This window comes from Procambarus clarkii, chromosome 26, assembly GCF_040958095.1.
Source record: "Procambarus clarkii isolate CNS0578487 chromosome 26, FALCON_Pclarkii_2.0, whole genome shotgun sequence".
Lineage (NCBI taxonomy): Eukaryota > Metazoa > Arthropoda > Malacostraca > Decapoda > Cambaridae > Procambarus > Procambarus clarkii.
This window is the reverse complement of record NC_091175.1, coordinates 5,585,580-5,840,759: the sequence shown is the minus strand read 5'-3', so window position 1 is coordinate 5,840,759 and position 255,180 is coordinate 5,585,580. Positions and strand designations below refer to the sequence as shown.

Below are 255,180 nucleotides of genomic sequence, written 5' to 3'. Positions count from 1 at the left end.
GGAAAATAAATTTTCCCCAAAATCCTCTCTAGAACTAAGTATTCTTGGTTAATTCTTGTGCATTAACAGGGTTGATTAAACTTTTGTGGCCCCAATGCCATACAGGCTTATGGGGCTCATTTGGGGAACAATTGTAAAATATATATACACATTTAAAGTATTAGTTGAAAAAATGTAGCAGCAAATAAATATTTTCACACGTACACACACACTGTTGAAATGTATTGTGATAGCATCAAATTCTTAACTATTTTCACACTATTGTATTGAAATATATCGTGATGTGTACACTTAATTTTTTTTTTTTTTTTTTTTACTTTTTTTTTTTTGAGCTGTACCACTGTTGCTTCCTAAGGCAAGGTTCTATGGGGAGGACTTTGCAAAATGGAGGACAGGTCACCATTCTGTACAGGCTGGACATATATTTTCAGAATATCCTATCACATCATACTGGTGCAAGGAAGACACTAGAAAATAATCCAGCCTGAAATGATCTTGAGAAAGCTAGTTCAGTCACACTCAAAACCCTTCTAATTGCTTCATAGCACCCAAAGAGTTCAGTTGATGATTGATAATTTGCCTGCATGGCCACTACCCATGACTGCCGCTAGTTGGCAGCACATATTTACCTGAATTTATCTAAATTTGGGTAAATTTTGCTAAATACATATACATCGGTAAGATATACTGCTTGGTCCACCTCGCATTCCTCTCAAAATATTTAAGTACTGTACCTTATTTTCTATCTTTAGAACCTTTTATTTTATTTTCCCATGGCCTATTACTGGATAGTTTTTATGTGAATGTTGTGTATATGCGGTTATTGTGTTTGTGTCTGGACACTAACTGACTTGAGTTTCCAGAGTTTTCTTTATTCTGGTTCTGTTTGTACCTGAGCACTGAATATTTGCCTCTTGAGTTTTCAACTTCTCTTGTAATTCTTTGTTTCTTTATTCTGGGATTTAGGATTTTGTGCTTGGCGTGCATAATTCAGGTACATTCAGTTGCCACATCAGATTTTTGTGATATTTTCTGTGGCAGCCTCTAGGGCACACCCAGAAACTGGCATTTCATTACATTCAATGTTATTTATATATATATATATATTATATATATATATATATATATATATATATATATATATATATATATATATATATATATATATATATTATTTATTTATTTATTTAGTTTAGCTCGTATAGGTCATGTTATTTGCAATTTTTTGTCAGAGACTGTCCTTGACTCTCTTAGACAATTTTATATTATGGTATTTTGATAGCTCATGCTTGTGGAATTCCTTCGGCAGGTGTTAGTTTGTTTCAGTCTTAGCTATGTGCTGTACTATGTCAGGTATGGGCTGCAGCTGCTAGAGTATGAGTTTTGACAGTCTTCCATTGAAGCTGCTGTTAACCAGAGACCTTGTGTGTTAAGAGGTCTCAGCATATGGGGTTTCTATGCGAGATTCCCTCTTTTTTTCAAAGAAGATAAAGTCTAGATGACTTATGAGTGCTGGCTTTGGCTAGAAGGGTCTTGCTCATTTCCCTTTTCAGGGCTCTTTGGCTGCAGCTCTGGTGACTGGAAAGTATCCTACCACCACCACTGCAGGTGATTGCTGGGTGTGTGGTGGTCAAGGATGATGGGGGAGTCTGAGAAGTCAGTTTTTGGGCTATAAAAGGAAGTTTGTCTAAGAGGTCCATGCCCCTGCCAGAGTCATCTGATCCTTATGTTTCCCAGTTATCTTTTCCTCCCCAGAGAGAGCTGAAGGCTCCTATAGGGCAACATCCTCCTTTCAGCACAAGCTTAGGAATGGATTTCACTCCTTACCAGGACAAGGTGGCAAGTGCCTCTTCTCTGTTGGAGGAGAATCGACAAGAGGAATTTAGTGATAAGGCTGCCTGGTTCACATATGATGATTCTCATGTTTTGGTTCCCAAATTTGATGGCTTTTATCTCCAGGTTGGGGAACTTTATACCCCATCCATCCTCTCAGTTTGATTTTGAAGCTTCTTCTTTCCCACTTTGTATTTGGTTCAACACTGCCTACTGAAGGTAATTCCCTAAGTGTAATTAAAAGATGAGAGCTATGCTTGTGGTGTCCTATCTTCCCTATAATCTTTGTCATGTGATGTTCTGAAGCTTGCAATAGTTTTAGCATACTGTACACTACTTTTTAAAATTGTCCATTCTTATATCACTGAAAAGGAGTATGTACTCAAGCTTTTTTGACACCTTTGTCTCTGGAAAGGCTGAACAGTGGCTCCCTGTAGCTAGCTGCACTGTGATAGCTCCACACTTGTAGGCACATCATTCCTTATGAATCCTTATGAGACCAGGGGTCAAAACCTGACCCATATCACAAAGGTTCAGGGAATATGGGAGTCATGATCATCCTCACTGAAGAATCAAGCTCCCAGAAAGTAAGTGAAACAAAACAAATGACTGCAAGGTTCACAGAAAGTAAACAAACAATGCAGCAAATGAACCACCCAGTAGTTAGGTCATACACACCCTAGTAACAACTGACACTACCAGGTGGCAGCACAATGGGAGCTACTTTCTCTCCTGTCAACAAATTTCAGTCCTTTACCTGATGTCAGACTTGTCTAATAACTCCACAAGTCCCCAGTTCTTCGTGTCCCATATTTTCTAGGTAAGTCTTGGCAGTCCTTTAGGTTCTGTCCTGTGGGGACCCATTGGCTTACATATCTCAATCTTTAATATTTGTTTCAAGTGCATGTGTTTAAAATCCTCACTTATTGTGTGGACTTTGAAAATTTTTCATCTCAAGCTGCACATGTTAAGGGGTGCCTTTTCCTAGGCACACTGGTGTTTCCCTTACCCTGACAGGGTTACTTTCCTGGTGGGGGTTGAGTGTTCGTCCTGTGAAGGGTGTCTAGCCCTGAGTAGTGCAAAGGAGTTTGACTCTTCTGTGAGACTTGAGGTTCAGGGCATTCTGGGGTTTATTGATTACAGGGGTGCATTGAAGTTTGCATACTTGTACATATGGCATGCTGCTCACCTTACCAGTCATGTTTTTTCTTTATGCTGCTTTTATTGTCAGTTCATCCGATGAGCATCCCTAGTGCCTGGGTGCCTTGATTGATCTTCAAACCCGAGTTAGCCCCCTCATGCCTTTGGTGTGGTTTACTGTGGATGAGTGTACCGAGTTCACACTTACTACTTGTGAGTTCGAGTGATGTCCATCAGCTTTGCTGTGTGTCAATGGTCATTTATTTTGTCTCCACCATGCTGTCTGTTGGGTGGGTGATAGGGTGTGAGTGGCTTTTACCTTGAGGCCGGTGATATTTGTGTTTACCAAGTCTCTATTTTAGCTGAGTCTCCCAGGGAAGAGGCCTGTCAGAAAGCTGTTACTTAAAAGATTACATTTTTCCCAATTGTTTGTTTACAGCTTAGTGCTTATATGGCTGCCAATAGTTCACTGTTATGGTGTTTAGTGATTTGGAGTTGGGGTGAATTCCACCTGCTATAAGTTGACCCATGCCTTCTCCTTCCCCTAGTTCCAAATGTCATGGTTCCTCAAGCTCCTTGTAATCTGCTCTCCACCACCATCCCTTTTGCTCCAGGTTCTGAATTGTCTGAGAGTTTTGGGTTGGTGTAGCCGAGATGTATTGAAGCGAGTGACTTCTGACTCCATAGTACTGTAGCTTAATGAAGAAATTATTATAGTTAACAGTTACACAGAGAAATCACACTGACGTGATACATATTGATGAGAAAATCAACCGGAGCTCTTGGGTGACTTCAACCCATGACCAATGGACTATTAGCTGCAGTTTCCACTACTGCACCGCACTGACCTTATGCGTTTCTGTTCTCGTATTGGTATCCGTGGTGATATTTAGCGCCTTCTGATTATTTCGCGCATTTGATGGTGCTACATAGCCTCCCCGGTTTGGTGCCTTCTTTTGATACTTGCTTACCACACTGACCTGATAAACGTTACATAACCTGGGATTGTACTGAATCGACAGGAAGTCTAGAGGCCTCTCCTGAAGCCATCCAAGTTTTACTTATAACAACACCAGGCACCCAGGTGTGGATAAAGTATGTCAGCACCATATGCCCCAACACCAACATCAGTTACACAGAGAAAGTATGGAAAATAGATACTGTACAGGCTTATCCCTCTTCAGATTATCTACAGAAGTCTGCCATGCAGACATTAAAGCCAAGAGTTTCTACATCTTGGTACCTCTTTAAAACTACCTGCCTGTGCCACTTGTGTTTCTTTGGGTGGATTTTTCCTAGTTTTTTTAATATTTTTTCAGGTGGGGGGGGGGGGTGTCTAGGTACCTAGATGTTCTGGCCTCCTAAAACATCGATCACTTCATTTCCCTGCAGCTGTATCTAGCAGCATTTTGTAACATGGGCATATTTACCACCTTGTCTGTTAGTAGTTTTAGTTGCCTAAAGTACTCTTGCTTAAGGAAGCAACCAGTGGTTCAGTTTAGAAATAAGGCTTTAATTGTACATGAAAGGCTTCATTGTGTGAGACACTTGGTTGCTCCCATTCTCTCCCATCAGTCCTTGCTTCCACTGTGCTTAGTAGGTGGATTTTGTTAGATGGAATGTGAGGCAGGCAGAATCAGGGTACCCAGTTGACATGTAGGTGTTGCCTGCCACCAGAGCAGCCGTGAGATGGGGTCAAATAGCAACATGCAAGAACAATTTTAGTTGCCTTTGACTACAAGTACTGTAGTATAAGAAGGAATTTGGTGTAGATGGATAAGCCTTCTTGAGGTCATTTTGGATCAGAGTGAGTATTCTCCAGTCTCCTGATTGCACCAGTACAACCCAAAGATATTTGAAAAGATTTGTGTTGTACCATTGTAGAATGTTGCCCTGCCCTGACTGTTCATAGTCCAGGGGAACAGCAAGACCTTGCCTAAGGAAGCAACCAAATGTCTCATTCAGAATGTAGTTTTTCACCTACGCTCGAGTCTTATTTTTACGTTGTTATGGTTCTCTTCCAAGTGTAGAGCTGTTACCATGGCATGATTGTAAATCTGGACTGTGCATTATGTGCACCACTTTTGACTTCTATAGTGTTATTACTTACCACTAGCCAATACAGATTTGCAGCAAGGCTTGATATAACTTAATTAAATAACTTCAATTTTAGGTACAGCATATATTAGAAGCCTTATATGTATAGAAGTTATAGCAATCACAGTTTTAATGAGCTTTCAGTAACTGGTATTGAAAATGTGTGTTCAAATTTAAAATTTGTTAAATCTTCAGTTTTATTATATACAATACAAATAAATTTTATTACAAGAGTATTATAGCATCGCACGAAAGTTATGAGGAAACAAAATGCAGTATGCTATTGTTATTTTACTTATTAAAATAGTTTAGCTAAATATTGTTCAGTGAAAATCCATTTATTTTGTAATATGTAGAAAAGTTCAGTATTCTTATTGCCAAAAGATATATTAACCAAAATGTATAAAATGCTCAACTGGGATATTATTGGAGTACAGTATTGTGTATCTTACAGAACGGCTCTCATCAGTGGCTTCACAAAATTACCTGCCTAGATAGTTCCAAGCCTAAAGCATCCTACCAAACCCTTATGAGTTGCGAGTGCCTACTGAGGATCAGAACTATAATATAGCCAAATACACCATGCAGTGCCAAAACCCCAAGAAAGAAGACAGTACAGTAATGCAAAGCAGTGGACTAGACATGCATGCAAAAAGATTAGAAAGGCTAACTAACCATTCTCTGAGCTAGCTCATGCTAGCTCAGTGCTAGTTCAGTAACCACTCTCTGAGCTAGCACTGAGTTAGCTCAGTAACCACTCACTGAGCTAGCAAGAAAATTGAGTACCAAAAAAAGGAACCAGGGAAACAGGCCCAACAAATGAAGTGCCAAGTCAAACACATTAAAAAAAAAAAAATGCTGGGAAGAAAGCATTACTCTCACCAAACATGGTGCAGGAAGATGATGCCCTCCCCTCTCCCCCCCCCCAAAACCAGTGAGGTAAAACCCCACCTCGAAGAGGCCTGGAAAACCACAAACCAGAACAATGCCAGAAAAGACAGTGCAGGTCTAAGGAACAGGCACTGGGCATGAACAGAACCCTTGCAGTTGGAGAAGGGCAAGAAAGCCAGCAACCTGATAATGAAAAGTGAGAGCCACTCTTTAAAAAAAAAGGATGACTAGGACTGAAAGAATGGGGGCACCAGAGAAGGGAAGAAGGTAAAATATCAGGCCAGACTGAAAGGCCCAGGAAGAAAGATAGCTGGCTAAAAGCTTATCTCAAGTTATCTTGAGCTTGAGATAACACCCAAAGCTGGGAAAAAAACACCAATGCACTCAACACTGCAGCAAAGAATACAGCTGCAGATGAAGTAGAAGACATGTCAGAAAGAAGGCATGAACAACACAGAGCAAAGCACCAGCTGCAAGAAATCACAGTAAAGGGTTCATACAGAGGTAGCCACAGGACATGCAGAGACACTGATGGACACTGGTAGGGTGGGCTGCTTTAGGCTTGGAGCTGTTCATGAGTAGCTTTGGGGAGTCACTGAAGGGACCCATCAGAAAGAGACGGTTCATTACATTCCATGCTGGATGTTTTTGTCTTGTTCACTTTGGAAACTCCCTTCTGAAAGTGTTAAATTCCTTTGAAGTCATATTTTTATTAGCTGTAATGACATTCATTTGGTTTGGCTATCACAAAAATGAAATCTCTCTCTAACCTTTGAAAAGGCATAGGAAACTGTCAAGTGCTGAATGTAATGAAATGCCCTTCTTTAGTTGACCGCTCACTAGAATCACTAAAACCGAGTTCTTTCAATCTGGAATGATGATCTCAGTTCCCCTTACTTTTCTGTTGAGCACCCATTCCACTGCCACTCATATGTTTGTGAATAAATGGTGTTCCGTCTATTCTATCTTTTTTCCACTCTTGTTGATTTTTAGCTTCTTTTAGATTTTGTACCTGCACCATTACTCTTAGGTAATTTTAACTGTGAACACTCCCTCTTGGGCAGTTCTCTTACAAATAACCATGGTCACCTTTAAGAACCTTTATCCTTTCTTCATCCCTGTCTCTGTTAAATTCTGGAGAGCCGACCTGGATCGGCAGGGCCTTGATGACCATAACAGCGATTTTTTCCCCATTGTCTTGTCCCTCAATTCTTTTGTTACCACTCTCTTTTTTTCCAGGCAGCATTTTGACATAGATTACTGGTAACTTTTCCCTCTATTACTTGCACTTCAAATCGTCCTTCCCCTTGCTCCCTTCTTAGCACAGAACCTATAAAAAACACTGGCAGAATCATTCCTTTTGTTTTAAAACCAGTGATATTGCCCAAAGGGTCATTCATTTGGCTAAGTGGGAGATTTTTTCTTATGTCCTCACTATCAATGTTAACCCTCTTCCCCACATCTAGAAGATAATTTCACAAGATTGCTAAACCTTCACCTTCATGGTTCCATTATTCTAAACTAGTATCAGTTGCAAATAAGCTCTGTTAACACTTCCTGGCAAATAGTACCAGTTCATACCTCCTTCCAGATGTCCTTATTCATAATACTATGCTGAATCTTGCCCTCTGGACTTTCACACAGTGAAACATCCCACTTGCAATGTTTTCTTTACTCCATTCTGAACCTCGGTCCTGCTATCTCAATTTGCTACTCTACGGTGGTGGTGTGCAAAGACTGTACTCTCGGTTACAGAACTTTTGCTGCGCTTTGACTTTATTTTATTTGATTGGCTGTTACTCTGCATTCTGTTTGACAGAAAATTGAAAATCCAACTCCTTACTTTACATATTATTTACTTTGATTTAATTTTATGGGTTATCACTCCATGATCACACTTATCAGATGCCTCAGATTTTTGCTCAAGTTAACTAACTTGCTGGTGCTGTTGTTAAGGAGGCTGTTTGTGCTTGTCCTATCTCCTGTAAAGGGATTCTTTATTTGGATATACACCCAGGCATTCATATTGCAGTCTACAACTATTGGCATGATAGTATCACAAAGAACAAACTGTACACTTTAATGTGACCTATCCCCATGGCTTTCCTCCTACCACCATAAGAAGCAATGGGGAAACTGATCAAACGAGATTGTGTATTGGCCCCCACACACTTAACGCATGGACACCTAATGGAACAGCGCCCTGCTCCTGGTTATCCCACTTACAGTGCTTACATGTCGCTGACTAAGAGGAAGAGAGAACTAGCTCTTTATGCCCCACTGTCTAACCAGCTTATACTTAGTGCACTAATTACCTCTGTTTACATTCAAGTCTCCATCATATTTTTTCTCAAGTTGTGGATGGAATTGACTTTGATAACTTCTTTAATGTACTGTATTCCACTTTCTAATTACCCATACAGGATACAAGAATTTCACTACATCTGACTCAATTGTGTGTCCAGTTTCCATCAATGTCCTCATGTCGAACTTTCTTTTAATTTTAATAGGCCTCCTTTGTCCATATTCCTTTCAGGATCTTGTATAAGGTGATCATATCCCAGTTTTTTTCCCTAAGGTTTTAAGGGCAAGTGCCATCAAAAACACCTTCCACCACTGACACCACCTGCCTCCCCTAACAACACTTTCCACCATTGACACTGCCTGCCCCCTGACAATCCCCAATGAGAATAACTTCCACCACCTGCCTCCTAACACTAAACCCCAACTACTGACACCACTTGCCCCCAGATTCCAACCCTCACCAATGACACAACCTGCCTCCCCTGACACCATTTTATCATCCTTCAACCATTTCTCACTGGAAACAATGGGTAAGCAAAATATAATACTGTACTGTACAACTCTTTACACTTTGGTGAATCATAGTTGATGACAGTGGCTGTCATCAACTATGACAGCTCGGTGATCGCTTGGATGAACAATCCTCAATCGAACATTTGCATGTTCCACTGAACATTTAGTACCGAATTCAATTTGTTCGGATCATCCGGGAATTTGATGGAGCGGCATCTTCGTTAGAAGATGCACTGTACCTCGTTAATGTTCCTGGCCCTTCTTGGGCGTGTGTAGTCCTGGGTCGCTGGTTGCAGCCAGTTGTCTCGACTTCGAGTTGAGGAGCAAGTGGGGGCCGCCTCCCGGGCAAATCCCTCTTTTTCCTTAATCTTTGGTTAGGCAACTCCGGGAAATCGAAGGGGCTCTCCAGAAAACCAACATTGAATGTAATGAAATGCCATTTTCTGGATGAGACCGGGAGGCGCCCCTGCATCCCTCCCCCCTCCGGTCGGCGTTTTTTTTTTTGCCTTTTTGATATTAGGCCTCTGAACTGGGATTGGCTAGCCAGTGCGGGAGGCCTGGGACGGTTGCGCAGACAGTGGCGCGGCAGCTGTGGTAACGTCATGCTTGTTTGCGAATGGGGAGTTCTGTTTGCTAGTTTGGCTTTCGGTTTGCAATTTTTAACCAGCTGTAGTTTGTTTTGGAATTCCTACCTTTCTGAGTGCCTGACCTGGTAGATGCCAGACATAGACTGCTTCCAATTACATGGGGGGGTGTCTATAAGGTCATTGCTGCTCGTGCCTCATCTGAGGGGGCATGGTTCTGGCGCTGGTCACCAGTAGGCCTAGAACTCCATTAATTGACTGTTGCCACGGTCTAATATATGCACATCAGCCTGGTATAGTTCCGGGGAGCCTCTGGGTCTCACCCAGAAAATGCATTTCATTACATTCAACTTTTTTTTTTTTCGTTTTAAACAAAGATTTTGCTGTCCAACAGTGCTGGTGCTTCTATTAGGGAACAGTGCAAGCAGAGCATATATTATAATAAGAAAGGCACTTTCTCATACCATAGGAAGTATAGTGTGGGATGGAATGGAGGTTAACAAGTGAAGTTAGTTGAAAGACAAAAAGGAAGCAAGGGATAGGAAGATATAACATGCAAAGTTGGTAGAGTTTTTCCAGTCAACCTCAGCAATATACCATCATTAAAATTAGAGGGAAGAAAAAGATTGAGCAAGAAAATGGGAAAATGATTGCAGTTATGGAAGTTTTCAAAAGTTTAATAGATTCAGGGGGTACAGTAGATTATTTAAGATGTCGAGAGAGAAATATAGGAAGAAGTGAAGGTGTGAGAGTCAACACGAGTCACCTTTCTAGTATTCAACTCAGAAAAGGACAAAGAAGCAATAAGGGGTTGTATTGGATGACCACAGGTATTAGTAAGAGAATTGCCCCAGAGAGCATGTTTACATGTATATGTAGTAGAAGATCTACTACATGTACATTAGTAGAAGATCTAAAAGTAACTTAAAATCAACAAGAAAGATTGGAGAATTGAAATGGAGATAGAACAGACAAGTACAGAACTACCAGGTACAGTATATCAAATTTATACACAAATGTGACCTGCAGAGGAACAGATGTTTAACAAAATAGAAAGGGAACATTATTTCATGATAAAAGAGCAGTGGAGCTAGGCCAATTATCGAAATGGTGAAGTGACATTTAAAAGGTATAACCATGGTAGTGGCCAAGACGAAGGCCATGCATCGAGTTCTAAAGACCGACACAACAAAACTTAGAAATTTAAACCTGAAGTTAAGTCAAATTTGCACAAACACTGCCTATATTCTATTGAATAATGGACACATTTAATTAATACAAAGAAAAGGTATTAAGTAAAAAAAGTACATAGGAAAAACTGGAGGCAACTAACGTTGAGATCTGTGAACTCAGGGTTAGGAAGTATGGCTAAATCATGAAATAAAGAATGGCTCAGACGAGGAGAGGAAAGGAGCTTTGTCATGCAAATAGATTTAATCGAGAAATAAGGTAGAAGCAGAATGGGTTCAGGTAAGTGTGGCTGCATCTTAATGAGGAGATTGTCAGACTGAAACAAGGGTAGGTGTAATGTGTCAAGACTGGCCTTTTCTTTAGGGAAGGAAGAGTAGAGATGCAACTTATGATTTTACCTTCCCTCCCCCCCTCCCCCCCATCCTATGCCCTGCAGAGTGGAGAGGGGCAATGGCAGCAATATGGTTTGTGATATGAACACAGCTTCAGCTGGCGACATATTCCAAAAATCAGCTGTGACTGAGGGCAGAGAGAGTCAGGGAGGACAAAAAGTGCAGTGGAAATATGGCCTGAATTGGCAATGGAAATACAGATATGTCAGTAGGGAGGTAGGAATGTAAATGTGTGAATGTTGGCCAAGAGGGACACTCCTGTCAAAAAGATTGTGGAGGGGCAGAAGAATGAGGCACCTCAGACAAGGTCTCTGGTGAGGACATGGAAATGATTCTAGAGCAGGGACTGGAAGGAGAGTGGGTAGAAGGCTCCTGATAAGGAGGGCAAGCATATGTGATGTCCTCGAAGAGGCCCAGGTGCCTTAGTTGATGCCTTGCCTCAGAAAAAGACATGTTGTCTTTGTGCTTGAAGTGCAGAATAGACTGCTTCAAAATAGATTTTAAAGTGATTAACAGGACTGAAAATGCAGGAAAATCATTAAATCACATTTAAAGCAGCAATTCATTTGGGTTATGCAATTAGACTTAACATGACCATTCTTGCCACAGAGTGGACAAAAGAACATTGCACTTCTGCAGGTCAAACTTTCCAAACATTACCCTATGGTCAAACTTCGAATATGTACTAGCAAGAGGAGGGAAGGATATGTCTGGACGTAACATTTGACCTCTAGGAAAAACCAAAGTAGGGAGGGGTGCAACTCAAAATATTAGCAATACAGAAGGGCACTAATATGCTTACCACAAAGGAAGCAAGTTAACCTATCTTCCTTGAAAATGGAATGCCCATGGCATTCTTAATATCACCATGGGTATCTGTAACCCTTTAACAGCGCAATACATATATATATATGATTTGACATAAAACAATTTTACACAAGTTTTTAAAACTTGCAGAAACACTTTCCATTTTTGTTTGCATAATTAACTAAGCAAATGCTCCAACTTTGTAAAAATGTTCACAGCATAACTTGAAAAACAAGAGAATCAAACTTAACTTTAAAAGTGAATATTGAAAACTTAGATTTTCAATTCAGAATAAAAAATATGAACTATCACCAATTGTTCATTTAATGTTGTTATTCTCTCAGAATAGCATATGATCTTCAGTTTCATCAAACTAGAATATAAGTTTTCAGTATAGTTTACTGTAAAACGTCAGACTTTGGCACCAGTCGTGTGTATGGAGTTATGGAGTATGGACAACAAAGTACACAGTTTACTCATATCTTCTGTTGAAATATTAATTAATTTTTTGTCCAACTGTTGTGAAATGCAAAAAAAAAATGGTGAAAAAAAAATGCTGACAAATACTGTATTAGAACACACTCTTTAGCACACAGTAGTAAACAGGTGGAACAAGTGAGCTGGTGGTGGAAGCCAAAACCATCAGTAGTTTCAGAGCATCTTAAGCAGAATACTGTAATGGGAAAACGGGATGCCACAAGTGTAGCATTCATCCTGTAACCACACTTATATAATTACACTTAGGTAAATACATACAAAATGTATTCTTGCTCTTTGTAGAAAACATGAACAGTGAAAATAATTGTAATTTTTCTTACAAAATTAGCAATAAGACCAGATTAGAACTAAAGCAATTTGGTGTGAAAAGAAATATAGCATAATTATAAAGATATATGTATCTTGGAAAAAAATACCTCAGTACAATATGGAAGCACAAGATAATTTAATTTGAAAAAATGTACATAAACATGAGTGCTTTTGAAAATAAATTATGCATCTCTTATCTCTTCAATAAGGCTCAAAAACCCATTATTGCGAGTGCGAATGAACTGCCTGTCCCTGTTGCTGTGGTGTGGCTGGCTGCTGCTGCTGAGATAATACTGCCGACTCTATTGCTCTTTGGACGTACAATGTTGGATCTTCTCCATCAGGAATGACAATACTAAGTGGCTGTCCATCCTTCAGAGAAATTTCAAGGGTGCTGCTGTTTCCAAGAGAGCTGACATTTGAAGTATTTTCGGACTGTAGATAAAAGATGACACTTGTAATTATGCAATATTTAAATTTCAGCCGATTTAAAATTAAAAGTTAAAATACGTGCTCCATATGAATGTCAAGAGATATCTGACAAGAACACACTGGTGCAAATACAGAATGAGCATAGAGAGTTGACCCTCTATCAAAAGGTTTGAGTTAACAATGATACCACAGAATAGGATGAAAAATATAAAGCAAACGTTACAAATTTCAACTTGGTAGTCAAATAGTTTTAAGTCTACTTAGTAAGCATTGTTATAAATAAATGATGCAATTATTTACTATCCCTCCCCCCTTCTCACAGTTTCCCATACGCCAAACAAGAGTCCTCAGTAAAGGTAAAGTGCAGTTAAATGTTCACTTATTTAATTTATGGTTTATATTTACACCCGATTGTTTTGTGTATGAAAAATATGAGTAGTATTCTATATAAAATGTATTTTTAAGTTAATATTTTTAGGGGTGTGAATGGATTAATTCGAGTAGATGTTTTTTTATTCACTCGTTGCATTTTTTTTTTATTCCAGAAATGCACCTCCTTTTAATGTCTTAACATGTAAAAGAGTGTGTGATGATTTTTAATTATCAGGTCAAATAGCTACATTGTACCATATGCGCCAAATGGAACCACTGGATTATATAAAATATTGCAGTATTTGGGGTCTGGTTAGCAAGATCCTGAAATGCCATTCAGAGAACTTTTTCCCACACTCAAAGGCCCAATTAAATAATGTACTCGAGTATTATATCTCGAAATATTTTACTGAAATTCAAATTATTTATTCAAAAGAATGTGTACGAAGAACATAAGAGCAATGTACAATTGTGGGGACAGTGGTTACACATACTAATGAACCCACTATGATGCACAGCGTTTTGAGCAAAACCAAAGTATGAAACCAAAAATGAACTAGCATTTTTTAGGCTTCTCGATGATAATTAATGATAATTAGTATTAATAATAAAGAAAAATATCAAACAACTTACACCAGCAAGGAAGTGTCCTTGAACTTCTGCAATTGTTTCTCCAGATGAATTAATAACCGGGATAACAGACTGTCCTTCGTCATTAGTAAAAATCTGCAAATACGATACATCTGTTAGAAATTTTTGCAGAGAATATATCCATACAGTAGGTGAGTGTAATACTGTACATAGGATTTTTTTTCAACCAAGTTTATACATAAATCATATTGTACTACTGATGAAAACATTACAGAAAATGTAGAGAAACAAAGATGTTTTGCCTGTAAGGACTTTTGTAAAACCTAACAAAATATACACATGACAAGTATTTATAAAAGTTAACAACTACAGCGGGGTGACAAAGTGGGTCGAGATCACTGAACCAAGAGATAAAGATTATGTGTTACAGTTGTAACTTTTTATACAAAAAGTTATACTACATACGGCCACGGGCTTTACAAGGTAACGAATTAGTTTGTCCCAAGAGGCTGAAACTTATTGGATAACCTGTCATGTTCGTATATGTCCCTGTGGTGCAGTGGTAAAGCACTTGCTCGGCACTTTGCAAGCGATTTGACCTGGGTTCATATCCTGGCCGGGGAGGATCGACTATAACCCATCCTCCTGTTCATATAGTAATTTTTGTAAGTATGTGTACAATAGTACAAACATTGATGTACAGTACTAAGGAATTAGAAGGAAACTTCATACTGCTGCAGAGACAAAGCCCGCAGGTGGGACACTAATAAGGAAGCCACCTGATCACCATAGAGATGATGATAAACTCGAGTCAAAAATACCATACGCGAAGACTCGAGAAAATCGAACCATATACGTGACGTACCGGTCCGATCTGCTGGAAGAGGCGGAGCCGCGGGAAAGCCTCTGGCTTCGGACATCAAGCAAACAGTGCCTGAAACCACGGCTGGGCTGGCCACAAAGAGGACAACTCTTCCCTGGTAAGTCTCCAAGCGAGTCAGGACCTGGAACAACAGTTGAGCTGCTGGGAAAGAAGTATAGGACACCCCACCTCAACCAGTTCTGCCGAAAGGCATCGAAGTCAACAGCCTCGCAGTCGGGAAAGGGCGTCACAAACAGAGGAAGGTGCTGGACCACGCCAACGCGAAGAGGTTCATCTCGGGGTGTCCGAACGTCTGGCAAAGCCAACAGAAGGAGTCGGCGTCAACCGTCCATTTCATGGAGAGGGGAACGAAACGAGACAGGCTGTCTGCCAAGACGTTGGACACTCCCCGCACGTGAACTGCCAGGAGAGCCAAACCCTGAGAACTCAGCAGACGGGTCACCTGAAGCGACCAGTACCAAAGAGCCAAGGATCACATCGAATCCCCTCGGTCCAGACAATGAACCACCGAGGAGCAGTCCGAATGGAGTCGGATCGTTGACCCACAGGCGATTCGAAGCCTCCGAAGAGCAAACCACACCGCTGCAAACTCCTGTACTTCTGTGGGCTCAATGGAAGGACGGACGCCCCCGTCCCTGTCCGGCCTGGTGAGCACTGGTCACAAAGCCCCAGCCGAGAGACAACGCGTCTGTGAACACATCGAGCGAGGGCTCAGGTAGGCATCAAGGTAGTGAACCCCGAAAATCCCAAAGAGGAAGCCGGCGACGCAGCAACTGACGCAAAGCTCCCGGGGTCCGAACCCAGCGATCGCGAGAGAGGTGGAAGGGACGTCCCCGAAGGAACCAGAACAGCTGACGAAGCCAAACCCAACCCGGCAGACAGACCAGCATCGCGAAGTTCAGGCTCCTGCACAGACTCTCAAGCAACCGCCGGGTGACCCAGGAGCCCCCCAGAAACAGGTGCATGTGGGACCGCAGCTGCAGGAGAGACTCCAGAGGAAAAGACAAGGAAGCGGTCCGAGAGTACCATACAAGGCCCAGCCAGGTCCGAACCTGGGAGGGAACCAGATGGGACTTCCTCCAGTTCACCAAGAACCCGAACCCGGCGAGCTGAAAAAGAACCAGATCCCTGGCCAGCAGACAAGCGGACTGGCTGGGTGCCCAAACCAGCCAGTTGTACGAGGAAGGCCAACACCTGAATACCTAACAGACGCAGACGGGTCACCACGACCCACGTAAGGTGCATGAAAACGCGAGGTGCCAGATTCAACCCAAACGGGAGACAACGAAGGCGGTAAGCACGAAGCCCCACAACAAAACCGAGCCAGTCTCTGAACCCCGGATGAATCGGGACATTCCAATAAGCAGAGACAGGCTGTCCGCCCGGACGCAGGACACACTCTGGACATGAACCGCACAGCTAGCCCGAGCCCAGGTGTTGCTAACCAGTTAAACACCCAAAACTAACAAGGGGTAGAGGACAACACTGAACACCCCTGTGACGTGTACAATCACGGGGGCTTAGCAGAGGATCACCAAACACTACTAGTGGAACTATAGCCACCTAGAGTACCTAAGCCACCTAGCTTAGGTACCCTAGGGTGGTACTTACAGGGCACTCTGGGAAGATGACCCTAAGCACATACAGCCTAAGTACCTGTGAATATTACTCCCAGCTTGCACACCATCGTACGAGCAGTACTGAACAGAAGACAACACAACAAAAGTCCAGAGCTGGAACCACAACGACCAAGCCATATCCCATCAGTCGAAGAACTGAGGTGTGGATCGCCAGCGTGGGGGTCTGGGGCTCCCCCTCTCTCCCTCCCGGGAAGGGGGGAGCTGCGCAGACATGCGGCTCGTGTAACGTCATGCTTGTTTGCTCGTTTTCATTTGGGGGAGTTCTGTCCACTTGTTTGGTTATTTTAGTTGGTTTCACCAGAATAGGGGTTTGTTTTGAGGCGCTTGCCTCTCTGGGTGCTTGTCCCAGTCGATGGCAAATACAGAATGCTCCAAAATCACATGTGCATTTCTATTGGCCATTGCTCCTCGTGTTTCTTTGAGAGGGCCAGGTTCTGGCTCGTGGTCCCCGGTAGGCCTAGAACTCCACCCACATCGACTGATGCCAAAGTTAGGGATATCCATATCAGCCTGGATAGCTCCGGGAAGCCGTAGAGGCTCCCCCAGAAAATACTGGAGCTAAGTGATGTAACACAGCTGAGGACGCCAGACATCGTTGCACTCGAGGAGATGAAACTCAATGATGATATTATAAATAAGGTCGTAATTCCAAGGGGCTACTCAATTTGGAGATGGGACAGAAAAATTAGGAAAGGTGGAGGCATTGCCATGCTAGTGAAAGAGCACCTATAGTAAGAGTGCTGAAGCTACAGAAAAGTATTCAATAACAAGGTTGTTTTATAATGTATGCATACCCGAATTGGTCTATCTGTTTCTTGGCTAGTTCCTTCCTGAAGCATGACAGTAGTTTCTGTGGAAGACTGGTTGTATGAAGTTAGTGAAAAACTTCGGAGTGTCTGGCTTTCTGGATTTAGTTGAATCATTTGAGTTGTACCATCTGTAATATTCTCCAGGTGTGAATTTTCAGAAATGTCAGTATCCTGCAAGAAAAAAAAAAAAAGAATAAGCAAAAATAAAACATTGAATACAATGAAATGCTTCTTTTGGAGTTGGTTCCATGCTTGCTCCCTACCCAGGGGTCTGGGTCTGTCCAAGATGCTGCTTACACACAGGGTTCTGGCCAATCTTTGCCCCACTGCAGTTATAAAGTAATTTTATGAATCCCTGTTGTCACGAGTGAGGACACAGTGAAGGGTCTATCTAAATTCACCACCAACAGACCAGCTCACTGTTCAACAAAAGAGCAAAACAGTTATGTTCACATGATTTAAAATGGAATAACATAACAAGACTTGAAAATCATTAACTGATCCTGACTGGAAACCATGAGAAACAAACATTTACCACAGCTTGTAGAGCTGTAAGTGTTGCATCATTCTCATCCTTGTCAGAAAGAATATAAATGATCCGGTGATCTCCTTCAGTGCCTTCAATGGTCGCTGGATCCGACAGAAGCCAGGTTTCATCCTCACGATGACATTTGCGATGTTTATGCAAGTTGGATGCATCACTGAAGGCTTTTCCGCACACATGACAAGTGTATGGTTTCTCCCCTGTAAATAGTTAGTTGTCACATGTCAAAATATTTAGTAATGTGCATGTAGTACAGGAATTATAACCTATCTTAAATAAAAAATTTGTAACAAGTGATGGAATTCTTCACACTTGGTGGTTTTTACATGCAAATTCCCCTTTACAATTAAAATTCAATTGGAAAATTAATAATTTTGATTTTAAAATTGTTAAACATATATTGAAGTGAATAATGAATGTGAACTGTCACAAGATGAAGATCTTTCAAGTCTAACAAACTGGCTTCCCTTCAGACCTATTTACTACCTCTTCTTTATCTTGTTAAAATTCATACAAGATTTCTCCCATGCCAGTGTGTGGGGCCACACTGCTCACTGCTCCTGGCCTTAACACTTATACCACCTTCAACAATCCTCAGTAATTTGAAGTCTACCATTTTACTGCCATCAAGAATTATGATTATGACTTGTTTTAACTTTAATTTCCATTAATTTTGTATGATTTCATGACAGAATAGTCACTATACAAGTAGATATTTTTTTTGAGTATTTGAACAGCCAACTATGTAGGCCTACAGTTTCTAATCAACTTGGAAAACCAGCCAGCTAAGAATAATCACAAGCAAATTCAAAAGGAAACATGTTATGACTTTTCAGTAGAAGGCAATTTTTTTTTTATACATTTTAAAGATAAGATCTTTCCTTGACATAGTTAAAGTGAGAGTAATAAAGCAAAGCACAAGAAGCAGCAGTCAACCGGACTAGAGTTAAAAATGGCAGGGTGACTGGTCCAGAAGGCCAAACACTTCTGCAGGAAATTAACATTATAATCTTGTGTGTATGGTGATGAGTGACAGTTGGCTGGTGTAGAAGGTGCACATGTCTGGTTAACTCTTATGAGAATGTGCATTCAAAAAACCTAACCTAACCTAAAAATAACTGAAACAGTGTATGTGGAGAAACACCTGGATAGGGGTAGAGGGAAGGGGTACATGTGATAAGCCAGACAAACCTGGTATTTTGGCCAAGTTCAGTTCAGACTAGTTAAAAAGAAAAGGTCAGCTACTGTATGGTTTTAATAACTTTACTCAATGTAGGAAGCTGTCTCAGGGAGCATACGAAGCAGTCTTAACTGGGAAAGAGGGTGATGAGCAGAGTGAAGATAATTTCAGTCAAGAGTACACCAGAGATATTCAGTTCTCTTCCTTTTTCTATTTTGCACCTATACCCCTGAACTTTCTTGGGTGGTATGGGTTTGAATTGAGGGTTGCCAACTTCACTCATACTGTTATTGTAATCTAGTGGCAGCAAGGGCATCTTTGAGTCATAAATTATAGTTGGTAGAATTATAATTGGTGCTCTCTCTGTGGACTTGAATTAGACTTACCACTGTCTATTTTTTAATTTCCTTAAAAAAAATAATGTGCAAGATACTTGTCATGGTGGGGGACAAAGCCTATGAAAGCCTGGCAGATGATAAAGAGTCCTGAGTACACACTATGAGCTCTGGTTTCAAATGTGATTACCTACCTTGTGGTTGCCTTGTGTTGGTTTCGGGGCTTAGCGTCCCTGCGGCCTGGTCGTTGACCAGGGCTCCTCATTGCTGGATTGGTCAACCAAACTGTTGGACGTGGCTGCTTGCAGCCTGACATATGAATCACAGCCTGGTTGATCAGGTATCCTTTGGAGGTGCTTATCGAATTTTCTCTTGAATATTGTGAGGGGTCAGCCAGTTATGCCCCTTATGTGCAGTGGAAGCGTGTTGAACAATCTCGAGTCTCTGATGTTGATAGTTCTCTCTCTCTCAGAGTACCTGTTGCACTTCTGCTTTTCAACGGGGGTATCCTGCACATCCTGCCATGCCTTCTGGTCTCATGTGATGTTATTTTTGTGTGCAGGTTTAGGACCAGCCCCTCTACTATTTTACATGTGTAAATTATTATGTAACTCTCCCGCCTGCACTCAAGAGAATACAGATTTAGGCATTTTAGTTGGCCCCAATAGTTTAGATGTTTTACCGAGTGGATTCTAGCAGTAAAGGATCTCTGCACGCTCTCCAGGTCAGCAATTTCTCCAGCTTTGAAAGGGGCTGTCATTGTGCAGCAGTATTCCACTTTAGAGAGCACTAGCATCTTGAAGAGTATCATTGGTACAGCATCTCTAGTTTGAAAAGTTCTTGTTATCCAACCTGTCATTTTTCTTGCAGTTGTGACGGCTACTTTATTGTGTTCTTTAAAGGTAAGGTCTTCCAACATGAGTACACCCAAATCCTTTACATTGTTTTTCGGTCTATGTTATGATTTGACTGCATTTTGTATGTGGTTTCTGCTTTTATATTTCATTTTTTCCATAGTGCAAGAGCTGGAACTTATCTTCATTAAATCCGGGGTAAATATCATTAAACAGTAAACAAAAATACTGTTAAATTATCATTAAATCTTCATTAAATGCCATGTTATTTTCTGTAACCCATTGAAAGACCTGATTTACATCTAATTGGAGATTCGCTGTGCTCTATGTTGTCTACTCTCATAAAAATCCTAGTGTCATTGTAAATGTGTAAAATGTGTAAAACCCACTTACACATTGGGTTCTATTAGTCAGGAAATTGTTGATTAAGCTGCCTATTTTTCTGGTAATTCCTTTTGCATGCATTCTGTGTGCAATAACATCATGGTCGCTTTTGCAAAATGTGTGTAAATTACATCAGCGTTTTGCTTATCTACATGTGTTACATGTGTATATAAATTAATAAATAACCCAACTCACTCATGGAATAAAAGTGGCAATGTTTCAGTCTATCCTGGATCTTATTAAGTTGAAACCGAGCAAAACTGGGAGAGAGCCGATATAAAGCAAGAGGGAAGGTGAAGTAAAAGATTTGGGTTACGTGGGAAAAGGTAAGGTAATTGTTAGGAAAAAGCACTAAGTCATTACACCTATATAGCACTTGGAAACAAAGATTTAGAATAGGGCAGAGGGAAGGAATGGTGCCTAACCACTTAGATGGTCGGGGATTGAACGCTGCCCTGCAAGAAGCAGGGGACTCTTGCAGGGCACCGTCTTCAGACCATCACTCTACCATCCAATCCAAGTGGCTGGACTTTAGTCGGAAAAGTAAAGCATGCTTTGTTTTATATTATGTTTGTATACCAATGTTGTTCATATGATTCCAATAACACGCTGATGTCTCCCAGTAGTCACAGGAGGCCACAAAATATTTTAGAATCACAGACTTCAGCTCCTGGGGCCAGATTCACTAAGCAGTTACGTAAGCACTTATGAACCTGTACACCTTTTCTCAATCTTTGGCGGCTTTGTTTCCAATTATTATACAGTTAATGAGCTCAGTGTAACGGGGGGTGGGGGGAAATAGCTCTAACTTGTCCATTATTCCACCCCCCAGTTAACTAACGAGGCCGGGGGAAACAGCTCTCTCTAGTCCGTTATTCCGTCCTCAGTTAGCTAACTATTCTAGAGCACCTCCAGAGTTCCTAAGGCAGCCTCTCTCGTTCAACACCTTGTAACCTAGGTATTTGACTACCTAGGTGCTAAGACTACAAGGCGCCGTAACTGGATCAGCTACCCGAAACTCTAGAGAGAACTCTAGAATACAGAATCATTGCCACAAACGTATAAGAGAAAACGAAAGGAAAGAAATGAATAGTGAAGTAATTAGTGAGGGTTTGGGGTGAGAGGCAGAGAGGTGGGAGGAGCGAGGAGGGTCATTAGTTGAAAGTGAGAGTTCAGAGAGGGGTGGAGGGAGAGTAGATAGGTAGATGTAGAAGAGTAGATAGAAGTAGACGTAGAAGAGTAGATAGTAGAAGACGAAATGCTGCCACCATCCATTCATGATCATTACATACAAGACAAGGAATGGAACTTGCCTGTATCAAAATATTCTCAAAAGATGTTATCATGAGTTCATTATTAGTATGTTCCCTCTGTACCATGTATCAACTCCAAACATGTACTCGTTAATATCATGAAACCAGTAACCACAGAGGCTTTCTCACCTCAACTCAAAATCTCTAGGGAACAAAGTTAAACACAATTTAAATAATAAATTCATAATTATATTTCCCATGAAGTATCATAATTTAGCAATTCAATTAAAATGTTAAAGAGAGTCATCATCCAAGAATTCGAGAACCCTACAACTTGACTGCCCCTGATCATCACACAACATATGTAAACACGACCAAGTCACCTTAATGTTCACTCACCGAGGACTGAGTCTAAGTTGAATAGAGAGAGGGGGGGGGGGGGGTTTGTAGTTGACGGAGACTCCCGCCCTGCCGGCCGACAGCCTCCCTGCTCTGCTCGTCTGCTGTTCTCTTGATTAATGCTTCATGCTGGATAGCTCTCCGAGTTTATATTGGGGAACCTAGTAGCTAACTCCGCCCACAAGTAGATAGCCTCCGGCACTACCAAGCCACTCCTTAAACGTCGGCATGTTTGAAGGCTACCGGACTACAATTATAAGCTTAGCGGAAGCAAGGTGAAATTCTCATGATCTGACCTCAGGTCACTTGGGGTCGTTAACGGTTAGAGGTGTGAGATCTCAGGCAGACAACTGGCGCCTCTCCGATCCTTGTCTGTGACTCATGTACTCTATATATATTTTAAATAAACTAACTCAAACACTTTTACAGTGTTACATCAGAAGCACCAGGAGACTGCTTATAACAATAACAACAGTTGATTAGGAAGTTTTCATGATTGTAAACTGTGTAATAAATGTAACCTAAGCCGTCAAAGATTGAGGAAAGATGTACACGTTCGTAAGTACTTGCGTACCGGCTTCGTGAATCTGGCCCCTGGTCCCCATCATAGATTATCAAAACACTTACCTAAGCCAACAAAGATCTTCACTGCATACATTTATTTTGGCATTCTTGTTACTTTTACACACAGATTCCTTGCTTTTAAATATATTTTTATATGAAATTATATAAAATAAATTATATATATATAAATTATTATATATCCCATCACAATGTAATGCTGATGATTGTCAAGTAATGTTGACCACTGCCCGGACCAAAATTAGGGAAGATACCGGTTTCTTTTTTTCCATTATTTTAAATACAGATCAACCACTTCTTATGATAAAATAAGATTTTTTTCACACACAGTAGTGATAATTCTGATGTTAGTTGTAATGTTAAAGGTTAAAAATCATAAATTATATTGATTTATCTAAATTACAGCATTAAATTCACCTGTATGCATTCGCAGATGTTTTCTCAGAGTGTATTGTTCAGTGAAACCTTTTGTGCAAACTTCACAGACAAATGGTTTCTCTCCGCTGTGTTTTCTTTCGTGTGTTCGCCAGGCTTCTCGATTCAAGAATGGTTTGTTGCAATAAGAACATGTGAAAGGCCTCTCTCCAGTGTGACGTCTCATATGAAGTTTGAACTGTTAAAGATAAATACCGTATTGGGGAATGTGTGTTTACGTGAACAATTTACTTGTAATTTTACAGTAACGTTTATTTTGTCAAATAAAGCACTAAGCAGAAGGGACCATCATAAAAAGTGGCATACAATTTTGAGTAGAGAAAATGAACTAAAAAATAACAAGAAAAATGGTAAATACTCAAGATGCAAAATGTGATTCTGAGACATCATGCTGTTATAAAAAAAATTAGTACCCTGCAGGAAGTACAGCATTTAGCTACATTATAAAAAAAAAATTACTTGGTCACTTCCCTAAGCAATGTCCCACTCTTACACGGACAACACTTAGTCAGGCCAGCTCAGTTCAACCTTCTCTCCTTGATGCATGGGGAATATTTTCAAGCCATTCCTGTTGAGTTGTTAATGGAAGAAGGGGGAGACTACAAATTTAATCCAGGCTGGCATAATCTCCACAAGTTTTATTCACATTCAAAAGACCACTTCAAACAATACTTAACTTTAAACTGAATGCCAAGCATTACTCTGCTGCCTGGTCATTGCTCCATCCCACCCACCAATTACTTTCCTAGCTGAGTTACATTTTGTTACCAAGTTTTACTCTTGAAACAAAAACAAACAAAAACAGTAAAAAGTAGCATAAACCCTACCAAATATATTTGACAAGTATTATCCTATGCTAACAACATTTTCTGAAGATATGTATTTATTAAATTAGTTCTTACATGAGGGAAGTATAGACCAACTATATAAACTAATACAATACATATGTACCTGTGAAGATGTTGTGAATTTCTTCCCACAAGCTTCACAACAGTATGGCTTTTCTCCTGTGTGAATTCTAATATGTTCCTGAAGATTGCCATTTTGGGTAAATCTCTTCCCACAATATTCACATTTGAATGGTTTTTCACCTAAAACATAAGAAGACATGTTAACTATTAATCATCATTTGAAAGTCAAAGATTTTCCTCTCTCCACACAAAAATCTATACAGCATAAATAATTAATAAAACTGTTTAAATGAAAGCTGTACATATTTAAAGGTTCTTCTGAATTGTTAAACTTTTATTAAACCACAGGTACCAAAAGCTCTGCAATTTACTTAAGATTCTAAAACTTGCAAAAGCTCAAAGATGCCATAGAATATTATCACCAGGACAGTTACAGACTACTAAGTATATGGAAACCCAACATTCTTTTGGAACACAATCAAAACAAACCCAAATTACCCATAAAACACCTCAAACTTGCCTTTGCTTCTGAGTAAATTGACAAAAATAATAAACCTCTTAACCAGTTATCCATAAAGAAACCACGGGTAACAGCAGAACATGTGAAAAAGAGCTCATTAGGGATGATACCTGCCACTATCCTAACAAGGACAATCCCAAATAGATACCCAGAAAGCACTGGAAAGCACACCCAGGAACCACAAATAGATGCAACAATAGGCTTTCTGCAGTTACCTTTGTTCTTGTGTTCTTATGTAAATGACGGTCCTGAAAAAGCCAAGAAAGAAAGGACAAGACAACCCTATCAGAAACAGAAGACAACCTACAAAGAGAAAATAACAGAAAGAATGCCAGGAAACTTCATACTGTTGCCGAGACGAAGCTCTCAAGTGGGACACCATCAATGAAGCCACCTGATCACCATACAAATGGTGATCAACCAGTGTAAAAAAAGACCCAACGCGAAGAGCGGAGGAGCCCGAACCAGCCGTCTATCGGACCGGTCCGACCTGCTGGAAGAGGCGAAGCTAGGGAAAACGTCCCAGGTTCACACACCAAGCAAGCAGTGCCTGAAACCAAGGCTAGGCTGGTCACCATGGGACCACGAGGACTACTCTACCGTGGTAGGACTCCAACCGAGCCAGAACCCGAAGCAACAGCTGGACCGGAGGAAAGAGCTACATGCAACCTAACCTCGACCAGTCCTGCTGAAAGGCGTCCACCGATCAGCCTCATAGTTGGGTAAGGGCACCACATATATCTGGAAAGGCAGAGACCACGCCGACGCAAAGAGATCCACCTCCGGGTGCCCGTACGTCTGGCAGAGTCAACTGAAGGAGCTGACATCGACCGTCCATTCTGTAGACAGGGGAATGAACTGGGATAGACCATCTGCCAGAACGTTGGACACACCCTGGATATGAACCGTCAGGAGAGCCAAACCCCGAGAACTCAGCAGACGAGTCACCCAAAGTGACCAGCCCCAGAGAACTAAGAACCGCATCAAACCCCCTCGGTTCAGGCAATGAACCACCGGGGAGCAGTCCGAATGGAGCCGGATCGTCGATCTGCGAGCGACACGACCCCTCTGAAGTGACAGCCACACCACCGCAAACTTGTGCGCCATGCTGTGAGCCCAATGGAAGAATGGACCCCACCAACTCTGGTCGGCCAGGTGAGCACTGGTCACAAAGCCCCAGCCAAGAGACGACGCATTCATGAACTCATCGAGCAAGAGCTTGGGTAGGTGATATGGCACTGAACCCCAAAAGAACCCGAAGAGGAGGCCGACGATGCAGCAATCGACGCAAGGCCCACATAGCCAGAACCCAGCAATCGTGAGATCGGCAGAAAGGATGGCCTCAAAGGAACCAGAACAGCTTCCCCTTCCATATGGTCCTATGTGTCCCCGCGGCCCGGTCCTCAACCAGGCCTCCACCCCCCCAAGAAGCAGCCCGTGACAGCTGACTAACACCCAGGTACCTATTTTACTGCTAAGTAACAGGGGCATAGGGTGAAAGAAACTCTGCCCATTGTTTCTCGCCGGCACCTGGGATCGAACCCAGGACCACAGGATCACAAATCCAGTGTGCTGTCAGCTCGGCCGACCGGCGACCATGATAGAATTTCAACATTCTTCCAATCTTACTACACAACAAGGTCATTTTAAGAGTTGACTAGGCAACAACCTCTTAAGAGGGCCCTACACAAGACCTATGCATAAGTCTATAAAAGTAAGTTATCAACAAAATAATAAAGCTCGTGCATTCTCACAAGACCATAGTCATGTTCTTTAATTGTATACAACTTAAATAAAGATTTAATACCATACACTAGCAAAGTTTAATGTAAAATTACATCTTAACTTAAGCAAAACATTATATTACTCTTACCGGTGTGTGACCTCACATGTAAGGTTAAAGAAGTCAGATGGTTGAACTGCTTGCCACAGATTTCACAAGTGAACTTTTTAAGGCCTGTGTGAGTGTTCATGTGGTTATACAGGTTTCCTCGGGTTTTGAAGGCTGTGTGGCACACCTCACAAGGGAAGGGTCTGGAAATGATGCAGATATAAAAGGAAATGATTAGTCTTTGATCATTGTTTAGATCAGATCTAAACACTGATCAAAATCAGATCATATTAGAGCAGTGTTCACCATTAGTGGAATGGAGAACACTGTCGTTTGTAAATATAAGAAGAACTGGGGTGAAAGAAAATAAGAAGTTAGGAACAAGTAAGCCTGTAAATGAAGAAATTGGGATACTCTCTAAACTCACCAATTCAGATTATATTGGGCAGACACCAATCTAAATCATACGGAGATCAGAGTTCCCGAATTTTTTTTCACGCAGCTTTCTACACTTCAGAACCATTTTTCGTTTTTTACCTTTAAACCACTGTCTTATTCACCAGGGTAAAAAATGAAACATTCAGTTTCAAAAGTAAAAATAAAAATGCCATAAATACACAACTGTAAAGGGCCAAGAAAACCAAGTACAATAAATGCACATATCAAGATGAGAAATCATGATCTTGAGCTCTTCATAGAGTTCTATAAACCATAAAGATGTACTGTGTGTAACTAGAAATAGGTAATAGCGCCCCTGCATACATATATAAAATCCTGTCTAGAATACCGTACATTTCTTATCTTACCTGTCTTCGGAATGGACACTATAGTGTCTCTGAAGAAGTTGTTTGTGCTTAAATGCAGCATTACAGATGTGACACACAAACATGCGTCCATTATTGTGGGTTGAATCACGATGATATATGAGGGAGCTTGGATGAGTAAATACTTTGCCACATGTTGGGCAAGGATACTCCCGCTCTTCTTTGGGAGGCTGGAAAATAATTTAATTATCTGAAATTTACATTCAAATAATATTTATTAAGGATTAAAAGTAATGAAATGCCCTTTTCTGCTGGGCTACCAGTAGCTGTCCATAGGCCTCTTAAGTCCTATGCTGACTTACCAGAAGCAAGGACCAGAATCTGGCTCTCTCTACAACATGAGGGAAGCTTTGGAAAAAACCATCATAAAACCAGCATTGAATATAATGAAATGACATTTTCTAGGCGAATCCTGGAAGCTCCCCGGAGCTACACCGGGCTGATATGTTTGTATTAGACTGTGGCATCAGTCAATTCGAATAGCGTTCTAACTTACCAAGGACCACGAGCTAGAACCTGGCCCCCTCAGAGAGGCATGAAGAGCAATGGCCTACATAGCATTCTTTGTCTGCCATCTACCGGGTTAGGCAACCAGAAAAATAGGCGTCTCAAAACAAACTAAACCTGGTGAAACATTGCTACTGAAAACCAAACTGCTAAGCAAAACTCCCCAATCTGAAAACAAGCATGACTTCACACCTAACGCTGCACCGCCTGTCTGCGCAGCTCCCCATTCCCGGGAAGGGAAAGGGGAAGCCCCAGACCCCTCGCGCTGACTATCCAATCCCAGTTCTGAGGCTGATGTGTTGAGTGGCAGTCGTTCAGCTCTGGCTCCTGTCTCTGAGCAGTGCGGTGTCTTGTGGTGGTGTTCTGCTGTGTGGTGGTAATTTCAGAAGAACTGGAGTTGCACGTGCCTAGGGCCATCTCTCCTTGGTGGCCTGTAAGTACTGCCCTTGCTGCTTGGGGTTACCTTCCATAAGTCGTTCGGGAACTACCTCCATAGGCATCTTTTGCTGCACGGTGACTGCCCGCCCCTGGGGTCAGCTGGGGTTTACTTAGCTGCTGTTTGGCCCTGGGTAGGAGGTAGTATCGTTGCTGGTAGGGGCACAAGGTACTGTGCAGCTTGTCTACTATTATCATAGCTGCCGGTTCTGTTCCTCCTAGAGACGCACTTTTGTTTTTTCTTTTCTTTTTCTTTTTGCCTGGAGGGGGCACTGCAAAAAACCACCGCAAAAGCACACCAGCCGCTTTGCGTACAGTATATCAGAGAGCTGCACAGTACCTTGCACCCCAGCCAGCGACGATACTACCTCCTACCTAAGGTCAAACAGGAATAAGAACAACCTCAGTTGACCCCCCAAGGGCGGGCAATCATCGAGCAGCAAAAGAATCACGCAGAGGTAGTCTCCCAAACGGTTCATGGAAGATAATCCTAAATCGCAAGCGCAGTACTTACAGGGCACCTAGAGAAGGTGGCCCTAGGCGCATGCAGCCCCAGTACTGTTGTGTTACTTCTGGCTCTCACACCACCATACAGTAGAACAACACTATGGACAGCACTGCTCAAGAGGATGGAGCCAGAGTCAATTGACCACCACCAAACACAACAGCTTCTGAACTGGGGTTGGGTAGCCGGCATGGGAGGTCTGGGACCCCCCCTTCTTCCTCCCAGGGAGGGGGAAGTTGCACAGACAGCAGCACGGTGGCTGTGGTGACATCATACTTGTTTTTGATGGGTGGAGTTCTGCTTGCTAGTTCGGCTTTTGGTTTACAATTTTTAACCAGCTGTAATTGTTTTGGAATTCCTACCTTTCTGGGTGCCTGACCTGGTGAATGGCAGACCGACTGCTTCAAATTACACTGGGAATGTGTCTATAGGTCATTGCTCCTCGTGCCTCTCTGAGGGGGGGGGCCAGGTTCCGGCGCTGGTCACCAGTAGGCCTAGAACTCCATCGATTGACTGTTGCCACGGTCTAATACACACACATCAGCCCAGTATAGCTCCGGGGAGCTGAAGGGGCTCTCCACAGAAAATAAATGATTATTTGCAATATGCTGGTATAGAAGTTATTAACAAAGGCAATCTCTGACTGGGATGTATCAATTATAAGAATCCCAAAAGTCAACCATTGCTTACTTTTAACAACTCTGATAATGATGCTAAACATATTTTAAAAAACTTTCCTCATATATGGAAGAGCTGAAAATAAAAAGTCAGACATGAATGGTGTGGAGAAATGTAAGATTAGTGTAAAACAGCAACTGAATAGTATGGAAAATATTAATGTAATTATGAAAAAGTAATAGACAATGAGATGGCTGTATTACGATGATAATTGCCTTCCTATATAAAATGTAAGAGAAATAATAAGTAATAAATTAAGACAGAAAATTCTTCTGTAAGATTCCATGGTTAAATTTAAGGTGACGGTTGCAATTATGTTAATTTATAAATTAAAAAATGATGATATGAAATATATTTGGGATACAGGTGTGTTTAAAGGGTCACATGATACAAACCTCGTGTAGTGCATAGTGGTTGCGGAGACTGTGTTGATATGCAAACCTTTTCCCACATGTTGCACAAGCAAAAGGTTTAGCACCCTCATGCATACTGGATACATGGTTCTGAAACACAGGTGAACATTATCTACATTAAATATTTCAATAAAAATCGAACACTGTATGTACTGAAATGCTCATTTCTGGGCTACTTCACAAGCTCCCTGGTACATAGGCTTGTACCACAGTGACACTTATAAAGCTACTAGGATTGTGGACTTATGCAGGCTTATTGATCACCAGTATCAGAATCTGGTGTGAGGGGAGAAGACAGTGATAAAAGATCAATCCAACTCCGAGGATAACTGCCCAGAAAGTATGGGCAAAGCAAATCCAACTACTAATCTTAATTAAAAGAGAGAAAAGGAAAAATAGCAAGTGGCAGTTGGCTAAAGGTAAACAATCACTTGCTTGGTTCAAGATAGCTGTCCACCTAACTAATAAGCCTTCGGAACTGGACTCCAATACCCTGACCTGACAGGAAAGGAGGAATCAGGGTAAGAACAGGGAGATACTGAAACGTTCGTCAAAAAAGGGCGTTGCCTCACCATAAATTCAATGTTTTATTTCTAGTAAGGCTCCCTTGGTAACCCACTGAGTTAACTTCCAACTGCATCTTGGTAGAGGACATCTTTCCAGAAAGGAGTGACTTACAAGAGATGACACCAGAACACATGAGCTTGGGGACAAGAGATGTATCAACCGGTGCCCATGTCTACCAAACAACTTTCTAAGAACTGAACCCCCGAGACGTGCACACTCACGGGGACCTAGCAGGGAATATCACCAAAAGAAGGAAGAGAACTCAGTACAAAAGGGGGAAAGAATCAAAGGCAGACCCCCCCACCAATTAAACAAACAAAAAGAAAAAGAAAACCCCGCAAGAGTACAGCGTACCCAGGCGGAACAGAGCCAGCCACTATGATTGGTAAAAACAAGCTGTGCAGTAACCTGCACCCCTACCAGTGCAAACTGCCCTTTACCCTAAGGTGAACAAGGGAGACAGAACCCCCTATCACACAAAAGGTGGCAGAAAACTAAGCAGTAAATGGCAGGGCTCCCCCCAGAAAAAATTCCAAAAGTTCTCTTTTGTTAACAGAATAGTGGATAGTTGGAATAATTTTAATGAAAGTATGCTGGATACCAAAACCATTCAAAGCTTCATAACATCATAACAAAGATTAAATTAGGTAATTACACACATATTTAGCATGGGTGGAACATAAACAAGGGGACACAGGTGGAACATGAACAAGGGAACACAGGTGGAAAGTTATTACCCACATGAGTCAGACACACCAGAATTAACTTTTTCAGTTTCAGAGAAGTTAACATATGGAATGCATTAAGCAGTGAAGGCAGACTCCATACACAGTTCCAAATGTAGATTTGATAGAGCCCAATAGGCTCAGGAACCTGAACACCAGATGATTGACAGTTGAGAGGTGGGACCAAAGCGACAGAGCCCAAGCACAGCAAGCACAACTAGGCAAGTACAATTTATACAGTGTACAAATATATACTATATTCGGTTGAAATTCCAGTGCATTACTTACATTATAGCCTTCCTCAGTTACAAAGGTTCTACTGGGACAGTGTGGGCACTTGAACTCAACTTGTTCTCCTTCTTTCTCAATTTCAATGATACCTGAAACAAAAAACCAGCGTTGAATGTAATGTAACGCCATTTTCTGGGTGAATCCCGGAGGGTTCCTGGAGCTTAACGGGCTGATTAGTATGTATTAGACCGTGGCATCACTCAATTTGATACAGTTTTTGCCTACCGGGGACCAGGAGCCAGAACCTGGCCCCCCTCAGAGAGGCATGAGAAGTGGCCTATGGAAACCCCATGTGGTTGGAAGCATTCTATGTCTACCATCAACCGGGTTAAGCACCCAGAAAGATAGGTGTCCCAAAACACACTCCACCTGGTTAAAAAATTGCTACCAAAAGTCGAACTGTCAAGCAGAACTCCCCAATCTGAAAACAAGCAAACAAACATGACGTCATAACCACAACTTTGCCGCTGTCTGTGCAACTCCCCCCTCCCTGGGAGCGAAAAGGGGGAGCCCCAGACCCTTGTGCCGGCTATCCAACCCCAGTTCAGAGGCTGAATGTCAAAAAACGTGAAAACCGCTGACTGGAAGGAGGAAGGGTTGCCGGAGAGCCTCCGGGTCTTACCCAGAAAGTGGAATTTCATTACATTCAATGCTGGTTTTCTGTGGAGAGCCTCTCCGGCTCCCCAGAGTAACCTAACCAAGGACAAGTAAAAAGAGGGACTTACCCGGGAGGGGGCCACCACTCACGCTTCAACTCAAAGTCGAAACAACTAGCTGCAAACTGTAACCCAAAGTGACACATGCCCAACTAGGCCAGGAACTTCAACAAGATAAAAGGCGAGCAGGACCCTGTTCGACCTCGAAATTCCTACACCCGAAAGTCAGCCCAAGACCTATTACCAGAAACTGCAGCAAAATTGTTAACATAATGGGAATGAGGATAGACCGCAGGCTGGCTGGACCGAATAACCCTGCAGATGACCTGGGAGACCCGAGCCCTGGAACAGGGAAGAAAGTAAACCAGGTCAACCCAAATCATGTCCACGGCCACCGAGACACCTGTGACGTGTACAATCACTGGGACCTAGCAGGGGACCACCAGAATAATAGAGGGGTGGACTATGACCAAGGGGAAGGCCCCACCAGGTGAGAAAACAAAAAGAAAAGAAAAACCCAACAAAAGCACAACATCTCCAGGAGGAACAGAACCAGCCACTTTGTATAATGGGAGAAAAGCTGTACAGTATGCCTCTACCAGCGACGATATTACCTCCTACTTAAAGTCAAACAGTAGCTATGAAAACCCCAGCTGACCCCAAGGGCAGGCAATCACCAAGCAGCAAAAGATCCCTACGGAGATAGTCCCTGAACGGTTTGTGGAAGATAACCCCAAATAGTAAGGGCAGTACTTACAGGGCAACTAGGGAAGATGGCCCTAGGCACATGCAGCCCCAGTATTTCATGAATTACTCCTGGCTTGCACACCACCACCACATAGCAGAACAACACTGCAAGGGCTCAGCACTGCAGAGAAACAGGAACCAGAGTCGAATGACTGCCACATAACACAGTAGCCTCAGAACTGAAATTGGATATCTGGTGCAAGGGTCTGAGGCTCCCCCTTTCGCCGCCCAGGGAGGGGTGAGCTGCTTAGACAGCGGTGCAGTGGTGGTTATGGCATCTTGCTTGCTTGCTTGTTTTCAGATTGAGTTCTGCTTGACAGTTTGGCTTTTAGTAGCAATTTTTTAACCAGGTGGAGTTTGTTTTGGGATGCCTATCTTTCTGGGTACCTAACCCGGTCGATGGCAGACATGGAATGCTTCCAACCACATGGGGGCTTGCATAGGCTATTGCTCCTCGTACCTCTCTGAGGGGGGCCAGGTTCTGGCTCGTATTCCCTGGTAAGCAAGAACTCCATCAAATTCAGTGATGCCATGGTCTAATACATACATATCAGCCTTGGAAGCTCCAGGGAGATGGAGGGGGCTCTCTACAGAAAATATACTTTTGTAGCTTTAAAAATATTAAACATTGCTTAAAATGCATAATTTTTGGGAGTCAGTCAGTCTCAGACTCAGAGTGTCTACCAAAGCTATCCACCTGATGTAGCAAATCTTTACAATATGAAGTTTAAAGAGATTTGATTTTGTGGGTAAATTAATTAGTAGTATATAAAAGGATGAACACCAAATATTCTGTTCAATCAACAAATGTCATTAAAGGGAAGAAAAGCACTTATGTATTTCTTACCCAGCATAATCAAGCCACCAGGTCCAAAAATAAAATATTGTATTTAAAATGTAGGTCACTGTCAAAATAGCCAAGAATTATATCTATACTGTGGTATACACTAATTCAAACATGTCTTCCTGAAACACCTAATTTTACACAAATACTGTATTTTAAATGAAAATTATATGAACTATACCAGTACTGCCCTACGCTAATGGTAAAATTGAGAATTCATGTACGGTGGTAGCAAGTATACAGAGTACACTGCTTAACAATACCAGCTGAAAACAACATGTCGTAATGCTCATAACACAAACACTAACCTAAGCCCGTGTGGTCGGTATTCTGTTGGTGTATGTTGATGTCCTCTCTGGTGGAAAATCTGTCCTTGCATGTCTCGCACTGAAGGATCACTTGCTTATGGAGACGGCTGAAATATGTAAACAAAATTAATGTAATTTTGCTTTCCTATTTTCTATTTTGATAGATTTTATATAATTTTTTGTATTAAATTTAATGCAACGTTATTTTAGCATATACCCTCCTGTAATAGTACAGTATACATACTAATTTATATTCTTTCACTAAAAAAATTGCTTCATTCTAAACCTTACACACGATTCCAGCCACACGACACCTACAACCTAAAATAACACCTCCCAGCATCACCTAAAATTAGAAACCATAGGCAAATCCTAAAATGGTCACTTTAAAATTAGATACCATCCCATCCAAACAAAAATGGACGGTTTACATTCGAAACCACCTGGCAAACCTGAACACTGTAATTAGAAACCCCCTGGAAAATCTCAAACCCTCCAGTTAAAAATAAAATGTTAAAGATAAACAAGTTCTTTTAACAATTCAAATACAGTAATTTTTTTTAACCACTGCCCTGCTCACCTGGTGATCAGCCATTACAAATACATGGCTTATTCTGCTTGTACTGGACATGGCCTCAATACCTTAATGAGTTACAGATAAAACTGAGTGACTCCAGTAAAAATTTCCAGGTAACATTTGGTATCCTTCACTGGCTAACAAAAAAACCAGCGTTGAATGTAATGAAAGGTCATTTTCTAGGTTAGACCCGGAGGCTCCACGGAGCTAACGGGCTGATATGAATGTATTAGACCCCGGCATCAGTCAATGCGCATGGAGTTTTAGGCCCACCGGGAACCACGAGCCAAAACCTGGCCACCTAAGACAGGCATGAGGAGCAATGGCCTATAGAAACCCCTGTGTGGTTGGAAGCATTCTGTGCATGCCATCGATCGGTTCAGGCACCCAGAAAGGTAAGCATCCCAAAACAAACCCTTATTCTGGTTAAAATATTGCTACTGAAAGTCGAACTAGTGGACAGAACTCCCCAAATGAAAACAAGCATCAGACAAGGGGACAAAGCAACCGTTAAACTCGCACGAAGCGAGAGGGGACCCAGAGGTCCCATCCTTCAGACCAAAGAGCCCCACGGGGTTTTCCAGGGCCCTTAGTCACTGCTAACCGGCACCCAAAGTTACCAATCGAACTATTAAAGCTGAACCCCCGGGACGTGTACACTCACAGGGGCCTAGTGGAGGACCATAAAGATATAAATGGGTGTGACCAAAACCAAGGGGCAGACCCCCCCTCCTCACCAGGCAGGGAAAACAAAAACAAAAGAAAAACCCAGCATGAGGACAACGTGCCCAGGCAGAACAGAGCCGGCCACTATGAAAGGTGACAACTAGCTGCACAGTACCCTGCACCCCAACCAGTGATGAAACTACCCCCTACCCAGAGGCAAACAGTGGTGCATGAAACACCCCAGGTGACTCCAAGGGCAGTCAATCACCGAGCAGCAAAAGACCTTCCTGAGGAAGACCCCAAGATGACTTGTGGAAGGTAGCACCAAGCCCCAAGGGCAGTACTTACAGGGCACCTAGAGATGGGGACCCAAGGTGCATGCAGTGCGAGTACTTGTGAAATAACTCCTGGCTCGTACTCCACCACTTAGACAGTACCACACTACTGTACAAGGCATAGAATTGGACACACAGGAGCCAGAGGCACACGACCTTGCCACTTCACATCAGCCACAGAACTGCAGGGTGAATATCCAGCACAGGGGTCTGGAGATTCCCGCTTCCCCCTCCCAGGGATGAGAGGGTTTGCGAAAGTGAATTTTCTTATATTTCTTCGGCATCTGTGTTTAGCTAGTTTAAATCTTGTTTAGCTTAAGTTCCAGGTCTCAGGAAATCTTCCCTATCGATTTTATCAATTCCTGTTACTATTTTGTACGTAGTGATCATATCACCTCTTTTTCTTCTGTCTTCTAGTTTTGACATATTTAATGCCAGATTAATGGGTGTGTGCAGACAGTGGCGTGTTGACGTGGTGACGTCATGCTCGTTTTCACTTGGGGAGTTCCATTCACTAGTTCAGCTTTCAGTAGCAATATTTTAACCAGAATAGGGATTTGCTTTGGGGTGCTTACCTTTCTGGGTGCCTGACCCGGTCGATGGCAGACATAGAATGCTTTCAACATATGGGGATTTCTATAGGCCATTGCTCCTCGTGCCTCTCTGAGACGGCCAGGTTCTGGCTCGTGGTCCCTGGCAGGCCTAGAATGCCATGCGCATTGACTGATGCCAGAGTCTGCACGTTTATATCAGCCCAGTTAGCTCCGGGCAGCTGAAGGGGCTTCCCCCAGAAAAGTTATACATTCACTCAGGAATATATTGTAAATACATGTCGAGTATTAAAAGCAAACTTCCTACACTCCATGTGTAAAGTACAAAGTACACAACTCAAACAGTTTTACAAAGGATTAATTATTCTCATGAAATGTACACGTATTAAACTACAGTACAAGAATCATTAATCTTCTATTCGACGATCACAAAACTTACGTGTGTAAAAGATATCGTCCTTTATGTAGAAAGCCCTTGCCACATATGTCACACAACCACTTGGCTTTCTTTTTGGCTCCTCGTCTCTTTCGGAAGAGTGTTGCTTCACTGAATGTTGCTTTGGAAGGTGAATTTATGGCCTCTCCTACAGTTGTAATCTATAAACAAATAAAATAATGATGAATAAAATCAAGAAGGAAATATATGCCAACTCAACAGTAAACCTGTGATTTATCAGGGGATTTCTAATGATAATTGTGGATTTTCATGTAGTTATAGTAAATTTAAATATGATTAAATTGTATTTGGGAAATCAATGTTGACATAAAAAGGTGTCCTATACCAGCCTGCATGACCTCCTCCACATCTATTTCTCCTCATGAAAATTCTATCAAAACAAACCTAACTCTCAGCCCCACAGACAATTCCTTTATACAGTTGGAGGAGAGGTTAGAGGGCAAGTTAACATTGTAATCCAAGAAACACAAGCAGGAAACTTACCTGGACAGAACTAACACAGGAGATTGAAGTTTTACTTTTACTGTCATCCAAATCTTCCATACCACGTAGGGTAATATTTCCATCTGTAAAGGTAAAAAATTATAAGATACAATAAACATTATCCAGCCACAAATATAAGACAATGAAGTACAGGATGCTTCAGATATGCAATGACGTAATAACAATTTCAATTCATGTAAATCCACATGCAGTGCTGCCAATGCTCAACTGTATTCTCTAATATTGTATCATGCAAGTCGAGGACTGCCAATACATTTCATAAATTATGCCTATCAAGATTAGAGTGAGAATATTATTAATACAGTACCAATTAGCATGATATTCATATTCAAATCATACCGTCTCGAAAATCGACTTCAATGTTGACAGATATTGGCAGATCTGATGGAGGTCCTGCAGAGTCTGGAGCTATTACAATACTTGCCCCATCTTCAATTTTTCCCAAACTTGTGTTTCTTTCATCATCCAAGCTTTCGTCTTTTTCTGTAATTTCGAACATGGAAGGCATAAACAGACCTTGATGCTTGTAATCTGCATCCTCCATATCATCAAGGTCTTCCAACTCCTCTTTTACACCAGATTCTTTCATAAGTTTTTCAAAATCTCGGCCAGCAATGGTATCCCGATATCTGGTTGAAAGTGGTTGATTAGTTATTTCAGAACATATCCTTATAAAATTCATTAAGAAAAAGTCAGTTACTGTAATAACTTTGTTATATTGAAGTCGAGGTAAAAGAGCTGCATAGAATGCTACACTGAGCAATACTAGAGAATTTTACAGTGTAAAATAATCAGTATGAATACACCCAATATATTATTAACATAATATTGCAAAACTTTCAAGACTACCATTTGCAATCTGAAACTATTCAAACATATCCCTAAATATCAGGGCATGTTCAGAAATGATAATGTAGCAATACCTTTTTCATTTTCAAGATAGTGCACAAGGTCATCATTTTGGTATCAAATTGTTCGCAATCAAAAGGCGCGCATTTTAAAACTACTCCCATAATATTAGCACAACAAATATTTTTAAAATTTGGCCCAAAAAGTATTTATAATCTTTCAAGTGATTTGACATCAAGTTTCATGTTACATCTTTCATTATGGTATCAAATTGTGCACAATTTGAAGGCACTCATTTTGAAACTATCCCAAAGCCGATCGTATAAAAAATGAATTTTATACAAATATTTTTTTTGTTGGACTCGTTTTCAAGTTAAATCCTCAGTCTCGGGAGAAAAATTGGTGCCTCGTTTAAGCGCCATGAGAGTGCAAAAGTGTTACCAAAAGTGTTGTGTAACTGACCCTTATGAGGCTTGAAGGATGGCTGTAGCATAGTGACATTATCCAAGTGGTCAAAATGGCTTCAGCCTCTAGGAGCATCCATAAGGCCCCAGCTCAGTAATGAGGAATTCTAACAAAACCACACGAGATCCATTTTGAGTAATTCTAATTAAAAGACTGAGCATTATTTCTCGTTAGAAGTTCTCCTGGAATAAAAGCTCATTAAAAATACTTGGTGGTAAATCTGCATGTACCCAGCACAAAGTACAGTATTGACAAAATATGGTTGCGAGATACAAACCTTGTAGGCAAGCTGGCTCTCCTGTTGGACCTTCTAGGGCCATGTTTTCTTAGGTCTTCTTCAGGGGATGGTAATTCTTCCTTCTTAATTACTGCTTTTGAAGGTCTCTAAAAGATAAGTGAAAGATAGAACTTGCATATTATAAGAAGATTATCTCTGCAATTAAAACATTATAGAATGCCAACTCCAGCTATTTTTTTTTAATACAAGACTAATGCTTAAAGTTTACAAGATTATATAAGCTGAAATTAAGATTCAACCAAAAGTGCCTTTCTTAAAATCATACAAAAGTTCTAGATTATATTTATTTTGCAATGTCCCCAAAAAAAGTGCATCAAACTGAAAAGTGTATGAAATACTAGATATGTTTTATAATATTCAATCAAGAGATGGCCTGGGAATGGCATATTTAAGAACTTGAACTAAATGGTGTAAAGATTGCATGGTACTGATGGTAGTGCAGTGGTACTGGTGTGGTGGAGGCACTGCATACCTGGAGTATACCTATAGTGGGTTTTGGAAATTATTCTACTCCCCAAAACTTGGCCTGGGGGCCAAGTTTGACTTGAGATAACTTGGTCAAACAGACTATTGTTTGCAGTAGCCCACAAGGCCATATATCCACTACAGCCCGGTTGGGTCTGGTACTTCTTGCAGGAACATGTCTAATTTTCTCTTGAACACTAATACTTTTGTTTCAGTCGTATTTCTTATGCTTACTGGGAAGATATTGAATAGCTGTGAACTTCTGAGGTTCAGTGTTCTCTTCACCGAGTCAATTCTATATTTCCTACCATATCTTTCGCTGCAGTATATGTTACTTTACTGTGTAAATTTGGGATCTGGCCTTCCAGTATCTTACATGTTACACTTCCAGTATCTTATGTACAGTATACAAGTGAGGATATGGCAGAAATAGACTATTTCCTGGCTTATTTTGATAACGAATTCATGACCAATCTTGTGACTGAGACAAACAGATATGCTCACAGCCTCATAGACGCCGGCATTTTACCTGCCTCTCGCCTGACACAATGGAAGGACACCACAATTGACGAAATGTACATGTTTCTTGCACTGAGCATGATGATGAAACACTCCGAGAAACACGTCATCCAGGATTATTGGAGCAAAGACAGCCTTGTTCCATCACCTGTGTTCAACAGGTACATAGCCATCTTTCGCTTTTGCTAGTAAGCTTGTGGGATTTTTTTTATCACCTGGCCTCAGATTTGTGTCATTGCCGGCTTTTGTTTACACTGCCCCCATTCATGAGGTGCGATGTTTTGGGTAGTGATTAGTAAACTAGACAGGGGTTACATTGTTTTTATTTTAGTCTGGTATGAATGCCCCAGAGTTAGTTTTCTTAAAGTTTTTCTTGGAATTGGAATGTTGGATACTGGCAATCTTCTTGGCCTCCTCACTCCTCTTCCTAGTACAGTCAGTCGGTCTGACTGTGATGATACAATGTAAATAGACACAGTAGGTCTTTCTTTAGGAATAATCAAATTAAATACCGAACCTTGGAAGAATATTCAGGTCTTATAATGGAAAACTCGTAACAAAATGAACACTCCCAAATTTTGTAAGTTTACTCAGTGAAAGCCATACAATCTTCATTATCACTAAAGACATACAGCACAATTTCTTTACCTTCGAAATTAAATTGCTTATCTCACATAAGAAATCTTATTTTTTAAAGTTTAATTTTATTTTGAGAATTTTCAAAGAAAATATTGTGAAAGCATATGAAAACAGACAACAGACATCATCAATGTATGTACTTTAAATATAGATATTTACAGTTCAGTAAATGTTTGTTGAATGATTAGTTACCTCTCCTCTCTTTGGCCTTCCTCTTTTCTTTTTGATAACTGGTTGACCTTCAACAGCTATACTCAAAGGGTGGTTCTCACTGAACACTTTTGCTACTTTAGTACCTGAAAAGATAATACCAGTACATGTAAAATTAAGAAGTACTTAATATCAATATTTGTATATGGACAAGCAATAATATTAATAACTTGGCTCATTTTCTTGCTTACACATATTATACCCAAACATGTCAAACATTGTGCTGACGAGGATTTCCATATATATTACAAACCAGTATCACTGATCAGTTCAGCTGTCAAAACAAAACCTTGAACCCTTCCAAACCCATATCTTGGTACACAGGTGACCACAAAAGGACTCTCCTAATTACTGGATGGCCGGAATAGCGACTGCACTGGCTCCCACCAGGCAACAGTACCATGCACATCTCTTGATTACCTTACCCCATGCACACAATACTTCCAGGAAGCAAGATAAAGAGCACGAGAGAATGCAGAAGATGGGAACTACAGGAGAGTTAAGGTTTACCTGCAGGATGTTCAATGGGAACTAATGGGCAGAATTGGCAAATGAGAGGACGGCTTTTATAACAAACAAATGCATATTCGATGGGTTACACCAGGTGGAAGAGCGAGGGGAAAGCCTAGCTTAGACCTTGGGTGATCTGGGCTGCCACCTAGTGGCAGTCAGGTGCTTCCCAGTCAATGTATTTTATTTAGTGGCAATGATCGTTTGCCTTCTTAACCGAGGGGTGTCTAATTTCCTTCAAGCAGCTGCTTGTTTTGTTGTGCCTATGTTTTATGGCATGATTTTCCTTGTTTAGTTCTTGACCATTGATTCCCTGCTTCCATTGCCTTGCAGAGTGAGCCAAAATTTGTTCCTGTCTCTTGGTAGGAGGTAGATGGGTGTCAGAACCCTGTATGTTCAGCAAAGGCTTGATGCTACTGCAGGATACCTCCCAGAAGACTTTGCTTTGTGTAAATATATATAATATAAATATTGACAATGGGAAAGTAATAAGATAATTCGAGAGTAAAATAAATTTCATTATAGATGATACCAGAATTGTCAAACAGATGCAGAGGGTTAATGTACTCCAAAAATGTACTCGCCTTTAGCCAAATCATCCATCGGTATATCAGGAGACTCTCCTTGTATGTTGACAAGGACTGCATGCAAGGTGTCTGGTATCTTCTGTGACTGTAATGAGGAAGTAAAATACATTTGATCAACTGATTACTATTAATCTTAGTAGAAACAAGATTCAACATTACTATAAGCATTCATGTTCTAAATACTGTACTAGCATATTCATACTGACACATTCTTAATTCTATTATACTAAACAAAAATGAATTCTTTCCAGGATCATAAGACATATTTTAATTCTATATTATCAAATATTACATCTGTTAATTAAATCTAACATTTTAAACTGACAAGATATTTTATCCTTTAAAAACTAATTTTGATCTTTAATTAGCAAATTCTTTTATAACCCCAGTGGAAAACAGATTCTTTAAAATAAACATAAGTACAGTACTGTAAATTAAACTATTAATCGGGTTAATTAAAAAACAATTCAAGGCTATTTGTCCTGTGGCAGTCTATTGTGACATATTCCACTCCATTTGATATGAGATCACCCCCCTATTTTTTCTTATTGCTTATCTATAATTATTAAATATTTTGCAATTATTCATTACAGAGTAAACACACAATCATCATCATCATCATCATCATCATCATCATCATCATCGGCATACACCCATCAATAACAATTTATCCTCATAACAATCCACTTCCACTCCCACTCTAAGTGGTTATGCTTTTAGCTTGCTAACTAACCCACCCACATGTACATTAAAATGATTAATTAAAAAGCTAGGAATTAAAAAGCCAGGGAGAAATTACATAACCTTATCTTAGGCCCATTCCATCATTAAAATCCTCACCTAATATTTGCCCTACTCTGACATATAATCTACAATGCATGCAAAAATTTTTTTACTGCTGCAATAAAACTCACTCCCACTCTATACAGCTAAATAACCTCTCACAATCTCAACAGTTAAACGTTTTTCAAAAGCTGTAAAGGCAATACTGTATACAGAATACAGTACAATTTTCTCTCATTTAATAGAAACTTTCAACCATCATGTTAGAACTAAAATCTTACCTCTACAACCCCTACCTATCCTAAATCAACCTGATTCCTTCCCTATTCTACATTGTTGTCTTGTTACTCTCTTAATTTGTACCCATGAATGCACTTTTTATGGAATACTAAATCTGTAACCTCAATCTTCTCAACTACCATTTTTTTATATAAAGATAGCACAATGGCGTCAATCCAATCATTTAGCACCCCATCCCAACACCTCTATGTAGACCTCTGTATAAATCTGTGCTCAAAAAAGGTATTACAGAGACAAACCTCTCTCTCAGAACATAAACCACCACAAAAACCCCATTCATATTTACACCTGGCACACCAATGTTCCAGTAACTTAAATTCATTCATTTCCCTCTCCTTACCAATATTTCACTCAATCCATCAAATTTTGGGATACAAATGGGTCCGTCTAATTACCCAAAGCTACCCAAACTTACACAGTGTAGACGGTCGAGAGGCAGGACCAAAGAGCCAGAGCTCAACCCCCGCAAACACAACTAGGTGAGTACAAAAAAAAAAACACTACCACTTTGATTTTTCACCATTCCCATTATGATGCATCTCACTGAAGCCTAACATAGCTATCTTCTATATATAAAATTCACTTTATTTTTTTTTCTCTTGCCCTCATCATTTATGCTATTTGCATTACATTAACACTCAATTCTTTATTCATTCCTTCCTAACACCTCTACTATTTCCCAGTTTCCCTTCCAACCCAAGCAAGTGTGGAAGGGGAAACATGAGGGCAGGTTGCTGATAGCAACCTAAACTCAGTAGATCTTTGAAATGCAAATCTTTGAAACCCAGAGAATTTTTCAACGAACTAAAAGGAGGTTTGCCCATATTTCAAATAAAAATTCACAGTATACAGAGTATTAAAAATTAAAACACAAAGTTTTAGTTTGTTGAGTACACAAAATTAAAACATCTTAAAAGGCTAAAACAAACCAAAATTGTAAAAATAAAATCTTGAAATATTATGGTAGTACACTTGGTGTCATAATGAAGCTACCATCATGAAAGGGAGAGGGTCAGGGTTGAGGACTTGGATAACTTAATGAATAAGGTATTTCGTACTGAAATGCTAATGATCACATGATAAAAATCAACACAGGTTTGTTTTGAAGGTAGAAATCACATTGACCTCATTTGCTAATATTACGTACTTATTATACAAATACTATGTTAAGTAATGTAAATATAATAAACATAGTACTTGTCCATAACAGTGTAGTACAGTATATAAAAAAAATATTTGTTCCACAAGATGGGGAAACAAAACCCCCCACATAATATACAGTACCTGAAGGAGTGATCGTAGTCGCTGTTGACCTTCCACCATACGATCAATGAGGTCAACGGTAGCAGCCACCCCCATGTGACACCTTTCACAGATACGTACCGGTAGCTGTCCATCATCCACAACCTCGATAAAATAAATCATATTTTAAATTTGTAATAAATCAATGTATGAGAAATTTATCACTGGCACAAATATTAAGCATCGAACATAAAGAAACGCCCTTTTCTGGTCTGCATCCAGTAACTTTCCGAGCTTATGCACTTGGTAACTAACCTTAGACACCCCCCCCCCCAACACCAGGACTCTGGAACCCCATCAGTCATCTATATCTGTCATATCTCATATCTCCTTTGTAGGATATTTATCTTGTAAGTACTGTACAGCATTATATATTGCTTACACCAGCACCTTAACACTTTGAGCACACATATACATACCCTCATTTATTCAGTTTCATTCATGTTTATATTGATGAAATTAAGAGAATTTTTCCGATATAACTACCAACACAATTGTTCAACATTGTTTAATCATATCTGTACAATATGTTTGATGAACAAATTTATTTTAATTAAACCTATATATGCCTACAGTATTTGATTGGAGATATGGAGCCCTTTATTTTGACAGATATACTGCACTATAAAATTGATATACAGAAATATCTAACTTATTTCCTGTTACAGGTATCATACTATTTATACACAAATTATTATTTTGACACTGAAGTGCATGGTAGGTAGTTACAGAAGTACAATTACTGTACTATTGCTTGTAATGAACAGTAATACTTGTAGTAATTGTAATCATTAATAAGGAACAACAGTATAATTAATACCAGCATATCCATCATAACCATGGTAATATTGATCACTATTAATACCAGTATTAACATGACAATGTCATTACAGCGATAAACTGTAGTAACATCAGTAATAATATTACACAAAATTGACATGTTTGAAACTACCGGGCGAGTTGTATAACACCTGCATATTAAACATGATATAAATATAGCAATTAAAATATGTCCATTTTAGAATAAGATCTTTGTGATATTATAAGAGACGTTAGAGAAGATCGTCTACACCTGCGAGGACACACACATTGCCCTACACAGATATATAAGAACATGGCACCTGCCTCCCAGCCACCAACAACAAGACGCCATTGTCACGCCATTTTCTCCTTTATTTACTCGAAATTTGTCCACCAAACAATTATTTGAACGAGAAATCATTGTGTGAGGCAGTGTGAGTAAGGTGGCGAGAAGGAATGAGTTGTGAGAAGTGAGGTTTGTGAAGACTCAACGACTGATTTGACTAGCAAGGTGGCCGGGCCGCCGGGATCAACAGAGAACCCGACCTCCCCACCACACCCTCCTCCTCTCACCTTAATTGGCAAATATTTGTTGATCAGGATGGCCAGGGATGCCTTTTCTTCGCTGTCGTCGAAAATGGTGAAGCCTTCCACGGCGTGGGTGGCACAGAGGCGGCAATAGGAGGAGCCGGCGAGGAAAGTTCCCATCTTGGCGGGGAGGAAAGGCGAGCTCCGGGCGGCCGCCACCCCCGCCGGTCCTCGCTCCCGCCCGCCCTCACCTCACCCACCGCCACCTTTAAATGTGCCAGCCTCGCCGCCACCACCACCTTACGGGCTATTACTGACCCATACCACCTCTTTGACTCCTTTAATCTTCAACAATCGATTGATGAAGATTAAGCCCACGAGCATGAATAGCCCGTAATTCATCAATCAATCAAGCAGCACGTATTTGCTGGCTATTCATGCCAGTGCCACCTCTATGCTGGCCTGATCTTCATCAAGCAGCACGTATTTACTGGCTATTCATGCCAGTGCCACCTCTATGCTGGCCTGATCTTCATCAAGCAGCATGTATTTGCTGGCTATTCATGCCAGTGCCACCTCTTGGCTGGCTTGATCTTCATCAAGCAGCACTTATTTACTGGCTATTCATGCCAGTGCCACCTCTATGCTGGCTTGATCTTCATCAGTCAAGCAGCACGTGGCCTCGCCTCTAATTTGCACTAAGATGGTGTTCTTGTTGGGGTCTCCTGACTGGTGTTAGCACTCGGCACTATAGAGGTCATTGATGAACTCCAATGCAGTACATACAATTTTAATTCTAATCTCAGAAATTTAAATTTACCTTGATATAAGCCAAATGTTTATGAATAGACACTGGCTGCCTGTCTCCCAACACTATGTATTACAATTATTATTATACAGTGGAACCTCAGTATTTGGATTTAATTGGTTCCTGAAGGCGAGACAAATGCCAAAAAGTGCAAATACTGGACAATTTTTTCCCATAGGAAATGTAAATTGGATGAATCCAGTCCAGACCCCAAAAATAAAAATATTTATACAATAATTATATGAAATAAATGCTAACACACTACACACTTTACCTGCACTTAGTAGAGTTGATGGTCTATGTGGAAGGTGATGAGGAAGAGATATTATTCTCTGGCAGGGGAGTCCTTACCATTATAACTTCTGGTAGTTAGTGGTGCTTCTCGGGTTCTTTATCTTTTCTGTCTTTCTGTTTCCCTCATTAGACTCACTGGATACTTTTCTTACAAGACACTTGTCCAAGAATGATTGCCTTTGCCTGCACTTTAAAAATGTTTCTAAAGTGAGATTTAGCATTGTCATTCAACAGGTTTATAATATGGCTTTCAGGGTGATATTTTTCAAGAAAACTTTGTACTTCCGCCCATTTCTCTTATTAGTGAACTAGATTTAGGCATACCAAACTTGGTAACTAGAGCAGACACAGGCACCACATTCATATTTAGCTATGAGTTCTTTCTTCATCTCTATCCTGGTTCTAACCATTTTTCTTTTTGCTTGGCCCTTATCAAACTTTCTTAGGTAACATGCTGACTTTACACGTGGGTTGTGCACTGAATGACAGCTATGGCGAAACTGACCCGTCAGGGACGCGAGTTTTTGTTTGAATGCCAAGCAAAAAGACTAATACCGGACTAATACTGAATATAGAAAAGTGTGAATTGGGAGCAGTGCGAAGACTGAGGTTCCTTTGTATATATAATATAGACTAATCAGCAAGGTGGAATTAAACATTGGATCCTAAGAATTTGTATGGGAAATATGCTAGCTCAAAATGGTAGCAAACCAACTGGGAATTATACTACGGAGCGTCGGCAAATGAAGCCACAGTCCTATATACTGTAATGTGATAAAGGCAGCAGCTGAAGTCCAAGCTATAATGGGAAATTCTACTCACAAGAAAATAGATTGGGTGAATATAAACATTTATTTTATTTTATTTTATTTTATTTATTTACAGTATACAAGTTCTAAAAATCTCCTCTGTAATCCTGGACAATTCTTGTAGCCTTGACCAATATTTACTGACATCACACTGTGATCCATGTGTAGACCAAGTATCTTCTGGCTTTTGTGCTAGAATGTAAATTTTTACCTCACTACCAAGCTGTGAAAACACCCCTCTTGTAAATTACTATCCACACTTCCATGGAAATAGACATTCCATTCACCTAGACTGTATGGGTCTCGAACCATAGAGACCCCACGCGTGTGAGGCTGTAACACTATTGACTGGGCTATGAGTAGTCTTAAAAAGAAAAGTTTCCAAAAGCTTCCAGTTATATATATTATATATATAAATATATATATATATATTTTTTATTATGAATATGACATGGACATAGGTCAATAATTCCTCTGGGAATCAGCAGTCAGGAAAAGTTGAAAATTCCAGTTTGGCAGCAGGATGCTGCTTTTGGAAACTTTTCTTTTTAAGACTACTCATAGCCCAGTCGATAGTGTCACAGCCTCACACACATGGGGTCTCTATGGTTCGAGACCCATACAGTCCCTCTTGTCTCTAACAAAAATTATTGATTGAGAAAAATTATTGCAGACTACTAATTTTGATGTCTCTGGCTGTCGTCAAGAGTAACATCCACCGTCACAGATATCTGTGATCAGCAATCTTGTTACCATATTTTCACTTTTGCAAATATAGTACCTGTACCTTCTATACACACACACAGGTACTAAATTAATATATTTTGAACTAATTGCTATGAATTTTATGGTGTATTATGCAATCATTTTGAGACACCAGTGTCTTTAAAAAAAAATCATTAATTATAAATTACTAAATATTGTTACTGGGAAAAATACTTCTGTCCCGTGTTAAAAATATGTGACAAACTAGCTTAACCTGTCACACTACTTTATAAATGCTATAAACCAAATGAAGACCACATTTTTTAAATTTTATCTACTTAATTTACTTTATTGAATACTTTACAGTTCAATTTATGCTCAATTAGGGTTCAATATTCTTTATCATTAATATTTTTACATGTTATATATTTTACACTAATTATATTACTCAACTTCATTTTCTTAGCAAGTTTCACTTATTATAAAAAAAACTATACACTGTACATGTACCTTCCAAATCTTTGATGGTTTCATTGCAACCCAAAAAGGACACAACATACCAAATTTACCATCAAGGAGCACCTATATAAATAAACCCTCAAATTTTATGTAAATATCCAATATTGTAAATTGACATAGCCAAAACAACAATGTACAACAAAAAATGGCTAAAAAATAAATAAGCAACTTTTCTATGTTCCTGCAGCAGGAACCAATGAATCATAATCTGGTGTATGTCCAGTCTGTGAGCTCAGTGGGGCAGGGCCACCATCAAAGGTTCACAACTAAACGTTCCTGGTTCTATCATTGGGCAGGATGAGACATGTTTGTGAACGGTTCATACGCCTGATACTTCAGTTCACCTAGTAATACATAAGTATTGTAACTAGAAGTTAGGCAGCCATTGTAGACTGAATACTGGAGATCAGTTGTTGGCCTAGTGGAACCTCGATAAGCTTACAGAGCATTCTGTCCTCGCAATAGGAAAAATCCTCAACAGATCCACCTGGTTATATCTTCATAAAACTCTACGGCACCCATCTAACTCTTCTAAACACCACATACATTATGAACTTGCATAAGACCAAACACTGAAAGCATATGAAGTGGCTGACAGTGATAAGGACCTATAAGCATGACCATTTATTTTTAACATACCCTGGCAGTGCAAACACTTCATAGCATTTATGTTTTACGGTAAATAAAGATCACTGATCATAATCATGTTTGACGAGAAGGTCCATAACCAGAGAACACAAGAAACCTGCGGGGCCCTTCCAGTGTTGGCTCGAGTTGACCAAACCACTAGCACCAAACACAGGGAACACTCGTCTGGCAAACATTGAGCCAAGCCGAGGAACAAATGCAGCTAATGAGTGTGTAGGCAACAGGCAGCAAGTCTAGCAAGTACACATCCATTGCACACCTGAACAAGAAGAACCCTGTCTGCCCCAACCTCAAAAGCCATGCAGAGGAGTCAAAAATTCAAGCAATACACCAAGGGAGAACCTGTCAAGAGGTGGCATAGAACCCCCCCCCCCCCTATTAAATATTAAATATTTAATAGTCTAAACTTGCACAACTAGTTAAAACATTTGCAAAACTATTAATAAAACCATGTATAGTACATAAACAGTATTTGATTTTGAGTGAGCATACATCTGCATGACAACACACAAATTCAAAAAATATTAGAAAGTTTTCTTTTTACATGAATTTCACAGCACCCAATGTGCCAACTGTATACAGTTGGAACAAACTAAGTGAGGTGGTGGTGAAGGCCAAATCCGTCAAAGCAAAGCGTTATATGACAGTGCTGGGAAGACGGGACACCACGAGCGAAGCTCTCATCCTGTAACTACACTTTGGTAATTATACTTAGTTAAATTACATACATGTGTGAATGGTTACGTGTAATGAAGTGTACTATAGGACGAATGAACTACACTCTTGTCAGCACCTTTACAACAGTACTTAGCCACTTTGTATAGTCTTCCCGGACGGTTGGATCAATCTGAAGTACCTGGTGATAAAAATATTTACATTAATACAGACAAAAATAAAAAAAAGATGACAAGTATTTGTTTCAAACATTTTAAAAAGGGTCAATCTCGGCCAAAAAAAAAAAAAAAAAAAAAAAAACATTCAGTGTATAAAAAACTAGACTGATAAATGAACCTCCAATAACCAAGCAACCTAACTGTGCTGTATAGAAAATTAAATGTGTTATATCTGCTTTTTATAATTTTTTAATTAAAACAGTTGTCTGAGTGAATAGGTAGAAAATGTTTTCACCAAGACCTCTTCACAGCTTACTTACAATAATGTGACTTGTAAAGCACTAGCCAGCAAACATGCAGCCTTTGAGGCAAATATTCTACTGCATATATCATTTTTCTTCTAAATTAGTCAATTTAGTTTTATCCTATTTAGAAATTTATGCTCTAACTCGATAAGAATACATTTGAACAGTTTTATATTATCTCTGCGTTCCAAGCCACACTTTTACCAAAACTTTCAGGAAGAAAAGATTTAATGTAATGAGGTCATGATGGAGGAGCTACAGAACAAGGATGAGTTTATCAAATGTTTTCAAGACAAAGCTAGCCACCTACAATGGTGATAAGTGTACAATATTAATTAATCAAGGAAAGACACGATTATAATAATGAGTGAAGTAAATACATAAATGGACTCTCTGATATTTCAAGTTGTGCAAGTGGAGTAAATTATTGAGGCTGGAAAATGGAATAATAATAAAATGTATGAAAGGATAAGAATGAATGAAGCAGATTTTTATACAGAGGTGAAGAAGGTTACAAATAAAGTGTAAAGAATTGATAGGTTTTCCACGAGCCATTCTGCTAAATATCTACACAGTACAGCAAAATGTGCATAGAATCTAGAGAAAGACAGACCTGAAAATAAATTTGAAATACAGTACTGAATATTAACATACTTTTTTCTTTTCCTCATATTCAAGTTTTAGTACCATTAATTTTTGCTTGAAATTCTCCAATTCTTGATCCAAATCAAAGTAGCGATCTGCTAGTTCCGGCTCCAACCAAACTGCTGGCAATGTTCTGAGACAACCAGGACTGCCAAACAGTCTTGTCTCTAGCACTACACACTTCATTGTCCTTAAGAGAAAAAAAGTGCAATTCTTAAGATATTCTAAAGAAAATTCTGTTCGTTTCTTCGTTACAAATCAAAGTTATAATGATTACCATTATATATTTCCGAGTGATTACCATTATATATTTTAGGCAAAATGTGCGCATTGTCCAATTACAGTATAAGAATTAGGCTTATATAAATACATTATTATGAATAAATACATGGTGTGCATATATTTAAACACCTGTCTGTGCATATCTATAGTATATTTTAAAAGGTATACCTAATGAACCCCATCTTTGACACATCAGTACAACTTATTAGAACCAAAAACTATATAAATAAAGCAAGAAACAATGAAAATAAATCAACACAGTTATTCCAGTGTGGCACCTCCTCATTTCTACTACTAAAAAACAAAATGCAACTTTTCTGGGCTACTACAGCTAAACCATAAGAGATAGATTCTCTTATTTGAACTTTTTTTCTTCCTGGATGCTAAATAACAATGACAAAAGAACAAATAAGTTTTTCAGAGCAATTTATTTTATGCGCACCTTTATGTTGCATCTTAATGTCGCTTGAAATTATTAAAGAAATCTGCTAAAGCACAATGTATATAAATTATTTTCATATTAAGTCAAAAGATTTTATAGGAAATAGAAAAAAGAATCTTTACTTGCATTCTATTGAGTCGAGAAAATTGTGGATTCCTTGTAGTGGACACTTGTTCTCTACCTACATCAAGGTCTTTCTGAAGCATGGCTACCTGTTTCTGCAAGTACTTGCCAGTCACTGCCCCACCAATCTGCTCTTCCTTGGGCTGAGGTTTGGCAACACCAGCCAGAAGGTGGGAGAGGGTCATCAGAGGCAAGGGAAGCTGACCTGATGCCTTGTGCTCTCCGTGTTCTTTAGTCAGGCCTTGCAGGTGACTCTGTACGTGGGAAATTTTTGCTATTCAATACTGGGTATTATAGTTTATGAAACTGGGCAAGTAAAAACAAATTTGTACATGTACAGACTCACTGAATTTTCTCTGGCGTCATAAAAGAACTGTTTAAATACACAAACAGCCACATGCTTTCCAGTCACCACTTACTGTCTACATCTAGTAATTCACATCATATGGGGTCCACCCACACCAGAGTCGGCCAAGCTTTTTTTAGAAGTATAAAAAAAACTTAACATTCATAAATTTGTGTACCAAAACCAATAAAATTTGTATTTCCAAATGCAATATATATATAAATTAACATGGTTAGAGCTAGATCTTCACAAACAGTACTTACTTCAAAAGCAGCTTGTTCTCGCAAATTCTCAGACGCCTCCGACGATGCAAATCAATGAATGAATCTTTTTTTGTTAAAAGATGCTAATAATGCTGGGATGTAAAGGGATGACTGCTAAAATATTGCAAAGCATTAATTTTTTTAGAATTAAAAACCAGCATTGAATGTAATGAAACTCCATTTTCTTGGTGAGACCCGGAGGATCACTTGAGCTATCCAGGCTGATATGCTAATGTCAGACTTTGGCATCAGTCAGTGTATGAAGTTCTGTGGGCCTTCCGGGGACCACGAGCCAGAACCTGGCCCCCCTCAGAAGAGGCACGGGGAGCAGTGGCCTATAGAAACCCCCGTGTGGTTGGAAGCATTCTATGTCTGCCATCGACAGGGTCAGGTACCCAGAAAGGTAAATGTCCCAAAACAAACCCCTATTCTGGTGAAAATTGAGACAAAAAGCTGAACAAGTGGACAGATTTCCCCAAACAGAAACGGGCAAACGAGTATGACGTCACACGTCGCTGCACCACTGTCTGCGCAGCTCCCCTCTCCCCGGCAGGGAAAAGGGGAAGCCCGAGACACCCACGCCAGCAATCCACCTCTCAGTTCTGAGCTGGACATCAAAACACACGAAAAACCGCCGACCTGGGGGAGGGAGGGTTGCAGGGGAGCCTCTGGGTCTCACCCAGAACATGGCATTTCATTACATTCAACGCTGGTTTTCTGGGGGGAGCCCTGTCGGCTCCCCGGAGCTACCTAACCAAAGACGAAAACAAGATTAACCTAACCCGGGAGGCAGAAGACACACACCCCTAACGTAAAGCGGAGACAAAAACTGCAACTGCCAACCCAAGGCCACACAGGCCCGACAAGGCCTAAGAACATCAACAAAGGAACGCAGAGCCAACCAACAAACGACATGGGCACGGCGACAGACAGCAGGCTGGCAGGACCGAACCACCCCATGGACGACCCGAGAGAACCACACCCTGGAAAAGGGAAGAGGGGGGAACTCTGAACAACCCAAAGCGTGACCCCGGTCACGGCAGCAGTGGCACACCAAGCAATCAGAGAAGAGCTGGAAATCATTCCTTAGATACATTATCTAACATTACAATACAAGCATATATTCTTACCATTCTTTTTTGGTAGCCAACATCCTTTTGAGTAATGACCGAACTAATACTCTGCAGAAACATAAGAATATCTGCAATTTGATCTCTCTCTATGTCCAAGATAAGGTTGATCAAGCTGTAACGGGCCATTTGTGTTACTAGCTCATCCATAACCTGTAAGTGCAAAATTAGGAATTTTTTTTATAGTTCAATATATTTTATTGGCAATTTATAGTAAGAATGTCTAGTAAATTAAGTTCCTGAGTCAGTGTTCTAGACATTATGCCAATTTAAAAAGCTGGATACTGGATATCTGACCAGACATCCAGTCTGAATGCTTGCTAAAATTAAAAATATTGTACTGTATTAATATTATTAAGTAATCCTTAGAAATTATTAAATTAAGTCGTATTATTTGATATTCCTTCATTCTCCATCTATCACATGCAGTTGATCACAGAACTTAATGATAAATACAGAATACAAGTTGGAATAAAGGTCTCCATACATCTGGAAAATTAACATCTTTTATTAAAGCATTCCATATATACTCACAAAATATGCTCTACATGCTTGCCCTTACAATGAAAACTCATACAGATGCAACACAACCACTTATGGTCAACTTGCATTAACATGTGTTGTTATGCATGAAATTGCATTTTAAATGAATTCCTTTTGGCCAGTGGTTCCAAAAGGGAGCAGTGCACCACACATACAGCAAGAGAGGATGGCAAGTGTAGCTGGAAGAGTCAACGACAAAGACAATGTTGTAAACAGGGATTTTCAGCTCTGACAAATATCAAAGACCAGATATGAAAGGCTTCTTTGTGTGGAAGAGACAAAAGTGAGCATCCCAAATTAACCCTAACATAAATGAGATTACAAGACAAAAACAGTCTCACACCTGTCATTGAGTTTGTCTACTTAAGGTTACATATGTAAGAGATTTGTTTATAAGAATATTTTGGGAATCAATCGTGTTTTTATGTAGCTACATTTTTATACTATATAATACAATCACAGGACATCGAGAGTAGTTGTATTCTGTGTTATTAATCAAGCGCCAAAAGTGGCCTTTTGTTTTCAAATGTATTTCTTATCAATCAAAAATTTGGTGGCACAAGCAAATACAGTATTTGTTCTAAATGTGGCCCCTAGAGAAAAATTATATGGAAACTACTGCTTAAAGAGAATTTTTTTTGTGAAGTATAATTTGGAACAGAACACCAAGCATAGCTTCCTGTGGAACAATGATGTCCTAGGGAACACTAGACTACTTATGTGGAAAGTAAATGAGAAGGTCCCTGTAGAGTTAATAATATCACAGTTGGTACCCGCCAAACACACACACAATGAAACTTCGACATTGCTACAATGTTCAAACAAGTAACGTCTTCTAACAAGTTATCACATCTATCTAAAGTTGTTACAACTTTCTAACACTTCATAAACATTTTATATCAAGATGAAGCAACTTTGTAACAAGGTAATAATAGTGACTGTTACATTGTGTGTATGGCGGGGTATCAGGCACACGAGTGAGGGTTGTTAGGTGGCTGAACCCCATAGAGACCTGATCTGCCACCTGGCAGCTTCATTTGTATTGACACAATGACTATCATTAGTAACCCAATGATTACCTGCTTTACTTTCATTTCTTTTTCTAAACAAAATTCCTGTTTTGTTTTGCTTTGCCTGTACAGTACTGTACTTTGAGCAACATTTCTCGGTTACAGGTAAATTTCTGATCACGATGTATCCTTTTCCTTGCCTGTGCAAATCAAATGGCCTGTTAGTGTTATATCTGTGGTACCAGGGCATAATGCACCACAGAGGTACCAAGAAGCTAGCCTAGAAAAGCCGTTTAACTTAACAGCAATAGGACCTATATGGTACATGTTTTCTTTTGCACAGGTGGGTACAGGAAAAGATGGCTTTTGACTCCTCTTAGCAGACAGCTTTCTTTGGAGGCAAGGTCGTAAAATCAATTGTATAAAAGCAATGAATATAAATAAAATATTTTGTTCCCCATACAGAAGATTTAAATAATTTCAACTTACAATTTTTTGCTTATTGAGAAAATATTCTTGTCTCTGGCGTTTAAGCTTATAATTTCCGGAGATGGTCCTTGCACATTCCAGTTCTACCACCTCTTTTATAAGAGAGTGCATCACTTGCTGCTGTTGCTGTCTTTCCCGCTCTACAAGTGTGGTAGATTCCCCTGCCTCTCGTGCTTGTTGCCTAAAAAATTTTACATCATTACTCAAAATAAGCCAGTCAAAAGAAAAACCCCATAAAAGTATAATAAACCATAATAAGCCATAAAAGAAAAAAGTAATCAAGACATCTGAATAGGTATGATTTTGAACAAATTCCCAAGGCGTTTAACCTGGCATCTTCAACCCGTTGCCACTAAGAATCACACAAGAGAAGTCCATGATATTGCCCAAACAAAAGAAATACTGAATAACACCATTTGCATATTAGAAAAAGACCAAGCTGTAAAAAGATTACTAATTCTTGAAGCCCTACATATAAAAACCAGAACAACCCACCATAAAGAATCAAACTGAATTATTCACTCTCCCCACCATGAGAATGAAAGCAAGACTGAAATGCAAACAAGTCAATGCTGACATCACTGCCCAAAATTACAGGTGACTACAGTCACCAAAGTTCTCATTACCCCTATCACCTGACTAACTTGCTTAGATCATTGGCCTATCAACTCACTTTCACTCTACTGTACTCTAATTTTTTTTTGTCATTCACCTGACATAATTTGTATGCAACTGACTTCCCTGTGTTATAAATCATGTTTCCTTATGGCTTTTCATTCCTCGCTTGAGAATGAATTCATAGGTTCGAAATGTTGAGTAAATTATAAAAGTACTGTATAATACATTACACAGTTTTGGCTCTTTTCACCAACTTTGAACAAATATGAGATTTGGAGAAATCCTCTTCGAATTAAACTATGATGCAAGAACATTAGTTAGAGGGATAGAAACCCTAAAAAAGAAAATATTCAACACAGAATGTGAAGTTATGTTCAATGAAACATGTCGAAATATGTTTCCATGCATATTTACAAGTACTGTATAACCATAAACTTTCATTACTACATTTCCCAATTTCATTGTATGATGAGGATTAGCACTGAAATCATAATGGACTGAATATATAGAAAACTTTTTCCAAGCAGCCCCCTTCAGTCCCTCCATGAGCAAAGACGTATGTCTGCCTAGCATAACTTGCGTAAAGAATCATTCAGAACCTTGTACTGTATACCACATTTGTCAGATCAATACTGGAGTATGTGGCTCTAGAATGGAGTCCATATCTAGTCAAACATAAAACAGTTAGAAAAGGTTCAGAGGTATGCTACCAGGCTAGTTCCTGAGCTACGAGTAAAGATTATTGAAACTAAACCTTCCGACACTGGAAGACAAGAATTAGAGGAGACATGATTACCACCTATAAAATTCTCAGGGTTACCTTGAGATGCTTTCGGGGCTTAGCGTCCCTGCAGCCCGGTCCTCGACCAGGCCTCCTTTTTGTTATATATCCCCAGGAAGCAGCCCGTAGCCGCTGTCTAACTCCCAGGTACCTATTTACTGCTAGGTGAACAGGGACATCAGGGTGAAAGAAACTGCCCATTTGTTTCCGCCTCCACCGGGGATCAAACCCGAAACCTTAGAACTACGAATCCAAAGTGCTGTCCACTCACAGCTGTCAGGCCTTTAACCCTTAGACCGCAAATATTACAGCGAATATTGGGGGGGTCTGGTAGCAAAAAAATATTTGAATTACGTAGATATAACTTAAAAATGTTAAACACATCTCCAACTTATTGGAGTCAGTGTCGTGAAACTTTCATCAAAATATTTTCAGAAATTGATTTTAGACGAATTTTTTTAAAATATGAACTTTTGTTGATAAGGAGAACAGCTCCTAATAACTGGAACTGAACGATTATGCAGTAATAAAGAGAAGCAAGCACCTTTCCGATGCTCAAAGAAGATGAATAGTAGTAAGAAGTGTCCACAACGTGGATATGCAGCTGGTGCCTTTATATCATTGCTGAGTAATACATAATAACACTAAGCACAGGCCCTGCATGGACTAAATGATCCAGGAATAGCCAGCATCACTTTTCCAAGTCAAAAGTCAGCAGCAGGCCTAGCAGAACAGCATGCCCCCCCCCCCCCCTTGTCACACCTGAGATCCTGAGTTGCCTGGCAAGCAGATGTAACAAGGTATAGATTTGCAGGCGGTGAGTCACAATAACGTGGCTAAAGTATGTTGACCAGACCACACACTAGAAGGTGAAAGGACGACGACGACGACGTCCCAGTCGATGTCCAGTCAGGGTCGTCGTCGTCCCTTCACCTTCTAGTGTGTGGTCTGGTCAAGATATAGATTTCTCCATTGTAATGATTATTTGCATTATTGTCAGGTTTAAAAAAAATTCCAAGCAGTTGCTTGTTCAGTGGTGTTTGTGCATTCTGGTTGTTTTTTTTTATATTGGTTTTGGGTTAATTTTTCATCGCAAGGATTACCTCACCTGTTTGACAGCCAGATTCTGGTGCTGGTATATGGTAGGTTCTCCTGGGTCTCAGAGGTCTGGTGTGTTCCCAAAGCTTGGTAACTCTGGGTTATAGCTTCAAGGAGCTACTTGGGAAACCTCCCAGAAACAACACGAACTAAATTTGGTTAAGTAACTCGTTATATATAGATACAGTACTATAATAAACTATAAATAAAAAGTGGTCAGAGGAATGAAGTATTTGTAAGATTTTTGTAAAGAAAAATCTTCCTGAAGAACATATCTAATCTAATTAAAAAGAAATAAGTGATGAATATTCAAGAACAAAAAATATAATCAATTTACTGAAGTAATGCCAAATTAGGCGACAGCTGGCTTCTGTGGATGGCTGCAAACTGTCTATTGGCCTCTTCTATCTCTGCACGTCTTCGATCCTGAAGCAACAGACCTTCCATTTTCCACTCTTCAGTCTGTCTTAGCCTATAAAAAAATTAAACAAGTTTCACAAATTTGTGCCAAACAATAAACAAAAATAACAAGACGCTTTTTTCTGGGCAGTCCACAGCCAATTCTCTTATTTTATGGTACTGATGCAGAAGGGCTACCTTTAACACACCAGGATTCTGTAATTAACTCTGCCCACCAGCTGCCAGTACCACTCTAATGACCATGTGACGATCATGATCAGCTCATAATTGAGGAAAACTGCCCACAACAAAAAGTCGCCAACCAAAACACACTGAATTGGATCCGATAGGTAGCCAATCAAACAATCCTATCCATTAACAAACTATCGGACAACCAATTGAACTTGGAATTACTCAATGAGCAGTTTAATGTCAGGTTGGTTAGGAGCTGAAAATGGAATGTCCCTGGGGCTCTGTTCTAGAACCAATGCTGTTTCTAATTTATGTAAATAAATGACTTACCCGAGTTAACTCATATATGCCAATGGATGCATAAGACAAAATTCATGAAAGCAAGAACCAAGGAGGATTGCAGTGCTGCAAGAAGACCACGACAAACTTCTGGAGCTAGTACAGATATAGCTGCTGGAATTCAATCCAAATAAGTACAAGGTAATGAAAACTGAAAATGGAATTAGGAGGCTCACATAAGGGTAAGGCATACACAGGAAATAATTAAAAAAAAGACCTTAGATAACAGAACATTGGATCAGCAGAAAGGGCTGGAGGACTGAATCAAAATTTTGAACTCCTGATCCAGTGGTCCAGCTAACTGAAACAGCCAAGAGAAGACCCCTGAACTCCTCAAGGAAGAGAATATGGATGGAACACAAGTCACAAGAATGACAAACAACACAGATGTACACATGATATACTAAACAGTACTAACATTTGATCTATGTCAGGAGATGAACTACTGTATTGACATTAGTACTAGTTTACCAATTATTAAATATGTTAAATACTCTATATAAATTAAACAGTCCTTCTAGGGCACTGATCATGGATAGATAATAGCCCATCTAGTGTGAAGAGGGTTCACCTTGCCTGTGCCATATGGTGCTGGTGCTAACATCTGGTGGCAGAGGGAAGGTCAGCAAGGCAGCATTTCAATTGTTTAAATGTTTTTGTTTAGAGATTTGTTATTAATAAACAAATTTTTATTACAGTGTGTTTAAAGTTTTACTCTTTTGGCTTTTATGGCAGTTTTCCCCAGTAAAGTTCTGAACCCCACATGCTTCCACACCTCTATGTGGGGGCAATATTATCATCATCCAGAAAGTCACATTAGTATGTAAAGGAAATGGAAGAAAGGCAAAACAGCATGCTTGGTAAAGGCTTTACTGCCATAGCCATCCATCATGTAACATTCCAGGAGGAATGAAGTTTACAAAATCAAGTGCTGAATGAAATGACACTTTCCTGGAAGACTCACTCCTAGAGGTTAAAGCATTTATATAGCCAAGCCTTAGGGTACATGCACCAGGCCTCCAAGACTCACCCTAACTTACCTGCAGCCAGGACTGGAATATGGGTCACTCTACAAGGAGGAGGCTGAAGAACAGACATCTTCATGAAAACAAGTTGAGAGAGAAAAACAAAAGTTAGGCACAAGGAAAATAGTAACCATGATACAACCAAGGCAAATTATTGTTACCTTGAGGAAACTACCATAACAGTGATGTACATGGCTGCAACCAGATATAGGGATCATGTAACCTGGATTTTGATTTGCCTTGCCCTTCACTCATAAGCTGCTGGAACAAAACCCCTGACAATCCTGCCACAGGGAAGTAGACATCAAGGTGGGAAAAGCTAGCTAATGAGAAGGCCACCTCAGTAGGTCTCCAAGCTTACTCCCAATGGAGGATGGCTTGTTTGGAAAGAAAAACTTGGAAACATAAGGAAGAGGAAAGCCAGAAAAGGCTGACCAGTGGCAGACAGTATAAGAGCAGGGCTCAAGGTAAAAGAGAAACTACAGAGCACCAAATGCCTAAAGAGCCCTAAGGGCAAAATGTTGTCACTGAACAAACAATAAGGGGCAAAAATCTAACTCCAAGATGGACTACTAAAGAACCCAGACAGCAGTTGGGACCCAAAGCCAAAAATGCAACCAAAGGAGGGTAACCTTGGCAAATAGAGGGAAATACAGAACAAATGTTTCAAAATGTAGGTAGATGCTTTTATCTGAACCTAGAAAAGGCTTTCAACAGTCCCACATAAAAGATTGCTCTGGAAACTGGAACATGCTGGAGGAGTGACAGGGAGGCTTTTAACATGGATGAAATTTTTTTCTAACTGAATGAAAAATGAGGGCAATAATCAGAGGCAACATATTGTACTGGAGAAATGTCACAAGTAGAGTACCACAGGATTCGGTTCTTGCACCAGTAATGTTCACTGCCTACACAAACAACCTACCAGAAGGAATACAGAATTACATGAACATGTTTGCGGCAATATAAGATACTAGGGAAGAAACTTAGACAATTGTCATGCCTTTCAAGAAGACCTGGACAAAATAAGTTTGGAGAACCACTTAGCAAATGGAATTTAATGTGAATAAATGCCATTTTGTTGAATGTGGAATTAGGAGAAAATATACCCCACAACCTATAAATTATGTGAAAAAGTGAAGAAAAACAAAAATTCTGAGAGATCTAGGGGTGGTTGTAAATAGAAAACTGTCACCCAAGGACCACATAAATAACACTGTGACAAGAGCTTATGCTACACTTTCCAATTTCAGAATTACTTTTAAATACATTAAATGGTGAAATACTGAAGAAAATGTTCACGACCTTTGTGAGACCAGTGTTGGAATATGCACCAGTTGTAAGGTGCCCATACTTTAAGAAGCACATCAGCAAACTGGAAAAAGATTCAAAGCCATGCAAATAAATGGCTTCCGGAACTGAAATCAAGAGCTACAAGGAGGTTCGATGCATTAAATATGCCAAAGCTAGAAGATAGAAGAAATAAAGGCGATATGATCACTATAAACAAAATAATGACGGGAATCGACAAAATTAGTAAGGCAGAATTCTCGAGACCTGGAACTTCAAGAACAAGAGGTCATAGATTTAAGCCGACTAAACAAAGATGCCAAAGAAATACTGTATAAGAAAATTTACTTTTGCAAAAAGAATGGTAGACTGTTGGAACAAGTTAAGTGTGAAGGTGGAGGCCAAAACCGTCAGTAGTTTCAAAGCGTTAAACGACAAAGAGTGCTGGGAAGATGGAACACCACGAGCATAGCTCTCGTCCTGTAACTACACTTAATTAATTACAATGTGGATGGAACAAAACAATGACAATTATGAAGCATACTGAAAGGAAAACAATGGCTCCGGATGGAAATAATGTTCCAGAGAAGGGCAATACTACTTAGCCTTTCAGGTTGACCTACACCCGACGTACACCAAGTGAGTCGTCAAGATGCATGGCTGATTGGGACCCATGGATGACCTGGGTGGCAGCCGGGCACATCACAGTAGTTTCCACAGGGGCAACATTTATTTACCTTGTTTACATCAAAATTTTTATTTTTCTTTCAAGCAGCCACTTGTTTCATAGCACTTAATTTCTTTACTTTTTGTTTTTGTTTTGGGTAGACCTCTGATCTCCACACTCACTTTGTAGATCGAGTCCAATTGTGGTACTGTACCAGCTCCTAGATGGCCAAAGTGGGTCCATCAGGCCTGTGCATATTCCTAAGGCTTTGCTTTATCACAGGAAGCTACTGAACAGGCCTTCCCAGAGAATACCAAGTACAGTATACATAAAAAGGAAATAATGCTACTCACAGTTTTTCAAGTCTTTTTAGCTCTCCTACATTGTGTGCATACTCAGCATTTCCAGCACCCCGTACCAGCTGCAGATCCATGTTACTCACATCTAGTAAGCAGTACTCCGAACTATCATCAACACCAGCCACATCCTTTACACCCTGTACATGTGACAGCATTACAGAAGTGTGCACCACACGTACATACCATTTTATGTATTTAATTTCAATTAAAAATATTTATATACAGTAATTATGAAATAATCCAGGTTTCCACTTTCAAAGGGTGGGAAGGTATCTGTTAAAAAAAAAATAATGAAAAATGACACCAGTTCATTCGCTGTATTCTAAAATGCATAACACTCCATTGCCTCGTAAGACTAGGTTTACTGTAGAGTGCTCCTTGTGAATTATCATCACACACACACACACACACACGTACTGTATACAAAAACTTGCTTTTTACAAACTGCTGGCATGTAGCCTTGTTTTCTACAATACTCTGTATGCTATTATAATCAATCCCTACATCAACACACTCAACATGTCTCCCCATCTTCTCATCCTACTCTAATTCTCTGAAATACATATGCTTCACTAGTTTAACTTCATTCCTTCTTTCAACATGGCCACACCACCTTGGTACACTCTTAATTAAGAGTATTTTTCATGTGCCTGAATTAACTTGTGAAGCACATTTGAAAGCAGGGAATGCAATTTAAATTTTCAGAGCAAGGTTCAAGATGAAAGCTCCCACTGAAAGTGTGAAGTATGGTATTATAGAATCAAAATCTGCACATATAATGACTGTCTTAAAGTCATGGTACAGTATGGAAGGATTCTGATAATTGGCTTCTTTCTGGTACCCCCGTCCCCTGCCCAAGTAGCTTCCCATCCTTTCCTGTAGGAGTTGGTGGGTTGTTTCCCGAGGCAGTTCATAAATGACTGTCAGGCGGTACCAATTGTTTGCCTTCTTTTCATTGCTCAACTCTGGTGATCTCCAATTCCCAGGCTAATCTTTTTGAGGTCAGATTCTTGTCCAGGGGCCAGATTCACTAAGCAGTTACAAAAGTACTTACGAACGTGTACATCTTTCCTCAATCTTTGACGGCTTTGGTTACATTTATTAAACAGTTTACAAGCATGAAAACTTCCCAATCAACTGTTGTTATTGTTATAAACAGACTCCTGGTGCTTCATAGCTCATTAACTGTTTAATAATTGTAAACAAAGCCACCAAAGATCGAGAAAAGATGTACAGTACAGGTTTGTAAGTGCATGCATAACTGCTTTGTGAATCTGGGTCCTGGGTAGACACTTAATGGTTCACAGAGTCTTGGCGTGTCCTCCAACGATGGGTTGCTTCAGGTTACATAACTGGGAAGCTGCCGAGTAGCTTACCATACACAGACACAGTACTGCATTGAACTCTGGATTTTTCTACATATGGCAAGCACCAATAAACAAATCTTTTTGCGGTTGCTTTTAACTACAAAAATCCTCCTCTTAATTTCTGTTGAAGCCATTTATTCCGAGTCATGCAAAGAACATTATGCTAAAATCCACATCTACATTTTTCTCTACTCAGTACCATTTGAATGTTATGAAAAAAAAATATATATATATATATATATTATTTCACGCACACTTTTAGCACTAACAATCAAATACATACGCAACTATATAAAGCTGCTTGTACTATTGTTACATTATTTTCTCACCATTAAACGTGCAAGGGCAACAAATAATAAAGTAATAGTAGAACAATTAGTTTTATGTTTAAAATAGCATACGATAATACCGTATTGAGATCAAATTTTTGGCACTGGATATAATTAATATTAACTATGCCATGCTTACCTCCTTGAACTGTTTTCTGACGTAAGTCTTGAGACTATCTGTGAACTTGGCCTCCACTTGGTACCATTCATCAAGGTCCAGCTGACAGAAGAACTTTACCTCATCTGCTGGCTGATAAACCAAAAACAAAATCATGCATGTTTTATTTTATCAGTTCAGAATAATTACATAATTGACAAGGTATTTGTCTTCTGGCAAATAAGTTTGTTCAGAGCCTGAAACAAAGCACAAGTCCTACTAATGCCAAAGGTTTAAGCATAGGGAGTGTGTGTGTGTGTGGGAATGTGTGTATGGGAATGTGTGCATACTCTACTGTGTATGGAGTCTGCCTCCAGTGATGTGGAGGAGGCAGGCTCCATACACAGTTTCAAATGCAGATATGATATTGCCCAATAGGCTCAGGAATTTGTACAACAGTTGATTGACAGTTGAGAAGTGGGACCAGAGCCAAAGCTCAACCCCCACAAGCACAATTAGGCAAGTAGGGAAGCTACTGAGGGAGCTCAGCTAAGAAAATGTTATAATAATTACAAACAAATAAAAGAACCAAGCAAAGTTCTTTTGCTGCAGAATGAGTTTAGAATGAGTCTACATTTACACAACTTTGCTGTATACTTAAGGGAATAAACATCGCACTGGAAACTTTTCTAAATAGAAACTGGGATCAGCAAGATACTGTACTAAAATATCCACATTAAAAACAAAAATATTTATTATATTCAAAGTCCTCAATTCTATGGAAAATATAATTTTTTTAATGTCTTTTAGATATGTTCAAGATGGAAAAAAAGATACTAATGCAATTTCATTTAATTAACCAGTCTTATCATTTGCCTGATAAAAGTTAAAACTTCTAGAAGTTCTATTAGTAAGAAACTATTAGAGAATAAGTATAACCAAAAGAAGACATGCAATTACGTGTTAAAATCTCTACAAAAATTACCCTTGGGCAGCACTCACGGTTTTATCAAATGCCAGAAATACATTTGTCAGTGAATCAAGGCTTTTGGCAAGCTCTTCTTGTGCTTTTGTAAGGTGACAGCTGGTGTTCAATACACCTTCCTGATGGTTCTTCAAAAGCACCTCCATTTCCTTTAAATGCTCACTACTCTTATACAGCTCCTCCCACAACTCAATCTTATGGGTACTAGAAGACAAAATAATATAATTAAAAAATAAATAATGGTAATAAAAGTCCAACAATTTCAATACTGCATATCTATATAAATAAAAATGTAAATGTTCGTTTGTTCAAAATCGCTAATCACCGAAAGTTCTTCACCGATTGCTTTGAAGTTTTCACACAACGTTCCATTTGCATCCGAGCGAGTTTTAATATACATAATATATAGATGTCCCATTTGTGACGGGAAAAAACATGATTTTTTGTTTAAAAACTGTTTTTGACGTGAGGGGAATCTTCGAAACCTCTTTACCGATTGCTTTGAAATTTTGGCACAAAGTTGTACTCTATTAGGCGCGCATTTTTATATACCTACTATATACATGCCTCACCTGTGACAGGAAAAATCATGCTTCTTTTGAAAAAACGCCATCAGTTGGACGTAGGAGCAACACACGCTGTAATCTCCGAAAGTTCTTCACCGATGGCTTTGAAATTTTGACACAATGTTCCATTTGAATACTGTACCTACTATTTTATACCTACTATATAGATGCCACACCTGTGACCGGTAAAAACATATTTTTTTTTTTTAAATAGCGCCATCTGTTGCCCATAATAGCAACACACGCTATACTAAATACAGTATGTTACGATTCCATTTCAATGTTTTCGATTTCATTCATAAAATTTAATTTTCATAGATTTCGATTTATCTCATTTTGATTCAATTATTTTGTGTGACATTGCATTGGAATTGAGCTGTGTTGTTTACCATATCGTTCATTTCATGAGTATAGTTTATTTGTTTATTTTTTCATTGTTTTTCATTTAGTTATTTTTAACTTTTTCTTATATTTCAGTGATGGGAACATCTGATGTTCCCATGATGTCTGAACATGGGAACATCAGATCATTTAGGAATGCATCGGACAAGGGAGTGGGTAATGGTGGGGAGGACGAAGGAACGGGGAAGTTGGGGATCAGGGGACAGGGGAATGGAGAATGGTGAGGAGAACAAGGTGACATGGGAGTGGGGGATGGTGGGGAGGACAAGGGGGATGGCTCAGCAATGCGTATACATTGCTGAGCCACAGTAACGCGTGGCCGGGTACAAGTAGTTACACATAAGAATGATAATCATTTTAGAATAAATCTAAGGAACACTACACTAATACTGTACATCCCTTGCCATGTGGTGGGAACAACTTGGGCAAGATGCGTGCATATTCTGGTGCACATTCCTGATGTGCACCAGAAAAGCAGTTACCAAAAGTACTCTGGGTCTTAGTGCTACAAAATACCACAAAGGAAAGCTCAGATATTTGATGGCACACTTTTTTTTTTAGGTAATTATTTCTGTGGTAATTATTTAGACTAAATATAAAACTATTAAAATCCATGGAAACATCACTTTTAATTTTCTTAGCAAACATACATAAACATTTCCTTAAACATCCACTTTTAAACAATTGTGTAGCAAACTATTCAAAATTTTGTACATATACCGTTATGTATAACAAAATCCACCTGCATCAAATAAAATATTAGACACTGTTAAGCAAAATGGAATGCTAATCATAATCTCTTTGATACCAAACCCATCTTGCATAACAAAGCAATTGCTCTTTCAGTTAGACTTGCTTGGTTGAACTGGAAATACTATTATGGTCCCTAAACTGTGGGGAAATAAACTTTCCTTGGCAAGTAAGCTCAGTTCAAAGAATGACATTCATTTAACTTTTATAATTTCTTATGCAACTACTGTATATTGATTCTATTAACTTAACAAAATCATTATCTGAGAAAATTCCATGTACCTTAGCTGACTTTTTCTATTTTTCAAAATTTTTAGCTGGCCCTCTAGTCTCTTGCACTCCTCCTCAGTAAATACATCTTTCTCGCCTTCTTCCTCCGATGTAGCAAATGCAGCTGGTAGTCCAGATAAACAAGAGTCTAATCTTTCTAGATGATAGCCTGTTAGTACTTCACCTCTTGACTTAAGTTCTTCAAACCTGCTAACGCAGGACAAAAATATAAGGAATAATCACAATAAATTACTGTATATATATTTTTTCACAAATTTTTGAAGATTTTCATACCAGGCAACCAAGTCAGAGAACACAATTTAAAATACTCTACTGTAAAACTATTGTACAGGATGAAATTCACTAAAATTATTTCTTTAATTTACAATATTTCCTAAGCACTGTTTTTCTTTCTATGTCATTTAATACCTCAATTTGTTTTCTAATGATTTGATGCAACAATAACGCAAGTTTAGGTAAAATATTGCTATGGCAGGGTTGTTGCAAAAGCAAAATATAAATTACACATTAAATATAATAATTGCATTACAGGTCACTGACCTATGATTACTGATAATCATCTGACCATTGAAGATTGATGTAACCTCAAATTCTAAGACAATTTTTGCGGGCGACTAGAAAAACCATTTTTGACCCTGTGATCTATTTTTTAAATCAAACCATTGAAAAAAATCAAGCTTTGAATGCAATGAAACTCCCGTTTCTGGTAGATTTTTAGTAGCTTTCATGGGTGCAGCTTACTATAAGCAAAAACTCGCTTGGGGAAAAAAATAAAAGCCCGACTGCCTGAAGTTAATTAGCCATCACTAAATAAACAAGGCAAGTAATTGATCCTGCAAGGTAAATCCTGATTATGATGTGTATGACTCGCCACACGTTCTTTTGTACTGAGGATAGAAGTACAGTTTATGAGAACTGATAATCAGAGACAGGACAGTACAGTACCTTATTTACTTATGTAATTTAGGCAAGTCAGTGGAAGGTTGCAGAATTACAGTTATGCCACAGTCTGCAGAAAATATCCCCAGTCATAGGTCAACTATAAAGGTACACCATATGCAAATGTAATTCTCCACTATATTTTCACCTGTTTAATACAAAAATAATACAACAATTTTATTCACGCTTACACAAGAAGTCAGTTTGAATGATGTTTACTGTTAACCTAACTAATGTCCAAAATGCAATGCATGCTAGTGGCTTTGCAAGAATGTAAAAACATCAATACAATGTACTCTCATAAATCCAATGTACCTTCTTGTGTATGTATGTGTGAAATATATATATTATATTATATATTATATTATATATTATATATATATTACATATATATTAATATATATAAATTACATAGCTGATTTCTGGTCATGCTTTAAGCATCCAAGTTATGGCAAAAACAATATAACACTAGCCAGATTTTCATAAAATTACTGTTGCAATTTAAAATAAGATGCATTACAAACACTAAATTGTACACTAGATAACTTTACTCATTTAAATCTTCTTCTGTGAGAACATCATTAGCCGACACATTCTCAGCAAACCACTCCAAAAATAAAGCTAATGGGATCGTGTCATCAGCGAGGAAGAGCCACTCGTAATCATCTCCATCTAGGTGTTCAGCCCCTGGTACCTTCAATAGCCTCAAGTGAGAAACTAGGCGTTCCCCCTTCATTGTGACCTACAATAGGAGAGAAAAATATTATTAGTATGGTAACAATATCCAAAGACAGAAAAAATTGTCTTGTTCTGTTATTTAAAACATTACCTCTCAAAGCTTTAATTAATGGTTTACTTTCTAGCTAGCTCAGGCCTTTTAAAGCCAAAATTTTGTGTCAAATAATTTTGAATTATATGTTCATCAGTCAATACCAATTTATATTTTTACACAGAAGAAAATTCTGTTTTTCCCTTTATTCCAAAAATAGCCAGAAAATAAATCACACTGGCCACCAACACAAAGGACAGATGCTAAAGAAAGGGAGTAGAAAGCCCACCAAACCATCCCCCCTATACTGCATACCACCACAAAGAACACCACAAATGTGACATTAACTGGTCCCCCGCTGACCCCAATACAGATTACATTTCACAGCACCTTCAAACAGAAGAACATATGAACATTTCAAAATCAACATGTAATTCTTAAAGACTGTAGTTAAAACCAACTGTAAATCACGTGGAGTGAAAAAACAAGAAATGAGAAGAATCGAAATAGAAATAATTTTGAGACTGTTCACTATTAGGTTAGATTTAACATAGCATGGGTGTTTGACTTACAACTGCCCTATTTATCCCTTGCAAAATAAAGTGATTTTATGTATCCAAATATCACAGCAAATGCCAAAACACTTAGCCTAGAATTACTGCCTTACTAGTGGTATAATTACCCAATATGGTTTACATACCTTGTATTTAAGTCACCCCATTAAGAACATAAGAATAACGGTAACTGCAGAAGGCTTATTGGCCCATACGAGGCAGCTCCTATTTATAGGATAAGAACCAATTTTGCAATTACATTTTTTGTAATTGCAATTACAATTTTGCAATCCAGTTACCTACAATTTGACATTACCTGTATGTGCAGTTTAAGTTAAGTCTGATTTCCTACAAAGTTTTATATTACATAAGCATTTTGGGCTATTGTATGCAAGCATGGAGACATCTTCTAAAATGACACATCGTCTCTTAAGAGAAAACTCGGCACCAGGTGACCACAAATACACCAGAACTAAGGTGACTCTGAACCAGAATACTCGATGACTATAACAAAACACAAAGCCACACACGACAGGCTGTACCAAAACACAACGTGGAGGATATTAATGAAGATCACGTCTCCAAAATATAAAACATACAAGGGGGGAAACAGTTTTAAATTTAACAGGCCACAATGCAGGACAGAAACAGAAGATACTTGTTCATCCATACGATTTTCCCTTTATTCAAAAAATAGCCAGAAAATAAATCACACTGGCCACCAACACAAAGGTGTGTGTGTGACACACAAAGGTGTGTCTCCTGCCCGAAACGCTGCGCGTGCTAGTGGCTTTACAAGACTGTAATTACCATATTTGTATCCTCACATTCCTTATGTACATTCTTGTATATGCATAAATAAATAAAATAAATTAATAACCAAAGGAACTGCCTACACGCCGGCCATAAATGCAGGCATTCCTGCAGTTCAAATTCCACCTGGATAAAATCCTTAGATCAAATGGATGACCTTTGACAAGCCGCCGGTTTCCTGTCCTCGTCGAGGCCACCGAAGACACAGTGACCCGCAGGTAAATGTGACTGCTCAAATTTGTTTGAGAAACAAACCAGATATACTCTCACCTAAAGGCGTCAGTGGAAACCATCTACTCGTGTTTATTTCCCTTTAACTTTCGGTACAGTGTACCCGGTGGTGCAGTGTTCCCGGCGGTACAGTGTACCTGTCAGTGCAGTGTACCCGGCAGTACAGTGTACCTGGAGGTACAGAGTCCTGACGGTGCAAGGAGAACAATGTTATGATATTTCTTGAATTCTGTAAACATTGCGCGCACTTTTCCCTGATTGGTGCTCGCCAGGCGACCAGGGTTGCCAGAGACAATTTGCTGAAAGTAGCGAGCTGACGGTCAAAAAGTAGCGAATTTGTAATAAGAGTAGCCCAATATTTTGTTGAGTGACTGATCCGGGTTTCAAAGTAATATATTTTGATATATAGAGTACACTACACGATGTTAATTGTTTTATTCATATTATTTCTGCACACACACACACATACAAACAAGAAACCCGGATTTCTAGCAAACATATATAAATAGAGCCTTAGCAAACAAACCTGGAGCACTAGTACACAAACAACCGCTGAAGCACAACCATGCACGAACCGAAGCCTGACCATGCACAACCCACAGCCCAAGTGACACCCCCGGAGCCCGACCAGTTATTTAACCAGAGCCCGACCAGTTATTTAACCGGAGCCCGACCAGTTATTTAACCGGAGCCCGACCAGTTATTTAACCGGAGCCCGACCAGTTATTTAACCGGAGCCCGACCAGTCGTGTAACCGAAGCTCGACCAGTTGTGTAACCAGACCCCGACCAGTTGTCTAACCTTAAGCCTAGCAAGTATACATCTCATCCAACGCCCACAAAGCTAAACAGTCCCAGAGCACAACCAAGCTCCATTCCTAGCTCGACCAACCAAAGATCTCATTAGCCCTACCTAAAATCCTCCACTTGCCCTAGACACCAACTATTGACCCATAGCAAACAATTGAACTATATACAAAAAAAGAAACCCGGATTTCTAGCAAACATATAAACATAGAGCCTCAGCAAACAAACCTAAAGCACTAGTACACAAACAACCGCTGAAGCACAACCATGCACGAACCGAAGCCTGACCATGCACAACCCACAGCCCCAGTGACACCCCCGGAGCCCGACCAGTTAATATAACCGGAGCCCGACCAGTTATTTAACCGGAGCCCGACCAGTTATTTAACCGGAGCCCGACCAGTTGTGTAACCGAAGCTCGACCAGTTGTGTAACCAGACCCCGACCAGTTGTGTAACCAGACCCCGACCAGTGGTCTAACCTTAAGCCTAGCAAGTATACATCTCATCCAACCCCCACAAAGCTAAACAGTCCCAGAGCACAACCAAGCTCCATTCCTAGCTCGACCAAACAAAGATCTCATTAGCCCTACCTAAAATCCTCCACTTGCCCTAGACACCAACTATTGACCCATAGCAAACAATTGAACTATATACAAAAAAAGAAACCCGGATTTATAGCAAACATATAAACATAGAGCCTTAGCAAACAAACCTAGAGCACTAGTACACAACCGCTGAAGCACAACCATGCACGAACCGAAGCCTGACCATGCACAACCCACAGCCCCAGTGACACCCCCGGAGCCCGACCAGTTAATATAACCGGAGCCCGACCAGTTATTTAACCGGAGCCCGACCAGTTGTGTAACCGAAGCTCGACCAGTTGTGTAACCAGACCCCGACCAGTTGTGTAACCAGACCCCGACCAGTTGTCTAACCTTAAGCCTAGCAAGTATACATCTCATCCAACCCCCACAAAGCTAAACAGTCCCAGAGCACAACCAAGCTCCATTCCTAGCTCGACCAAACAAAGATCTCATTAGCCCTACCTAAAATCCTCCACTTGCCCTAGACACCAACTATTGACCCATAGCAAACAATTGAACTATATACAAAAAAGAAACCCGGATTTATAGCAAACATATAAACATAGAGCCTCAGCAAACAAACCTGAAGCACTAGTACACAAACAACCGCTGAAGCACAACCATGCACGAACCGAAGCCTGACCATGCACAACCCACAGCCCCAGTGACACCCCCGGAGCCCGACCAGTTAATATAACCGGAGCCCGACCAGTTATTTAACCGGAGCCCGACCAGTTGTGTAACCGAAGCTCGACCAGTTGTGTAACCAGACCCCGACCAGTTGTGTAACCAGACCCCGACCAGTTGTCTAACCTTAAGCCTAGCAAGTATACATCTCATCCAACCCCCACAAAGCTAAACAGTCCCAGAGCACAACCAAGCTCCATTCCTAGCTCGACCAAACAAAGATCTCATTAGCCCTACCTAAAATCCTCCACTTGCCCTAGACACCAACTATTGACCCATAGCAAACAATTGAACTATATACAAAAAAAGAAACCCGGATTTATAGCAAACATATAAACATAGAGCCTTAGCAAACAAACCTAGAGCACTAGTACACAACCGCTGAAGCACAACCATGCACGAACCGAAGCCTGACCATGCACAACCCACAGCCCCAGTGACACCCCCGGAGCCCGACCAGTTAATATAACCGGAGCCCGACCAGTTATTTAACCGGAGCCCGACCAGTTATTTAACCGGAGCCCGACCAGTTGTGTAACCGAAGCTCGACCAGTTGTGTAACCAGACCCCGACCAGTTGTCTAACCTTAAGCCTAGCAAGTATACATCTCATCCAACCCCCACAAAGCTAAACAGTCCCAGAGCACAACCAAGCTCCATTCCTAGCTCGACCAAACAAAGATCTCATTAGCCCTACCTAAAATCCTCCACTTGCCCTAGACACCAACTATTGACCCATAGCAAACAATTGAACTATATACAAAAAAACAAACCCGGATTTCTAGCAAACATATAAACATAGAGCCTCAGCAAACAAACCTGAAGCACTAGTACACAAACAACCGCTGAAGCACAACCATGCACGAACCGAAGCCTGACCATGCACAACCCACAGCCCCAGTGACACCCCCGGAGCCCGACCAGTTAATATAACCGGAGCCCGACCAGTTATTTAACTGGAGCCCGACCAGTTATTTAACCGGAGCCCGACCAGTTGTGTAACCGAAGCTCGACCAGTTGTGTAACCAGACCCCGACCAGTTGTGTAACCAGAAGCCTAACATGAACGAACCGAACAACCTCTGGATCACAACCATGCATGAACTGAAGCCCAACCATGCACAACCCAAGTGACACCCCCGGAGCCCGACCAGTTGTGTAACCGAAGCTTGACCAATTGTGTAACCGGAGCCTGACCAGTTGTGTAACCGCACGCCTAGGTCTACTTAGACTGTAGCTGGTGCGCCCCCACATGAATTATTGCATCCAGGCATGGAGACCTCATCTGCAGAAAGACACAGCTGCTTTGGAGGCATGTCTTACCAGAGCTATGGAGCTATGTCTTACGACAAAAATCATACCAGAGCTTAGTCATCTGTTGTATCAGGAACGGTTGAGGGCCACAGGGCTAACAACACCACAAACCAGTCATGACAGGGCGAACTGCATAGAAACCTTTAAAATACTAAACAATTTGGAGAATGTCGATCAGGACAATGTCTTCAAAATGTCAGATGTTACACGAGCAAGGAGCAACGGGTTCACACTCAACAAGCCAGAATGCTTTTTCACCCACAGGGTTGTAAACCAGTGGAACCGCCTACCCGCCGAAGCAGTAAACGCCAAACCTCTGCTGGGTTTTAAAATAAAGCTGGAAAAGATCGTCAGAACAAATGGGGGGACCTTTGACAAGCCGCCGGCTTACTGCCCTCATCGAGGCAACTAGTGTTAGTGGCCCTCAGGTAAATTCAGTTCCCGGAGGGGTGTCCCCGCTCCTTCCTGTTGGGAAGTTGTTCATCTATTGTAGTATCATACTATCATGCAAGAGGAGCCACACATCTATGGTTCATCCAATAATATCAGCAGACTTCTAGATGTTACTACTGCTCTGCTTAGACTCCGTTACAAGTATCTCTGGGAATTCTCATTATCTGCTGATGTAGACCTGACCAAATGCAAACTGTATCAAGATTGTAACTTGCTTAGCTTAATGCATTGTGGGGTTCAGTCCCTGAGCCCATTATGTGCCTCTGTAACCCTTTCCATTACCACCCACAAGATGGGTATGGGGTGCATAATAAATGAACTAAACTAAACTATTGCAGTATTTGTACATTGGCCTGTCGCTTGTCACTAAACTTAGTTGTTAACTATTAACTTGATGAAATAATATTACCTTATACGCGAGAATAATTCTGAATACACAGCGATAAAATTGATGAATGCGACTTTGGGTCGGGCGGCCGCGTAGGCGAGCCTGGCCTGAGGACAGGCAACTGTATGTGGAGGGTAATGCGTCACCCTCCACATACTTCAAGTGAAAATAATTGCCAACAGAACCTAAATACCGAACCTACTATACGCCTAATTAATTATAGAATATAAAATTAATTTTTACACGATAAAAACTATTTTTAATACACAGTACACGAAAGACGATAATAAATGCGTCTTGGGATGTGGGGGGAGACGACCGCCGCGTTAACGAGCCTAGCCTGACGACGGGGTAGTTTAACAATGGCGAAGTGTATTCTACATAATATCCTACCCATATAATGTTGGCAAATCATGATCCTCAAAATCTTCCACAATATCCGAGAGAGGACAGAGTATTTAGCATTAGTGGAATACAAACATTTGAATACTACAGAACCCGGATGAAAAATAAAATACGGAAACAATAATCTTCGAGACATTACAAAACTCAATGTTATAATAGCGAACAAATGTATAATGCATTAAGCATTGTAGGTGGAGGTAGACTATATATTCATGCGTACCTCCCAACTGCTCCGATATATTAGCAAAAAAAAAAACAAAAAAAAAAATTATCAGTCTTACCTACACGGGACGAACGGACCGCACCCCACCCCGGCTTCTTGACGACTGGCGGCCCCGTAGTCGATGACCCGGTCGACCAACCAACCCAGAGACCCTCTGCCTAAAATTATTTGAACACCATATTGAAATTCCTAGCGGCTATACATCAGCAGTTATACAAGTTGGTCAACAACAGTATTGTTTGAAAAAAGGCAGACATGGGTTGACATTTAGGGGGTTTTAGTTTAGTTCATTTATTATGCACCCCATACCCATCTTGTGGGCGGTAGTGGAAAGGGTTACAGAGGCACATAATGGGCTCAGGGACTGAACCCCACAATTCATTTATCTAAGCAAGTTACAATCTTGATGAGCTAGTTACAAAATTCAATATAAGTCATCACATAAGTGATGACTTATAACCTAAACCTTATAACTTATAACCTAAATGTGACATAAGTCACATTTAGGGGGTAAGGTAGGTTACATGGAGTTTATTAGGTAGTACTAAGTTTTTCTCTTAAACCTGAACCTGAACTAAAGAAAATGAGAATCGCGGTCGGGGGTGCCCACTCCCTAGAGCTATATTGGGATCTGGCAGCTCTTATTCTGCTCTCCCTCTCACTCTCACTTTCCCACGCACTCTCCCTCACTCAGTGAGGGAGTGCCAGGCTGACCACGACGCACGCAGTCCTGAAGAAGCGTCTGTGTAGTGAGGATTGGCGAGCTCTGTGAGAATTTTATTGTAACAATGAGCTAAGGTGAGTCAACTTTGGCAGGTTGTTGCTTAATACCTAGCTATCTCTGTCACGCCTCAACCACTGCTGCACCAGTTCCCAAACCACCACACCACACTGCTCTACCACCACCACCACACCACACTGCTCTACCACCACCACGCCTCACTACTCTACCACCACCACGCCACACTGCTCTACCACTACGTGTCCCTCCTACCGTGTCCTCATCTCTTTCAACACACAAGTTAGTCAGAGTATATAATTTCTATTTTCCCAGCAGATGACTACCTCACAATCATAAACATTTGCTTTGTCGGGGACAGGAAGCCTGCATGTATAAATACTTTAGGCTTGAATAAATTCATAAGGGCCGTGATGAGGGTTCGAACTTACGTCCAGGATGATCCCAGACGTGCCTTAATCGACTGAGCCACGACATGGTCAAAAGAATTGCAACCGGGAGTTTCACTGACCTCACACGGATCCCGCAGTCTCTCCGAGACACAAACCGGGATTTTACACAATTCCCCTCATGCACTCGGGCTCTGTCAACAAGCTATTCTACCTCTTCGCCCTTCAATACACTCATAAATCACAATAGCGTGAAATATCAAACCCAGTTAGTTCGAACCCTCATCACGACCCTCACCAGTATTCATTTGATATATCACGCTATTGTGACTTCTGTGTGTACTTTAGGCTTGTATCCAGGATTCGAACCAGGGATTTCCGAATGTGAGCCGAGAACAAACCCGACTAAAATATACAGGTCTTGTGTAACGAGTCCTCTCTGATCTGTGCTCTCCAACCTGTCCTCTCTGACAAGGAAAGTAACTCTAAAAATATCTAAGTTATTCTCATTATCGCAGGTAGATCCGGGGGTCACCAGGACGCTGCAGGGGGAGGGTGCAGGCGTGTGGCTGACGTTAGAGGAGGGTAGTGTAGGTGTGTGGCGAACTGTTGCAGGTGCAGAACTGTGCTGGTGTATATATGTGTCGCTGACAAGATCAGTCCATCAATCCTCGAAGCAACATGGCATTTGACCTGACAGAATACCCGCCGAAAACTTTCAGTGATAAATACCAGAAGTACCTGGCTCCCCACGGGCTCCTGCTGGAGCCGTCGCAGGTGCTGAAGAACAAGAAGCTGGGCAACAGTGCAGAAGACACGCTTCGCAAGGCCTTCAAAATCACCGTCAAGAAGCTGAAGAAGATGAAGTCAGCGTGCGCCAACTGTAACAAAACAGAAGGTAGATATAATGGTCGGTATGTGTGTCCATCTTGTGTATGTACTCACCTAGTTGTGCTTGCGGGGGTTGAGCTTTGGCTCTTTAGTCCAGCCTCTCAACTGGTGTACAGGTTCCTGAGCCTACTGGGCTCTATCATATCTACATTTGAAACTGTGTATGGAGTCCGCCTCCACCACATCACTGCATAATGCATTCCATCTGTTAACTATTCTGACACTGAGCAAATTCTTTCTAATATCTCTGTGGCTCTGTAGTGAGCGAGGGAGCGTGTGTGTGTGTACTATCCTAAATGTGCCTACAGGGTCGCGTGTCTGCTCGACCCTGTAAGGCGACCCCGCCTTTCGACCAGCAGCAATTTATTGTAATTATTCAATGGTTTTTCTGATCATACTTGCACTTCAGTGTATGAGTTATCATTGGCAGCCTCCTCATCTAATCCATTACATTTACTTACCACACTTACGGTGAAGTTCTTGCTGACATTATTTGCCTTTTCAGTTCTCATTTATGTTTGTTCGTTATGCTCTTCTTAACTCTGAACATTGCTTTTCTATCTGATCAGTTTCCATGAGAATCGTGTATGTCGTTATCATGTGTGTGTCCTTTTCCCCCTTCACTCTAGTGCGATGTGGCCCAGTTCCGCCAGTCTTTCCTCATAGGTCAGTAGTACTCTTAGTTGGGAAACGAGCCTTGTTGCATGTCTTTGCACTTTTTCTAGTTGTGTTTTTTGTTTGTTAATGTATGGGTTCCATACTTTTGCAACTTACTGATTGAGAAAGATTGATTTTCTCATAGTTTTATGTAACGTTCGGAAGGCTTTTTTTTGTTCCAATTTCAGGATGCTATCTAGAAGTTTGCCAGGTTGTTGTTTTGCCGAGATAAAACTCTGGTGTTAAAGTTATAATTATGTATATACCAAACTCTTTAATTTTTCCCCAGTTTCTACTAGTTTTGTACTCTTGTGGGTTCACTCTCGTACTCCATCTTGGTAAATGATTAAGACATGTCTTAAATTATGTTGATACTTCTACGCAGTCAAAGTAAGCAGAGTTCCCCATATATTTCTTGATATCTTTATGAGAGTTCCAATATATTTCGAGAGATTTTCCCTGATTTACTTTCTAAAACGTGTCTTTCACATCACGTATTTCCTTCATATGTATAGAGACGTGTAGCAGCTACACATTCCCCTCACTGGCTTGTAGTTTTCACCTACAACTTAATTGTCAGTCACGCACATGAAGCTGCAGGTGGGAGAGTAATATTGTGTGAGTGTGCTCTAGTGTTAGTAAAGGGTAGACTTTTGAATACTGAGTGGGGACATATACCATGTTGTGACATAGTGTGGTGACTTATACCGTGTGGTGAGGCAGGTGTGCGGGAGGAGTGTGGAGAGTGCCGGGCGGTCCGTTACTGCAGCCAGGAGTGTCGTGTAGTGAGACAAGAAGCACATGACCTCGTCTGTCACCACCTCAAGGATGAGCTCCTTGACCAGGTGAGTGGTGAGGCGCCGTCACTCATTCTCCCTCATCTGCCTTGTTATGTACGCACTCCCGGGGCAACCTCACCAGTCACAGTCCCTGGGCAACCTCACCAGTCACAGTTTGGTGGGGGATTGTAGATTACCAAGATCACAATCTTCCTCCCATCTGCTGTCAGAGTTCCATGTATGAAGCTTGTGCTCTCATTGGTAACCCGATTCCCCAGGTCTTCAAACTTCCATTTCCGCTTTATTAGGAGTGCCACTCCCTCTCCCTGTCTCCGTGTCCTCTCTTTTCTTATCACCTGGTACCCTTCTGGAAAGATTGCATCTGAGATCATGTCATTAATTTTAGTTTCCACAATTGCAACTGTCAGGATCTGCCTCACTCACTCTTTCTTTTATCTCTTCCGCTTTATTAGATACCCCATCAGCATTGGTGTACCAAACTTTGAGATTCTTCATGGAAACTCTTTTACCAGAGTTCGCCCTTTCTCTGGGGGTCTGGAGGGATCTGGGGGGTGTCTGTGGGGTGAATGGGGGCTGGGGGTTCCGGAGGATCTGGGGGGAGAATGGGCTGGGGGGAATGGGGGGTGTCTGGGGGAATCCGGGGGGTGTCTGGGAGGATCCAGGGGGTGTCTGGGGGTGAAAGGGGTCGGGAGGGGTGCTTGGGGGGCGAATGGGGGCTGGGCATCTAGGAAGGTAGGTAGGAAGGTCTGGGGTAGGGCCTGTGTAGGTAGGTCTGGAGTAGGAAGGGCATACTGGGTCTGAAGATTAGGGAGGGTCTGAGAGGCATAGAGGGGTTGGGAGGTAGCATAAGGTTGGGAAGTTGTGGGGAGAAGGATAGAGGGAGTGGGGGGAAGAGGGGCACATGGAACATGGATAGTGAGAATGGGAGGGAGGTTGTATTAGTCAGGGGGAACTCAGGGGTAGGTGTGGACATTGGGGCAGTAGGGGGGAAAAGGGAAATGGAGGAAGAGGTAGGGGGGTCCCCCGTGGGGGGTCCATGTGCCCCCCTGGCAAGGGTGGGGGTCACATGGAAGGAGAGGGGATGAGGAGGGGTGAGGGCTGGGCGGGTTTTGGGGGTTGAGGGGACGAGGGGATCCTTGGAATGTGGGATGAAGCAGATGGATTTGAATGCAGTTGGGTCAGAGGGGTCAGGGGAGGTGTTGGGGAGATAAGCAGGGGCAGGGAGGGGTGATTTGGGGAGGGAGTGACCTGGGAAGCAGGTGTGAGCTGGTTAGCACGGGGCGGGTTAGCACTAGGGTGGGTAACTACGCTCAAATGGGAAGAGTTGTATCGTAGAGGTTTGCTCGCCCTGTGGGCTATCTGTTCCTCTTTCGTCATATATTTATCAATATACACGTTGTAGTAGTTTTTGCTATCTCTGAGTAAGTGTTTGTGATGCAGTATGTAAGAGAGCACAAAAGGTCTTTATCAGACCTCAACGGAGATTATTACATTAACAATTTCACCTATCCTTCGGTGGCAGGTGGTGGAGTGCCTGCCAGGGCCGGTGCCGCTGGGACGGGAGGTGCTCAGGGGACGGGGAGGTCCTGTCCAGGATTGGCACGACTGGCTCTTCCGTCACACAGTCATCAGTGATAACATCGCTACAGCTGCAACCATCGTCTCCCAGTGGTGGCCTTACACCAGTCTCCCCCACCCAGGTCAGTCTCCCCCATCCAGGTCAGTCTCCCCCACCCAGGTCAGTCTCCCCCACCCAGGTCAGTCTCCCCCACTCAGGTCAGTCTCCCCCTCACAGGTCAGTTTCCCCCACCCAGGTCAGTCTCCCCCTCACAGGTCAGCCTCCCCCCTCACAGGTCAGTCTTCCCCATCAAGGTAAGACTTCCCCATTTCCAGTGCGGCCTGTAGTTTAAGTAATTTTGCTGAGGTTGACGGACAAGTTGGAGTTTGTCACAACGTGTTCTCTCAACACGTATTATCTGCTGCACATAACCCTTATATCCGGCGTCTTAAAAGCAGCTGTGCTCTTCATTCATTCATGCCATGAAAATGAACAATATCACTTGTGTTATTAATGAGTTCAACTTGTCGCTGGAGGGTAAGGTGTGTGTGTGTTGATAAGTGAAGGCGTTCAGAGGAAGACCAGCTTGGAATCGTACCTAAATGTGTGTGTGTGTGGTACAGGTGAGGCGGCGCTGAGGGCCTCCCTGGAGAGGATCGTGACCAACGTGTTCAGCACTGTGCTTACCATCGGCCACAGCCCCTTCTGGTTCTCCACCCTCACCTCCGACCTCCAGCAGGCGAGGGCGCTACACATTCACCTGCTGGGTGCTGATGAGCCAGAGGTTAGCGCCGTCGAGTCTGGCCTCATCCAGGTGAGTTAGTTTGAGAGAGAGGGACAGAGAGAGAGAGAGACAGAGACTGAGACTATAATAATATTCCGAGGATTGCTATTTATATTATAGATAAATTAGTAGGAAAAGTTTGTGTGATGAGAGGCTGAGGGTGGACTAGTGAAGGAAGGTGTTGATCAACGTGATTCAAGGTGTTCTGACTTCCACACGTTGAGTTTTGTCCACTGCCTTTACATCTATCTAGCCCCTAGGTAACGTCCGGCCCTGATGGGAAGAACTCTGGCTACATCAACCACCCAGCGGAGAGGTCAGGTATTTACTTTCGAAGATCTGTTGCAGGTGGCGAGTCGCGTGATTGGTCGTCCTCTGGTGGTCACCCTAGTGGCCCCTGACCTCACCAACCACCCTCAGACCTTCTCCTGGAGCACCACTCACCCTCACCAGGTAAGTTGCCTCCACCTAATTCAGTCACTAGCAGCTCCAGATCAGTCACCAATTGATGATGATCGTCCTTCAGGAGCGAAGATGACCATGACTTCAATATATCAGGTCGAAGATCACCAATTAGCATGTCAAGGAATAGGGGACCAGAAGATATATACAGCACAAAAAGACATCTGTAGAGGATCTTGGGAAAGGTTCTTGGAAAAGAGAAGATCTTGAGAATGGATATAATTCCAGCACTAACAACGTAAGCACATATAAGCAGGGTAACACTAACAGCATATGGGAAATTAGTCCATATCAAAAACATTTAGAAATGAAAATAAGGACTCTTAGAATAATCACAATAACCTGTGTGAGACCAGTAATTTAATATGCATCACCGACATTAAATCCTCACCTAGTGAAGCACAAACTAAACTTAAAAAAGTATAGAATTTTGCAAGGACTTGCGCCAGAATTAATATGAGCATCGAGGAGGGTAAACAAAACTGTCTCACACTCTCACAGGAGAGTACTAGCTACTCTGTAAATACTTCACCCACGTATTGCAAATACAAATAATTTCAGCTGAACCCAAACATTAAATCTAATGTAGGCCTAGCTATATATGACAAATTCTATTATGTAATATTAATCTGTACGAAAAATTATTTGTAAAACACAATACATTAAAAACTGAGGAGTACGTCTTAGGGTGGTTCAAGTTCAAGTACGTTTATAGAGATAATAAATTACATCTCAAAAAGGATAGAGAAGCTTAGGCTATTTCTAGGTGGGCGGCGGCATGAGGGCGAGCTTGGGAGGAGGAGGGTGACTTTATTGCCAGAATTTTGCGCACATGTTTTGCTTAGGTTCTATAAAGAGTTATTGAGAGTGTGGTGGTGTTATGTAGAGATGGTGTGTGTGTTCCAGGTGACGCCATCGGTGAGTGCAGTCGCCTACCCTGGCCTCTACCACGACTTCTGGCGAGACCACATCGCAAACAACGACCACCCGTCCCAGGTAGTCCCCTTCACCCTCACTCTCTCTCTCTCTCTCACACACACAGGCAGCATATATGCACACAAACAAGCCAGCACACAAACACTAGCCAGCACATAAAACATAAGCACCCAGGAATACACAAATACGCTAATTGATTTTGTTTTTAATTTTCGGAAGTCTATTAAAAAATATACAATTATTAAAGCTAATATTTTATCCGATTTAATCACATGAAATAGCAAAGGTGTGTGTAGAATCTCAATATTTGTTGGTGCGTGATAGGCTTGCTGAATGTGTTTTATGAGTCAAGACTTATACTTTACAATGGGTCGTAGAGACTCATCTGTACTGATGAGTCGACTGATAGTGAGTGGTGTACTGGTAAGTCTACTGATAGTGTGTGGTGTACTGATGAGTCGATTGAGTGAGTGGTGTACAGGTGAGTCTACTGATAGTGAGTGTTGTGTTCAGGTGAGTCGACCGGACGTGGCCCTGGCGATCCACCCAGGGGTACACACGGATGAGATGTTGGCGTTATGGAAGCCCACTCTTATGCTGCTGGCGTACGAGCGCGTTCCTCTGGTCATGACCACCTACAACCAGGCAGAGTTCCAGGAGACGCTCAAGGTAAGGTATCACCCCGATCAGGCCTCAGTGTAGCATTTCATTGATAATAATGATTAAGGAAATTATGATTATCATGCTCGCCTATAATGTGAAGTTTAACGTCTCCGCAGAAATTGGAAGTTCTGAAGCCCAACATTGTGTACCAAGAACTGAACCCGTTGCGCTCGCTCCACGCTAAGCAGACGCCGTACGAGCCTGACCACGTGTGGGCCGCCAACTCCTACATCATTGCCATCGACAACAGCAGTGCCAAGTAAAGTTCCCGCCGCTACTCCAGCCGGACACAGTGTCACTGCGCGCCCATCCTCCCCATATTCTGCTTCTCACAGCAGCAATCCGTCATGTAAGAAAATTTTTTCAGCTGCCCGACTCATGACCTTCCTTGGCTACAGTGGAAGAGGCAGAGGGAAGCAACTGATCAGATAAGCAGAGTCTTAGATACTGTTAGCTCATTGCCGTGGTGTATATGTTGAACGAAGATTTGTTAATAGTTTATACAAGTCCAAACTTGAGTTGCGAACCTCAGCATTATATAGGGCAGACTTGGCCGCACTCCAGGGATGTGGACCCCAGGGGGTGAGGACCCCAGGGGGTGAGGACCCCAGGGGTGAGGACCCCAGGGGTGAGGACCCCAGGGGTGAGGACCCCAGGGGGGGGGGTGCATGGTCGCTTGAGCATGTTAGTGATGGTTGATGAGTATAAAGCAGCTCTCACAGTCTCACAGCCTCCCGTCAACAGTCTCACAGCCTCCCGTCAACAGTCCCACAGCCTCCCGTCAACAGTCCCACAGCCTCCCGTCAACAGTCCCACAGCCTCCCGTCAACAGTAATTGTTATCAAATGGATCATTGCTAGTAAAGGTTGTCATTTGTACCGAATTGGAAATAAAAAATTACTGTATATAAAGTATTTTCAAATTCTATTTAAAATACAGTTGTTGTCATATTACTTCCGCTAATGAAAGGGACAAGTGTATCACTAACTTCAATGCACACAGAAGTAGAAAATAAAAAACTTGGCCTCTTCAATGACCCAATAAAAGACTTTGATAACTCAAATCACAATAATCTACTCAAACTTCATCAGTACAGAATCCGTAGTCACTCTGAACTACATATTCGACCATTTTGGTGCACTCTTGTCACAGTACAAACTGACGGTGTGCACTCCAACACAGTTTAAAAGCTAGCTGGTAATCTATCCTCTCACAGTACACAGCACGTCTGCTAGCGCTTCCGGTGAGATGGTGATGGTAGGAGTGTTGGGAGCTGGAAAGGAAAATACCTCTGTTTGTGCTGCCTGAGTCTTGGGTGGTTCTGGAGTCTGTTGAGATCGACCTAGTGGTCGTCCTGGTGGTAGTCTTCGGAGTGGTAGTGGAGGCAGTGAGACTTGCGTCCGGGGCAATGATGGGGTCCAGACCGTTGGCTAGGTACAGCACGTCGAGTTCCTTGACGAATCGTTGATTATCTGGTCCGGTAAGCCTCTCCGCTAGTCGAATAAGACCAGGGATAATGTCTGTACGTAATGCAAAGGACTGAGAGGGTGCTGGCCTGTTGAGAGGAGCCATTGTGCGTATCTGAAGAATCTAATATGAGATATAGTAGGCATAGTTCTTTCAAATATAGGTATTAATTTGGATTTTTAATGCCAGCGACGACCAGTCGACAGCGATCTAAATATTGGTAAACTGCAGAGTTGCCAGCTATTCTTTCATTTCTTGGCTATGAAAACTTTATCAATTAATAACAGGTTATTTGGATACATATCATTGAAAAGTATATAAAAAATTATCATCGTATATAATATTGAGAAGTTTTGGTGGGACAATTCAAATCTCTAAACAGATCATTTGTGTACGAAACCAAATATCTTCAAAAGTGGGAGAAATCTAGTGAAGACATTTTCAGTGCGGGCAGCGTAACTTTTGTTTTAACAAGCTTATGTATACACAGCAATGTGCTGTTACCCTATTCCATATGAAAGGTTACACAGTGTAGATAAAAAAACTAGCTATAAGTTCATATAATATTCTCATCTCACAGGATGGTTAGTGTTATAAATAGTGTAGTGCAGGATGGGTGTTGGTAGGAAGATGTTGGCAGGAGGCTGCTACCGAGCCTCTCGGCTCCCTCACTTATCCTAAACTGGTAACTTGTGTGTCATTGACACTAAACATCATGGCGTCCTCCGGAGTCTTCTGGTTAAGGGCAACAATCCAGAAAATAACAAATATCATCGCATACACAGTAATAGTGACCAGGAAACCAATCTTGTTGATGAGGACAGGACGGGAGTATGGGTGTGCTGGGTTCTCTACACTGATCCAGTTGTGTGTACTGTCCTTGGATGCAGGCTCGCCCGTCTCCAGTAAGCACGGGGATGAAGATGGCGCCGTAGGAGAACTGTAGTGGTGGTTGTACTCGACGACAGTGTGAAGCAACACTGTCAGGAAAGAGAACATAATGGAGCTGAAGAACCAAATGTCAATTAGTTTAACATAGGAAGTCTTGGGAAGGTTGTCACTGATCTGGGAGAAGAGCATGGACAGCACTAGGAGAGCCGTCAACGACACCATTATGCGGTTCTGGAAGTCGAACCACTTAAAGAGGAAGGTGGCGAAGGAGATGACGTTGATTAGAGTCGTTGGTATGAAGACAGTCACCACCTGTGGAGGGAGGAAGAGTCAGTGGCTCTCTCAAACAAGGATTTTATCATTATGCTCTATCACAAATATTTACAAAATTGTATACAACTACATTTAAAGCAAATATTAGCATTTCCAGAGAGTCAAAACTTTGATTAATTTAACAAATGTTTGGTTCATGAGGTACCTGTCCGGCACGGCGCCGTACCTGCGTGGTATAAAGGCGCTTCATCTGGACGATGGCCTGGAGGCCGCTGTAGGGCTCGTCGGTCACCAGGCGGCGCATGATAACCTTGCCGATGGTGTACTCCGCTAGCTTGTCCTTTCTCTGCAGAAGTGAAGAGTCCTTAATATTATTTATTATACCAGAGAAGGTTTGTTACTTTGGGGAAGTTGACAGCACCAGTGGAGGCGGAGGGATCATAACGGAGCTGTCGACGGAAGGATAAAAAAGCTAAATAGAGAAGATTTTTCAGGTTAGACTTGTAATGGAGAGCCCTAAATAAGACGATAACGCTCGTGTTTACAAACGTTTAAAAAGGACAATCCTAACAAAGAGAAAACTTTTTACACGAGCCACAAACAAGTATTTATTCAGAATCTCTCGACAAGAGAAGGCTACAGCAACAGAGGCCATGAAGAAGCACAAGTAACAGTGCTGAATTACAGAGTGATTTTAATTCCAGGGGAATCTGTAGAGTTCGGCCAGGGAGAGTGGGAAACAGGCGGTGAGACGGCCGAGATAAGTAAATAACAGCCAGTGAAACACTATAGTAGAATTACTTGGCTAAGAAGAGGTAAAAATGTATGACTTTGCTCTGTGCACAGATCAAGAAGATTAGATATTTTGAGATGAGAGGATCTGGCAGTATAACCACATGTTGTATTGTTAATTATTTAATTATAATTTGCAAGGCTACAGTGTGTATCTCAGTGATTATCAGGTAGTTAACTAATACCGAGTTGCCTACATCCTGGTGAGTCGAACCACTTAACCACTGCCTCACTTATGAGGCAGGTACAGTCACCACCAGCCGTTTCCTGTGACCAGGTGGTGGTCCAGGGCTATTCCCGAGACAAGAACAGGTAACACTTATTACTCGTCTAAACTAGTTCATAAATGTGTACTCACCCGGTAGTGAATACCTGCGCCATCCTTCCACAAGGCGACGTATTTGTCAGTGTTGGTGTTCATTCTGAAGATCATGTAGCAGTAGTCGGTGTTGAAGGGGTAGTAGAAGAAGTTGAAGCTGCACTGGAACACCACCGTGTACTTGCGGGCCACCCTGATGTTGTTGTCACTGCCCTCGTAGACCCGGGCTGCAGGGGGCGAGGTCGCTTACGTGTTGGTGAGAGGAGCCATGGTGAGGGGGTGTTGGTGAGGGAGTCACGGTGACCAAGGGGGGGGGGGGAGGAAGGGTGACGATGGGGTGGAATGTCAGGGTGACGGGAGAGGGGAGGAGTCAGTGAGTTGCACAATTTAAGTTTGCTTGTATAAAAATATACCGTTGTGACTTACGTACCTATTTTTTTTTATATATTTTAGGTTTCAGTAGGTATTTATACCTAGTTGATGGTTGATACCTGATTGATGGGGTTCTGGGAGTTCTCCTACTTCCCAAGCCCGGCCCGAGGCCAAACTTGACTTGAGAGTTTGGTCCACCAGGCCGCTGCAAGCAACAGCCTTGTGGACCAAACTCTCATAAGTCAAGCTTGGCCTCGGGCCGGGCTTGGGAAGTAGGAGAACTCCCAGAACCCCATCAATCAGGTATCAACCATCAACTAGGTATAAATACCTACTGAAACCTAAAATATATAAAGAAATATATTTTAGGTAAAATAAAATGTATCTAATGAAAATACTTCAACTTTATGAAGTGAGCATTTTAAACTTGAAACATGATAAATAAAAACATATATAATTTTTATAATAGGTTAGAAGGAAACATGCCTCACGAGTGGGTGAGAGAATATGTCTGCGTGAAAGGGGGAAGTTGAGCGAGTTTATGAGTACGTGGATTAGTTACAGGATTCACAGAAGGGTGATAGAGTGGATGGATGAGCGTGCAGGAGAGTGGGCTCACCTTCCTTCGAGATCTCAGTGTGGTCGGCGAGAGCTGCCCCAAGACGCTCGATGGTGATCTTGGTGTCAGTGTCCACCACAGTGTGCTGGTTTTTCTCGGCGTTCAGGAAGGCCACCACCGGCACCCACATCTTCTCGGCCTGCAAAAATACTCCTTACCTCAACACACAGTCTCCTTGTACTACTCTCTCTCCGACACTTTCCGTATTCTCCCTCACTGTTTAAGGGGTGTAGTGTGGTAGCATGACCACATTATAATCTTGGCTTCTTTAAGTATTATCGAATGTACATGCATACACTGTTATGCAAGCCCCTTGGGAATCTCCGCCAGCAGACTTTAAGATTATGGTTCTTGAAGGAAGAAAGAACCAGACTAATCCTCATCTGCTACGTAACATTGCACAGATGCATATAGAAGCAAACTTGGCATCTGACAGCTTCACTTACTTCACAGATAGATCAGTAGACCAGCAGGGACAAGAAACCGGAGCTGCAGTTAAAGCAGGAAACTCTGTAAATAGTTGGAGGCTCTCAAATGGGTGTTCAACTTTACAAACAGAGATGCTAGCCATTCAAAAGGCTTTGGAACATGCTCTTGCAGAACACCGACAACATGTTATCTTACATACAGATTCGAGAACCGCCACTGAAACCTTGCAATAAGAACACATATGTGATAACATACATCTGATCACAAATGTCATATCATTAATGCAAACACTCAAACGTCAAGGCCGACGGGTACTTATCAATTGGATACCAAGTCATGTGGGAATAATAGGAAATGACATTGCAGACGAAGCTGCAAAACTTGCAACTAAGAGAAGAAATGTAGACATTTACATACCACAGAGTCTATCACAGATTAAGAAAGTAATTAGAACCAGAACAATGCAAAAGATGTATAGTGACCACAATATAGCAGTTGGAACAACAGGACCTTACTAGGCCTAATACACGTTATCTGAGGCCTAATATAGTACATATATGTGCTATACTGGCCTAGGAATATTTAAGTTTGTTTTTTTAGCTATATTTTGTCTGACTATATAAAGTGAATAGTATCAAATTCTACTATCTAATTGCCTTTTAACGTCAATGTTTGTACTATGGTTCACATAGTTACAAAACGTACTATCAAAACAGGAGGATGGGTTGGATTAATAATACAGTAAAGTTAGAACTTGAGAATATTCTCTGTTAAGGACAAAAGTTTAACCGTCACTTTACAAGTAGACTATTATTGGAACCAGACTATGCCTTCAGACCATCAAGAGTATCTACATCACTAGCCAGGCGGCGCGAGAATGGGTTTGGTGTTTCGTGGTAATCACTTTATTCTGAGGATGGGCTCAGAATGAGAAACAAGATTGTGCTGTACAGTGTGTCCCAGATTTACTATTTCTGTGAAATCTAACGAATTAAAAAACTCATATATATTGATGTTTAAGGTGCGTTATATATGTAAAAATATCTAAATTTGTTCATTTTTTTCAGAACCTTAACCCTAATAATGAATACACAAAAACGCACCTTCGTTGTGCGGTTTGCGATAAATAAGGTTTGCGATATAATGAAATCGGAAAATTTTTTACAAGGAAATTTCACAGATCGGTCCTACAGACAAAGCGATTCGTGAACTTGTGAATAAATTTAAAAAGAACTGGATCGCTAAGGCTAGATCTGAAGTATGCAGGGATTCAGACGGAGAACATGTTGAAAGTTATCAATAAAAGTTTGACGTGATTTATAAATCTGTTTTTGTATCAAAATTAGGTAAAAACATCAAGTTCTGAAGGTTTTTAGTAAATTCGTTCGATTTCATAGAAATAGCTTATTCAGGGTCACCTTGTGTTATATGGTTGGCAGTTATTATGGTTTGTCAACTACTGGCAGTTTTTATAGTAGTCGTAATTATATTTCCCAAGTATTCTTTTAGAATAGATTATTTTCATATTTGCCTTAAAATTAATATATTATTATATTATTGTCATGAGAAGAGTGTAGGCTCTGACCTCGCTGGGGAGGATAATGTTGAGCTGACGGTCGCGCCGCAGGTGCCGGAACTGGAGGCGCGGGTCCCGCCACACGAGGCGCACCAGCAGCTCCACCGTGAACCTGTTGTCGATGGCCTTGATGCTGGCGAAGGTGCTGCCAGGGGGTGTGGCGGGGAGCAGGTGGTACCACACAAGTTACGTCAGTAAAGTAGACATTACGTCAGTATAAATAGATGAAATATAGAAGGTGGAAAAAGGTTAAATTGCTGCTTTTTTGCACACATCTTTAGAATTATTGGTTTCTAAAGAATGCATCTAATGAACCGAGACGTCGAGTGGAGTGTGGGTGGGAGGGTTTGTATTATGGAAATTTTAATTTGCATTGTTTCCATGCTGATCACGCGGTTATAGAGACCCACCCCTACACACGCCATGATACTGGCCCCGCACGGGTGAATGCCACCAGCACCCTCGCCTCCTTGACGCTTGCACGCAGCCTATGCTACAGGGGCACAATCACTTACCTCAAAATGCGTTTATCCATTTGTGAACTAAACATGTCGGCTTGTTTGGAATCTCAGAATGCTTCAAGGAGTGCGCATACTCAAAAAGAATTCTTTACGTCTGCGTTTTATCTACCTTCACCAGTTTGGTCACCAGAAACTGGTGACCTCTATCACCAGTTTACATACAACTGTGGTTGCCAACCTTAAATATTAATAAATAATAATAACTAATATTATTAATAATTTAGAAAGCGTACATTAAAGTTTTTATTCTTAATGCTGATTTTACCGTTATTTTTGCTAGGTTCTCTCTGTCCTGGACAATACATGACGAGAGCTTCTCTCGCCTGTCTGTGGTGACGGTGTTGTGCCTGAGGGCTCTGTACTCACTTAAGGGTTATATTGAGGTAAACAGGCAGGGGCAGGTCGGGCTGCGTGCTGGGTGGCGGCAGGGTGGGCTGGTACCCCTTCGGCAGCTGCACGGTAGAACAGTCCAGCTCATCCGACATATCTGGGCACTGCACGCGCCGGTCGCACACCTGACGTACAAGGGATTTGTTTACGCACTAGTCACACCTCACATCAACATGTCACTTGTATGAAACTCAGGTTGTAGGGATATTGCGAGGACCGCTGACCTTGATGAAGGGTCATGTAGAGTGATTAGGGGGTGCCTAGGTAGGTGTACATGATCTTGGCCGCATCAGCCTAGGTTATATGTTCATATTTAATGAAGGACGACTCAACGTTAGGACTAAGAGTTTATATTGTTTTAACATGTATCATAGCGCGAGGATAATAAGGTGCGGGAGAGGCGAGGAAGGGGGCGAGGGAGGGTGTAAGGAAGGGGGTGATGGAGGGGCGAGGGGGGGGGCGGGGGAGGTCGTGTAATAAACACCACCACAGTTTCCATACAACTGTGGTTGCCAACCTTAATTTTCGTCAGTAAATGATATTCTTCACAGATGAATAAACCCACCATCACCTCCCTCCTTCCCAGTACATGCAAAACGTTGGATAATGTTGGCCCACACCTGCTACCTCCCGTAATGTTGGCCCACACCTGCTACCTCCCGTAATGTTGGCCCACACCTGCTACTTCTTGTAATAGTCATTAGCAGGCGGTGGTTGGCACAGCCCCTAGAGAAACACAACTGCAGACTCACCTGGTTGATGGGGATACAGGTGCCATCGTCACAGGTAAAATGGCGATTCTGGGCGCACTGGGTGAGCGTGAGGCTCTGGGCCACCCCTTGCTCCTCGCCACAGAACCCGTGGGAGAACCTCCAGTCATGACGGCCTACTGGGAAGTCCAGGGAGCCGTCGTCGTCCATCAGCCCGTGGGTGTCGTTGGCCTGCACCAGTGGTGGGGGAGAAGACCTCCATCACCAGTCTTGTTCACAACACCGATATAAATATATATATATCACACAGCATAGTGAGATGTAGGCACATCTACCTTCAGGAAGGTAGACTTTACCATTAGTTTCTTTGTTTGTGATCCTTGTCTCCTGCCTATGTGGATTCAAGGAGTTAACGCAAGATCGAGTTAGTAAAGTAGTTGTATTTTGGGGGGATATTAGGAGTTAATAAATAATAACTTAGGTTGTATTAGAGTATCCTTTTACCCTGGTTGTAGTGGCGGAGGGTACCTCTCTAGACTGCAGACTTTTTAGGTCAAATATTATTTGTTGGGAATTGTCTTCCTTGGGGTCCGGGCCAAATCTAACTCCACTGTTTTAGGAACTCTTTGACCTTAGCTATTGGCCCTCACAGAGCAAGCACTAGTTCATTTTTAACACATCTCCACACCCCAGGTCCCCCGGGCCCCTAGTGTCTGGAGTTGCTCAGGCTCTCACCATAATGTTGTGAAGGTGCCACCTGCGCTCGCTGTAGAAGACGTGAGAGCGGTAGTACCCGCGGAAGTACGGCTTTCCATTCATGGTTCCGGCCAGCACGAAGAGTTCGTCGTATAGCGTCGAGTCGCAGATACCCCGGAACCTGTATACACACACACATGTATACTCGACAGTCTATGTATACATGTATACTCGGCAACCTGTATATACACTATACATACTCACCTGAGAATGACGGGGGTGTTGAGGGTACAGAGCGTGCAGACCTTGAGGCTCTTGCGACATGACTGGTCAACCCAGCGCCCCTGGAGGGAGACACATCCACACAGGTTATCAATAAATACTAACAATACCCTGCAATACCCCTCACCCTAAACATTACTCCACTTCAAGACCCCAGCACTTATCTGTAACATCCAGCACATTTCCAGGTGAGTACGATGGGCTCACCATAGCCCGTGCTGCTTGGAACTTTTTGTTCAGAGTAGCTGAATCTAAAACAACAACCATAATATCCCTTAAGGTCTACTTATGCCCATTTCACCGCTTGGCCGGCATTCCATTGCAGTGGTATTACTTGCTAATGGTCTTCAGCCGTCGCCTTACCCGGGACAAGACCTATTAAATGGGGTTTCATGGGCAATCTAGTCATTTATAATAGTGGATATTGATAAATTATCAGTGCTTTGGTATTTCATTATACTCTAGTACATGTATATGTGTACATGGGGCCTGTATCCTTGATACACATTGGTTACTGCATGACGGGGGGGGGGGGGGGGGGGAGCAATCTAGAGCGCTCTTATTTTTCCTCTGTAAAGGTAATCCACTTGGTTTGATGCTCCCAGGCACTCGGCGCCTCATTGTTCAATGATACTATCTCATGAATTCGCTCCCATGGTTCTAAATCGTGCTTCAGTCTACGCGGATTTCAGTCATGAAGTCGTCTTTAGTAAAATGACACATTTTGTATATGTTTTGCTCCATACTTTACTAATAATCTTATTTATTCATAGTAGTCATTATTGATGTAGTCTTCTACATCCTGTAGTCTGTAGTCTCCTGCATTTATTGACGAGTCTGTAGTCTTCTTTTACCTGGTGATTGTGATTGACAATCCAAAATGATTGTCATATTCATTCAATTTGTGTGCTCGCTACACCTCGCTGGAGGTATCCTACTAGACGAGCGACGCGCTCTCACGTTGTTCTCTCTCAGGGTCGCATGTTAAGTCACCTGGCGGTTCAAATTAGTTCACAAGAAGACTATTTGATGTCCAAAAAAACTCAGTCGGGAATCTGCTCTAAGCCAAGCAATCACTTCGACGAAAGGAAAATCTGGTACAGCACTTTCGTATAGAGCGATGAATAAAATGTGTTCTGGTATACGTAAATGTAAGACAGAGTCTGAAGCGTGATGAGGGTGTATGTACCAGGAGGTGCACTTCTCTATATAGAGAGCTTATTCTAACTTTGCAAGTGATTAGCTTGTACTTGAAGATTAGCAACAGAGGTGATTGTAGCCATAACGAACCTGACTCATTAGCTGAAAACTTTACTCCTAACCAAACATATGACCAGTTTACATTCTCTGTTTCAAAAGATACAACCTAAAAGCTGCAATTGGAGGAAGGCTTCATATAACGCATTGTAACGTAACACACTGCCTTGGAACACTTACTTTGAAGGTTTCTCCCTTGATGACGGCACAGTTCTCCATCGTCCGGCCGTTGGGTTGTCCCTGGGCCCAGTTGAAGTACGAGACCTGTTGGGCAAACCCCCGTTGTCAACACCCAGACACTTGGGGACACATGGCACTTAGGGACACATGGCACACATCAGCACGACAGGTGTGTGATGCTCGTGTGGACACCGCTGAGTACCATGGAGAGCATAACTGATAGCTTTGCATGGCTCAGGATCTGCTATGGTGCTCCTGATAACAGAACTCCAAGGTCTGGACACCCTCAGTTAGCCTTCACACACACACGATCTGGATTCATCAAGCAGTTACACAAGTACTTACGAACCTTACATCTTTTCTTAGTCTTTGGCGGCCTTGTTTACTTGTATTATACAGTTTACCAGCTTGGAAGCACCAGGAGGCTGCTTATAACCATACCCACATTCAACCCGTCCTCAGACCAAGTCCATTCCATCCAGCGGTCGACCCCAAAGACGCATTCATAAATTTTAACATGTTGTCCATTCAAACAGGAATTTTCTCAAATATAAATTAATATTATATAATATTAATATATTACGACTCACAAGTGATTTCGTTCGAACACTTCCGGAACAAGTACTTCACTGACGAATTCTGTTCGAACCACAACGCTATAAATGCTTCACCCACGTACTACAAATGCAAATAATCGCCAACAGAACCTAAACACCTAACCTAACCTATGCCTATATATACACAATATGCTATTATAATATTAATTTATATTTGAGAAAATTCCCCGTTTTGAATGAACAGCCTGTACAAATTTATGAATGCGTCTGTGGGGTCGACCGCTGGATGTAATGGACTCAAGTCGAGGATGGGTTGTGTGTAAACAGTTTTTCATTCATAAACAGGGGGTTTGGCGGGTGCATGGAATCACTTTTGGCCTTTGTTTATGAGGTCGGGCTGCAACATTTGACTGGGAAGTTTCAATACTCAAACTCTTTAATAAATGTAAACAAAGCCGCCAAAGACTGAGAAAAGATGGTTCGTAAGTAGATGCGTAAATGCTCGTTGAATCCTGGCCGGTCTTACAGATGGCCAGACTACATCCTCAATGGGACCTTTCATCATAGTCATGAACCACCCATTTCACAGTCTATTAATACGTGTCCACAGAACAGGAAGAGGGACATGTGATGTAGAGGCTCACATTAGTGTTGGTGCTGATGTAGCGCCAGTTGCCCTCCGAGTGTTGGTCAGTGATGCCCAGCCACATGAGCGGGCCGCCCTCCTCGCCACACACGCGTCTGTTGCTCTCCGCCAGGGTGTACACTGCCTGCAACACACACACACCTCACAAGCTCCTCCCTCACTCTCACTACACTTTATGACAAATATTACACACAATGTCAAGCAAAGTGGCTTGCACTTAGCTTAACATTGACTATAACAATGTTCTGTCAACACGTGATAGAGATTTATTTCCTGCTGTAGCTACAGGAGACATACAACCCCCTATGCTCCCTTGTACATCACCTTCTGCTGTAGGTCGTCCCTGGGTGTGGTCAACTCCCCGCCGAAGGCCCGACACAGTCTGACAGCGTCGAGAAACTGGAGCTTGTCGAGGAACATGAAGTATGGCTCAGGGACGATGTTGCAGGTCTCGGTGAGTGGCAGCGTTGTCTGGGGAGGAGGAGAGAGATGGTCACTAAGGTCTCAGCCATCTTACCGGCTCTGAGGGTTAGGTCCCTGTTTCTATGAAGTCCAAATATTTTAGTCCCTTGCAGACCTTAACCTGTTCAAATTGTCACCTTGAAATTATAACATTTGATTACCCAGTTAAGAAACTGAATTGAATGCCACATGGTGAAAGGTGCTCTACATACTTCGACTCTACTGCTCCTTCGAACTACAACAGAAGAGTATTGACATTCACTTCTACTACTACCAGCATCTACTAGATACTGATGACTCCGACTTACCTCCGACGAGTCAGTTCCGATTTCAAATTGTGCGGAGTCCCAGGCTAGCACGTCCCCCTGGAGGCGCGTCTTGCAGCTGGTGATGTTGACCATCTCCTGCTGACTCAGGTGGCGCGACCACACGTTCACGTCCGTCACCTCCCCGCTGTGGAGACGCCCAAGTTTGTTAACGGCAGGTGGTGCAGAATGTGTGGCCAGCGACCGGTGGTGCAGAATGTGTGGCCATGTAAGTTACAAGTAGCACGGGCGGTTGTGTGCCCGTCGGGGACTTACCTGGCACAGGAGCGTGGCTGTGCGTGTGTAGGAATCGTTCAGCAGCCAATATGTCGAGTTCAGTGGTGAGCTGCAGGTCATCCACGAGACCCTATTCGACTCACCCTCCTCCATTAATATATATCATTAACACTAATATATCAGTCTTAGGTTTAGTTCAGTAGATCGTATAAATAAACCTAGTGATACAGATACTTCAAGTCATTATTTAACTCTTCCTCTTTGCAGTGCTGTATGATTGTTAGATATTGACCGAAAATCATTTCACATCATAATAAAGTCATCAGCGGTACCTGAAGGACTGGGTGCTATCGTAGACAGCGGCTGGGGCGTCCTGGTCCTGGCCCAAGACGATGGTACCGTCGACGTCCATGAAGGGTGTGTCCCTGAAGCCACCACCGTCAAGTCCGTCCTCACCCTGCCACACCATACGTGCCAGTTTATATGTTATCAATATGATAACAAGAAATCACAATGCTAGTGCGTATAAACCTTATTATTCAGATCCTAAAGCACTAGGAAGAGTAATACAATTATATATTTATGAAGTAGAAGTCAGTCTCTGTATTAGACCATTAGTCTCGGTATTGGACTAATCCGATGATCAGATTGTAACCAAACATTGCAAGGCTTCCCAGTATGACACGAGGAAGGTTGTTAGCTAAATGGAGTTCAAGCTTCTACTGCTCCCTTTCGTCAAAACAAGTGGTTTGTAGTTGCTGGAATTCTTGTACCAACCCTCAGATTCTGATGCTGCTACTGGTTGTGTTGTGGTCCCTGTACATCTTCTGCATTCACTAAAGTAGCCACGATCGAAGCTTTTGTAAGTCTCCCCCATAAAACACCATCTTCTGTAGTCTAACAGGAATATTTGTCCCAGAGAATCTGCGTTCTACGAAGTTCTACGAAGGGGGAACTACGAAGACCAGGATTTACTGATGTTACTTATAGAAGACATATCTGCCTTGATGTAAGTTGAATACCAGGAATGGTTGAGGGGACATAAAATACTGAACAAATTGGAGGATATTAATCCAGACTACTTCTTTAAAAGGTCAAATGTAACACATCAAGAGGCAACAGTTTCACGCTTATCAAGCCACAATGTAGGACAGAAAACATGCTTTTTCCCCCATAGTGTTATAAAGCTATGGAGCTGCCTACCCGCCGAAGCCGTACATGTCCAGACATTACTTTAGATCAAAACTCAGTTAGAAAAAAAACTTAGAACAATGGTGGCACCGTCGATAAGCCGCTGGCTTACTGTCCTCGTCGAGGCCACTAAAGAGATAGTAGCCCTTGGGTAAATACCGCCTCAAAATTAGAGTGCGCGCCTGAGGAGAGAGGAGTGTGTCAGCATAGGTTGGAAGTTAATAAAATGCTGTGTGTATTCACTGTGGGCAACGGTACCTTGAATGGAACTTTATCCCTAGTGGTCGTGTTCTCTGACGTTACGATATTTATTAATAGGGCGTGACATGACAGAATATGCGATGTGTACACTGTTCTCCAGCGAGTCCCAGCACGTAGAGATTTCCTAGAAAAAAAATTACTTGTAATGACTTAAGTTAGGACGACTCGCAAAGTTATTGTGGTAGCTGCCACTAGGTCTTACCTGCCACTGCCACTCACTTGATATTTGAGCCCGTTAAAGTAGATGGTATGAGGAGAAGTGTTGCTGAGCGCGATGCAGAATGCTGACCATTGTAGGAGCGGCGTGATGAAGCCAGTGTCGAGGCGGCGATCATGGGACGCCACCACTACCTGCATCCCATACCGGTTGTGATCTGTTATGGACCAGCCTCTTATCTTTTATGCTTGATGACACTTTTAGAATATTTATTGTTTAATATATTGGTAACACTTTAATTAATGATTTCAAAATTGTTAATTTCATGCCTTTCCTTTGGCTCGTGAAGCTCGTCTTGACCATACAGACCTGTCCGAATTTTTGTATTGTTGGTGTTGATGTAGGAGAAGACGGTAACATCCGGGCGGTAGTAGTACATCTTGACTCTGTAGCAGATGGTGACGGCTGTGACCGGCCCAAGGATGTGTCCGGTCCACTTGGCGAAGCTGCCCGTGTTGGCCACCATTGACTCTTGCAGCTTCACCACCTTGATCTCCCCGCTCACATCCTGCCCTTCACCTGCTGAGGGTGGACACAGCATGCTGAGTGTGGGCAAGGGAAACGTCTCCTTTGTGGGTGGCAAAGTCACGGAACAATGACAGTAATGGGCGACATTCTAAATAAGTACTTTACTCTGTATTCTCTTTATTTATCAGATAACTTTATATTTTATCTGCAACTGAAACATTTATAAAGGTAAAGAGGCCAAGGTGACTAGTTTAGGTTACCAGGGAGAACTTTATTTAACCACATTTAAAACCAAAGCGGAAAGTGTCACCAGGACCAGACGAAACATTTACCACAGTCCTTAAAGCCTAAAGGATAACTTAGTGTGCAACTGTCTTGTAAATTTAATAAATCATTAAAGACGAACAGGGAACCAGAAGATGAGTGTGACTGTGGTTGAGACTGTTAAGAGGAGATAGATAAATTACGTCGAACTATTGCCCAATCTGCTCAACATGTTGAAAAACAAATTAATGAAGGCTTCACAACATTGTATTACTGATGGCTGCTCATGTTTAACAAATTCACCGTCATTTGGGGCCACACTGAGTAGCCACCTCACCACTTGTTGAGAAGTAACTTGTTTCCGTTTTGACCTCTTACTACATAATTCAGACTTGATAATTTTAATGTCATTTCGAAAAAAATGATTAGGGGAATTTTGCTTGTTAGCAACTGCCTAAAACACTTACACTCTCTCATACAGGCAGAGACACCCCGACATACAGGCAGGGACACCCCCCCCAACACACACACACACGACTGGGGCATGACCCCCTGAACCATCATAGAGGTCACCGAACTAATGACAGCAATAAATCAGTAAGTTATTACACACTAAGTAATAACAAGAGAGTTGTGCCGTGTTGGGTGTACATCAGTGATGACGGACGCGTGCTGTCCGTACCGTCCATCAAACACTAACACTGGACAACAATACCATAGTACACGCTACACCTCATCCAGATAAGGATAGCAATTTATCAGGTAATGTCCAAAGAAGCACTGAATAATTCTCCCTCATTAGCTTGCATGTCACGTTTTTGCTTCCTGTTTTCTGCATCGACGGCCACCACAGGGGTCCACAGTGCGTCATATTGTGGCTATGCTGCTTCTTGTGCCATATGTGCTCCCTAGTGACACCACATGCTCTTGTCTCAGTTATTCCTTCATCATGCCTTCCCACAGCTTTATGAGGCATGTTCTAACGCTCCAGTGATACATACTCACGACCCCTGCTGTTCTCACAGTAAGGTCCCTCACACAGTAAGGTCCCACACACACTAAAATTAGTATTTTGCAGTTTAGGGATATTATTAATATTTAATCTCTTAAGGAGAACTGGAAACTTCCAAAGATCTGCAGTTACTAACCTCAACGTTTCTGCTCTTTAACTGAATTTGCATTTATTCTAACTAGAAAGGATACCTGGCAGTGCCTGGGTCTCTTCCTGTCAGAACATGCTATATTATGAACATCTAAATAAAATTGAAAAAAAAACACATTTCAGACTTCATGAGAATCGCAATGGGAGCCAATCTTTCTTACACTGGGCAATGGGGCCTACCACAGTCTACTTATGGTAGTCCCCTACCACCCATCAGTCACCCTGGGAAGCTGGGAGAGGCTAGCCCAAAATGTTTGGTATCCAACCTTACCAACATTCTATTTTACACATGCGGTGGCCAAAACTTTATGGCAGAGGTAACACCCCCCTTCCCCTGAGTCTCGAGGGATTTTGTCTAGTTTGAGTCCTGGACAGGTCAGGGAGGAGTGCCTGCTCGCCTCTGTTTACCCACGAGTAAATGGGTACCTGGTTGTAAAGCTCAGCTGTAAAACTAAAGCTGTTCCTGTACCTATCTGTGCAAAAACAAACTTAAATTGTGATAGAACTGTGCGTTATGCACAAGGTAGGTAAGTACAGCGTGTGTGTGTGTGTGTGTGTGTGTGTGTGTGTGTGTGTGTGTGTGTGTGTGTGTGTGTGTGTGTGTGTGTGTGTGTGTGTGTGTGTGTCTCACCTCTAGCGTGGTGCAGAAGAGCCACCATCAGCAGCAGCAGCAGCAGGCCAGCCAACTCCATAGCGTCCCCACACCTCCACACTACCACGCCGCTCCACACCACCTGGCACCCGCCTCTACTTCCCGATGGCTTGTCGGAAAATCCGACACCATTTAATATCATACAGACAGATAATAAGTGCTGCTGTATTACCAACAAGTTACCCATAGAAAACGTAACTTGTAGTGGAATTACCGTCTATAGAAAACGGGATATCATCACCACATACTATTATAATTCACCAGCTATTCTGCTGGGAATTATTCTTAAATACATTAGTCTTTGGACTTTACCATCATAAAAACATCTTATATAAAATAACTTAATTATCAATATTAAAGTAGAGTAAATGTGACCCTTCTATCACTTTCTGAAATCTGGACAAAGTAGGCCAGGCGTCAGAGAGGGAGGAAGGAGGCAGCCATTGTTGTGTCACCTCCGAGACGTGTGGAGCAAATTCGGCTCCTATCATTCTGGACAATGTCGGCCAGTAGCGTCAATAGTATGGAGTGTTAAACAGCCATTGTGTATACGAGACCAGAGGCACACGGGAGCAAATACGGCTCCTGTTAATTTTACTTGGACGTAGTGTTATGGAAACCAAAGGTACCATCTCCAACACGATGTCTACAATTCAAGTTAAGTGTCTATCCGAAACCCGTTTATCATTCATTTATGGCCATTAATGTCAGGATATAGGGTGACCCGGTTAGATCGCGAAATCGCCTCAAACTAAAGGTAATTAAGCCAGGTCTTCATGTTCCATGTACTGTTTTCTCTGATATACTTGTCATATATAGGTATCTGGCTTCACAGCTAGCGCACTTTTGACAGGTCAAGACGAGGATGCAAGATTTGTGCACCAGTTACTGGGTGATATGGAAGCTACCTCAAAGAGGATAATTTGGTGTCTACACCCTAGTTATACCTGGTGGACTAACCTGCTGTACTATAAGATAAGGAACCTCTTCAATGTATGTAGTTACTGTAGTTTGATTGGCTGCATACATATAAATATAAACCCCCCTAATGTGTAGAGGATCGATTTGTGAGATTAAGAGATTATTGCAGAAATACAGTCCACTTATTATTATACAAATTGCTATCGAAGTATATAAATTAACGTAAATATAAATTCATATAAATTAAATAAATATAAATCTCACAGGTCGGTTCCCACATGGCTCAACCTCTTTTCCTTCACTGCCATAATGGAAGTTATTACCGGTAGAACACACACACACACAAAGGATTTAATACAAAAATGATGCTTCAGCGGTCAGATATACGATTGTCTGGAGCTGGGGTCTTCTGAAGAACTGCCTGGAGCATCTACCATACAAAAAGGCGACACCTGGCAAACACAACAAATGTGAAATTAAACGTAAAACTGTAAATATCAGAGGCATCTTAAAACACGTACGAATCACATTCGTACAGAGGAAGAGCAAGATGGAAGCCTCGAGGCCGAACAATCTTTAATGAGTAAAAGGAAAATGTAAAATAAGGAACGGATAGAACTTAACCGAATAAGGAAAGAGAGCAGAGTACCTACACACAGATTCAGGGGCTAGATTCACGAAGCAGTTACACAAACACTTACGAACGTGTACGTCTTTTCTCAATATTTGGTGGCTTTGTTTACAATTATTAAACAGTTTACAAGCATGAAAACTTGCCAATCAACTGTTGTTATTGTTATAAACAGCCTCCTGATGCTTCGGAGCTCATTAATTAATAATTGTAAACAAAGCCGCCAAGATTCAGAAAAGATGTATAGGTTCGTAAATGCTGGAGTAACTGCTTCGTGAATCTGGCCCCAGGTTCGTAGCGGTTGTCCATTTGACACCACCTACAAAATATCCCAACTCTTCCTACTGTTTAAAAAGAGTACTTTTTGTAACTTTGTGGACAGTTGTACATCATTGACGTAATAGACAATAAGATAGTAGAATTTGGGACGAGGCAGGCTCGTCCCCCCAGCCTGCCTCGTCCTTTTTACCTTTTTTTGAAAAAATAAAGCTAAAAACCTAACTTTAATATTCATAGGCTTAGTATAGCACATATGTACTTTATTAGGCCTCAGCTTGTATTAGGTCAAGGATGGATAGGTTTAATGACTAACATACTGTACATATACATACAAAACCTTTTCCGATTTATCCGAATTCAAAAGTACCAAATTCTACTTTGTAATTGTCCGCTACGTCAAGATATGTACGATGGGCCACATCGTTACTGTAAGCATTCTCTAAACAGCAGGATGGGCTGTAAGTTCCACACACTAGCCAGTGATCACCACAGTACCCGCACACACACACACAGTCTCCCTACCAAACAACGTCTCAGAGGTAGACAAACTTTATGATCGTAAAGTAATTATAACAAACAAATATAAATGTTACTTAAATACTATTATCTGTAATTGGCTATTGATGGTTCACAACTTCCCACTAACGCTCCAGACTGACTTTCGAATCAGCTGTGGACCACAAGTAACGAGGGAACGTTCCCAAAGTGCTTACACGCTGCATTATGTGAAACACAAAAATGTGCACATGGTCTCATTACACATGATATCTCTATGACTCATGTTAATAGGTATTATTAGTTTTAATATTATTTGCACTTACTATATAATACAGCGATAAGCGGTACAGGCCAAGGAGAATAGTATGTTTTTCAGTCTAAGAACTTCAGCCAATTGTTGGGGAGTGGTGAGGCGGAGGTCAGTGAGGTGTACTGGCTGGCGGTGCGGGACCTCCTGGCCGCGCAGGCTGCCAGCGTCCTACTGAGTCGCCCCCGCCTGCCTCGTCCCTCTAGCCTTCCTCGTCCCCCCAGCCTGCCTCGTCCCCCTAACCTGCCTCGTCCCCCCAGCCTGCCTCATCCCCCCGCCTGCCTCGTCCCCCTAGCCTGCCTCGTCCCCCCAGCCTGCCTCGTCACCCCCGCCTGCCTCGTCCCCCTAGCCTGCCTCGTCCCCCCAGCCTGCCTCGTCACCCCCGACTGCCTCGTCCCCTAGCCTGCCTCGTCTCCCTAGCCTGCCTCGTCCCCCTAGCCTGCCTCGTCTCCCTAGCCTGCCTCGTCCCCCCCCCCCCCCGTGAATCTGGCCCCTGATTAGTAGTGTGAGTAAATTAGATTTATTAGTACAATAAATTTATATTATTGCACCAGGGTTTAGTATTTGGGTGTTGGAAATTTCCAACAGGGGTGCCTTTTGCTATATTATATTGCTTACCATGTTCTATGGTATGTATTGTGTCCGTGGTGCTTCCGGCCCATCCGGCATGTGTCGCCGTTGTCGCCGGCTGCCCTCTGTGTATTCTTTTGTGAAATATTATTTCTGTTTGTGGTGTATTTCTGTGTATTATTGTGTGTCTTAGTTTCCCCTTGCTCTAGTGGTGGGTTTGTGTATTTTATTGTATATTTTACTGATTATACACGGCGTTTTGTGCTGATATTTTATGTTTCATGTTGTGTACACTTGTGTGAACTATTTTTGCTTATGTCTTTGCTCATGTGTATTGTTTTTGTTTCGAGTCATTTTCCGTCTTTTGTTCTGTTGTGTTGAGCTGTTCCGTTTTGGCACTTTCCCCCCCCCCCTCTGCTTATACTTGTACTTTTTTGTTTTGTTCATGCTTTATGTTCTTGCTGTATTCCGATGTTGTAATAATGTTTTTGCTTGTTCATGCACTTCCCAAATATTTATTCTACCTTTGTTCGTGTGCCTTTCCCTATTTTGTTTTTGCTGAGCTGTTCCGCTTTAATGCTTTGACGCCCTATTTTATCTTGTATTTATTGTTTTATTATTAGAAATAAAAAACTGCTTGTTTCCCTAGCTGCTCTAGGCACGCTTGCCCCAGGCCAGGCCAGAAATACATTAATTTATCCACATATTTCTGCACATTCCAATTGTAATATAACACACATATATATCAACCTTGGCTCTATTACAACCTTGGCTCTATAGCAACCTTGGCTCTATAGCAACCTTGGCTCTATTACAACCTTGGCTCTATAGCAACCTTGGCTCTATAACAACCTTGGCTCTATAGCAACCTTGGCTCTATAACAACCTTGGCTCTATAGCAACCTTGGCTCTATAGCAACCTTGGCTCTATAGCAACCTTGGCTCTATAACAACCTTGGCTCTATAGCAACCTTGGCTCTATAGCAACCTTGGCTCTATAACAACCTTGGCTCTATAGCAACCTTGGCTCTATAACAACCTTGGCTCTATAGCAACCTTGGCTCTATAGCAACCTTGGCTCTATAGCAACCTTGGCTCTATAGCAACCTTGGCTCTATAACAACCTTGGCTCTATAGCAACCTTGGCTCTATAGCAACCTTGGCTCTATAACAACCTTGGCTCTATAACAACCTTGGTCAATATGATCAGTAAACTCGCAAGGGTTAGGCTGTTGCCCACAGCGGCCCGCAGGTCAGTATATCCATAACAATACTGATCATCTGTCATATCCTTCAGGAACTTGCGTGAACAGACGTATGTTTGTACATTATCTGAGTAAATGTACTCAGAGGAATGTACTCAGCGGAATGTACTCAGGACCATTCAGCGTCAAGCTTGAATGGTTCCCAAGCCAGGTATAAACAGAGTTCTCGGATGTACATAAGCATGTAACACAATATTTATCATAGAAACGTGGCGACGTGGCCGTGTAGTCATTCAGCACACATTATGTTTACATATCTGTTAGGTTTGTTTCTCAATAAAAAAAGATTTAAATTCTGTTCCTTTACTACAAGGTGGGGAAAGTGCGTGTACAGTTACTCTCGTAGCGTGTGTACATCTATTACCCAGAGTGTATGATGGCCAGGATCAACACAGAGGGAGGTCACACTCAGGACACGCCCACCTCACTGAGGACACGCCCACCTCACTGAGGACACGCCTACCTCACTGAGGACACGCCCACCTCACTTAGAACACACCCAGGAAGGTGCGCGCGTCGCTCTCTGCTTCACGGTCGAAGTTAATCCTTAATTCCTTTTGTTTGTCCGTGTTTGAGTATCACTCTAGAGGACATCAAGACACAACACAGTCTTCAATGGTAACATTTGGAAGGAATTATGGTTGAGAAGATGGTATGAGTATGGGGAAGGCTCAGTTGGTGAGTGTTACTGTAATTAACCTCGTAGAAGAGCAGATCTTTAATGAGAGAGCCGTTGGCTAACTGATACCAACAGGGTCCACAGACCCACTGGCTCTCAAACGTCAAGAGGTAGAGGCTCACAGACCTACAGAGACCAGGCAAAGGGCGTTAGAGGCCGAGAGAGAATTATAACTGGGAGTAACACAACCAGTTGAGCTAGGGTCGAGGACGGTGGTGGCGAGAGTGGTGGGAGAGGAGCCGCATAATGAGAACAAAACTTGTAATCTTGGTAAAAAATATTGTATCCAACTTTTTTTGAACTGGAATCAAATAATTTTGTCCCCTACTTAAAGAAACTAGCTAATAGCATAGTTGGGTGAAGACCAGGTGGGCTGCTTATCTCCAGTGACGACTGGTTGGGGAGGCCCCAATGAATATTTGATTCCCTGCTCATGAAAGATAACTTCGATGATGACTACACAAGGAGTGTATCGTGCAGGGATAAAAACTCATCCCTGAAGTATATCATCAAAGTATAGACGAACTTCTCTCATGTTTGCAAACAAATGTGGCAATGTATCTTAGGACAAGGTGGTCAAGCTGCATATTTTGAGGTGACCAAGATGGACGAGGTCAATAGACTCGCCCATAAAGTGCCTTTAAGGCCCTTTAACCCTTGAAGTGCGGCTTACGTCTATATGAGGGCTCTCGTGAGGTCGTATTGTTTACGTCAGTTGCGATATACATTACAGATATCTGTGTGAATTACATTACAGATATCTGTGTGAATTACATTACAGATATCTGTGTGAATTAAATTACAGATATCTGTGTGAATTACATTACAGATATCTGTGTGAATTACATTACAGATATCTGTGTGAATTACATTACAGATATCTGTGTGAATTACACTGCAGTTACCCGTGATATTTAGGTTCTCATAAGTCCCTATAATTGCCAAGATTTGACATTTTTGGCATTATTACAAAATAGTGAGATAAACCTTTTTATTATGCATGAAAGTAAATATTAAAAAATATGTGAGTGTAACATCATCAGTCACTAATATATTTATGCAAAATAATTAACTTTGTGCCTAGTTTTTATGTTCTTTTTAGTCTATTATATTTATTTACGATTTACATTTATTCCTATAAGCAAAACAAATGAAAATGTGGACCAATTTCAGGACTGATGTCAATGTTAGAATTTACATAGCATGATTAAGTTATTTACATCAAAGGATATACAAAACATGAACAAAATCTAAAAGTATCCATATTTTTTTTCACCATCTATTTCCAGTGTGTGACAGAACTCCATATTCCTCAACCAAGGGGGAAATAAAACAAGGTTTTAACAATGGACTCAACTTTATTGAAAACACCAGAGATGCTGCCGACATAAACTGGTCAACGGGAGACGAAAATCTATAAACGCGTTCTAGTCGAAGAAATATCACATAAGAGCGAGGGAGGCTGCACTTTCCCCCGTCTATCATCTCCCTGTTACATGATGCTTCACCGTCATACGGTGTTCTCCCTACCTATGTACCCCGTCACGGCTGACAGATGATAACCCCGTCATCACTTGTTAGCGACGGGCGCCCTGTACATGTGACTCCTCAAGTCTGATTCACAGGTTATACTTCTTGCGTGTTTGACAACACAAATATATATATATGACTTTACATACGTGTTGAAAAATACCAATGTGTGTGTCAGTTATTACATGTCCAATAAGACATGTGGGATGAGCAGACCGTATGATGGCTGGAACAAGGGGAGGGGGGTGAGATAAGTAAAAAGAGTGATTTTTTTTCCTACATGTGCAACCCTCACCAGGCTGAGAACAACAACAACATCAACATCAACAACAACAACAACATACTTGTCACTACAGCTACATGCAAAATATTTCTGACGGTGAATCAAGGTGAGAATATCAGTTGGAATGTTAACAGGGACGTGGTGGTGGGATCAAGATCAGTACCGTTATTGAGACAATATGATACATCTCAGAGGGATAGAGTTGCTTAGGCTATTTCTGCCCTCCAATGTGGTGGGATGGGAGCGTTGGGGGGACAGGCTTATCTCGTGGACTGGTGGCAGGGTTATATCAGTGTAGGGGAACACGGTGCTTGTAGGGTCATTATATTATATATATATATATTATATATATATATATATATATATATATATATATATATATAATATATATATATATATAATATATATATATATATTATATATATATGTAATATATATTATATATATGTGAGGCACTAAATTCTTTTTGGACTTATATGAATGGAGATATGTTCGTCTCTGACTGCTAGAGTGCTGGAAAAATGATCATTAGGGCCAAAGTCAAGTGTCAAGTTACTTGTCGTTCTGTACAATCCGTCCTTGACTCATTCACACACAAGACGCGCCAAATGAACACCTTCGGCTTCATCGACACTAAACAACAGCAAAACAAGCTATGTCCAATTCATTCAAGGATAGGTGCTGAGGGCTGGTCACCTCAGGTCAGCGTAGAGGGGACACGCAGCTGAGGGCTGGTCACCTCAGGTCAGCGTAGAGGGGACACGCAGCTGAGGGCTGGTCACCTCAGGTCAGCGTAGAGGGGACACGCAGCTGAGGGCTGGTCACCTCAGGTCAGCGTAGAGGGGACACGCAGCGAAATGTTTATACGGGACAAAAATAAACACTTTCTCCTCGTCAGTGAAAGCCTAAAGTTATCTCTCGCCCTCACACGAGTCCACTTGACACACGACTACAGCAGCGTTGTGTGACGAGCTGTGTTATGTCCCCTGGAGCCAGGTAGTGGTCAACACCAGGTGGTCACCCTAGTAGTGGGGTGGGGACACTCGCAGACGGAGTGCCAGAGGCTGCTGTCTGCAGTGCCAGGCCTTACTATAACTTAGACAAGGCCTGGCAGTGGTTGTCGTCTTATACACATAAACAGTGTCAGTGATGATGATGCTCAACACTGGCCAGAGTGATGATACGTAGATCACAGCCTCTCAGTTATTCATATATATAATAATTTACAAAAAATTGCTAAATTTCCCAAAATTACGGGAAATATGTATATGGTGTTAGATTATGATGGTCTAATCTGCTTCAGGGAATTGAATTTGAAATGTTTAATATATAATATGTTAGATCATAGTGTTACATGGTTCCATATTAACAAGTTGGTTGGTGAACTGCAGGAGACTGGCGCAAGATTGAACCTCCAACACCAGGCGGTGGGGGGAAGAGGCTGGTGTGGGGTGCAGGAGTGGGTGAGACAGGTGTAGGGGGTGCAGGAGTGGGTGAGACAGGTGTAGGGGTGCAGGAGTGGGTGAGACAGGTGTAGGGGGTGCAGGAGTGGATGAGACAGGTGTAGGGGTGCAGGAGTGGGTGAGACAGGTGTAGGGGGTGCAGGAGTGGGTGAGACAGGTGTAGGGGGTGCAGGAGTGGGTGAGACAGGTGTAGGGGGTGCAGGAGTGGGTGAGACAGGTGTAGGAGTGGGTGAGACAGGTGTGGGTGAAGGCATTTTTGGTAAGTGATAATTCAGTAGAACGGAAGCTTCTTATGGTCCTCTTGGAAGTGAAGCCTTTTGGAATGGTTCCATTTTGTTTTAGTATTCACATAAGAAGTTGTATTTTGGAAGATCGGTTTTCTATGACGTGTGGCTGGGGACGTGTGGCTGTCAGCTGAGGTCTCTCGGTGAATCAGTTTGATTTCCTAATTTCTCTTATTGAATATCGACATTATCTTATCCCCGTGTTGTCTGTTTCCTTATGACTGTTGCTCGTGCATCCGCTGGCCAGTGTGCTGGGTTCCTATCCCTCTCCTCTCCCTAAACACCCTCTCTGCCCTCCGTCTATCCCTACCCTCTCCATGTATTGCTCTATCTTCTTTATTCCATTCTTACTCCTGTTATTCTCTAGACAAAGGCTGGAGACATTCTCCAGTCATATACTTCACCAAAATCTATTCCTTAAAGTCATCAACCAGCTTGGTGCTGTTTTGTTTGTAAATACCAGCCTAATTGACCAATTTTTTTTCCTTGACGTATTTGATTAAAACTTTATATATACTTGCATCAAGTCTCCCCCCCCCGTCCCTCGCGTCTTGCGTGTGTGTGTACGCGTGCAGTGAGACAGCTTCAATTCTCCTTCCTAACCCTATTTTATTTTGTGCTGATCTAGGTGAGGGGAGCCATGCCAGGCCTGCATAATCACTGAAGGCGTTCCTACCGATTGATGTTATTCTGTTACTTTGAGCCTCTGGGTCAGGTTGGGGTTATGTCTACTCTTAGATTTTTCTTCTGCTTCGTGAATTCTTTCTTTCCATGCTGTGCCGCTCATGAGATCTTTCAGCGTCTCTACCTACACTTAAAATTATGTCCTTGCCAAAACGATGAGCAGCAGTAACTGGGGTGAGGTGGTGAGGGAGGTGGCCAATAGGAGCTGAGGTGGGGTGCGAGGGAGGTGGGCAGCAGTTTCTTGGGTGGGGAGGTGAGGGAGGTGGGCCAATAGGAGCTGGGGTTGTTGAAGGTGGGCAGCCATAACAAGGATGGCAGCGGGACACAGGATGAGGTGTCCAGCTACTCACACTAACACAACACACGAGGCCACACACGCACACTGACGGACATCAAAACACTTCCACGCTTAAAACAAAAGAAACTCGACACAGAACATTTAAAGCCAACATTGTTTTCTGTTGATAATGTTTAGGCACTATGTTTACTGACGTTGAGATGTCGTCTATATTATGACCAGTTTTCCTTCAGTGGAGTTCGTAGTCTACTTCAACCTTCACTACTCCACTTTGTCACCAGATTCATGGTCTCTATAACAACGACCAACATATAAAAGTTTCGATCATACTTAAATAGATTTAAAAGTAAAAAAAGAATAATATTTCGTGGGTGAATTGTTGTACCATATGTTCTTTTTTCACGTGCTCTTCTCCCTCCCTCATCTCTCTCTCTCTCTCTCTCTCTCTCTCTCTCTCTCTCTCTCTCTCTCTCTCTCTCTCTCTCTCTCTCTCTCTCTCTCTCTCTCTCTCTCTCTCTTCCTCCCCCCCCCAGTTCGGCTTGACCATACAGTGCATATATTCTGTAACATCAAGGGTTCTGCAATCTTCATTTCATCTTCTCAATGATCTCTCTCCGCTTTCACCCATCCTAGCTGAGCATGTCCCCTCCTTCTCCCTGTCTTCTGTGGGGAAAACTGACTTGTGAGATTTATATATTTATTAATTTACTAGCTGTACCCGGCCACGCGTTGCTGTGGCTCAGCAACACATGCGCATTGCCGAGCCGCAGTAACCCTCCCCTGTCCACCCGTTATCCCCACCATTCCTTCCTCCCCCGTCCCCTCGTCCTCCCCAACATTCCCCACTCCGTCATCCGATGCGTTCCCAAATGATCTGATGTTCCCATCACTGAAAAATAAGAACTGCTAAAAAACGAAATGAAAAAAATGAAAAAATACTAAAATAAACAATACTCACGAAATGAACGGTATGGTAAACAACACAGCTCAATTCCAACGCAATGTCACAAAATAATTAAATCAAAATGAAAATATATCGAAATCTATGAAAATTCAATTTATCAATGCAGTCAGAAACATTGAAATGGAATCGTAACATATTTAGTATAGCATGTGTAGCGTTTACGTGCAACAGATGACGCTGTTTAAAAAAAAATCGTTTTTGCCTGTCACAGGTGTGGCATCTATACAGTAGGTATATAAAAACACGCGCGTATTCAAATGGAATGGGGTATCAAAATTTCAAAGCAATCTTTGAAGAACTATCAGAGATTACATTGTATGTTGTTCTTACGTCCAACAGATGGCTCTGTTAAAAAAAAAATACATTTTTTGTCACAGGAGAGGCATGTATATAGTAGATATATATAAAAACACGTGTGTATTCGAATGCAACGTTGTGTCAAAATTTCAAAGCAATTGGTAAAGAGGTTTCGGAGATTTCCCTTACATGAAAACTCACATGAAAAACATAGTTTTTAAAAGACATGCTTTTACCTGTTACAGACGTGACATCTATATTGTAGGTATATAAAACACTCTCGTATGGGAATGGAACATTGTCTCAAAATTTCGAAGTAATCGGTGAAGAACTTTCGGAGAATTAGCGATTTTGAACAAACGAACATTTACATTTTTATTTATATAGATATTAATTTATATAGTAATTTATTTGTTACATTAATTTGTTTTGATAACGTACTGTATGATATTTAAAGTGGACTGTATGATTTAAAATTTCCACAATCGCTTCCTACACGTTCAGTGGGTTTATTATTCATATATATAGTCTATCAATATAAATTATTGATTAGTAAGCAATAACTACAGAAAAAGGCTACATATGTTAGTAACCAAAATTAAATACAGCTTATCTGTATGGTGAATTTTGACCTAAACAACCAGTTGTGAACACGGGTGAACACGCCAACCGCTACTCCTCATGGGTGAGACTGCCTCACCACACGACACTGGTGGTACCTGGTAGCTACAGGTAATTCTTCTCCCACTTCAATTTCACCTGTCAAAGGACACACACAATAATAGTAGAAACCTAATATGACAGCTATATCAGGGAAGATATAGAATTTATTTGATAAAATTTAAATAATAATTACCCTGTTGGGTGGCTCGTCTCGTGTCCTAACCGCATTATCCTAAATCCAATATTACTGGTCAATAATAAGCTAGATAGAATAGGAATCAGAAAAAGATACTTCAATTACCATAGACGATGAATGTGTTGATGAATGGGTGCAATTTTATATCCTATAACACTACGTTGAAGGGGATTAATTGTTGAGCTGTTCTGCCCCAGCAAGACTTGTTATGTTAAAATTTAATAGCGACTACTGGCTGGCCTCCCATCCACCGACTCATCAAGCGCCTCGACTAGATGTCGTCAAGAAGTGGAAACAGGTCCTACATTTAATCTGTTTTAGTACTCATTATTAAGTTGGTTCAAGGGAAATGTTTTTATGATGTTTACAGTCCCGAGACTGTTGTATTAAGAATGATTCCCATTATTAGGTGGTGAATTTAATGGCGACATATGGCAATGATATCCCCAAGTTTTCTTCAGAGTAAATTTCTACTGGAGCTACATTTTCTGTGAGATAATTTGTTATTACAAAACTATTATCTGTGTATTGTATTAAATGTTAGTAAATGGTGTCTGTTTTTCCGACATCTTCTCTACACGTGTCCTCTACCTCACGCCTCGGCCTCGGCACCCGTCCACACCTCATTATCCGTCCACGTCACCCGTCCTCGTCACCCGTCCACGCCTCGTCACCCGTTCAATTCATTAGAATGAATGAGACTGCTGCAATAACTTCCTAACTGGCGTGAAATAAGAATTCCTCATAATGCGGCCTGCACCCTGTCCCAGCTCCCTGAGCCTCGTCCCAGCCCTTGAGCCTCGTCCCAGCCTCCTGAGCCTCGTCCCAGCCCCCTGAGCCTCGTCTCAGCCCCCCGAGCCTCGTCCCAGCCCCCCGAGCCTCGTTCCAGCCCCCTGAGCCTCGTTCCAGCCCCCCAAGCCTCGTCCCAGCCCCCCGAGCCTCGACCCAGTCCCCTGAGCCTCGTCCCAGCCCCCTGAGTCTCGTCCCAGCCCCCCTGAGCCTCGTCCCAGCCCCCTGAGCCTTGTCCCAGCCCCCTGAGCCTCGACCCAGTCTCACGCACACACCCTCGCTCATAAGATTGGTAACCTCCCTATTACAGTACACTGTTTCGAGTAGAGGCTTTGGTCTTATTGGCAATGTGAGTAATCCTATCATATCACTACTCATATTTTCGAACATCCACACACACACACACACACACTCTCACACACACACACACACTCTCACACACACACACACACACTCACACACACACACACACACAAATTAGGAAACATGTAAAAAATATATAATTCAAGGAAAACCCGACTTGTTAGGCAAATCGGCACTGCATACTACACCAAGTATAGTGCGTTCAGACTATTAGGTACAACATATGTCATATATATATATATATATATATATATATATATATATATATATATATATATATATATATATATATATATATATATATAATAAAATCGCGACTCTCCTCTCCAAGTGAAACAAAAATTAATCAGGACTCATGATTCATGTTGTCTTTAGTTTATACTTTCACTGATGGAAATAGTCAAAGCAATAAAGCTCGAACCCACTCATAACAATGAATAAATATCAGGGAGACACGCTTGACTTTTAAACACACACTCGGCAGCCCGGACCACGGGTCAGGCGCCCTCGGGAGCCTCCAGTGTAATAGTCCAGTGTAACAGTGGACTAAACAGTGTAATAGTCCAGTGTAATAGTGGACTAAACAGCCAGGAAGGTGATCCAGCGTTCTCACTCGCGCTGTTCTCCTGATAAGGTCCTCGTTACCATACACACACAATGAGGACCTTTGATACAAATGCAGTTTAGGCATTGATCAACAAATACCTATTTTGACCAGAAAGTTTTCACAAGTCATTTCCAACAAAATCTTAAATACATTATGATATATTTGTATGCACACACACATGCACACACAGTCCATGGAGACAATTGTTGTGGTCAAGAGTGTGTGTAATAAATGAGTAATATTGGTGACTAGAGATGAGTAAGTCGGGCAGTGTGATGAGGTGAGGCCAGACGGAAGGTCTCGCCCCTCACACACTCCTCCTATAAGCACTACAACCTACGCTAGCGGTAACTACTGAACGACGAGGTTACAAGGCTGCGCCAGGTCTTATCTATATCTTAATAAACTACATTTTTTTGTAGCCCTTTGTCAAGTCACATATCAACTTACACACGAGACGATAACATTAATGTTTAAAAGGTCACTGGAGTAACGACAGCGTGCGGTGAAGACGGCACACTTCACCGTTCACAGCGGGCACGCCTGCACCCTCACTGTTCTCTGCTTCTTGTAACAATTTACCTTAAGTACGTGTCGTAACTGACTCAATTAGGGGTTTGAAGAAATGTTTAAGACAGCCTTCAACACAGACTTGAACAATGACTCCGGTAATGTATTTCACGAATCGCGGACGGTTCAGGAACCAATATTATTCTTAAGACCAGGGACCCACCTTACAACTTTATTAAAATTTTTGTTTTGTTTGAGCTGACTAATTGACGCTAAACTCATGGTTGTGGCCTCGGGCTGCAGAACTGAGCCCAGCTGAGGCCAGAGGAGGTGCTGCAGCTAGTCGCAGTGAGAACCGCATCAGCGAACCCCGAGACAAACGCCACCAGCTCTACTTCCACCATAAAACCCACATTACATAGCCGGGATGAGCAGTACATAGCCGTGATGAGACACTTTATAAATATGATATGCCAGAATTTCTCGTATCATTGACTAAGTACGCAAAGCCGAGCTATGGCAGTGTTAGTATGACCTTCATATAGAAATTCCCCTTAATGAACATCACATTACCCGCTCACTACATAGCAGGGATGTGACCCAACCGCGTCGTTGTCTCGTGTAAGGCCAACTCCGCTGTGGTCGTGTCTCAAAGACCTGTAGAGAAATTTTATGCAATAAAACCTGATCAGATTCCTTTAATCGTTATAAAACGTTAAGTTAATCACAAAATTTATACTCATTGAAACCTATATCTTAGTTGTGCAGGAAGTGGAATTATGGGAGTGTTGGAGAGCATGGCTTGGCCTTCCTGGGAGTGAGGCGCACCCTCGTGCACCCTCACCGTACGCTGTCTAACTCACTTACACAAAACAACAACTACAACCATGAATTAACGGAATGGATTGTTTGGATTGCTTGATATATATATTTGCTTGCTTATGGGCGGGGGCTGTTGATGCTGAGTGATGGTTGCTGGCCGGCTGGAAGGGGGCCCGCCAGGAATGGTGGCTACCGGCGAGGTTAAGAAATCTGCGGTGGGCACTACGGGTTGGTTGGGAGCGGCGAGGGTGGGCTCAGTGGGCGGACTGACGGTGTTGATGGCCGGCTGGGCGGACGGGTTGGACGTGACGTGGAGCTCTATCTCGCCCTCGTCCTCTGTCCCCACAGTGCTCTTCTTGATGCCGTAGGTGAAGTAGATGATGAAGCCTGTGGGGGGTGGCAGCGCTGGGTCAGTGGTGGCGAGTCTCACACACACACACACACACACACACACACACACACACACACACACACACACACACACACACACACACACACACAGGTCTCAGGAATCTGTACACCTGTTGATTGCCGGTTGAGAGGCGGGACCAAAGAGCCAGAGCTCAACCCCCGCAAACACAACTAGGTGAGTACACACACACACATGCACACACGTACACGCACACACACAGATACACATACAAGGATAAATTAAGAGAAACTTAATTGACGACTTAAATACAGGAAGTTATTAAAGAACTGGAAAAGTGCAAATAGGAAATAGAAGAAACATATGATGACCAAACCACACACCACAAAATGAGGAGACGACGACGTTTCGGTCCGTCCTGGACCATTATCAAGTAGATTATGATGGGAGCGAGGGAGGCACGGGCATAAAGTAAGGCAAGAGAGAGGCGAGAAACAGGTAAGAGGAGGTAATTTCTAGAAGTAAGAACAAGTAGAAAGGCCCTGCTTCTCATTGTCCTAACTGCATTGTCCCTCTTACGGTCGTGCATATTCTTGTTGAATGTTCTGACTTTCAGGACGAGCGTGTGTCTTGCTTCCCGACCGTCCCTCGCGCTCACTTGCCCCTCGACAGAATTCTTTGTAAATCGGATAATTTTGATATCGTTCGCCTAATGCGTTTCTGTTCTCATATTGGCATCCTTAGTGATATTTAGCGTCCTCTGATTAATCCGCAGATTTAATGGTGCTACGTAGCTTTAACGGCTTGGTGCCTTCTTTTGATAATTACTTACTTACTTCCCCAAAGTATTGAAGAGGACAAGACGACTAGGAAATAGAGTAGACACCAGCAGCAATGAAAACAGGAGGAGAAGCAAGAACCAGATTACTACGAAGAGTGTCAGTTTGTCGAAAGGCGAGCTTTATGTCCAGAGGACGAAGGGTATTAGTGTGATTTTTGAGTTCAGATACGAAGGGAAGACAGGGCAGAGGACTAATATTGTGAAACAGGTTTAGGATGAAAGACGTTTCGTTCAGATCGAGAATAGGCACAGTTGATAAAATGTAAGGGGTAACCAATACTAGAGAAAGATTTTTAAATAAAGGAAATTTCAGAATCAAGAAACTGAGGGTCGCTGATGCGTAGAGCGCGGAGTAAGAGAGAGACGAGGACACTTTTTCTTAACAGAAGGAGGATGGTAGGAAAAGAGGTGAATGTACACACACATTTGAGTGTCTACCACAGACCCACTATGCATGGGTCTGTGGTAGACAGAGAAACAGAACCCGGACACAGAGCTGTGGACACGAACATCAAGAAAAGGAAGGCGGGAATTAGATTCCCATTCAACTTTGAAATGTATAGGAGCCAGATTGTTAAGAGAGGAGAGGAAAGGCTGGAAAAGACTAAGGTCATGCCAGTGGCAGGTGTGGCAGCAGTGTGCCAGGGGTGGGTGTGGTGTAGCAGGTGTGGCAGCACAGTGTGCCAGGGGTGGGTGTGGTGTGGCAGGTGTGGCAGCATAAAGCAATAACCTGGAGATCATCATCTTACCGATGGTCATCCACAGGATGAAGCGGACGAGGGTGAGGATGGAAAGCTTGAAGATGAGGTAGACGTTGATGATGATGGCGACGGCTGGCACCCACGGCAACCCCGGGGCCATGAACGGCAACGCCTTCCTGCAACACACACACCAACATCAACTTTACCTTCCTGCAACACACACACCAACATTACCTTCTTTCCAAAGACATTTGGCTCGTAGTGATACCAGCCACAGGAGACACAGCAGCTCTCATCTCCTGTACCGTCCTCGCCCTGGTGGTGAGGCCGGGTGAGTACCCTTCTCCTGTACCGTCCCCACCGGTACAGGTGGCGAGAACGGTACAGGTTCACGTTAATGTGATTTCTCTGTGAATTGAAACTGGAAGTGTCAGAGATAGAATTTCTGGACGACAGATCAACCCGTATTCAGACCAAGTCCATTACATCCAGCGATCGACCCCCATAGACGCATACATCAATGTTAACATGCTGTTAATTTAAAATAGGATCTTTTTCAAATATTAGTTAAATTTTTTATATATATTAATAAACTGTGCATATTTAGGCACTGATTAGGTTAGATGTTTAGGTTCTGTTGGGGATTATTTGTATTTGTAGTACGTGGGTGACAAACTATCCTCGACTCAAGTCCATTACATCCAGCGGTCGTCCCCACAGACGCATTCATCAATTTTAACATGCTGTTCGTTCAAAACAGGAACTTTCTCAAATATAAATTAATATTGTAATTAGCATATTGTGCATACATAGGCATAGGTTAGGTTAGGTGTTTAGGTTCTGTTGGCGATTATTTGTGTTTGTAGTACGCGGGTGAAGAATTTATAGCGTTGTGGCTCGAACAAAAGTCGTCAGTGAAGCCACTTGTTCCGAAAGTGTTCGGACGTCATCAGTTGCGAGTCGTGTGTAAACCGTTAAATCAATGTGGTGAGGAATGCAGCTGTTAAACACACGATAACATAATACCTGTTCTGTGGCTTGCGTGAGATGAGGAGGAGGATGACCACGATGCCCATGAAAAACAGGAGGCTGAAGAAGGAGGCGGCGGGGGAGTGGCCCTCCAGTTCCCCCAGGCTACACACCAGCAGGATGTCCAGGATGAGCACATTGACGTACAGCAACCCTGTCGAGGCAACACATACACTCTCACCCGCCTGCAAGTCACATATCGCCTTAATATACTCTTCTACTCTCCTTGGCTTCTTCCTTCCTTCTTCCTCTACGCGTCTAGAAGGATTTTCTCAGCACGTTGCTGAAACTTCTCACCATTTCTGTTTTTGTGGCTACATTACTTCTACTAATTTGTCGCCTATCGCTTAAGAACATAAGAATGAAGGTAACTGCAGAAGGCCTATTGATCCATACGAGGCAGCTCCTATATGTATCCATTCAATCTCATTCATATATATATATGTCCACCCTAAGCTTGAAATCATCAAGGAATCCTACTGATCACTGTGTATTACTACTAATAATTATGGCCCCCAGTACGTCTTCAGACGTTATATTCATCTTTCACATGAGTTTCCAAGAACATCTTCGAAACTCATGTGTGAACAAAACCTTACATCGCTGGAAGGGAGAAGGAACAGGGTAGACGTGATCCACACATACAAAATACTCTAGGGAAATGAGAGGAATGACAAGCAAAGTATCAGTAATAAGGATGGGACACGAACTTGAGAACAAGGGGCATAACAACGTTACGGAATTAAGCTACACTTAAAGTAAAGGAAGGAACTTTAGCGTCAGTTATAACTGACTGGAGAGAACTAGGGAGTGAAGGCAGACTTCATACATGGATTTAAATGTAGATTTTATAGAAACCAAATTACTCAGTAACTTCCACACTATATCATTTATAATTATGAGGAGAAAGGCAAGAGCTGAAGCTCAAAACACAGTATCCAGTACATCATAGTACAGGAGAATGTGTATTCAAATGTTTGGGTTGGTGACGGTGTGGGGTGTAGGGTCCGTCCCAACACCTCTTCGTTCCTGCCCTTAAACACAATCAGGAAAATAACAATGTAGCAGGAAAGCACCCACTCGAATGCTTCCCATTAACAAGAAAACCCCCAGAGATGAATGAATCCACTATACAAACCTGCTTTGCCTATAGTCAAGAGTATAGCTAGACAATTGACCTGATAAAAGAAACTGATCAACACTGAAATCCTCTCTCTGTCTCTGTCTCTCTCTCTTTCTGTCTCTCTCACTCTCCCTCTCGTTCTCCTTACATAGTGTCGTCGACCTTCCCTGTAACATACCTACGAGCTTCATGACTTGTCTGCCGGTGTCCTCGGTGCAGGGGCCCTCCTCCACCCACGGAAACAGCGTCGGGAACGTCTGCTGGACCAGCTCCACATACCTGCCAGCAGACACAACACGTCTGAGTGTACCGTCCTCACCCCCAGACACAACACTTATACTAGCGTGAAGGACACATTTCTCTCGTTATTAAAGGATGTTAGCTGAATGTGTCATAGCAGAGATGTTTTATTCATCGAAATGCACTGCTTATTTATGTTCTAATTTAAAAGATAATTGTATTATGCTGGCATGTACCAGGCACAAATGTTCAGACTATCATGCACCAGGTACAGGTGTCTAGACTATCATGCACCAGGCACAGGTGTCTAGACTATCATGTAACAGGTACAGATGTCCTGACTAACACATACACCTGGTACCAGTTACCTGGGCAAGGCTGGGCGTGGATACTAACCTGTCGTACCACTTGGCTGGGCCGGTGGAGGCGGGCACGGCGCCGTAGTACTTGTTCTCACACTTGTCGCTCACCATGTAGTCGTCCTCCCGCCGCCACGACTCGCCGCTCCCTTCCTCGGTGTTGCCGGTGTCGTCGGAGTCGGGTGACGACCGCATCACGCGCTAAGGGGCGACACCTTTTCCTTAACTATCACTCATCTTTGTCCCTCATTTACGCTACGAGTCAGCCTCGTGCTTGTACACACGTGCTACGACATGCGCGTGTGGCTTGAGACGTGCCCAGGCCAGGCGGCGCAGGGAATGCTTCCTGATGATCCCTAGTGTCTCAAATGTGATAACTTACGGGAGGTGGCTGGTCAGTCTACTAGATAACATTTATGGGGACACACCCTACTACCCTCAGCCCCCAGCTGCCCTCAGACCCCAGCTTCCCTCAGCCCCCAGCTGCCCTCAGCTCCCAGCTGCCCTCAGCCCCCAGCTGCCCTCAGCCCCCAGCTGCCCTCAGCCCCCAGCTGCCCTCAACCCCCAGCTTCTCTTAGCCCCACACTTCTCTCAGTCCCAGCTGTCCTAAGACCAAATATTAGTGAGGTGGGTCCCAAGAGTTAGAGTGTATACCATGTGGACACCGGAAACTAAACACATAGGTTACTGCACACACCCACGCGCGTGCACACACAGCCCTAAACTTGTATACCATGCAGGGTGATGGAGCCCCCTCCATCAAGAAGATGGACCTCCGAAACAAGAAGATCGCGGGAAAAAGCCCGGCAGCACATTTGGAGAGAAGGGACTTTGTAACACGTCACCAGCATGGGTTCAGAGATGGCAAGCCGTGCCTCACAGGTTTAACAATTCTATGACCAAGCAACAACCATTGAGCAAGAAAGGGAAGGTTGGGCAGACTGGATTTTCTTGGACTGTCAGAAAAGCGTTTGACAGTCCCCCGTAAGAGACTGTTGCATGCGTTGGAGGAAACAGGGTCGAGTAAGAGGTAGGGTGCTCCAATGGATAAGGGAGTACCTAAACAACAGGAAGCAAAGAGTTTTTGTGAGGGGTAAGACCTTAGAATGGCGTGATGTCACCAGCGGAGTCCCACAGGGTTCTGTACTCGGACCTATCTTGTTTCTGATATATGCGAATGATCTTCCAGACTCATTCCTCTCAATGTTTGTTGATGATGTTAAAATTATGAGAGGGATTAAGACAGAGGAGGACAGCAAGAGGCAACAGGATGACCTGGAGAGACTGCAAGAATGGTCCAAAAAATTGCTACTAGAGTTTAACTCGATTAAGTGCTCGAGTTAAATCGAAATCTTTCAGGAATTAGGACAAGAGAAAGATCTTGGGGTTGATATCACACCAGACCTGTCCCGTGAAGTTCACATCAAAAGGATTACATTAGCGGCGTATGCAACTCTGTCGAACATAAGAACTACCTTCAGGAATTTGTGTAAGGAATCGTTCAACCCTTTTAAACCTCGTATGTCAGACCAATACTTGAATATGCGGCTCCAGCGTGGAGTCTACATCTAGACAAGCGAAGTTAGAAAAGATTCAGAGGTATGCCACCAGGTTAGTCCCCGAGCTGAGAGGTATGAGCTACTAGGAAAGATTGCTGGAACTAAACACGCCACTGGACGACAGAAGGGTTAGGAGAAACATGATCACTACTTATAAAATTATCAGGGAAATTGACAGGGTAGATAAAGATAAACCGTTTCGCATAGATGGTATGCAAAAAAGGGGGACACAGTTGAAAACTTAGGACGCAAATGAGCCACAGTCCCTGTAGTTCATTTGGTTACTAAGTTAGAAAGAACTTTTTCAGTGTCAGAGTAGTTAACAGATGGAATGCAATAGGAAGTGATGTAGTGGAGGCTGACTCCATACACAGTCTCAAATGTAGATGTGATAGAGCCCAGTAGGCTCAGGAATCTGTACACCAGTTGATTGACAGTTGAGAGGCGGGACCAAAGAGCCAGAGCTTAACCCCCGCAAGCACAACTAGGTGGGCGCATACCCACACTAGATAAAACAATACTGTTCACACCATGGGAGAGTGGAACGAGAGTGGCCATAGATGGAAACTTGTGAAACAAATGAGGCGCACAGACGCCAGAAAGAACTTGTCCAGCGCCAGAGTTGTCAACAAGTGCAACAGGTCAAGCGCACAATATCATAGACGTTAACATCCTACAAAACTGTCAATCCAATCATAACGCAAAACATGAGAACCGAGTCTTTGCATAAATTTAGGACCATACTGAAGGCGGAGCTACGAGCCGAACATATTCATCTAGGTGAGTCCACCTGAGTACCAACACTTCCTCACAGAGTATAGTCACCTTGACGGTAATCTTCTGGTCGAGGGGAAGACCGGAGGGGGTGATACGGCCGCCGTTCTGCTGCAGCGCCGCCGTCAGGTGCTGGGGAGTGACGGCCTTGGTCGCCCCGGCCCGCACCCCGAGGCCCGTCCTCATCTCCGCCTGAGGACGAACACGGCTCTTACTCCCACTTGTCCAAGCTGCACACATCACGCACTTGTAATTTACAATTACAAATTCATATATATTGTATTTACTATTCTAAAATGAACCGAACACCAGGTAAACAATTGCAATATTTGGCTCTATGAAAGGTTTATATATTTTGTTTATCATATATATTGTTTAGGGCCCGAAAGGCGATTAGTTTTTTTATTTACTTTAATTTTGTTACTTTTCTGGTTATAAATGTTACCTCAGGTGAGAGATGCAGGTGAGAGAGGGTGAGAGACAAGATAACACACGGAGTGTAACACTAATTATAATGTTAAGACATTGGCGAGTGAATCATGTTCTTCCCAGGAGACAGGACCCGCCTCTCACCCCTACACCTGCCTCTCACCCCTACACCTGCCTCTCACCCCTACACCTGCCTCTCACTCCCACACCTGCCTCTCACCCCTACACATGCCTCTCACTCCTACACCCCACACCTACCCCCGCCTGGGAGTATGGATACTTACATTAGTGAGAGTGCGTGTGGGAGAGCCTGGGAGCGGAGTGCCACCCAGAGGAGTGCGGATACTCTCCGGCAGCATCTCCAGGAGTGTAGTTGAGTGTGGTTGATACCGTAAGATTAACACACATGTCGACACCAGGGTGTAGGCCAGCAGCGTCCCTGTAAGATACACAGTGTAGCCAGCAGCGTCCCTGTAAGATACACAGTGTAGCCAGCAGCGTCCCTGTAAGATACACAGTGTAGCCAGCAGCGTCCCTGTAAGATACACAGTGTAGCCAGCAGCGTCCCTGTAAGATACACAGTGTAGCCAGCAGCGTCCCTGTAAGATACACAGTGTAGCCAGCAGCGTCCCTGTAAGATACACAGTGTAGCCAGTGTATCCATCATAGATGGATTGATGTTACTGTGCGCTGCCGGGCGTATGTTTTGTTATTGTTAATGAGACGTCCAAGGAATTAGCAGCGAGGGAGGATTAAATGAAAATGCCTGAGTGATGTTACAGTTCGTTTCTAGAATTATATACTGAAAAATATGTGCCCTGTGGGTCTTGGCTTTAGAGACTTTAACAGAGGCTCAGTAATGATCTCTGCTTTTGGAAACTTTTTTTTCCTTTTATATAAAAGGGGTGACGCCGAGGAAAATAAGACTCGGGTCCCTACCAAAGCAAAAAACACACACACACACACACACACACACACACTCTAAAGATGACCTTGGAGGCCATCTTTAAAAAATAAAGATGACCTCCAAGGTTTATAGGCAAACATAGGTAGGAATATAGCATACACCGCGGACTGTATTTCACTTCTTAGTGTAGACGAAGTTCCTTCATTAGTTCTGGACTGTGTTTAAAAAGTAAAATATACTTGCTGGCAGGTTAGTAAGCATTTCTGATGGTCATTGCAGAGTTTGATATGCCTGAAGCCCAACACGAAACCAAACAAAGAATCTGAATTTGTCTTTGTCTGGTAGTCTTTGTCTAACAATATTACGTAACAATGAATAAGTAATAATGTTAGTGGCTGTGATCGAGGGTGTGTAATATAAGCACCAGAGCGTGAGACAGGCTGTGCACCAGGAGGCACATATGCGCTGCTGGGTCTCACATATGAGCTGCTGGGTCTACTAGTAAGAATAAGCGCGACACTTCGGTGAATATTTAATTGTTATTAACTTATTTCATGACGGAACTTTGCACAACAGCTTCACTTGTTAAAGTCACACCTACGAGACACTGAAACAGAAAATGTTAAACGTGGCAGTGATAGAGGAGGAGGACAGAATATTAAAGGGTTGTTGGAGACATGAGAGAGAGACGTAGGAAAATAGATGAGCGGGGGACGTGTGAGACAAATGAGAAGGACGTGATAGATGCTTACCTATGGACATCATCTCAACGAGGACGGTGAGGGAGATGAACATGGCAGCGAAGGCGGCGCCCAGACCGAAGACGACAGTGGCCATCGCGGGCGTCCCGGTCACCCCCCACACGTCCGCCAGACTCCTGCAGCAGGGACACCACCGTCACTCCTCCTGTCTCACACCCACTCTGTTACACCTCCACCCCACAACCACCAGACAAGACAACCACCAGACAAGACAACCACTGGACAAGACAACCACCAGACAAGACAACCACCAGACAAGACAACCACTGGACAAGACAACCACCAGACAAGACAACCACCAGACAAGACAACCACTGGACAAGACAACCACCAGACAAGACAACCACCAGACAAGACAACCACTGGACAAGACAACCACCAGACAAGACAACCATTTGATAAAACAATCACCACAAATAGAACTTGGTACACTCTAGAAAATTGTCTAAAAAATGGCTATTAGAATTTATCCCAGCTAAGTGCAAAGTTATAAAAAGAGGAGCAGGAGGGAGAAGCGGAGACAGATTCTAGCATCAGAAGAGGGAAAAGACTTGGGAGTTGACAGGAGCTCAAACTCTAGTGCCAGTAGCACACATTAACATAATGACGTCAGCATGTGCCGTACTGGCAGACAGTTATGTAGCCTTCGAAAACTTGGGCATAGGAGCCTTGCTAGACCCAATACACAACGACCGTGAGACCAACTCTTGAGTGTGCAGCACAGACATGGAACCCTCACTTGAATAATAACAAATCAAAACTAGAAAAATGTCCAAAGATATGCATCAAGGCTCGTTCCTGAACGGAAGGGCTTGAACTATGAGGTAAGAGAGGAAAATGACCTCAATACGCTGGAGGATAGGAGGAAAATTTGGGGGAACATGTTAATGACATACAAGATTTTATGTGTAATTGAAGAAGTTGACAAATGAAGCATTGTTTAAAACATGGAACAGCAGAACAAGGAGGCACAGACGAGAGCTTGAGACACAGACGAGTCATTAGAGATGTTAGACAAACTTGTCCAGTGTTAAGAGCCGTCAATAAGGGGAACAGGTTAGGCGAAGAAACCATTGATGCCAACACAATACACACATGTGAAATGAGTCATTATACTAACCTATACATGTTCGGATGGTGGAGCTAGGAACAGAACTCGTCCCTGCAGGAACATCTAGGTGAACACACACACACATTGGGGCCGGTGGCTGAGTGGACAGCACGCTGTACGCGTGATCCTGTGGTCCCGGGTTCGATTCCCGGCGCCGGCGAGAATCAATGGGCAGAGTTTCTTTCACCCTGATGTTACCTGTTACCTAGCAGTAAATAGGTACCTGGGAGTTAGACAGCTGTTACGGCCTACTTCCTGGTGTGTGTGTGTGTGTGTATGTGTGTGGAAAAAAATTAGTTAGTAGTTAGTAACAGTTGATTGAGTGAAAGTTGAGAGGAGGGCCGAAAGAGTAGAGCTCAATCCACGCAAGTATAACTAGGTGAATATTCACACACACACACACACACACACACACACACACACACACACACACACACACACACACACACACACACACACACACACACACACACACACACGCACACACACACATGAAAAGTGACCAGTGCCGACTCTAGTGCCATAGTGGCATAACAAACCAACTATTAAATAAATAACTTAAAAATATATATTATATATCATATAATATGATACAACGGTTTCACATATTACCAGATATCAAGATGAAGCTAATATACATATCAGATACAGTTCCTACTCTCATACTGCTCAGTAATATAAAAACAGTCATTTAAGCCTAGCCAAAAAAAATTAAAGATTGCGTTCATCTTATCTAGCAGACTAAATGTCTAATATAACCACTTCCATTATATTACATTACCAGTAAACAGTTCCATAGTGTTAGTGTCTCTCACTTGAATATGAGTCCGTCCTTGGCCATGGCGTAGACGATCCTGGGCAGAGAGAACATTGACCCGAACATGGAGACGGTGAGGCCGGCCACGGCTCCCAGCGCCACCAAGTTTCGACATTTCGGGGCGCCCACCTGTCCGAACACTTGCACCAGGGCGGCGTCCTCGTCGATCTTGTCGAATGGCACTGTTGCGTGGCCACGTCACCACGCCCGCGTCACCACGCATCACATATAGGAAGAATTCATGTTAGTCAAATGCCATTCCTGTATTTAAATAGGTTTTATAAATGGTGTGAAAGCCTATTTAGGGCGCGGCCTCGTCGCTGCCATATTATACAAGAAGCAATGATGTGCCAATATGTGGCACCAGCACTTCAGCGTTATATATCAACACAATAATAACCAAACTCTTAGAATATTTCACATTTAGTCAACACGAAGATAAAAATATATTTATATATCACAGAATTAGACAGGATAGAAATATCTTGACCCAATAATATATGGAAGGAGGAGGCGGCTGCGGAGGAGGACTCACCCATCAGTGTGATGATGGCGGAGGAGGTGACGTAGGCAATAAGGATGATGACCAGGGAGATGACGATGGAGTACGGTATGGAGCGACGGGCGTTCACCGCCTCCTCCCCCGTCGTGGCGATGATGTCGAACCCGATGAAGGCGTAGAAGCAGGTGGCGGCGCCCGTCAGCACCTGCAGGAGGAGGAGGTCTTGAGACACGGCTGAGGCCTCACACGACTCCTCGGGGCCAAATAAAGACAGAATCCCACGCCCCTCCCCCTCCCTGGGGTCCAAACCAGGCGAGGGAGCAGATGGTAATTGTCTTACCAGGAACTTGAGACGAAATGTGAAACAACAATGTTGTCTCTGTGCCACGTGTGATGGTCAGGTCTACGGGGGCACGTACACGAAGCCTTGAGTGACCCAGGATGTGAAGCTCTCCCTCTGGGGCGTCAACTCTCCCTCTGGGGCGTCAAAGATCACACCCAGAGCACAAACTGCTCACTGTCTGTGTGGTTGTTAGCGGACTGCTGAACACCACCACTTTTGTCTTGGTTGGCGAATACTAGGAAGGAGAGAGAGAGAGGGAGAGAGAGCGAGAAAGAGAGAGAGAGAGTGGAGGAAGGAGAGAATGAGAGAGATGCTCTCTCTCGCACTGTGATATGGAAACACGCTTAAGATGAGTGCCGATGGAAAGAGTGCAGGAGAGTGAGAGTCTGCGAGTGAGTGCAGTGGAGTGCGGGAGAGTAAGAGCCTGGGAGAGCAGCTCAGCGGGCAGCTCATATTTCAGCCCAGCGCTACACGCCAATCCACTCAGGCGCTGAAGCTTCATTCACCCCTAGAAACTGAGCCAGGTGGCGACTCCTGGTACACTGTCCTGGTACATTGTCCTGGTACAGTGTCCTGGTACAGTGTCCTGGTACATTGTCCTGTGACAATTAGAAAGGAGAAGAGGGGGGGGGGGGAAGGAAACATAAGGAAAAGGAAAAGTCGTCCAGCAGAATTTGTGAGGACAGCAGCAGGAGCACAAGGCCACAAAAGGACAGAGGACTGTCCCATGGAGCATCACACTCCGGCAGCCGCCCACCAAGCTCGCTCACGGCAACAACGGGCCGGACAGGGACGGGGGACGTGGGTGAAGCATTTACAGCGTTGTGGTTTGAACAAAAGTTGAAAGTGAAGCACTTGTTTGAGAAGTGTTCGGACGGCAGCCTTACAGCTGAGTGGACAGCGCTTCGGATTCGTAGTCCTGAGGTTCCGGGTTCGATCCCCGGTGGAGGCAGAAACAAATAGGCAAAGTTTCTTTATTCCTGATGCACCTGTTCACCTAACAGTAAATTGGTACCTGGGAGTTAGACAGCTGCTAGGGGCTGCTCCCTGGGGATGTTTAGCAAAAGGAGGCCTGGTCGAGTACCGGGCCTCGGGGACGCTAAGCCCCGAAATCATCTCAAGATAACCTCAAGATACGTCATCAGTTGTGAGTCGTGTGTAAACTGTTTTTCATTCATAAATAGGGGGTTTGGCAGGTGCATGGAATGGACTTTGGGCTTCGTATATGAGGACGGGCTATAAGCGTAAGTCCGACTCGAGCATTAGTGTTTTGAGTTGGTCCGTGTGAAGGTGCAGCGGATGCTTCTTGATCATCAGTTGACAGTGGCTGCGAGGTGACCACAGGAGATGGTTTCACTCGATGCTGCACTGTAGCTTTCATTCTATATTTCCTCTGACTTAGCAGGCAATGGCTGCAACTTAAGAGGTGACTGAAAATCCTGGAGAGGGATTTCAGAAGATGAAGTTTTGAGTTCTAATTCCCTGTTCTAATTCTAATTACGGTAGCCAGATTTCCACCAATTGTACGCTGCTCATCTGGTTGTAATGTGAGGGGTCAGGATTCTGCCAGTCCCCCTCAGCAGCCAGAGTCCCTTATTGAAGCTCGGCTCTGATTTTCTCCTATTGTCCAGAGGCCAGATTCACGAAGGAGTTACACAAGCAATTACGAAGCTGGGTGAAGGCTGTTCTGTGGCTCCTTATGTTGGAAAATCCTCTGAGCAAGTTTCAAGGACTTATAAAGAATGACCCGTGAGACCACCAATTAAGCCTCACTTCTGTGTTGTGGTTCTGAGTGTGTTATTTATACGAGCGCCATAGGGTCAACAATTTACTCTAACTGACTTCTCTCTCTCTCTCTCTCTCTCTCTCTCTCTCTCTCTCTCTCTCTCTCTCTCTCTCTCTCTCTCTCTCTCTCTCTCTCTCTCTGTCACCCACGTTGCCACCCACTCTCTCCTCTCACACATTTTGTAAATAAAGATTAGAGTTAATTAGAACTTGTGGCGACGCTCCTAACGTAGTTGCAAGCCAAGAGTTATTCTACATTAGTTCATCTGAAACTTGGCTCTAGAAACATTTATTTTATGTAATTTATTTTATGATTTGTTTTTATGAAACTTTCTAATAAGAATAAACTTTGGTCTCTCTCTCTCTCATTACACACACACACACACCCACCCACCCACACACACACACACACACACACACACACACACACACACACACACACACACACACAGGGGCATGAGGCCATGGCTGAATGGACAGCGCTTGAGACTCGCAATCTCAGGGTCCGGGTTCGATCCCGGCCGCCGGCGGAAACAGATGGGCAGAGCCCATCTGTTTCACCCTGTAGCCTCTGTTACCTAGCAGTAAATAGGTACTTGGGAGTTAGACAGCTATTACAGGCTGCTTCCTGTGTGTGTGTGTGTGTGTGTGTGTGTGTGTGTGTGTGTGTGTGTGTGTGTGTGTGTGTGTGTGTGTGTGTGTGTGTGTGTGTGTGTGTGTGTGAAAAATAAATAAATAAATGAATTAGTAGTTAGTAACAGTTGATTGACAGTTGAGAGGCGGACCGAAAGAACAGAGCTCAATCCCTCAAAAGCACAACTAGGTGAATACACACACACACACAAACACACACACTTTTGTCATTCACCAGTTGATTGACAGTTGAGAGGCGGGACCAAAGAGCCGAAGCTCTACCCCCGCAAGAACAACTAGGCGAGTACAAACAGACACGCGCGGTGGGAGACAGCGTCACCGACGTGCATCCCTTGCAAAGTTCTCGAGAAAATAATTAGAAAGAAAGTGGTGGGACATCTGCAGAAGACAAACTTCACAACTAAGAGACAGCTGGCTTCTGGAGAGACGTACATCATGCTTGGCTGACCTAATACAGCTCTACGACACACGGAGACCTGTCCGGAGTGCATCTTCCTTGATCGCCATTAAAATTGAGAAGAAGATTGGAATAGCAGTGTTGGAAATTCTGTAAAGAGAGTGCCCGACAGACTGGAAGCAGAAGGCTATAGTGAGAGAGGACATTTCAGGTTGGAGGAAATATGTATGCAGCTTCTCGTAGGGCTCAGTTCTGGGGGTCTCTAGTGTTCCTTAATCTTCCTTGAGGAAGATTAAGCCACCACAAGAGGTGACACGGGCATGAGCAGCCCGAAGGTGGTGTAGATTGATGTTGACCAGACCACACACTAGAAGGTGAAGGGACGACGACGTTTCGGTCCGTCCTGGTCCGAAACGTCATCGTCCCTTCACCTTCTAGTGTGTGGTCTGGTCAACTTACTTTAGCCACGTTATTGTGACTCTTCGCCTGCACGTGTTGTAGATGTTAGGAGTGAATGTGATGTTTGGTCGTGTAATATCCTGACGTATCTCTGGGCCTGAAGGAGGCTGTAGGCCCATACGTTGTTACACATAGAAATCACAATTGCGTGATGCATCAAATGAACAAATCCACTAGGAAAATACTCACCCCTAACCAACTGAGTAAAGGTACTCAGACAAAACCTAGTAGAGGTACTGGCTCGTGCCCCACCACCGAGCACGAAGGCCTACTCACCCCTGACCATCCATAAGGCATGAACCCTCCGTGTTGGGTCCAGTTGCTGGTGTCGACGTAGAAGAGCCCGGCCACCATGATGAACACCCACACGCACAGGTTGGCCAGGTTGAGGGTGTTGTTGAAGAGGACGGACTTGCGCACGCCGGCCACCAGCACCCCGCCCATCATCAACGTGAGGAAGAACGCCAGCAGGTCCGGCGGCTCCCCTGAACACACACACGCAACGTCATCATCATAATAACAGGGGAGAGGAACACTGCTGTTACCCTGGGGGGATGGGACAGTAGCCATGACCTGGGGGATAGGACAGTAGCCATGACCTGAGGGGATGGGACAGTAGCCATGACCTGGGTGATGGGACAGCAGCTATATCCTAGGGAAACAATAAGGTTGTCCCAGCATTAAGCAGGTGGGATGCTCTGATCTAAAAGGAAAGCTAACATTAAGGTCTCTGTCAAGATTGTAAACGTCAGCATAATAATAAATTAATTTACACTAAGAAATACACCGAAATATTCTACTGGCCGTCAAAGTTTATGCTTAGAACAGTACAATGTGTATTGTTCACCTGGGTTGTAACTCGTCAAGGATCACGCCATTAGGCCTGGACGACTGGCTGCACCAGCAAGTCTTAGTTTCTAATTAAAGTATTTTATAGAAAAATTACAACAGTTTGAATCACAACAACAATTAAAATTGTAATTATAACAACAATTAATTGTAAGTAATGGCAAAACCACAAGAGAAGAGTGTACGCGGTGGAGCATACATTGTGTGTAATGATCAAGAAACAAGCTGTTGCATCCCCGCCCTCCACACTGTTCTTATACCGGTGAGCAAGTAGCCTGTTTGGGCAGGCACGAGGAGACACTACCGGGGTCTGTACAATAGGCTCGAACCCAAAGGCACATGTTTAACAGGGTATGTTTCTCTAAGACCAACCTCCTCCCTCCACCCCCACAACATGGCGGAGAGCAGCGATCCGCAACCTACCAAACATGGTGCCAAAGGTGTTCTTCATGCTAGAGGAGATGGCGCCGTCGGCGATGGCGTCGAAGCAGGCACTGAGGGCGCAGGCGCAGGCGGAGGTGCCGATCAGTTCCTCCAGCACCATGTTCCAGCCGATGATGAAGGCCATGACCTCGCCCACCGTGACGTAGCTGTACATGTAGGCGCCCCCAGACGTGTTGGGCACCCGCACCCCGAACTCTGCGTAGCACACACCTGTTGAAGGTCACAACACAGGTAACACAGCTGCTGCGTCCTGGAGAATACCTGTACAGATCATCACAGCACTGGTGCCTCCCACAAACACCTACAAACCCTCACAAGACAGGTGTCTAACAGATCATCACTCAGGATACAAATCCACCAACACTGAGGTTCAGGAGACACGCATATAAACACACAACATCAACAACCACCATTCTTGCTAGTCATTTATAACACGACATTACAGCGAGAATTAAAAGTTGATATACATATCCAATTATAACATTGCTAAGAATATTGATCACGCAGGCACCAATTATTATCGTTAAGAGAGCACAAGGAGGCAGCGAGTCGGTGGTGACCTGACACCACACTCTTGGTAATTAACAACTATCGTCGGGAAGCAATTACAAGTCAGACTACGTGTGGCCGCTGACTGGTATCTCGACACGACAACACTGGCAGGAAGAGGGCGCGCCTGCTGGTGAAGACGGGAGGGAGTACCTAGAGGGAGGTGGGCAGGATAGAAGGAGATAGGCAAGGATGGAGACGTGTCACAGAGAAGGCAGAGATAGCGAGAGGTAGGCAGACAGGAAATGCGGGACTGAGAGAGACAGATAAAAAAAGGGGCTGATGGTGAGGGACAGGCAGACAGGGAGGGAGGATTGTGAGTCATTGCATCATTTTCCAGTTCATAATTTATTTCCTCGGCTCAAAGGGAAACAAAGTTGTAAAACAGCGTCAGTTTGAGAACAGCAACATGGATCATGTCTCTCGGTCAACTGCGTCACGATGGGACTGCCAGGGGGGAAACTGCGCCACGGTGGGACTGCCAGGGGGAAACTGCGCCACGGTGGGACTGCCAGGGGGGAAACTGCGCCACGGTGGGACTGCCAGGGGGGAAACTGCGCCACGGTGGGACTGCCAGGGGGGAAACTGCGTCACGATGGGACTGCCAGGGGGGACTGTGCCACGGTGGGACTGCCAGTGGGGACTGCGTCGTGGTGGGGCTTCCACGGGACACTGCGTCACGGTGGGACTGCCAGGGGGACTGCGTCACGGTGGGACTGCCAGGGGGACTGCGTCACGGTGGGACTGCCAATGGGGACTGCGCCACGGTGGGACTGCCATGGGGGACTGCGTCACGGTGGGACTACCAGGTGTGACTACGCAGGTCTCAGTCATGGTGGCGCGGCGGTAAATTATGTGCAACATTTTAATTAAAAGTCTAATTCTAGATTCTTGAAACTTTAGCCTGCGACGAGGGGTCTGGCGGAGGAGTATTTCCCGCCCGAGGCCACACTCACACCAACACATTCTCACACTCCTGTTGCACTCACGCTACTCACACTCACCCTACTCACACTCACGTTACTCTCACACACGTTACTCACACTCACGCTACTCACACTCACGCTACTCACACTCGAGTTGACACAATGGCCAAAAAACAGTGTGTTATGACGCGCGAAGTTAACCTTACCTGTCATGTATAGAAAACGTGGTTGTAAGCCGCTATGATTAATAGTAATTTGTATTGTGTCCGTTGGGGATTTTGACGTCCAAATACAATATATTATTCCGGAGGATAGGTTGTGGACGCCCTGTTCCCTCGACTGGTTTCTCTACTCTCTCTCTCTCCCTCCATCTCTCTCTCTCTCTCTCTCTCTCTCTCTCTCTCTCTCTCTCTCTCTCTCTCTCTCTCTCTCTCTCTCTCTCTCTCTCTCTTCCCCCCCTCTCTCTCTCTCTCTCTCTCTGTCTCTCTACCCCCCCCTCTCTCTCTCCCTCCCCCTCTCTCTCTCTCCCTTCCCCTCTCTCTACCCCCCCTCTCTCTACCCCCTCCTCTCTCTCTCTACCCCCCCCTCTCTCTACCCCCCCCCTCTCTCTCTCTCCTTTGATCTAAAATTTAATTGCGTGTGTAGATGATTCAAAATTTAATGCGTGGCTCCTTAATAAGTATAATGAACTTAACTAAGAAATATAGGATAAAACCCCCACACTTGTGTATATGTGAAATTTATGTAAGGTATTTACGTAAGTCTTTCGCACTCTCCTGAGTGCTTTATCAAGGTCTGAGTGTGTAAAAGTCGGAATAAGGAATACCTTTACGGGAGATGGGACAAGAGCGGACAGCTTCCCTAGTGGCAGCATCCGCACGCTCATATAAAGAGACACCAACATGGCTGGGAAGCCAGCAAAACTCAACTGACTTAAATTTTCTGTGGATAAGAAACAGCCAATGCTGGATCTCGACAACCACTGGATGAGCCACAACAACCTTTCCGTATTAAAGGACCCGAGAGCCATGAGGGCACTACGAGAGTCAACCACAACTACCAAGGAAGATTGACAACGAGGAAGCAGGAGACGAAGAACATATATAATAGCATAAAGTTCCGCTGTGAAGATGCTAGTCTCCGGAGGTAAGCGACACACACAAGTGCAATCAGGAAAAGCAAAGAACTCCGAATTGCTTCGTAAACGAAAGGGCTGAATATAAACAACATGGATTAAATAATAATAATAATACTGTTGTTATTTAAATTGACAGTTTTAAATATAAACATGAGTAAAAACCATTAAAAACTATAATTGAATTGAATTACTGATGTTGACCAGACCACACACTAGAAGGTGAAGGGACAACGACGTTTCGGTCCGTCCTGGACCATTCTCAAGTCGATTGTAATGGTCAATTACTGATGGTCAAAAGGCGGGGCTGGAGAGCTGAAGCTCGACCCTGCTAGTACTTCTAGGCGAGTCTACATCTTACACACACACACACCTCAACTAGGCTGTTAAGTCTGGTAATAACATTCCCAAAATGTAATCACTTGCACTCTAAATTGGCAATCTTAGCATATCCGAGCGAGTGAAGATTATACCAGACACGATCTTCCAGGTTGTGGTGGTGGTTGTGGTGGTAGTGGTAGGGGTGGTAGTGGCAGTGGTGGTTGTGGTGGTAGTGATGGTTATGGGGAGGTTTTCACTTCGTAGTGGTGGTTATTGCAGTATTAGTTCTCACCTACTTGTGCTTGCGGGGGTTGAGCTTTGGCTCTTTGGACCCGCCTCTCAATCGTCAATCAACAGGTGTACAGATTCCTGAGCCTACTGGGCTATATCATATCTACATTTGAAACTGTGTATGGAGTCAGCCTCCACCACATCACTGCCAAATGCATTCCACCTGTTAACTACTCTGATACTGAAAAAGTTCTTTTTAACGTCCCTGGGGCTTATTTGGGTACTCAGTTTCCACCTGTGTCCCCTTGTTCGCGTACCACCCGTGTTGAATAGTTATCCTTGTCTACCCTGTCAATTACCCTGAGGATTTTGTAGGTAGTGATCATGTCTCCCATTACTCTTCTGTCTTCCAGTGTCGTAAAGTGCATTTCCCGCAGCCTTTCCTCGTAACTCATGCCTCTTAGTTCTGGAACTACTCTAGTGGCATACCTCTGAACTTTTTCCAGCTTCGTCTTGTGCTTGACAAGGTTCGAGCTCCATGCTGGAGCCGCATACTCCAGGACTGGTCTTCCATATGTGGTGTACAAGATTCTGAAAGATTCCTTACACAGGTTCCTGAACGCTGTTCTGATGTTAGCCAGCCTCGCATATGCCGCAGACGTAATTCTTTTTATGTGGGCTTCAGGAGACAGGTTTGGTGTGATATCATCTCCTAAATCTTTCTCTCTGTCTGTTTCATTAAGTACTTCATCTCCTATTCTGTATCCTGTGTCTGGCCTCCTGTTTCCACCGCCTAGTTTCCTTACTGCGCATTTACTCGACTTCCCCTCTCAGACGTGACTTACCGGAGAAGATGGAGGCGATGGCAGCGATGGTGAAGGAGAGGATGACCCCAGGCCCCGCGATGTTCTTGGCCACCATGCCAGCCACCAGGTACATGCCCGTGCCCACGCACGACCCCACGCCCAGCGAGGTCAAGTCGACGGTGGTCAGCACCTTCTTCAGCTTGGAGTCGCCGCTCTCGTCTCCCTGGAATCGGGCGGGGTCCTTGGTGCGGATTAACTTGCCCAGGAGGGCATAGCTCTCCTGCCGGAGGCGTTGACGGTCCAGGGCCACCATCTGAGGACACAAACAGCCAGGATCAGCAAATACATCGCTGCATTGTATCATAAATAGTTAAATAAATCTCCTACGCAAGGCTTACACTCCAAACTACGTTTAACATAAATAAAAACCAAGGATGCAAGAATGTTGTAAATAAATGATGAATTATTGTTAATCAATTAATTGACGATATTAACCCGATAATAATTTTTGTTCCAGGTAGAGAATCTTTAACAACAACAGCGATAATACCAGCCGGAAGCATTTTAATTCAGTGAATGTCAGTTGTTTACCAGTTTGTGAACTGTTAGTTACGGTGGAACAGTCACCACACAACCACAGTAGTACTTCCACCACACAACCACACTTGCCATTTTGGAAAACGAATATCCAAAATTTATTTTAATTTTTCATATTTTCAAATTACGTCCATTTTCGGCCATAAACGGGTAAACGGCCAAATTCAGACGCAATTTGCAAGAGAACGAGGCTACGGTGTCAACAACGGCGTCAGTACTCTGCTCAGAAATGGAAATTGACAAACGGCGCTTGTTAACAATCTTAAGATTTAAACTTTTAAAAAGTATAAAAGGGACAACCTGAAGATGAAGTGTGTGAGGCCTCGGAGGTGCGGGGACCAACAGGCCCTGACCCGTCGCCTGATGTATGACCCCACTTGTGCAGCTGCAGGGAGCGGGTAATGTGCTCCAAGTACTGGGACTTAAGGAGCTCCTAGCGGGTGGAGCACCACGCCACACACACGCACGCGCGCACACACACACACACACACACACACACACACACAACACACACACACACACCGACACACACACACCGACACCCCCTCCCCTCACACAGTGCGGTTAACTACTCCTTTCCGCTTCTTCAGGTTTAGAGCTTCCATTCAACCCGTCACATTAATTACCAGAAGAGGTGTGGAAACCGCAGAGCACGAAATGCCCGAGACGCGATCTCTGTTCTGGTGTCTGACGCTTCTCTCAACCAGGTTGATGTGGTTGGGGACGAGTATGATTACTCTGTGGGCGGCGGTAATGGCTCTCCATCGATAGTGTAAGCCTGGCTGGCCATCAAGAGAACGCTGAACGGGTCTTCAAGAACACTTGTAATTTCTGGTTCAGAAAGATTCACGCATATTGGTACTTTCGCGGAGCTATCTTCTGAGAGAGAGAGAGAGAGAGAGAGAGAGAGAGAGAGAGAGAGAGAGAGAGAGAGAGAGAGAGAGAGAGAGAGAGAGAGAGAGAGAGAGAGAGAGATAGAGAGAGATAGAGAGAGATAGAGAGAGATAGAGAGAGATAGAGAGAGATAGAGAGAGATAGGGAGAGATAGGGAGAGATAGGGAGAGAGAGAGATAGGGAGAGAGAGAGATAGGGAGAGAGATAGGGAGATAAGGAGAGATCGAGAGCAAGATAGGAAGAGGAAGATAGAGAGAGCGAGAGAGAGAGAGAGAGCGAGAGAGAGAGAGAGAGCGAGAGAGAGAGGAAGAGGGAGGAAGAGAGAGAAAGAGAAAATTTCGACACTACCCTATCTGGCTCCACACAAGTGCTATCACCCAATTTCCAACTCAACATTTATAGTGTTATAAATTCCCGATAAATTGTGGACTCCTTGTCTCAGTGACGAGGAACTAAATGACAATTAAAGGGGAAATTCATGAATTTGGCAATTTATATTCCGAGTTGATACATTTATTTGATTAGTTTCCCAAGTTGGCGGTGGTGTTATGTATGGCGGCTCGAACAATGGTTAAACTCTAGGGATTATAATTGATGTTTTGAATTGAATAAAACCTTGTTGGAAACATTATTTAATGTGTGTGTATACGTGTTAGACGGCTTCAAAAATCAAGATAATTAGAGAGATAATTGGTAATTAGATAACTACCAACCAGATCATGTAGGATTCGTAGTAAAATTATATGCAACTTTAGTAGGAAACATTAGTCTAGAAAATAATTACACATGTGGAAAGTGTAATTACTCTTTTGAATAATTACACTATGTTGCTTTTGAAAATGTATTTTATTATTAGCTGTTAAATCTGGCCCAATTTGTGTATGATGTAATTGCTGAAAAAAATCAAATTAGATAGCGTGTTTATTTATACACAGTTTGTATATTGCTTCATAACTTTGCATAAATGGCCAGATATTCCAGACAGTTAGGAAAGAAATCCCTGATGATTCATGAACATTATTTTCCTTCATAATTTTTCTTCACAATTTCTGTGTCTTAAAACCAAAAGTGAACCCATAATATAGAAAGAGCACACACACACACACACACACACACACACACACACACACACACCACAAGCGCCTTGGGTGACCCACACACCACTCTGGAGTCCTCATACACAACTTCCACCACAGCCGGATTTGGAGCTAAGTAATGAAATCTGGCAATACAGATCCGTAGACTTTACCAGACCAATATGCTCTCTCTTGCTAATACCATTGAGCCTGTGTAAAGTGCAGTGGCGAGTAGTTGGCACTTATGTTTCTCTCCTGGAAAATATCCTGGTGAGCACTGGCGAGTGTATCCTGGTGAGTACTGGTGAGTGTGTCCTGGTGAGTACTGGTGTATCCTGGTGTGTCCTGGTGAGTACTGGTGTATCCTGGTGTGTCCTGGTGAGTACTGGTGTATCCTGGTGTGTCCTGGTGAGTACTGGTGTATCCTGGTGTGTTCTGGCGAGTACTGGTGTATCCTGGTGTGTCCTGGTGAGTACTGGTGTATCCTGGTGTGTCCTGGTGAGTACTGGTGTATCCTGGTGTGTCCTGGTGAGTACTGGTTTATCCTGGTGTGTTCTGGTGAGTACTGGTGTATCCTGGTGTGTCCTGGTGAGTACTGGTGTATCCTGGTGTGTCCTGGTGAGTACTGGTTTATCCTGGTGTGTTCTGGTGAGTACTGGTGTATCCTGGTGTGTTCTGGTGAGTACTGGTGTATCCTGGTGTGTTCTGGTGAGTACTGGTGTATCCTGGTGAGTTTGTCCTGGTCAACACTGGCGAGTGTGACCCACCACAAGATTAAGCAGAGAAAGACAACAGCCTTGGGAAATCCTCTCCTTGGAGTGTTTCCGAAGACGACGGGTCCCAGGAGGAGGACCGTGACGGGGCCCTCTCTCGCACACCTTCCGCGATGACCTCCAAGGCTTCCTCTCTACTGAATCGGTCGTCGAGGCCGACAACACACGCGGTCACTGGTGGTGGTGATAGTGTGTGTGTGTCGACTGTGAGCCAGCACCCACGGCAGGTGGCCGGACCACCCGCCACCACCCAGGGGCGTCAGGGGAGTTGCCATGCCAACCCCCAGACGGGAAAAATGTGAGCGCGTTGAAGGCTGCCGGCACGGCCGGACAGCCTGGCGTCGCCTTGTGCTTCTGGCTCTCGCCTGTTTCAGGGAAGTAAGTAATGTGTCGCAGATTTGACAAGGTCGCGGAGATGTTTCGTTGATTTCATGGTCTACATTGATAGTGTATCTTTAATATAATTCATGAACTGCAAGTGGAATTATTGCTTTAGTGTCGTTGCAGACCGTGACTTAATGAGCTGTTGGTCACCGAGTCTAACATTTGCACTAGAGTCGTCAGTGTTGTTAGTATACAAGTGAGTATTATTGAGTCCCTTGTTCATAGCCTCTAAATATTCCACACCCACAACACACAGCTGATTGTGTTCCATAATTCTACATTGATATGTTCATGTCATGAAACAAAGGTTGTGACGATAAAGTGCTAAGCCACTATTACTATGCAACGCTTGGAAAGAATATGATGACTAGGAGCTGGGGTATGAGGACTAGGAGCTAGGGTATAAGGACTAGAAGCTGGGGTATAAGGACTAGGAGCTGGGGTATGAGGACTAGGAGCTGTGGCATGAGGACGGGGGTTAAAGGTAGGCTACCAACAACTTTGACCACCGGGGATTGAACCCCGACCACACACTCAGCAAGGCCGCCGCTATACCCATCAGTGTTCGAGCATTATTACTGCTAATATGGCGTAAAAGGCAGGTCAAAATGCGGTCAAATACACGCTCATAATAAATGTTATATCCAAATACACTAAACTCAGTCTGCATTCAACAAACACGTTATTATACCATCCTGTGATGCACTGCTCCCAACAGGGACAAACATCGCTACCAACAGACAAACAGGAACATTATTGAAAGCATACTTGAGAGGGGGAGGGATGTGAGAGGCGTGCACGAACGAGTACAATCGTTCGAGCCCAGCCACACCAATTACTCGAAAGCTTTTCAGACACAAAATATAATGCCTCAGATCCCGTGTAAGAAGAGACAAGTCTGACGGTCGCACAGTGGTCACGCAGAACACACACATCTGCACACACTACAGTCAGGGAAACACCAGACTTTGTACCACGCCATTTATTAGTTCCCGACGTGCTGAGCCCAGCCACACCGTCACCACACACTGGCTGAGCCCAGCCACACCGTCACTACACACTGGCTGAGCCCAGCCACACCGTCAACACACACTGGCTGAGCCCAGCCACACCGTCACCACACACTGGCTGAGCCCAGCCACACCGTCACTACACACTGGCTGAGCCCAGCCACACCGTCAACACACACTGGCTGAGCCCAGCCACACCGTCACTACACACTGGCTGAGCCCAGCCACACCGTCAACACACACTGGCTGAGCCCAGCCACACCGTCAACACACACTGGCTGAGCCGACCCACACTACATCATATGCTGCGTTATCATAACACAAGATTAGCATTAACTGCCACGTAATCATTAATAAAAATAAATAAACAGGTATAATAATAAACGAGGCTCCTGGAGAAGTGTTCACACGTCATAGACACGTTAAACACCACCAGTAACGGTGAACGTTAATTAAAATATTAATTAAATAAAGCACGCCGTGTGTTATCATATTATAGGCGGCGCCGCCAGGCAGCCAGCCAGCCTGCCAGGGAGACAGCCAGCCAGCCTGCCAGGGAGACAGCCAGCCAGCCTGCCAGGGAGACAGCCAGCCAGCCTGCCAGGGAGACAGCCAGCCAGCCTGCCAGGGAGACAGCCAGCCAGCCTGCCTGCCAGCCAGGGAGACAGTCACCCTTGGTGCGTGTACGGAATAACCAGATATGCCCTTTGGCCCGTGTAGGACATGTAGGTGAGACTAATTACCATCTTGGAGAGACACGCCAGAAACCAAGTTAGTACAGTGGGTGAAGGAGTACCTGCACTAGACAGGAAAAAGAAACGACCAGAGTGCACGACCAGAGTGGCCAGAGGGTGACAGTGGACCACCACAAGGATCACTACTACGACTCCTTTTCCCGACTGGTGTGAAGAATTTCCTAGAAGGAAAAAAAAAAGAATCCTTGAGAAAATGTTGCGACTGCGATGGGATTGAACTCGCGTCTCTGGACTTTGCATACACATTTGACAATGATCAAGTAGATAGTGTGTGTGTGTGTGTGTGTGTGTGTGTGTGTGTGTGTGTGTGTGTGTGTGTGTGTGTGTGTGTGTGTCTGGGAGCCCAGTGACGCCTTTTCTCACCAATAACAAAGCCTCTATATTTCCCTGTGAGACAGACGTCTTGTGGGCAGGCTGCCAGAAGGAGACCTGGGCACGGTACAAGTGTGATGAAACAGTTGACTGCTTGACATCAACTCCAACAAATGCATATTAATGAAAATGTCATGCCCAGTCAAAGTGAGTGCTGGTCCCTGGAGACCGGACACAGACCATCAACTACAGGAAAAAGCATCATGGAAACGACATAAAAGGTAATCTTGAGACACTTGTATCACCACACATTTTGAGTGGCACGTTAAGCAGGTAAGGCCATCAGAACATACAGTGTTTGTCAGCATATAAACTGTCTTCAGACACCCGAGAACGAATCATTCGGGACTTTGGAAACCGGATATGGGAGAACAGTTTGGGGATATACTACTCCAGCATATTTGTTTACGGTAAGTTTAGGGGGTTTACCACCAGACAAGTCCCAGAAGTGAGAGGTATGAGTTACGTGGGAAGACTAATAAAATTCAACCAAGTCACTAGACAGAAAAATCTTGGAAGCGGACTTCTATAAACGGATTCAAATATAGACACGGCAGGACCCAAATGTTTCAGGAATATAAACAGCGGTCGACTTCGAGTTGAAAGACGTGGTCCGAGAGCTAAAACCCAACCCCAGAAAGTGCCTGTACGTCTGACGTCAGCACAAGCACCGGACTCACTCCTCTGACGTCAGCACCACCGCTTCACTCACCTAATTTCCTCAGGCTCTTGAGTCTTGACTCACTGCACCATTACCGCCTGAGACACACATCTGGGGCACAATTAGCAACTTTAAATTAGCTTTACTCACCAGCCTGAAGATGAAGGGCTGACCTGAGAAATTTGTAAACTTGGTAATGAAATGGAGTAATTAGCGTGTGATATCCTGATACACTCACTTAGAGTGCTCGTGCGTGTGTGTGTGTGTGTGTGTACTCACCTAATTGTACTCACCTAATTGTGCTTGCGGGGGTTGAGCTCTGGCTCTTTGGTCCCGCCTCTCAACCGTCAATCAACTGGTGTACAGATTCCTGAGCCTATTGGGCTCTATCATATCTACATTTGAAACTGTGAATGGAGTCAGCCTCCACCACATCACTTCCTAATGCATGTGTGTGTGTGTGTGTGTGTGTGTGTGTGTGTGTGTGTGTGTGTGTGTGTGTGTGTGTGTGTGTGTGTGTGTGTGTGTGTTTGTGTGTGTGATGAGGGTGTGTGTGTGGTGAGGGTGTATGTGTGGTGAGGGTGTGTGTGTGGTGAGGGTGTGTGTGTGGTGAGGGTGTGTGTGTGGTGAGGGTGTGTGTGTGGTGAGGGTGTGTGTGTGGTGAGGGTGTGTGTGGTGAGGGTGCAGGTGGTCTAAATATTACCCCAGCACTATTAAGCTTGGTCTCTATCACTACACAACAACTTCTGGAAATCACCACAATATTGTATATATAGGTGTGAGGCTGGGCCACCAGCCAGCTCAGGTGTGAGGCTGGGCCACCAGCCAGCTCAGGTGTGAGGCTGGGCCACCAGCCAGCTCAGGTGTGAGGCTGGGCCACCAGCCAGCTCAGGTGTGAGGCTGGGCCACCAGCCAGCTCAGGTGTGAGGCTGGGCCACCAGCCAGCTCAGGTGTGAGGCTGGGCCACCAGCCAGCTCAGGTGTGAGGCTGGGCCACCAGCCAGCTCAGGTGTGAGGCTGGGCCACCAGCCAGCTCAGGTGTGAGGCTGGGCCACCAGCCAGCTCAGGTGTGAGGCTGGGCCACCAGCCAGCTCAGGTGTGAGGCTGGGCCACCAGCCAGCTCAGATGTGAGGCTGGGCCACCAGCCAGCTCAGGTGTGAGGCTGGGCCACCAGCCAGCTCAGGTGTGAGGCTGGGCCACCAGCCAGCTCAGGTGTGAGGCTGGGCCACCAGCCAGCTCAGGTGTGAGGCTGGGCCACCAGCCAGCTCAGGTGTGAGGCTGGGCCACCAGCCAGCTCAGGTGTGAGGCTGGGCCACCAGCCAGCTCAGGTGTGAGGCTGGGCCACCAGCCAGCTCAGGTGTGAGGCTGGGCCACCAGCCAGCTCAGGTGTGAGGCTGGGCCACCAGCCAGCTCAGGTGTGAGGCTGGGCCACCAGCCAGCTCAGGTGTGAGGCTGGGCCACCAGCCAGCTCAGGTGTGAGGCTGGGCCACCAGGCCAGGTGTGCCGCCCCGCTCATAGTCTCGCGGCACCCGATTAATTATTCATGGAGGCAGCTAAGCCAAGTAGTGGTGGCCTGGCCCCACATACAGTAGTGGTGGCCTGGCCCCACATACAGTAGTGGTGGCCTGGCCCCACATACAGTAGTGGTGGCCTGGCCCCACATACAGTAGTGGTGGCCTGGCCCCACATACAGTAGTGGTGGCCTGGCCCCACATACAGTAGTGGTGGCCTGGCCCCACATACAGTAGTGGTGGCCTGGCCCCACATACAGTAGTGGTGGCCTGGCCCAACTATTGGATCCATTCCATGTACCCACCAAAAACCTCCAGCTGTTTATGAATGAACAACGTTTTACACACGACTCACAACTGATGACGTTCGAACACGTCATCAGTTGTGAGCAAGTGTTTCAAAAGACGACTTTTGTTCGAACCACAACGCTGTAAATGCTTCACCCACGTACTACAAAAACAAATAATCGCCAACAGAACCTAAACACCTAACCTAACCTTTGACATATGCTATGCATATGCCTATGCACAATATGCTATTAGAATATTAATTTATATATGAGAAAATTCCTGTTTTGAGTTAACCACATGTAAAAATTTATGAATGCGTCTGTGGGGTCGACCGCTGGATGGAATGGACTTGGTCTGAGGACGGGTTGCAGCGTTGACATTTTGCTGTTGCGAACTGCAACTAGTTATCCGCGAGGCGTTGAGCGACAGTAACGATCATTAACGTAGACGAATAGCTTTACGTTCTTTAATATGCATATTACATATACATATTGGTAGATATTTACCACCAGGCTTGAGGGCTGCTCCATGCCACGGGAACACAAGTAAAGCAAAGTTTTAATATCAATCACTGGGTTCTTAAACACCATCACGCGATGAGGGGTCGTGCCGACCTTGTCCTCAGTGGCGCAATGTTGCTGTGGCTCGACTGTCACTGACGGGCCTCGTAGGGAAGCCTGAGGCAGTCACCGGGGGAGATGTGTCCTCCAGGTGGACATCGGTACAAAAAATAAATGATTATACTTCATGATGTCGAGCACGTTGTACAAGTGCTTCTTGGTGCCATGTTGCTCCTCAGTTATCCTACACTTGGGGAGCAGCCGCCACGTCTCTCGCTCTCAACTGGTCGTTAAAGCTGCCAAGGAAAATAAGTCTCTTATCCTAAAGTGCCACTTGTTGCATGGCTCCAGTCTTGCAACAATATGGCTAATGGGACGGAAAGACCTCTTTGATGGCAAGAAGTAGTTTGCCGGCACACGACCTACAACAGGTCCCTCGCTAAACATATCTCGCACCCTTACGCCCCACACATGAATACTTCGGAACTGGAAAAAGGGTTTTCTTGTGGCCACCCCCCCCTGTCTATGAATAAAAAAACGCTTGTGTCACTACACTCAACTGTTGACGTTCGAACATTTCTTCACTGATGGCCTCCGTTCGAATCGCAACTCTGCAAATGTTTCACTCGCATAATAAAAATAAAAATTGCCAGCAGAACCTAAACACCTAACCTACGCGTTAATATTCACTATATGCTAATATATAATACTAATTGATATTTGAGAATTTTTTGAATAAACAAGACTTTAAAATGGACGAATGGTTCCTCAAACACAAAGACCAAATCCATTCCATGCACCCGCCAAACCCCCTGTTTATGAATGAAAAACGGTATACACGCGACTCACAACTGATGACGTCCGAACACTCCCGGAATCCTCCATTGATCCAGAAGGAAGATGGAAGACCTGGCGGACAGCTAGACGCCGGAGTCTGGCAACAATCACCTCACTCTACCCTTCGCCGCTCCCTACCATTAAGGGGGTTAGATGAATCGTTGAGGGAGATGTACCCACACTTTTAAATGTCTAGATTTCTCCTTGTGAGCCAGTTACAGCCCCGCTCCTGTGCCAGGTAAGTCCACTACGGGCTCACCATAGCCCGTGCGACTTTGATTTTTTTGTTCCCAGTAGCGAATCTTAAACAACTTGTGAGCCCACTATGAAGACCCCCATCCATCCCCAGATCTCCAGTATCATCTATTGGTACTGGTAATGGCTCGAAGGAGCCTCCACTTACTGCCTATTCATGCCGGTGCCACCTTTAGGGTGGCTTAATCTTTCATCATCTGCAGTCCTGCTCTTGGCTTGGATTGGCGCGTCCACGGATCACATCCTCAGATCTCCAATATCAGCTATTGACACATAATGGCGCCAAAGAGCCTCCACTACGGGCTCACCATAGCCAGTGCTAATTGCAACTTTTTCTTTTGAGTAGCTGAATCGAAAACAACAACCACCACCACCTTGTAAGCTCTGTATCGTTGTGTCACTTCAACTGTGTACTCCTGAAGATGTGAGGGTGTTCCTTCACCCTCAAGATTGTAGAAGATATTTACGAAGAATGGAAGATATCCAAAATAAAATTATAAATAGTCACAATGCTGATGTGTTTAATGACTTGTGAATTAGAGAAATCCTGTTCCCAATATATATTAATATACATTTTTTCACTGAAGATATAGTTGGGTGCTGTTCACCTCGTTGTCTTTCCAACCAAATGGTACGATGTGTTGATATACTCGTGTCACTCTCGGGGTCACGTGTTGACACGAACTACCAACACTGTTTAATAAGATATCAAAACACAATACTGTACTTGAGTAAAATTAAGCAGGGATAGAAGAGTTTGGGAGTTCACCCAACTGGAAAAAAGTATTTGGTCAACGGGTCTGGCCTTCAGTGTATGTGTTGGACCTGAGAGCAGGTCATCAGCTGAATGTAATGCCAACCCCCCCCTCCCTACACCTCGTCCTGTGACGACCGTTAATAAGGGTCCTGTGAGGCCAAAGTGACTAGTGATTGAGTACAGCGAGTCGTGTCTAAATCTAGAACCTCACAGGATAACAGGTTCTCAAGACGCCAAGAGTCGGGTGTCGGAACTGAAGCTGTGTTCTCCCAGTGAAGAGATCTCAACGACGACAGCTCTAGGGTGGTGGTAGGCATGACAATAGGGCCGACAGAATATTCTATAAGATGAAAATCGGACACATTTCCTGGAAAGGAAAACTGTGCGAGCATCGAGTAATGTGAAGCTTGTGAGATATGAACGAAGCATCGTCCACCCGGCCAAATGTTTTAGTTGACGAGGGAGACTGCAGAGAACACGCTGGCGGGTGACATGCCCGGCCTGGCCCTGGCTCCAGTTTTCCTCCTTCACTTGGACTTATGGAGGACCATTCTTGTGCAGGCTGGTGTGAAGTGTGACTGGGTGACTACAGGCAGCTGGCGGGGGCGTCAGGAAAGCGACGACCTCCCCTGCAGCGAGCAACCCAGCCGCTCTCAACGATCACAGCGTCAAAAGCTCCTAAACTGGCTGCTACCTGGGTTTTGGCGTGACTTTTGTTGAGCGGTCCGTGCCAGACGTCTAGCCGGGGAGGGAACGCGTCTGGCACTAGTTGTGAGTCAGGGGTGTGCCGCCTGGCCGGGAAGTGAGTCAGGGGTGTGTCCCCTGGCCGGGAGGTGAGTCAGAGGTGTGCCGCCTGGCCGGGAGGTGAGTCAGGGGTGTGTCCCCTGGCCGGGAGGTGAGTCAGAGGTGTGCCGCCTGGCCGGGAAGTGAGTCAGGGGTGTGCCGCCTGGCCGGGAGGTGAGTCAGGGGTGTGCCGCCTGGCCGGGAAGTGAGTCAGGGGTGTGTCCCCTGGCCGGGAGGTGAGTCAGAGGTGTGCCACCTGGCCGGGAAGTGAGTCAGGGGTGTGCCGCCTGGCCGGGAAGTGAGTCAGGGGTGTGTCCCCTGGCCGGGAGGTGAGTCAGAGGTGTGCCGCCTGGCCGGGAGGTGAGTCAGGGGTGTGTCCCCTGGCCGGGAGGTGAGTCAGGGGTGTGCCGCCTGGCCGTGGGTAACCCCGTGTGTCAACACCACCTGTGTGTGTCAGTAGTGGACACGCTGACCCAGGAGGCAGGCTGGTGAATTAGAGCGCTGGGACTCCTGGTTTTATATAAAGTGTATTGTTGGTAAATCGCGCTCCACCGCGTCTCAGTTGGCCCGGGCCGCCGTTATCAATTGTTGCAGTGGGCGGTCCTGGCTGGTGGCGGCCCCTGGCTGGTGGCGGCCCTGGCTGGTGGCGGTCCTGGCTGGTGGCGGCCCCCAGACGGCCCTGGCTGGTGGCGGCCCCCCAGACGGCCCTGGCTGGTGGCGGCCCCCCAGGCGGCTCTGGCTGCTGGCGGCCCCCCAGGCGGCTCTGGCTGGTGGCGGCCCCCCAGGTGGCCCTGGCTGGTGGCGGCCCCCCAGACGGCCCTGGCTGGTGGCGGCCCCCCAGACGGCCCTGGCTGGTGGCGGCCCCCCAGGCGGCTCTGGCTGGTGGCGGCCCCCCAGGTGGCCCTGGCTGCTGGCGGCCCCCCAGGTGGCCCTGGCTGCTGGCGGCCCCCCAGACGGCCCTGGCTGGTGGCGGCCCCCCAGGCGGCTCTGGCTGCTGGCGGCCCCCCAGGCGGCTCTGGCTGGTGGCGGCCCCCCAGGTGGCCCTGGCTGGTGGCGGCCCCCCAGGTGGCCCTGGCTGGTGGCGGCCCCCCAGACGGCCCTGGCTGGTGGCGGCCCCCCAGGTGGCCCTGGCTGCTGGCGGCCCCCCAGGCGGCTCTGGCTGGTGGCGGCCCCCCAGGTGGCCCTGGCTGGTGGCGGCCCCCCAGGTGGCCCTGGCTGCTGGCGGCCCCCCAGACGGCCCTGGCTGGTGGCGGCCCCCCAGGTGGCTCTGGCTGGTGGCGGCCCCCCAGGTGGCCCTGGCTGGTGGCGGCCCCCCAGGTGGCCCTGGCTGCTGGCGGCCCCCCAGACGGCCCTGGCTGGTGGCGGCCCCCCAGGCGGCTCTGGCTGCTGGCGGCCCCCCAGGTGGCTCTGGCTGGTGGCGGCCCCCCAGGTGGCCCTGGCTGGTGGCGGCCCCCCAGGTGGCCCTGGCTGGTGGCGGCCCCCCAGGTGGCCCTGGCTGGTGGCGGCCCCCCAGGCGGCCCTGGCTGGTGGCGGCCTCCCAGGTGGCCCTGGCTGGTGGCGGCCCCCCAGGTGGCCCTGGCTGGTGGCGGCCCCCCAGGTGGCCCTGGCTGGTGGCGGCCCCCCAGGCGGTCCTGGCTGGTGGCGGCCCCCCAGACGGCCCTGGCTGGTGGCGGCCCCCCAGACGGCCCTGGCTGGTGGCGGCCCCTGGCTGGTGGCGGCCCCCCAGGTGGCCCTGGCTGGTGGCGGCCCCCCAGACGGACCTGGTTGGTGGCGGCCCCCCAGGCAGACTGGCGCGGCTCACGGCAGGTATTCCCGCTGACTTGCAGTTCCAAGCTTCTGGGGTAATAGAGGCTAGTGGGCGCTGGGGCAGGGCTGGGGGGAGATTGGTTGGGTCAGAAGAGGGGGTCAATGTGAGTGCAGACGAGGGGAGCAGCTGGGAGCAAACAGCAGCCGAGAGCAAACAACAGTTGATGGTGTCCGCTTTACAGATCACGTCTCCTTGTCATCGTGACACTACACACGAAGGTTGGGAATGTAATGGCAGAAAACACTGAGTTCTGTGTTACTTACAGGGGGAAACAGGAGAAGCAAAAAATGGCATCACAGATCATTCTGGTACTTTGAAGAACTTCACCTGCGTGAGCAAGCCCGCGAGCTCCTGCCTGTAGAGAGGTTACCTCCCTGGGTGGATGACTCATACAGAATTATCATCAATGAAATGGCAACAAAAAAATCCAACATGATACCTCAAGAAATGAGGCACAAGTATCTTGAGGAAATTTATAAAGAAGCCGGAGATGAACTAGATCAAATCTACACTATTGGGTCATCTAACCCTGTCAATGGCAGGGCTGGTGCAGCATACATGGTAATTAGGAATAATGCCTTTCAACGCAGAAATGAAGAGAAAGCACGTATTGAGAACTAGGCCTCCTCAACGCAAGCAGAGCAAACTGCCATAATTCCTTGAGCGAAACACTAATGGCGCAGTGATCTACACTGATTCAAAAGCAGCACTACAAAGCATAAATAAAAATCGGACAGAAAATCTTGCGATAATCGCTGAAATCAAGAGAGCTGTGAGTACTAACCAACCAGGGAAGAGTCATCAAGTGTCTGTGGATCCCCTCCCATGTTGGAATATGTGAGAATGAACTAGCAGATGTGCTGGCTGCTCTATAGCAGCATACTATATTGAATACTTCATATCCAAGACTGCTACAAATTAAGAGGTATTGTCAGGCAACATCACCGTGACAAGGTAACTGGGGAAAGGAGGATAGAAGCACAAATCAGCGAATCTGTACGATGGTACAACATGGTTGCAGCTGCCAATCCCAATCATTATGGACGAAGAGGAGGTGGCAGCGGGAGAGAATCAGTAATAGCGAGAATCCGTCTTGGATACAAATATCGATGGAAATTCGGAATGGAAACAACAGTTGAGCAGCGGAGTTACAGAATCTGTGATGAGAGTGACGGACACCGCCTTGACCACCACCTGAGAGAATGTGAACACCTGAGAGACATTAGAAATATGTGTAGAATAATAAACCCCACATTGTTTGAGTTAGGAAAACACTGTCAAATATTGATACTGTTCTTAAAAGATTCCCCCCTTTTGCAACCACAAGATAACTTAAGATTTTAAGGGTTAATCTTCTTTGAAGAGTTGTTCACTTGAGTCAGTTAAGCAAGTCCCAGCTGTGCTGGGTACAAGTGACAGGATGAACAACCCAGCGGGTTTTCTTCCTATTGGAGAATGTGTTGTACATGCTGCTATGGCGGTGTGTCCACTCACAGGATGAGTGAGTGTGTGCGTGCGCGTGCGCGGAGCGGACGACATAGGAGGGTTGAGGGGTAATAACTCATACATATATTCACCCCAGGCCTCCTCTCACCCGCATCAGTACCCAGAAGTTAGAATTTTCTGAGTAAAAAAATGATATATTCACAGAAAAGTGGTCTTGTAAAATTACCGAAGGACTTAAACTGTTTATGAAGCGCCTTGTAGAGCTTTAGGAAGACCTCAGAGTAATGGGGAAACTTGTAGGCTCAAGTAGAGACTCGTACTGAGGATCTGTCGAGTGATGAAGATGTCCGAGGTGGTGAGGAGCTGTGGAACTGCGGTCTTGTAGTGAGTGTTACGACCTCACTTAGTAATACAAATAATCCGGTTCGAGGCTAACTTTCTATGGGATCCTTAAAGCTTGTTCTTACTTGACCCAACCCAGAGTCATAGTTATCAGTAACTGGCAGTAATTGTCAGTCGCACGGGACAGGCGGTAAACAACACTATACCGAACCATCACTACGTGTACTTCTTAACTATATATATACATATATGTACAACACACAACACCGCAAGTGTCACTCTCACACAGGATACTATACAACACTTCTGTGATCTTCTGTCTCAGCGAGTCCACTTCTCTCTTCTATCACACACCACACAAGGTTCCCTCCCTGAGTCTGTCTTCTGTGGTCCTCACGCCGGCGGGTTGACCTTTCTCAGTACATCATGTCCAGTCCTCTACAGTGTCGTCACGGTGTCCCAACACCACCTCTACTCTACAGCAATACACTGGCAGGGGTCTCCAGCAACACACTGGCAGGGGAATATGAGGGACTCATATTGATGATGGTATTTGTTCAGAGACAAATACCACCACAGCCCACACCATAAAAACCCACACCACCACCACAGCCCACACCACCACCACAGCCCACACCACCACCACAGCCCCCACCACCACAACCCACAGTCACGTTCGGGTGCAGGGTACCAGTCCGAGATCTTCACAAACACCGTTACTCTGGTCTCCTGCAGAACACTTTACACAAGACGGTGCACCAAGATGGCGGCCCAGCGGCACCGTCTTCAAGTGCTGCCAATACTGGAGGCTTCCTTCCCCCCCCCCGACCCGCGGCCTTCTTTATGGTGTGGTGTTCAGCGTGTCGGTGTGGTGTTCAGCGTGTTGGTGAGGTGTTCAGCGTGTTGGTGTGGTGTAGTGGGGCAGCGGGTATGTGTACTTGCATTGTTGTACTTGCAGGTTGAGCTTCGTCTCTTTGGTCCCACTTCTCAACCATCAATCGACTAGTTTGAAAGTTCCTAAGCCTATTGGGCTCTGTCATATATTCATTTGACCCTGTGTATGGCGTCTTCCTCCACCAACTCTACCAAGTGCATTTAATTTGTTAACTACTCTGACAAGGAAAAATTTCTGTCTAATTACTGTGGCTGGGTACAAGGTTTCCACCCGTGTCCCATTGTTCGTGTACCGCCTGTGTTAAATAATATACCTTTATCTACCCTATCAATTCCCCTGAGAATTTTGTATGCAGTAATCATGTCTTCTTACTCAGGTCTTCTTGAGGTTTAATTCTTGTAGCGTTTCCTCGTAAATCCTCCCTCTCAGCTGTGGGATTATTCTGGTGGAATATCTCTCAACTTTTTCTAACTTTGTCTACTTGACTGAATATAGATTCCACGCCGGTGCTGCATACTTCAGGATTGGTCTGGTGTATGTGTTATTTAAGGTTCTGACAGATTCCTTACACAAATTTCTAAAAGCAGTTAAGATGGCCAACCTGTCATATGCCGCTGATGGTATCCTCTTGACGTGGACTTCAGGAGACAGGGATGCTGTGACACCATCGTCACATCTTCATCTCTACCTGATTCCTGAAGGATTTCATCTCCCATTGGTACCTTGTGTGCGGCGTCCTGCCTTCTTCTCCAAGTGTCAGTACTCCACGTCTGAGTTAAACTCAGGGAGTCAGTTGTTGGACCATGGGGTTTATCCCGGTCATCTTGTTGCCTCTTGCTGCCTTCCTGCGTCTTAATCCTCATAATATTTGCATCAATATTTGCTCTCCTGAGGCATCGCTGCACTCCTTTTGACTCATGACAGTTTCGTTTCTGTGAGTGCTATTACATCTGAGGTTTCTTCGTGTAACGTTTCCTCACGTCCGCTGGCTCTCTTTGTAATCTGTTTTGAGGACACTACTTTGGAGCTCCCGTTCCTCTATCCATCCTCGCTTATCCTGGCGGATGAGCCCCATCCCCCTGGCGTAGTGTTATGGGGGGTGGGGGGGGGGGAATGGGGGTTATTGCATAGTGAGGAGGAAGAGCACTTTGTTGACAAGGAGGAGCTGGGTAGCGAAAATGGGTTTGAAGGTTCATGGGGGTGGATTGAGGAGTGGGGTTGGGATGATATGGAGGGGGAGGAGGGGGTTGTTAGCACCTCAACCCACTCTAACATACGGACACATGCAACCCCCCCACCCCCCCGCCAGCACCACATCAAGCAATGACCTGGTGAGCTAGAGGGCACCAGGTCATGCCGCCTGCACATGCAACAGCCAGGTCAGCCTGGAAACAAACGCCTGAGATATCCACGTTGCATGTTGCGTGAGCCCATCCACTGCACGTTGCTGGGGGTTAAATATAGCCGCGGATTTATTATCTATTTCATTCAATTTCGAGATTTATCTTAGATATAGTAGTCTCTCCCGGCGTCTAATAGGGATAATATATCGCCTCAATATTATCAGCTGTAATACCAAGCTTACGCCGTGTGTGTGTGTGGTGGGGGGGGGGGGTAGGGCGGGGGAGATGGAGATTAATTGAGGTAAAAAGGTGTATTAGGGTAAGGGGTGAAGTTTTGGGGAAGGGGGTTGTGGAAAGGGGGATGGGTTGGGAAGGGAAACGGTGATTTTTGTCCTGGCCCCTGGTGTACTGTGTGGACCCTCCTGGCCCCTGGTGTACTGTGTGGACCCTCCTGGCCCCTGGTGTACTGTGTGGACCCTCCTGGCCCCTGGTGTACTGTGTGGACCCTCCTGGCCCCTGGTGTACTGTGTGGACCCTCCTGGCCCCTGGTGTACTGTGTGGACCCTCCTGGTCCCTGGTGTACTGTGTGGACCCTCCTGGCCCCTGGTGTACTGTGTGGACCCTCTTGGCCCCTGGTGTACTGTGTGAACCCTCTTGGCCCCTGGTGTACTGTGTGGACCCTCCTGGTCCCTGGTGTACTGTGTGGACCCTCCTGGTCCCTGGTGTACTGTGTGGACCCTCCTGGTCCCTGGTGTACTGTGTGGACCCTCCTGGTCCCTGGTGTACTATGTGGACCCTCCTGGCCCCTGGTGTACTGTGTGGACCCTCCTGGCCCCTGGTGTACTGTGTGGACCCTCCTGGTCCCTGGTGTACTGTGTGGACCCTCCTGGCCCCTGGTGTACTGTGTGGACCCTCCTGGTCCCTGGTGTACTGTGTGGACCCTCCTGGTCCCTGGTGTACTGTGTGGACCCTCCTGGCCCCTGGTGTACTGTGTGGACCCTCCTGGCCCCTGGTGTACTGTGTGGACCCTCCTGGTCCCTGGTGTACTGTGTGGACCCTCCTGGCCCCTGGTGTACTGTGTGGACCCTCCTGGTCCCTGGTGTACTGTGTGGACCCTCCTGGTCCCTGGTGTACTGTGTGGACCCTCCTGGCCCCTGGTGTACTGTGTGGACCCTCCTGGCCCCTGGTGTACTGTGTGGACCCTCCTGGCCCCTGGTGTACTGTGTGGACCCTCCTGGTCCCTGGTGTACTGTGTGGACCCTCCTGGTGTGCAGCTATTTACATACTTTAGGACATTTGCTTGATGGTGTAAACACGTGCATATGTTAACACAAGAGGATGGTCATCGGCTCCTGCGTACGCTTCGTGCTGCTGCTCCTGCGTACGCTCCGTGCTGCTGCTCCTGCGTGCGCTCCGTGCTGCTGCTTCTGCGTGCGCTCCGTGCTGCTGCTGCTGCGTGCGTGTGCCCCGGGGGGCGTGACGGCACCCGTGCTGACCAAGCCTCCCGTACTCCACCTATCTCCTGGACACTTGTGTTGTTTGTCTTGATGAGAATTAGGTCGTTTGTGTGACGGGTCGCTGCTGGTCTGGTGGTGAATGGGGTGGTTCATGCTCCAGCAGGAGGCACTGCCACACTCCTTGAGTTAAATTTTTTCTGACAGTGGGAATGGGGTCGTTTCTCCCCCACGTCCACATGCGTCTCTACCTCCCTCATCCCTTGTTCCTACCTTCCTCATTAATGAGCTTGATATTATGTAGCCGTTATAAGTAGACAGTGGGGGGGGGGGGGGGGTAGAAGGCCACCTGTGAGGCCGCTCTACTCCTCGCTACTCTACCACTCTACCACACTCCCTCCAGCGGTAGAAGCAACACCAGCCAGCCAGCATCAGACGCGTTGGAAATTTAGTGCTGCTCGTGAGTATGACGAATATCGTCAAGTTCTGGCGATTGGTTCAAATATGAGGGAGTGTGAGGGACTCACACAAGTGTGTGAGGGGAGTGTGAGGTACTCACACAAGTGTGTGTGAGGGAGTGTGAGGGGCTCACACAAGTGTGTGTGAGGGAGTGTGAGGTACTCACACTTACCTTGAGAGGTCAGGTGAGGCTCCTGGGCCGGCCTGCCTGCGCCTTCACACACCCACGATCTGAAATGTCAGTTATATTAGGCTGTTGTTGTTCTTGAAGTGTGTGTGGGGGTGGTAGTGTGTGGTGGTGGTAAACAGGTTCAAGGTTAGACAGGAAGTGTGTAGACAGCTAAAATGTGTTACATTTTCACAAATATAACCTCCTAATTCTACAAATTCTAAATTCTAAATAAAATACATCAATATATTATATAATAGTGTAAAGAGCCGCTATGGAGAAGGCCAAATATAATGAACCTTCTGTATACTGTGAATAAGTACCATACTCCAATACCCTCTACAACAGGACAACCGGTTGTAACCCCCCCCCCCTCCCATCATTACAACACCCGCTGCACTCGCTTATTCGAATTGGCAGATGTTTCGAACTATGAGGAATTGTACGGGAACTGTTCGGAATACGCCGGTTTGATCGTTAAGGGAAAACAAATGTTTAATATATCCCGGAGAGAGGCCCCATCACCGCCTGGTTTATGAATGGTAACGACAAAAGTTGGGTCGACGCCCAACACGACCAGACTACATATTATTCTCACCATTTCCCTGTTTTTTGTTTTTTTAGTTAAATGTTTAAGTGATTGGTAGTATGTATGTATGTATACATGCATGCAGATATGTATAGCTATGTGTGTGGATGTATACATATAGTGATGTTAAGCAGGTGTTGCTCTGGTGACTGAGGTCCATAGTGGAGGAATTCCTACACATAACACTAATATATTAACATGGTCATAAGATGTTGTTATTTACTTTCATTAGTCATAAAAGAATTATAGAGAACGTTATCTGTAATGTCACGTCACAACAAACATTTAATAACACAAGTACACGACCAGTCTAGACATTAGAATCAATAAAAAAAATATTCTTTATGACTGGATCTAATATAATTATCAATAAATCTAAAGTTTACCTCCCAATTGTCAATATAAATACAAAATTAGAACCGAAATTTCGGGACGCCGCGAGGAAGGAGGCCAGCAGCTCCAGACAGAAAGTGTAAACAAAAAGAACTTCCTGAAAGGTTTAGCAAACACGGCACTACAAAGATTTATTATAGATCGTCCAACAGTGTTGCAGCCCTAGCGACCTTATCATCAATAACAGGAAGTGCTGAGTATCCGTCTGTACTAAATATCTGTTGTTAGTTTTGGCCATAAAGTATTAAGATAGGCGGTTAAACAGCGGTGGCGTCACCCCAACAAAAGTAAGCCTAGTCTCATTATTATGGCAAATACAAATTTCATGTGCAGGCGATGAGTCACATTAACGTGGCTGAAGTATGTTGACCAATCCACACACTAGAAAATGAAGGGACGACGACGTTTCGGTCCGTCCTGGACCGAAACGTCATTGTCCCTTCATTTTCTAGTGTGTGGATTGGTCAACAAATTTCATGTGTCACACCTGTACTTTATATGTTATTGTCAGTTTTTACTATGCAACTTGTTGGTACGAAAACTGTGATCCATGAACACCGAGTGTTCTGTGCCTCACACAGCGCCCCCAGGGATGTGTCACGGAACACAACGGTCTGTGGACAGGGTTTTAATCGAAACAACGTATCGAGGGCCAGTTCGCTGTCAGGAGTATTGACCAGGTTTGTTGTTGTCTTCAGACAGTTCTATTATGGGGGACTCGATAGACACAGATAGACAGCTGTGTAGACGCTGGAAACTGTCCGTACCAGACACTGGTGACTGCCTATACCTGGACACCTTTCTGTCTATTTATCTATTATTATTCATGTAGGAGTTTAGAAAGCTTAGATGTCTGGGAGGTTACATCCACCACGCCTTGGTGTCAACAGCCGGATGTGTGGACCACAACCCCTTGGTGGTTGTGGTTGTGGTGGTTATAGCGCCTGGTGTGTTATCAGGTGACGGGTCTCACGCCGGCGTCAATAACAGTGACAGACCGCTAGGCGAGTGACGGCCGCCGGTGATGCCTTTGTGGCAGGTCTGTCACACGAAGTGACAGGCTGCTGGACGACCCAGGTGACCCTGGCACTGGTGGGCGCACCCTGGCACTGGTGGGGGCACCCTGGCACTGGTGGGGGCACCCTGGCACTGGTGGGGGCACCCTGGTACTAGTGACAGGCTCGTGCCAGATATGCCTCGGGAGACGCTGGTGCCAGATATACCTTTGGGCGGACTACACAATGTAAAATATTCATTGTTAAATAGTATGTAAATGAGAGTGGAGACACGTCACCAGCTCGGCCAGCAGGACGAGTAGCAGCTGAACCATCAGTAACAACACCACCAACAGCAGCGCCAGCAGCAGCAGCAGCAACAACACCAACAGCAGCAGCAGCAACAGCAACAGCAACAGCACCAGCACGAAGATCTGGATGACACTTAAGTAGCACTTAAGCCAGCGTCGTAAACCTCCTGCAAGATACCGCTGAGAGGCAGTAAAGAAGGTGGAGGGTGAGAACGGGAGCCCAGGAGCTGTGACCTGTACCAGGGGCGAGGACGGGAGGCCCCCTCCCCCGCCAGCTGCGGAGAGCCACCTGACGAAGCTGTTAACGCTCCTGGTGTTAATTGCCTCACCTTGCTCCAGCTGGCGCTGTATGGTGTGTGACTCCTTTACCCTTTATTATAAAACTGTCCAGCTGGTGGCTCTGAGAGTCACAGTGGTGGACCTGGTGGCTCTGAGCGTCACAGTGGGGGGAGCTGGCCACAGTGGGGGGAGCTGGCCACAGTGGGGGGAGCTGGCCACAGTGGGGGGAGTTGGCCACAGTGGGGGGAGCTGGCCACAGTGGGGGGAGCTGGCCACAGTGGGGGGAGTTGGCCACAGTGGGGGGAGCTGGCCACAGTAGGGGGAGCTGGCCACAGTGGGGGGAGCTGGCCACAGTGGGGGGAGCTGGCCACAGTGGGGGGAGCTGGCCACAGTGAGGAAGCTGACCCCCAGAGGGTCTTAGTGCTAGAAGGGCGCCACAGGACAATAACAGACACGGCCTTTTGTCTATTTATGTTTTAATTATCATAATTTCGTTATTTTTGTGAACTGTCCAGCATAGGGTTGTGGGAGAGAGAGGGGAAGGAGAGGGGAGGGCGGAGAGGGAGTGAGGCCGAGGATGATTGACGAGATTATTGAAAGAATATGACGAGTTATGGGAGCAAGGCCAGGGGAGAGCCCGAGAGAGAGAGCAGGAGAGAGGGCAGGAGAGAGAGGGCGGGAGAGAGAGAGAGAGAGGGCGGGAGAGAGAGAGAGAGAGGGCGGGAGAGAGGGCAGGGGAAGGATGGCAGCATGAGACTGTACAAGCTATGAACACTTACAACCACCAGTGAAAACAGCTGGACCTTCAAGTGCTGCTACGAAATTTAATATGTATATTTTACTGAAGCATTACTGTCAGTGTGAGTAATGTCAGTGTAATATTAGTGTGAGTAATGTTAGTGTGAGTAATGTTAGTGTGAGTAATATTAGTGTGAGAAATGTTAGTGTGAGTAATATAAAAGTCTTTCAGTGAAATGTTGACAAGTCTCCAGTAATATTATGTATTACAACTACAAACTATAGTCACAATCCCAGCAGATATTATCACGCTTTTGAACGGTGAGGTGTGTGTGTGTGTGTGTGTGTGTGTGTGTGTGTGTGTGTGTGTGTGTGTATGTGTGTGTGTGTGTGTGTGTGTGTGTGTGTGTGTGTGTGTGTGTGTGTGTGTGTGTGTGTGTGTATGTGTGTGTGTGTGTGTGTGTGTGTGTGTGTGTGTGTGTGTGTGTGTGTGTGTGTGTGTGTGTGGAAAAAAAAAGAAATTAGTAACACTTGATTGATTGACAACTGAGAGGCGGGCCGAAAGAGAAGAGCTCAACACCCGCAAGCACAACTAGGTGAATACACACACACAAACACCGTCAATAATTATGCTTGACAGCAAAATCCTTCATTTTCCTCTCAACTTGTTTATTATAAATCATTCAGAATCATGTCGATTGTAGTAAAGTTTCGTATTAATGAAAGGATTGTGAATGTGAATGACGGTGACCCCCTGGGCACGGTGTCACTGTTCTCGTCACCATCGAGGCCTAGCTGCTCACTATCGGCTAAGTTGTTCACTTTATCTAATTTTTTCCTCGACTCAAGTTTCAACACTTGGCAGACTTGATGGAGTAATCCACATGCAAGCAGTTTTCTTGCTCTCATATATCATATTATGTTTTGCTGCCGAGCACACAAAGTTGGCCAGCCTGGAACTTGGCGCAGCCGGCGGCGGGGAAGGTCACCTCCACCCCGGGGAGGGTCACCAGTACCATCTCCAAAGGAAAGGTCTCCACCAGCCTAGGGAGGTCACCACTACCCCCAGGGAGATCTCACTACCCTAAGGAGGTCACCACTACCCCAGGGAGATCGTCATCGCTCCCAGGGAGATCTCACTACCCTAGGGAGGACACCATTGCCACAGGGAGGTCGCTAACACCACAGAGGGTCATCACCACCCCTGGGAGGTCACTATCACTATATTTCACATTGGCATGCTAACTTGCCTTTACTCTCACTACCAAGGGCCTGGGTAAGTAAGTAATTATCAAAAGAAGGCACCAAACCGGAAAGGCTATGTAGCACCACCAAATGTGTGGAATAATCAGAGGGCGCTAAATATCACCAAGGATGCCAATACGAGAACAAAAACGCATAAGGCGAACGATATCAAAAGTATCCGATTCACCAAGAATTCTATCGAGGGACGGTCGGAACGCAAGACACATGCTCGTCCTGGAGGTCAGGACATTTAACAAGGATATGCACTACGGTAAGAGGGACAATGCAATTTGGACAACAAGGAGCTGGGCGGCGCTCCATTAAGTGACCGTGAGTTAAGCGCGTATGGACAAGACGCAACCGCGCCAGAGCCGTTTCCCACCGCTGGTTACGGTGGCAGGAGGAAGGCCACAGGGACACACAATGCTTAAGAGTACGCAGTTTGTTACCAACAACAGAAGACCAACAACCCTGCCAACGGGCAAGGATGGAGGAATGAATAACCGGATAAAAGTCGGAAAAAGTAATACCTTTACGGGAAACGGGAGGCGTCTACTGAATCGACAAGGTGCCTATGGAGGGAGAAATCGTCAGGAGGCGAAGAATCACGAGGGAGGAGATCAAAGTATTTGGCCCACGAAGCGAGACCAAACAAGGCTTGAAATGCATCAGTATGGGAAGGAATTGAGTGAGCGCGGCCGTGGCGAGGACGGCGTTGAGAATTCCCAAAGAGAGAGGGGTTAAAAGGCACAGTAGTCACTACTAGAGACTGAGCCGTGCCAGGGGACGAGGTGGTCACCACTAGGGGCTTGGGGCTCGACCCAACTACAGAGGAGGGAGGAGGAAGGGTAGCCAAGGGGAATAGTCAGGAAGGTCAGGAGCAGCAAGGTCGGGGCCCAATGCAGCGGGGGCTACAAAGCCCGGTCTTCCAACACAGTCCTACTCGGGGGCTTGGTTGCCCACCCCACGAGTCCGAGAAGGTAGAAGAGGAACAGAATTAGACAAAGACGAGACGAAAAACATTCATTCACGAATGTGCCCCCCATACTCACCATGGAGCTACAATTAAAGGCAGGACACTCGACAAGAAGCCAACCCCGATCATGCCGGGACCCCATAGGGGTGCGTCTCGAGTATACGCCCCACAAACGTCACCTTAAGATCCGTCAGTCCGTCGAGATCGAGTTCAGTGACGAAAGGGGGATTGACAATAAAAGGTTCCCCTCGCTCTCGACGTTGGGTACTACAGTTCTACGGGCGCAAGAGTATGTATGCCTTCCCAAGCGCCCGGGTGTCAAAATAGAAGAAGTCCAAAAGGATAACCAAAACAAGTAAAAGGTCGGCAGGAAACGACAAGCAGATAGGAGAAGAGGGGGGAGAAAAACGAAACAAGGAAAAGGAAAAGTGATCCGGAACAATTGGGGAAGACAGCAGCAGGAGCACAAGGCCACAAAAGGACAGAGGACTGTCCCATGGAGAATCACACTCTGGCAGCCGACCACCAAGCCCCCTCACGGCGCCAACGGGCTGGATGGGGAGGGCATGGGTAGACAAAGGGACTGGGAAGACCAAAGGCCTGGGTAGTCCAAGGGTCTGGGTAGACTAAGGCCCTGGGTAGACCAAGGGGCTGGGTAGACCAAGGGGCTGGGTAGACCACGTTCCTAAGATCCGATAATATTTTGATCATCAGCGCGAGGATCGCATTCGAGGCGGCGTTCAGGATCACTTCTGCTCCTCTAACATTCAAAATCCCAACTCTTAATGGTGCTTGAGCGGTCACCACCACGGGCACCAGTCCGTCTCACCAGCAACACTCCGGCCTGCTCACACAACCTACTCACAAATATACTTCTTTTTCCAAACTTATTTGGGCCTGGATAATGGTAGGCCAGAGTGACGGTGTGTGTGAGCGCGGCGTCGGGAGGCCAGGCGTCGCCCCACAGGGAAGAGGCACTCATAAATACAATTATGAGCCCAGGCACGGCGGTGGAGATCAATAAGAATCTTGGTGTATGAGGTGGACCGTCAGGCTGGCCTCCCTCCCCTGCTCCCGGGGACACTGCGAGAGGCTGTGTTGATCGTCTCGTCCATCGTGTCACAGCGAGAGGAAGGTGACACAGTTATACGCGTCTCGGGTATGAACTACGGTACAGCTCGGCGAAATATTTATAAGGCGGACTGACTTCTTACCTAATTTTTGTCACGCTGCCTTCACAGCGCTGACGAGAGACGTGAGAATGGCGGGAAAGTTGACAATGTTGTGTTTCGGTGTGCAATATTGTCGTGTCTAACTTGCTAATGTTGCTATTATGATTGAACGTTTCTAGTTGGTAATTAGTGTGTTTAGAGATACCGCGTTCGACGAACATTTTATTTCGAAGTTCCCAAGACCCGGCAGAAGAGATCAGAACGACACCTTTGTGCACCTGATTGCACTTGCGTGCATGTCTGTTTCGCCTGTGTAAGTGTATTGAACAGTTAATGGAATGACTCCTTCCCCTATATTAACATGATATTGTAAGCGTAATCACCTTGTTGAACTCGCCTAGATATGTTTAGTGGATCGAACTACGGCATCTTAGTGACGTCTCTATTTCTTGAGCAGTTAACACACTCTCCTTCCTTATCATTCTACCCCATCGGTTCTTTTGTCACTACTCGCTGTACTTCCCTCAACGGTGTGAGTGTGTGGTGGTCCAGGTGTGTGTGTGTGTGGTGGTCCAGGGGTGTGTGTGTTTGTGTGTGTGTGTGTGTGTGTGTGTGTGTGTGTGTGTGTGTGTGTGTGTGTGTGTGTGTGTGTGTGTGGTGGTCCAGGGGTTTGTAATTACCTAAGTGTAATTACCTAAGTGTAGTTACAGGACGAGAGCTACGCTCGTGGTATCCCGTCTCCCCAGCTCTCTTTGTCATATAACGCTTTGAAATTATTGACGGTTTTGGCCTCCACCACCTTCTCACCTAACTTGCTCCAACCGTATACCACTCTGTTTACAAAAGTGAATTTTCTTATATTTCTCCGGCAGCTTTGTTTCGTTAGTTTAAATCTATGACCTCTTGTTCTTGAAGTTCCGGGTCTCAGGAATTCTTCCCTATCAATTTTATCGATTCCTGTTACTATTTTGAACGTAGTGATCATATCGCCTCTTTTTCTTCTATTTTCTAGTTTTTTGCATATTTAATGCCTCTAACCTCTCCTCGTAGCTCTTGTCCTTCAGTTCTGGGAGCCACTTAGTGGCATGTCGTTGCACGTTTTCCAGTTTGTTGATGTGCTTCTTAAGATATGGGCACCACACAACCGCAGCATATTCCAGCTTTGGTCTGACAAAAGTCGTGAATAATTTCTTTAATATTTCTCCATCCATGGATTTAAAAGCAATTCTGAAGTTATAAAGTGTAGCATAGGCTCCTCGCACAATGTGGTCCTCAGGTGACAGTTTTCTATCTAGAACCACCCCTAGATCCCTTTCTTTGTCAGAATTCTTTAAAGATATCTCACATAATATATAGGTTGTGTGGTGTCTATGTTCTCCAATTCCACATTCCATAACATGGCATTTATTCACATTAAATTCGATTTGCCAAGTGTTGCTCAATATATTTATTTTGTCCAGGTCATCTTGAAGGGCATGACAATCATCTAAGTTTCTTATCCTTCCTATTATCTTAGCATCATCAGCATACATGTTCATATAATTCTGTATACCAACTGGTAGATCATTTATGTAGACAATAAACATCACTGGTGCAAGAACTGAACCCTGTGGTATTCCACTTGTGCCATTTCTCCAGTCTGATACATTGCCTCTGATTACAGCCCTCATTTTTCTATCAGTCAGAACATTTTTCATCCATGTTAGAAGCTTGCCTGTCACCCTTCCAATATTTTCCAGTTTCCAGAACAACCTCTTATATGGAACTCTGTCGAAAGCCTTTTTTAGGTCCAGATAGATGCAGTCAACCCAACCATCTCTTTCCTTTCCTGTGTGTGGTGGTCCAGGTGTGTGTGTGTGTGTGTGTGTGTGTGTGTGTGTGTGTGTGTGTGTGTGTGTGTGTGTGTGTGTGTGTGTGTGTGTGTGTGTACTCACCTAATTGTGTGTACTTCCACACAAACACACATATCCAATGTGTGTGTGTGTGTGTGTGTGTGTGTGTGTGTGTGTGTGTGTGTGTGTGTGTGTGTGTGTGTGTGTGTGGTGGTCCAGGGGTGTGAGAGTGTGGTGGTCCAGGTGTGTGTGTGTGTGGTGGTCCAGGTGTGTGTGTGTGTGGTGGTCCAGGTGTGTGTGTGTGTGTGTGTGGTGGTCCAGGGGTGTGAGAGTGTGGTGTTCCAGGGGAGTGAGAGTGTGGGAGTGCCAAACCTGGCTCTCCCACACACCCACGCGCCACACTGCACCAATCGATGGCCAGTGACTGTGTTGCAGCCAACACACTCAACGACGATCATCCTGCAAGTGGCATCTGATGTCGCGCTTGCTGCAGGCGGCGGTGATTGCAATGCTCACGTTGCCAAGGATGGCTCAACGAGTCTTAAGACCGCCAAACACGAACTGTTACCCTCCCGTCCTTCATCGTGCTCCTTAGGGAAGTAAATGTAACGAAAGTGAAATTTCCACAATCAAATGTATCCCAAAACATATATCAACACATGAATCAAAATATACATACTTAAATTATCTGTTTAAACCCACAAATTTCCTGGACAAAAGAAAAATATAAGTGACAAAATAAGACACTTCAAGATGCTGCGACAGAGAGCCATCACCGTCACAGAGAACCATCACCGTCACACTCCAGCCTCACAGAACCAGCACCGTCACACTCCAGCCTCACAGAACCAACACCGTCACACTCCAGCCTCACAGAACCAACACCGTCACACTCCAGCCTCACAGAACCAACACCGTCACACTCCAGCCTCACAGAACCAGCACCGTCACACTCCAGCCTCACAGAACCAACACCGTCACACTCCAGCCTCACAGAACCAACACCGTCACACTCCAGCCTCACAGAACCAACACCGTTACACTCCAGCCTCACAGAACCAACACCGTCACCCTCCAGCCTCACAGAACCAGCATCGTCACACTCCAGCCTCACAGAACCATCACCGTCACACTCCAGCCTCACAGAACCAGCATCGTCACACTCCAGCCTCACAGAACCAGCACCGTCACACTCCAGCCTCACAGAACCAGCACCGTCACACTCCAGCCTCACAGAACCATCACCGTCACACTCCAGCCTCACAGAACCAGCACCGTCACACTCCAGCCTCACAGAACCATCACCGTCACACTCCAGCCTCACAGAACCAGCACCGTCACACTCCAGCCTCACAGAACCAGCACCGTCACACTCCAGCCTCACAGAACCAGCACCGTCACACTCCAGCCTCACAGAACCAGCACCGTCACACTCCAGCCTCACAGAACCAGCACCGTCACACTCCAGCCTCACAGAACCAGCACCGTCACACTCCAGCCTCACAGAACCAGCACCGTCACACTCCAGCCTCACAGAACCAGCACCGTCACACTCCAGCCTCACAGAACCATCACCGTCACACTCCAGCCTCACAGAACCAGCACCGTCACATCCCTACACCTGGGATGAGAGAGTCAACCGTAGGGGAGGTAGTCCCTGATCATCGACTACAATGCCGTAATCCCGAGACAGCTGACGTGGGTGAGTTAAAATCATGGATTACCCGAGGCGGATTAATCCCGAGATGTGGCGGCCTCGGGAGACGACCGAAGGCAGATGTAAATTCGGTCCGCCGCCAGCGGCCGTTGTGCCGTATTTCGCACTGTTCGTTAATCCGGCTCGACGTGTAATTGTTTCGGAGCCAGCCGCGCGTCATCCGGAAATTGTTTGTCAGGCGGTCGTAAAATACCGGATCAGTTCGGCTAAACCGAAAACCCAGCCGGGAATTATTTCCATGAAAAGTCTGAAACGGCATGATGATGATGATGATGATGATGATGATGATGATGGTGATGATGATGATGATGATGGTGATGATGATGGTGATGATGATGGTGATGTCGCTCGCTTTCCTGGTCATTGTCGTCGTCACGAATGTCACGGTCGTCATGACTCGTGATTGTGAGGTCGTTAAGGAGACTGTAGTCGTAGGTATACTATTTCACTTCACAATTTATTATTATCATTATTGACAAAGTTACTACACTGCCTTACACTTTGGAAGAAGGTGACGGGAAGATCCAATAAGGTGTAGGAATAAAACCCACATGTTCGGATGACACCTACACACTCTCACGGTGATGTAGAGAGTGTTCTCAGTATTGTCTCAGTGTTTACAACACTATATACAGCACCTTGAGAGAGGCTGGATGGGTTACAACCCAAAATGTGGTTGTTAATAATTACACATAGATGTTGTGGGTCTTTCACCTTCCTTATTAAGGTGATATATTAATGAACAAATCCAAAGAAACCTTGACGAGGGACTCTTGTAGGTGCAGGTGTACCCCAGGTTGCAATTCTTTTGACCATGTCATGGTACAGTCGACTAGATCGCGCCTGGAAACATCCATCACATAGGTTCGAACCCTCATCACGGCTCCTGTGGATTTGTTCATTATTACTATTATCACAGCTGAGACTCCCCGCGTCGCAGGAGTATGAGGAGACATTTCCACTACACACACCATCTCCATAGTGCCACTACCTTCCCAACTACCCTCTCTCAAACAGCCCCTCTTCATAAACAATGACCAAATGCTAATTAAGCCACGTGCCAAAAACTCTGCTAATGAATAAAACGTTATTTTCAAGTGATTCACGGCAGATTGAATTCGAAATTGTCTCGAACAGTGCTTCTCTCGTTTCATATGTTCCAATCCCACGTCTCTACATGCAGCCCGTCCTCCAAACAAAGACCCAAAAGTGATTCCATGCACCCGCAGACCCCCTGCTTATGAATGAAAAACTGTTTACACACGACTCACAACTGATGACGTTTGAACACTTCCGGAAAAAGTGCTTCACTACAAGTGCTACAGGTACGATCCCTTCATGAAGAAGTGCACTTCCCAGGACCAACGATGCTGCAAGTGCGCCGGGAACCACCACTTCAAGGACTGCGTCAACGACTGTCTTGACTGCCATCTCTGTACAAGGGGCTACACTGTTGTCTCCGCTGAGTGCCCCCGAAGACTTGAGGAAACCAAGGTGTCTGACACTAGGCAGGTCAACACCACTCGCCGCGCATCAACAACTTTCAACGTACAAGCCTTCGGGTGGAGGTGGATCTACCATGCAGCCTGCAAGCCAATAGGGGCCCAGCTCCCTGTCCGCCAACCATTCAACGACTCAGCCGCCACCGCCACCTCTATGGCCAATCATCAAGCCAGCCATCACCACACCAGATGCCGGCTCCCAACATCGTTAATTGTACCGACCGCACTTACGCGACTGGCAGAAATGATGGCAGGCACGAACTACAAGGAATTCATCCGAATTCTCAACAAATTCTACGTTGCAAATGGCCTCCCAATATTTACCGTTCCAGTGGAAACTTCTCACGCCTACAGCTTCAGTCACTGCTACCACTTCAGCGTCTAGCATCACCATATCCGCAGCTGCAGTCGCAGGTCTCTTGTCTGCCGACTCCCGACCGCAGCAACCAGCATCGGATCACCTGCTTACTGAATCAACTGCATCTCCTGATCCTGCCCCTGATGAAACGCTTCCAGATCCTCCTGCCACACCTAAACCTGAAAACCTTAGCCAATCATCTGATGACTCGTTTGAAGTTGTCAACACTCCTGCTGATTCTACACCTCAAGCATCTGCTCACACTCCTGTACCCACATCTCCTGTACCTCTTCTACTTTCTCCACAACTACTAATTACTGCAGAATCTGAAGTTCTGGACTATTGGGAGATTCCTACCTTCGATGAACTGCGGCAGGAGTTTCCCACCGACACAGACAAGATTATCCACAGCAAGATAGCAGACCGCCACGTTATGAATTCAATTCGCAGCTGAAGACGCCTTACTGGATGTGTAAATCGTGACGGGACTCTTGTTATATCTGAAACCATATTTAGATTCCACGACATCAACTCTCTCCGCCTCGATCTCTTCGATCCACACTGCTTTGAACTGTACCCTGGACGTCACCTAAGAACCAGACAAAGATTCCTTACCTGGAAAGAATATGGAAGGCCGGATCAAGGAAGAAAGAAGAAGTAGAAGAAAGTAAGTAGAAGAAAGAAGAGTAAAAAAAGACTCAAGAATGAAAACACCAACAGAAGACAGACTGTCACCACCTACAAATGAAGAAGCACCGCCAAAGCCGCTCTTCCTGACACGACTCGCCGCCTTCAGCCAGTTGTGGGGGTGTTCCAGCATCACCTCTCGACACGCAGCTGGGTTAAGCACTGGCTCCTCTTTTACGACTTCAGCGCTTCCTCTCACCGACTTCTCTTAAGCTGTCCCCACTTCAAGGCTCGTCCAACGGGTACCTTAACCTGTATCTTATTGTATTGTTGTAGCTGTCTGGCTTGCTGTATCCCTCTTCCTCTTTCATGTAAAAGGTATTTAAAAATAGGTCGAGTTGTCCGTAGAATTGTTCAGCGCGCTTCCCTTAGTTATAGTTATCTGTGGTAGATGGCTACAGGTGACGGATCTCCCAATCCTGAGCACTCGAGGTGTAAACTGTAAGCAGGAACTGGGGCATGATCTCCCACACCACATCACCGAATGCCCTGTCATTAGACCATTCAGACCCGATGGCATGAGGTACCTGGAACTTTGCAATCACTTATGACTAACCATCCTGCGAGATGGGGACATTTTAGTATCACGTAGCTAGTTCTTGACACAGTGTACGCCCCTTCATAAAGTCTAGGACTCTAAGAGCAGCTGCATAAATGCAGACGTACATAAATATAAATTATTCAAATAGTATTATCTGGATATCGGAGTATATAAATACGCCAATAATCCATCCATCAATGCAGTTATGTCCACTGGTAATCTCCGTTACAAAATATAATTATTGGAAGCTGAACTTTATGTTACTGTTACGACATTATACTGTGCATCACACGTGGCACTGTTACGACACCATACTGTCCATCACACGTGGCACTGTTGCTGCTACGACACCATACTGTGCATCACACGTGTCACTGTTACTGCTACGACACTATACTGTACAGCACACATGGCAAAGTCTGGCACTGTAGCGAAATTACTCCTAATCACTCTACCTCAATGTTCTTCACTATACCCCGTAAATGTGCACTCATGTTCACCGTTATCGAACATGCAGACATCATTCACCGTCATCACCACTGTTGATCATGTTCACTGTAAATGTTTACGTCTCGCCACTAAAGGTGCTCGCTTGGTTCACTAGTACATCACAGTCTCACAGTCTCTCAGTCTCACAGTCTCAATATCTGGTAGAACTAGGAGCTACTTAGTGTTGTTCTCTAGGTCACCTGCGCTGAGGCGTTACTAGTATTTTCTAAGTCTAAGACTCGTTTAGGGAACCTCAAGAAACTGTGTCTTGAGTTATGTGCAGAACTAGACTTGGCGAAGACGTAAATGAAGTCTCTCAGGCAGACTGTCAACCTCCGTAATCACTGTAGGTGACAGTAGTGGACCGACCTCAGCGAGGAAAAGCTTGGGATTAACACGAGGTTAAATGGATTATACCTTTAGATTAACACAAGGTTAAATAGATTATACCTTTGGATTAACACAAGTTTAAGCTAAATCCTCTCTCGACAGGGGGACAGTAAGGGGTGACAGGACTGAACTGTAACAAACGGGATATTTAAAAAAAAAACGATAAATTTGTCAACACAAGACAGAATACGAAACAATGGATAAGTTACGATTAAAGCAGACCTGGGTAAATATTGGTTTGGGGAATACATCTTGATGATTTTGCGAAAAAAAATTCAGGTTACGAAATGGAGGTGGTAGCGGTGAAGAGCTCCGGGTGAGTGTGTTACAAAGCTGCCTCCCATGACTCAATAAACTTTCTGATATTTAATTTACTTTTATGGTCTTTTCTTTGGACTTTTCTATCTACTCTGGTGAGTTATAAGACACGACGGCCCCACGGGTCACGGTAATTACATATAGCATTTCCCTCTCTGTTAGTCCACTGATTCACCAACTGCCTCAACCCAACAGTTTGCAACATAAATGGTTCACCATAATTAGACCAATCATCTCTCTGGTTGCTGGAGCAACAGCAAGAGGCTCCATCAGTGGCTGCTTCTCTCTCTGTCACAACCACCGCCACGCCGACGGCTTGCCTGCCCCAGTCCACACCTGCCTCCAGGCCTGCCCCAGTCCACACCTGCCTCCAGGCCTGCCCCAGTCCACACCAGCCTCCAGGTCTGGAAGAACCGTACTGGGGGACCCTTGCTCGGCGGCTGCCTACCATTTGTTGGTCCACCACCACACGCGACGTCGTGTTTAGGATATTTATGTCAAATGAATGACTAAATGAGCCTGGCTCATTACAAGGTACGGGCACGCCGGGGGGACCGGTGGGCACGCCGGGGGGACAGGTGGGCACGCCGGGGGATAGGTGGGCCATCCCCGGAGCCAGCTGAGCCACCTCCGGAGCCAGCTGCCCCCCCCGGAGCCAGCTGCCCCCCCCTTGGAGCCAGCTGCCCCCCCCCGGGAGCCAGCTGCGCACTTCACCACTTCGTGTCAACTTTTAATTAAAAGTAAACTTGTGGGAAAACCTTCACGACATTGTATCCCCGCACTGCTGCCTGCAGCTGCCCTGGCCCCACTGTTGCCTGCAGCTGCCCTGGCCAACTGTTGCCTGCAGCTGCCCTGGCCAACTGTTGCCTGCAGCTGCCCTGGCCAACTGTTGCCTGCAGCTGCCCTGGCCAACTGTTGCCTGCAGCTGCCCTGGCCAACTGTTGCCTGTAGCTGCCCTGGCCCCACTGTTGCCTGCAGCTGCCCTGGCCCCACTGTTGCCTGCAGCTGCCCTGGCTCACTGTTGCCTGCAGCTGTCAAGGCCGAGACATAATCGTGTACTTTGCGAGTGTCAAGAGTGGTGTTGACGGCGTCCATCTGGAGGTGACGTCGGAGCCAACAAGGTGGTGGCTCTTGGCACTGTGGTTCTGGAGCTAATTCCTGGCTGTGTTCCAGGGGCGGCGGTGCTAGTTGTTGTTGTTGTTGTGTTGTTCCCGGCCTGGTCCCCCGTGGCTGCTTCACCAGGTGGCAGTGTGGGCGTGGAGTGGGGCAGCTGGGCGTGGGCGTGTGGGTGGTCATACCAGTGTATGGAGGCGTCTACTGCCTGTCCCAGAGAAGAGTTACATAGGGGAGTGCCTCTACGCCGCCACCACCCCCGGGGAGTGCCTCTGCGCCGCCACCACCCCCGGGGAGTGCCTCTACGCCGCCTCCACCCCCGGGGAGTGCCTCTACGCCGCCACCACCCCCGGGGAGTGCCTCTACGCCGCCTCTACCCCCGGGAGTGCCTCAAAGTTTGCAATATTGGGTCACCTTCCTCAGCGGCCGTCACAGGATCCCTCTGGTGAGAGACCCCGACGCTCAGGCTGCCAGACCTACTGAGGTGTGGGTGGGTGGCGGAGCGTGGTATGGGCGGGTGCCGGAGCGTGGTGTGGGCGGGTGGTGGAGCGTGGTGTGGGCGGGTGGCGGAGCGTGGTGTGGGCGGGTGTGGGTCATCAGGCAGGAGCCGGTAATGCTCACGTGGCCGCCATGACCATCCCGCGCGTCTTAAAGATGAGAGCCGTGGTGGTCCTTCACGCTCCCAGCAACTACCACCCCCAAGGTCAGGAACTACCTGGCCCCTGCTGGCCCCTGCTGGCTCCTGCTGGCCCCTGCTGGCTCTTGCTGGCTCCTGCTGGCCCCTGCCAACAAGTCCACAAGGAGCCACTAACGAGGCCAACAGGTTCACAAGGAGCCACTAACGAGGTCATCAGGTCCTCAAGGAGCCACTAACGAGGCCAACAGGTCCTCAAGGAGCCACTAACGAGGCCAACAAGTCCACAAGGAGCCACTAACGAGGCCATCAGGTCCTCAAGGAGCCACTAACGAGGCCAACAGGTCCTCAAGGAGCCAATAACGAGGCCAACAGGTCCTCAAGGAGCCACTAACGAGGCCAACAGGTCCTCAAGGAGCCAATAACGAGGCCAACAGGTCCTCAAGGAGCCACTAACGAGGCCAACAGGTCCTCAAGGAGCCACTAACGAGGCCAACAGGTCCTCAAGGAGCCAATAACGAGGCCAACAGGTCCTCAAGGAGCCACTAACGAGGCCAACAGGTCCTCAAGGAGCCACTAACGAGGCCAACAGGTCCTCAAGGAGCCACTAACGAGGCCAACAGGTCCTCAAGGAGCCACTAACGAGCAGGTCGTCGCCGTGTTGGACGTCAATTGCATAAACGGCTTCATTATGCTTTATTTTTTGAGTTTCACAAGAGTGACAATCTTGCAAGTTGCGAGCGGCGCGGCCGTTGACGCCTTGCTTGCACGACGCTGCAGAGTTAAGACTTAACTCAAGTTGGAGAGAATTATATACATCGCCCCCCCCCACTCCGCCCCTGGACGGTCGGCTCCACTTCCTCACCACTTATCCGCCTCCTGGACAAGGTTAATCATGCAATATTCTCGAGGCTCTGCACCTGGCTCAACTTGGTGGACAGCCAGAAGAGGTACAACCACAACACAAGGCGCTCAGCCATCAACAGCTTCACTGCTGGACTGACTCCCACTTGGAGGACGTTCGCACAAGAAGTAGGTATAGGAGACAGCCAGTCACCTGCCGACATGCCGCCAGTAACTACCATCATTGTAACATAGAAATACAGTTTATTTTTAATGGAAACTAATAAGAAAATTAAATAAACGAGTTTCTGTTGTACGAAATGGAAGGTCAGCTCCCGGCCTTCCCTGGAGACCTCTTGCCCACTACTTGGAGACCAAGGGATGGGGGGGTACAGGAGACCACTCCCCCTCCCCCTTGCCTCACCCCCCGCACCTCTCCACCCCCTGCTCCACACAGGAGTACACACACGGGTCTCTAAGACTACACACAAAAGACTACACCCTTTGGTGTCCTACTCTCTCTGAAGGGAGGACCCGGAGGCTCTGTGAGTGTTTATCCTTCCCTGGCTCACTGGGACAATGAGGAAGCAACGGGGGTCGAACCCGGAACCTGGAGAGAAACCCATGTTTTTAAAAGCCTCAGGGGCACACGACGAGAGTCTGCTACGTTATACTTTGATATACTGTGATATCATAGACTTTGATATGCTATCCTAATGCAAAGGATATCGTAGGAGTCTGTACCGCTGTGAGCCAGGATACACAGCCAGTGTACACGGCCAGGGAACACAGCCAGAATACTCAGCCCCGCTAACACCCCCCCCCCACCTCCGCACCAGCCCTGAGCAGCACCTCCTCATAAATAACTCACAGACGTGTTCCCGTGTGAGGCCAGGTAGCAGGACCCCGCCCCCCCCCCCGCATACTACCCCAACACGTGCAGCGCCCCCCAGGGTCCCGCAGACTCCCCCCGGGTCCCGCAGACTCCCCCGGGTCGGGCAGACTCCCCCCGGGTCGGGCAGACTCCCCCCGGGTCCCGCAGACGCCCCCGGGTCCCGCAGACACTCACGTTCAACGTTCCGCTTTAAGACCACGCTGCAGTGACTGTCAGAGGCGGCGGTGTTCCGTGTGTGGTGTTCCTCTTGTTTATAAACACCTGCAACCCCCAGGGGATGGTCGCTCAAGTGCAGCTAGCCCCCCGTGGTGGCTGAGTTCCCCCGTGGTGGCTCAGTACTGCTACTTTTCTTCCTTCAGTAAGTTGTCTTGTTGCATTTAAGGGAATTCACCCACCCCCTGGCCTCGCCTCCACCCCTGGCCTCGCCTCCACCCCTGGCCTCGCCTCCACCCCTGGCCTCGCCTCCACCCCTGGCCTCGCCCGCACCCCTGGCCTCGCCCGCATCCCTGGCCTCTCCCCACCCCACCCCTGGCCTCGCCCCCACCTTCATCACGCCACGAGAAGTGGTGATCCCACTGCACCATGCAATCATCAGCCGCTAATTGGTGGTGTAATGACTCATGAGGAGGTCATCATCTTGCAAGGTGTTAATTTCCACAGGTGAGTGTCCCCACCTGCTGGTCCGCCCGAGCCCCGACCCCACGGCTCTTGAATTACAGTTTATTATGTGTGTACCCGGGAACAGGGCAGCTGTGCCAGGGTACAGGGCAGCTGTGCCAGGGTACAGGGCAGCTGTGCCAGGGAACAGGGCAGCTGTGCCAGGGAACAGGGCAGCTGTGCCAGGGTACAGGGCAGCTGTGCCAGGGTACAGGGCAGCTGTGCCAGGGAACAGGGCAGCTGTGCCAGGGTACAGGGCAGCTGTGCCAGGGTACAGGGCAGCTGTGCCAGGGAACAGGGCAGCTGTGCCAGGGTACAGGGCAGCTGTGCCAGGGTACAGGACTACCCGGGAACAAAACACCGGTGCTCGAAGCGTTAGTTTGGAAAACACAACAAAATGCCAGTCTTACAGGTATATTTCATAATAATGTTTTACAGAGCCAGTGTTCCTCAGGTGCGAGCTGAGAGCCTCGAGGGACTCTCAGCTCATGTAGGTCTCCCAGGAGGGTTGGTGTTGGTGCTGCTGCTCCTAAAACACAGATCTGTGACAATAAACATCCAAGAGATACCTGTAATGACTCCCTTGTGAGCAACTTGTTCGTGTCTATTGGGCTCTGTGGCATAATGCAACTCTTCTGTCGGTTGAACTTTAGCAGCCATTTATTTGTTCATTTCTGGAGTTTGTCGATGTCCTCGGGTCACTTCCTGCTCTCCTCATTTTGCCTCAGCAAGGCCTGCCTCAGCAAGGCCTGCCTCAGCAAGGCCTGCCTCACCAAGACCTGCCTCAGCAAGGCCTGCCTCAGCAAGGCCTGCCTCACCAAGGCCTGCCTCACCAAGGTCTGCCTCAGCAAGGCCTGTCTCACCAAGGCCTGCCTCACCAAGGTCTGCCTCAGCAAGGCTTCATTTGCCAAAAATGGACTGGTACGGACTCACTCCCAGGGCGAGCTCAGGCACTTAGGGTTATGAGGAGTAGAGTGGGGCCCAACACTTACCCTTGGGGAACTACGCTCGTTACCTTCCTCTTAAGTCGAATCCTCGTTACTGACTGTGATTCCAGTCTTCTGTTCTTCAGTCAGTCCCTTGCCCAGTTCAGTGTCTTCCCAGTTACCCCAGTTTGTTCCTGCATCTTGACCACCACACATCCTGTCATGAACAACGGCATCAAAGCCTTTCTGACGCTCCGGGAAAATATAGTCGACCCCAGTCTTCTTTTCCTGCTATATATTAATAACCTTTTCAAGCAGTATTTTCTAAATCCATGACGCCTGTAAACTTTTCTTACAAAGTTTACCCTCTCCAGGAGTTCAATTAATCACAACCTGATCACTTTCTCCAGCACTTTACAAGGAACACTTGTTGGTGACACTGGTCTGTAGTTTAGTGCCTCCTGCCTCTCAATTATTGGTAAATACTTGGACTAGATTTCCCTTCTTACTGAATTCTGAGAGGTTTTCATTCTCAAGTGTGTGTGGTGGTGCAAGGTGTACTCACCTAGTTGTGCTTGCGGGGGGGGTTGAGCTCTGCTCTTTCGGCCCGCCTCTCAACTGTCAATCAACTGGTGTACAGATTCCTGAGCCTACTGGGCTCTATCATATCTACACTCGAAAATGTGTATGGAGTCAGCCTCCACCACATCACTTCCTAATGCATTGCATTTGTCAACCACTCTGACACTAAAAGAAGTTCTTTGTAATGTCACCGTGGCTCATTTAGGCACTCAATTTCTACTTGTGTCCCTTAGTGCGTGTGCCCCGTGTATTAAATAAGCTTTATCTACCCTATCAATTCCATTGAAAATCTTTTATGTGGTGATCATGTCCCCCCCTAACTCTTCTGTCTTCCAGCGACTCGAGGTTTAATTCTAGTAGTCTCTCCTCGTAGCTCATACCCGTCAAATCAGGGACTAGTCTGGTGGCAAACCTAAGAATATTCTCCAATTTAGTCTTATGCCTGACTATATATGGACTCCATACTGGAGCCGCGTACTCCAGGATTGGTCTGACATATGTGGTATACAAAGTTTTGAAAGATTCCTTACATAAGTCTCTAAAGGCCGTTCTTATATTAGCCAACCTGGCATATGCCGCTGATGTTATCCTCTTGATATGGGCTTCAGGGGACAGATCTGGCGTGATATCAACCCCCAGGTCTTTCTCTCTCTAAGTATTTCATCTCCCAAATGATACCTTGTATCTGGCCTCCTGCGTCCAACACCAATCTTCATTACATTTGTTCGGGCTAAAATCTCACAACCATTTGTTCGACCATTCCTGCAGCTTGTCCATGTCTTCTTGAAGCCTCAAGCTGCCCTCCTCTATCTTAATCCTTCTCATAATTTTGGAATCATCAGCAAACATTTAGAGGAAGGAGTCTATACCCTCTGGGAGATCATTTACGTACATCAGAAACAGGATAGGTCCGAGTACAGAGCCCTGTGGGACTCCACTGGTGACTTCATGCCAATCTGAGGTCTCACTCCTCACTGTAACTCTCTGCTTCCTATTGCTTAGGTACTCCCTTATCCACTGGAGCGCCCTACCAGTTACTCCTGCCTGTCTCTCTAGCTTATGCAACAGTCTCTTATGGGGGACTGTCAAACGCTTTCTGAAAGCTCAAGTCCAGTGAGTATGGAGGAAGTGGAGGGCGTGTGTGGAATACCTGGAGGAGAGGTGGAGACACAGGAGGCTGTAGCGGGCCTCCAGGTATTAATACCAGGAGAGGGGGAAATGGTGTTCCTCACTCGTGCGTCCGGACGCCGACATCCTCTCCAAATGTCAGAGGTCGCTGCCTCCACTGTCAGTGTCCCCCGTGTACACTCCAGGGGCCCTCGCTCTCAGACCAATCCTCCTAGGCCTTGTAAATCACACACATGTACTACGTTAGGCCTCAGATAACGTGTATTAGGCCAGGGAAGTTGAGATTAGTTCAGTTTGTCTTTGTAACATAAATATTCAATATTTGCCGGTCTGTCCAAATGCAATATGTCCGATTTCCACCTTTTTGTTGCGTTGAAGGTCGGTATGAGAAGTGTGGCACCACGTGTGGCACCACGTGTGGCACCACGTGTGGCACCACGTGTGGCACCACGTGTGGCACCACGTGTGGCACCACGTGTGGCACCACGAGGGACATCACGAGGGACACCACGAGGGACTAGGCCAGCAGACCTGTCACATTTGTGGAGAGTTGAGCTACCAGAGTGGAGGAAAGAGTCCGGAGCAGTTTGAGCAGCAGGGAGCTACTTATGCTGGAACTACAAGTGTTCGTAGTTCTTCTCGCTGAATAACATTTACGAATATACTTCAATGTTCTAATTGAACATTGAAGAACCATCCTTGGTTCTACGGACTACACTTCGCCCCAACTTGTTCTCCTACAAAGAACGTTGCTTTTCGCTCGTATGCGCTATATACGGCCAAAAAATCGTCGTACTAAAAATGGAAGCGGCTCGGGAAAGTGACGTACTGTCCCGTTTTCAGTTTCGGGTCCTCTGGTAGGTTAGGAGAGGGCACTTTACATTGACCGTTTTCTTGATGTTAGGAAACGTTAGGAGGACGGGGAGCTGGGCCAGGGTGGACCTCCACCCGCCTGGAGGACAAGACGGAACTTACAAAAAACACACACAGATGTAGCCAGGAAAGTTGGGGTTGGAAGCTTTATTTTAGAGATGAGAAAGTTGCGTTAATGAGTGTGTGTGTGTGCATCAGGCCCGGGACCAGACCAGCGTGTGCATCAGGCCCGGGACCAGACCAGCGTGTGCATCAGGCACGGGGACCAGACCAGCGTGTGCATCAGGCCAGCCAGCCGGTCTCCCAGACGGGTCGTCAGCTGCACCGGATCGGACGGCGTCTGGACCGACCCGATGTATATCACATCTAATGTTGACGTCCGATGCAACGATGCAAACATTTGCAACAATAATATTCCGGAGATGAAAGTCCCACGCTAACTTTTGATGTGGGCGTCCCACAACGCTGGGACGCCCACACCAGCTTCCACCCGAGGCCCCCCCTCCGCTGGGATCACCCCCCCCCCGCTGGGATCACCCCCCCCCCGTTGCAGGGATCAACCCCCCCTTTCCCCCGTTGCAAGGATCACCTGCGTTAATTATCCAGAGCGGTGTCCTTGCTGTCACGTTGATCTGAATATATTGACAATATCCTGCATGCCAGCGCTTCTACAGCCGGCCCCGTACACCACACAGCCGCCCCCGTACACCACACAGCCGGCCCCGTACACCACACAGCCGCCCCCGTACACCACACAGCCGGCCCCGTACACCACACAGCCGCCCCCGTACACCACACAGCCGGCCCCGTACACCACACAGCAGCCCCCGTACACCACACAGCCGGCCCCGTACACCACACAGCCGGCCCCGTACACCACACAGCAGCCCCCGTACACCACACAGCCGGCCCCGTACACCACACAGCCGGCCCCGTACACCACACAGCCGGCCCCGTACACCACACAGCCGGCCCCGTACACCACACAGCCGGCCCCGTACACCACACAGCCGGCCCCGTACACCACACAGCCGGCCCCGTACACCACACAGCCAGTTATTAACGCAGGGGTAAGACAATTATATGCTTCTCTGACATCATTTGCTTGTAGAGGCATAAACTATGATCAACCAGCGTCATCAATCACCAACCAGCGTCATCAATCACTTAGCAGCGTCATAAATCAACAACCAGAGTCATCAATCAACAACCAGAGTCATCAATCACCAAGCAGCGTCATCAATCACCAAGCAGCGTCATCAATCACCAGCATAAACCAGGATGGAGAGCAGATCTACATTTTGCCCCGACCGTCCATTTAAAACGGAGGACGGAGCATTTGGGCTAAATGTAGTTAAACGATCCTTACAGACATGACGTCGAGTTATTATATTGGTTTTATTGGTTATTAAATAATAATATATACCTGGCATGTGGGCGTGGGTGTTCCTGGAGTGTGGGCGTGGGTGTTCCTGGAGTGTGGGCGTGGGTGTTTCTGGCGTGTGGGCGTGGGTGTTCCTGGCATGTGGGCGTGGGTGTTCCTGGAGTGTGGGCGTGGGTGTTCCTGGAGTGTGGGCGTGGGTGTTTCTGGCGTGTGGGCGTGTGTGTTCCTGGCGTGTGGGCGTGTGTGTTCCTGGCGTGTGGGCGTGGGTGTTCCTGGCGTGTGGGCGTGTGTGTTCCTGGCGTGTGGGCGTGGGTGTTCCCCGAGACCTGACTGTTGTCACCGCGATAACAACCAATGTCAGTAAACCCCAGCTGGGGCAGTAATTAACGGTAATTATTACCCCGGGGCCAGTAATTGTCGCTAGCAGGACAATTACTGCCACAAGGAGACTGCTAGTTAAGGTAGAGGGTCCTGAACGTCCCTTGTCTGGTGGTGTGTTTCAAGCCCTTCAACACCAGATCCTGGTGTACTGAGCACAGCGTTGGTGTCGTGTACACTACGTCGGGGAGGCTGTGTCACACGCTTATGGTATCGCGCTGCGGGTAGGGGGGGGGGGGAACTGCGGGTAGGGATTGGAACCGCGGGTAGGGGCTGGACCTGTAATTGTATATTGCTATTATTACCAACGACGGATACCAACAAATAAACACACACACTCGCTCACTCTCACAATCTCTCTCATCCTTGCAGGTCATTCGTCCTGTAAAAATCATCCTGCATTTTAACTGGTTGTCGCAACACTCGCAATTTGAGCACGGTGCACTCATATGTAAGGAGCTGGTGGGACGACGCTTGACCAGTCTCAGGTTGACCAGGAGGAGGCCAGGGGCCAGATTCACGAAGATACTTACGAATGTTTTTCCTTCTTAGGGCCTTCGTAGGGGCTACGTCGGTATTCAGGTAGGTACACTAAGAAAGAAAACCTTCGTAAGTTTGCTCCGTCAGCTAAGAGTGCTGTCGACCACTCGTAGCTTTACGTAAACTGGATATAACTCAATTTTTCTCTACTACACAACACGGAGGATAGATTTTAAGATTTTAATATAAACAAAAGATTATTTGTTGGCGAATCTGGTGAAGAGGAGACCTTCGTGTTAGTTATATATGCATTCTCTGCTTGAAACTTGAAGTAAATATGTCTTTTATGATATTAGAATTAGTTTTATAATAGAAAGATATTATACCAGTAGTTATTAAGTAAATAAACGCTGATGAACATGAAATATGAGCGAAGGTGATGAGCCCTGTCTGATGGGATCATTTACTATTACCAAATGCCCCTGTTCACCTAGTAGTAAGGGTGTACCTTAGCTATACATACCCATGTCTAATTTATTTAATTTGCTTTTATTTTGAAATTAAATCTGGGTGAGACATAAAATAAAAATATGCTACACAAATGATGTTAGGTAAGAAGGGTAAAAATGTCAAAAACTTTATTCATTGAATACTTAAAGCTATAATTATGACTATATGGGCTATTAAAAAAGAGAGAGGGAAGTGGGGGTCCAAGACCTCTTCCTGTTACACAATTTAGGACCAAGTATGTGTAACAGGAAGTGTGTGGCACAAGTAATTATCAAAAGAAGGCACCATGCCGGGAAGGCTATGTAGCAGTAAGGCAGTGAGGTGAGGCAGCTACTTATTTGAGGAATGCTTATTTTATTTACCTTATAAGCTGAGGCAGCCTATTTTATTTGAGGAATGCTCAGCTGATTCCTCTACATTTAGCATGGAACAAATTTGTGTCCAAGACCTCTTCCTGTTGCACCATTTGGCTGTGTAACAATCTATAAGTAATTATCAAAAGAAGGCACCAAGCTGGGAAGGCTATGTAGCACCATTGTGTGTAACAATAAACCAATTTTTTTGTTAACAAATAATGGACCTGTGAGAAACAAATCCTGTCAACTGTAAAAATATTGATGCAGTTATTTAAATAAAAAATATAATGAGAGAAATATTACCGGTTTATTTTTATCCTATCTTTTTGTACTATATAGTACAGTATATTCAAAAAAGTAAAAAATTGAGACAATGCACAATTTAATGAATGAACACAAGAAATTGTAATATGTAATACACTACTGTATTACATATCAACATGAGATCTTAATGATCCATGGTTAACATGATTTAATAAGGATAATATTGGTAATAACACAAACTATAATTTAAAATCTTTATTACTGATATTTTTGTATTAAGAAGCTTAGGTATACACAGCAATGTGCTGCTACCCTATTCTGTATGAAGGACCATATAGTCCATGCTCTGAAACTCTCCCAGGACAGATGTAATAGGACCCATTATCAACACACCAGAAATAAATATCTCTTTGATATCCCAAGAGTCAAACTTAATCTGTGTAAACACTCTATGCAAATAAAGGGACCCAGTCTATGGAACTCACTCCCTAATGAATTGAAAAGCTGCCAAACTTTTGCCTCATTCAAAAACAAAACCAAAAAGTACCTAATTTCATCTTCATAGTTTTCTACATTGTGCTTTAAATTTGCTCTGTATCTAGTGTTACCCAATCTCCCAATCTTTTTGTACTTAATCCAAACAACTTTACCATTGTGATCATTGCTGTCTTCTTTTCAGTGCTAGCAATATGCTGTATTGTGTCTTTTAATTTTTGTTAAACTACCATTCAAGCTGTCAATGCAATCAATCTGAGCTATCTATGTGCTTTAATATACCTTCTAATTTCTCTCATCTTTTTTTCTTCGTTTTCTTACCGTGTACAGTACCTGTTATCATTTTTATCAATTTTGCTAGTATTTACCTACTTAAAATTTTCTGTTAGATTAAGGACCTGGCCGAAACGCTGCGCCTACTAGTGGCTTTACAAGAATGTAATCACTATGCTATGTATCCTCACAATCCCAATGTACCTTCTTGTATATATATTAATAAATAATACATAATAATAATAAATAGTCTAGATAAAAAACCACCTACAAGCTCATCCAACATCCCCACCTCACAGAACGGCCAGTCATACATGGAATCAGGAGAGAACAAAATATGTAAGACTGATCTATTAGCCCCCACTGGCAAAATCTGGGTACAGCACAAGAATATCTTCCAATATTCCTGAGTGTATGAAGTAATTACAGAGCTCAAAGTGCCTCATACCATTTGGTATGAAGACACTGATAACAGGGCAATCACAGATATTGTGTTGGAGAGTATGTCCTCTCAAGTAGGATTGAAAACAGATGTTTTTTTTACCCAGATGGTTAAAACCCATGGAACCGCCTACCCGCTGAAGCCGTACATGCCAAAATTTAGCTAGAAAATATCATTAGGACAATTGGCGGGTAGTATATGTTACAAAAAAATGTAACATATACTACAATGTCGGCGCTGACTGTATAAGTTGAAAAAACATTGTTTTACTTCGAAATATATTAATCTTATAAGAAAATTCGACGTAAATATGTCGCAAGTGCATCACGGATAAGCTTCGATATGGCAGCGTCGTGATTGGCTACAGCTGTCAGATGAAAAATGTTACCTTCTCTCTGATTGACCAAGCTAAAAGCCCTAGTGATATCTAGCGAGACCTAAATGAACTATTTAGAAATGTTCGTAAGTTTACTTTTCTGAATCGCCCTTTGTTGCGTTCTTAGCCGGCACTTAGGAACCTTCGTAGCAAACCTACTTACGAAGAAATACATGGAGCTTCGTGAATCTAGGTCCAGTTTTACCGACCAGTCCAACACGTGTTGTCACATCAGGCGCTGGTCTAACACCCGTCAACACCCATTTTATAAACACCAGTTGTGCGCATTGCGTTATTCACACACTTGGGGGAGGAGGCGGGACCCTCGGCCGCCACGCATCTGTCATGTTACAGCGACCCTAACGTGTCATGTATCGCTTGACGCGGCGCTGTGCTCCATGAGGACACAGACACGACAGACGATTCTCAAACTTAATTTGGCTGTCGCTTGGTACACGCTGGCTCCTGGCCCGACGGTGTGGCACGCTGGCCGCTGGCCCCTGGCCCGACGGTGTGGCACGCTGGCCGCTGGCCCCTGGCCCGACGGTGTGGCACGCTGGCCCCCTGGCCCGACGGTGTGGCACTCTGGCCCCTGGCCCGACGGTGTGGCACGCTAGCCCCTGGCCCGACGGTGTGGCACGCTAGCCCCTGGCCCGACGGTGTGGTACACTGGCCCCTGGCCCGACGGTGTGGCACGCTGGCCCCTGGCCCGACGGTGTGGTACACTGGCCCCTGGCCCGACGGTGTGGCACGCTGGCCCGACGGTGTGGCACGCTGACCCCTCTCGGGTCGCTTGACGCTGACTCGATTAAGGGCTGAGAGCCAGGTGTGCCAGCACTCCCGGGCTGAGAGCCAGGTGTGCCAGCACCCCGGGCTGAGAGCCAGGTGTGCCAGCACCCCCGGGCTGAGAGCCAGGTGTGCCAGCACCCCCGGGCTGAGAGCCAGGTGTGCCAGCACCCCCGGGCTGAGAGCCAGGTGTGCCAGCACCCCCGGGCTGAGAGCCAGGTGTGCCAGCACCCCCGGGCTGAGAGCCAGGTGTGCCAGCACCCCCGGGCTGAGAGCCAGGTGTGCCAGCACCCCCGGGCTGAGAGCCAGGTGTGCCAGCACCCCCGGGCTGAGAGCCAGGTGTGCCAGCACCCCCGGGCTGAGAGCCAGGTGTGCCAGCACCCCCGGGCTGAGAGCCAGGTGTGCCAGCACCCCCGGGCTGAGAGCCAGGTGTGCCAGCACCCCCGGGCTGAGAGCCAGGTGTGCCAGCACCCCCGGGCTGAGAGCCAGGTGTGCCAGCACCCCCGGGCTGAGAGCCAGGTGTGCCAGCACCCCCGGGCTGAGAGCCAGGTGTGCCAGCACCCCCGGGCTGAGAGCCAGGTGTGCCAGCACCCCCGGGCTGAGAGCCAGGTGTGCCAGCACCCCCGGGCTGAGAGCCAGGTGTGCCAGCACCCCCGGGCTGAGAGCCAGGTGTGCCAGCACCCCCGGGCTGAGAGCCAGGTGTGCCAGCACCCCCGGGCTGAGAGCCAGGTGTGCCAGCACCCCCGGGCTGAGAGCCAGGTGTGCCAGCACCCCCGGGCTGAGAGCCAGGTGTGCCAGCACCCCCGGGCTGAGAGCCAGGTGTGCCAGCACCCCCGGGCTGAGAGCCAGGTGTGCCAGCACCCCCGGGCTGAGAGCCAGGTGTGCCAGCACCCCCGGGCTGAGAGCCAGGTGTGCCAGCACCCCCGGGCTGAGAGCCAGGTGTGCCAGCACCCCCGGGCTGAGAGCCAGGTGTGCCAGCACCCCCGGGCTGAGAGCCAGGTGTGCCAGCACCCCCGGGCTGAGAGCCAGGTGTGCCAGCACCCCCGGGCTGAGAGCCAGGTGTGCCAGCACCCCCGGGCTGAGAGCCAGGTGTGCCAGCACCCCCGGGCTGAGAGCCAGGTGTGCCAGCACCCTCGGGCTGGCCTCGTCACACAGGGACCCGGGCAGGTAGTTTTATGGCCTTGATGGCTCATTGACTTGGGGACACCGCCTGCTGAGGGCGCTCTTCAACACAAGTGAGGCGGGTGTAGGCCGGGTGTGGGGCGGGTGTGGGTGTGGGATGGGTGTGGGATGGGTGTGGGATGGGTGAGGGATGGGTGTGGGTGTGGGGGTGGGTGTGGGGGTGTGTTATCAACCCCCAGGTCTTTCTCTCTCTCTGACTCTTGCAGGATTTCATCTCCCAAATGATACCTTGTATCTGGTCTCCTGCTTCCTACACCTATCTTCATTACAATGCATTTGCTTGAGTTAAACTCTAACAACCATTTGTTCGACCATTCCTGCAGCTTGTCCAGGTCTTCTTGAAGCCTCAAGCTGTCCTCCTCTGTCTTGATCCTTCTCATAATTTTGGCGTCGTCAGCAAACATTGAGAGGAATGAGTCTATACCCTCTGGGAGATCATTTACGTATATCAGAAACAGGATAGGTCCCAGTACAGAGCCCTGTGGGACTCCACTGTTGACTTCACGCCAATCTGACTGAGGTCTCACCCCTCACTGTAACTCTGCTTCCTATTGCTTAGGTACTCCCTTATCCACTGGAGTGCCCTACCAGTTACTCCTGCCTGTTTCTCCAGCTTATGCATCAGCCTTTTATGGGGTACTGTGTCAAAGGCTTTCCGACAGTCCAAAAAAATGCATTCCGCCCATCCTTCTCTTTCTTGCTTAATCTTTGTCACCTGATCGTAGAATTCTATTAAGACTGTAAGGCAAGATTTACCTTCCCTGAACCCATGTTGATGGGTTGTCACGAAGTCCCTTCTCTCCAGATGTGTTTCTAGGTTTTTTCTCACGATCATCTCCATCACCTTGCATGGTATACAAGTCAAGGACACTGGCCTGTAGTTCAGTGCCTCTTGTCTGTCGCCCTTTTTCTACATTGGGACTACATTAGCCGTCTTCCATATTTCTAGTAGGTTTCCCGTTCCCAGTGACCTACTATATACTATGGAGAGTGGCAAACAAAGTGCTCCTGCACACTTTTTCAATACCCATGGTAAGATTCCGTCCGGCCCAACAGCCTTTCTCACGTCCAGCTCCAATAGGTGCCTCTTGACCTCATCTTTTGTAATTTCGAACCCTTCCAAGGTCGCCTGGTTTGCTGCCACCTCTCCTAGCGCCGTGACCTCTCCTTGATCTATTGTAAAGACCTCCTGGAACCTTTTGTTGAGTTCTTCACGCACCTCTTTGTCATTCTCTGTGTACCTGTCCTCACCCGTTCTAAGTTTCATCACCTGTTCCTTCACTGTTGTTTTCCTTCTGATGTGACTGTGTAGTAGCTTTGGTTCGGTCTTGGCTTTATTAGCTATATCATTTTCATACCTTTTCTCGGCTGCTCTTCTCACATTAACATACTCGTTCCTGGTTCTCTGGTATCTCTCTCTACTTTCTGGTGTTCTGTTATTACGGAAGTTCCTCTACGCCCTTTTGTACAGCTCCTTTGCTTTCATAAATTCCCTATTAAACCACGGATTCTTCTTTTGCTTCTCGGTTTTTTCTTGTCGGGCTGGGATAAACCTGCTTACAGCCTCCTGACACTTTTGGGTGATATAGTCCATCATGTCTTGAACGGACTTAGTTCTGTGTTCCATTGTATCCCTTAGGAATTTATTCATCTCCTCATAGTTTCCCTTTCGGTACGCCAGCCCTTTGTTTCCCAGTTCTCTCTTGGGGAGAGATAATTCCTAGCTCAACCAGGTACTCAAAGCTCAATACACTATGATCACTAATTCCCAAGGGGGCTTCCAACTTAACTTCCCTTATATCCGACTCATTTAGGGTAAATATCAGATCAAGCAAGGCTGGTTCATCCTCCCCTCTCCTTCTTGTCGGTCCCTTGACGTGTTGACCGCGTCAAGAGAGGTGACTGTGTCAAGTGATGTGTGTGTAGGGGTGACTGCGTCAAGTGATATGAAGGGGCTAACTGCATCAAGTGGTTCCGTTTTCTGTTTTGGGTCCTCTGGTAGGTTAGGAGAGGACACTTTAAATTGGCCGCTTTCTTGACGTTGGGGAATATTAAGAGAACGGGCTGGGTGAGGTGGTGCTCGGGTGAAGGGGGACGTGCTGAGGTGAGGGGGAAGATAAAGGGAAGGAGGGGGGGGGGTGACACAGTGTCTCCCTCAATATTGGTGATAAAGGGTGCATTACCCCGAGGCTCCCCGGCACTTATATCGATCTCCCCCAACCACACACTACCCCTCCACCTCACCCCACCCCCTCTCACACATGCTTAACCCACCCACAACCCTCACTCCCCACCCACTTTCCCCTCCCTGTCCATTAATTCTCCATTTTCCTTCAATACTCCTCCCTACACCCCCCAACCCTACACCTTCCCTTCACCCCCCCCCACCCTCCACCTTCCCTTCCCTCATATTTTTGTTCTTATTTGTTATCTTTCATCTAACCTTACAGATTATTTTTTATTATTGTGTTGGACATATTTGTGTCGTGATAACAGTTGGACACAACAACACATATGTCCAACACACAATATCTAAGGTCAGGTGAAAGACAAAAATAAGAACAAATGTCCTACACAATAAATTACATATCTGAAAGGTTAAAGAATAAGAACACATTATACGAAACCCAATAAATACAATAAGATCAGAAAGAAGTTAGGCTAAAGAGTGAAGAACTAGAACAATTATATCAAACATAATAAGTGCAACTTATGAGACACTTGAACTTTAAGTAAAAACTGTACAAAGTGCTTAAACTCACATCTCTAACAAATTTTCCTTGGACTAAACAAATGCCTATGCATAACAATTCCTTTGAAAGGTGGGTGAGGGGGGGCTGCAGGTGGGTGAGGGGCTGCAGGTGGGTGAGGGGCTTTAAGTGGGTGAGGGGCTGTAGGTGGGTGAGGGGGCTGTAGGTGGGTGAAGGGGGCTGTAGGTGGGTGAAGGGGGCTGCAGGTGGGTGAAGGGGGCTGCAGGTGGGTGAGGGGGCTGCAGGTGGGTGAGGGGGGCTGCAGGTGGGTGAGGGGGCTGCAGGTCGGTGAGGGGCTGCAGGTGGGTGAGGGGGCTGCAGGTGGGTGAGGGGCTGCAGGTGGGCATGAATGATAGCAACACTGGACATGTTGTTGGTAATTTAGTGTGATTAATAGTGTCGGGAAAATTAAACGAGTCTCCCCTGTTGCCTCATTATCGCCCGTGCAATTTATCTCTCTCTCTCTCATTCTTTTTGTTCTTCTTCTCCATTATCTTTCTCTGGACAAAAACGGTTTGAATAACAAAGACTAAGTGGAGGAGAAAACCTGTCAGGCTTCCCCTTCAGATTGTGTGGTGAAAGTGAGGACGGGTGACAGTGGTCTCCCACCGTCCTCACCACCACCACCACACTCCTGGGTGCTGGGGGTCGTCACGTCAGCCAGCCTCACTAACAGCCCCCAACTTTACTCCTCAGCGTAGCATGACTCTCTCAGCCCTCCCCGCTAAGCCTCGGCCACCTGGTAATCCCAAACTATCCAAGTCCTTCTCTCAGGTAATTTCCAGGACACAGCTGGGCCTTCTCTCTCTCTCCATATTAAGGACACAAAGTTCAGTGAAGCTTCTGAACCAAATCTTGACAACGACTCTATAGATGAGCTCCCTCATCCTTCCCAGATACATTCTTGGGACGAACACTTTAGTGTTTGTAACTAAAATTGTATCATTATTTATTATTGGGACTTGATGATCTGTTTGACGTTTGCCTATTATATGTCATTAAGGCAACATGGAGCCTCATCTATATAAAGAAAAATGGAAATGTTCGTTTGTTCAAAATCGCTAATCTCCGAAAGTTCTTCACCGATTGCTTTGAAAATTTTCACACGATGTTCTATTTGCATCCGAGCGGGTTTTTTATATACATATTATATAGATGTTACGCCTGTGACGGAAAAACATGATTTTTTTTTTAAATTGTGTTTTTTCATGTGTTTTTTCATGTGAGGGAAATCTTCGAAACCACTTCACCGATTGCTTTGAAATTTTGGCACAACGTTGAATTCGAATATGTGCGTGTTTTTATATACCTATTATATACATGACTCACCTGTGACAGGAAAAAACATGCTTTTTTGAAAAAAAATAGCGCCATCTGTTGAAAGTAAGACCAATACACGCTGTAATCTCCGAAAGTTCTTCACCGATTGCTTTGAAATTCTGACACGAAGCCATCTGTTGCACATAAGAGCTATCCACACTATACTAAATATGCTACGATTCCATTTCATTATTTCCGATTGCATTGATAAATATATTGTTCATAGATTTCGAATTATTTTCATTTTGATTTAATTATTTTGTGTAACATTGCGATGGAATTGAGCTTTGTTGTTTGCCATACCGTTTATTTCATGAGTGTAGTTTATTTTTTTCATTGCATTTTTTAATTGTTTTTCTTATATTTCAGTGATGGGAACATCAGATCGTTTGATGTTCCCAATTTTCTGATGGGGACATCAGATCGTATGGGAATGCATCGGATGAGGGAATGGTGGGGAGGACGAGGAGACGGGGGAGTTGGGGATGGTGGGGAGGACACAGGGACGGAGGAGTAGGGGATAGTTGGGAGGACAAGGGAACAGAAAAGGGGGAATGGAGGGGAGGACTGGGAGACAGGGGAAAGTTTGCTGTGGCTCAGTAACGCACATGCATTGCTGAGCCACAGCAACGCGTGGCAGGGTACAGCTAGTTGTTTATTATATGTAAAAGAAATCATTTACAAAGTCTGAAAATTTGACTGATAGTTATGAATTTTTGTAAATAATTATAAGACTATAACTATAATTCTAAGAACATATTATAAGAGTGTTGCAATATGAATTGATCAAAGTTAATGTAAACAAGATCAAGAAGGACAAGAAGGAAGTGATACAGTGACTGCAAGACCTCAGCCTGCAATGTTGCCAGGCCAAATGCCGCCTGGCTAATGCAGGGGATTTTCCTCTGAAATTAGAGGATTTCTGGAGGCTCACGGGATTTCAAAAAGGCGGCATTTTGTTAGGATTCTCTGCGATAAGCTGGCGAGGATCTGATTACCATGGCAATTGCTAGCAATATTGAAAGCGGGTTTCCATTACATGTAAAGCCTTGAGAGGGGATATCCCTGGTATATGTTAGCAGGGTCCAGCACTCGTGTGGCGTTTATAATTCTTGATGACTGTCTGTAATGATGAATACCAGTATTGTTTAGTGTTGATAACCTTAGATGGATAAGGCTGCTGCCGCCTTGCTGGCCTTATGTTGGACAACTGTGTACTGTGTCCGCCCCACGGACAAAGGGGCCAGATTCACGAAGCAGTTAATTAAGCAAGCACATACGAACCTGGGACCAGATTCACGAAACAGTTACGCAAGCACTTATGAACCCGTACATCTTTTCTCAATCTTTGGCGGCTTAGTTTGTAATTATTAAACAGTTAATGAACTCCAAAGAACGGGGAGACTGTTTATAACAACAGTTGATTGGGAAGTTTTCATGCTTACAAACTGTTTAATAAATGTAACCAAAGCCGTCAAAGATTGACGAATGATGTACACGTTCGTTAGTACTTGCGTAACTGCTTCGTGACCCTCGCCCCCAGGGCTCGAGATGAGGATGCTTTATTACACAGAGAGATCACACTAACGTAATGCATCAAATGAACAAATCCACCAGGGCCGTGACGAGGATTCGAACCTGCGTCCGGGAGCATCCCAGACACTGCCTTAATCGACTGAGCTACGACAGGGTTAAAAGAGTTGAAACCGAAGTTCTACTGAACTTCAATTTCATGATTGCTTCATGATTCACCCTCGTTGTAATCTCTTGTGTTTTCTCTGGGGAATAAAAACTACTACTGGAATAACAGCAGTTTTAGAATCAATTTTGCATGCCAAGAGCATTTGTCAAACAATGGTCCATTTTCAGAACTAAACTGTCAGAAATTTCGACACTAAATTACTAACATTAGAGATATCAGATACACAGACGACCAGAGTGAAACACAGAGGACCAGAGTGAGACACAGACGACAAGAGTGTACCGTGTACGTAGCACATAATGTGCTGTGCTGTTGGCCACACCACAGCGCAAAGTGTGGCGTGCTGTGGGCCACACCACAGCACAAACTGTGGCGTGCTGTGAGCCACACCACAGCACATAGTGTGGCGTGCTGTGAGCCACACCACAGCACATGGTGTGGCGTGCTGTGGGCCACACCACAGCACAAACTGTGGCGTGCTGTGAGCCACACCACAGCACATAGTGTGGCGTGCTGTGAGCCACACCACAGCACATAGTGTGGCGTGCTGTGAGCCACACCATACTGAAGGCTCATACTATTAAGGAAAGAGAATTGTGTATTGGGACCCCAGCAGGGAAATTGGGTTGGTTTTCATATTTGTCTTTTCACTCTCCCAACTGTGGTGATGGTGAGTGTGTATTGTGGTGATGGTGAGTGTGTATTGTGGTGATGGTGAGTGTATATTGTGGTGATGGTGAGTGTGTATTGTGGTGATGGTGAGTGTGTATTGTGGTGATGGTGAGTGTATATTGTGATGGTGAGTGTGTATTGTGGTGATGGTGAGTGTGTATTGTGGTGATGGTGAGTGTGTATTGTGGTGATGGTGAGTGTGTATTGTGGTGATGGTGAGTGTGTATTGTGGTGATGGTGAGTGTGTATTGTGGTGATGGTGAGTGTGTATTGTGGTGATGGTGAGTGTGTATTGTGGTGATGGTGAGTGTATATTGTGGTGATGGTGAGTGTGTATTGTGGTGATGGTGAGTGTGTATTGTGGTGATGGTGAGTGTGTATTGTGGTGATGGTGAGTGTATATTGTGGTGATGGTGAGTGTGTATTGTGGTGACGGTGAGTGTGTATTGTGGTGACGGTGAGTGTGTATTGTGGTGATGGTGAGTGTGTATTGTGGTGATGGTGAGTGTATATTGTGGTGACGGTGAGTGTGTATTGTGGTGACGGTGAGTGTGTATTGTGGTGACGGTGAGTGTGTATTGTGGTGATGGTGAGTGTGTATTGTGGTGATGGTGAGTGTATATTGTGGTGATGGTGAGTGTGTATTGTGGTGACGGTGAGTGTGTATTGTGGTGACGGTGAGTGTGTATTGTGGTGACGGTGAGTGTGTATTGTGGTGACGGTGAGTGTGTATTGTGGTGACGGTGAGTGTGTATTGTGGTGACGGTGAGTGTGTATTGTGGTGATGGTGAGTGTGTATTGTGGTGATGGTGAGTGTGTATTGTGGTGATGGTGAGTGTGTATTGTGGTGATGGTGAGTGTGTATTGTGGTGATGGTGAGTGTGTATTGTGGTGATGGTGAGTGTGTATTGTGGTGATGGTGAGTGTGTATTGTGGTGATGGTGAGTGTGTATTGTGGTGATGGTGAGTGTATATTGTGGTGATGGTGAGTGTGTATTGTGGTGATGGTGAGTGTGTATTGTGGTGATGGTGAGTGTGTATTGTGGTGATGGTGAGTGTATATTGTGGTGATGGTGAGTGTGTATTGTGGTGATGGTGAGTATGTATTGTGGTGACGGAGGGTTTTATGGTGACGGTGAGTGTGGTCGCCACCACCCCCACCACCATCACCACCACTACCACCATCACATGGTCAGCCAAGGTGGCAATGAACCAGCCATCTCCTACACCAATTATGCTAATGAGTTTGTAATCAAATACGCGTGTAAGTCTAGGGTGTTGGTGACGGTGTTGGTGGTGGTGGTGGTAGTGGTGTTGGTGGTAGTGTTGGTGATGGTGGTGGTGGTGGTGCATAACACACAAACACACACACACACTTTAAAGTTACGCTTTCTAACTTCAGAATTGCTTTTAAATACATGGATGGCGATATACTAAAGAAATTGTTCAGACTTTTGTTAGGCCAAAGCTAGAATATGCAGCGGTTGTGTGGTGACCATATCTTAAGAAGCACATCAACAAACTGGAAAAGGTGCAAAGACATGCTACTAAGTGGCTCCCAGAACTGAAGTGCAAGAGCTACGAGGAGAGGTTAGAGGCATTACATATGCCAAAACTAGAAGACACGAGAAAAAGAGGTGATATGATCGCTACATACAAAATAGTATCAGGAATTGATAAAATCGAAAGGGAAGATTTCCCGAGACCTGGAACGTTAAGAACAAGAGGTCATAGATTTAAACTAGCTAAACACAGATGCCGAAGAAATATAAGAAAATTCACTTTCGCAAACAGAGTGGAAGACGGTTGGAACAAGTTAGGTGAGAAGGTGGTGGAGGCCAAGACCTCCAAGGAGAGGTGGAGAAGAGAGATGTTTGGGAGAGAGGAGGAGAGGGGGAGGGGATAGCGGAAGAGAGAGAGAGGGAAGTGGGAGAGAGGGAGAAGGTGGGAGAGGCGTGAACAACCATCTAATATACAACATACCATCAGAGCAGGACACAAGGGTGGGTGTACACAGGAGCTTCACTAACCAGGACCACACAACACTGGCGGGCTCCTGATAGGTGCAACTAGTCCAAACACAGTGTGCTTTACCTTGTTTTAATTGATGTAGCTGAAGGGACTAACAGACCTAATATGAGCCTACCTCGATCCTATCACAATCGACTTGATAACGGTACAGGACAGACCGAATCATCGTCGTCTCCTCATCTTCTGGTGTGTGTGGTTTGGTCATCAAAAAGTAGTCGTATCAGGACGAGGTGTAGCCCTGAATTAAGATCAATGTCGGAGCGTGAGGACGCCACGACCGGCCCGGGTGCTGGCCTCGTCCAATATGGCGCCCAGCTCCCCCAGACTGATCTCTTTAGTCATTCACAATTTGTAATCGATTTTTTTCCCACTAAACCCCCTCTCAGTACTTCTCTGTGCACTGTCACAATAGACAGAACAATCAAAACTCCCGTGTCTGACGAAAACGCAGTCATTGTACCTGTCTAATTCAATAGCTCAAAATTACGAGAAGAGGTACCTCTTTGCACGGCGGAAGGATACGACAAGACGAAGACTGTGTATTAATGCGCCGTCATCATCGTTGCCAAACAAGGGCCATCAAATGACCTTAACCATCCTCACCTACACGACCATCTCTCTACCTGTAAGGACAACGGTAATAATTAAACATTCGTAAAAGCTACAGCATAAATAAAGGACAGAAGAATCAGCCCTGAAATTAAGACTTCACCTTCAGGAAGTATCCCACAAGATTGCGCACGATCTGTCAACACTGAAATAGAAGGAAGATGATGTTTTCTCAAACAAAATGTGTCTTGAGTGAACACCATGGGTCCGCCACGACGCTCACTCTGCTCTTGGAACCCCTGCAGGCCGCCAGGGTAGGCTGCCTGGCCTTGAGGAACATTAGATATATTATTATCTCCAACATTAGAGATATTATAATCTCCAACATTAGATATATTATTATCTCCAACATTAGAGATATTAGCAACATAATATTAATATGGACCACGTACTTGTCATATCGGTAAATGATTCTGCACAATAAATGCCTAAAACTCCAACAGTGTCCTGAGGCCGGATACCTCCGGGTTAAGTCCGGATAAAGCAGAAATGTTTGGATAAAAGTGGGCCGTGTTCGGATAAAGTTGTGTTGTGTCTGGATAAGTGTGTTGTGTCCGGGTAAAGTTGTGTTGAGTCCATATGTGTTCTATCCAGATAATGCTCTGCTGTGTCCGTATAGAGCTGTCTTGTGTCCGGATAAAGCTGTCTTGTGTCCGGATAAAGCTGTCTTGTGTCCGGATAAAGCTGTCTTGTGTCCGTATAGTATCCTTGTTATTTTATGTATGTGTGTGTGTGTGTGTGTGTGTGTGTGTGTGTGTGTGTGTGTGTGTGTGTGTGTGTGTGTGTGTGTCTGTGTGTACTCACCTATTTGTGCCTGTATGATCGAGCTCTAGCTCTCGGACCCCGCTTTTCTAGCCGTTGGTTGTCTAATGCCTAATTATTCCTGGTCTATTTCCCCCATCATTCCTGCTGTTAAAGTTATGACTGGAGTTAGCCGCTACAACCTGCTCCTTTTGGTCATGCCATTTACTCATTACACTCACGGTAAAAGAAAACTTTCTAACAGCTCTATGACACATCTGAGTCTCAAGCTTCCATCCGTGTCCCCTTGTTCTACTAGTGTTCATTGTTAACATTTCCTCTCTTTCCACTTTGTCAATCTCTCTAAGTATTTTATACGTATGTATCATGTCCCCCCCATCTTCGTCCTCCTTTCTAACGTAGTCAGGTCTAGTTCCTTCAGTCTGTCTTCGTACCTCAACCCTCGCAGCTCTTGGACGAGTCTCGTTGCAAACTTAAGCATCTTTTCAAGCTTCCTTGTGTGTTTTAATGATTTTTTTATGCCGCTCCACGTTGGGGCGGTATACTCTAAGACTGGCCTCACACAGGCGGTATACAGTGATCTAAAAGCCTCTTATTCAAGTTTCTGAAGGATGTGCTGACTTTTGTCAGCGTAGAGTATGCTGCTGACGTTACTCTATTTATATGAGCCTCTGGAGTTAGGATTGGTGTCATGTCCACTCCCAGGTCTTTTTCTCTAGTCGTTGTAGGGAGGCAGTTTCCCTTCATCGTGTATTGACCTTTCGGTCTCCTGGCTCCTGTTCCCATTTCCATCACCTTGCACTCGTTTGTGTTGAACTCTAGCAGCTATTTCTCAGACCATCTCTGCAACATGTTCAAGTCATTCTGGAGAATCTTACACTCCTCAGCCTTCTCTGTCTTGCCTTACTTACGTGACCTCACCATAAAGCTCCAGGAGGTTCGTCAGGCAGGATTTCCCTTCTCTAAAGCCGTGTTGTTGTTTATAAGTAAACCAAATTTTTTCTAGGTGTCCAACTAGTCTAAACCTTATAATTCTTTCAAGAACTTTGCAAGGAATGCTTGTGAGTGACATTGATCCTTTCCTTCTTATAGACGCCCAGCCTGAAAACCTTCTCTATGTTGCCATTTGCCTCCTCCATATCCAGTCCCTCCAAGATCTCTGTCATGGTTGCTCGGTCCCTCCCTGTGTGTGTGTGTGTGTGTGTGTGTGTGTGTGTGTGTGTGTGTGTGTGTGTGTGTGTGTGTGTGTGTGTGTGTGTGTGTGTCTGTGTCTGTGTGTATGTGTTATATTAAGCTGGATGCACACCCCCCCCCTCTCCCTTGGGAACAAAGGAACAGGTGTAGAAATATGTGTCAGTTAGCCTGGACCACAACACGCTGAGCTGCGTGTAACATCAATACTACACCTCCCATTACGCCACTACACAACCAAAACAACTCTTCCAATCTCTTGTATCGTTACTCCTGAGTACTTTATATATTGGGATCATTTGCTCTTCATTTCAACTTTTTTTTTTGTTTCCATTCGGTAAATTTAAGTCCCAGTAGGTCAAACCTCTCAATTATAGGACCAGTCTTATAGTACACCTCGGTATTTCTTTAATATTAGATGTTTTTGTCAGTCCGGGTTCCACGCTGGTTCTGCAAACAGTAGCTTAGTCTGCTGCTCACAAGATTCCATTGATGTGTGACTAGATGTGCTTGGCGTTCAGCACGTGAGGGCAAATATGAGTGCGCGAGTGTGAGAATGAGAGTGACAGCGAGTGCAAATATGTACTCACCTACATGTGCTTGCAGGGTCGAGCTAGGCTCCTGGCCCCACCTTCCGAACGCTCTTAGTTTAACGTAATGACTCATTTCTCACACTTGTATCATATTTACATTTATAATTCTGAATCGAATTGGCTTCAACGACTTCTACGTCGGATCTCTTCTAAGTATTAACAGCTCTAACACTTAATAAGTTTTTCTAGATGTGTGTATGACTGGTCGGTGTCTGGCGTGGCCATCTCTCACCGCTGGTCCTGCTCTTCCCAGCTGTGAACAATGCTGCTTTGTCTACTTTGTAAAGTTCCCTTAGAAGCTTGTATATTGTTATCATGTCTCCTCCTTATCTCTCCTTTCCTGCATTGTGGTAAGGTCCAGTTCCCCTCAGTCTTTCCTCATAATTCAGTCCCCTCAGATCCGGAACGAGTGTCATTGTATATATTTAGACCTTTTCTAGTTTATTGTTGTCCTTTTTCAGGTAAGGGTTCCATGCTGGTGATGCATATTCAAGAGGGGGGCCAAGTTCCTGAAGGATATGGATGTTGGGCAGTATGCTATACACACCTGTTGTTATTCTGCCGATGTGGGCTTCTGGCGTCAGATTTGGGGTCATGGCCACTCCCAGGTCTTGATCCTTCTCTGATTGAATAATTTGTCTTTCCTTCATCCTATTCTGTTGTACCAGTCTTCGCACTCCTGTTACAATCCTCATAACTTTACATGTGGCTGGGTTAAATTCTAACAGCCATTTTTCAGACCACTTCTGGAGTGTGTCCAAGTCCTCTTGCAATGCACCGCAATCTAACTCTAACCTGACTCTTCTCATTAGTTTCGCATCATCTGCAAACATTAATATGAATTTCCAATTTGACAGCCAATTTCCTCTATCAGGTCACTGGCATATATTAGCAACAGGATGGGTCCTAGACCCGACCCTTGTGGTACTCCACTTGTTACCTCTCTCCACTCTGATGTCGCTGCTCTCACTGTAACTCTTTGCTTCCTTCCTGAGAGATATTCTCTGACCCACCGTGGGTCATATCTCTTCAAGATATGCCATCCTGCTTTTTCTAGTTTGAGTAGGAGTCTTTCATGCAGGACTGTATCAAATGCCTTCTGACAGCCAAGGAATTTGCAGTCTGCCCATCCCTTTCAAGATGGACAATATTTGACAAGTAATATTTTCCTTTACTAAAACCATGCTAGAACCTTGAGACAAAATTGATCTGTTCTAAATGTTCTACTGATTTGCTTCGGATCAGTCTCACAACTTGCAGGGAAGCCTCATTACGGGTTTGGAATTAAACGGTTTCCCCTTTCTTGTAGATTGGTACCACATTACCCATTTTCCAGTTCTTAAGAAGTTCTCCCGTTTCTAGAGAGGAATTAATTATTATGGCAAGTGGGCAGCACAATGCTTCAGTTGCCTCTTTTAGCACCCATGGCGATATTTTGTCTGGACTCACGGCCTTTGTCACATCCAGTTCCTGCAGTTGCTTCTTTACTTCTTCTGGTGTTAATGTTATTTTATTGAAGCTTTCCTGTGGAATTTCCTGTTCAGTTTGGGCTCTAAGCTCTAGTGGCAAATCTGGCTCCAGCTTGAATATTTCCTGAAAGCATTTTTTTAATATGTGTGTGTGTGTGTAATTGTGAGTGTGTGTGTGTGTGTGTGTGTGTGAGAGTGCGTGCGTGTGTGTGAGAGCGAGTGAGTGTGTGAGAGAGAGAGCGAGCGTGTGCATGAGAGAGAGAGAGTGAGTGTGTGCGTGGAGTTATGTTCAGACGCGCACGTTTAAAGGGGATATGTTTGTGGAAGCCGTACAGAGCCAGTCACCCAGAGATCCTTTGTTCCAGGTAGTCTAGGATGCCTCCTCCTAGGTAGTCCAGGATGCCTCCTTCCAGGTAGTCTAGTATGCCTCCTTCCAGGTAGTCCAGGATGCCTCCTTCCAGGTAGTCCAGGATGCCTCCTTCCAGGTAGTCCAGGATGCCTCCTTCCAGGTAGTCCAGGATGCCTCCTTCCAGGTAGTCCAGGATGCCTCCTTCCAGGTAGTCCAGGATACCTCCTTCCAGGTAGTCCAGGATACCTCCTTCTAGGTAGTCCTGGATGCTCCTTCTTGGTAGTCCAGGATAACTTGCTCCAAGAAATATTGAGAATATTTATCAAGGTAAGATAGAGGTACATTATTTTTCATAGCCAAGGATATTTTCCCTTAGGATATTTGTCCCAATATACCTAGAATCCTTATTCCAAATAGTCTAGGCTGCTCGTTGTGTAAAGTGATCTAGGAACCATGCTGGAGGATTGGTCTGGACTCCTTGATCCAGTACTGCCTAGGATACCTTGATGAAGACTCGTCTTGTAGTCTGAAGTTCAGGTGACCTTTGCTTCATCTAAGAATTTTCCTTTATTCAAGGTCGACTTGATGGATCTTTTCCTGTGAGGTGGTAGAGTGTTACGCCAGGCAGGACAGGGTAGTGTGGTTAAGGGAGTCGAGGATCACGTCAGCAAAGCTCCTTCTTACTACTGATGTTGTTCCTTTGTTGACCAGACCACACACTAGAAGGTGAAGGGACAACGACGTTTCGGTCCGTTCTGGACCATTCTCAAGTCGATTGGACGACGACGTCACCTTCTAGTGTGTGGTCTGGTCAACATACTTCAGCCACGTTATTGTGACTCATCGCCTGCATGTTGTTCCTCTTAGCCAGGGTAGTCAGTGTTCCGTCACCAGTCTTTGCAGGTCGCCAATGTTTCTTCAGGTATACTCTGGTTCATGTTCTAGTAAACTTAGCATACTTCGGTACATGTAAACCTGGGATCATTTCTTCCAAGCCGTCTACAAACCTTTGTTCTTGATGGTAAACGATTTTAGTTCACGTCTTGGTCTTTCTTTGCTGGAGGAGCAATATTCCCTCTTAAATGGTGCCAGAGAAAGCCTTTGTTCCAGACATCTGCATATATCATACTTCACAATGATATAGGAGCGAAAATTAAACAGAGAGAGAGAGAGAGAGAGAGAGAGAGAGAGAGAGAGAGAGAGAGAGAGAGAGAGAGAGAGAGAGAGAGAGAGAGAGAGAGAGAGAGAGAGAGAGAGTTGGAAGCCAGTACACAGATCGGAAGGTATCAGGGGAAAGCGCCAAGCCATTACGACTTTTATAGCACTTGGAAGGGACACAGATCGGAAGTCAAAGTAAAATAACAGAATTCCATTGCACCAAGACGCTCCGAACTGGCATAGTCTGAGCTCGAGTCACAGTAGCATGTGGCAGCACGCATACAAGAACCTTTTGGTCTCGTTTAGGCAAGACTTCCCTTCGTCAGGAACTGAACCAAAGATTCCGTACTTCAAGTGGCGGAGGATCTGTTGTCTCCAGGAGCAGCGGGACATCTCTCAGGCCGCTCAACGCCCTCCCCCGCACGCGAGTACTGAGAAACCCTGCTACAGCTCTTCCCACACCCGCCTCCAGCTGTTGGAAGCCTTCTCCAGCAGTTGGAAGCCTTTTCCAGCAGTTGGAAGCCTTCTCCAGCAGTTGGAAGTCTTTTCCAGTAGTTGGAAGCCTCCTCCAGCAGTTGGAAGCCTTCTCCAGCAGTTGGAAGCCTCCTTCAGAGCACCAGTTGGGCTAGAGGGGCCGATCACAGTGCCTCGGAGAATGGCTGATGGGACGCTTGTGGTGTGAGTGTTCACTACAAGCACAGCGCCAGGAGCGGCCTCCAGGAGTGCCGAACAGCAGCAACACTGGCCTCCTTGCCACAGTACACCTGACCCCCACAGCACGCTATGAGGCACTGACCACACACAGGTGGCCTGGCCACAGCACAGGGGGCCTGGCCACAGCACAGGGGGCCTGGCCACAGCACAGGGGGCCTGGCCACAGCACAGGGGGCCTGGCCACAGCACAGGGGGCCTGGCCACAGCACAGAGGGCCTGGCCACAGCACAGGGGGCCTGGCCACAGCACAGGGGGCCTGGCCACAGCACAGGGGGCCTGGCCACAGCACAGGGGGCCTGGCCACAGCACAGGGGGCCTGGCCACGGTTACTCTCACAGAGGTCTTGTGACTGTTGTCTTATATCTAAGTAATTACTTTCTCGCGAAACTGTAAAACAAGGAGCAGAGTGAGGCACTTAATCCAGGTGAGGCTAACTTGGCCAACTTGAGAGAGAGAGAGAGAGAGAGAGAGAGAGAGAGAGAGAGAGAGAGAGAGAGAGAGAGAGAGAGAGAGAGAGAGAGAGAGAGAGAGAGTCCTATCTATGTCTGAAGGAGTGTATCGAAGCCCCACACTAAGCTTCAAGGGGATACGCCACAACACGTTCGCAATCTCTCCGAAACACGTCGTGGTGGGGCGGAGGGACCTGGCAGTAGCGGGGTGGGGAGCGTGTGAACGGGGGGAGAGGGGAGTGGAGAGGAAGGGAAGGAAGGGGAGGAGTGATGTGAGGAGGAGCGAGGGGGGACGAGTTGGGTGGTTGATGGCTGAGGATGAACCGTTGGAGACAATTTATGGAAGAATTTAGGAAGTTGAGGTATTGATCTCGTGATTATTTGATGTTCAACATGAAAATATGATTCTTAGTTGGTGTGTTTTGGAACGTTTTAGGCACCTGCCTCTAGACCCACCTGCCTCCTAGACCTCCCTCCCTTTAGACCCGCCTGGCTCTAGACCCCACCTCCCCTCTAGACCAGTAGGCCTACTGGCCCGCGTGAGAGTTTCCATTCCAATACATTCCCAAAGTCACTCATATGCATGTCTAACCTGCGCTTGAAACAACTCAGAATTCCCACACTTGCTTATGTTTTTCGGAATTATGTCCATATATTTAATATTCTGGTGCCACACCACTAACTACCCCTGCCCCCCCCCCCCACCTCAGGGGTCAACTGACTGTTATCTCTTCCAGTCTATGTTCATCGTTTCGTGTTTTGTGTTGATGTATTTTGAATGTTTTTGTTATACCCTTATCCTTATAGCCTTATCCAAAGCCTTATACTTATAGCCGCATAACCTTTTCCTCTTTAAAATATATCAGTCATGTTCTCTGGTCTTCGTGTTTCAAGACAATACTTATATCAAACAAGGCAATACCGGCCAGTAACGGGGTTGTTATGAGGTGTGAACTACCAGGGGGTGATCACACCTTAACAACCCCTCCCCCCCCCCTCGTGATGACCCCACCGTCCACAAGTGGTTGGGCACCATCCCCCCCCCTCAGCCCCCCATCCCAAATCCTTATCCTGACCCCTTCTCATTGCTACGGAGGACGGGTTGCACGCATGGTAGGGACGAGAGGCCGGAGGGAAGCAGTATAGTGCCCAGTCACCTGCACCAGCGGGGATCGAACGCCGACCTTGCAACAATCAAGGCCGTCACGCTATAGCCCAATTTGTTGCACAATGTTTGAGGGGAAGACTTGAGCAAACAGTGAAGCCATCTTACCTCCCTGTCTCTCCCTCCACACCTTCCTGTCTCACCCCACACCTCCCTGTCTTTCCCTCCACACCTTCCTGTCTCACCCCACACCTCCCCGTCAACTCTCTCTCTCTCATATATATATATATATATATATATATATATATATATATATATATATATATATATATATATATATATATATATATATATATCCAGCACTCTGCTGCACGGGTCCAGCTGCTCCAGCACTCTGCTGCACGGGTCCAACTGCTCCAGCACTCTGCTGCACGGGTCCAGCTGCTCCAGCACTCTGCTGCACGGGTCCAGCTGCTCCAGCACTCTGCTGCACGGGTCCAGCTGCTCCAGCACTCTGCTGCACGGATCAACCTGCTCCAGCACTCTGCTGCACGGGTCCAGCTGCTCCAGCACTCTGCTGCACGGGTCCAGCTGCTCCAGCACTCTGCTGCACGGGTCCAGCTGCTCCAGCACTCGGCTGCACGGGTCCAGCTGCTCCAGCACTCGGCTGCACGGGTCCAGCTGCACACAAAACACTTTTATGTTTAAAATTACAATCCATGAATGGACAGTTCGTGGAATAGCTGCTGTTTTTTTCTTTTACGATGCTATGCTGCTTTTGTGTGTGTGTGTGTGTGTGTGTGTGTGTGTGTGTGTGTGTGTGTGTGTGTGTGTGTGTGTGTGTGTTGGGGCCACACGCTCGTGGGAACGTGTACATAATATGGCACAACATTTAATGATTATTACTGGATACTCAGCATCCCTCCCGCCCCCTCCATCCCTCTCTCCATCCCTCCCTCTCCCTCTCTCTACCTCCATCTCTCCCTCTCTCCGTCCCTCTCGCTCCCTCCCTCATCCAGTTTATTGGATACTAGACGACTTTATATCAGGCGGAGAGCACCTCGCGGGCTTCCACCGGTGCCGGGAAGCCCGCGTCTCCTTCCTCCACTACGGCACCACTACCAACACCTCCCTGGGGTCACACCCTGAGGTCACACCCTGGGGTCACAGCTTTGTGTCCCACCCTGGGGTCCCACCCTGGGGTCACACCTTGGGGTCAACCCTGGGGTCACACCTTGGGGTCAACCCTGGGGTCCCACCCTGGGGTCACACCCTGGGGTCCCACCCTGGGGTCACACCCTGGGGTCCCACCCTGGGGTCACACCCTGGGGTCCCACCCTGGGGTTACACCCTGGGGTCGCACCCTGGGGGTCACACCATGGAGTCACACCCTGGGGTCACACCCTGGGGTCCCACCCTGGGGTCAACAGTGTACCATCTCTTGATATCCTCACGTCAACAGGTGACCAAAGTGCAGATGACGAGTCACAATAACGGGGCTGGAGACATGATGACCACACCACCACCAGACGACGACGAGGCGACGACCACGACGGTCCGTCGTCGACCGTTATCACGTCGTGTGTGTGGACGTGGTCATGGTCCACGACGGCCCAAACGTCGCCGTGTCTCCACCTTCAGAGACGTGGGTTGGTCATCATAACAGTGTTGTTCCTTTAAGTGTAACGACCAAACTACTCATCAGAAGGTGTACCAGGGGCTCTTGGTTATTATGACCTTTGCCTTTAAATTGGAGACTTTCGGCGGCCGTGGAGAGGGTGTACCTGCTGCATGGGTAACACCTTCTCCCCCCGTATCAACCTACCGTGCCTTTGCCCCCTGGAGAGGTCACTCCAGACCGACAACCAGAGCACAACTCCGATACATACGCGAAGGTCATGGGGACATAACTCCTTTAGAGCGGTGACTGCGTTATCCGGACCCGCGTCGTTACGCTGTATCAAGACAAATTAAACGACGCCGTTCACGGTACACTTTATCCGGAACAATTATTTTAAATAGCGCTTTATTCCGGAACGGAGGAGGAGAAAATACTGGGTGGGGGGGGGGGGGGGGTGAGAGAGTTGGGGGTGTTAATTATTGAAGTCTGGGGAGGTGGGGCGAGATGGGGGAGAATGCATGCTTGTGGGGAGAGGTTCTGGCCATTAGAAATGGGTATTGTGTGAGGGGGCTGGTGTGAGGGGGCTGGTGGGAAGGGCTGGTGTGAGAGTGACAGGGGGGAACACCACTACGGGTGTCTGGGGGAGGGGGCCGGGGGGGGGGGTGCTGGTAATGGGTGGGTGGGGATGGGTGAGATAAAGAAGGATATATATCCCCGGACGTGTGGCGACGCCGCCGTGAGAGGCGAGAGCATCCTTCACCCACCCGCAGGAAGCACCAACACAAGCCTCCAGAATTAAAACACCAAAAGCTGTCATTATTGTTTACAGGGGTAATGGAACTGTTGTGGCTGGCAACCTGATCAAGGTCAGTAGTGGAGAGGCTCCAGGACCTTGAGACATACCCCTGTCAAGACTGACTTATGATCATTAAGGCTGACGTACCCCTGTCAACCGTGACGCACCCTTCCACCCACTTGCCAGGGGCTACCCACTTGCCAGGGGCCACCCACTTGCCAGGGGCTACCCACTTGCCAGGGGCCACCCACTTGCCAGGGGCCACCCACTTGCCAGGGGCCACCCACTTGCCAGGGGCTACCCACTTGCCAGGGGCTACCCACTTGCCAGGGGCTACCCACTTGCCAGGGGCCACCCACTTGCCAGGGGCCACCCACTTGCCAGGGGCCACCCACTTGCCAGGCACCACCCACTTGCCAGGGGCCACCCACTTGCCAGGGGCCACCCACTTGCCAGGCACCACCCACTTGCCAGGGGCCACACTCACCAGGCACATGCAGCTCGGGACCACACGTGACTTGAGCGAGAGCACCACGGGAGGCTGAGGGAGAGCAAGAGAGAGAGAGGAACCAAGAGAGAGCGAGAGAGTAAGAGAGAGCAAGAGAGAGAGAGAGAGAGAGAGTTCTCACCACGTATGGCCGGCACGGCGCCATCCGACACATTCCAACAGGTATTGACTAATTCATAAAGTGCTTGGCGTTGTGAAGGCACTTCCGTGAGGCACTGGCCAGGTGCAAGAGGCACTGGCCAGGTGCAAGAGGCACTGGCCAGGTGCAAGAGGCACTGGCCAGGTGCAAGAGGCACTGGCCAGGTGCAAGAGGCACTGGCCAGGTGCAAGAGGCACTGGCCAGGTGCAGGAGGCACAGGCCAGGTGCAGGAGGCACTGGCCAGGTGCAAGAGGCACTGGCCAGGTGCAAGAGGCACTGGCCAGGTGCAAGAGGCACTGGCCAGGTGCAGGAGGTACTGGCCAGGTGCAAGAGGCACTGGCCAGGTGCAGGAGGTGCTGGCCAGGTGCGGGCCACATTGAGGGCCAAGTCTTCTCCATCACCTTGCATGGTATACAAGTTCAAGACACTGGCCTGTAGTTCAGGGACTCCTGCCTAACCACCTTTTGTGGTAGGTCGCCAGAAAGTTGGAAGACGACTAACGTAGTCCCAATATGTCTGAAAAATCCCAATATGTGTGTGAAAAGTCCCAATATGTGCATAAAAAGTGCCAATATGTATGTGAAAAGTCCCAATATGTGCGCGAAAAGCCCCAATATGTGTGTGAAAAGCCCCAATATGTGCATGAAAAGTCCCAATATGTGTGTGAATATGTGCGCGTTGCATAACTGATGTCCAGGGGACCTTTTTTTAAAGCATTTATGCGCTTAAAAATTACACCCTGCCTGTTTTTTGTGTGGACAGAGACCTGACCTTTCACTGTGACCTTCTCCCCACGCCCACAGCTATTGGATAATACATGATTTTTTCCGGTGTTAAACACCTGCTAACACCGGTTACACGCTTGCAACCATTCTGAACTGAACCAGAGTGACTCTCAACCAGGTTATTAACAACTAACCAGGTCATCCACAAGCAATAAAAGATAATAATTTCACGTTTTTATTCCCAGAATATCTACCATGATTCTTGGTAGATGGAGGGAGGAAGGGAGGGAGAGAGAGGGGGGGTGGTGAGGGTGAAGGGAGAGAGAGGGGGGGTGGTGAGGGTGAAGGGAGAGAGAGAGGGAAGGTTGAGGGTGAATGATTCTGATGGGTCTGAATGATTCCATACACAAGTTTCTAAATGCCGTTCTTATGTTAGCCAACCTGGCATATACCGCTGATGTTATCCTCTTGATATGGGCTTCAGGGGACAGGTCTGGCGTGATATCAACCCTCAGGTGTCTCTCTCTCTCTGACTCTTGAAGTATTTCATCTCCCAAATGATACCTAGTATCTGGCCTCCTGCTCCCTACACCTATCTTCATTACATTACATTTGCTTGGGTTAAACTCTAACAACCATTTGTTCGACCATTCCTGCAGCTTGTCCAGGTCTTCTTGAAGCCTCAAGCTGTCCTCCTCTGTCTTAATCCTTCTCATAATTTTGGCGTCGTCAGCAAACATTGAGAGGAATGAGTCTATACCCTCTGGGAGATCATTTACGTACATCAGAAACAGGATAGGTCCGAGTACAGACCCTTATGGGACTCCACAAGGCTCTGTACCACCTCGCTGGTGTGGCGAGTCCAGAGTGTGGCCCCGTCGAGGCCTGGCACTGCTGTGTTGTCCAGAGTGTGGCACTGTCGAGGCGGCCGAGGACCCGGACAGGTCCTTCTCCTCCTCTCAAAGTGGTAGTTAGAGTGACAGACGCACGACTACAATAGATCAATAGATCAATAGAGCATGTTCCATGCGGTGTGATATTCATGGTTCCCTTCCCCACCCCCATCAGTTTGTCCATGATGCTTTGTTCAGTCTGCCTATTTGTACACGCGCCCACCATCAGCAGCCCCCCTCCACCCAACAGGCAGCACACGCCCCTTGTATAAGGGGTAAGGTATAGAAGGTATAAGAGAGTATCAGGCGGGACCCACACCACGCTACTGATAAGTTAAGCTACAGTGAAATTAATCTTAATTGTGGTTTTACTAGAGTGAGTATACCTGGTACTTTCTGGAGAAAAGGTAAGACCACCACCCCCGGCCACCCACCACTGGTAGACCCCCACCCCCGGCCACCCACCACTGGTAGACCACCACCCCCGGTCACCCACCACTGGTAGACCCCCACCCCCGGCCACCCACCACTGGTAGACCACCACCCCCGGCCACAATAACACAACCATCCACCACAGCAACACTACCACCAACCACAGCAACACAATACCCTCCAACCACAGAAAAACACTTCCCATTCACCAATAAGATGAAAATAGGTTCTTAAATTTCTTCCTCAATCCCGCCCCCTTTCTCTCTATCTCTCTCCTCCTCACCTGTCCTCACACCACACCTGTCCTCCTCCTCCTCCTCCTCCTCCCCTGTCCACACACCGCACGTGTCCTCCTCCTCCTCCTCCTCACCTGTCCTCGCCCCTCACGCAACACTATACAACCGGAACTTCAGTGACTGGCGCTAAAAATAGCTGTGTTTATGTTTTTCTCTCTCAGAATGACGGAGAAAATCAATGTTTGACCAACTCCCGTTATTCATACACAATGGTTACTTGTATTTTTTATACAATGGCTGTATTATTTGATGTATTTGTTGTCAGGCCTTAACGTCACTTTAATTGAGGATTTTTGGTTTTTAATTATACACCTGTTTATGCAAGCGTTGTCCCGTTAAGCATTTGCTGGCATATTTACTAAGCCGTTTTATTTATTTTATTTAATCGCTGACTGGTGTATTTCTTCACCGTTTCTAGTGTTGAATCGCTGAACTTTTTATTCAGTAGAAATACTGTATTGTCGATTGTATCGGGTGTTGTCTGGTGAGGATGTAGAGGTTTCGTCCGTCACGGCTTCAATGTTGAGATTAGGTATATTGAAATTGGCACTGTCAGCGAGGAGTAGAGTACAAAGGCTTCACCAACAGTGACGTAAAATCACTGCAGTATCGCGTCGACAAATAACGCCACAGACACAACACGAAGGGTAAAGACACCATTCACAGAGCTCGCAGAGTTCGGAGAGCTCGGAGAGTTGGAACAACTCTTGTTCTTCACCTACACGGATCAAGGGAACACATGGAGGCCTCAGTGGTAGCAAGATGCACATATTGACTGGGTAACACATGTACACATAGTGAGAGGGAAGTGTCGTGTGGCTTAGGTCCACCCCAACAGTGTTAGTCTTGTCCCCCAAACGTCCCGCTCTTTATGTTGGTTCACTTTACTGAGAGCGGCAGGAAGTGGCAGGTAGCCCGCGGTGTGTGTGTGTGTGTGTGTGTGTGTGTGTGTGTGTGTGTTTATGTGAGCGTGTGCGCGTCTGTATGTGAGCGTGCGTGTGTGTGCGTCTGTATGTGAGCGTGCGTGTGTGTGCGTCTGTATGTGAGCGTGCGTGTGTGTGCGTCTGTATGTGAGCGTGCGTGTGTGTGCGTCTGTATGTGAGCGTGCGTGTGTGTACGTCTGTATGTGAGCGTGCGTGTGTGTGCGTCTGTATGTGAGCGTGCGTGTGTGTGCGTCTGTATGTGAGCGTGCGTGAGTGTGCGTCTGTATGTGAGCGTGCGTGTGTGTGCGTCTGTATGTGAGCGTGCGTGTGTGTGCGTCTGTATGTGAGCGTGCGTGTGTGTGCGTCTGTATGTGAGCGTGCGTGTGTGTGCGTCTGTATGTGAGCGTGCGTGTGTGTGTGTGTGTGTGTGTGTGTGTGTGTGTGTGTGTGTGTATACTCACCTAGTTGTGCTTGCAAAGAGCTTTGGTTCCTTGGTCCCGCCTCTCAAATGTCAATCAACTGGTGTACAGATTCCTGAACCTACTGGGCTCTATCATATCTACATTTGAAACTGGGTATGGAGTCAGCCTCCACCACGTCACTTCCTAGTGCATTCCATTTACTAACTACTCTGACACTGAAAAAGTTCTTTCTAATGTCTCTGTGTCTCATTTGGGTACTAAGCTTCCACCTATGTCCCCTTGTGCGTGTACCACCCGTGTTAAATAATCCATCCTTGTCTTCCCTGTCAATTCCCCCGAGAATAATTTATGTTGTGATCATGTCTCCCCGATCACTTCTGTCTTCCAGCGACGCGAGGTGCAGTTCACGCAGCCTTTCCTCATAACTCATGCCTCTTAGTTCTGGGACTAGCCTAGTGGCATACTTTTGAACTTTTTCCAATTTCGTCTTGGGCTTGACAAGGTACGGGCTCCATGCTGGAGCTGCATACTCCAGGACTGGTCTTACATATGTGGTATACAAGTTTTTGAAGGATTCCTTACACGGGTTTCTGAAGGCAGGTCTGATGTTAGCCAGCCTTGCATACGCCGCCGATGTTATTATTTTGATGAGGGCTTCAGGAGACAGGTTGGGAGTGATATCAACACCTAGATCTTTCTCTCTGTCCGTTTCGTGAAGGACTTCATCTCTCATTCGGTATCCAGTGTCTGGCCTCCTGTTTCCTCCACCTAGTTTTATTACATTCCATTAATTGGGTTGAACTTTAGTAGCCATTTGTTGGGCCATTCCTTCAGCTTGTCTAGGTCATCTTGTAGCCTCATACTATCTTCCTCTGTCTTAATCTTTCTCATAATTTTTGCATCATCAGCAAACACTGCGAGGAACTAGTCTATACCCTCCGGGAGATCATTTATATATATCAGAATAGTATAGGTCTAAAGACTGATTCCTGAGGGACTCCACTGGTGACGCTTCGCCACTCCGGGACCTCCTCTCTCACAATGACTCGCTGTCTTCTGTTGCTTAGGTACTCCCTTATATGTGTGTATACACCTGCTTACATAGCTGCTTCCTCTAAGGCAGCCTTGGCACTTTGGTTATTTCACAGCATATCTGCACACGAGTCTCCCTGGAGGGAGCCCCGCCATCCGCTTCTTCCCTGTTTCAGGAGGCTGCTTGTCTCGTACTGGCTCGAAAACGGATTTTCCCTGAGCCTCTTTATCTCTTCCTTGGCTTCCCCAGCTCACTCTGTAGGCTCTGTATTACTGCATTCATTGCGATCAGTTCTCTGCTGAAGTGCCCTAACACCTGTGTGCGTGTGTATGCGTGATTTGTGTGTAGGGATTGAGTCGTATAGAGAGGACAGGTAGAGGCCGGGATTGTTAAATGTAACAAAGTACAGAGCACCGGAAGGTGCAGCGGAGGAGTGACCTACAGACACACATTCCCAATTTATATGTTAAACGCTACAAGCGACAATTTTCGTCCAGTTATATTTTTAGAGTGAGGCCCTTCACAGGACCACCATGGTGAATGAGGAGAAGTAATCGAACACTCACCATCACACAGCTACTCACCATCTCCGCACCAGGAGCCACACTACACCCCCAGGAGCCACACTACACCCCCAGGAGCCACACTACACCCCCAGGAGCCACACTACACCCCCAGCACCAGGAGCTTCAAAAGGAGATGCGAATAGTATTGACCTGTCCGCTGTTCACTCACAGGTGTGCTAGACCCGCTGTTCACTCACAGGTGTGCTAGATCCGCTGTTCACTCACAGGTGTGCAAGCCCCGCTGTTCACTCATGGATGACTCCTTTGTTGGGAGGGAGCGGCTCCTGGCGCTTTGTTGTGGTCCAGATGGTTACTTCCCTCTGCTGTAGTGGTCACTACACACGCCCTCATCACGGTCACTACTCTCTCTCACACACACACACACACACACCCTCACCACAGCCACTACTCTCACACACCCTCACCACAGCCACTACTCTCACACACCCTCACCACAGCCACTACTCTCACACATCCTCACCACTATATTGCCTTATTTTTACTTTTATTATTGGTTTCATTATTATTAGTCGTAGAGGAATAAAATAGGAGGAACAGAAGGAGAAGTAACTGCTAGCAATTCATCAATTGGTAATAGGAGAAGTAACTTTGATATTATATTACATTTTTATTGGAAACAAAAACTGAAGAAAACGCCGACAAGGCTGAAGGGAAGACTTGTCCCTTCTGCTTGATATTCCAGACCCGCCCTGACAGGAGCGGTCAGGCTAGGAGGATGACTGGTGATGGTGCCACCTGGCCCTCTGGTGCCACCTTGTCCGAGGGTGGCACCGAGGAGTCCTCTCACTCTTACTCTGGCTCCTGATATTCTACAATTAATCTCTAACTCTCTGGGCCGTCAGTCACGCCAACGCTGCCATCGCCAGAGGACACCACCTCAACGCAGGAGTTTCCACCAATCAGAGTGGGAAGCGTGGAGTTGTAGAGTTTTACTGTAGAGGCGACAGAGGAGGTCTTACGTGGATAAGAGAGAGAGAGAGAGAGAGAGAGAGAGAGAGAGAGAGAGAGAGAGAGAGAGAGAGAGAGAGAGAGAGAGAGAGAGAGAGAGAGAGAGAGAAATATGGGTAGTAAGAGGGAGCTGCTGGCCACACTGGAACAACGATCCAACAAGTGGCTTCTCGAGGGTGAGCTCAGCCAATCAATAGGTAATGAAGTGGAGTGGAGGGAGCAGGAGACCAACCACAGGGGCACCACGTGGGAGCAGGAGACCAACCACAGGGGCACCACGTGGGAGCAGGAGACTAACCACAGGGGCACCACGTGGGAGCAGGAGACTAACCACAGGGGCACCACGTGGGAGCAGGAGACCAACCACAGGGGCACCACGTGGGAGCAGGAGACCAACCACAGGGGCACCACGTGGGAGCAGGAGTCCGGCCCTTCTGGAGCCGGACAAAGGAAGGGAGCTGACGGCTTGATCTCTCACCTAACTGGTCCAACGAAGCCCGCCAGAAAAGGCTGTCATGAGCCGCTTATGCCATGCCAGTGGCGACGCCTCCAGGTGTGTGTAGGGCCAGTGGTGACGCCTCCAGGTGTGTGTAGGGCCAGTGGCGACGCCTCCAGGTGTGTGTAGGGCCAGTGGTAACGCCTCCAGGTGTATGGAACCCCAACACCCTGCAACACTGAAGCAGCGACCAGGACGCTGCAACACTGCGCAACACTTCAAACTGTTCGACAAATATATTTTCATGCAACTCTGAAAATAGGTTTGTCAAAGAATCATTTATTCCGTCACAATCGGTGGATTCGTATTGTGTAAGCGAAGGTTTGTTTCTTTCACACTTAAATATTTGTGTCGCGATTTTGGGCTGGACGGTAGAGCGACGGTCTCGCTTCATGCAGGTCGTCGTTCAATCCCCAACCGTCCACAAGTGGTTGGGCACCATTCCCCCCCCCGCCCCCGTCCCATCCCAAATCCTTATCCTGACCCTATCCCACTGGTATAGAGCCGTAATTGGCTTTGCGCTTCCCCCTCCCTGATAGTTCCTTCCTCTCCTTACGACAGCAATAATTCTGAACTTTAGGTAGTCAGAATTAAAAGCAGAGAAGAACACTCAAATTCCACAGGAAAAACAAAGTCAATGCGAGGGATAATCTTGAGAGAAGAGAAGAGCAGACTTGAGAGATGAGAGCGGACGACTTATCTTATCTGGTTCATCCTCACTCCTCGGGCCACCACAATCCTGCAGGCGTGGCGGGCCTCTTAAATATCACCCAGAAGGAAGTTTGGTATGCGGGCCGCCCCTATTGACCGCTTCCCCTCTGGACCACGGCAAGAAGCCCCGACTTTCCCCTTATCTTCACTATGATGACCCGTCTCCATGACAACCGAGCAGTCAGCCATCAAGGGGAGAAAAGGCCCATGGGTATCGACTTTTATATCAGAGAAAACTCATGTTCAAACCGTCATCATCAGGCGCTCAGCTGGAAATGACAATCTCGGAAGGTGGAACAATTAATAGCGGAATGTTTCCGTCAGCTGGGCGGGTGACAGGCGGGTGATGTCACCCGGACAGCAACAGGTGAGAGAGTGAGACACAAGTGAGACACCTCACTCTCCAAGTGAGAGGGGGTGAGACACAAGTGAGACACCTCACTCTCCAAGTGAGAGGGGGTGAGACACATGTGAGACACCTCACTCTCCAAGTGAGAGGGAGTGAGACACATGTGAGACACCTCACTCTCCAAGTGAGAGGGAGTGAGACACAAGTGAGACACCTCACTCTCCAAGTGAGAGGGAGTGAGACACATGTGAGACACCTCATTCCCCAAGTGAGAGGGAGGGAGACACAAGTGAGACACCTCACTCCCACATACCTCGCTATCCTCTCAGTTATACACAAAAGTTGACCTCGGGGCTCCAAGCAACATCTTATTGCATCCTCCAAGAGGGTTATCCTCCAGGCGGGGTCATCCTCCAAGCGGGGTCATCCTCCAGGCGGGTCATCCTCCAAGCGGGTCATTCTCCAAGCGGGGTCATCCTACAGGCGGGGTCATCCTCCAAGCGGGGTCATCCTCCAGGCTGGTCATCCTCCAAGCGGGGTCATCCTCCAGGCTGGTCATCCTCCAGGCGGGGTCATCCTCCAGGCGGGGTCATCCTCCAGGCGGGTCATCCTCCAGGCGGGGTCATCCTCCAGGCGGGGTCATCCTCCAGGCGGGGTCATCCTCCAGGCGGGGTCATCCTCCAGGCGGGGTCATCCTCCAGGATGGGGCAGCAACACACGAGGCGGGGCAGCATCAATATAGAGGCTCTGGTCATGTCGTCCATCGCGGCGTTCCTCCACTATTGCAGATCTCTCAAGGCAGATTTTAATCAGAGGTAACCAGGCGGACAGTAATGTTGCCGAGCGTCAGATACACGGCTGTGGTGGGCTGTACCAGGCTGTGATGGGCTGTACCAGGCTGTGGTGGGCTGTACCAGGCTGTGGTGGGCTGTACCAGGCTGTGGTGGGCTGTACCAGGCTGTGGTGGGCTGTACCAGGCTGTGGTGGGCTGTACCAGGCTGTGGTGGGCTGTACCAGGCTGTGGTGGGCTGTACCAGGCTGTGGTGGGCTGTACCAGGCTGTGGTGGGCGAATGAGGGCGACCTGTCCCTCTCCCTTCACCCTCCTGCAGGAGGGAGCCGTCTCCGGGCCACGTACCCTCATGAAAGAGAGGTACCATTCCATCCCTCAACCTTCCCTCCTGGAGAGGCACAATTCTGTTTCCTTGACCATCCTCCAGGAGAGGGACCTCATCGTACATTGTGAAGATGGCGACTTCTCCTTTCCTACCTCCTTCCTGCAGGAGGGAGACCTTCCCTCTCCCTTCCTACCTCCTTCCTGCAGGAGGGAGACCTTCCCTCTCCCTTCCTACCTCCATCCTGCAGGAGGGAGACCTTCCCTCTCCCTCACCCTCCTGCAGGAGGGCGACCTTCCTTCTCCCTCACCCTCCTGCAGGAGGAATACCTGACTATATGTAATGAACATTATCGTGTCTTAAAACGTAAACCATTATCTTGAAGCTCTGGGAACCCGGCTTGGCTCTGGGTATCCGGGTAGGCTCTGGGTGTCCGGGTAGGCTCTGGGTATCCAGGTAGGCTCTGGGTATCCGGCTTGGCTCTGGGTATCCAGGTAGGCTCCGGGTATCCGGGTAGGCTCTGGGTATCTGGGTAGGCTCCGGGTATCCTTATCCGGGTATATATTCTCAGGTGTAGATGGGAGTCACACTCTCGTGGCGTGATCCACATGTCAGACTTTCAGGCGTTTGCTTTTGTAATACGTTTAGTTATAATTAATATCTAAACCAAATGTTATTGTTGGAGGTTACATTAATTACAGGCGAGTAAATATTTTATCTGGAAATAATAACTGGCTACAATTAAACGACCCCAGTGGTTAATTAAATGTCCAGTGGTGCAGTGACGGGCAGCCGGCCGAGTGACGGGCAGCCGGCCGGGTGACGGGCAGCCGGCCGAGTGACGGTACAGTATTAAAACACACACCTGCCGTGTGTATGTGTGCCTCTGTAACCCCACCACCGCCTATGGGATGAGTATGGGGTGCATAATAATGAAACAATCTGAATATATCACTGTTGTATCATTATTGACCAGTTTGTGTTCGTATTAGTCATAAGCCAGGAGGTTATTAGGCAACCTTGAGATACAATGAAGTGACGGGGGGGGGGGGGGGCAGCAGTCCTGGTTGTGGAATGCGCTCAACAACAGTCATGTAATACTAATTAAACTCCAGTAAATAAATATATTCAGACGTGTCAAGAATTGAGTGGAATGTATGTCAATCATCTATACATTCTTAAGGAATAATTAAAATCTACTCTGGGCTTGAAAAGGAGTATCATATAGAGGACTTTTCCCCCTCTGTCGTCGCTTGCGGAATAAATAGTTCAGTTGTATACATTTGCTATAGATGAACAAAAAATGTATCCATAAGAACAGGGCCCCACGACTATGGGGACACGGGAGTGTGGGATTAACCAGCAGCGGAGCCTCGGCCCGGAAGCCGGTGACGGAGAGTGATTAATATGTCCATATGTTTACGCCGAGTAATTTACTTCCTGCAATACCTCAGACACACACACCCACACACATAAACGTGCCTACAGCGGCAGCACACACACACACACACACGTGCCTACAGCACACACACACATACACACACACACACACACACGTGCCTACAGCACACACACACATACACACACACGTGCCTACAGCACCAGCACACACACACACATACACACACACGTGCTGGCACTTAAACACTACTGGACAACACTTCTCAACTCCTTCAATCCCAAAAAGCTTAATAAAAAAGACTTCAAAAATAGACTTCACACCTCGGTGGAGCGTCGCAACTATAGCACGCCAAGAGTCCCTTGCAGAGCAACATGATACCAAACAATTGGAGCTAAATCGTTTGCACATGACATGATAACGACGCTGGTAGTGTGAACAGTGAACTAGACGCACACACACATGGCTAGCGCCAGAGAGGTGGCGGATATTGTTCCCTGGGCGAGGCGGCACGGTCTGGCCTGATGGCCATATTTATCTAAATTTTTGTCAAAAGTTGTGATTCGTGTCGGGTAAACAGCTCCCGCAGAGACTAATTACCTGGAGGCGTCAACTGGTGAGACCCGGGGCCCTCTCCTGCACACGTCGCAACACAATTACAGGATTGTAACAATTTGGGCTGCTGTATTGCACGCACACAATGTTAGCACAGTCGTTACAGTGGTGCAGGTTGTGTATAGTGAGGGGTGGTTACAGAGGTGAAAGTCGTGTATAGTGAAGATGGACACTGTGGAGATAACTGTGCACTCCCTGGACCACAGCGTGCACTCCCTGGACCCCAGCGTGCACCGCCTGGACCCCAGCAGTACAGCAGGGAGGTTGATCACCGGGGCGGGCCGCCAGGGAACACAGCACAACGTGCAGGAATCAATACAAGTGTGTGTACTCCACCCGCTACTGTCCCTCCCCCCCCCCCACTTAGTCACTCATTCACTCCCTTCTCCATCCCTCCCTCTCTCCCTCCCTCCCTCTTTCTCACACAGTTGCTCGCTCATTCACTAATATACCCACTCCCTTACTCATCCACACCACAACACTCCACCACAATACACCTCTACACTCTCCACCTACACCACAACACCAGTACACCCCCTCCCCCCCCCGCTACACCACACCACGTGATCTCAGACCCAGCCAGGGGGGGGAGGGGGCAGGGGGGGGGGGTTAAAGAGGTTACATAATAATCTTTAGCACCTTAACTTAAGGCCTCATTCATCAGGCTTTCCCTTCATTATTCACTGGTTACTAATTCACTCCGTGCTGAAGAACTGGGTCACATCGGGCGAGTCTTGTAGTCGCTGACAAGTGGTCTCGTGCTGACTCACTTAAACACTTACACACTTATGGGCTCCTTCACTGATTGTTATCAAATTGGTTAGAATGGTTAAGTTGGATTGTTGCTTTCACAGTGTTGATGATACACACCTGTGGTATGGAGTGTTGTCTCCAGGTGTGCCAGTGGTGGTGATACACACCTGTGATGGGATTGGTTTAGGTCCGACTCGTGGAGGAACGAAGCATTGATCTACAGTGGTGGCACACCACCACTGTCCTCACCATTGTCTGCTCCACTAGCGTCGTGGTGGTCAACCACAACCACAATCCCCTTCCCAACCACATCTATCACGACCCCCTTTCTTCCCCCAACCAAACTATCCCCCCTACCACCCTCACTACAACTACAACCATTATTCCAGGCAAAACACTCCAACTCACATAACCACAATCAATACCGGAATACCACAACCTTCCCTAGTACCCACCGTCCCCACCACAACCAACATTACCACCAAAGATACCACGACCAGCTCCCCCTCCTCTTCCATAACTACCACCATCATCCACCACAATCAATGCAAATGTCAGTACTGAGGCGTCCAGTACGGGTGGTCAACAAGTGGATTGCTCTGGATGACAGAGAACCTGAACTCGTCCACAAGTTCAAGAGCAGATACGACACAAAATTGAGACTTCAGGAACGTTTATAACGGCTAGAAGGCCGGGAACCAAGAGCTATAGACCTTCCTAGCTCCTAGTCAATAGTAGTTAATCACCCCCATCTTGGTGGGGGGCCAGCTTGGTGGGGGGTTAGTTTGGTGGAGGGCCAGCTTGGTGGGTCTGGGAGAGTGTGAGCGTCTACAGGACCGAGGCAGCGAGCCAGGTAAGCAGTGTAGGCGGTGCAGTAGCCTCTGACCTGTGTACTGAGCACACAGTTAGAGAAGACATAGTGACGACGAGGCTGCACCGTGACTGACATAGTAGCTTAGCAGTGTTTGCGGCGACTATTTAGCGATTTCTAATTTATGAGCAGTGACTGTTGAAATCTACATTGGTGTCGTATAATTAACGGTGAAATTACCGTAAACAGTTAAAACGGGATGATTCATGGTGCCATATAACTCAGAGGCGCCAATTAAATAGAAGTCTACAGTGATAACAGCTAAGTTACTCCTATATTTGTGAAGGGACTACATATAGCTGTGAGAACAGTAACCAACAGTTTCACGAAGTTTCACGAAGCTGTGATAATGTTTCCTCCTCGTGCGGAGGACGTGGTGAGGACTGTGCCCCTGGGCGCCCCGTCCTCACCTTACACGTACAAGTCCAACATTCATTATTAATAACCCACAAATACCGCAACCTAAATCAATTTAAATCAGCGCTCTCAATATTATGAAAAAAACAGAACTATTCACAGCAGAGCAAAGGACATTTTGTGGCTTCACTAAGACGGTTCAGGTTACACTGACGATGGTTGAGGCTACACTGACGATGGTTGAGGCTACACTGACGATGGTTGAGGCTATACTGACGATGGTTGAAGCTATACTGGCGAAGGTTGAGGCTATACTGGCGAAGGTTGAGGCTATACTGGCGAAGGTTGAGGCTATACTGACGATGGTTGAGGCTACACTGACGATGGTTGAGGCTATACTGACGATGGTTGAGGCTACACTGACGATGGTTGAGGCTACACTGACGATGGTTGAGGCTATACTGACGATGGTTGAAGCTATACTGGCGAAGGTTGAGGCTATACTGGCGAAGGTTGAGGCTATACTGACGATGGTTGAGGCTACACTGACGATGGTTGAGGCTATACTGACGATGGTTGAGGCTACACTGACGATGGTTGAGGCTACACTGACGATGGTTGAGGCTACACTGACGATGGTTGAGGCTATACTGACGATGGTTGAAGCTATACTGGCGAAGGTTGAGGCTATACTGGCGAAGGTTGAGGCTATACTGACGATGGTTGAGGCTACACTGACGATGGTTGAGGCTATACTGACGATGGTTGAGGCTACACTGACGATGGTTGAGGCTACACTGACGATGGTTGAGGCTACACTGACGATGGTTGAGGCTACACTGACGATGGTTGAGGCTACACTGACGATGGTTGAGGCTACACTGACGATGGTTGAGGCTACACTGACGATGGTTGAGGCTACACTGACGATGGTTGAGGCTACACTGACGATGGTTGAGGCTACACTGACGATGGATGAGGCTACACTGACGATGGATGAGGCTACACTGACGGCACCAGCCTCCAGGGCACCAGCCTCCAGGGCAGCAAGGTGCCCAGACATGTACAGGCTGCACGCGATACAGTGCTTCCCGAATATTGCATTGTCTATTGCGTCTCCTGACCACAGGGCGGGCCAGAGGCGGGCCAGAGGCGGGCCAGAGGCGGGACACAAGGTCTGAAGTCTCCAGGAGCAAAACTCCCCCCCCCACATGTCAACAATCGCCTTCAACAGATGTGCACCGTAATGCTCCCAATTTAACAACACAAAAAGAAGCTCCCTTAAGTAACGAGGTAAACAGCAGTATAAGTAGCAAGAAGTAGAGGAGTAAATACGTTAGTTGGCCACCAGGGATCTGTAGGTGAGGTTGGGTGGCTGTGGTGGACAGGTAGGTGAGGTTGTGTTGGACAGGTAGGTGAGGACGGACAGGGGGGCAGGTGTGTGGCGGAACTTGCTCCGTCTGGTCGATACATGCAAATGTTCACCACCACTCCCCGTCCACCACTACTCCCCGTCCACCACCACTCCCCGTCCACCACCACTCCCCGTCCACCACTACTCCCCGTCCACCACCACCACTCACCGTCCACCACCACCACTCACCGTCCACCACCACCACTCACCGTCCACCACCACCACTCACCGTCCACCACCACCACTCACCGTCCACCACCACCACTCACCGTCCACCACCACCACTCACCATCCACCACCACCACTCACCATCCACCACCACCACTCACCGTCCACCACCACCACTACCCGTTCACCACCACTACTCACCGTCCACCACCACCACTACCCGTTCACCACCACCACTCACCGTCCACCACCACCACTCACCGTCCACCACCACCACTCACCGTCCACCACCACCACTCACCGTCAACCTGCTGTCAATAATGCCCGCCTTATTTGTTTCTTTAATTTACAGTTACTCAGATTGTCATGTTCGTCAATACTGCACATATGTATATTGATATTATATACATATATATATATACATTATTAAACCTTAATAATGAGTAATTCAGCGAGAGGGAATGACTTATGGAGCTGCCGATGCTTTTACATTAAAAATCTGAAGTCTGATTGGCTGCTAATCTGATTGGCTGCCAATGATCTGTCTCACTCAAGAGTGACCTCTTTTATCGAACATAATGAAAATGGTGATAAGGTTTATCAGTGAAGAGGCTTTTATCGAATGAAAAATCTGGTATTAAACGATTAAAATAAATTCTCTGAATACAATAAATGTGAAAGTTATACAGTATTAAACACTGGTGGATTATCCTCAGACTCAACTACTGCCATTTGAGAGTCAATTAGAACAGATGCTAAGCTATGAGGACCATATGTACTTACACCTAGCATTACATTCTCTCTCCTTTCTCTCTCGTTTAATCTCATTTTTCTCTTATTAAACGCACCTTACTCTGTCATTTAACTCTCCATTCTCTCTCTCTCTTTCTCTCATTTCTCTCTCGTTTTCTTTTCTCTCCTGTCTTTCTTCCTTCGCCCTCCATTCTTTCTCCTCTCTCTCTCTCTCTGCCCACATCCCTCCCTCCCGAGAGAGAGAGAGAAGCCAGTACCTCCCAGTCACCACCACCATCAACTAACGCAGTTCCAATCAGGTCAATTTTCTACCACATCGCGCCAGTGCTAACCCATGTGAGAGTAATCTGGTTGATGAATGCAGGAGACTCATCAACCCCAAAAGGAGATATGGAGGGTAAGCCAGGTAACGTTGGGGGGTAAGCCAGGTGATGTTGGGGGGTAAGCCAGGTGACGTTGGGGGGTAAGCCAGGTGATGTTGGAGGGTAAGCCAGGTGACGTTGGGGGGTAAGCCAGGTGACGTTGGGGGGTAAGCCAGGTGACGTTGGGGGGGAGGGGGGAGTACAAAACGCTGTGCTCGTCTCATTATTTATAAAAAAAATTGTGTTTTAAAAATTAACTAAATACTTAATACCATGAATCTTTAAAACTGTTCGAATAGGGTAGTTTGACGCCTCACTAATCGTATATGTCCCACCGACTTCGGAAAACATAATATATTTGCAGTAATGAGAATTGTAAATATTTGCGGTAGACGGAAGTATTAAATACAAAATGACACAGCAGGAATAGTAAAAAAACAATAATATAATGTCTTATTTGAGAACAGGTTAAAATTTATATTATATATATATATATATATATATATATATATATACAGCGATGCCAACATATGCTATGCCAACAGCGACTGCCCCGACAGGTACAAGAGGAGTGTTGTTAACGCATACGTCGACCGTGCTCTCAGCCACAGCTCAGAATGGAAGCAAGTCGACGAAGAACTCTGTAGGGTAAGGCAGGTTCTAGTCAATAACGGCTTCTCCAATGGTTTCATCGAAGACATCATAAGAAGGAAAGTGAAAAGCCATGCAACCTCTGAAGAGACAACTAACACAACACCTATACCCCCTATTAGACTATTTTACAGGAACTTCTTTTCCACAGCTCATAAAACGGAGGAAAGGGTCCTGAAAGATATTGTTAATAGAAACGTTATCCCTACAGACAAAAATCAGAGGATACAACTGACGATTTACTATAAAACCAGAAAAACGGCCAGCCTACTCATGAGAAACTCTCCAGACACAAAACAGAACGCTTTAAAAGAGACTAACGTCGTCTATGCCTTCAAATGCCCACTTGGGGACTGTAAGCTCCAAAAAACCCAGTATATAGGCAAGACAACAACATCTCTTTCTAGGCGTTTAACGATGCATAAGCAACAGGGCTCCATTAAGGAACATATAATCTCTTCCCATAACCAAACCATCGCCAGAGAAATCCTAGTAAACAACACAGAAATCATCGATAGATACAGCGATAGCAGGCGGCTTGATGTTTGCGAGGCACTACACATCAAGAAGTCAACACCAGCAATCAACAGCCAATTATTGCACAACTATATTCTACCCACCTCAAGACTCCGCTCCAATATAGAAGCATCAAGAAATATGGACCAATAGGCTTTCTACAAACACTTCTATTCAATACCCATTGTTTCTGTTCTGTCTTGTGTTGATACTTTTAATACCCTATTAATATCCCCTGTTCTGTCTTGTGTTAATGCCACATCATCCTTCCCACCTCACTCAAATGTAGATATAATATCAGAGAGACGTAAGTTCTAATCAGTTGTGTATTTGTGAAGTCTTTGAAAATGTAATAAGTTTTACGAAACGCGCCCGTGTCGCGTCAGACTAGAAATAAAAATGAATTTTGGAGAAGTGGTTTTTTGATTTACCTCCAACAGTGAAGCGTAATGTACGAAAGATTGAGAAAATTCGTGTTAGAATTATTAATCTTACTTTTTCGGTCATATTTAATAATATATGTCTACAGGAAAGACTGCTACCAAAATATACTAATATATATATATATAATATATATATATAATATATAATATATATATATTTCTACTTTATTCTACTCAAGAACACGAGAGAATAAAGTAACTGTAAGGCTCCTGATGAGACAGTTCTAACGAGTCTATAACACCTGAACATTCAATAATATATTGAAGAATCTCAAGAAAAAGTCTTCGGTTTCTCGTCGCCACATTTCACTAAGTCTAGGAAGGGCCAGACATCACTCGCCCCCACCACCAGCCGCACTCCCACCTCTTTAATCTCCCCGTCAGACACCTTCAGCAGAACCCCACGACAGTAGCGATAGGACCCCTTCACTAACCCTTCAGGCTCCACCAGCAGAATGGTACTTGGTAGTGCGTCAGTGTGAGGGACTTGACCTTCCCTCGCTCATCCATCAAGTAACAGAGTTTTGAAGCAGAGTTTGAAGCAGAGTTCCCGCCACTCGTGAGTGTGGCGGGACGTATAATGACACATGTGTCATTATATTATTGGTTGGCATCAGGTAGTGTAGGTTTACTCAGTGGAGCAAGAAGGCCTCATGTACAGAACAACATGAGGGGAAGGAAACTTCTCACTTCTGAAGGAGAGATAACCTAAGTAAACTTTAGTTTACTTCTAACAGAGGCCAACATCCGGAGAACAATGATAGCAGCATGTGCCAGCCTGGCCAACGTCTGGGTACCCTTCAGTAACTAAGCTCTACAACACCACTAAGCTCTACAACACCACTAAGCTCTACAACAAAACTGAGCTCTACAATACCAGTGTTGCAGCCTCGTCAGGCCCCCCCCCCCTCAGCACCTAACTACCCTGCCCATAATTAAGGTAACAATTGCTCAGTGTTCCCTGCTCGTCACAAGTAGTTAACACCACTTACAAGGTGCCCACTTATCTTAGTGATTTTATATTAACATTTTATGGCTCGTTATTGACATTTATGTGTACTTAAGGCTCTCAATTATTAAATTATAAATATTAAAATGTATAATTAAGGCCTGAGCGGTTGTACTCTCAAGCGGGAACATGAGCACTGATCTTCTGGTAGCATGAGCGTTGAGCAGGTGCACATTTGTCCCCGTCAATGGCGGCTCTCAACAACGCACGAACATAACACATACACACACACATACTCAACACATATACACACACGCTTTGGGCTCACCATAGCCCGTGCTACTTGAAACTTTTGTTCCAAGTAGCGAACCTTTAACAACAACAACAACAACAACCACGAACGAAAGTGAACATTTAATAGGCTCGTACAAGACCAACGAGCCTATAAGACGAGCCCCTGGAGGCCTCGACACGCGCCTCGTTCTACCAGCTCGCATATATTGTTCCCACTCAAGAATGTCTCCCGTAATTAAGGCGATATATATTAACACACTTTTACGACTCTTAAACGCAAAATATAAAACACTCAGAAGTTGTTTCCAAACATTTTAAAGGATGCGAGGAAGGTGGGAACAGCGCACAGGACTGGTGCTTGAGCACGCGCAGATGGAAACAGCGCTCAGGACAGCTGCTTGAGCACGCGCAGGCGCCGAGGGCTACAGCCTTGGTGCGGGTCCTGAGCGACCGTGAGCGTCGACACCCAGGCTGCTTGAGTCTCTCCTCACCTTAATGAGAGAAAATGGTGAAGATCAACAAACGGAATGTTAGCATTGTATCGTCTTCTCGTTACCTTCCTCTAGGTCTGTCTGCCTGTCTGCCGGTCTGCCGGTCTGCCGGTCTGCCTGTCTGCCTGTCTGCCTGTTTGTCTCTAAATCTGGTTTAACAGCTGGTATTCTAAGATCTCATTATATCAGTCTTAGGTCCCAAGCGTACAGTGATCTTCTAGCTGGCCCCCCAGTGTGTTGTGATCATCCAGCTGGCCGTCAGGGTGACGTGATCTTCCAGCTGGTGCCCCCCAGGGTGTCGTGGTTGCAGATTAGGTCAACACAATTTAGACGCCACAAACAGACAGGAATTCTGAGCTCTGTACAACGTTTAACCTGGAACGATCAACGACAAAGGTCGTTAACAAACGAAAAGTTAAACTGTATCATTTAACGGAACGACATTTTTTGCTCTGGAATTCTAGTCAGTTCCTTTGGCTTCTATAGATTTATTATGCCTAGAATTTTTTTTTAGATTTTTTTTAATTGGTGAATTTTGTGATCGTCAAAAGAAAGGTCCATAAATTGTGATCGTTAAAAGGTTAAAAAAATTAACTTGAAAAGGTCATACTGGAGTTTACTAGACCAGAGAGTCGTACCTGGCCCCTGGCTCTCTTGTTATTGTGTTGCAGTAAATTACAATAATGTGAGACGTGAGACGATCTTGGGGGCAAGACGGGGGAGGGGGGGGGGGGATCGAACCAGCGTCCTGAGTCTCCCCAGACGCGCCGCCTTGACCCCTGGACCACAATGTGTTTAAAGTTACACAACTTGAAGTCCGCTCTAACACACTGAAATTTAGAAGCACCTAGTTAAAGCGGCGGCCGGGCCCCCCCTCCACCTGCAATGGGCTGGGAGACAGCCGCCCCCCCCCCAGCACTGTCTCCTGGGGAAGGGGGGGAGCGGCTACCCAATTTGTATCTAAGGAGGCCGACACTTGCAGCCCCATCAGTGTGGGCGAAGGAGGCGACGCCCCCACACACAAGAAAGTGAAGGTCAACACGTACACCAGTTTGGACGGGCACTATAGTGGCCGTCCAAAGTCCCAAGACCATTAAACACTCCTGACTCTTGAGACACAAGTACCGAGTGCTTTATATGAAGAAAAGGTGTTGGCTAAGCTCGTCAATACTTGAGCCTCCAAGGGCTCTCAGCCTCGTGTCTCTACACCGGGGAATTGTTCCATGGTTCAGATACCGGTGATGTCTCGTGTACTCACCAGTTACCGGTAAATTCAAAAGTTTTTTCAGAACACAAAGCACAGATAGATATTATGGTTTGTCTTTTATAAACGTCTTAAACGATTTCGCGCCGACACCAACATCTTGATGGGCTGACTGCTTCTGGTGCCGTTCACAGCCTCATCACCTTGGTGGAACACCCTAAGGAACACGCTGAGGAACACGCTGTGGAACACCCCTGTGGAACACCCTGTGGAACACGGACACACATCTCCATGTGTTTGTGTGGGTGGCCCAGGGCGTGTGGGTGGCCCACGACCACTGTGGGTAGGGTGAGGGACCACTGTGGGAAGGGAGAAGCAGCAGCAGCAGGTACGCAGGATAATATGCAGTATTATCCTCGTCGTCGTGGCCGTCAACACATACACCCAGCGGAGGAGACCGGGCCGAGGCCCCGTGACACACGACGACGACGGAATCACCCGCTTGAAGGAATCCCAACCGCTCTCAAAGTTAGTGAAGTATTGATCGTTTCCTCGTGTTGCTGATGTCTTGTGTGAAGTGATTCTCGCCGCGTGTATGCCTCGCCGCCACCACCCTGGGGGCATGTTGGGCCTCGCCGCCACCACCCTGGGGGGCATGCTGGGCCTCGCCGCCACCACCCTGGGGGGCATGTTGTGCCTCGCCGCCACCACCCTGGGGGGCATGTTGGGCCTCGCGCCTCCTCCTGACACCAGTTTAACGCTGGTGGCCTGAGAGGCGACGAGTGCCACCAGTACCAGTACTCCAGTGTCTGGCACTGGAGTACTGGCTTTGCAACATATTACAGATACAGTGACAACTTTTGGTTGTCTGATATAGTGACAACTTTTGTGACTGGTAGTGTATCCTGAGACTGGTATACCTTATGACTGGTAGAGTGTACCACGAGGCTGGTATACCTTATGACTGGTAGAGTGTACCACGAGGCAGGTATACCTTATGACTGGTAGAGTGTACCACGAGGCTGGTATACCTTATGACTGGTAGAGTGTACCCTGAGACTGGTATACCTTATGACTGGTAGAGTGTACACCCTAACAGTTCCTGGTGAGAGGACAGGAGCCCGTCGACCAGGACCATCTTCCCGGTGTTAATAGTGGACGTTCAGACCATGGTTTACAACCCCCCCTCAACCACCCTCCTGGTCAACTGCTGACAAGAACCAATAACACGAGTGGCTCTGTGTTATTGTTCTGGTGATCGCAATAACACCAGAACAAATACAATGTTTACAGCAAGTTTCCATTCATTGTAATAATAAATTGTTTACTATAGTTCATGGTTTAAGACTAGAGTCCGTCAATGGAAGTCTCTGCGCTAGTCTAGTAGTAGTAGTAGTAGTAGTAGTAGGCATCAATCAGTCGTAAGAGACTATAGAGTTGCACTCTGGTTATCGGTCTGGAGTAGCCTCTCCAGGGCACAAAGCCTGGGTAGGTTGATACGGGGTAGAAGCTGTTACCCATGCAGCAGGTACACCTTCTCCACGGCCGCCGAAAGTCTCCAGCTCATAATAAACTCATAATAGTCCACACTCATAATAAACACACGCGCAAGGCTCCAGTTAATACCGCTCCTAAAAAACAAAACAAATGAAGAAGCAAAGAGCTGCACGGCTGCAGGAATTAGCAGCACTCCGAGCCAAGAGTTGATGATCTATGCTCAGAAAGTTTGGATGTTCTCGGCTAATGTTTTGCCCAGACTTTCCCAACGACTCTCACCACATCTATGTACTCCTAATTTACCATAAAAAATAATTTAATATTCGCAATACAAAAAAAATTGAGTAGAAAATTATAAAAAGGTAAAAACAATAAATTACGTCCCGAACGTTCACCTTCTCAACAAGTCCGTTCTTCAGGACCAAACTACCGAACAAGGCGAGAACAAAGTGACGGCCAGACAAGCGTTTACTCAGCACCAGAACAACAATTTCCTCACTTTTATCAGCCGAATAAACGCCACTATCCGGAGGGCGGTGAAGCAACAAGCTGGTGAAACACATATTGGCACGTCACCAATTCAGAAACGTTGACCATGTGTGGCTAATGACAACAATGGTCAATGTATACTAGCATCTACATATCCTACATATCGCTCTTCTGTACATAACAGTGCAGAAGAACTCCATTTCTTGCTTGCAAATCCAATAATAATATTAGCAATTATAATTATATTAATATACTAAATATAACACCACAACACGTGTTGTCTACAGGACGAGCACACCACCACAACATTACAAGTCTCTCTCCCCAGTATATTCCCAGACGAGAGAGACGCTACAAGTAACTACAGGAGTGGCATCTATATAGTAGATATATAAAAACACGCGCGTATTTGAATAGAACGTTGTGTCAAAATTTCAAAGAAATCGGTTTCGATTTCGAAGATTTCCCTCTCGTGAAACACACATGAAAACACAGTTTTTCAAAAAAAGCATGTTGTTTTACCCTTTTTTTTACCGTCACAGACGTGACATCTATATAGTATGTATATAAAAACCTGCTCGGATGCGAATGGAACGTTGTGTGAAAATTTCAAAGCAATCGGTGAAGAACTTTCGGAGATTAGCGATTACGGACAAACGAACATTTCCATTCTTACTTATACAGAATAAATAGAATCGATAATTGCAAATACTATTCGTCTTCATCTTGAAAAAAACATAAATTAATAAATGATTCACAAAATGGGTTTATAAACTGTCGGTCATGTTTAACAAACTTGCTATCATTTTTTTCCAGCATAGTTGAGGCAGATGATAGTGATAAGGTTTGTGTTGTTGTGGTCCTTGACGTTAGCAAAGTTGTTGATACAGTGCCACATGAAAGACTGATTAAAAAGTTTGAGGCTCACGGTTTTGGGGGTGCTATATTAATTTGGGTTAGAGCATGGCTATACCAACGGAAATTGTATTATTACTATTTAGTTAGTATAAATGGGGTTAAGTCAGAGTGGGAAAATGTTATAAGTGGAGTGCCTCGAGGCTCTGTCCTGGGACCTGTATTATTCATAATATATATAAATGATTTAGATTCAGGTTTGAGCTGCAATATTTGCAAATTTGCCGACGATGCAAAAATCGGTAGGGAAATAAACACGGAAAAAGACTCACTGTCGCTTCAAGTCGATCTAAATAGGGTTTTGAAATGGTCAAAAGATTGGCAGATGCAATTTAATGCTGATAAATGTAAAGTTTTGAGGCTAGGTAATGATGATAGAGTTACAAGATACGAGCTAGATGATGTTGAGATTCAAAAGGGATCTGGGAGTTATGATTAGTAAGAATTTAAAAGCAAAAAATCACTGTATAAAGCTTCGTAACAAGGCAAATAGGACACTGGGATTTATTAATCGAAGCGTTATCTTGCTCTGGTTAGGCCCCATTTAGATTACGCAGTTCAGTTTTGGTCGCCATACTATAGAATGGATATAAATTCACTAGAACGCGTCAAGCGTAGGGTGACAGTTATTCCCCCAAATCAGAAACCTATCATATGAAGATTAACAAAGCTTAAATTACATTCTCAGGAAAGGCAAAGAATTAGGAGTGACATGATAGAAGTGTACAAGTGGATGAATAGCCATAACAAAGAGGATATTAATAGGGTAATAAAAGTATCAACACAAGAACACGAAACAATGGGTATAAATTAGATAAGTTTAGATTTTGGAAAGACCTGGGTAAATACTGGTTCGATAACAGGGTTGTTGATTTATGGAACCAATTACCGTGTAACGTGGCGGAGTTGGGTTCTTCGTTTGTTTCAAGCGTGGGTTGGACATGTATATGAATGGGATTGGGTGGTTATAAATAGGAGGTACTTCGAATGGGCCAATATGCCTTCTTCAGTTACCTTTATTCTCATGTTCTTTTTATGTTCTTATGTTCAAATAGAATTGGAAAGTATAACACTCTTGAACAGTAATAGAGACATTACCTTAAACTGCTTTCACCTCGCCTAATACTTTCACCCCAACCTTATACTTTGACCGTACCTATTCAGGCAAACATATACTTTAGTGTGTGGTAAATATTACAGAACTTACACTTCTACCGAAAACTCTAGATAAGAATATTTATCTATACGATTATGCAAATGTGTTACACACACACACACACACACACACAAAAAAAAAAATCATGTAACCCGTATCCCGTTTTAGAGCAATATTCTAATGAAGGGTTTGGGTTATCGGGGAGGGCGGGGGGTATAGTGTTCGTGAAGAGGGGGGGTGGTGGGGTGGGGGCAGGACTGGTGGGTGGTAAGGTGGTATATCACGCCATGAGGAGGGGAGGGAGGGGGGGGGGGAGAGAGCATGGGGTGGTGGGAGGGGGGGGGAGAAGACATTCACGGTAGGTGGTATTGAACCAACTATGAGAACAGCTTCGTGCTTCAAGTGGCTGTTAACCATTCATGGTCTGAGTCTCCTCCAGTAACGATAGTTTCCTTTCCCGGACTACGGCAGTGCTGGCTCGTTACCTGCCCGCCACGGCAAGAGCCTGCCGTGGAGCAGGGCACGACGCAGGCAGGTCGTGCCCTGTCGTGGTGGGTTGTAATCAACGGTTGCGGTGAGGACTTACCTTTTAAGTGTAGTGCAGAGAGCTGGGGGTTGAAGTAGCCTGGTGGAGGGGTGGGGGTTGGGGGCGCGTGTGGGGGGGAGGGGGGCGCGCGACACGACGCACACTAGGGGGGGAGGGGGGCGTGTCTACAGCGACAGGAGGGGCGCGACGCGACACACTACCACACGACACGTCTCGACGGCCACCAGCCACACACTGCCCGTCTCTCTCAGTGAAGCAAGTCAACAGGTCGGGCCGCCCCTACCGCGCAAGCACACGCGCCGCCCACCACCCACGTTGGTGCCACCCACGCACACAACACCCCACCCACAACCAGAACCCCCCCCCCCCCCCCCCAACCACCACAACCCCACCCCCAACCCTCCGTCTTCCACCACCATGGCCACCACACATGCCTCTGACGCCCACACTCTCGACAACCATGTTTTAAGCTCCCACGTCACCATACATGGCCCCTCACCACCACACACACCACCACACATAGACCTTCACCACACACACCACCTCACATGGACCTTCACCACACAGGGACCATGTTATGGCCACTATGGGTCGCAACTGGGTTCTTGATCTATGACCCAAAGTACTAGTATCCGACCCAAAGTCATTAGTGGCTATCAAGGAGTAGGCTAGGTAATGCAAGCAATAAAATGGAGGGACCTGAAATGAAAACAACACTTCACCCTTTAGCACTATATTCACTTAACTTATTATCACTTTCCTATCACCTTAAATAGAAAATATATAATGAAAGAATATTACTACACGTGATATTTACATGTCTCGCTCTCACATAAGACACTAAGTGCTCCTCGATGCTAACGCGATGCAACCTTTGTCATGTCGTGTTTCCTCAACACACAGTACCGTCCTCAACCAGTACTGGGAAACACTAACCGAGTCTACCCCTTGCCATGAGCCAGCCTATCTACAGTATCACTAGATGCCTCTTGTGAATACCCACAATCACTCTCCAGCCAAGTGCCCAACCACTTTGGGTGGACGATACAGCGACGGTCTCGCTTTATGCGGGTCGGCGTTCAATTCCCGACCGTGCAAGTAGTTGGGCACCATTCCTTTCTCCCGTCCCATCACAAATCCTTATCCTGACCCCTTGCCAGTGCTATATAGTCATAATGGCTTGGTGCTTTCTCCCTGACAGTTCCCTTCCCTTCCCTTCTCCAGCCAAGTGCTGGCAGAGAACTTTAGCCTCGCGCTGATGGGGACACTACACGGACAAATACAGGGGTAGCTAACCCCTGGCAGGAGCCTCTAGCGGTGGGCTAGTAACGCTCCTCAATAGCACCTCACTGTCGGTCGTCTCTCCCTCTAGCCAGTCCCGGGATACACCGAATTCTTCCACTGCTACTCCACAGGCAGAAAGCAGATAAGCACACAGTTCCTCTTCGGCGGCGGCTCACTTAGTCGACAAGCAGAATTAAGTAGGGAGAGATTAGGCTTGCCCAGGGTAGACTCCTTGTCTCCGTTCCACTGCAGCCCTACGTCGCCTCTGTGGATACAGACACGTCATCAGTAAACTGGCCGGTGCTGGTGAAACTAGGAAATACCACTTACTGACTCTGGCATTGACATTCAGCTCATATCACAACAGATGGCGCTGATCTCTAGTCGCCACCTCACCAGAGGTCATCCACAGCGACTCCTCTGGCTGACTAAGACAGGAATCTTGCGCAGGTATTAGACAGCCACCACCAGATGGCACTGTTCACCTTACGCCCGATACTGTGGGGGTTAGGGAGCAGACTCACAGATGGCGCTGAAGTCGCTACTCCATAATCCGACGATGTAGTCGGGTTCGTAACACACCACCTCACATGGACCTCAACCACACACACCACCTCACATGGACCTTAACCACACACATCACAACACATGGACCTTAACCACACACACCACCACACATATACCTTCACCACACACACCACCACACATGGACCTTCACCACACCACCATATATAACCCTCATTATACTCCAATGACTAAAATCTCTCCATTTTACGTCAGGTGCTCCTCAGATGGTAATCACTAACTTTCCACTATCGCAGACTTCACCAACTTGACGCCAACATCACACAAGTTGCAGCCTCAAGTTCATCGAAGTGTTCATTGAGCTGAAACGCTTTGGTTCTGACCCTGAAGCTTACTGAATGGCTGGTAGAGACAGTCAAGTAATTGCTCAAATTACGGCTAATACTTGGTGCTGTGATCAGAGTCGGACTCAGGAGCTAAGGTCAATTATAACACAGAGGTGTGAAGTGTGTTGCGGTGAGGAGTGTGTTGTAGTGAGGAGGTGGTCGACCAGTGTCAGCAGGAGCCCCGACCAGGTGGTCGACCAGCCTCAGCAGGAGCCCCGACCAGGTGGTCGACCAGCCTCAGCAGGAGCCCCGACCAGGTGGTCGACCAGCCCTCCTGATGCGTTCTTCAGACCAACATTAATGCGATTTTTTTTTTACTTTCTCCTCTGGCGTTTTTTTCAGTCTAGCGCGAGGAAGCTCTCCTGCGGGGGGTTGGGACAGGGCCGGTGTGTGAATGATCCAGGAAAATTATGGCGTTTTAATTAGGGTAACAGCTGACGCTAAGTGTCTGCGTGGAGCACACACACGCTCTGGTTGTGAGCGTGGCCTGGTTGTGTGTGTGTGTGGCCTGGTTGTGAGCGAGGCCTGGTTGTGTGTGGGTGGCCCGGTTGTGTGTGTGTGGCCTGGTTGTGTGTGTGTGGCCTGGTTGTGTGTTTGTTGCCGGGTGTTACGGAACCATCACCTTCGTTAGTGTGTAGTTGCAATTCCAGCGCCATCTATGGGTCTGCTCCCCAACCCCCCCTGATATCAGACGTTACGTGGACAACGCCCTCTATTGGTAATGGCGTGACAGCTGCCAATGGCTCTGGTTTCCTGCCTCGGTCAGACAGAGAGGTCGTTGTGGATGACCTCTGGTGGTGGGTTCCCTGATTCATTTTTATGTGCTATCAAAGTTGTTACAGTGGGTGTCGGAGTGGGTGTAGGAGATCTACGAGACTCAAGTGAACACTTCCTCACCTTTAGCCCGTTATCATATTCTCTTACTAACACCTCGCTCCCCTCACCATCCTCCCCCTCGCCCCTCTCTGCAACCTTTACCTTTCTCCCCTCACCTTCCTCTTATTGCCCCTCACTTTCCTCCCCTCGGCCCCCCCCCCCGTCCCATCCCAAATCCTTATCCTGAGCTCTTCCCAGTGCTATATATTATAATGTCTTGGCGCTTTCCCTGATAATTCCCTCCCCTCCTAGTCTGACTGGCATCTGGAAGTGGTTGGCCCAACAGGTTGACACTCGGGAGATCAGGTCAACTGACCACGTGAAGACTCTGGCACACAGTTGGCTACAGACTCATCCTCTTCCTTATATGATTGTTACCTAATGTTGTTAATGAATAAAAGGCTATTCCTACTGACGCATATAACAGGCTCATGTTATAATTGGGCCTCTAGGAGTAGGCTTCATCTTGGCTGAGGAAGGATTACAGCTCTTGCTTGCAGTTTATCCAGGTTCCTTATATGATAGTTCCTCTATGATAGTTCCCAATGGGATAGTTTCAGAGTACATTCCTATGAAATAATGAGTTTCTAGGAGTAGGCTTCAGATGATCTGAGGTAGGATAACAACTCTTGCTTGCAGCTTCACTGGGTACGTCATTTGACAGCCCTTATGAACCCTAGACATAGTTTAAAAAACAAAAAACAAACAGAGAGAGAGAGAGAGAGAGATGAGAACGAGGGGCTGCATATAATATGAGATGATAAACATATATTTATCTGTAGTTAAGGTATCTTTGTGGAGCAGAGGACAGTGGTGGCCTTAAAGTTGTGTTGGTGTTTGTTAAGCGTGTGGTAATTCTCGGTGGATCAGGGAGCCTCTCACTCACAGGTGGGGGGGGGGGTTTAAGGGAGTCGGCTGTAGCCTGTAATTGGCGGTGACTGATGAAGATTGCCTGAGCCAGCCGCCACGGGCTTGTACGTCCTGATGACAGTAGTTATGCTCAAGGGGACGTTAATAATTCCCCAAACCAATTTACCAAATTTAAACCATCGTGTCTCTATATAGATGCATGTGTCTACATCATCCCCCCCCCCCCCCCCTCTCTCTCTCTCTCTCTCTCTCTCTCTCTCTCTCTCTCTCTCTCTCTCTCTCTCTCTCTCTCTCTCTCTCTCTCTCTCTCTCTCTCTCTCTCTCTCTCTCTCTCTCTCTCTCTCTCTGTGCACGCGACACACACACACACACACCTGTACCAGCACCCAGTTCTTGATTTTTTCAGGAACCTGTACACCAGTTGATTGACGGTTGAGAGGCGGGACCAAAGACCTAGAGCTCAACCCCCGCAAGCACAATTAGGTGAGTACACACACACACAGTTGAATAAGGAGGCTTCTAGATCACTGAAGACTGCCTATGTGAGGCCAGTCTTAGAGTACGCCGCCCCATCGTGGAGCCCCATCTAAAAAGCCCATAAAGAAGCTCGAAATGATGCACAAGTTTGTAACGAGACTGGCCCCAGAGCGGCGAGGGATGAGGTACGAAGACAGCACTAAGCTTGACCACGTTACACAAGGACTCGAGCTTCCATCAGTAGATGGAACCTTGAGACTCAGATGTGTCATAGAGATTTTTGAAAGTTTTCTTTTAGCGTTAGTGTAGTGAGTAAATAGAATGACCAAAAAGGAGCAGATTGTAGAGGGAAAGTCAATTCATAACTTTAAAAGCAGGTATGAGAGGGAAATAAGCAAGGAGCATACGTGCATGGGGTTCTGGGAGTTCTTCTACTCCCCGAGCCCGCCTGGGACCAGGCTCGATTTGTGATAACTTAGTCCAACTGGCTGTTGCTTGGACCCGCAGGCCCACATATTCACTACTGCCTGATTAGTTCAGCACTTCTTGCAAGAACCTATCCAAGTGCCTCTTAAATACATCCACCTAAGTTTTGGCAATATTTCTAAAGCTTGCTTGGAGGGTGTTGAACAGCCGTGGACCTCTGATGTTCAGACAGTGCTCTCTGATTGTACCTATGGTTCCTTTACTCCTCAATGGTCCTATTCGGCATTTACGTCACAGGATCCGCTAGCCGCCCGAGGCTGCTTGAAGCGCCCTGTGTGAGGATTCGGGTCAGGACACTGAGGGGGTCAGCAGGTCACTTTCAGGAGCTCGAAGGAAGGACTCTATTTGACCCTTGTCTTGACGTACTGTTATCCTCACACCAGTAATTATTCCAGACACCGGGTCGCAGGGTTATTATTGCTGATGTTCAGAGGATTAGTTGTCCATCGACAAGAAGGATTTAACTATTCCCCTGTATTGTGCCTATTAATCTTTGTTAAATCAAGCTGTCAATGCTATCAATCAGAGCTATCGATGTGCTTTAATATATCTACCAATCTCTCCCTTTTTGCTTACAATGTATCTGTTAACATTATGAATTTTGCTAGAATTTACCTACTTAAAATTATCTGTTAGATTCAGGACCTGCCCGAAACGCTGCGCGTACTAGTGGCTTTACAAGAATGTAAACACCATGCTATGTATCCTCACAAACCCAATATACCTGCTTATATATAAATAAATAAAAAAATAATCGATGCTACGACAGTTTTGGAGACGCCAGAGACCCCGTGTGTGCCTGACGAATTAGCAGTATTAAGATCGCTATATTAGAGTGACGTGTATCTTCAGTAGCGTGAGGCCAAGTTACCGTAAGAACCGAGTGTGCTCTGATCGTTGCTGCTGTGGGAGCAGTAATGACTCAGTGTTAATTGTGAGTCTGATGTGGAGAGCAACTGTCCAGTCATATGAGGAACAATCAAGTGTGTATTTCCCCAGAAGTGTGTTAGCTTCTGGGCGATAGCGAACCGGGGGTGGTTTGCGTGAGTCAGTGTGAGAAGGAGGTGAACGTTTTCTTCCTTTACTCCTGAGTGAGCGTTGTTGGTGGCGCTACCTGCCGCGCGCCTCACCAACAGAAAACGGGGGCTTTGAGGAGCAGTGTGTCTCGCGCCTCTAAAAACAGAAAACGGGACTCAGTAAGGGGAGTACTCCGACATACTAGTTGGGTAATCCAGGAGAGGTTCTATTATACTTAAAGTAAATAGTGACTGATGCAACTTGCGCTAGGGCACTGAAGATCGTGTCTGTGATTTATCAGCATTGCGTTATTGCAGCCCCTAACACATGGATTACCATCGGTCAGTGGAGAGCTGAAGGGTAGACTCTCTTATTCAACACCGTGGGTACAGTATTGGGTCCTCTCGCTATAATTCTTCACTCTACCTGCCACGTCGACCATCATCTACGGCAGCAGCTGTGTGTATGAGCGAACATAACCGAATAAATATATCGGCGGCCAGGAAAATGATAGGATGGATTATGAGAACGTTTAAAATGTACTCTCTGGATAGAAGACGAAAAAGATACCAAATAATATAAACATGGAAGATAATGGAGGGCCAGGTCCCAAATTTGCACAGCAGAATAACAACATACTAGAGCGAAAGGTTCGGGAGTAAATGCAAAACAAAACCAGTGAAGAGTAAAAGTGCCATAGGCACAATCAGAGAGCACTGAACATCAGGTGTCCACGGCTGTTCAACACCCTCCCAGCAAGCATAAGAAATATTGCCGGAACGAAGATGTATTCAAGAGGCACTTGGACAGGTTCTTGCAAGAAGTGTCGGATCAACCGGGCTGTGGTGGATATGTGGGCCTGCGGGTCGCTCCAAGCAGCAACCTGTCGGACCAAGTTATCAAAAGTGCACCAGGCCTCGGGCCTGGCTCAGGGAGTAGAACTCCAGAAACCTTCTACAGGTATTGTACCATTGATACATGAATGTTGTCATGCCGTTAATACAAGTATGTTGTCATACTGTTGTTATTAGAATATAGATGTACCGCTGCTACGAGCATGTTGTCATACCGTTGTTATAAGTAAATTGTCATACCGTTGCTTCAAGAATGTTATGCGGTGAATGTTTAATTCACTGTTTTGTTGTCATGAGTGGTACAGAGTCAGGTCTGGAGGTATCAGCAGAGCTTGTAGTTGCTGGTGTAGAGTCAGGTCAGGAGGTATCAGCAGAGCTTGTTGTTGTCACGACGAAATATATACTCTTAATAAATATATTCTTAATAATAGAATATATGCATATATTCCTTATTAATCTCTTGCTTGTGTAGGAAACATATGTGCAAATTTAAAATATACTCAAAATACGATAATGCTCAGTATACGTGTCAGTGTAAACAATTACTAAACCTCCCATGAAAAAGCAGCCTTAGTCCGTTCTCCCACATTGCCTCGTAGAAAATGGTATATTTTAGGGTAACTCAAACAATTTGTAACTTTTAAACCTAATATCTCAACATCAAGGCAACAATAAAATGCGTTTTAAAGTAACTTGTCTTTCGCTTCGTTAATTCTTGTATGTTTCCAACTTACTCCTGACTTGTGTAATTACCAAAATAAATATATAATTTAATGCATGCAATGAGGAGGTAATATTTTATAGAGAAATATGTAATGATCACATATGACTCCATATAATTAGTCTATACCATGATAAACATTTCGGTGAAGGCGACTTCTTACATTTTCAAAGACAATTTTTACATACTCTGTTTCATTCTTATATTAGTTTTTGAGTGGGGTGATATGACACAAATGTTTTTGGGTGAGGTGACAGAACTCAAATCAATGGGTAAAGATAATTGTACATACTCAGAACACGATTCAGTAGATACATTGTGTATTTTCTCTTCTTGTTTCAGTGTTGGTTCAGGGTCTTGAAGTGGTCACGTCAAGACGTTACCAGCGGTTCTGAACAGGTGTCAAGACGTTTACCAGCGGGTCTGAACAAGTGTCAAGACGTTTACCAGCGGGTCTGAACAAGTGTCAAGACGTTACCAGCGGGTCTGAACAGGTGTCAAGATGTTACTAGCGGGTCTGAACAGGTGTCAAGACGTTACCAGTGGGTCTCAGCAGGCGTCAAGACGTTACCAGCGGGTCTGCAACCAGTCAGTTCTGTTAGTGATGAGGGGCACAACAGCAGCCCCGGGCGGAGCGGGGTCGGGAGCCTCAGGGATGGTGACCAGGAGGTAGAGCCTGAGCCCGGCGTGAGCGGTGAGGGCCTGTGCACACAGCTGGTCCAGCTCAGTGGCCCTGCGCTCACGCTCCCTAGAGCGGTACGCCCGCACGCGTCCCAGCGCCGCCCGCGACCTGTGGGCGGGAGGCGGACATTAGTCTCGGGAGGGACAGACGGAGAGGAGCTTGGGCGGCCGGATGGTGGGGGGGGGGAGGTGGAAGTAAGGAGCCCAGGAGCTAGTACTCTTCCCCCTCCCCCCTCCTTGCAAGCACAACTAGGTTAGTACAGGTAAGTGAGAACACACACCTACACACACACACACACCTGCCTCCACCTCCCTATGTGGCGGAGGCTGACTCCATACACAGTTTCAAGTGTAGATATGATAGAACCCAGTAGGCTCAGGAATCTGTACACCTGTTGATTGACGGTTGAGAGGCGGGACCAAAGAGCCAGAGCTCAACCCCCGCAAGCACAACTGGGTAAGCACAACCAGGTAAGTACACACAAGACAAAGTAGACTATACCCCAAGGGAGCGTCCTCCACCTGGAGTTTACAGTCTACTCTAAACTTGGTATGTGTGGTTGTCAGTATAGGATGGTTCAGCTTCCCACCGGCAGTATAATGCTTCCGTCTCCCAAGGTACGGGGAGCTGGTGACGTGTACACCATAGACCACTCCAGCGGGAGACATTCCTTTACGGAGTTTGTGATGATTTTTTTTTCAATTTCCTTGTCGGGGACTTCCAGAATGGCGCGGGGCTCTATCTTCGGCCTCTATCTCCGAGGGGGGGGGGCTCTTTCATACTGCTGGGGGTCAGCTCACAATAATAATAATAATAATAATAATAATAATAATAATAATAATAATAATAATAATAATAATATATTTATTATTATTATTATAGTTGTGGTTATGTTCATTTTAATTAAAATATTATTATAAGTTTTTATTGCAGTTTTTTCGAAGTCTTACTTTGCCTCATTTTGGTGTGTGCGGGGTGTGGGGGTGTGTGGGGGGGGAGGGTAGGTGTCTAATGAGAGAGGACCGTCGACCTTCAGGTCAGAGGTCAGGTCTGCTGAGAGACGATAACTGCCGCCTCAGCCACCTGAGGAACAGAGCAATAGAGGAACTCATAGAGCGACCTCAAGACTCTGTAGTGAGGAACAACTTTTGCTATGAGAGACCTTACACCTGACTCTGGTCGGAGCCTGGTGCCGGGTGGGAGCCTTGTGCTGGGTGGGAGCGTGGTGTTGGGTGGGAGCCTTGTGCTGGGTGGGAGCGTGGTGTTGGGTGGGAGCCTCGTGCTGGGTGGGAGCGTGGTGTTGTGTGGGAGCCTTGTGCTGGGTGGGAGCGTGGTGTTGGGTGGGAGCCTTGTGCTGGGTGGGAGCGTGGTGTTGGGTGGGAGCGTGGTGTTGGGTGGGAGCCTTGTGCTAGGTAGGAGCGTGGTGTTGGGTGGGAGCCTTGTGCTGGGTGGGGACGTGGTGCTGGGTGGGAGCGTGGTGTTGGGTGGGAGCCTGATGTTGGGTGGGAGCGTGGAGCAGGGAAATAGAGTGCGACACAGCTTGTGACCCTGACACAGTGTCAGATGTTTTCCCAGGACAATAAACGGCTGGCAGCTTAATTTGGTTGGTTCTCTAATTGCCTGACCGAGCTATTTCGGAGCTGAGTTTTGAGCTACCGTCGGTGTCGAGCAGTTACACCAGTACAGGACGGGTAAGGCAGTGTGTGATGTACATGTTGTCCGATAGTTGAAGTGTGAGGATGTGCGTCCACCACCTTCACTGCTTTCACGTGATAAAACACTGTCAGCATGAAGGAAGCGCATCTGTCACTGTGAGTCCTGTAAGCAGTGGGGGAGACCGCAGTATGCCAGGGAGGAACCCATTGTTATGGGAGAGTGAACGGTGTGTGTGATGATTCTGGCAGGTGCAATCTTGCCGTAGCTGAACTGTCCATTGTCTTGGCGCCATGAATACCTTCCCGAGCGCTGCTGAGGTCCTGCAGTGAAGCTCCGTCTCTGTGGCTATCATTATTAATGGATTCTGCTTTTGTTTTGCTTTACTGTTTTATTTAATATTTGTTACTTAAGTATAATATTATGTAGTCCTAAGGAGTCAATTAACAATGAATTTTAGTATTTCACTCGCTCCCTATGATTGTTTTGTCCCTGGGTAATTATACATGACGGCATCCAGGCGCAAGGTGGGAACTTTGTTGCGGGTGGGAGCCTGGTATTGGGTGGTAGGCTGGCGCTGGGTGGGAGTCTGGTATTGGGTGGTAGGCTGGCGCTGGGTGGGAGCCTGGTATTGGGTGGTAGGCTGGCGCTGGGTGGAAGCCTGGTATTGGGTGGTAGGCTGGCGCTGGGTGGGAGCCTGGTATTGGGTGGTAGGCTGGCGCTGGGTGGGAGTCTGGTATTGGGTGGTAGGCTGGCGCTGGGTGGAAGCCTGGTATTGGGTGGTAGGCTGGCGCTGGGTGGGAGCCTGGTATTGGGTGGTAGGCTGACGCTGGGTGGAAGCCTGGTATTAGGTGGTAGGCTGGCGCTGGGTGGGAGCCTGGTACTGGGTGGTAGGCTGGCGCTGGATGGGAGCCTGGTATTGGGTGGTAGGCTGGCGCTGGGTGGGAGCCTGGTATTGGGTGGTAGGCTGGCGCTGGGTGGGAGCCTGGCGCTGGGTGGGAGCCTGGTATTGGGTGGTAGGCTGGCGCTGGGTGGGAGCCTGGTACTGGGTGGTAGGCTGGCGCTGGGTGGGAGCCTGGTATTGGGTGGTAGGCTGGCGCTGGGTGGGAGCCTGGTACTGGGTGGTAGGCTGGCGCTGGGTGGGAGCCTGGTACTGGGTGGTAGGCTGGCGCTACCACCCAGTAGGAGCTTAAACATTGGATGGAAGCGTAAGAATTAAGTAGGAGCCAATAGTACTTTGCGGATCTTCTGTTCTACTCTCAGAACGCATTCTGGACCAACTCACCTCGTCGTCATAGTCCTTGCACCACCACGCTCGCAGAAGAACATAACGTGGGAATGACACAAGACACTCACCCCTCGGAGCCAGGTTGAGAGGAGAGAGAGGAGCCCCGTGGCTCCTCCATGCCGGGCGTCCACACACGTGCCCCCTCCAACACCTCGCTCACGCAGCCTCGTCTGCCCCTGCTGGAGGAGACTCATTATAGATTACATCTTAAGGGGCCCTCCACAACAGCTCTGGGTCACTTCTTAGGAGGAAAATTCTACGGGTTAAAAAAGAAAATATCTCAAATTTAAAGAGGAGAAAAGTGAAGTTGTGAACGTTGTAAATAAAGTTAGTAAACCTGTTTCGATGTCACATATGGTATGTAGTCGCTGTGGCCCGCCTGGGGACTTCGTCGTGTGTAGTCAACACGTGACTCGTCCACATGTGGACATAATTCACGGTATCAGTGTAACTTTTTATTACTCCGAGACAATGCGCAATTCCAAGGATAAAAAAAAATCAGCTTTCATAGTTTTAACATAAGAATTTCGAGGAAATTTAGTTACTTAAACTCAAGCGGAATCATGTGATTGCTGACTTTAATCCCAAGAATAAATATATATATATATTTTTATGTAGGGATTTGCTTGGGCAGTTGTGGGGCTGACCCCAAGAGCGCGGCCGGCCGCGGCTCACCGAGGACTGCACACCGACGGCGGGGCGGCACGCTACCACCCACGGTAATCCCGGTGGGTCGTTTATCACGTGAAAAGAACAGCGCACACGCAGCGCCTGCCGGTGACCAGGCAATGAATCACGTAAGGGCATAATTAAAGACGTGGGTGAGCCAGGCCGGGGCGTCTGTCAGTCCTGGGCATGACAGTGTTACCAGGCCACCAGCTTATTGACGATGGCAAGGTTTGTCGCGCCCCCAGTCTCACCCCTCACATTGTTGTGTGGCACTGTTATTGTTGTGTGGCACTGTTATAGTGTAGTGTTGTCATTTTGTTGCGTGGCGCTATCATATTGTTGTTTAGCACTTATTATTGTTGTGTAGCACTGTCATATTGTTGTGTAGCACTGTCATATTGTTGTGTAGCACTCATTTATTGTGTGGCACTGTCATATTTGTATTTGGCACTCATTTTGGCACTAAATGCTTTGATGGGGTCGAGGCAGACCTAACAGGCCTTATATAATATATTGATGGAATGATGACCAATATAATATTCAGAAGAATGATTTCTTTATATTCACGGAAGATATTATATAGTCAGATCCAAAGTATGTTCAATAAAATTAGGACTTTCTATAGCGATGGATGTGGCAGGAAATGCACAATAGACTCCATAAAATAGATAAAACAGGAATCATAAGGTAACACTGTATGAACACCAGAGGTCCACTGGAGAGAGCATTTCAATGTTTTGGATGACGGGGCGGGAAGAGGTCGCCATTGATGGCGGCCTTTGGTATTCACGTCTGTGGGAGAGAAGTCAATGGATGCGTTATCTGAATGTGCGTCAGGTGACTTCCTTGTTGACGGTCTCTCCCTCTGAGTGAGGACTCAGGTATGTGCTATCATATCACAGAGTCTGAAACTGGTCTAAGCTATCATGCTCAACCAGATACAGACCCCCACCCTCAACCAGATATAGGCTCCCACCTTCAACCAAATATAGGCACCCACCCTCAACCAGATATAGACTCCCACCCTCAACCAGATATAGGCTCCCACCCTCAACCAGATATAGGCTCCCACCCTCAACCAGATATAGGCTCCCACCCTCAACCAGATATAGGCTCCCACCCTCAACCAGATATAGGCTCCCACCCTCAACCAGATATAGGCTCCCACCCTCAACCAGATATAGGCTCCCACCCTCAACAAGATATAAACTCCCACCCTCAACCAGATATATATAGCTCAATTTGACCTCTGGTTTCCAACTGAGGAACCCAGGGTCGTAACACCACCCTCAGCCAGATATAGGCTCCCACCCTCAACAACAACGTTAAAATCGAGCGTTCAACCCATCCAATATGGCGGATGTGACAGAATTTGCAGAGGTGAGATTTCAATTACATTTAGGAAGAAGATTATATAAGCACGACTGAGCGGAGCTCACGCACCACACGAACACTGGCTGCTCTCCCCAGTACTGCGGCGGTCACGCCAACCTCCACCTCCCCTGAGACGCCAACCTCCACCTCCCCTGAGACGCCAACCTCCACCTCGGAGATGATCACAAGGAATGGAACAAAAGCGTTTTGAAACAGTCGTCATGAAATGCCAGCACGCCGCTGAACACAGTGAAGCGTTCCTCCAGCGTCACGCGTCGGGTGAGTGATCTCACCAGCTGTTCATCACACCAGACTATGCCACCCTCCTCCCCAACCCCACACCCGACGGTGCACCAGCACCCCAAAATAATGCTCCTCTCCCCTGCACCATTCATCACTAGGACTAGAGTAGCTCATCCTGACACCTCTTCCCCCCTTCCTCCCTGCGTCCTCCTCGGCCCCCCCCCCCCCCCCCCCCGCAGTTCATCACGCATTAGCGAACGGGCGGGCGGAGGGGGGGGGGGATGAGTCACAGTCCGACATGTTTATTGTGGCGTATTTTACCGTGATTGGAGGTTGATAACGTGGTGACGGTCATCATGGCGGCGTTTAACACTCCAGCCTCAATTTCCGTAATCATTTATACAAATTTCCCGTCCAGCTGTGAGCTGAAGGGAAGGGTGCGGGTGCCCCAGGCCACGGAGTCTTACCGCGTCAACAGAGAAGCTAATATGTGAATGATATTGACGCCAGAGGTCGCCGCCCGGGGCTTGTATACACAGTGGCCAGCCCGCCGCCTTCCTTCCTTCCTTCCCAGCTGGTCTATCCCAGTAGGTCTAACCTTGCTATGTGCGTAGATTGACTTGTAAGCCCCGTCACAGCTGTGTGTGGTAGAGCAGGTCCTCACCATATCCCGCAGTGTACCGTGGGTGACACAGAGCTGTGGCTCACACCATTCACTACTGTTCTTCGTCGCGCATAAAAGGAACGCATTTACATCACAAACAACTAAACCACTCTCCAGACGAGGCTTCATTCCTTCCTTCCTCTGACTCTCCTGACATTGAAAGAAGCTCTCGCACCATCTACCATACATTGAGTTTTCTCCACTTTACGTGTATAGGTATCGACTACGTCAAGATCATGTTTTCTTTGGCTCCTCTGGTTTTAATAACCGAGGTCCCAGTAACAGACGGGAGTCCCATGTAGCCCACCGTGAGAAAGGGTCCCATATAGCACACAGTATTCATTGTAAACACTTCTTCTATTTCCACCCTGTCAATACCTCTAAGTATTTTATACGTCTGAATCATGTCCTCCCCCCCCCCTCTCTCTCTCTCCATTTTCAGCGTCGTCAGGCTTAGGTCCTTAGGCTTGTCTTCGTACCTCCTCCCTTGCAGCTCTGGGACGAGTCTCGTTGCAAACCTGTACCTTTCCGAGCTTCCTGATGTGTTTTCTTTTATGTGGGGTCCAGGATGGGGCGGCATACTCTAAGACTGGCCTCACACAGGCGGTATACAGTGATCTAAAAGCCTCCCTTTTCAGGTTTCTGAAGGATGGTCTGACTTTTGTCAGCGTAGAGTATGCTGCTGACGTTCTTCTATTTATATGAGCCTCTAGAGTTAGGTTTGGTGTTATGTCCACTCACAGGTCTTCTTTAGACGTTATAGGAAGGCAGTTTTCGTTCATCGTGTATTGACCTTTCGGTCTCCTGACTCCTGTTCCGTGTGTGTGTGTGTGTGTGTGTGTGTGTGTGTGTGTATTCATCTAGTTGTATTCACCTAGTTGTGCTTGCGGGGGTTGAGCTCTGGCTCTTTGGTCCCGCCTCTCAACTGTCAATCAACAGGTGTACAGATTCCTAAGCCTACTGGGCTCTATCATATCTACATTTGAAACTGTGTATGGAGTCAGCCTCCACCACATCACTGCCTAATGCATTCCATCTGTTAACTACTCTGACACTGAAGATTTTTTTTTTAATGTCTGTGGCTCATTTGGGTACTAAGTTTCCACCTGTGTCCCCTTGTTGGTGTTCTACCCGTGTTAAATTGTTTGTCTTTGACGACTCTGTCAATTCCTCTGAGAATTTTGTAGGTAGTAATCATGTCTCCCATTACGCTTCTGTCTTCCAGGGACGTGAGGTTTAGCTATCTTAACCTTTCCTCGTAGTTCATAACTCAGTTCCGGGACTATCAATAAAGTAACCAACTGTGCACCTCTCCCAGAGTCCAGACAATATATAAACAAAAGACAGTATTGACCTTACTTTAATGCTCTTCAACTTTAACGTTTTGAACAGGTTGTGTGATTGGTTGTTCTGTAAAGTCTTCACTCAAGGGTCATTACTTCAAGGTCTATTATGGTTCGAATCTGCTGTCCAGGGCAGGAAATTCAGAGTCATTTGCTTTAGATCAATAACTCTAGTCAATAGATCAAAGTCAAGAACGCTGATTTGTGTTTAAGATCTTGTGACTCAGCTTTGAAGGTCATATTATACACCGTAGAGGTGAAGGTCAGGTTATGCACCGTAGAGGTGTAGGTCAGGTTATGCACCGTAGAGGTGTAGGTCAGGTTATGCACCGTAGAGGTGTAGGTCAGGTTATGCACCGTAGAGGTGTAGGTCAGGTTATGCACCGTAGAGGTGTAGGTCAGGTTATGCACCGTAGAGGTGTAGGTCAGGTTATGCACCGTAGAGGTGTAGGTCAGGTTATGCACCGTAGAGGTGTAGGTCAGGTTATGCACCGTAGAGGTGTAGGTCAGGTTATGCACTGTAGAGGTGTAGGTCAGGTTATGCACTGTAGAGGTGTAGGTCAGGTTATGCACTGTAGAGGTGTAGGTCAGGTTATGCACTGTAGAGGTGTAGGTCAGGTTATGCACTGTAGAGTTGTAGGTCAGGTTATGCACTGTAGAGGTGTAGGTCAGGTTATGCACTGTAGAGGTGTAGGTCAGGTTATGCACTGTAGAGGTGTAGGTCATGTTATACACCGTAGAGGTGTAGGTCAGGTTATACACTGTAGAGGTGTAGGTCAGGTTATACACTGTAGAGGTGTAGGTCATATTATACACCGTAGAGGTGTAGGTCAGGTTATGCACCGTAGAGGTGAAGGTCAGGTTATGCACCGTAGAGGTGAAGGTCAGGTTATGCACCGTAGAGGTGAAGGTCAAGTTATGCACCGTAGAGGTGAAGGTCAAGTTATGCACCGTAGAGGTGTAGCTCATATTATACACCGTAGAGGTGTAGGTCAGGTTATGCACCGTAGAGGTGAAGGTCAGGTTATGCACCGTAGAGGTGAAGGTCAGGTTATGCACCGTAGAGGTGTAGGTCAGGTTATGCACCGTAGAGGTGTAGGTCAGGTTATGCACCGTAGAGGTGTAGGTCAGGTTATGCACCGTAGAGGTGTAGGTCAGGTTATGCACCGTAGAGGTGTAGGTCAGGTTATGCACCGTAGAGGTGTAGGTCAGGTTATGCACCGTAGAGGTGTAGGTCAGGTTATGCACTGTAGAGGTGTAGGTCAGGTTATGCACTGTAGAGGTGTAGGTCAGGTTATGCACTGTAGAGGTGTAGGTCAGGTTATGCACTGTAGAGGTGTAGGTCAGGTTATGCACTGTAGAGGTGTAGGTCAGGTTATGCACTGTAGAGGTGTAGGTCAGGTTATGCACTGTAGAGTTGTAGGTCAGGTTATGCACTGTAGAGGTGTAGGTCAGGTTATGCACTGTAGAGGTGTAGGTCAGGTTATGCACTGTAGAGGTGTAGGTCATGTTATACACCGTAGAGGTGTAGGTCAGGTTATACACTGTAGAGGTGTAGGTCAGGTTATACACTGTAGAGGTGTAGGTCATATTATACACCGTAGAGGTGTAGGTCAGGTTATGCACCGTAGAGGTGAAGGTCAGGTTATGCACCGTAGAGGTGAAGGTCAGGTTATGCACCGTAGAGGTGAAGGTCAAGTTATGCACCGTAGAGGTGTAGCTCATATTATACACCGTAGAGGTGTAGGTCAGGTTATGCACCGTAGAGGTGAAGGTCAGGTTATGCACCGTAGAGGTGAAGGTCAGGTTATGCACCGTAGAGGTGAAGGTCAGGTTATACACTGTAGAGGTGTAGGTCAGGTTATACACTGTAGAGGTGTAGGTCATATTATACACCGTAGAGGTGTAGGTCAGGTTATGCACCGTAGAGGTGTAGGTCAGGTTATGCACAGTGAAAACTTTGACCTTCTTTCAGTACATACAGAAAATATTGCTGCCACAAAGGTAGAAGTCTTCAAAAGGAAACTTTATACGTTTACAGAAAGTAAGAGAACTCTCAAAATCGGCCGAGGTAAACTTGGGTAAACTTATCAATAAAAATAATTCACTTTTTAGAGAAATTATATAACAAAAAATAACCTGCCCCGCTGACCCCCTTTTATTCTGGCTTCCTCGGCACGATAAGTTCATCACGTCAATAAATTTATATTTTAAGACCTTAAGCTTCCATTATGGGTTGTGGAGCCGTATATAATGAGTTGTGGTCGGTCCAGGTAACTAATTTTATTGACATAATGCCGAAAAAATACTATTTTTATTAAGTTAATGCCGATTAAGATTATTTTTCTTGACTTAATGCCGAATAAACTTATGTTTTTAGATGACGAATCATCTTCAAAGGAAGAACAATGTGTCTTGTGAGATGAAGAAGGATGTCAGTACTCACAGCGGCTTCATCTCTTGACAAAAAAAAAAATTATTTTATGGCTAGTGATCCTTGTTTATTTTTTGGGGGACCAAGGTTTTTAAATTACGTTAATATTTAATTATGCTTAATGCCTCGTTACGCTGTGCGACACCGACATTATATTTTCCCTTAACTCTAGGAGGTAGACGTCTTGAATGGTTAATGGTTGAATGGCCTGGTTAATCTTTGTCAAGGCCAACCAAGTTGTTTGATCTCGCAATGGTCACAATCAATACACTGTCCTTTAAATAGCCAGTTATGTTTGTCATACAATGGAGTTTCATCGAAATGAGTCATATAATGTTATTTTTTTACCAAATAATGCCTTTGAGGTGTGTTTATTTTTAATGTCGTTTACAGTCATGTTTGTAAGTCATACAGGTTCCTTGAATATGTATGCTTGTCCATACCTAATAGTTGTGTACCTATCGCTCGATGACCCAAATGGTTAAGGCGTTGAAACTCCGACAATAGTTTCCTGAGGTGAGGTCTTCACGCGTCTTGTTATTGTCAGAGTGGTTACGTCTCCTTGAAGCTTAGAGAGGAACGGTGACCAACCCACACACACTAGAAGGTGAGGAGACGACGACGTTTCGGTCCGTAATGGACCATTATCACGTAGACTTATGGTCCAGGACGGACCGAAACGTGGTCGTCGTCTCCTCGTCTTCTGGTGTGTGTGGTTTGGTCATTATGTCTTCAGCTCCGTTATTGTGACTCATCGTCTGCACTGGGGAGGAAGCCTCCAAGATAGTTAACTCCTGTGAGGGACAATTAAGAGACCTCTGACTCCATCCGCTTGTTTGCGATATTCAATTATATCTTCGCGTTAATTGCGTTACAGCTTTCTTGTATTTCGCGTCTTACTGACTGAACGATCAATTACCCTCTCTTCATTCAGTCTCACGAAATTCTTCGCTTTATTTATGACTTATATTTATTTTAGCTTCCAGAAAATATTTAAAGTTCTTGTGAAACTTTATATGTACTTTTTGTTGATTATTATTATTATTATTATTATTATTATTATTATTATTATTATTTTCTACCATAGACGTGGCCACACATTTACAATGCTAACCAACACATATACATTTTCTTCTGTGCTCCATGGACAGGGTGAGAGATCCATTTAACATATCGTTCAGTGATTTATTAACAATCAACCACAGAAGGTGATTGTAGGGCTTTTAAAATGTTAATCTAACTTACAAATATAAATACACAGATTTACGTCTGTCCTACTTTATATATAGTAGAATAATTGTGTATGGTGAGTAGATCAGCTGGTGAGTAGATAAGGTGGTGAGTAGATAAGGTGGTGAGTAGATCAGCCAGTGAGTAAATTAGCTGGTGAGTAGATAAGCTGGCGACTAGATAAGCTGTTAAGAAGATAAGCTGGTGAGAAGATAAGCTGGTGAGAAGATAAGCTGGTGAGTAGATTAGCTGACATGCACTGCATTTCATATGTGACAGAGTACTGTATTTTATGTAATACCAAACAAGGTGTCTAGGGTATTCTCCTCGTCAATGATGGTAACTGCTGTCTCCCAGAAGCAGGTCCACGCAGGAGTTCAATCCGAACACAAAGAGGTTCCAGCGACGGTGTTCCACAATGTTTCGGATCGACTTTTGGTCAGTAATACATGGTGGATATATATAGTCCATGGGTTCCTGGGTTATGGTGGTGCTGCCTCTGCCTCTCCCATAGTCCATGGGTTCCTGGGTTATGGTGGTGCTGCCTCTGCCTCTCCCATTGTCCATGGGTTCCTGGGTTATGGTGGTGCTGCCTCTGCCTCTCCCATAGTCCATGGGTTCCTGAGTTATGGTGGTGCTGCCTCTGCCTCTCCCATAGTCCATGGGTTCATTTCACAGATTAGATCACAATAGATGACAAAGCTGGTCACTGTTAGTTCACGGATTGAGACAGAAATTAGTCGTCAGCGTGGTTTAAGAGGAGGAAGTACCACCTGTGTGGAGCCCAAGTGAGGAAGTACCACCTGTGTGGAGCCCAAGTGAGGAAGTACCACCTGTGTGGAGCACAAGTGAATAAGTACCACCTGTGTGGAGCCCAAGTGAAGAAGTACCACCTGTGTGGAGCCCAAGTGAAGAAGTACCACCTGTGTGGAGTACAAGTGAAGAAGTACCAAGCTCTAGTTTAGAAACAAAATATATCTAAACATCCAGTTGGGTGACAGCAAACATGCCGTGTAGAGAGCAGCCGGCGAGGCACCCGCGGGCTGCCTCCACCCCCACTACGAAAGCTACAATAAATAAAGCACAAGCTCGGTGCCTCCGGGTCCCAACGTGGAGGCCGCCAGCTGGAGGAGACGCACACACACACACTCACCTCTCCCAGCTCCTCCCAGCACCAGCGACTGACTGACTGACTGGGGCCCGGGCCGGTCACCAGCTAGCCCCCTAGCCGGCCGGAGTTGCCGGCTAGGGGGCAAGGATGAACCCAGCAACCGGATCATGCCACTAAACGCTATCATATTAATGCCTCACACCTCCGAGGTGATAACCAATTTAATTAGGAAGGAAACAGCGAGGTATTCTGGGATCATGAGACAAATTGGGGGTCATGTTAAATAGGTAGGGGGAGGAGGGGACGCTGGAGGGGGACGATGGTAGTTAGGACGGCCCATGACGGCAACTCCGGCAGTTGCGTGCTAATGAATAGGGCGCGGGTCAGGTCACTCATTAATACCTGCTCGCTCCCGTCACGGAGGAGGAATACCTAGCCAGCTTAAGATAATTAATGATGGATTGTTGGGGAGGACGGTAATTGCCGCCTCCTTTTTCATTCCCTCACTGGGATATGAGGATGAGGTATGGTGGAGCGGTGAGGGGGGGTTGAACGGTGCGTTCGCACTCGTTGCGTGTGTGTGTGTGTGTGTGTGTGTGTGTGTGTGTGTGTGTGTGTGTGTGTGTGTGTGTGTGTGTGTGTGTGTGTGTGTGTGTGTACACGTGTGTGTGTTTTTATATTTGTACTTTTTATTCCATAATCCTTCCATACACTGTACAAAACACTGAACGACTCCGATACACTCAGAAACCTTATACACTTCTCAGTGTTGCTCAAGGTCTTCCTGTTCCGGTACTGGTCTTGTACAGTGTCGGCCGCCCTCACAGGTCTCTTCTTCAGCTCCTCCATGGCAATACGAATTATTTTCAGATTAGCGTGTCCCGCTGATGATTCCCTGTATGTGTGTAGAGCAGCTTGGTGTTATCTCCCGTCTCAGAGCTGTCTATCAGGACTCTGATAGACTGCTGCCAGGTCTTCAGCTAGTACTGAACATGCTGACTCGACCTCGCTCAACTCCACAATCTCATCACCTTGCATTTACATGGCTGAAAATCAAGTAGCCATTTGTTTTGTCAATCGAGTTCTTTCGTTTTCCAGAGCTCCTTCAACATTGTATAGTTGTCGTCTGTTGTGGTTCCTTACACCAGTTGCCATCTTGCACCAACATTGATACGAAAGCTTTGTTACCAATTAAGTCACTCACATGCAACCGAAACATTAACGTCACCGTTACTGTGCATGCAATCCTCGGTGGGCTCGTTACTCAACAGTAATAGTACCGTAACCATTACCGCTGCCATTATACAACAACAGGCATGAACAACACCATCAATACAACCAACTATGATACAAAATACACCATCAAATGTCACCATAACAAATCATCACCGCAAACACCACCTCCACCACCTGGGAGCCGGTCGGCCGAGCGGACAGCACACTGGACTTGTGATCCTGTGGTCCCGGGTTCCATCCCAGGCGCCGGCGAGAAACAATGGGCAGAGCTTCTTTCATCCTATGCCCCTGTTACCTAGCAGTAAAATAGGTACCTGGGTGTTAGTCAGCTGTCACGGGCTGCTTCCTGGGGGTGGAGGCCTGGTCGAGGACCGGGCCGCGGGGACACTAAAGCCCCGAAATCATCTGAAGACAACCTCAAGAGAGGGTGACATGTGGACTGTGGTTAGTGTATATTTACAACCCCCCACCACACACCTGAAGGCCCAGGTAGGTATACCACATATGTAATGACAACGGCCTAAAAGTAATGGGAAAAATAGCCGGAGTGGCAAGGGAAGGGATGGTAAAGCTCCTAATACTTGGCGACTTGAATCACAAGGAAATAGACTGGATGTTGAGAGAGTCCCACGAGGATGAGGACAAAACTTGAGGAGACACTAGAGAAGCACTTCTTGAGGCAAGGTGACAGAGCCATCAAGAGGAAGTATAGAGGGGCCTCTAGCACCACGCTTGATGTGAGGCCACAATGATACACACGTCGAGAACATGAATACAAATCTCCCTAAGAACAATGTGAAGGGAAAGTATTAACTCTTCTGACAGGAATCTGAAACAATATTCTCCTATACCAGCAGGTGCACGAGAGAGAGAGAGAGAGAGAGAGAGAGAGAGAGAGAGAGAGAGAGAGAGAGAGAGGGGGGGTGTCCAAACATGGACATACAAGAGGGAAGGGAAGGGAATTATCAAAGGAAAGCACCAAGTCATTACGACACTATAGGACTGAGAAGGGATCAGGATAAGGATTTGGGATGGGACGGAGGGAAGGAATGAACATACAAGACCAGACGGGAAAAAAAGAAACACAAGAACAACAGGACACAAGAATAGAGACAAAGGCAGACACAAATGAAGCAATGGTAAAAATGAAGAGACAATGACTGGGATGAAAGAGGAGGAGGAAGGGAAGGAGGAAGACTGGTGGTTCACAGGTGTAGGGGGAGAGAGAGAGAGAGAGAGAGAGAGAGGGGGGAAGGGGGAGTGGGGGAGGGGAGGAGGGGGAGTGGGGAGGTAATCAGTGAGAGAGCGTAGTGAGGGGTAGTGGAGAGGTGTCCGGGGTGGTGGTCACATAGGGGGTAGTGGTGGTGGGTGTGGTAGTAGTTGTGGTGGTAGTAGTGGTAGGTGTATTGTTGTGGTACAGTGTGGGTGTGGTAGTAGAGGTGTTCCAGTGCCACTGTGACGTGACGGAGCTGACCGCAAGACTCCCTTATTTATTTATGTATATATACAAGAGTTCTTACACTCTTGTACAGCCACTAGCACGCATAGCGTGTCGGACAAGTCCTTTACCCTAATTTTCACACACACACATCCCCAGGAAGCAGCCCGTAGCAGCTGTCTACCTCCCAGGTACCTATTTACTGCTACGTGAACAGGGTCACAAGGTTGAAAGAAACTCTGCCCATTTGTTTCTGCCTGCGCCGGTATATAAGGAAACTGGACAAGGTTCAGAAGTTTGTGACGAGGCTCGTCCCAGAGATACGAGGGATGGGATATGAAAAGCGCCTGAAGGAAATGAACCTTACGACACTTGAAAAAAGAAGGGAGAGGGGCATATGATAGGAACGTATAAAATACTCAAGGAAATTGACAAAGTGGAAACAGATGAAACGTTCACACGTAATATTAACAGAACGAGGGGACAAGGGTGGAAGGTGGAAACGCAGATGAGTCAGAGATGTTAGGAAGTTTTTTTTTTAGCGTGAGAGTAGTGGAAAATGGAACGCACTTAAGGAGCAGGTTGTGGAAGCTCTAACCATAATAATTTTAAAACTAGATATGATAGGGAAATGAGACAGGGGTCATTGCTGTAAACTACCGATGGCTAGAAAGGCGGGATCCAAGAGTCAATGCTCGATCCTGCAGGCACAAATAGGTGAGAATAAATAGGTGAGTACACACTCACACAGAGAGAGTAGTTGACAAATGGAATGCATTAGGAAGTGATGTGGTGGAGGCTGACTCCATACACAGTTTCAAATGTAGATATGTGAGCCCAGTAGGCTCAAGAATCTGTACACCAGTTGATTGACAGTTGAGAGGCGGGACCAAAGAGCCAGAGCTCAACCCCCGCAAGCACAAATAGGTGAGTACACACACACACACACAACCAACACGAAGGCCACAAATAAAGACGAGGATAAAACATAATCCTTTTTCTTTGTCTGTCACGATTACAGTGACAAAAACTATATATATGTGTGTGTGTGGTGGACGGTGGGAGCGTGCGGGTCCCCGGCGGGTGTTTGTCTTACCTAATGTCGCTCCTTCTTCCTCTGCAGTATAATGCTAATTTGTCTGATGTGTTTGGCGAGGGAAACGTTACCGTGCAGCGGTTATGGCCATTTGCTGCGTGTGTGGTGGAGTGACTGACGTCTGCTTGTGTTGCTGTGTTGATGGGTAGAAGGTGTCTTACTTCACTGTGTGTGTGTGTGTGTGTGTGTGTGGTGCTAGTGGGCAGGGGAAGGTGTGCGTATGTGTGTGTGTACTCACCTAGTTGTACTCACCAAGTTGTGTTTGAGGGGGTTGAGCTCTGGCTCTTTGGTCCTGCCTCGCAACCGTCAATCAACAGGTGTACAGATTCCTGAGCTTATTGGGCTCTATCATATGGAGGTCTGCTGTGATGGTTGTGATGGTTGTGGTGGTAGTGTGGTGGTCTGCGGTGATCACTTCACACCACACAGGACCGGAGGCGGGAACGAGCTGTGAAACCTCCACAGGACCTAAAAGTGTCGCATAATTACGTTAATTATAATTGAAGAAACACGCGATGGTTAAATGGTGAACTGCACGCACCTCCTGCCCCTGCCCCCCCCCACCTCAGTGTCCAGCCCCCTGCCTCCCTCGGTGTCCTACCAATGCCCCTCAGTGTCTAGCCCCTGCTGGTCTCAGTGTCCAGTCACTTCTCACCTCAGTGTCCAGCCTGTACCCTCCCCAGTGTCCAGCTCCTTATGGGAAAACTTGACTCATGTAATTCATTTAAATTGATGCTAATTTTCGATAGCTACGAAGGACCACCACTTTGTGAGAAAAAGTGGGAAACAGGGTAGAGCAAGTGGTATGATATTTTACTCCAGGAACTAGTGTCCTATAGATGTTCTTAATTAATAATGCATTGATTAATAAAGGGACTGTATTATGAATCAAATCCTCTCACCCAAAATGGGGGGTTAATACTAGAAATTAAAGTACACTTAATCGAGGCTGGTTCTTCCTCGAAAGGGGTTAGTAAGCTTTACTAAGAAATACATAAAATTTAAATAAATATTCAATAAGTTGGTTAATGACAAGATCATACAGTAATAAATATTAGACAAGAAAATTGTTCCTATCTAAAGGTTCATGAGGCTATAAGAAATATGATTAAATTCCTAGCTCATGCAGATGAAATATAAATTCGAGATCTTATTAAATCTCAACAATTTATGAAGAGTTAATTAGTAAATTAATAAAGATTCAGCCGCTTAGCTGTGACAGTGAACGGTAGCGTAGTTGTAACCCGACGTCGTCTAGAACCTAGTTAAGGGGGTAGAAATAGCCTAAGCTACTCTATCCCTTTGAGATGTATTTTTTTCTTGTCTCAATAAACATACTTGAACTTGAAATCTAGCACCTGCTGGAACACGTGATCCGCTAACGTGGAGTGGGAAGTCTCACCTCAGGCTGCTTCAACACACGCTGGAAACCTAATATGGTGTAAAAATTGTTTACACACAGTTGATTATGTCATTATGGGACAATAAAAGGGTAAATTAGGTTCACTGGGGATGTACTTGTGTTTGGAGGAGAGAGCGCAACATAACGACGAACTAAGGGTAAAGTTTACATGTTTTGAGCTCAAAACAATGAAAGAAACCACTTAACGTTATTGTTGTTCGCCAATGCAATCCTTAGGATCACGATAGGATTAACTGTGCACTCCAAGGCCAATTAATTGCAATGGCCGATCGCGTAGCTTGCGTAAGCGTCTTCTCTCTCTCAGTACTTGTTGCCGTCCGGAAGTCTCCTGGTCAAGTCCCGCGGTCCTCCTCCTCCTCTCCCTCTCAACCCGCCTCGCCCGCGCATGGGGCTCATATTTCAGTAGAAACGGAAAATTCTTTTCCTTGTGAATATTCTACTTGATAAATTAATGAGACTAGGGTTGCAATTGTAGGGAGTTGTATATTATTTAAATTCTCGTCAAATAGTAATTAATATGAACAGCGTTCTTATTAAACGAGAAATGGAGAGAAATTTCTGTTTCCTCCATGTTAATTTACGATAACGCATGGACTGCTATGTAGTGATCCTTTAGCTGATAACACGTTGTTATTAGATCACTTATTGTTATATTGTCAGTTATTAATTCTTGTAAAGAATACTGACAAAAAGCGAGAATATTATTCAATTCTCTGGCCTGTTGATAGTATTTATACCTTTTACCTGTGCTGGGTATTTTCTGACGCAATACCGCCATTCTAAGTGGGAAGAATTTGGTAAAAGACGCGCAGATAGGAAAATATTAGTTTTAATTAGTATTACATTTTAGTAGTGTCAGTAATTACTACTGTT

The 255,180-nt window shown here is 45.6% G+C and overlaps 8 protein-coding genes and 1 long non-coding RNA gene across 18 annotated transcripts; 3 read left to right on the top strand and 6 right to left on the bottom strand.

Annotated features, from left to right (window-relative positions):
* Positions 1 to 12,675: 12,675 nt before the first annotated feature.
* On the bottom strand, positions 12,676 to 45,601 carry LOC123756699 (uncharacterized). 2 transcript variants are annotated; one of them, XM_045739945.2, is made up of 19 exons: positions 45,406 to 45,601; positions 44,014 to 44,136; positions 41,644 to 41,731; positions 40,532 to 40,635; positions 38,696 to 38,802; positions 37,444 to 37,733; positions 37,084 to 37,166; positions 36,583 to 36,740; positions 34,015 to 34,121; positions 31,457 to 31,548; positions 29,859 to 29,966; positions 27,321 to 27,508; positions 26,557 to 26,717; positions 24,204 to 24,343; positions 23,235 to 23,430; positions 17,822 to 18,030; positions 17,272 to 17,457; positions 13,997 to 14,089; positions 12,676 to 12,994 (listed from the first exon to the last, which is right to left on the bottom strand). In XM_045739945.2, the coding sequence occupies exons 1-19, from the start codon at positions 45,538 to 45,540 to the stop codon at positions 12,782 to 12,784; spliced, it is 2,781 nt and encodes a 926-aa protein (XP_045595901.1). In that variant the 5' UTR covers positions 45,541 to 45,601; the 3' UTR covers positions 12,676 to 12,781. The 2 variants fall into 2 exon arrangements, with proteins under 2 accessions (XP_045595901.1, XP_069187889.1); XM_069331788.1 differs by lacking the exon at positions 45,406 to 45,601 and adding an exon at positions 45,212 to 45,326.
* Positions 45,602 to 47,312: 1,711 nt separating this feature from the next.
* On the bottom strand, positions 47,313 to 75,411 carry LOC123756700 (HAUS augmin-like complex subunit 3). 5 transcript variants are annotated; one of them, XR_006772664.2, is made up of 12 exons: positions 70,455 to 70,591; positions 68,600 to 68,790; positions 67,101 to 67,295; positions 65,118 to 65,304; positions 64,158 to 64,268; positions 62,317 to 62,459; positions 58,389 to 58,523; positions 55,555 to 55,735; positions 53,513 to 53,665; positions 51,773 to 52,027; positions 50,936 to 51,116; positions 47,313 to 49,999 (listed from the first exon to the last, which is right to left on the bottom strand). XR_006772664.2 is itself a non-coding variant. In XM_045739948.2 (12 exons), exons 2-12 carry the CDS (start codon positions 68,782 to 68,784, stop codon positions 49,919 to 49,921), a joined length of 1,803 nt encoding a protein of 600 aa, XP_045595904.2. In that variant the 5' UTR covers positions 68,785 to 68,790; positions 75,337 to 75,411; the 3' UTR covers positions 47,313 to 49,918. The 5 variants fall into 5 exon arrangements, 4 of the variants coding, with proteins under 4 accessions (XP_045595904.2, XP_069187898.1, XP_069187896.1 ...); XM_045739948.2 differs by lacking the exon at positions 70,455 to 70,591 and adding an exon at positions 75,337 to 75,411 and having other exon boundaries at positions 51,777 to 52,027; XM_069331797.1 differs by having other exon boundaries at positions 51,777 to 52,027; positions 70,587 to 70,674.
* A 511-nt stretch (positions 75,412 to 75,922) lies between these two features.
* On the top strand, positions 75,923 to 84,068 carry LOC123756698 (putative protein MSS51 homolog, mitochondrial). The gene is made up of 9 exons (XM_045739943.2): positions 75,923 to 76,076; positions 76,925 to 77,304; positions 78,678 to 78,799; positions 80,277 to 80,454; positions 80,936 to 81,126; positions 81,445 to 81,549; positions 82,465 to 82,554; positions 83,008 to 83,163; positions 83,274 to 84,068. The coding sequence occupies exons 2-9, from the start codon at positions 77,088 to 77,090 to the stop codon at positions 83,418 to 83,420; spliced, it is 1,206 nt and encodes a 401-aa protein (XP_045595899.2). The 5' UTR covers positions 75,923 to 76,076; positions 76,925 to 77,087; the 3' UTR covers positions 83,421 to 84,068.
* Positions 84,069 to 84,212: 144 nt separating this feature from the next.
* LOC123756697 (uncharacterized) lies at positions 84,213 to 103,177 on the bottom strand. Of its 5 annotated transcripts, none has more exons than XM_069331783.1 (19): positions 103,006 to 103,177; positions 101,559 to 101,575; positions 100,333 to 100,464; positions 98,117 to 98,329; positions 97,810 to 97,964; positions 96,471 to 96,595; positions 95,905 to 96,049; positions 95,459 to 95,605; positions 95,133 to 95,258; positions 93,932 to 94,015; positions 92,477 to 92,556; positions 92,252 to 92,393; positions 91,559 to 91,747; positions 90,783 to 90,931; positions 89,905 to 90,040; positions 87,891 to 88,029; positions 86,939 to 87,144; positions 86,015 to 86,134; positions 84,213 to 85,827 (listed from the first exon to the last, which is right to left on the bottom strand). In XM_069331783.1, exons 3-19 carry the CDS (start codon positions 100,391 to 100,393, stop codon positions 85,297 to 85,299), a joined length of 2,748 nt encoding a protein of 915 aa, XP_069187884.1. In that variant the 5' UTR covers positions 100,394 to 100,464; positions 101,559 to 101,575; positions 103,006 to 103,177; the 3' UTR covers positions 84,213 to 85,296. The 5 variants fall into 5 exon arrangements, with proteins under 5 accessions (XP_069187884.1, XP_069187886.1, XP_045595897.2 ...); XM_069331785.1 differs by having other exon boundaries at positions 98,117 to 98,326; XM_045739941.2 differs by having other exon boundaries at positions 86,939 to 87,126; positions 103,006 to 103,176.
* Positions 103,178 to 107,941: 4,764 nt separating this feature from the next.
* LOC138369004 (uncharacterized) lies at positions 107,942 to 111,529 on the top strand. Its single transcript, XR_011229707.1, has 2 exons — positions 107,942 to 108,060; positions 108,147 to 111,529. It is a non-coding gene; the product is annotated as an uncharacterized lncRNA (long non-coding RNA).
* Positions 111,530 to 113,633: 2,104 nt separating this feature from the next.
* Positions 113,634 to 229,126, bottom strand: LOC123756696 (solute carrier family 7 member 14). The gene is made up of 15 exons (XM_045739940.2): positions 228,967 to 229,126; positions 155,112 to 155,170; positions 135,718 to 135,991; positions 131,690 to 131,920; positions 130,694 to 130,902; positions 126,813 to 126,984; positions 126,276 to 126,459; positions 124,341 to 124,465; positions 122,966 to 123,120; positions 122,304 to 122,444; positions 119,957 to 120,120; positions 119,499 to 119,599; positions 118,195 to 118,351; positions 117,217 to 117,344; positions 113,634 to 115,643 (listed from the first exon to the last, which is right to left on the bottom strand). The coding sequence occupies exons 3-15, from the start codon at positions 135,989 to 135,991 to the stop codon at positions 115,327 to 115,329; spliced, it is 2,358 nt and encodes a 785-aa protein (XP_045595896.1). The 5' UTR covers positions 155,112 to 155,170; positions 228,967 to 229,126; the 3' UTR covers positions 113,634 to 115,326.
* Positions 160,712 to 165,299, top strand: LOC123756608 (variable charge X-linked protein 3B-like). Its single transcript, XM_069331417.1, has 2 exons — positions 160,712 to 160,898; positions 164,404 to 165,299. The coding sequence occupies exons 1-2, from the start codon at positions 160,712 to 160,714 to the stop codon at positions 165,297 to 165,299; spliced, it is 1,083 nt and encodes a 360-aa protein (XP_069187518.1).
* On the bottom strand, positions 217,278 to 218,141 carry LOC138368696 (uncharacterized). Its single transcript, XM_069331416.1, has one exon. It carries the CDS (start codon positions 218,139 to 218,141, stop codon positions 217,278 to 217,280), a length of 864 nt encoding a protein of 287 aa, XP_069187517.1.
* Positions 229,127 to 244,513: 15,387 nt separating the features above from the next.
* On the bottom strand, positions 244,514 to 246,226 carry LOC123756606 (uncharacterized). The gene has a single exon (XM_045739836.2). It carries the CDS (start codon positions 246,224 to 246,226, stop codon positions 244,514 to 244,516), a length of 1,713 nt encoding a protein of 570 aa, XP_045595792.2.
* Positions 246,227 to 255,180: the final 8,954 nt, after the last annotated feature.

Coding starts and splice junctions, on each gene's coding strand:
- LOC123756606 (XM_045739836.2), bottom strand. CDS start 246,226: ATGACCTACACCTCTACAGTGTATAACCTGACCTACACCTCTACAGTG.
- LOC123756696 (XM_045739940.2), bottom strand. CDS start 135,991: ATGGTGGCCCTGGACCGTCAACGCCTCCGGCAGGAGAGCTATGCCCTC. Junction 119,600..119,956: donor CCAGCCAAGTGGTACGACAG/GTTAGTATCCAC, acceptor GTCTGCTGGCAG/GTATGTGGAGCTGGTCCAGC. Junction 117,345..118,194: donor TCACGCAAGCCACAGAACAG/GTATTATGTTAT, acceptor TGTGTGTTGCAG/GAAGGCGTTGCCGTTCATGG.
- LOC123756698 (XM_045739943.2), top strand. CDS start 77,088: ATGGCATTTGACCTGACAGAATACCCGCCGAAAACTTTCAGTGATAAA. Junction 78,800..80,276: donor AGGATGAGCTCCTTGACCAG/GTGAGTGGTGAG, acceptor CTTCGGTGGCAG/GTGGTGGAGTGCCTGCCAGG. Junction 81,127..81,444: donor TCGAGTCTGGCCTCATCCAG/GTGAGTTAGTTT, acceptor GATCTGTTGCAG/GTGGCGAGTCGCGTGATTGG.
- LOC138368696 (XM_069331416.1), bottom strand. CDS start 218,141: ATGTCTGGGCACCTTGCTGCCCTGGAGGCTGGTGCCCTGGAGGCTGGT.
- LOC123756700 (XM_045739948.2), bottom strand. CDS start 68,784: ATGAAGGGGGAACGCCTAGTTTCTCACTTGAGGCTATTGAAGGTACCA. Junction 67,296..68,599: donor ACAGAAGAAGATTTAAATGA/GTAAAGTTATCT, acceptor CTGCGTTAGCAG/GTTTGAAGAACTTAAGTCAA. Junction 65,305..67,100: donor AATAGAAAAAGTCAGCTAAG/GTACATGGAATT, acceptor TTTGTCTTCTAG/TACCCATAAGATTGAGTTGT.
- LOC123756608 (XM_069331417.1), top strand. CDS start 160,712: ATGGAGCTACAATTAAAGGCAGGACACTCGACAAGAAGCCAACCCCGA. Junction 160,899..164,403: donor CCCCTCGCTCTCGACGTTGG/GTACTACAGTTC, acceptor ATGCTGCGACAG/AGAGCCATCACCGTCACAGA.
- LOC123756697 (XM_069331783.1), bottom strand. CDS start 100,393: ATGGAGTTGGCTGGCCTGCTGCTGCTGCTGCTGATGGTGGCTCTTCTG. Junction 96,596..97,809: donor TTAACGGGCTCAAATATCAA/GTGAGTGGCAGT, acceptor ATGGTGTGGCAG/GGTGAGGACGGACTTGACGG. Junction 85,828..86,014: donor AGCGCCTTTATACCACGCAG/GTACGGCGCCGT, acceptor CTCCCTCCACAG/GTGGTGACTGTCTTCATACC.
- LOC123756699 (XM_045739945.2), bottom strand. CDS start 45,540: ATGGGAACTTTCCTCGCCGGCTCCTCCTATTGCCGCCTCTGTGCCACC. Junction 34,122..36,582: donor GGACGATATCTTTTACACAC/GTAAGTTTTGTG, acceptor TACATATTTCAG/CCGTCTCCATAAGCAAGTGA. Junction 29,967..31,456: donor TAACTGAGGAAGGCTATAAT/GTAAGTAATGCA, acceptor CCTGTGTTTCAG/AACCATGTATCCAGTATGCA.